The following is a 288358-nucleotide window of genomic DNA, read 5'->3' as shown; positions in this document are numbered from 1 at the left end:
GCTCAAATCCTGCATTTTCCACTGACTCACTCTCTGAACCCGACAAGCTCCTGGATAGATCTGTGCCTTAGTTTGCTCAGCTGTGGAATGGGAAGAGTAATTAATGCCTACCGCTCAGGGTGGAGTAAAGAGTGAGACATGTCATAACTGGGACATTGTACTGGACACCAGGAACTGATGCAGTGTGACTGACTGTACTTCAATTAAAAACAAAAAAGAGTGAGATATGTCAAGGCCAGTGGGGTGCACGGTCAACAGTCACACATGCTGGCACTCATTTTGCGGCTTTTACTTTGGGTGGGTATGGGGAGAGGTGCAGAGTGCAAATGACAGAATCCCAAAGGAAATCTTCAGTTGGTATAATTAATGAAAATGCAAGTTCAATATTTGAGCAGAGATAAGAAATTTATGGGCATGGATACTGCAGCTCTGATCACATAACCTATGTATGTTGTAAGAGGCAGCATTTCTTTTACTTAAAGCCCTATGCGCTCAATTTGCATTCAGAGACAGGTTGTGAAATCATCCAGACCCATTGCAAACAAGAAATCGAGATGCCAGCAAGGCCAGTGTTTTTGTGAGAATGTTAGGCTATTAATCATGAAATAGCAAAACAGAGCACTTTTATTTATAGCAAGCTGTTGCTAAGCAGATAATAAAGACCCCTTTCAGAACTCTCATTTTTTTCCCCACCTGGCTTGTACAATGGTTTTTCATGTGAAATAAAAACCCCATATGTGCATGGGCCCTGAGTATTTGTGGTTTTCAGACCACGACCCTTGGCATCAACCAGCCCCTGCAGAACGGGGCATGAGCCATGGAGAAACCCTGTGAGGAGAGGCCAGGCTGCAGGTGACCCCCTTTAACAGTGGCTGTGTACGTGAAGTCCCTTCAGGTTGGAAATGAGTGAGCGGAGGGGAAAGCCCAGGTGAGCGCCTGCAGCTTCCTCTGCTGGATGACTGAGAGGTCCCAGGTGTCCTCCTGCTGGGCTGGGCAGGGCTCATGGTCATCATTTAATCAGACTTGCCTTTCCTGGCCCCTCTAGAGTTGGATGCTGCCTCCTCCCAAGAAATGTGTGGGGAGCTGCCAGTTCATGAGAGCTCAGTGTTTTGCAGTCCCTGCTACAATGATCTCCAAGATTTTTGAAGTCCAAGGTCGAAGGTTTTTGAAGTCCAAGTTCAGAGCTTTTGCAGTTTCTGGATAAAGCAGGCACTTAAAGATTTGCGGAATTCAGGAATGACTTTATGCATGTCTCTAAACCTGTCCTCTAGCAAATAGAAGATATGGTAGGCTGAAAAATTGGCCCCCAAAGATATCCACATCTTAATCCTTGAAATTTGTACATATTAGCTTTTTTGGGGAAAGGGTCTTTGGAGATGTGATTAAGTTAAGGATCCTGAGATGGGAAGATGGTTGCAGACTATGAGGAGGACCCCAAGTTCAGTTATGATTTAACTACAAACAGAAGAGGAGAAAGTGACATGGAAAGGGAGGCAGGCATTGGGGTAATGCAGTCACAGCCTAAATGTCCGCTTAAAGATGACTGTACAAAGAAAATGTCACACACACACACACACACACACACACACACACAGGAATATTACTCAGCCATTAAAAAGAAAGAAGAATGCCATCTGCAGCAGCATGAATGGATCTACAGATTATTATATTGAGTGAAGTAAGTCAGACAGAGAAAGACAAATATCATGTGATATCACTTACATGTGGAATCTAAAACAAAATAATAATACAAATTCTACTTATAAATGAAAAACAGACTCGTGGACATAGAAAATAAACTATGGTTACCAAAGGGAAAGGGTGAGGAAGGATATGTTAAGGGCTGGGATTAACAGACACACACTACTGTGTATAAAATAGATAAACAACAAGGACATACTGTAGAGCACAGGAAATTACATTCAATTTCTTGTAATAAATTATAATTGAAAAGAATCTGAAAAGAAAAAATATATATGTATGTTTATGTATAATTGAATCACTTTGCTGTATACCTGAAACTAACATTGTAAATTGACTACAATTGACTTCAATAAAAACATTTAAATATATATACATCCAGTCATTTTGACACATAACTGATCATTCACACCACACAGCTCCTTTGGTTCAGTTAAAACTTTATTTTGGGAGATCTTCCCATACATGTATGTAGATATTTCCTCATTCTTTTTAAAAAAATTGTGTAAAAATTTCATTGTATGGATATATTACAACTTGTTTAATTGGTCCAAAATGGTGAATTATTAAGGTAACTGAATATGCTTTTGTTTTGACAAGGACAGGATGACTTTAAACTGTACCTATAAGAGCACAGAATATTTTTCTTTCCCTAGATTATAGCCAATGATTGTGATCGCCTTCAAAGGCAGCATGGTTAATGGAGAGGTTGGGTCCTTCCTAGTAACTGTGGGATTGGGGAGCAGTCTGGGAGGTGCCTTCTCTTTTTGCTCCTGGACTCTCGTGCCAGGGACAAGCATCAAGGTTGTTTGTTCATTCATCCCTTTGTTCAACCAGCGAGTTTCAGAGCCACCGATGTTCCCAGAGCTGTGCCAACATTCTGCAGGTGCCAAAGGTGAGCACTGCAAAGCAGCTTGCCTCCCAGGAGCTTGCGGCCGAGCAGTGCGCTGCTGATAGCCCCTCGCCAGACGGAGTGGTGTCTGTGGGCAGGCGCTGCTCTAGAATACTCTGCTTCCACTGCTTCAGCCAGCGCTTCTGTTACTGTTATCCCCTGCTTCAGGTAAGAAACTTGGGGCAGAGAGTGAGAAAGCTCAAGTCACCTACTAGAGGTCTCAGTGCTAGGAAGTGGCCAAGCCAGCGTTTAACCTCAGTTGGAGGACACCCGAACCACCCACACTCTCAACTCGTAGAGACAAATACTTTGACATCTATTGGTGCATTACAACCACCCCCAAACTCAGGAGCTAAAACCCACAGCAGTGGTGCTTTTGCTCCTGATCCTGCAATTTGGACAGTCCCTGGTGAGGACAGCTCACCTCTTCCCCTTGTAGTGAGCGTCTGCTTGGGCTGGACCGTCCAAGATGGATTTTTAACTCATGTGTGTCTGGAGCCTCAGCTGGGTGTTTGGAACATGGGGCCTGGCTGGCCGTTTCTCCATATGGCTCCATCAACATAAATAATCAATAAACAATCAATAAGAAGGAGAGGAAAGAGTTTTATTTGAGCCAAACTGAAGATGAGCCAGGAAGCCTGCATCCCAGATGACTCCGAGCTGAGGCGCTGCTCCAGAGAAGTATGGTTTCCAGCACAGTTTTAAATCTTGTCAGAGCAAAGAAACACGAACAAGTCAGGGATACATTCCTTTCAAAAACAAACAAATGGACAAACAGCCCAGCACATACATGTACAATATGTGCAGGACGGCCTTGGCACGGGGGACTGGTCTTGTCATCCAAGGAGGCCCAGCACTGGTGTCCTGGGAAGAGAAGCATTTAATCTTTATTTTTTAACATGGACATCCTTTACTTCTGGTCAGTGTGCCCTTTTCTTTAATAATGAAAACAGATGTACGATGTATGCTTGATAGGCCACAAACAGGCTGTTCTAGTTAGCATCAAGTTCAAGTTAACTCATGTACAAGCCAGAATGGCTTCCCTATGTCTCCAGATGTGAAAATTGCTTTTATCAGTGCCTTCACATGACAAGTTGGCTTCCTCATAGTACAGTGGTCTCAGGCTCGTTGGCCGCCTCCCATAGCAGCTGACTTTTCTCAGAGCAGAAAAGCAGAAGCTGCCATCCCCCCCCCCTTCTTTTTTTGCCATTCCCTGTTAATTCCGGGATTTGGAAATTTAAGAACATCATTTCCAGTGATTTCCTTGGTCAAAACGATTACAAGGCCGGGTAAGATTCAAAGGGGGATGAAGAGAGAAAAAAAAAAAAAACAACTCTGTCTCTCAACGAGCGAAAGTCAAGGCCACACTGCAAAAGAGCATGTAAGATGAGAGCTATTATCATGGGAACCTCTGGAAACACAGTCCACCAGAGGCGATTAGCCGTATCCATAGACAGGAGAAGAAAGGAGTAAATGCTCAAAAAGGGTAGAGTTGGGGAAATTGACAGATGACTTCCAGTGTGCCAAGTCAGAGACAGAGACCCACAGAGGGCACATTTAAATTGGTTTGGTGGGTAGGCAGCATCAGACAGGTGCACGTGAGAAGAAAGAGGTCCCAGGAGCACAGTGTGAGCAAGGGCCAGAGGTGGGAGAGTGGTGTGTGCATGCGTGTGCGTGTGTGCTCGCAGGAACCCTGTGCCACCGTGTTTGAGCATGGGGCATGGGGAGGGGTGTTGTGGGAGATGGACAAAGGAAGGCAGGGGGCGGAGCCAAGCCAGCAGGGCGCTGCTTTTTAAAGGAGCAAGGAGTATGGAGACAGGAGTAAGTCACCGAAAGGGTTACTTTGGCAAATCAATGAACAGACTGAAGAGAAGAAAGCAATTAGGAGGCCAAAGTTAGCAGCCTTGATGTCCGGGGAGAGATAATGGGCATAACTGGTCATCATCGAAAGTGCCAGAAGAAAGGCAGGCTTGAAGATTTGTTTTTAATTGAAGTATAGTTGATTTACAATATTATCTGGCTTCAAGTGTACAACACAGTGATTCAATATTTTTATAGATTATCCTCCATTTAAAGTTATTATAAAATATTTGCTATAGTCCTTATACTGTGCAATACACCCTTGTAGCTTATTTTTTAAATGTTTTTCAAATTTTTCTAATTTTATTTTATTATCATTTATTTTTAAGGAGGGGAGGTAATTAAGTTTGTTTATGTATTTTTTGATGGGCGAACTGGGGATTGAACCCAGGACCTCCTGCATGCTAAGCACACACTCTACCACTGGGCTGTCCCCTCCCCGCTTGTAGCTTATTTATTTCATACACAGTAGCTTGTACCTAATAATCCCTTACTCCTACCTTGCCCCTCCCCTCTTCCTTCCTCCCAGTGGTAACCACTAGTTTGTTCTGGATACCTGGAAGATAGTTTAAAGCGTGTGTGCTTATGTATGTGCTTGTGTGCTTGTGTGTGTGTGTGTGTGTGTGTGTGTAGTTCGATCAAAAGATCTAGTGAGAAGAGGGTTGAAGAGCTGTAGGTTGGTCTATTTTTAAGCACAAGATCAAAGGTGGAGCAGAGATCCTGATGAGACCAGCTTTCTCTGGCATCAGGAGAACAGGCCCAGATGAGCGGCCAGGGGTGGCAAACACAAGTGGAGAAGGAGGCAGGACTCACTCCTCTCCCGCAAAGGGCGCTGGGAAGGCTTCCTCTTCGAGGGCTGCCCTTGGCCTGGAGATGAGCTCTGAGTGGGCTCCTCCCCTCCCCCGGCCAACCCAGCGCCCTCCCGAGGCCCCTCCCAGCCCCGTGTCCGTGCTGCCCCTGTCGCGTGGGCACAGCTGCGGGGGCGGCGGCACAGCTGCGGGGGCGGCGTCCCAGCAGTGATGGGAAGGCGATGCCAATGAGCAGATGGGGTGTGGCTGGGGTTGTGGTGAGCAGAGCCTGCTCTGGTGGTGGTTGTTGAGCGGGGCCTCCTTTTTTGTCCTGTGGTCATCACAGCCCTGACAGGGGCTGGATCTGCTCCCCTGCTGCTGGAGTCTAGGCTTCTAGACCCGTTTCTGAGCTGTGGTGTCAGCGGGGTTGGAACGCTTCAGCTGGGAAGAAGGGTAGGCAGGAGATGTGCACTGGGAGGTGCCCTCTGTGGTGTCGTCTGTCACTGGTCATGGGGCTTACAGAGTATTCTTTGAGGCTGCCTTTGTCCCCACCTTTGCTGTAGGAATATCAGCCACCTGCTCTGGTGTCCCCCAGGTTCTGGGCCCCTGGAACCCCCAGTGCAGATCTCCCAACGTCAGACGCTAGGACTTACTGTAGTAAGTGTGTAGTCATGTACCTGGATCCGCGGTGTGCCACGGGGTCAGCAGAGACCCCAGCCCTGCCTCTGTGCATGCCGACCTGTTTTAAATACCCATACTCACCCCTGCCGTGGGCCAGATCTCCATTCACTGCTTATTCATCCCAGAGGCACAGGTGCACAAAGACACCAGCTGAGCAAACCCACCCTCACTGCTTGGGGCTAGAAACACATCTCAGTCCACCCTGTGAAGCTGCAGGGCCCCTGGGTGTGGATTCAGCTTTCATCCGGCTTCAGGTTTTTGAAGGCACAGCCTTATTCCTGCTTAAGTCTTTTCTCCCAGACTCCAGAAGACATAAGCCATCCATGTGCTCACCTTGGTGCCAAGCACTTGGCAAAGGATGGGGAAGATGAAGCCTCTTCCTGCCGCCATGCGATAGAAACATCTCAGCATCCTCACAGGAAGGCGCTTCCTCTCTTCTCTCCCTTCAGTTCCCAGCCAACAGAAAGGATTCCTACTAGCAGAACTGGTTTCAGAATCACTTAGTAAATTCAGCTTCGGCACTTTAGCACCTCAGCCTCGCTTGTGAGGGTATTTGCCATCCATTCTATTTTCTTCAGCTGGAACAAAGACAAAAGCAGTTCTAGTTTAAACCACGTTACAGAAGCATGTATATCTCTATCCATTATTTAAAATTTTACTCAATCAAGTTTATATCAGATATTGCTGGCCTTGTGCCAGTGGAATTCGCATCTGGAAAGCCCCACCCAGCATCCCCTTCGCCCCTAACCCAGCTGCCTTTTCTGTTGTCCCCACTGCTCAGGACTGCGTCCTTCCCATCTCTTGTCGTGTTTCCATCATTTCCAACTGCGCACCATGTTGGCTGTGGTGCTCTCTCTCAGCAGGTATACAGAGGTTTCCTACGTCACACAACTTGCTGAGGTTTTCTTTGCAGTCACACAAAGTGCAATGTTTGAGTGGCGGTGATGGTGGAAATGGTAGCACTGGTGGTGGAGAGGTGGGTGGAAGTGGTGGCGTTTGAAGTGGTGGTGGTAGAGGTGGGGGAGGTGGGGGAGGTGGGGGAGGTGAAAGATACAGAGGTAGAGGTGATGATGGTGGTGGAGGTGGAGATGGTACAGCTGGAGGTGGCGGTGTTGGTGGAAGTCAAGATGGTGGAGGTGGTGGTGGAAGTGGTGTTTGCTTTTTTTTTTAACTGGTGAACTTTTTATTAAATCCACAAAAGTAAAAACCATACTGTGAGGGGCTAGGATGTGGACCACCAAGGAGTGGGAGCCAGGCCACTAGAGGGAGGAGGAGGAACAGGAGAGGGAGGAGGGGTGACGGGATAGGAGGGAGGTGATAGGGTCAGCGGAGGCGGAGGTCAAAGTGATGGCGGTGGTGAAAGCGTGACTTCTGCAGAATAAACACGAAGCAACCCTGAAGGGATCCTCTATGCTCTAGGGAATGGATTTCCACGGAACACAGTCTCTGCTGAGTTTGAGCTCATGGTAAAACAATTACGAACTGTAGTAGGAAATGAATTATAAGAAGGAGAGTCAGCAGACACACGAATGGGAGAATTTGCATCACAATACCCAGATTTAAGTAAAAGAGACCTGGGAAGGAGAGACTTGAGATCATGGAAAGAGAGAATGTTTTTAAAAGAATACACTTTGTCCTGAACAGAACGAATAAAAACAAATCCACACCTAGATATATCATAATGAAATTTCCAAAATTACAACATAGAGACAAGCATGCAAGCCAGAGTGATACATGACAGATTGGTGAAAGGCAGCAGGTGGGCAGCTGGCTGGTGGCTTCTCAAGGGCTGAGGCTCTTAGAAGATCAGCAACTGGGGATTCAAGAAGAGAAACAGAATCCTACCTTACAGGTGCTGGGGGAAGCTGACTGCTGGGCACAGAAGGTATTTTCAGGCACAGACATTTTTCCAGTGTAAACACTCGCCAAGGTCTCCCCATTAATATAAAAAATAGCTATAGTTTGAACTTCAGCAAATAAAAAACAAATTAATCTGGAAGGGGAATAGCGAACCACTGAACACAGTCATGAAGGAAGAACTCCACAAAACTCTGGAAAATCCAGAACTGTATTAATTCTAAATAATAACATGAACAACTGGTCAGGGTAGATTTTTTGACAAGTGGTAGAACTAAAATATTGGGAAATGGTAAATATAGAAGATGACAGGGATTGATAGGGAACAAAGTCTGAGAGTCTTCATTCCGTGGGACCAGAATAGAGATATCTATTAGCTTTCAGCTGTGGCAAACAATCATGTTAAGAAATTAAAAATAATCTCTCAAAGGATAGAAACGGGATACGTAACTTCCAAACCCGCTGGAGTAACATGGAAACAAAGAAAAGTCATTAATCAAATGGAAAGCAGGGAAAGAGGTGGGCAAGGGAGCCAAGAAGACGCTGGGAAGTAAACACAGAAGTGAGAGATGGCCATCGCTCCAGGGGGGCAGTGGCAAGGCCAGGGGAAGGCCGTCTCCTGCGGCACCTGGGTTAGCCCCACTTCAGCATTACAGAGTGGTCCTGGAGCCTCACAGGGAGGGACAGGGGACTGGGAGGAAAGGCCCGGGGGACACCCCAATGAGCAGATTCATGGGTCCACCGTGTTGGGTTTGACTCCTGCCTCCACTCAGCAAAACTGCCCTTTCTTGTAGCTCTTAGTCCTAACCCGAAAACTGCTCTTTATTGTCTCTGGGCATCTCTGCAGGGCCCTCAGGGTCCAGTCTGTTGCTGGGTCCACCATCAGCTTAGCCTGGTCTGACCTGAGAGAGCGTGGGATACGTTTTCCATTTTTCAGGGGAAACGAGCCACACATAGTATAAACTTACTGTCTATTCTCTGCTCATCTGTGCTCCAGGTGCTTCCTGGGGGTTGCACCACCCCTGGAGTTTCAGAAATAAATGTATGCTAAAGGTGGACAAAAAGCAAAGAGTGATAGGGTCTTTGGTGCCTGAGAGAGAAATGGATTCCTGTCTGCTCACATTTTCAAGTAGTTATAGAATTTAAAACCTGCTCTTTAAAACCCATGAACTCCATAACCCGGATAAGGCCCAACCTGTTCTTATTTTAGGATGCTATTTGAAATCTGTTCCATTAAAGGATAAAGCTTTTGCTTCCTCGCTGGGTCCATTTCATCTTATCTGTTTGTTTCTTTCCTTTGCAAAGAGCCAAAGCAAAGGCAGGAATAAGCACTCCTCTGCCTGACCCTTTTTTCTTGCATAGCAAAAGATCATTCTTACAAGCCTGGAGTGAGAAGAAAAGAAATCGGTCCTTCAGTGGAACTAGGCTGAGCTCCTGGGGCGAACCCCCTCCCCAGGTTGGATTTAAAGATACCGTCTTGACAAACCTCTGTAGGATCTGACCGATCCACCGAAGTTACTAAGGGCACATAGTCTTGGGGGGATTTGGTATTTATGCACTGGAGGGGGCTCTACATGCAGCACCCCCCCCCCATTAAGCAAGTCCACATGAATCCCGCTGGCCTTCCCCATGCACCTGCCTGACAGCAGGACTCAGCCATTGCCTCTTTCCCCACAGACAGCCCACAAGTTTCTTCCCCATAAACCTTAAATGTCTTTCTTGCAAGCCCTTTTCCCTCCCTCCCTCCCTTCCTTCCTTTCCTTCTTTCTTTAAATTTTATTTTACTGCAGTAAGAACACTGAATATGGGATTTCCCTTTTAACACCTGTTCAGCCGTGCAATACAGTGCCATGGTCTCAGGTGTCACATGGTGCAGCCCGTCTCCAGAACCCATTCGTCCTTCTTGGCTGAAACTTTATGCCTCTTGGTTGGTGACTCCCCATTTTCGCCTAACCCCAGGTCCTGGCAGCCACCATCCTGCTCTTGGAAGTCTATGAACTTGATTATTTCAGATCCCTCCTGTAAGCAGAACATGCAGCATTTTTCCATCTGTAACTGGCTTGTTTCACTGAGCGTAATGTCCTCAGGGTTCATCCATGTGGTCACATATTGCAGAATTTCCTTGTCTTTTAAGGCTGGATAATATTCCACATATGTATAGACCACATTTTGTTTATCCACTCATCTTATCAATGGACATTTAAGCTGTCTCCACACCGTGGCTGTTGCAGATAGCTCTGTAATGAACACGGGAGTGCAGGGGTCTCTTCAAGATCCTGTGGAAACCAGTGTGGAGGGTCCCCAGAAGACTAAAAGTAGAACTACCATGTGATCCAGCAATCCCATTTCTGGTTATTTACCCTCTTCTGTTTTTGTATTAAACACATGTTTTTTCAATTCTTTTTAAAAATTTTATTTTATTATTTATTTATTTATATTGAGTTATAGTCAGTTTACAGTGTTGTGTCTGTTTCTGGTGTATAGCACAATTTTTCAGTCTTACATGAATATACATATATTCATTTTCATTTTCTTTTTCACCAGAGCTACTATAAGGTCTTGAATATACTTCCCTAAACTATACAGTATAAACTTGTTCATCTATTCTGTATATACCTGTCAGTATCTACAAATCTTGAACTCCCAGTCTGTCCCTTCCCAACCCCCTCCCCCTGGCAACCACAAGTTTGTATTCTATGTCTGTGAGTCTGTTTCTGGTCTATATTTAAGTTCATTTGTCTTCTTCTAATTTTTTTTTTTTAGATTCCGCATATGAGTGATCTCATATGGTATTTTTCTTTCTCTTTCTGTCTTACTTCACTTACAATGACATTCTCCAGGGACATCCATGTTGCTGCAAATGGCATGTTGTCAGATTTTATGGCTGAGTAGTATTCCATTGTAGAAATATACCACAACTTCTTTATCCAGTCATCTGTGGATGGACATTTAGGTTGTTTCCATGTCTTGGCTGCTGTAAATAGTGTGTATTGAGCACATTTTTAAAACCTCTTACCTTTTGTTAAAATTGAAGGATAGTTGGTTTATAAGGTTGTGTTAGTTTCTGGTGTACAGCATAGGGATTCAGTTATGTGTGTGTGTGTATATATATATATATATATATATATATATATACACACACACACATATATATACATATTCTTTTTCACTATAGGTTACTACAAGGTGTGGAATATAGTTCCCTGGGCTGTACAGTAGGACCTTGCTGTTCATCTGTTTTGTATATAGCAGTTAATATCTGCTAGTCCTTAACTCTGTTTATTCCTGTATCACCCCTTTCCCACCGCTGGTAACCTTGAGTTTGTTTTTCTATGTCTGTGAGTCTGTTTCTGTAAAAACCTCTTCCCTTTTTTTTTCCCATGAGAAATGCCATGTATTCTTTAAAAATTCTTGTTCAGTTTAGTATTATGACCATTTTCTGAGCTGCTACTAAGTGTCTTGACAATGCAGCCTCAGCTGGGAGCTGGCGAGGAACGCAGGACCTGGCCAGACCACTGCGACCAAATCTGCATTTTCACGAGATTATTTTGAACCTCGGGTCATTTCATGGACTCTCCCTCTAAGAAAGCAATCCCCCAGATGGAGGGGTTGGCTGCTGCCCGTTAAGCTACGATGATTTTCCCTGAGTCTTTGTTTTTAAAAGGAACTAGGAATTCCTGCACTTTTTTCTTTTTGATTTGTGGTCTTGCTTTCAGCTGTTAAAAAGGAGCTGGCGGTAGGCACTTTGCTGGCATATTGGCCAATTAGTTCCCCATCCTCCACATTATGCCCCTAATTTCCCTAAGGCAATCATGCCATTAGCTTCAACACAGTCAACAAAAAAGCACGCCAGGCCACTGGATAGAGAGGATGAGCTGGAAACACCTCTCCACAGGGTTGTCTTCATTTTCCCACAGAAGACGGTGTCAACATATTTACAAAGCTGGCTGTGCATTACAGAGTGCATCCACTGACTTGAGTCTGCAATATCCTTTTGTCCCTTTTGAAATCTACTGTGTAGTCCGAGCATGCACTGTGCATTAGAGAGGAATTTTTTTCTTCTGGACTCGAGTGCTTAAAGAAAGTTGGCCAGCTTCATTGCTGGTAACAAAAGCATATCTTTCTCTATGTAGGTCTCAGATGATACAGTCCCCAGTTCTCTCCAGATCACCAAAAATAGAACAGGACAAGCCAAGATAAGCAGATGTCTTACCCCCACGTCCTAAACAAGGTATTTAAGCCCTGGAATTTAATAGCAAAGGGCATGATGGCTGAAATATCACTCCTGTCAGAGTCTTTCTTCATAAAGCTAGACAGGGGGCAGGTACCGGTTATTGCATTTGATATATGCACAACTTAAATACTGGATTTTTAAAAAATTTTAATGTTTTCAATTAAATTATTTTGCAAGTGGGGAACTTATTATTGGAGAAATCTTATGATAAGATCTCTTTATAAAGCAATAAATGTTTTAGGTTTATTTGACTGTAAAATCAATATAATAGAATTACAGGAAGTGTCAAAAATGATCAAAGCTGATCACCTGCCATCTCCTAACTTGAATGTGACTCGTTTCCATTATGCTTTTTCCTAGCTTTTGTGTATGACATATACATTCTACTTAGTTGAAACTACAGAATCCATGAGCATCAGATTTTTTCCCCTCACCCTACTTCATTGTATCTTAAATTAACAGCCACTTTTTTATTACTGTACATTGAACTTGTTTCTAGTTTGTTACTGTGGTAGTGTTCGAGCAGGAGATAGCTAGATATGAACAGAGAAAGGGGGACACAGACCAAACGGCGGGAATTGGGCAGGAAGGAGGGGCACAAGCCAAATGCAGGAAACCACGCATCATGTAAGCACCAGGGGTCCCTGGGCAGAGAAAGCAAAGCAGGAACCTTTGGGCTGATAGGGGGTCACACCTTTTGGCCTGGAGACCCACAAAGAAGGGTCAGAAAAGGCAGGAATTTCCAGTGGCCGAATGTAACCTTTTGCTCATTATGCCCTCATTTCAATAAAATTAGCCTTGCAGATCAGAAGTACCCATCATGCACCAATGCCATGACACTTCTGATCCAGACTAAATAAGGACAAAAATCCCTCCTCCCTTTGGGAAGGTGGAGTTGGGATGATAATCAGGGAATATGACCCCAAACCCATCCCTCCCCAATGAATATTCCGCCCATTCATTTTTACACCCATGTAACCAACTTGCAAAGAGACTCAGGGCAGCCACTCACCTGAGCCTGCCCGCTTTCCCCTTGAGAGCTTCCCATCCACCCTTTAATAAATCCTCACTTTACTTTTTTTAACCTCTACATCTTCTCTGAATTCTTTCTGGGACAGGACAGGAACCTGGGACACCAGTTGCACCGGCAACAGTAGTAGATGTGATGGATGTTTCGAGCCTCTCCCTCCACCCCTAATTACACACCTGTAATTAGTTCACAGCCACAGCAATAAAGTCAGCGTAGTCATTATATGAGCATACTGAGATCGCTCAGTGGGACACCAGAATGATAACTTGGAAAAACTCGACTGCAAATGAAGAGACGTCCCCTAGCCTCTTTAAGTCTTCTGCAGAATAATTTTCTTAATAAATTCCCAGGAGCAGTATGCTCGGCCAGAAAATCCTTTCATTATTACCAATGTATCTAATGTTTTATGTGATTTTTAAATTTTTTTTTTAATATTTTGAATTTGTTTCAATGAGGCCACTGGTTGTGACATAACATTTCCTAGCTCCTGTTCCCCTGGTTCATAAGAATGGCCTCTTTGTGAACCTTTCCATTTGGTGCCTTCTACATGGATTCACGTGCATGAATCAGGTAATTTCTACAGAACAGGGTTTTCAGAAACCAATGTGGTGAATGCAGCACACATACTATTAGAAGAGACACCTTTCTTTGGCAAATTGAGGTGTAAGTGCTGATTCTCTGCCCTGTAAGATCCCAAAGCAGGATCTGCCATTAGCAGTGTAAACTGAAGGGAAACGCACAACCTAAAAGCTGACAGACACTTGGCGGACATTTCTGAGGACTGAATCCCTTTGAGCCCCGACGGCGACCTCCCAGATCGCTCTGAGGGACTGCTCCGCAGAGGTAGGGGCGGAGCCAGGATATGTAGGAGCTTTACAGCAAAGACCAGGTAGTCGGAATGTTAATGAGTACTGTTAAAGAAAGCCAGGCATCTCTAGTTAAATAATTTAGCACTTTTCTAGGTATAGGAAGGAGCACACATCTGGGCTCACTGAATTCATCCCTTTGACAAGCACCTGGCTATCTAGGGCCAATGTCCTGTCCTTTCTTATTCCAAGTCCCCTCAGAGGGCACCACTATGAGTGGCTGCAGAGGCCGGGCTGCAGGCTTGTCTTCACTGCGGTGGATGGCAGCAGCCGCTGATGACTTGATGGCTTCAGCATTCTGTGTTTACTGATATGTCTTGCAATATTTTTCGTTCACAGGAGTTAGTGTCTGTGGGGCATTTCAACCTTACTTCTGTCAACTGAAATAAAATGCACGACCTAAAAGTTGAGAATTATGTTTTATTTGGTGGACTTTCTGAGGACTCAAACCCGGGAGGCGGCCTCCCAGATCGCTCTAAGAGACTGTTCTGCCCACATAAGTGAGGAGCCAGGATGTATGGGAGTTTTTGCAATAAAGACCAGGTAGTCAGAACATCAAAAGATTACTGTTAATTAAAGAAAACCAGGCATCTCAAGTTAAGGAGTTGAGCACTTTTCTATGCACGGGAAGGCGCAAAGATCTGGGTTCACTGGTGACATTCCTTTGGGATGCACCTAGCTGTTTAGGGCCAGTGTCCTGTCTGCATATCCTGAGTTCCCTTCGCTCACTGATGGGGACGGCAATAGTGGCTGATGACTTGTTGGCCACAGCATCCGTTGTTTACTGACATGGCCGGCAATAGGTTTCATTCAGACGTCTTACAGAAGGTAGCCAATTACAAACAAAAAGACAACACTGTGGGTCTTCCTAGAAGGTAGGTACTTGCTGGAGGCTCTGAAGTGAGTCACCCACACTCTTCTGTCTGTCAGGCAGGTGAGTGACTCTCATCTAATCTGAATATTTGGGAAAACCAGCCATGCCTTCCTGGGACAGCCATATGCCTGAGCCTCAGACCGTGAGACTTCTGAGGGGATGGGTCTGACTATCTTGCTTCTTTTCCTCATTAAGTAGTGGGGTGTGTGTGTGTGTGTGTGTGTGTGTGTGTTATCATGCACTTGGAGAAAAGCACACACAAAATAAATGTAGAATTCAGCACATATCTTCTAAAGAACACCTAAATCCAAAAACAGAATACTTGTGTTTCTGAAAGGACACTGTATTCATTTTCTATTGCTGTTGTATCAAATGATCACAAGCTTAGTGACTTGAAACAGTGCACGTTTGTTATCTTATTTTTATAGAGGTCAGAGTTCCTAAAATCAAGGTGGCGGCAGAATGGCCTTCCTTCCTGGAGGTTTCAGGGGAGAATCTGTTTCCTTCCCTTTTCCAACTTCTAGAGGCCACCTGCATTCCTTGGTCCATGGCCCGTTCCTCATCTTTAAGGCTGTTGCTATGGCCCGTCGAGTCTTTCTCACAGGGCATCACTCTGACCTTGCTCTTGTCACCCTCTCTGATTCTGACTTTCCTGCCTCCCTTCTCTTTTAAGGACCCTTGTGATTGTATCAGGCCTCTGGGATAATTCAGGACAATCTCCTAGTCTCAAGCTCCTTAACCTTAATCACACCTGCAATGTCCCCTTTGCCATGTTTATAGAATTACAGGTTTTAGAACATTAGTGCTTGGACATCTTTAGGGAGCCGTGGCTCTGTCCACTGCATTAACACTATCCTAACTTTCTGCATTATGATTTGTACTGCCTGAAGTTACACTGTATGTTCTTTTTGTGTCTGTCTTTTTTTCCCCCCTTCAACCTGGTGTGAGATTCATTATGTAACTCTAGTTTATTGATTCCTTACTATAATAGTCTAGTCTTACCATATGATATCACTTATATGTGAAATCTTTAAAAAAAATGACACAAATGAACTTATTTAAAAAACAGACTCACAGACATAGAAAACAAACTTATGGTTACCAGGGGAGAAAGGAAAGGGGCAGAGGGATAAACTGGGAGCTCAAGATTTGCAGATACTAACTACTATATACAAATAGATAAACAGCAAGGTCCTACTATATAGCTTAGGGAATTATATTCAATATCTTGTACCCATAATGAAAAAGAATATGAAAATGAATATATATATGTATAACTGAATCACTACACTGTATGCTATTAACTAACACAACCTTGTAAACCAACTATACTTCAGTAAAAAAAATTTTGTGTATACCCTGTAAGTGAATGGATATTTGGGTCCCCAGCTCTGTGCTTTTATAAGTGTTGAACATCCTTGAGCCTGTATCTTGATATTTCTATGAGAGGCAATGTTGGGTAAGAGAATGCACCACAAATGATGTGAACATACATCCTGATTTGCCTGAAACAGCCTTGACTTACGCCTGCTGTCCTGGTGTCCTATCTGGTTACAGCCTTCATTCACTCTCCAAAATGTGGTCATCCTAGTCACAGTGAATGCTTATTTTCAACGTCAAGAAATTATTGATGCAAGATAGTTTCTAAACTGATGGTGATTTATGCTCCACATCCTCACCAACATTTATGATCGACCATCTTTTCCATGAATTTGCATTTCCCTGATTACTAATAAGGTTGAGAAACCTCTCATATATTTATTGTCCATTGGAAGAATAAATCTTCTGGGAAATCCCTGTATGACTCACTTTCCCTTTTTTCAATGGACTCATCTATCTTGCTCTTATTGATTTGTTAGGAATGCTTTTGATATTCTGGGTATGAGTCTTTTGCTGTTTACATAAATTGCAAATATCTTCTCTCAGTCTCTGGCTTGCCTTTTCACTTTTAATTTGAATGTAGTTTGAAGTATCAATCTTTGCCTGTATAATTAGCCCTTTTGGTGTTCCATTTAGAAAATCTTTCCCTGACCCCAGGGTCATAAAAATATCTTCCTTTATTACTTTCCTGATGATTTATTGTTTTGCCTTTTCTATTTAGACCTATGATATACTGAAACTTGATTTTTGTGTAAGGGGGGTTCAGCTTTAGTTTTATTCTTCAAAAAGTCTCAGCATCATTTATCTAAAGTACTATCTTATTTTTCATTGTTTGCTCTACCAGGCTTTCAAAAATCAAGTGTTAAAAATATGCGTTGGTTTGTTTCTGAACTTTCTATTCTGCTTCATTAGTCCAGTTGTCTGTTTTTCTAACAGTATCACTCTGTCTTAACTACTGCAGTTTTATAATAAATTATGAAATGTAGAAGAGGAAATCCTCCCCCATTGTTTTGTTTTCAGGGTGTTTTAACTATGCTTGGCTCTTTGATCTCCATTTAGATTTCAAATTATATTATTAATGACCTTCAAAAGCTTTGCTGAAGTTGCATAAATCAGCTTAGGAAGATCTTACATTTTTAACAATATTGCATTTTTTAATATGAGATTGTTTTTAAATAAAGGAGAAAATGTCAATAATACTTAAAAATACTGCAATTCTACATTCCTAAAAGAGACTCTGACTTGGTATTTGAAGTTGGGAAGTCTGGCTCAGGAGTTGCTCTCCTGAAGCATTTACCCAGCCTTGCCTGTAAATTTTTTCTTAAACAAACTAAGATTTTTTTTCTCAGTGAAAAGAGAATATGGAAGTAGGCAGCTGCTGGTAGAGGTCCAGAATTTCCAAGTCATAATTTATGTCTCTTTTGTTGTCTTTGTCTTTCTCTCATGGTCACAAGATGGCTGCCATGCTCCGTGCATCTCAGATGCATGGCAGGCAGAACAAAGTAGGGGAAAGGGAGGCATCAGCAATGTCTCCTCTGTTACTAAGGATGCTCTTCCCCACCCACACTACCTCCAACAGGCAGACATGTCCCTCCATCAGAAAAGGTGCCCTTCTGTAGTAGTGGTAGATGAGGGAGACTGTAGGAGGGAGATGGTGCTGAGTGAAGCTGTCCACAGAATCAGTCTCAGCTTTCAAGACTTGGGCCCGGGCTACAGCAGGGAACCACCACAGCACGCCACATTAGAATGGGCTGTAGTTAGAGATCACTGAAAAGTACCATTTTCCTTTCATTCTTTTGGAAGCTTTCTAGGGTCTCCTACTACAAGTGAAATATTTAAAGTTGCATCATTTTGTTTCTTGGTCTTTATTTAAATTAAACTTAATTTGGTCCGTCAGAAATGTTACATTAGAAGAATTACTTCTGATATTCCAAAAGCAGAGAACTTTTTGTGTTTATCTCTGTGACTCCCCACAAAAAATAAAATCTACCCCTGCTAAACAGAGGAGAGAATCAGTAAACGTTTATTGTTTGAATTGAATTTATGTAAAAGTAGTGCAAGGAAATGATACAGTTGATACTAAAATTGGGTAAAAATGGGCAATGGAAAGCATTAAATCATCTCAATAAAGAGACAAAATGTGGATCAATTGCCTGAGCCTTGAAAACGTCCAAGATTAAAGTCTTTACAAAAGAATAAAATTTCTTTACGCTGGTCATTAGTGTAGCACCTCTCACCTTTTCTCCCCACCAGTCCCTTAACCAAGAATTTGGTCTTATGAGAAGCTGTGACCTAGTCAGCAGCAACTACTTCAAAGAATGAATCTTCTTCCCTCCACAGAGGAAATATAAGGATGCCGGATTGCCATGAGACTATTCACATGGGCTTTTCAACATACTTTTTACATCACTGTACGGAGCACAAGAATAATGCAGATTGCATGTTGCACAAGGACAGCGAGCAGGAGTCTCTGCCTGGTGGTGACGTGACGGCAGGCTGATAGCTCAAAGTCCTCTGAGCTTCTTCCATGAAGCAGGTAATTGATGGTGGTGGTTTTAAACCAAGCATGAGTTTGTGATGAGGGGAGAGAGTTGATCAATTTTAAAGAGGAAAGGAAGGGAGGGAGGAAGGGAGGAAAGAAAGAAGGAAGGAAGGAAATGAAGGGGAAAAAAGGGGAAAAAACATGGCTTAGAACTGAAGACCCTTGACTTCCTTTTCCACTTCCATCACTAATTGTACAAGCTTTAGTTAGATCGTTCCATCTCTCAATGCCTGAGTTGAAATGGAAGCAAGAGAGCTTCTTTCTGAATTTATTCTAAGGGGACCATGCTCTGATTTATTTGAAGGATAAGGCTGGATTGACTGACTGATTGACCACATATCCCTGCTTCTTTTGTCTCGTGCCCCTCTGGTTTAGCCAGATTCTCAGATCTGCTCCTTCTCTGCAGGCTGCTTTGCTGTATCAAAGGTGGCCTATTTTCAAGACCTGGGCTGTGTGCCAAGGTTTGGTGAATAACTCAAGAGGGAAGAGTCTTGTTCCTCCTCTCTGTTTCATCGGGGTCAGGCTGCAAACGGCATGTAAGACAAAGAGGACACATTTACCCACTATATTGCTAGCCTGTGACATAGAGCTAACGAGGGAACCTGGTCCACTCAGAAGCCAACGGGACATTCCCATTACCCTAGTCATCACCGGCTTCTCCCTAAACCTCCTCTCCGAGTTTTTCTTTTCCCTTGGCCCCTCATCAGATTGCAGCTTCTCATCCTTCAAGCCATGTCTGTCCTGTTTGCACTCTCCTCTCCCCTTCTCCAGTTCAATGCCCCTCTCTTTCTCTGTCTCTGACCTTCTCTTCCTTCCACTCTCTCCCTGTGGCCCTTCCCTTTGATTCTCTGCTCTCATTTTCTCTTTGATCTTTCTCTGGGTTTGTTCCTTAAGCTGCTAGTATCATTCATGGATCTTGAAGGAAATATGGACTCTCAGAATTATCAGGGAGCTCTGGAGACAGTCAGCCAGCCCCTACCTGATGCCTGGGGACAGGAACCAAAAGATCATGAAGCCCAGACCAGCGTCATGAAGAGAGGCCACTGGAAGGATCAGGATAGTAAGTCCAAGTTGTGATTGTGGCCATGTGTCTGTTTTATTAATTCCCTCACTCGGTTTTGACTGAATCCCTTCTTCCAGACAATGCGCCAGACACTGCGCCAGACACTGGAATAAAGAAATGAGGATGTTACTTCTTCCGGAAGGGCATTAAGTTTGTTCTATGGCCCTTTTCCCCAGAATTGTCCAATTAATTTTCATGCTTTTTAAATAAAGAAGAGTAACAGGTGTGGGATGAAACACTGACACATACAGTCATTAAATGATTTCAGCAAATGCCCAGTGATTTGACCATTACTACAAGCAGTGAGGAAAGGTTGTAATCCAAAAAGTGCACAATTATATTAGGATAGAGAAGGCCTGGCTCAGATCCCAGATGAATTACATCCTTTCACAGGTGACCAGAGGTCACCTTCAGAAATGTACACAGAATTCTTTAAATGACATTTTCTATAATGTGGTAAGCCTCTCCATAAGTCATTAAATATACTCATATGATATAACCTTTATCCATCTTTTGAAAGAACTTTTGAGATAAGGTCTGAAGTGGGCCTGGCCTTGACTGGTCCTGCCATCCTTCCGGAAAAGGGAACTTGTGAACAATTTAACTACTTTGTTAAGCCACTTAAATGATAAATATTGTAACTGTGTCAGGCACCTTCTACCTTTCCCAAGGAGCACGTGACATAGCCCACTGTCAAGTCAATGAAATTTCCTGGCAAAACCAACACAGTGATTCTATGCAGTTATACATTTTGGTTTAGGATCCATGGAATTACTGATTTTGTTGCAAAATTGTATCCCAATAAATCCCCTTCAACAATAATTTCCAGGTTTGAGATAGTGCAAAGGATTAAAACTCCTCTTTTAAATGTACATGCTTTTTGACAACGCGAACATGTTAAAATTTTAGGAGCTGTTTTTTGGGGGGATTTCCTGTTATTTATTTATTTATTTGTTTGTTTGTTTATTTATTTATTGAAGTATTTATTGGAGTTGACAATGTTGTGTCGGCTACTGGTGTACAGCATAATGTTTCAGCCATGCATGTACATACATATACTCCTTTTCATATTGTTTTTCATTGTAGGTTACTACAGGATATTGAATATAGTTCCCTGTGTTATACAGTATAAATTTGTTGTTTATCCGTTTTATATACAGTAGTTAGTCTCTGCAAATCTCAAACTCCCAACTGATCCCTTCCCACCCCTTCCCCTCCTGGTAACCATAAGTTTTTTTCTATGTCTGTGAGTCACTTTTGTAAGTACATTAATTTGTGTCTTTTTTTTTTTTTAGATTCCACATATAAGTGACATCATATGGTATTTTTCCTTCTCTTTCTGGAGTACTTCACTTAGAATGACGATCTCCAGGTCTTGATGGTTTCTATCTCCTGAGGGCTTATCACAGTGCCTGCTCATCTCAAGCAGGTGACTAATAGATGAGGATGGCTGACTCTACCTGGTCCATCGATTCACCAGATTGGGTTATTTCCCAGCAGTATTGATTAAACTCTCACCTGTGCACCACACATCTGATTTTCCAGAATTCACGATTCCTGGGCCAGTGAGCTGCTCTCCTCCGTGCCAGGTGTGCTGTTCCGTGCTTTCAGAGGACATCTGCACATGCATGTGATGCTCCTTCAGGAGAAAGAGGTGTCGAGAGGACAAAGTTGGATAAAGAGAATAATGAACAGCACAGTAAAAAACGCTGTTATGTCAGTGAATAAGATATTAACCCTGTGCTGTAAAATTAAATGCTCTCTTTGAAAGTCTCCTAAATCTCCTGTGACAAGCACGTGGAAAATGGATCAGGAATAAGGAATTGAAAAGGATTCTGAAACAAATGCCAATGGGACACAGTAGATGTAGAAATGGAAAGGAAAGTGGAGGACTTAAGGAAGGTAAGTCAGCAGAAAGGAATTAAAAGTGAGGAAAAGGAACTATAATGTCCTTAAATTAAAATGCTTTAATGAAAGGCTAAGCCCTGACAGAGATGTTTCGATTACCCTGTGATCCTGATTATAGACCAACATAAAGAACATGCTCTCACTGACACAGTTGGCTCAGCTTCGATGTGATATCTGTGGAATTCAAAACACTTTATCGAGCACACGGAAAAGGAAGGCGGACACACTCTTCTTGTACTTTACTTGAACCCCATTATAGGAGGAGTGGGAAAGAAAGGAAGAGGAGAACAAAAAATCAAAAAAGACATCATTTAGCTAGTTTTTTTCCATGTTGTCTCAACGTCTCATCTAATCCTCAGCCCAAACACACAAGCTAACTATTTTGTAGTTGGCATTATTGAGGTGTAATTGACTGATATTCAACGGCATAGGTTTAAATTGTACAACTTGATAAGGCTGATAAAATAATAATCTCAATCAAAATAATGAATATATCCATCCACAAGAATTTCATGTTTCTAGGTAATTCCCTTCTGGCCTCTTCTGGCAACCATTTCCTCCATCCCCAGGCCACCTCATTTCTTTTCATTACTGTAAAACTAATTTGTATTTTTTGGCATTTTACATAAATGACAACATATCTATTTTTTGCGGGGGTGGGGGTCTGGCTTTTATAATCAGCATAATCATTTTGAGATTTACCCACCTGGCTGTGTGCATCCGTAGCTCACTTACGGTTATTGCAGAGTGATATTTTGTTGTCGGGATGCACAACAATTTTGTCTGTTCACCTCTTGGTGGACGTTCGGGTTATTTCCAACTTAGAGCTATTACAAATTAGCTCCTGTGAGTGTTTGTGGGAGCTTATGCTTTCATTGCTCTTGGGTAAATACCTAGAGGCTGGATTGCTGGGCCAGATGGCTGAGGCATGTTGAAGTTTTTAAGAATTAACCAAAATGTTTTCTAAAGTGGTTGCTTCATTTACCATTCTCATCAGCAGTGTAAGGAAGGTCCCAGTTGCTTCACAGCCTCCTCCACACTGGCTGTGATCAGGCCGCTCCGTTCTTGCTGCTCTGGCTGAGCATGTAGTGCCAGCTCCTGGTGCTCTTTGTTTGCATTTCCCTGCGACCTGTGACGCTGGGGAACTTTTCACGTGCTTTCTGGGCATTTGTGTGTCTCTGGTGGTGTGTTTGCTCAAATATTTTACTCATTTTTAACTGGGATGTTTGTCTTTTCTTGTTCAGTTATGAGAGTTTATGTATTTTAAATTAAAGTTTTTTGTTAGATACAGGTTTTGCAAAGACTTGGATAAACTTCATTTTTAAACTCTGAAGAGCAAATTCTTTTTGAAATTTTCAATAAGAACAACTGACTGATTTTTTATCTTTTATAGTTTGGGCTTTTGCATTATATCTAAGATCTTTCTCAAATCCACAGTCACTAAGATATTCTCTGTTTTTCTTCAAGAAGTGTTGTAGTTTGAGCTCTTACATTTAGGTCTAACATCCATTTTTAAAATTTTTGTATCTGATGTGTTAAGTGCCAAGGTTCACGGCTTTATTTTGATGCCCATCTGTTCCAGCACCACTTGTTGGAAAGACTCTCTTTTCCCTATTGAATTACTTTTTTGGTCAATCCATCTCAATCCATGGATGACTTCCACTCTTTGAACGATGGAATAGATGCACTGCACTGTGTTTCTCCTACAAAGGACAGCTTAAAAATTGGGAAAGATGACATAGTGGTTAGTGACCTGGGCTTTCTTTTTGCCTCAATATCCCAGACTGAAAACTGGACAGGCTGGCATCCCTGAAATACTGATTGTTACAGAACAACAGCAAGCAAAAGGATTAGAAAAGGGACATTCCTGCCAGATGAAAACCTTTCAGAAAATAGATACTGTACTGCAGCCATATACTGCAGGACCAGAGGTGAGGCCCACCCCTACCCTCACCAGCAAAGACAAAATGGAGAATGTCCAGACTTCCCATTCGTGTTCCAACTCTTCTTCCTCTACCAGGGTGTTGTCAGAGGTGGCCAAGTAGGGAGCCAGCTCAGCACCCACTACTCCAGTTGGCGAATGCAGCTGGATACCATGTAGGGAGCCTAGCCTCCACCTCCACTCATTCTGCCCTGCCCCGTTGGTGTGGCATCAGGAACAGCCTAGATAAGAGCCAGAACTTTCACCACTATTTAAGTGGTGTTAAGGCCATATCCATACATGGTTTCAGTGGAGGCCATAAGAGGGGCATAACAAGATGTCCCACTCCTTCCCAGCTAGGGATGTATTAGTGGAGTTCTGGTAGGCATCTGGTACTCCCACAGATTCCCCACATTAAGGAGAGCTATCTCCTCAGGTGTCAGTGGAGGCCAAGTAGTAAATCTGGATTTTTCTCGCATCTGGCAGTAATGAGGTAGCAGCCACTCTTCCCCGGCTGGAGTGATGTCAAAGAAGCTAGTTAAAACAGAAAGTTCAAATAAGATCCACAGTTTTGTAACACAACAGCCAAATTATCTAAGAACCAGGAAGATTCCAAAAGCAGAATAAAGAGCAGACAGAAAAGAATGACAGAACAGAAGAAATTATCCAATATGAACAACATAGGCAAAATAGATTGAAAAAATAAAAAATATACAGAGCCTCAGGGACATGTGAGACTATAGGGGAAAACAGTTTAATATTCATGTCATTTGAACCCCAGAAGATGAAGATAATGTGGATGGCAATGAAAAACTATTGGAAGAATTTATAGCTGAAAAATTTCTAACCAGCAAAACCCACAAACACAGAGGTTCATAAAACTAAGAGAAACTCAAATAAGCTAAACTCAAATAAATCCACACCAAATCACAGCATAGTTGAAAAATAGAAACTGACATACAAGGGGAAAATCTTGACAGCAATCAGAGAGAAATGGTGCATACATGCAGGGGAAAAACAATTCAAATGACAGCAGACTTCTTTCACGTCAGAAGCCATGGAGGCCACAGAGAAGTGGCACAACATTTTCCCAATGATGAAATGATAAAAAATTGCAACCCAGAATTCTATATCCAGTGAAAATATTCTGAAAAAAAGGGAAAATCATTCTCATATGAATTAAAGAAGCCACTTCCATAACATAAAAGTGCAAAGTGAAGCATCAAGTGCTAATGTAGAAGCTACAGCAGGTTACCTAGAAGACCCGGCTAAGATAACTAATGAAGGTGGGGACACTAAACAGACTTTCAGTGTAGATAAAGCAGCCTTATATTGGAAGAAGATGCCATCTAGAACTTCCATAGCTAGAGAGGAGAAGTCAATGCCTGGCTTCAAATCTTTGAAGTATGGACTGACTCTCTTGTTAGGGACTAATGCAGCTAGTGATGTGAGGTTGAAACCAGCCCTCATTTACCATTCTGAAAACCCTAGGGCCCTTAAGAATTGTGCCAAATCTACTCTGCTAACCCTGCCTGTACTCTCTAAATGGAAGAGATATGCCAGGATAACAGCACATCTGTTTGCAACAAGGTTGACCAAATATTTTAAGCCCACCGTTGAGATGTACCACTCAGAAAAAAAGATTTCTTTCAAAATACTGCTGCTCATTGACAATGCACCTAGTCACCCAAGTGCTCAGAGCTGGAGATGTGCAAGATTAATGTTGTTTTCGGGCCTGCTAACACAACATCCATTCTGCAGCCCACAGATCAAAAAGTAGTTTCATTCTTGTAACAACATATAATGGAAAAGAACCTGAAAATTAAAAAAAATGTATGTATGTATGTATATGTATAAATGAATTGCTTTGCTGTACACCTGAAATCAATATTGTAAATCAACTACACTTCAATAAAAATTTTTTTAAATTTATAAAGTAATTTCAACTTTCAAGTCTTATTATTTGAGAAACATATTTTTGTAAGGCTGTATCTGCTATAGATAGTTCTTCCAATGGAGCTGGTCGAAGTCCATTGAAACCTTCTAGAAAGGATTCACCATTCTAGAAGCCATTAAGAACATCTGTGATTTACAGGAAGGGGTCAAAATATCAACATTAACAGGAGTTTGGAAGAAGCTGATTCCAAACCTTATGGATGACTTTGAGGGGTTCAAGACTTCAGTGGAGGAAGTCACTGCAGATGTGGTGGAAACAGCTAGAGAACTAGAATCAGAGGTGGAACCTGAAGATGTAACTGAATTCATACCCCTATGGTAAAACTTTAATGAATGAGGAGTTGCTTTGATGATGAGCAAAGAACAGTGGTTTCTTGAAATAAAATTTACTCCTGATGAAGGTGCTGTGAAATTGATGAAATGACTACAAAAGATTTCAAATATTACCTAAACTTTGTTGATAAAGCAGAAGCAGAGTTTGAGAAGATTGACTCCAATTTTGAAAGAAGTTGTATTGTGGGTAAAATGTCATCAAACAGCATGGCATGTTGCAAAGAAATCATTTGGGAAAGGAAAAGTCAATTGATGCAGCAAACTTCATTGCTCTTATTTTAAGAAATTGTCACATCCACTGAACCCTTTAGCCACCACCACCCTGATCAGTCAGCAGCCATCAACATCAAGGCAAAATCCTCCACCAGCGAAAAAGATTACAACTTGCTTAAGGCTCAGATGATGGCTAGCAAGTTTTTAGACGTAACATTATTTTTAAATTAAAATATGTACTTCCTTTTTTTTAGACACAATGCTGTTGTGAACTTAACAGACTACAGAACAAGACAAACACAACTCTTCTGTGCACTGGAAAACAACAACATTTGGGTGACTGACTTTGTTGTGATATTTTGAAACTAGGACTTTGCGCCTGTGATTAAGTTAAAGAATTCAAAAGGAAGAGATAATACTAGATGATCACAGGTAGATCCCAGGTCCTTAGAAATCATCTATCAGGCATCCTTATGGAGAAAAGAGGAGAAGATGCTCACACAGAGACGACGACGCAGAAGAGAGAGGGCACTGTGACCGTGGAGGCAGAGACTGGAGTGCTGCAGGCACGGGCTAAGGAATGCTGGCAGCCTTCAGAAACTAGAAGAGGCAAGAAATGGGATTCTTTCCTGGAGCCTCAGCATCCAGCCAACACCTTGACTTTGGCCCAGTGATACTGATTTAGGACTTCTGACCTCGGCAAAATCCTAGGAACTGTGAGAGAATAAATTTCTGTTGTTTTAAGCCACCGAATTTGTAGTAATTTCTTATGGCAGCCACAGGAATCTGATACAGCAGACTTAAACCTTTTTTCAAATTTGAGACATTATCAGACATTAATTACTTCTTTGAGTGCTTTTCAGCCCTGCTCTCTTTCTCTCCTCTTCTGGGACTTTAGTAATTTCAATGTTGGCTCTGTTTATTACTATGTCACAATTCCTTGAGTCTCTATTCCTTCTTTTTTCAGCCTGTTTTGTTTTATTTTATTTTATTATTATATTTTTTATGTATAGACAGTTTTTATTCTAGCATATGCTCTGAAGAAGATGGTCTGTTTATTATCATCAAGGATATTTGTTACTTTCATGATTTTTTTTCCCCTTCTTTCAAAGGAGTTGGTACCTTCGGGTTGTGCTGTGTTGTGTGTGTGTGCCTCTTGACATTATCTGTAAAGTCCTTGCAATTTAATTCATTTTAAATTTCCATAACATTTACTATTTTTTAAATTTTGTATTCCATTCATCTCTCACTGTATCCATGAATCAACAGAAAATTAATTTAATTTCTAATCTTTTATACATGGGTTAGGGAACTTCACTCTATTTTCCCTTCAGATTTTTAAAAAATATTCTTATTTGTTTATTCTACATGTCAATGGAATTTTTACCTGCACAGCACAAACATGTGGTACTAGTATAGAAGTCAAAATCAATTCATAAACTGATTAAAGTGTTGTTGATTTCCTGATACTGTTAAATGTTCCTACTTAAACTAGCAGTGTTATTATTTTTGATTTGTACAAACCTTATTTCACTGTTTTCAGAAATATTTACCCTTATTCCTTTTTACTGGATTTGTAAAATATGGCTTTCTCTAGAATTCTGTCAGTCGTTTTTTTACATCTCAGTCTATTTCAGCCTGATTCAGCTTGGGTTAATTCTACTAATCTGTCCTCTAGTTCATTGCGTCTGTCTTCTATCATCTTCAGTCTACTACCAAGTTTATTCAATTAGTTTGTCATTTCAGTTATTATATTATTCAGTTCTGTAATTTGCACCTGGCTCTTTAAAAATAACTATGAGTTCTTTTCTGCAGCTTTCTATTTGTTTCAGTTTGTTCCAAGAGAATTAGCAATTGCTTATTAAAGCATCTTCATGATGCCTGCTTTAAAACTCTTGTCAGCGAATTCCAGCATTTGATCCACGTTGGTGTTGGTCTGCTGCTGGCCTTTTCTCATTGACGTCAGGATTTTCTCAGTTCTGAGTTTGATGCACGATTTTCACTTGTATGCCAGCCTTTTGGGATAGGAGACTTTGAGTCCTATTTAATTATTTTTTCAGCAGGCATCTGCCCGTGGAGGTGCAGCACAAAGTCTCGCTGGGCGTGTGCGTTCATCTTTCCACTGAGCCCTGCCAAAGCTGAACCACGAAAGCAGAGCATGCTGAGTCACCTGCCTCCTTGCAGAGGTAGCAGGGAGTGTTCAGCCTTCCCTCCGCCGTTAACCCCTTCTGCATGAAAATCTGGTGCTAACTCACACCATCATATTGCCTCCAAGTTGGAGGGGGTAAGCTCAGCTCCTGGCCATACCCTGCTGTCCCCAGGGAAGGGAAGCAGAGGGCTGACTCATACTGTTGGGGTAGAGACAGCTTATCCTGAAGAGGCTGTTGTGGGGGAAATTGGTGTCCCACCTGCATCCCTGGGCAAGGAAAGGACAGTGAGCTCACCCCTCAGCCCCAGGACAGGAAGATTGCCACCTGCTCCACAGTGCAGGGAGTGGGTGGAAAATCAACTGGAACCAGGGAGGGAGCGGTTCTTTCCCTTGGCATTTGACTGAAGGAGGGTGGGTATTGCCAACAGGTTTTCTATCCTTATCTCAGCCTCCCTGGCTGTCAGCCTAGAGGGCCAGACTGCTCAAGGCCCTCTGTACCTGTGCCGGCAGTGATCCGGGAGGAGGCTCTGTGGTCCCAGCAGGGTTCTGGGAATCAACACCACATGTGTGGTCCTAGGTCTCTACGCAGCTCCACTCCTTTTCCCCACTGCCAGCCCTCCCAGGTGCAGTTGTTGGGTTACACCCAGGGGTTTGTAGTTGTGAGGGGAAGACCTGGGCAGGATGGGGCTGCTCTGCTTTGGTGGGCCCGGAAGGAATCACAGGCTGTGACCGGGGCAGTAGCACAGGGCCTACCCTCAGGTTAAAGCTCTGCTGTCACCAGCTCGAAAGTCTTAACCATTGTTGACTGAAGGGGGTGTCTGCACAGGGCTCCCGCAGATTACGAGGCTGGATGGACAGTCTGTGTTTTCATCCATCACAGTGGTCTGTCTTTAACTGGAAGCCTGCCCATGTCTTTCAAACACTCATCTCTCTGGATAGCAATAACCCCTTCCTCGGTCTTTTACTCCTGAAACTTTTGGAGAATAGAAAATACAAAATGTTTTGCCATTTTATCTCCAAAGTCTGGCCAGAGCCTTCCACACAGTCCAGCCTCAATACGTAGCTGTATGTATAAATAAAGGCCCCTTGGCATCTTTATCTGCTAGCTCTTACCCAGCCTGGATTCCATAACTGTGCGTGCGAACACACACACACACACACACACACACACACACACACACTTTCCTCTGACTTCTAGGTCCTTAGACCTACTAATATAGTATCTAAAAATAAAATTTGTCTTGCTGGAAATACAAAATAAAACCCTTTAATTCTCAATCTATGCCCCCAAAGAACTACTGGGTAGATAATGTAAAACGGTAGCAAATTCACAAAACGTTTCCAAGTGACTTTAGAGTACATGACACAATTTGGTTTTATTTGCCTAATTATATTTGACTTGGATTGCTAAAATAAAGTTTCCACAGCAGACCACACCCTAAAAGGTGGTGTGTGGAGCCCCAGCAGACCATACCCTAAAAGGTCGGTGTGTTAGGCTGGGGCAGAGCTGGGCCTGGATCTGAGTTCTGGGAAGACGCCCTGCAGAGACAGGACTGGGGGTTTGGGAGGTTGCTCCCACCACATCAAAGGTCTGAAAGCGGCTTCCAGGTGGGTCTAGGGGTCCCTGACCCTGCCAGGAGGAGTAAAGTTGGTAGAGTGAAAACAATGGAGTCCCTTGGCTTGGGAGGATAAGACCCCTAGTGCTGACTCTTTCTGGAAATGCCTGCTCCTGGTCCTCGCCGAACTGCAGGGCAGGGCAGCCGCGACCCCAGCTCCGGCTCCGGCTGGGGAGAGCCCTTCCTCGCCCCGGCACCCCTCCCTCTTGGTCTGATAAAAACCACTGTAAGAGGGAATGATGGTGCTATTGACCTGCTTAGGCACACTTGCGCGTTCACCGGGACCGGAGGGAGGCAGACAGAGCAGCAGCAGGAGCGTCCCCTGGACAGGGAGGGTCTGCGGTCCCCGGGGTGTCCGTGGGACGCCCGCGGAGACGCGCTCTGAGTCACCGGCACATCTGCACGGTCTGCAGCGCGGCTCCAGCTGGCCGGGGAGGCTAAAAATAGCAGCGCAGCGGGGAGGCGCCTGCGGGACTCGGAGGCGCAGGGACGGGGGCGGGGCGGTGGAGGGGGCGGGGCTGCCCGGCCGGGGCGCCGGGACTCAGCCCCCGAGAAGACAGAAGGGCCGCGGGGCAGGTACGTCCCGGGCGGGCTGGAGCAAGGCCAGCATCGCCGGGGACCGTGCTCGCGACCCGCCCTTTGTTTCTGGGCTCTCTGTAGACAAACCAGCCTTGTCAGCGTCAAGGCAGGCAATCCGGAGCCCTCCATTCTGGGTGTTACAAGCCTAATACGCTGCTCTTTTGAGATGATTCTGGGTTTATGGATCTCGAAATTCTTCTGAAAAGAATAATACCAGAAGAGCAGAGCAGCCCCCATCTGACTTCTGAGAAGCGCTAAGGACCCTTTAAGCACACACAGGGCTCCCCCAAAGACAGTGGGATTTAAATGTTTACTGGATGCCGAGTGAGATGAGAGAACACAGCCCGAGCAGTGATGCCTCTGCCCCTTTAAGAAAGCGTGTGAGTGCGGAGGCGCATCTTTTATTTAGGATAGCTTGTCTGCCTTTTAGGGCATTCCGGGATGTGTTGGGATTTTGTGTTATTTTTGGAAGAGGGGCAATCTGAGAGAACGCCCCCTGAATAGTGGAGACCGGGGGGGGGGGGGGACGGGGGGTGCGCGCGCGCGCGTTCATGCATGACAATCAGAGCTGGAGCAGAGGATTCTAGGTTTACTTGCAGCTCCCAAATTCTGTGGCTCTGAGCCACATGTTCACATGAGTGATTTCAAACTGAGAGACCGAATATACAAAGGGACAAGGACCAGATAAGATATAAAAATAGAGCTTGGCCCCACCGCTGGCAGCAACCTAACCCAGCCCTCTGGTCTCCCATAAACATCCCAGAAGCAGCCTGTTGTCAGTTGGTCAGACTTGCAGGAAGCCAGACTGCCATCTCTAGTCGCTATGACAATCCAGAAGGCTAAACAACCATTTCTGTGACAATCAGCTAAAATTCACCAAGACTTGATGAACAACTGACAGCTGCCCCATTTTTTGCTCCCATTCCAATTTAGAGCTGTTGCCAGAGAATAAATTCTCGTTTCTTCGCAGAAAGAATTCAGAGACAAGACACGGAGGTCAAGAAACTAAAGTAAGGAGAGCTCAACCAGACTTAGCTGAGCAGCCATGCTGAGTTTCTTTGGCAAGCTGGTTATATGAGGTGTAAAAATGAGTGGGCGGAATGTTCATTGGAGACCGTGGGGTTTGGCATAGTATTTCCTTTTATCTATTACAGCTCCGCCTTCTTGAGAGGAGGAGTGGTTTCTGTCCTTATTTAGATTTGATCGGAAGTGTCATGGTGTCAGTGCATGATGGGTACTTCTAATTTGCAGGGCTAATTTTACTGGAATGAGGGCCTAATCAGCAAAAGGTTACATTTGGATGCTGGAGATTCTTGCCTTTTCCCACCTTTCTTTGCCTACCTCCAGCACACTGGTCACCCCAAAATGCATGGTCTCTTATCAGTCTGGAGGTTCCTGCTTTTCTGTCTGCCCAAGGACCCCCATTGTTCATAAGATGTATGGTTTCCTGCCATTTGGCCCCATGCCCCCCTTTGTCTGCCCACATCTAGCATCTGCCTGCTCTAACATTACCACCCAGAGAAAACCAAACATGCACCCCTACCAAACACATAGGAAACCCCACTTCCAGTGAGCCCACCTCCAGCCTCCCCGAGCTGGTAGACTGCGATCAGGGCACCCTTGAAGCCCTCTCTTTTTCCATTATCAAGCTTTCCTCCTCCTCTGCCTGCCTGCCTTTGAGTCTCTGTCAAGCTCGAGTTGTGGTGACTGACTGACTCCCTTGCTCTAGCAAGCTCTGAATAAACAGTCTTTGCTTTTCTCATTTGGTTCGTCTTCATTTATTTTCACAAAGCCTGAAGCTGGGACACAGCCATCATTTGGTGTTCTGACCCATCCTGCATGAAGTCGGTCCTGCCCACCTCCCTCCTGCTTGTCCGTGGCCAGAGTGTACTCATCTCAGCCCCCACGTGCAACGGGAAAGGCTTTTCTCCCAGTAGGACCCTTGCACCTAGTTTCTGGTCTTACTTGGCATAACCTGTGGGTGTGTGTGGTATGAAGCCACATATTTCTCTCACTGATTTGTCATGAGGGATATAATTCTGATGGGTATGTGAAAGGCAACAAAAAGTTACTTGCCTGCCAACCTTTAGTTAGAAGCCCCTGCTGTCTGCCAAACACAGGATTGGGTACAAGACGAATGATCTCTCTGCCCCACCATCACATTTAGGGTGTTCACAGCCTCTAAGGGCTTATGGGTGTGTTAACAAATTGTTAGATCTCAGCTTCCCAGGAGCATGGACAGAGGGCACGGAGGACCCTTGGGGAGTCATCAAAGGCTTCTCCAAGGGAGTGATGCTTGTGTGAGATCTCAGAGGACGCTCAGAAAGGTGACTGAGAAAAGTCGTCTTGTGAGAAATGAAATCTGGCATTCATACGACAGTTTCTTTCTCAACTTGTCTTGCCTTTAATTAAGATTACAAATAAATACTCCAAGCTTGGTGGGCTCAGGGAGAGGGGGAAGATCTGTAATCTAGGGCAGCCCAGGACAAAGGACCTTTCTCTGCCAGAACAGACCCTCTTCTGGAGACCCTGATGAAAGTCAGGGGTGGGCCCAGGGATTCCAGGGTTTGGAGATCCTGCCCTGGATGGAGAAGCTTAATGGAGGCGGGATAAGCAGCAATGGGCTTTCGGGGTTTCCCCCAGGTAAGGGGGAGCTTTAAGAGGTGAGGGAGCAGATTCAAGCTGCAGGGTGGGACCCAGAAGCTAAAGGAGGGAGACATGGAAACAGTGATGACAGTAGGCCAGCAGAGATCCAGCATCTCAGGCCCCCTGAGAGCCCCACACACGTGCCCCCACCGTGGTCAGGTGCAGCCTTTCTAGCCCTTTATTCTGGGGGGACGTGCAAATGTGGAGCGCCTCCTTCACGATCGCATTCTCAGATTTTTAAAAAAATTTTTTGAGAGGAAAGTACTTAGGCTTATTTATTTATCTATTGTACTTATTTCTTTAATGGAGGCACTGGAGATGGAACCCAGGACCCTGTGCATGCTAAGCATGCGCTCTACCACTGAGCTATACCCTTCTCCCTTCATTCTCAAAAAGAACCTCCCAATTTCTCTAGGCAATTCAGCTCCTAGTCTGGGCAATCATCAAGGCCTCTGGAGAAGGGGAGCAATTTGTCATGAGCAGGCAAAGATCACCAAGAACCAACCCTGGAAGAGCTAGGCTTTAGGGTGGAGGGTCCTGAGCCCCTCGAAGGTGTCTGTGCCCCTTGCCCTCAGCTATTGGTCCTGCTGCCTCCAAAGCTGGGTAGACTGTCCTTGGGTTACACCAGAAGTTCTATACTTGGTCACCCATCAATTCATTCCATAAACATTTTGCTCATCTATCACTTATACTGATTTAAACAAACATTTATTGAGCACCTACTCTGTGCCCAATATTGTGTGCTAGAGCCCAGGCATACCAGTGAGACACATGCTCTGTCATCATTCAGATTAGTGATTTTCCGTAGCAGCTGGGGAGGAGATAGGTGTGCACATCATATACAAGGCCTTTTTACTGCCTCTCCCTACTTGGTGGGACTTTCTGTTACAGACTATGGGGATCGATCATGTTCCTTGAGCAGACTGGAGCAGAAAAAGAGTTGAGAACCCCTGATTTTGGTGCTAAAGACAAGAAAATAAAATATCTGTCAGAAACCATAAGAATAAGCAACATGTCTAGTGATATGTTACAAGGAGGTTGGGGCAGTGTGTCCCAAAGTCTTGGAAAATAAGGATCTTTCCAGGGACTGCTAGTACACGTGTGGGCTGGGGGATCCTGGCAAGGGCTGAGTGAACAGTGAGCATGAGTCACGGGGTGTCGCTCCAGGACAGCCTCACGAAGGAGCTGGAGTGAGCTGGTCCCAGAAGGATGTAGCTGGACTCAGGACCGGGGCCACACTCAGGACTGGCCGACTTAGTTCCCTCAAATTGTTTCTGTGTCCTCCTGCCCCCTTCTAGCTCCAGGAGCCAATGATCCCAGCTGCCTGGCTGCCAGACTCGCCAGCTGCTCCCCAAAGCCCACCACCTTCTATTGCTACCAGCGCTCCCCTGAATCACAAGGATGCTGGCTGTGTCCCCACTTTCCTGGCTGAGTCTAGCTCCTGCCAGCGGGCTGAATACCCCTCCCTCTCCTCAGTCCTGGTCGTCAGTTAGGGCTTCCTGTTCCTCCCCGTCTTCTCCTTATGGGCTGGGCAGGTTGGTGAAACACAGCCCCACTTTGAAGAAAGAATTCCAATGACAGAGGGACTTTAGAATAGAGCGTCTCCCCACTCCGCCATCTCTGACACCCTTTCCCTGAATCATTTCCAATTTTCTTCCAATGGGAAGTATGTGCTGCCAAGGGCAGTGGTGGGTTCTGCTTCGCACTCTCAAGAAGGGCACAGGAAACATAATTCTGCTGTCTTAGCAGGAGGTGAACCAGCACTGGGAGGCTGCCCGGCCTGCAGAAAAGGCTTGAGGTGACTCCTGCATTTTCTGTGTCCAGATAAGGATGTGTCTCTACGGCACAGAATCAGAGGGTTCCATGGAGTTGCTGCCCACACGTGTCACAGACACGAACGGGGATGACGCATGTGCATACAGCATGCCATACGTGTGACATGTAGATAGTGTGCTGAGATCCAGGCAGACTGTCCGAGGAGTCTGGCATGAGCAAGGAAACTTATTGGACCCTTGGTCTTTTTATTGCCACCTGACCTGAAGATAGCTGTTTATATATTTTTTTAATTTAAAAAAATCTCCAAAGTGGGAGGAGGCATGCTTAGCATGCACGAGGTCCTGGTTCATCTCCAGTACCTCCATTAATTAACGAACCTAATTACCTACCCCTTCCCACCCCCGCAAGCAAAAACCTCCAAAGCAATAGTCCCCAGGTGCCAGTTCCTGAGTTGTGCCCAGAAAGGGTGAGGTTCTCACTGGCCTCTGTCAAAACAGCAGAACAATGAGGTTTCAGAAAATGAAACATAACCAAGTTGAGATTATGTCCTTTTTTTGATATCAAAATATTCTTTTTCTAATCAAATGATGGTGAAAATTAATGGTGTTTTTTAAATTAAATTCTTATTGGCAAAATTAAAAGACACCACATTTGCCCTCTTTTAATGGGCTGCTTTGTGAAAGTGTGGAAACTGAATGTGGTGGGGAAAATCCTGTTTTGGGTAAATTGTCTGGCTTTTATATAGTTTGTTTAGTTGTTGAGGCCAGGGAAGTCTTACTGGTGTTTCATCAGCATGGGAAACCAGCTTTGTCCTAGAAAGCCACCTACAGTCCTTTTGTTACTCTTAGTAAGAAATCATCTCATGTCGTGTGTGTGCATATGTTTGTATGTATGTAATTTTTTTCTGCATCAGCCTCCCACCTCCCCACCATCAGCACACACAAGTCTTAAACTAAACACAGTTTCAGTGGCTGGGAAGATAGGAACTTAATAACCGAGGCAAGTACGCTTTCCCAAAAAAGCAAAGGGACACAGGTAGGTAGGGAGGGGGTCCACACATTCCGGCTGCCGAGAAAGCCCTGGGGAGGCGCCTTTCCAGGGGAAGCTGCAGGATGTGGCCAGGAAACAGGCCAGGAATGCAGGCACCAGCATCAGCTACCACAGTGGGTTTTGCTTAGGTGAGTCTCAAGGTCTCGGGTCTCAGGTCAGGGTCTCAGGTCAGGGTCTCAGGGTGGGCCCACTCCACTGAACAGAAGGCTGCCCAAGGAAACCGAGGCTCTTAAATGAAGGGGAAGAGGACAAAGACGTCTGCTTCCGGTCCTGGGGAAACACGCTGTGTCCTGCAAAGGTTGTTCAGATTTGGTACCCCAGGAGCTACAGGGAAGCCAGGGATGCAGGCTGGCAACCCGCTGCGTGCAGAGCTCAGAAGACAACAGGTCCAGAAAGGAATCTGAAGCCATATTTGCCGACTTCCAGAAGCAAACATCTTGGGAAGAGAGGGGCATTTAGCACGAGTAGCAGCTAAGGGTGGAAGCCCCAAGCCTGGAGGCAGTAGCTTCCAGGACGACCTGCAGCTCCTCCTGGGGGCCCTCTGGTGTGCGGGCTGAGGGGTAAGATTCACCGTCAGCAGCACATGGAATGCTTGAGGGGAAACAGAGTATCTTTAGTTTGCCAAAGCCATCACATCGAGGAAGAGAAGAGTCTCATTTGGCGAGCCTTGACAGGACATTAATTAAACACACACACACAGACAAAACACCACCATTTTAGTTGAGAGGGACCTTTCGTGCTTTGTGGATCCTGTTGCAGAGTTTTCTGTAGATTCCAGCCAAGTCGGGATACTAATCCTGAATTTTTGTAAGGACTTTCCCGTTGTAACTTACCTTAAGCCATCTGACTCCTTCTCAGATGCCGGCCCGCCCTGTCTGTGCAGCCCCGGGGGACCTCCTGGCCTCTCAGAGCCACCATTCCCAGCTACACAGCCAGGCCAATTGTATCACCTGATGACTTTATTTTAATGATTAGATGAAACAGTATGTCTGAGAATTTTTAAAATGTATTTTTATTGAAGTACAGTTAGTTTACAATGTTGTGTCAATTTCTGGCATACAGCACAGCGCTTCAGTCACATAGGAACATACACACATTCGTTCTCATATTCTTTTTCACCACAAGATAATGAACATGGTTCCCTGTGCTATATAGTACATGTTTATCCTTTTTACGTATATTAGTTAGTATCTGCAAATCTTGAACTCCCAATTTTTCCCTTTCCATCCCCTTCCTCCCCTGGTAACCGTAAGTTTGCTTCCTATGTCTGTGAGTCTGTTTCTGTTTTATAAATAAGTTCATTTGTCTTTTTCTTTTGTTTGTTTGTAGATTACACACATAAGTGATATCACGTGGCATTTTTCTTTCTCTTTCTGGCTGACTTTGCTTGCAATGACATTCTCCAGTTTCAACCATGTTGCTGCAAATGGCATTATTTTATTATTTTTTATGGCTAGGTAGTATTCCATCGTGTGTGTGTGTGCGTGCGTGCGTGCGTGTGTGTGTGTACCACATCTTCTTTATCCAGTCATATGTTGATGGACATTTGGGTTGTTTCCATGTCTTGGCTATTGAAAATAGTGCTGCTGTGGACATTGGGGTACATGTATCTTTTTGAATTTTATTTTTCTCTGGATATATGCCCAGAAGTGGGATTGCTGGATCATAGGGTAAGTCTATTTTTAGTTTTTCAACGAATCTCCATACTGTTCTCCATGGTGGCTGCACCAAGTTACATTCCCACCAGCAGTATAAGAGGGTACCCTTTACTCCACACCCTCTCCAGCATTTGTCATTTGTGCACTTTTGAATGATGGCCATTCTGGCTGGTGTGAGGTGATGTTTCATTGTCATTTTGATTTGCATTTCTCTAATAGTTAGTGATGTTGAGCATCTTTTCATGTGCTTGTTGGCCATCCTAGTAGCTTTCCTTTTAATGGCAGCATAGTACTCCTGTTTCTGGATGTCCCGTTAATTTGTGCCTCAGGAGCTGGGTACACCATTTAGCTAGGACTCTTTAAATCCAAATTCAAAGCCTGAGGCTCCTTGGGCCGCACTGATGGCTCAAAGTCAGGCTGCAAGTCTAGGCACAGGCCCATTTCTGTCCACTTCACTCTCACCTGAGAGTGTTGGCCTTTAGAGTTCTACCTTTACGTCTCTGTAGTCTATTTGCAGCCCTATTTCAGAAGGCTGAAGACGTCAGCCTTCAGACGTACAGAGACGTACAGAGACGTCAAAGGCTGAAGAGCCTGGAGATTTGATTTTGATTCCTTCTGACCAAAAATTAGTTTTCCTGCTGTTTCTTTGTTTATACAGGAAATCCCCAGGGCAAAATAGCTCTGAGCCTTTGTCTTACCTTTTCTGGTTCTGGTCTTCTTTCAAAGTGTGGTCTTTACTCTCTCGTTAGCTCTCGGATGCGTTTAAGATGATATATTTTAGCATCATCCAGATAGTTTCGTTTTTCTCAGAGCAAGGGTCGGCCTAATTGCTCAGTCGGCCATTATTGGAACCATTTGTTACTTTCATAGTTTGGGAAAATTTAAAAAGAAACATTCATGATAATCTGCGCTATTAGTGTCAGTTTTGACTTACAACACTGAACCGAAAAAAATCATGTTAACATTAACATTTTCCCACTTTGTGGATATAATGTTCTTTCCAATAGCATAAGCCTAAGTACCTTGGAAAGTAAAGCTTCTATGTGTGCCTTGGAAAATTTGAAAAGCAGTCATGGGTTAATGGACCGTGATTTGTAAAAAGATCTCAGATCTTTTTAAAGACACCCGTTCAGTATGCCCAAAGCTCATTATTCCAAGCTGAGAGAGAGGCTGCAGATGCAAGGTAGACTCCCAGCACCCAGCCATCATCTCCCAAGTAGAGATGTGAGATGTGGAAGGCAGGACAGACAAATGAAAGAAGGAACAAGCCAGAGATCACTTGTTTCTAAGCCTGAGCTTGGAAAGGACCCAGTGCTGCACTGTGACCTGAGTGGTCACTGAGATAACAGTAAGGACAATTTACATCAGGCAGGAAAGGGGTGAGAAGCATGAGCCCCGCAGTGCAGATGGTTGTTTCCCGGGAGAACTGAGAGTCATGCCATCAGTGGTCGCTGACGAGAAGGAAGCACAATGAAAACAGAGCTGACTCGAGCCCCCGTCTGTCCCCACCATCGCACTAGGACCCAGCAGCGGACACACGGCCTCGTCTTCTGGACCTGAATTTCCATGCCACGATGCTCAGCAAGGCTGAACGGGGGCACTGATGGCCGGCGGTCCCGCAGAGTGGGGACGGCTAGGCAGAAGCATGTCTAATTTTGTTGAAAAGAGATGCAAGGCCCCATCTGGCTCTGTTTGCTGATTCCATATGGCACAGAGGGTGGTGTGTGAATGGCCCTGTGGGTTGTGTGGCGTCTGTGTGAACAGCAGCTCCTCTGTACGGCTCCAGCTGTTGTCCATGTGCTGAGCAACAGAATGCAAATTAAAACAGCCAAGAAAGGCCAGGCTGATGTTTGTGATCTAATCTCGCCTCAAGAGGGAAACCCTCTCCATGCTGCAGTGACTCCTGTCTGACGTCTTTTCTCTCTGCCGCCCAGGGCCAGCTGGGTGATTCCTGCAGTAAATGGAGAATCACTGTCAGGATGATACGTGGAGCAACAGCTTCACTGAACACTTCTGGGCACTCGGTCTGGAGACTATCCCAACCTCAGATTCTCAGATTGGGTCCTGAGCAGGGGGAGCTGTGCGTCTCTGAATGGCTCCAGTTTTCAGGGTGAATAATTGGTCTCCTATTGGCAGAGACAAGCTGCTGGACATCCCTGTCTTGTCCCTGGGCTCCAGGACCTCCCCCAGATCATTCAGAGAACTGGCTGAATGTGCCTTACCTTCCTGCCCCAGAGTTCAGTAACAGCTTTCAAAGTGAACCCTGCTGACTCCAGACAAGGAGATACACACACACATATACACACAGACACACATGTATATATGTATCTGGATGTGTATATATGTATGTGTATGCATATACGTAATGCTATCCAGTTACTCATTAGCTACTGATTTGCTTCCATTTCTTTTGTTTTCTTTTTTTTTTTCCCTCCTTCAGATTTCAGTTTCTTCTTCTTCAGAAGCCATTTTATCATTAACATCCAAGAGGAAACTCTCCTCAGACTTCTAGCCTGACTTTGGAAAGGAATAAAAACCAAAAAAAGAGTTGGAAAAAAAGAGATAGAGGGAGAGAGACGGGCCCGGTTTCTGACATGCTGTGTTCTCTGTTGCCTTGATTAGACAAAGATGGCCAGTACACCATGTAGACTTGCATTCTGCATCTTCAGAGCTGGCATGATTTCTTCTTCCTGAGTGAGCGTATCCAGGCCAGTGTCTAAAATTTACCTTCTTTCCTCCTGTGAATAACAGCTCTGGGATTTGGTACCTTGATGGATGTGTGCCTTTGATGATGTGTTTAGCATCAATCATATTGATTCTCGTAATTTGTTTTCCCTCTGCCCGAACTGTTCCCTGCAGACTGGTTCACTTTGACAGTGTTTACATGGGTCCTGATGAGAATTATGCACGGGCTCACTGAAGTGATGGTCTTGGAAGCTGAGAGCAAGAGGCCGCATATCAGGTTCTATTTACCTGAGGAAAAGGTGACCTTAACTGAAATTCGTAAATTGTCCTTGTGATTTCTTTATTATTATGTACAGAAATTTCACCAGACTTTTATTTGCCATTCTTAAAAGTTATGATGATCCTCAACAAACCAAAACAAAACACAGAATTACCATATAATCCATGCTGGCTTCGGCAGCGCGCACACTGAAACTGGGGCCACACAGAGAGGATTAGCACAGCCCCTGCGCAGGGATGACATGCAGATTCATGAAGCGTTCCATGTTTAGGAAAAAAATTACCATGTATCCCACCAATTCCACTTCTCAACTCAAAAGAGTTAGCATCAGGGACTCAAACAAGCATTTGTACATCTATGTTCAGAGAGGCAGTATCCACAATAGTCAAAGGGTGGAAATAGTTCAAAAGATCATTGACAGAAAAATGGATAAACAAAATGTTGTCTCTATGTCCAGTGGAATAGTATTCAGCCCTAAAAAAGAAACGAAATTCTGACACATGCTACCACATGGATGAACCCTGAGAACTTTACGCTAGGTGACATCAGCCAGTCAAAAAAGGACAAATATTGTATAATTCCTCTTATATGAGATGCCTGGAGGAATCAAAATCATTCTGCAATCACCAAAAGCAGAATGGCGGCTGCCATGGTCTGCAGAGAGGGGAAAAAGGGGAGTTGTAGTCTACCGGGTACAGGGTTTCAGCTGGGGAAGATGAAGGGCTGGAAGATGGATGGTGGATGGATGGGTGGATGGTGGGGACAGTTGCACAACCATGTGACTGTACTTAATGCCACTAAACCATACACTTAAAAATGGTTAAAATGGCAAGTTTTATGTTGTGTATATTTTACCACAATAAAAAGTTATGATTAATGTGGATTTATACATATTAAACCATATACTCTCTGCCTACAGCGCTGGAATTTGAAGGGAAAGACATCGATGTGAGGGAGGTTTTAGGCTGCCTGCAGTCACTCTGGGTTATGCTGGTCTGTCGAATCACCCTTGTACACAAGTGTGGGGCTTATCAGCATCATCTTGGAAGAGCTGCTGTATCATTTTACCACTGTTACAAGCCGGTTTAATGTGCCCCTGCTGAGACTCTCTTGTCCTGCTTGGCTTTTTATAGTTTGGAGGAAATTAATTTTCGTGTGCCTCTAGTATTTATTGCAACATCAGAAGAAAAGGGTGAGGTTTGTATTGACTTTGATTTTTCTTCTTCAAGTAACATTAAAAGGTACCAGTGTAGAAAGAAACTGAAAAGGAGAGGTCTTTCAAAAAGTCTTCAATTTAGGTTTTATGGCTAAAGAAAACTCAAAGAACCAAAGTGCTAAACTGAAGCTCCAGGGCTATTTTGATCCAAGAACATTTTTGAAATCCATGTCAGCAAGGTGATTAACAATGTGGACATTTATGATTGTTCAGTGAAATAATTTATCATACTTCTGACACCCAGACACAGATGGGGGAATGAGGAAGACCCTTCAGCATGGTCACAACATGATTTCACAGTAATCTTGGGGCCTTCAAACGCAATTTGGTATGGTTTGAAAAACTTGGGAATTATTTTAGCCAAGTTAGAGTATTCTTAATGAAAATGTTTACGGTGAATCTAACTGAAGCTTTTGTTTTGACTTCTAGTTCACGAGAGAGAGAGAGCACCTAGTCAAATGATGCCACCAATGACATCGCCATCAAATCCCGAATGTGGACGTTCATTTCATGAGGCAACTGCCCTGGTGTCTTCAAAACATCATGACCAAAAGGGACTAAGAAGATGTAACAACCACATGCAACACGTGAATCTTGGTTGTATCCACATTTAAAAAACTGAGCTACAATGTGAAACAGAAACAGACTCACAGATAGAGAATACAAACTCGTGGTTGCCAGGGAGGAGGTGGGTGGGAAGGGACAGACTGGGAGTTCGAGATTGCTAGATCCCGACAGGTATATACAGAATAGTTAAACAAGTTTATACTGTGTAGCACAGGGAAATAAATACAAGATCTTGTAGTAGCTCATAGGGAAAAAGAATATGAAAGTGAATATATGTATATTCATGTATGACTGAAAAATTGTGCTGTCCGCCAGAAACTGACATAGCATTGTAAACCGACTATAACTCAATTAAAAAAATAAATTAAAAAAAACAGAGCTACAAAAAACATTTTGGAGATGATCGGGAAATGCTAACATATAGTTGATATTAGGAAATTAAGGTCAAGTGTGATTATGCTATTGGAGTCATAGAGTCACTTTTAATGCAGCATGTGGAGTGTCGTGGCCAGCTTTGTCCAGTTGCTGGACACCCTATGGGTGGAGCGATGGTGAGGGGCACACTGCAGTGAGTCTCCCAGGGCCACGTGCCTAGACAGGGACTCTAAGGGGCAAACGGGGATGCAACTCAGTCCACTTTTGATCTCTTTCCCAGGTTTGCAACTATTATCCCAAAGCATAATGATCTTGCAGCTGCACAGCATCCCTTCATCTGGAAATTTGGAAGATTTCTTCCCTCTTGAACTGTGTACAGATTTTTCTAAGGTAAATGATATTTCAACAAATGGGTATTAGAATAAGTTCCTAAGAGTGTAATTCCAGAGCGGAGGGTATAAACATTATTAAAACTCTGAATACATATAGCGAAACTGCTTACCCAGAAGGCTATCAACATTAATAGTTTCTCCACTGTCAGCCCAGTTCACCAAAGCCTTTCAAGCCCTGGAATTAAAACAGAGGGAACATTTTCCAGCCACCTCCACCCTCCCCATGTAGACCTTGCCTTCCAATTAAGCTGAGTGTATTCCGGGGCCCCAGTGGGCTCTGTCCTCCTCTGCTGCCAGGTTCCTCCACACAGAGGCTGCCCCCTGTTCCTCTTCTGCTCATTCAAGTGCTGTAGGCACCTCCCAGGCACATGTCAGCCAGCGACAACCTCAGACGTACACAGCAGGCTGCCAAACAAACAACTGTGTGTACAAACTACAACGTATAAAATAAATAAGCTACAAGGATGTGCTGTACCTCCCAGGGAAGATAGTCAATATTTATAATAACTATACAGAGTATAATCTTTAAAAATTGTGAATCACTCTGTTGTATACTTGAAATTAATCTTATATTGCAAATCAACTATATCACAATTTCTAAAAAAATGTGGAACAGGGTCAATTGGTGAGGAAATCATATGTGACTTTCACTTGGAAGGGAGTGACACGGAAAACAAATCCCTAATGACAAATCTGACATTTATCTGCATTACAGACGATGGCGAGTCTGGAGCATTCAGCAAAGCCTGAGGCACCATGCCGTTCCGTTTAAATGTCAGGGATGTCTTTGGAGACAGACCGTCTACTCCCATACCCACCTCTACACACTAAGTGAAGGCGGTCAACTCCTGCATCTCTGCCCCAGGCTTTTGCTACCTGGATAAATGCCCCAGGCAGGGCCAGCCTCGTGGGTGCCCTCCGTCCCCCTCACTGAGAAGGACATTGCTGTCATTGTCATGAAATTCCTGTAGTTCTGTTCTTGGGCTCGTGTGTTTCGTAGGTGAAGGCGATGATTCCTGGAGCATGTGTGTGAGCAGAGGAGAGCCACACGAGGTGTGTGTCCCCCACCATTGTTTCTGGCCTCCCCATTCCCAGAGAACATTCCCGATGGCCCCCCAAGCCCCAAATTTAGGGAGCCAGGAAGCCGGGAGGAAGTGAGTACAAAGTGAGTGTGTCACGTCTATGACCGAGGAAAGGGGCGCAAACAGCCCAGGAGGCCGTGCTTTCTGTTCACACTGGAACTCGCTCCACAGGCGGAGAGAAGGTTTGGGAACAACTGAAGAACCTTGTCACATCCTTTCTTACCTCTGTTACTTCCCCGTGTTAGCCAATCACTTATGCTGCAGTTGAAGACATAGAGGAAAAGCAAAGAGCGGGCGGCCCACCTTTCCGTCCAAGGCCTTCCTCACTCATCAGCGCCAGAGATGCCTGGTGTCAGGGGTGGACGCCCATGGACAAGTGAACTGAAACTAGATGGGCTTGTTTCGTGTGGCCACCTTTCTGGGAAGAGATACAGATGTCTTGTGAACTACCAGACACAGATTGTATAACGTTTTTGATTCTGCATGAGTTAAATGCTGGTATTTGCCTTTAAAACTAGCATTGCATAGTATAAAGATGACCATAATAATTTAAAAGTCTTCCTCGTCCCTTGTTTGGAATAACTTTGCGGTGTCTTCTCCATTGTGGGTAGACACCTCCAGTGTGGCTGAGGTCCAGCTGTCCCCATGAATACTGGCTTGACGATAACCCACCACTGCCACCACCACCCCAGCCCGTGTTCCCTCCCTTTTGAATTCCCCACCCCTCAGCGGTCTTTTCTGTATCACTTCCCCAAAACACTACTTAACACTCAGGTGATGGAATCAGGGCCTCTCCCGCAGACTCCATCACAGACACATCTCTCTACACTGAGAGTCCCGGCAGGAATGTCTCCTCCGTGACTCTGCCCTGAGCAGATAAATCATTGACAAGCCAGTAGAGAGCTTTGATGTGTGTCTTATCAGCCCGCTTTGCAGCTCACCGCAGCTCAGACAGGCCGGGAGGCAGCAGCGCCTTTTGAAAGTTTGTTGACATTTTGAAGAAAAATGTTAAGTTGCTAGTTTTAGAAATATTGAAGTCAACAATCAAAATATTTTTTGGTGAATGTCAGGATATCCCAAAATAAATACCCTTTCATCATTTCATCCACTCTTGGAATTCGTTTTGTAGACGCCTGGGGGGTTCTGTTAGCCTCACGGGGCCCCTGAACTTCCTAGCCAAGGTGAATCCAATGTGGACGGACCTGTTGAGCCGTGATGTACATGGGCCGCAGGGGTCCCACTGTCCCTTGTCATACTCTTTTCTGAGTTGCAGGGCCTTCCCAACCCAGTCCCAGGATGCAGAGCAGTGGGGGGGCCTTATGGAGTGAGGCGGGAGGAGTTGGTACTTTTGTCCTGAGCTCGGGGCATCCGTCCCACTGGTGCAGAATCACTGAATGGCTGAGGTACAGTCATTCCCAGGGCAAATGTCCTGGGTGCACCCATCATGTCTGGAACCAGAAGACCCACTGAGCGCCAGGATGGCACTGAAACTTCACCTTCTAGTCCTTACTGACGGGGCCTCGCATGACCATCTGTACTGGGCCTGGCGAGACGGAAGGGCTGCCCTTCCTCCCCTCTGAGGAGTGCAAGGGACACAGTTGAATCAGAGCAGATTCCACTCCAGCAGATTGTAACCCAGTCTCACTCTTGACCTGGGAAGCCCAGTCTAGTTCTAATAATTTCGACTCTTTTGAGCCTCGCTTAGAGAACAAACACCCCACACATCAAGGCTTTGACGTGGGCCTCACGTAAAAGTGCCAGTCTGGGAGTGCTCTGTGTGGTTTTCACAATCATGGAGCCACATCACAATTAAAGTGTCATGTTTGGGAAGGAGGGATAGAAGCTCAGTGGGAGAGCACGTGCTTAGCGTGCACGAGGTCCTGGGTTCAATCCCCAGCACCTCCAGTAAAAAAATAAATAAACCTAATTACCCCTCCCCAAAAGATTTCTTTAAAAAAAAATGTCATGTTTGTGCATACAATGTTCTAATTCTGAGATGAAGATATATAAAGATGTAGGTACTCTGGCTTTAGTAATTTGTGAGCAGTCCTAGGGTGAAGTGTCTTAAACTGTCCAAAACAGCACAGACCTTCAAAGCCTAGCTCTTGAATCGAGGCCGGACTCCACACCTCTCCTTGGGACCTGGAAACAAATCACACGGGCTCACACTCACTCATACACACAGATGCACATACGCACTCAGACACACAATGCTCACATGCTCGTTCACACACACAGACACGCACGCGCACCCCATCCACCAGACCAGCCCCTGTGCTTAGAACACCTGCAGCTGTTCCAGCCTTCTGCTCAGGACCCCCCGCCCCTTGTCCGTCACGCTCCCGCAGCCCTCCACACACACCTCCTCCCTCGTGGGTTGCTCACTTTGGCCTCGTTTCAGACTCCAGGCTCTTGGCTCCACCTCAGCTTTCGATGCCTGCCTCTGGTTCATACGTGCCCACCCTTCTACACACTTCTGAGAGCCCAGAACTCAGCCTTCCCGCGTGTGTTTACCACTCTCCTTCTCCAGACCTGCCCTATCCTTTCATGTCAGGTGGAGGGAGACCCCCGATCCAGCTCTGACCCTCTGGCCTGCCTCTCTGCACTCCAGTCTCCAGACCAGGGCCCTTGGGAGGCAGGCAGCACCAGCTCCTCCCCTGCAGAAGTGAGAGGCTTTGGGCATCCTGGCCACAAGGTCCATCCCAAGTGGGAACGAGATGCAGTTTAAGCGGACATTCTGTTTGGGGCATTTCCCTGAACCTCTTTGGCCTTGATTTGAAAGGCCACCCCTGGAAGCGCAGACCAGTGCCCGCGAGCCCCCGGGGGACAGGTGGAGACAGGCTCCCCGTCGCTGCTAAGATGTGCTCCCCGCCTTCTCTGGAGCTCGCGCTGCCACACCGGCTCTTGTCTTCTTAGCGCACGCTCCTGCCTCTCCCTGTCCTGCCTGTGGGGGCTGGGAAACAGTCCAGCTGGAAAGGGGATTTACCTACGTGTCTGTGTGGGAGTGAGGGCAGATAGGCAGCTGGTCAGTAGGCATGAGACGTGGCTCATCCAGGAGCCCACAGCAAATCCTGCCAGGCCGTGTAGCAGGAGAAGATAAAGCGTTCTTTCTGCTCGGGGTGGGAAGCCAGTGTCTGGATGAGGAGGGCTTGGGGAACTTGCAGATTTGGGCTGATGGGTGGATATGTCTGGGGCAAGTGTGTCTGAGCAAGAGCTCTAGGACACACCCCATTCCCAGGGTCCCCTGCTGTGTGCCAGGCTCCGTACTAGGACCCAGGAATATAAGGACCACAGTGATGAGGGCTGTAGCCTCATAAGCGTCTCAGTCCGAGACAGAGTCAAATGTGCAAATACCTGCGAGCAAACACGCGTCTCAGGGACATGAAATGCTGTCCCTGCTGTGCCTGGAAATGGACTGTGGTGTGGAACTCACACTCTGCTCATCTGAGTTCTTTGTCCTGAAGCATGAGCATGTCCCTACTTCCTTTACTTTAGGGATTAAAAAACATATACATTCTTCACACCCATTAGGATGGCAACTATTTTAAAAAATCAGAAATGAAAAATGCAGGCGAGGATATAGAGGAATTGGAGCCCTTCTGCACTACTTGTGGGAATGCAAAATGTTGCAGTCACTGTGGAAAACAGTAGGCAGTTCCTGAAAGAGTTAAAAATAGAATTACCAAGGGGAGGGTAGAGCTCAGTGGCAGACCGCATGCTTAGCACGCATGAGGTCATGGGTTTGAGCCCCAGGACCTTCATTATATTAAAAAAAAAAAAGTAAGCCTAATTACCACCACCACCACCCCCTCAAAGAAAATTGAAATGGAATTACCATGTGATCCAGCAATCCCACTTCTCGGTATATAGCCGAAAGACTTGAAGGCAGGAACTCAAACAGAAATCTGTACACCCATGTTTATACTATTTGTAATAGCCAAAAGAAGGAAGTAATCCAAGTGTCCATCCACACAAGAATGAAGACACAAAGTGTGGTCTACACACACTATGAAATATTGTTCAGCCTTAAAAGGTAATGAAATAATGACATTTGTTACAACAGGGATGAACCTTGAGGACACTAGGCAAAGTGAAATAAGCCTGTCACAACAGGACAAATTGTGTCTGATTCCTCCCGTATGAGGTCCCTAGAGGAGTCAGACTCACAGAGACTGAAAGTAGATGGTGGCTGCCAGGGACAGGGGAGGGAAGAAGAGAGAATGAAGTTAGTGTTTAATGGGGATAGAGTTTCAGTTTGAGAAGATGAAAAATTTTCTGGAGATGCCTGGAGGTGATGCGTGCACAACAATGTGAATGTATTTGAAACCACTGAAGTATACACTTAAAAATGGTTAAGATGATAAATTTTATGTTATATGTATTTTGCTACAATATTAAAATTAAAAATACATTATTAAAAAGCTACAGGATATGATCCAGTAATCCCACTCCTGGGCATATACCCAGAGGGAACTCTCATTCAAAAAGATACATGTACCCTAATGTTCATAGCAGCACTATTTACAATAGCCAAGACATGGGAGCAACCTAAATGTCCATCAACAGATGACTGGATAAAGAAGCTGTGGTATATTTATACAATGGAGTACTACTCAGCCATAAAAAAGAATAAAATAGTGCCATTTGTAGCAACATGGATGGACCTGGAGATCATTATTCTAAGTGAAGTAAGCCAGAAAGAGAAAGAAAAATATCATATGACATTACTCATAGGTGGAATGTAAGAAAAAAAAAGACATAAATGAGCTTATTTACAAAACAGAGACAGACTCACAGACATAGTAAACAAACTTACGGTTACCAGAGGGTAAACGGGGTGGGAAGGGATAAATTGGGAGTTTGAGATTTACAGATACTAACTACTATATATAAAGTAGATAAACAACAAGTTTATACTGTATAGCACAGGGAACTATATTTAATACCTGTAGTCACCTATAATGAAAAATAATATGAAAAGGAATATATGTATGTGTATGTATGACTGAAACGTTACACTGTACACCAGAAATTGACACAACACTGTAAACTGATTATGTCTTAAAAAAAAAACTATAGGATAAACAAAACATTTTTTAGGATTTCAGGAGAAAAGAGTGATTTTTCTGAGGTGGCAAATCTGCCAAGACCTTGCCCAGACTGCCCTGATCTTCTGGGGCCCAGGCTGCAAGCAAGGCCAAGCCGTCTGTGCCTGGATGCAGACCCGGTATAGCAGACATGTCAGTCCCGCCAGCGTCTGCCTTCTCTTCGCAGAGGCCCTTGGCCATGGCCAGTTCCCCCTCACAGGTACTGCCAGTCCCCATGAGTTCTGCCCTGTGCTCAGGCATGAAGAGGGTGCTTCTGTATCTGGGGCCTGACTCCTCCTCTGGCTTTGGGCTGCCCCGGGGCACCCTGAGGATGCTGCTCAAATCCCAGAGGTCCCGCCCTCTCCGGCCCCTGTGCCAGCAGCAGACCCTCCAGCCAGCTATTGGGCAGGTGAGTTCCCTGTCCTGCTCCGCTAACCCAGCAGCCGCTGGTCTCTGGGAGCTGGCCCTGGCCAGAGTTGCCACTTCTTTCATCCTAGGTAGTATTTTGAGGTTTAGGAAAGGAGAAAAGACATGAAAGTAAGTAAAGGACCCAGTTTTCAATCCAGAGGCTTCGATAGGTACTTTGGAATCTCTTGCAGGTGACAGAGGAGACCCTGTTATGGATATGAGGATGTGCTGCCCTGAGGCCCTTCAAGGGAGGGCTTGCTGCCCCAGCCTCTGGGGAGCTGCTGACAGTCAGCCTCCAGCCTTCAGCCCCTTGGGCACTGGTCCAGCTGCAGAGCCATCCACCCACGGTTACATCCCTCCCTGGGGGGGGCCTGCATCTCTGGGACAATGTAGGACAACTCTGCCTGTCACAGCTCCAGAGTGCCCCCGGCCGGCTGGGCCATCTCTCATCTCAACTCCTCCTCCACCTGATCCGGCTTCCTGTCCCTCCGTCCACAGGTGATGATCCCACAGGGGTTATCTCCCTAAGACACATCCTGCACACCAAGCTGTGCCTCAGAGTCGGCTTCCTGGGAACCCAGTGGTGACACCCGTCTGTCCTAGGAATGCCTCATGGCACAAGATTGAGGAAGTTTGAATATGAATGCAACTGTTTCATCTCTGTGCTGTGAATCTATATGCAAAAAGTATTCAATACACAAAATATATTTATACAGATGCTTAGTGTAGACACACAAATATTTAAAATACATGTTTATATAGACATATACACACATACTTAATTAAATTATTCATAGGATCTCTCTTATTTAATGCTTATGAGAACAATAACTGGTAAGGGAACAGCCAAAAATCACTTAAAGTAGAAAATCATTGTGTGTATACACACACACACATGCACACACATGCATGCACACACAAACACATGTTATGTACATACATATACAAATGCATATATATGTATGTGTATGTGTATATGTAACATTTTATTTTAACTTGAAGCCTAAACACGTAGATGTACGTGCTGATCATCTGATTTGCTGATTTCCGATCCACATTTCCTGTCCAAACCACATAACAGTCATAAGGCATTGTCTGTATTTACCAATTTCAACTTATTTTAAGTGACATGAGAAGCTAAGACATCTGCTCAAGACTCCTAGTGCAGACTTAGGGATTTTTTACTCCCCTTCCCATCTTTCAAGAATTTCCCCGTGCACGCATAGTGGAACATCATCTTTTATAATTTGCCATTATTGAGTCTTTCCAAAGCTTTGAACTTGATTTCTGGAGAAGCAACAGCTCTCTTTTTCTGCTTATATTGCACAGGATTGGGGAATGCTCGATTAAAGGACACAGTAATATCAGGGCCTGTCGGGGCTGGACAGCAATGCCCGGGCTCCGGTGAAGCACAGTCCTAAAGGACCAGTCAAGGACCACGGGCCTCAGAGGCAGCCCGTGGACTCCCTGAGGGCGGGTGGAGGCGTGAGAGCCCAGGGAGGGCCCGGTGGGGGCGGCTGCGAGGGCTGTGGCTGAGTGAGTGTAACTCACCCGGGGTTGGATGAGCATGTTTCAAGCAGATACACTTGCTTACTCCTTTCACGCAGCACACACTGCTTGGTTCCTGCTCTGCGCTGGGTCCTGAGAACACAGTCCCCCTAAATGCAAAGTCCTCCCCCAGGAGGGACTCAGGCCCACGAAGGCCAACTTGCAACCGGCTCATTTCAAACAACATGACAGGTGCTGCAGGCTCTCACAGGCGGGACACCAACTGCGCAGGGAGCAGCGAGCTCAGACATGAAGCACCTAGTCACTGGGTCGTGCAGAATGAGTAGGGGTTTGCTAGGTAAGTAACAGGAGGAAGCTTCTCGGCAGAGGCACGTGGGCAAAGCTGCTGACATACGGGAGGGCCCAGCATGTCCAGGGGTGGGCAGCAGCCCTGCGGGACTGGGGTCCAGCACAAGCCGCAGAGCCCAGAGGGGAGATGGAGGGGCCTGGGCTGCGGGTGGAGAAGCCGGTGTGAACTGGAGCCCTCGTACATCTGCATATTTATCTTCTGGGAGCTGACTCTTCCGCCATCTTGGTGCTAATGGCTGTGTCATTCTGTTAATGGCTGTGCCCTGCCCCCTTCCCTCCTGTCTCAAACTTACTTTTCTACTTAAGAACCTTTAAAAAAATTGTAATACTACTGTGGGAAATGGAAGCTAACACTTTCAAATAAAAATGTTGGTGTAATTATCTCACGTACCAGCAGTAGAAGGTACACCTCACTTCGGGAAATGGTGATGGTAAGTGTCTGGCCCTTCTCTGGGATCCTTAACCCTTTATAAGGAGGTCTTTTGGATGAAAAAAAAATTTATGCACTTCCCCTATAGGTGACTTTTCTTCAGTATCTGCCAACCGAGAAAATACCCAGCAGCCAAGCTGTGACGAATCCAGAATGATGGGCGTTAGGTTCGTGGCATCAGCTGCAGGCTGTGGTGCCCCCTCTTCCACGGGGAGAGGGTCTGGCCCCAGCTAATGTGAAGTCCCCTGAAACTCTGGGGCTCCTGGGATCTGTCGCCCAGAGTTCCTCCCTCCCCTGATTTAGAAGAAAATGCCTAGACTCTCCCTCACTCTGTGGACTTGGCACATTTGCCTTCTTAGCGGTTTTTGGTTCCCCAGTGTGTGAAGCAGGGCTAAGAGTCCCTGCTGACCTGTGACCGCACAGATGATGTTTTGGGGGATGATAAAATTAAATACTGCTATTGAAAAGAGAAAAAAAACCTTATTAAGTGCAAAACGTAAAAGTATAAGCCTTTCTGTAAAATATCAGAGGAAAACTAGGACTCTGCGGAGAGAGAATATGGACCGGGGGAGGATGGAGGCCAGAAATGATGGGGAGGGTGGCCGACCCCAAGGGCCCTGCGTGACCTGCAGCCCCGGCTCAGACCAGACCGGACTTGGTGGCTCCGCCCACTCAGCTTGCATTTGGTCACCAAGCAGGTGGCAGGAAGAGAGAGGAGGCCATGTGACAGGGGGTGACCTCCAGGCCCCCGCAGCTTTGACCTTGAGGTTTGGTCTGTGCACTGAAGAGAAGGGTGTGGAGGTAAGGGGCTTCTCTTCGGCCTTGTCTGCTACGGGGGAAATGGGCCAGGCTGCACGCGGGGCCCCTTTTCCTTCTTCGCAAAAACCCACCAGGACTGGCCTGGCTGCCCTGCGGCTGGAGGGAGGGATGCGAGAAAGGTCAGGGACCCTGAGTTGGGAGCCAGCCTGCCCTCCAGGTTGGGGGCGAGGTGGGAGGCGGCTCTTCCCTCCCCTCCAAGCAGCTCCCGGAACAAAGGAAAGCCCTGTGACGTCACCCTCCTGTGTGTTGTCTGTTCCTGTCACATCTGCAGTCCTTCGGAAAGTGGGATCCGTCCCCGCTGTTCATAAAAGCCTCTGCTGGGATGATACCGAGAAATAAATGACTGTGGGTGGGCAGTATACAAACTGGGGCCAAAGATCGCTTTGTAATAATACGAAGAGACAATCAGGCAGGCGGGGAGGGCCTTGTGAATAGATGATAAGGTCGCAGTGAGCTTATTTTAGCTTCTCTGGTCCACAGTAGTGACGATGGAGTAGTGCTCGGATATAAATATATCCTTCCTGGAATTTTTTTTTCTTTTTAGTTGAAAATCTCAAGAACAGGTAAAACCTAAACTTCTGAGTTTCCGTAAGGAGGTCAGAGCTCCTTTTAGAAAAATTCTAAACTGAGCCGAGAGTGAGATCCTGACTACAACGGCCACTCTGTTGGGAAAATGCAGGAGCAGCGCATCTGCTGTCTTGATGTCATCGTCTGCGGGGGACGCTCTGCCAGCCCTGCTTCCACGGAGAGCAGGGCAGGAGCTGGGCGGGGCAGAGGAAGGGGCCGGTGTTGGGAGAGGGGGTGGGGCGGGAGGCCTGGAGATGTATAGATTAACAACCGGGTAAGGAACAAATAGGGTCACAGCAGTGATGTTGATCTGTTGGGTAGATTTTCCATTTGGGGTCAACCAAACAGGCAGCAGGAGAATTTTTTAAGCCACCACCAGCTTCCCTAAATCTACATTTTAGCAGTCAGTCTGAGAAGGATGGGAGATTTAGGGCAGGGCTGCCCAGGGGAGGGACTGCAGGGGAGCCTGTGAAAGGGGCAAGAGTCTGATTGCTCACAGTTCTGGCTGCTCCCACATTCTCCTCCTGGCCCATCCATCTTTGTGACTCTACCGTTGGGCCTCCCGGGGGACATTGGGCTAGATTGACTCTAGGGCAGAGGGCTGCGTGGGTTTTGTTGGTTTCTGCAATAGGAATCCAACAGGGGTTATCTTTTACTTCCCTGCTGAGTGCACACAGCGCCCCTTGGAGAGCCAGGAGAGCTGAGTGGATGCTGTTTTCAGAATCTGTCCATCACTGGCTCTGACCCAGGAGTCGCCTGTTTCAAAGCTGAGTGCCAGGACTTCCCATGAAGCAGTCTCTCAGCCTCCACAACGAGCCCCCTGCCTGCTCTGTCCCGATATTATGGGAGAATACAGGTTCTTGCCTCTCACAGCAAAGAATTCAACAGCAAGACCAATAAAATAAAATAAAACAAAGATAAACAACAACTTTCTTCTGTACGGCACAGGGAACTATATTCAATATCTTGTAGTAACTTACAATGAAAAAGAATATTAAAAATGACTGTATGTAGGTACATGTATGACTGAAACATTATACTGTGCACCAGAAATGGACACAACATTGTAAACTGACTATATTTCAACTGAAAAACAAAAGAGTGAGGCATAGTAAAGGGAAAGTGAGTTTATTCAGGGGGATACACACCCCGTAAACAGAGTGCAGTCCATCTCACTCAGAAGGCAGAGCAGCTTAGGAGATAAACACACCATAGCCAAAATGGGGGTCATCTCAAAAGGCAAGAGGGAGAACGGCCAGCAGGCAATGGGGGGGGGGCGGGTGTTAGTTTAAAGTAAAAGTAGATACACATGCCGTAGAGAATGTGGCCATCTCAGAAGGAAAGAGGAGCGTGACCATGAGGCACATTTCATTTTCCAACTATTTTGGGAAGGGGGTGCAGATTTCCAGGAATTGGATCCCCGCCCACTCTTTGGCCTTTTACGATCAGCCTGGGAACTGTCATTTAGCAGCTAATGTATTACAATGAGCGTGTAATGAGGCTCAAGGTCTACTGGGAGTTGACTCTTCCACCATCTTGGTTCCAGCCAGTTTGTCCTCGATGGCTGTGTCATTCCTTCAGTGGCTGTGCCCTGCCCCCTTCCCTCCTGTCTCCTGGCCGTCTCCTCAGCACACTCTCTCTGAGCAGGGCCTGAGGAAGCTTCTAAACTGATGAAAGTTCTAGCTCTTCATTTTCTTTCTCTCTCTGTCAGCTTATGTCAGCTAAGGCACCTGAGCTGCCATGGCCCAGCCGCCATGTGAGCCGGGAGCCCTTAAGGACCAGAGCCACTCCCTTAACCAGAACCCTCAGCTTCTGTGCACAGAGGGCCCCAGTTCTAAGGTCTGATGTGGGGTTCACGCAAGGCCTCTGGGGCCCTGAGGCATCGTCTTTGCTTCTCCCAAGAGTGCAGGCTGGCCACTGGCATCCTCAGGAGTTGTGCGCGGATTGGATGACGGGTGGTTTCCCACCTAAGGTAGTGATCTGGGTGACTCGTCATGAGTGTGTGAGTGTGGGCGTGGCTGGGCACGTGTGGCCTTGTGGCTGTGTGTGGGTGTAAACCCCCAGGGTGTGGTTGGCACTGTGTGTACCAGACTGTGCTTTTATTTTTCTTCTTTAGAGACCCAGAACCCTGCATTCCCCTCCCACAGGTGGGTGGGGCTGAGTCCCCCGCACACAGCCTGACACTCTACAACAGGGCCACGGGGAGGGTGGGGACATATTCCAGGGCTTCTGAAAGCCTTTCTTCCTGCCCATCCTTCTTGGCCGCCAAGCCCCAGCCCGATGCGAGCAGACTTTCTGGTCTTCTGTGTTGGACTGAGAGCAGCAATGTGGCCTGGAGAGCTGGCGTCTACAGCCACGTCCCCAACTGACTGCAGGGAAAGGCACTTGCTGCCTTTTTCCTGTGACTCTAGTCTGGTGTTCCTGGGAGGCCACCGAATCCAGGAGGCAGGCATGGTTGTGGGGTCCTTGAAGTGCTGTCCTGCCTTTTGAAAGTCCTGTGTGTCCTCCTTCAAGATAACTCACCCCCCAAGGGGGCTAAGGTTCAGGTTCACAGAGTCACGGATCTTCTCCTCTGCCCAGGAATGGCTCCCAGCAGGACCATGGGATCTGGGGACTGAGCAGCTGGCCCTCCGACAGGCTGAGTGTGCAGATACTGTGGCCAGCAGTCAATGGTGTCCCCACTCTGGCTACTCTGAGGTCCCCCTAGTGGTCCCCCTCTGAGGTCATCCTTCTAGTGGTTTTGTGAGAGCAGGCAGTTAGCTGGATATGAGCATAAAAAGGGGAACAAGGCCTAATGGCAGGAACTGGGGTGGGGGGAGGAAAGGAGAAAGCACAGGCCAAATGCAGGAAATCATACATCATGTGAACAATGGGGGTCCTTGGGCAGAAAGAGAAGAGCAGGAACATCTGGACTGATAAGAGATCACACATTTTGGGGTGACAAGCAGCCTGGAGGCCGACAAAGAAATGTGGGAAATGGCAGGAATCTCCAGCATCCAAATGTAGCCTTTTACTCATTATGCCCTTATTTCAATAAAATTAGCCTTGCAGATTAGAAGTACCCATCATGCACTGATGCTGTGACACTTCCGATCTAGGCTAAATAAGGGCAAAAATCCCTTCTCCCTTTGGGAATGTGGAGCTGGGATGAAAATTAGGGAATATGACCCGAAACCTTTCCCTCCCAGGTGAATATCCCACCCATTCATTTTTACAGTCTGTGTAACCAACTTGCCAAAGAAACTCGGGGCAGCTGCTCACCTGAGTCTGCCCGCTCTCCCCTTGAGAGCATCCTATCCCTTAATAAATCTTCACTTTATGTTCTTAACCTCTATGCCTCATCTCTGAATTCCTTCTGCGACAAGACAAGAGCCTAGTCACCAGCAACAGTTTCAAGAAAACAGACTGAGACCCTCACAGCAGGATGGAAGCTAGGACAGGGTCAGATCAGTCAGAGCCACTTAAAGGAGGGCTGAGGCCCAGCCAGTGTGTGCTGCTTACCCACCCTACACCTGCAGCCAAGCTTCTCAACACTGTGGAACCTTCTTCTCCACCAGTGTTGCCTTTTAAACCAACAAAATCACAGCATGATGCAAGCCCACCGCCAGCCACTGTGGACACCACCTGGCCCCCTTATCTTCACCTGAGCCTTGCTATTGTGGGCCCACTGTTCAGGGCAGGGCACGGGGTGGTGGGCTCCTGGGCTCCAGCCTGTGAGCACATCTAGCACTGGGCACATTCTCGTGGGTCCCCAGGTTAGCAGCAGCTCTCAGCCTGTGGCAGCTGTCTGTAAGCTGCCTGAGAAGTTACCCAAACTTGATGAGTTGGTGTATTACGAACCATAATGAATGAACTCAAGGATTCAGAACTTCCTCAGAGGAGCACTTAAGCCCTGCAGCTCTGTGCTCTGCCATCAAGCTTTCCCATGTGGTTTTGTTTGCTGAGAACTGAAGTGCTATGTGCAGTGTGGCTGTGTAACACATAGACAGGCTCCGGGCCTCTGCCGCCCAGGACGATGCCCGCTGCCAACACGCGCTCTTCTGAGATCATGCTCAGCATGCCCAGGAACCAGATCCGAGCACACGGGGGTTCCAAGATGAAGCCAGCCCTTGAAGAACGCCTCCCCTTTCTCTTGGACATGAGTCGACATTTCAGCAGGAAGATGCTCTCATAACGCACCTCTGAAATGCCCAAGCTTGCTTGGTAGGGCCTGCGGGACCATGGGCAATGTGGGGTCGTGGCACAATGGTCTAGAGAAATGTCCTAGGCGACAAACATTGCAGGGCCTCAGACTCTAAATGCAGAAAATGAACATAAGCTTGTTTCAGAGGCTTAGGAACAGGACTGCTCAGAGTTCTCCAGTGGATTTCTGCAGTCCTGTGTGGTCAGTCTCCTGAGGAACATTTCAAGTAGCTTCATTTTAGATGTATTTTTCTAGATTTTTTGACCCACTAGTTTTCCAGTCGTCCATCATATACTGCGCAGCTTTTGGGTTGTTTGTTTGTTTGTTTGTTTGTTTGCTTGTTTTTGGCTCTTTCTCTGTTTTCTTCTTTTCCATCCACCTTGGGTTTTTTTGTTTTTTTTTTTAAGCAAACCAGAAGTCCAAAGTCTTGAGTCTAGACCTGATTTACCATTTGGAAAGCTGTATGACTTCAGGCAGGCACTTAACCTCTCTGAACTTTAATCCTTCCTTTCGGTCAAAATTAAATACGAAATGGAGACCGGACTTGAAAATTCTCTGAGCCGACAAAATCATTTAAGCCATGTGAGTAAAGCTAAATCTAGCTTATTTCATGGACAAAAGCAAAACTTAACTTAGCTTATTTCTTGTAAAAGCCTCTGACAATTTTAAAAGCAAGTTAAGTCATCTTTGTGAAAATGGTTATGAGATAATCATGTTTTGCCAATCTCTTGCCATCTGGAAACCCCCGTTGTCATAACCAACCCTCATTTTCACTTGATAAGCAGTCCTGTAACGCCACGCCCCCGAGCTTCATGTCAGTTTGAATTTGGAAGCTCCCGGTGAGCTGTTTTTATGTGCACAATAAATTCTTATTAGATACTATCTATTGATTTCATGGTTTTAATTTTGCCATCTTTGGACTTTTGACATCTGTAAAATTAAGGCACTGGTCTGTATAATCCTAATGTTTCTTGTATTAGGCCAATGATTTTTGTGGTAAATATGATGCCAAATGGCTTCTGTCCTGCTAGAAATATATGTATGTCATTGTGTCAGTGATTAAGTTCTTGTCTCCCAGCAGAAGGAATTCAGAGATGAGACACACAGGTTGAGAAAGTAAAGTGAGGATTTATTATTTATCAAAGGGAGAGCAGGCAGACTCAGGTGAGCAGTTACCCTGAGTCTCTTTGACAAGTTGGTTACACAGAGTGTAAAAATGAGTGGGAGGAATATTCATTGGGGAGGGAAGGGTTTGGGGTCATATACCCTGATTTTTTCCCCAGCTCCACTTCCCTGAAGGGAAGAGATTTTTGTCCTTATTTAGTCTGGATTGGAAGTGACATGACATCAGTGCATGATGGGTACTTCTAATCTTCAAGGCTAATTTTATTGAAGTGAGGGCATAATGAGCAAAAGGCTACATTTGGATGCTGGAGATTCCTGCCTTTTCCCACCTTTCTTTGTCAGCCTCCAGGCCGCTTGTCAGCCCAGAGGTTCCTGCTTTTCTCTGTCTTCCCAAGGACCCCTGTTGCTTACATGATGTATGATTTCCTGTATTTGGCCCTGTGCCCATCTCCTTTTTGTCCAGTTTCTGCCATTTGGCCTTGTCCTCCTCCCCTTTTTTTCCCTTCATATCTAGCTATCTGCCTGCTCTGACATCATGACTACAAACCTCACCTTCTGAGAGACAAGTGCCAACAGTGTTTAGCAGACATGAAGAGGTCGTGCAATATGGCACTCCTCCCCACCATGAGAATCACCAAGACTTTAGCTGGGCTGAGGCGTTAATAATTTCACCCACACCCACCCCATTTCCTGGGGTAACAGCCTTATCTCATCCATATATAAAAATTAATTCAAGAAAGATCATAGACCTAAACACAGAACCCAAAGTTGTAAAGCCCAGAGGAATAATCCAGAAGACTAGCCTGTAATTGTGGGGTAGGCAAATATATCTCGGACACGACACACACAAAAATAATAATACTAAATTTAAATTGATCAGAATCAAAAAACGGTGCTTACCAAATGATACTTTTGAGAAAATGAAAAGGCAAGACACAAATGGAGATAAAATATTTACAATACATACATCTGACAAAGAATTTATACCCAGAATATATAAAGAACTACTACAACTCAATAATAAGGAATTTAATTTCTTTTTTGAAAGTTGAGCAAAAGACTTGAGTAAACACTTTACAGAAAAGACTTAAACAAATGACAAATGAACATATAAATAGGCTGTCAATACCGTACATTTCAGTAAAATGTCAATGAAACCACCCTGAAATACCACTTCACACCCACTAGAACGTCTATAATTAAAAAGACTGGTAACTCCAAAATTTGGCAACGATCAGCCTGGAAACTTATACTCAGCTGGTAGGAGAGTGAAATAGTACAATCACTTGGGAAAACAGTTTGACAGTTTCAGAAAAGGTTACATATACACCCACTCTGTGACTCAGCAGTGCCACTTCCAGGTATTGACCCAAGAGAAATAAAAATACACATTCACAGTAAGAGTTGCACAAGAATATTTCTAGCAAGGTTATCCATAATGACTCCGAACTGGGAAAATTCTAAATGTTTGTCAATGAGAGAACTGATAAACGCATGTTGACAGAGTCATGTGACAATGAAAATCAGCAACAAAAAGAGAATTAGTGATACCCATTAATACCATGTGTAGAATTCAGTCATAGAGCATGTGCTTAGCCTGCATGAGGTCCTGGATTCAATCCCCAGTACCTTGAAAGAAAGAAGGAAAGAAGGAAAAAGAAAGAAGGAAAAGAAAGAAAGAAAGAAAGAAAGAAAGAAAGAAAGAAAGAAAGAAAGAAAGAAAGAAAGAAAGAAAGAAAGAAAGAAAGAAAGAAAGAAAGGAAGAAAGAAAGAAAGAAAGAAAGAAAGAAAGAAAGAAAGAAAGATAGATAGAAAGAAAGAGAGAGAGAGAGAAAGAAAGAAAGAAAGAAAGAAAGAAAGAAAGAAAGAAAGAAAGAAAGAAAGAAAGAAAGAAAGAAAGAAAGAAAGAGAGGGAGGGAGGGAGGAAGGAAGGAAGGAAGGAAGGAAGGAAGGAAGGAAGGAAGGAAGGAAAGTTGTCAACTGAGAACTGCACAGCCTAAAAACAGAGCTACATTCTATTTGGTGGACTTTCTGAGGACTCGAACCCGGGAGGCAGCCTCTCAGATGGCTCTAAGAGACTGTTCTGAAGAGGCAACGGAGGAGCCAGGATATATAGGATTTTTGCCGCAAAGTCTAGGTAGTTGGACCATCAAAAGGTTACTGTTGATTAAAGAAAACCAGACATCTCAAGTTAAGGAATTTAGGGCTTTTCTATGTATGGGAAGGTGCAAAGGTCTGGGCTTATTGGAATCATTCCTTTGAGATGCACCTGGCTGTCTTGGGCCAGGGTCCTGTCCTTACATATCCTGAGTCCCCTCAGGGGGCACCGCTGAGGGTGGCAGCAGAGGCTGGGCTGCCTGCTTGTCTGCATCCTCAGTTCCCTCTGCTGACTGTCAGGGGTGGGGGTAGTAGCCGATGACTTGATGGCCACAGCATCCTCTGTTTACTGATATGGCTGGCAGTGTTTTTCATCCACAAAGCTGCCCCACAGGCAGGGCTTACAGGTTTATCGGGACTGGAGAGTGCTTTTTGCACACTTTTCCCTCAGTTTTCTGCTGTGCAGTATTTGTCCTCGTTGTTTTCTCCCCCCCCACCTCCTTCCCTTCCTCTTCCGCAGTCCCCCTCCCCTCCCTCCCCCTTCCCCCTCCTCCCCTCCTCACTCTCCTCCCCTCCTTTCCTCCCTCCCCGCTCCTTTTCCTTCTTTAATTGTAGCTTCCAGAGGCATTGGTACACCAATTTTATAAAACAGATAGTACCCTCCCTGTATTTGGTTCCAAAAGTTGAAGAATAAGTAAGACTTTGTTCAGAACAGAGCAGCTAAGAGTAAAAAGGAAAAGGACTTCACCTTTTACTTTCCTACTCACTAAGCTTTTTTCCTACTCACTAAGCTCAATCGAGAGAATGTCAGCTGGGCCCCTGCTCTGCCTTGGGCACTGTGCTGGCTTCTGGGGAACAAAAAGGAGTACACAGATCCCACTCCCTTGGAGAGCTGTCAGGCCGGTGTGTCACAGCAGCTGCAAGCGCTTCCAGAAGGAACTTCGGGGGAGAAAATAATTAAATGGACATAAAGTTTTCTCCTCCTCCCCCAGTAGATCCATTATGCAAACCCAGATTTTTATAATTTGAATTTTTTGAAAAATAGAAACGATCCACTTGGTGGCAAGTTTTAGACAGACTGCAGATTTCTGGAAGTAATTTAGGGAGGTTTCTGAAGTTGGTATGCAAAGCTGAATGGAACAGAAACTTCTGCACCAAGGCTTCAAGATGGCGCTTACAATGGAGACGTCTGTACTTGGAAGCTCCTTGTGTGCTGCTAGTGAAGGTGTTGCTGAAAAACCGTCCTCGGGACCCTGATAGCCAAACTGAGACTTGGAGGCTGAATTCTGGGAGAATTATTAAAAAACTGCTTTACTGCTTTGCCAAGCAAAGGGGAGTCACAGCAGACTAATGCCTCAGAGACTATGAATCCATCTTGGGGTTGGGATCCTGAGGTTTTATAGAAAAACTGGACTGAACAGAAAGGCAGCAACAATTAGGGTGTTTTTCCAGGGTGCTCTATTTTTCTTAAGCTTGGTGAATCCACCTGGTGTCATGGAGAAACTCCGGAGGATCTGTTCATTTTTCTGAGGCTATCAGCCCATGACCACCTTCCTGGAACACAGCTGAGTTAGAGGGTAATCTATTCTGGGTAAAGAATGTATTGGTAGTGGAGCATGTCATGGGAAGGCTGGAGACTGTTTAGCACAAAAGTATGTGAGCAAGTGAAGCAAAGATGGAGGTTTGTCAGAGAACAGAGAAAAACAAGTTGCAAGAATGTTTAAGTCAGAATGAATCAGCAAACAGTTTTAGCATCAGGGAAGCCACTTTGTTAGCTAGTTTCCTACTCTTTCCGTTACCTAGCACTTCTCACTCAGCGAAGACACCTTTGCTGTCGTATCTCATAGGCAGACAACTCTCAGGCCGCCCCAAAGTGAAGTGGGATGTAGGCAGGCCCCAGCTGCTGAGCCAGCAGGAGAGCGGGTCGTGCGGGCTGCCTGAGCTCTGCCTCATAATCTCATGTTCTGAAAATATTTTAATTAACAATTGTATTCTCCAGGGTACTCTTGACTCTTTAAAAAAATTTTAAACTTTTTTTAGTTTAATTAAAAAAATGTTTTGTCCGTTTTATTTTAAACAATTAAAATAATTTTGTTGATTTTGTTAATTTTATTAATTTTTGTTTTTCGGGGGGTGTGTAATTAGGTTTATTATTTATTTTATTGGAGGTACTGGAGATTGAACCTAGGACCTCGTGCATGCTAAGCACACACTCTAGCACTGAACTATACCCACCCCCTAACTTTTTTTTTAATGCCATAAAATATACATGGCATAAAATTGACCGTCTTGCCCATGTTCAGTGTGCAGTTTAGTGGCATACAGTGCATTGTCATGCCGCCATCACCACGATCCTGTCACGAACATTTTCATCATCCTGAGCTGAAATGCTGCACACAAAAAAGTATAACTTACCCCTCCTCCCCTCCCCCAGCAACCGCCATTCTACTTTCTGTTGCAATGAATCTGACTGCTCTAGGTACCTCGTATGAGTGAAATCATACAGTATTTGCCTTTTTGTGTCTGGCTTATTTCACTGAGCATAATGACCACAAAGTTTATCCATGTTATAAAGAATGTGTCAGAATTTCCTTCTATTTTCAGGTTGAACAATTGCATGTAAAGACTACATTTTGTTTATCCATGCATCTGTTAATAGACACAGTGGGTTGCCTCCATCCTTTGACTATTGTGAATAATGCTGCTATGAATAAGAGTCTGTAAATATCTGTTTCAGTTCCTGTTTTCAGTCCTTTGGGGTATGTACCCAGAAGAATTGCTGAATCATATATTAATTTTATGGGTTTTTTTGTTTGTTTGTTTGAGAAATTACCATTCTGTCTTCCACAGTGGCTGTAGCATTTCCCACTCCCACACCAGCACACAAGGGTTCCAATTTCTCCACATGTTTGCCAACACTTATTGTTATGTTTTGTTTTGTTTTGTTTTGTTTTTATAAACTTCATACTAGGCTTCATACTAGGTGTGACGTGGTATCTCATTGTGGCTTTGATTTGCATTTCCCTAATGATTAGTGAAGTTGAGGATGCCTTGAATATTGATATTCTGAGACTATTGTATTATTGATATTAAGAGATTTTAACATGAGTGATTATTAAAGCAATGAAAAGAACTTCCATAAGTTATGTTTTGAACTGTAGGTTGAGGGTAAGAGAAACCCTGGTGGTTGGCCTGCACCCCAATGTTCATACCAGCACTATTTACAATAGCCAAGACATGGAAACAGCCTAAATGTCCATCCACAGATGACTGGATAAAGAAGATGTGGTATATTTATACACTGGAATACTATTCAGCCATAAAAACCAACAACATAACGCCATTTGCAGCAACGTGGATGTTCCTGGAGAATGTCATTCTAAGTGAAGTAAGCCAGAAAGAGAAAGAAAAATACCATATGAGGTTGCTCATATGTGGAATCTAAAAAAAACCAAAAACACAAAACAGAAACAGACTCATAGACATAGAATACAAACTTGAGGTTGCCAAGGGGGCAGAGGGTGGGAAGAGATAGACTGGAATTTCAAAATGTGGAATAGATAAACAAGATTATACTGTATAGCACAGGGAAATATATACAAGATCTTGTGGTAGCTCACAGCGAAAAAGATGTGACAATGAATATATATATATGTTCATGTATAACTGAAAAATTGCGCTCTACACTGGAATTTGACACAACATTGTAAAATGATTATAAATCAATAAAAAAAAGTTAAAAAAAAAAGAAGAAACCCTGGTGTTTGGAGGGCAGATGGAATCCCTGGGGAAGTATAAGTCGTGGTTGGGAGTTTTGTGTGGAGGGATAATATGTTTAAAACTAACTGACTGAAGACGTGAATGTAAGACCTAAAACCACACAATCCCTAGAAGAAAACATATATGGCACCTCAGTGACACCGATCTTAGCAGTGTCTTTGTGGTTCTGACTCCAAAGGCAAGGGAAAAAAAAGCAAAAGCGAACAAGTGGGACTACATCAAACTAAAAAGGTTCTGCTCAGCAAAGGAAACTATGGGCAAAATTAAAAAGTCACCTACTGAATAGGAAAAGATACTGGCAAGTCATACATTTGATAAGGGGTTAATATCCAAAATATATAAAGAACTCAATAACTAAAAGAGAAACAAACACAAAACAAAGCAAACAAAAAAACAGGTAGACTGAAAAGTGAGCAAAGGCTCTGAATAGACATGTTTCCAAAGAGGGCATGCAGATGGCCAACGGGCACATGGAAACATGCTCAGCGTCACTAATTATCAGGAAGATGTAAATCAAAGCCACAGTGAGAGATGACCTCACACCTGTCAGAATGGCTACCATCAAAAAGTCTCCAAATAACAAATGTTGGTAAGGCTGGAGAGAAAATGGAACCCTAGTACACTGTTGGTGGGAGCGCAAATTGGTGCAGCCAATAAGGAAAACAGCATGGAAGTTTCACAACAAAAGAACAGGCCTACCACAGGTCCCAGCTGTTACTTTTCTGGGCGCACACATACCTCGGAGGTGTTGTGGATTTGGTGCCAGTCCCCGGCAATAAAGAGAGTCACACAATTCCTTTTTGCGATAGTAGCATCGAAGATCACTGATCACAGATTGACATAGCAAATGCTATAATAATGAAACCATTTGAAATATTGCAAGAATTACCAAAATGTGATAGAGACAAAATAAGTGAGCAAATGCTGTTGGGAAAACTGATAGACTTGCCAGATGCAGGGTTGCCACAAATCTTCAATGTATAAAAAACAAACTATCTTCAAAGTTCCATAAAATGAGATATGCCTATATTTATCCGCAGAACACACACACAAAAAAACCACTAATTCAAACAGATACATGCGTTCTTATGTTCATTGCAGCATTATTTACAATAGCCAAGTTATGGAAACATTGATGATTCATTGAAGGATAAGTGCGTGAAAAAGAAGTGGTATATATATATATATACACACACATATATATATTATATATATACAAAGGAATATTGCTCAGCCATAAAAGTGAATGAAATCCTTCATTCACAACACAGATGGACCTTGAGAGTATTACACTAAATGAAATAGGCCAGATGAAGGAAGATAAATACCATATGATTTTGCTCATGAGTGGAATCTAAGAAGGAAAAAAACCTCAATCAACAGCAACAAAGTCACAGATACAGAGAACAGATTAGTGGTCACCAGAGGGGAAGGGGGTTGGGGGTGAGCAAAACGGCTGAAAGACCTAGCTGTGTGGTGGCGGATGGGAACTAGATGTGTGGTGGTGCACACAGATGTTGAACTGCAATGCTCTACACCCGGAACTTCTACATGTGAGAAAAGAGCTGAGCTACAGTCATCAGCCCTGATACAAAGGTGCAGAAGCACTCGCTCAGGAATGCCCCAAGCATCATACCCTTTGGGTGGGAAGGACAAAAGGAGGGTCCACAGGGACAGGGACTGCTTAGCAGAGCACTAGGGCCGTACCCAGGACCCCGGTGGGAGTCTGCAGGTGTTTAGGGTGGGCTGTCCGCCCCCAGCAGTCAGCCGCAAGAAGGGCTCGGAAACCCCAGTTCCAAAATAGAAGGGGAGGCTGGGGGGAAACGCTCAGGCATGGGCAGAACACGGCCCTGGCATTCTGACACCTCCCACGGCGCTGGGCAGTGTGGGGTCGACCCCCTCCTCATGCATTTGAACAGGAGCCCCTCTCTCCTTGGCGGAAAATTACCAACAAGGCTGGAGGAGCGGTAGGTTCCTGGGTGTCTGTCTTGCCAGGCTTCTACTCCTGGGGAACACCAATGGGTCACGGCTAAAAATCAGTAGGAAAAGAGAGATAAATTACTATTCAAATTGCCCTCCTTCTGCACAAGATTCAAATAACTCTATGGTTTCCTCAGATCTCGCTCACACAGGACTTTGGGAACTGCGCACACCGCGCTCACGGCGCAAGGACACGCGCCTTCCCCGCGCCGGCAGGTGCAGCTCCTCAAGGAGCGGGGGCTTCGGAGCGCTGGTGGGTCTCCAAGCACCCGCCACGCCCTTCCAGACCGTCACCCAGAAAAGGACTGGCACGCCCTTCCTTGCCAGCCTTGGCTCATTTTTGAGGTCACCACATTTAAAAGTCTCAAGAATAGTAAGTGCTTAAAACACTGAGAACGCTTTCCCTTGTATTTAAAGACGGGAGTGGGCGGCAGTGCCTCTCCGCGTGTGTCCTTAATGGAAAATGCACCCTTTCCGGGGGAGCCTCAGCCCTTTCTTGGCAGCCTGATGCGTGGTCTGGGTGGGGCTGTCCTGAAGTCACCTGTGTGTGCAGGTGTGGAGGCAGCCGGCTGTGGGTGTGGGTGTGACGGCCCACGTGGGCATCTTGGATGGTCACTTGACTGGTATTTGCTTCCCTAGCAGCTCTGTTTCCTTGGCCTGGGAATGTGATGCAAGACAGGGGGGCCATGAGCCCTGACAGTCCCTCTCCTTAGACTGACGGAAGGAACGCGTATAACCCTATGCAAGTCCCCGTCCTGGGACGCTCTCCGTTGAAGCTGTTGAGTTGCCGCATGTGGCCAAGAGCTTCAAGACCCCTGACCCATCAGGAGGGGCTGGAGGGGCTGGAGGGGTAAAGGGGAGGCCCACCCAGGGCTGACCACCCATGGCCAGAAGTTGTTCCTGACCCAGTGTCAGGACTCCAGGACATTTTCCAAACAGAGAAAAGCAGCTACTTACAGCCCAAAAACCCAGGAGTGAGCTCTTCCTCACATACCTGACCTCAGGTGCAAAGTGGAATTCAGGAAGAGAAAGAAGCTGGCGAAACCCCTCTAGCTGCTTCAGCTGCCCTTCCCGCACCACGTGTGGACTTCCGTTTGCAAGAATGACTCATGAGCTCCAATTAGAGCCGTGCTAACCAGGAGCCCCTCTTATGTTTTATTAGGTGGGCACGTCTCTGGCCAGTTCTCCTTAAAATTCATGGCTTCATCCCCACAGTGTAATAGATCTGCCCCGACAGCCTACAACATTTTTGCTTTTCTCTGTATGTGAATTACAGGCTGGAGCCGGCATGACCAGTGCATCTTGGGTCTTTTTTTTTTTTTTTTTTGTCATTTAGCTTTGAAAGGCAAGAATCAAAAATCTTGAAAACTTTAAAGAAACCTCTTCTAAAATAATGGAATTACAGTCTAGGAAATATTCATTTCTGAGGCAAAAGATTGATTTGTCTGGGGTGTCGTGGAAGGCAGCTTCGCGGGGAGTGCAGAGGGCAGACTGCAGGACGGCTCTTGGCTTTCTGAGCACAGATGTTTTCTCTGCCACCCCCTTAGCTACGGTTGACCCCAAAAGGGTTGAGAACAGGTGAGAATGAGGAAGGGATTCAATTTAGTGAGCAATCCGGGTGCTGTATGCTGGTTTAAGGCAGAACTGAGAATGACAAATGGTTCTTAACTTCAATTTACCAAAATGTTGATTTTAAAGACTTGACATACATATGGAATAGCACTGCAAAGCGGAATTTAAAAAGAACAAAAAAAAAAAAAAAGAAAGAAAGGAAGAAAGGCTGAAGAAGGTGAAAATCCTAATTATAAAAAAAAACCCCAGAATCCCACAGAGTCACCTGAAGCCCACCCAGAGTGGAGATGGTGACTACACTGTCCTGACTCAGTGTGCGTGGGGGATGGGAACACAGCTCAGGTAACCATAAGGCAGTGAGCTGCTTTCCTGGCAGAGTGGGTTTGGTGCGCGGCACCCTGTGCCCATCAGGACTGGGTCTGGTTAAGGAGGACTTCCTTAAGCCAACCAGGGTCTGAACCAGGTCATAAGCTTTCCAGTGAAGGTCTCCAGTTATATTTCTATTAACAAGGACAGAAGGAAAGAAATGCCATTACAAGTGTCTTGGAAACACTTTGTCATTGTTCCAAAACACTTGCTTCGAGTTAGGCATAAACTAAGATCAAATCGTGCAGAAGTGTTTTAATGCTTTTACAAATGCAAGAAAGAAACCAGCTTGTGATTATGTTAAAACTGCAGGGTTGAAATCAAAAAGGAACCCTAACATGCAGATCCTTCCGGGAGAGATGCTAGGGGCTTGTGCAATGGTCCGTGTGACAGAGAGCTCACCCCTGGGCAGGGCAGAGGCAGCCCTCCTGGAGGTGGTGTTCATTCCAAGTAAGATCCAAGTCCGGAGGCAGGGCGGGAGGTGAGAAAGCACTGTCGTCTTCCTTGTGGCTTGCTTGGATGACCGAAGAGCATCGTTTCATTAAAGAAAAGAAAAATGGATGGTGGGGACAAAGTTGATCTCATAATTTATGAATGGGCCCCAACCAGAGAAGGATTTCACTGCAGTGGCAGAATGAACACAAAGAAAGGACTTGAGAATAAGTCCCAGCATGGAGATTATTCAGTAGAGATGTGAGAAATGCAGGATGAGGTGACGCGAGCGGCAGTGCTGGGGCTGGCACCCTGTGGGTGGGGCTTGGCAGGGGGCCTTGGAGCCCTCCCTCCTGGGAAGCAGGGACAAGGGGGCGAGGGCAGGGCAGGGTCAGGTGGGTGGGAGGGCCTGTGTCTCGAGCCTGTAAGAGCTGGGGACTGAAGGACCTTCCCTGTCCCTGCTCTGCTCGCTGTCCACACCACTTCCCACCACCCGCTCCTCCCTGGCCTTGCTTGGCTTAATCCACATCTAGCTAAAGTCAAGGTGCTCTGTCTATGAGACTTGTGGCCCCTGCAGACTTGAAGTTGGGCCTGTATTTTCTACTCACTTCACAGTCACAGGTGCAGGAACAAGCTGCCTGTGATCTTTCTCCTACAACCACTTTTTTTCCTCCGACCCACTCCGTTAATTTCTGAGAGAGGGTCAGGTACATTTGTGATTTTTTTTTCTGTTCCTCCCTTCTGTCAGTTTCTGTTGCATGTGTTTGGAAGCTCTGCTATTAGGTGCACACCATTTAGGACTGTTAGAGACCAGAAAGTGGATAGTGGCCCAGTTCCTGGGAATCCCAGCCCCTTCCCCAAGGTAGTTAGAATAACCCTCCCGCTTGTCAGCATATGAAGTTACTCGGCCCATAAAAATTAACCGTCTCATATCCTGGGGCCTCTCACCTTCTGAGATGGCCTGCAGTCTGTCTATGGAGTCTGTACCTCACTGAATAAATCTACCTTCAGTCAACTACAGCTCGCTCTTGAATTCTTTCCTGTTCGAAGCCAAGGACCCTCACTTGATGGGGCGTGTCCCAGAGACTCACCTGAGACCTGGGACACAGCCATCCTCTGAAGCCCCATTTTCCTGCAACAATTGCATTAGCCAGAAATTCCAGAAAATATTAAGTAACACTGGCTTAGAACAAGCAACTTTCCTTTAGCTCTGATTCTAACAGGAATGCCTTGGGTGTTTCAGTATTAACATTTATTCTCGGAGTCGTCAAACATTTACTGAATGTATTCTAAGAGCTAATTTCTGTGCTGGTGCCAGGGGTATAAGGTGAAGAGAACACACGCTCTGACCTCCAAGAACTTAAAATTGGTTTTGTATAATGTTCAATGTAGCCATTTTGTCACCAAGGGCAGAGGCAGCCTTCCTACCTATTTTAGATGTGCCATTAGTACTGGGTGACAGGACATGCATTTCCCAGGGCTCTTTTGAGAATATCATGCAGTCCATCTCTGCAGTATGGTCTTCTTTTGAGGTCAAACTTAGGGGCTTGCTACGTATTCTGATAAGCACCTCTGGACAGTCTTCATCCCAGAGGGCAGCTGGCTGCCAGTGCTCTTTACCATGCTTATGCCTCTGAAATGGCCTTGGTACCCATCCTCACAGAGCCACTTCCTGCATCATTCCATCTCCAAGAGAAGTTTCAGGGAGGAAAGATGCCTTTGAAAGACGGTATATTGTGAGTGCAGGAAAATCGGGAAGCTGGGGCACTTTGTACTCTCAGGTACTCAGGTAAATAGGCATCTAGTTCCCATACTTTGTGCTAAACCATTAATTTAATTTGGGAAACAGTAGAGTTGTGCCCCTTCCCAGGGAAATGCTCTTTATACGCGTTGCTCCGAGAACGGTGTGGGGGAGGGGCGGGTGGGGCGGCATCCCCTTCTGTCCTGGGCACTGCTGGCTGCTGGAGCCTCCCACTCCCTCCTCTCTCTCGCTCCTCTAACAGGACTCAGACGCTCCTCTGAGGACCCACTCACGCAGCCCAGGTGCTTGGAGGGGAGCTAACTTCTCTCCCAGCTCCAGCCCAGAGCCCATCGGGACATTCCCTGCTCGTTTCCAGTGACTGGTTCAAGGCTTTCTGGCAACCCATGTGGGGACCCTTCCTGGGACGTGGAGAGGGGTGCCCCATCTCCCCTCTGCACGTGATGTGAGCACATCTGGGACCGTTCCAGCCACGCCATCACCAAGAACAGAGCCAGCCCTGGGATCACGCTGACCCCAGAAAGCCGGGCCCAGGGAGAGAGGCGGCAAGCCCAGGTCTGAGCGGCGTGTTCAGCTGCCCCGGACTCCCCCTCTCTGGTGTGGCAGACACGAGGCCTGCCTTCCCTTTCCACCTGACCGGAGGAGTCACAGGCACGGGTGACCAGCCACTCCTTCTGCGTGCTGTGCTCAGAAACTGCTTCGACCTCGGCTCCTGCTCCGGGACGGGAGCCCTAAGCAGGAGCACATCCTGCTAATGTCACGTCCCCAGGCTGAGCGAGCGGGCAACTCACGATTGGCCGAGTCCAGGAGAGGGTTCTGAAGGGAAAATGCCATGTAACTGCCTTGGACTTCTTAAAATAATCTTTTCTTTCTCTTTTTCTCTGTTCAGAGAGACAGAAATAATGACTCCCAAGACAATGGTTAAAGATACACACCTGAGAAGACCAGGCTCTTGGCAGCAAGGGTCTGGTGGGTGCTGACGCCTGGTACAGGAGCTGTGGTGTAGCCCACGTCACTGTCACAGTGTCACGGTGTGCATGCCACCCAGCTGCTTCCTTCCCAGCGTCTACAAGGACCTGCCATGAAAAGGTGCTCTGTAGCACTCAGACCATATCCTCCTAGGTCACGTATTAACAACATCACACAACAGTGGCAACGGGACACGCTCTCTTTGCAAAGTGAAGGTTGTTTATTGCTCGTTATGAGTTTGACAGGCAAGACCCGAGACAGGGACCATCATACCTCCAGGTGACCTTTACCAAATGCCTGCATGGAAATGGATGTTGGAATGAACGTGGCATGCATGTGTGTGTGCGTGTGCATGTTTTCCCGGAGTTCTCAGTTTTTCCTTCCTGGAGAAGCAGAGCCCCCACCCTCCCGGTGGTGGGATGGAGAGAGAGAGGGTGGGGGATCTCTGCTGGGGCCCTGTGCTCGCGTGTCACCTCCCCTCACTCCCGACCACACCCGTCCGGGGTTCACTGCGCTCACACACATTTACACATGTTGAAGAAAACCAATCTGCTGCATTTTCTTATAAAATGAGATGAAAAAATAAACTTCAACACATCTTTTCATGTGTCACTCTTCTATAAACTTTTATATATGTTAAAGCTCTTCTTTTTCTTTTCAATATACTCTACTTAGAAATTTTAAAAAATAAACTTTCTTTTTGGGTACCTTTCACTTCCTGTGTTCGCCTTGGAAATATATAAAATACATCTTGCTAGAACTCTTTTGTGCAAATAATACAACATAAATAATATTAACATTTCTGTTATAAAAAAAGAGCATTTCGAGGTTTCCACTGCTGCCACCGTCAGCTACAGTCCCTGGAAGGTGCTTCTAGAAGCAGTCTGTGGTCTGTCCACTCAAGCCCCGCAGGTCCTGGTCTGGCTGCGGGCGGCTGGCCAGGAACTCACCGTCCCGCTTGCCCATCTGTAAACCACTTCGGGAGAACTGGAGGACACTTCCCAGCCCGCTGACCAGCGAGAGGGAGGAAATCCAGCTGAGGGAGCTGAAGCTGGGGAGGCTGAAGATGGACGAGAGCGGGGCTGCCCTGCTGGTGCTGGTGGGCTTCCTCCTGGAGTACCCGGGACAGCCTTCCAGGACCACCTGCCCCCGCGAGGAGGCCCCCGGGGTCTGGCCGCTCAGCCCTTCCAGCAGGGTGTCCTCCCGCAGAGGCACGCCCATGTCCACCACACTGGGCTCCCCACTGGCCTCCGGGGAGCAGGCCGGCTGCTGCGCATGCCAGGACGCCTGCGAGCCGCAGTCCTGAGAGAAGGACCCCGAGGCTCTGAGGCTCCTCTGTTCTGATGGTTCAGTCCTCGGTTCTCCTGGAACATGTCCCTGAGCAAAGGTCCCTTTGGGAGCACTGAGTTTCTCAGGAGACCTCTTGGCCAACTGGCGTGCCAGCTGAAGTTGGGTGGGGAACAGACTCCCCTGCAGGGCTTTGCAGAATAACCTGGAAAGAACACACAGAAAGGAGTCAGCTATTGCTCTGCTGGTGCCTTTGTGCTTCTGAGACTTGAATGGAGCAAGCAAAATGCTTTCAGAGCTTGCGAAGGGCCTGACGGACACTGCCCCCGATACCCACCTGGGCAGCAGCGCGGCGACAGGCGCCATGAAACAAGTCAAGTAAAACACGGGGTCGCCCATCAGCGTCTGCATGGTCCAGTAGGGGTTGGATGGAGGGTAACAGGTCGCACAGGAAGCATTGTAAATCAAAGCCACGGTGAAAAATAAAAGGATGCTGAAGCCACAAGCGGTCCAGTTGAGCCAGGTCTGAGGGGTAAAAGAGAGAGACAGAGCTTTTATTTCAACAGAAGTGCACCGGTCCTCCATGGGAGGGTGGAGTAGAAACAGGACGGCTGGTGCGGTGGGGTGAAGCCCTCGGAACCTGTGGACTGGCCTGAATCCAGTTTGGGGAGATGGAAGGCAGGAGCGGGAGGGAAAGAGAGGGGAGGGGAGCCTGGTGGGGGTGGTGTGCAGGAGCCCAGGGCAAGTGTGGGCCACGGACCGGGCTGCTCCCACACCAACGGACTTATGGATCTTTTCTTGTTCTCATCTCATCAGGCCGGCTCCTGTCGCCTCAAAACCCGGCTAGACTACTGGGAATCTGCACTGAAGGAAGCGTGGGGCTCGCAGACCAGCCCGATTCTGGATCACGCCCCCAGGCCTTACCCAGGTCTTGGTTTCGATGCCCAGGTGCAGGAGGAAGGTGAACAGTGCGATGGCAGTGATGGGGGTCCCCCAGGTAAACACGTCCGCGTCGGAGTCGTAGTAGGCCTGGAAGACAGCGTGTCAGGGTCTGTGGGTCGCTGGAGGCCCCCGCCGGGAAGGGCGGTGCCATGGGCCCACTTACCAGGTAAGGGATGAAGAAGCACACCAAGCTCTGGAAGGCGGCGTCAGCCATGTTCAGCCAGAACGTGCGAGGCCGGTATTCCTGGGGCACAGAAACAAGCACAGCAATGGCAGGGACGCCCCATCTCCCCCAGCGGCTCTCCAGGCTGCTACCGGCCGCCAAGGCACAAGCCAAGCACCCCGTGAAACGCGCTAACTCGGGACTTTTGAAGAGCGAGGCCCCGGGGGGCTGGGGAGAGGAACACCACCTAGGGCCTGCAGAGGGCAGGCAACGGAGTCACTCCCCGAGCATCTGGACCCGCAGGACCCGCTGCTGCAGCACTAGGTCAACAGCAGAAAGATGACGACGCTTTCTAAATCCTGTGAGGGGCCGTTTCCCAGAGAGGGACTGGCGCCTGAAATTCCACCCCCTCCCCCAGTCTGAGTCCTTCCACTCCTGCTTTGTCAGGGCTTGGCCTCCCCTCTGACTGTTGGACCCCGTAGCATGTTTCTTAAAAGTGAGTTCTTTAAAGAGAAAAAAAAAATACCATATGATATCACTTACACATGGAATATTAAAAAAAAAAAAGACACAAATGAACTTACAAAACAGAGACAGACTCACAAACATAGAGAACAAACTTATGGTGAGCAGCGGGGGAAAGAGGGTAGGAAGGGATAAATTGGGAGTTCGAGATTTACAGATAGTAACTGCAGTATGTGAAACAGATAAACAACAAGGTCCTACTGTACAGCACAGGGAACTATATTCATGTCTGCAGTAGTCTATAATGAAAAATATGAAAAGGAATATATGTATGTGTGTGAATGACTGAAACATTATGCTGTATGCCAGAAATTGACACAACATTGTAAATGACTATACTTCAATAAAAAAAGAATGCAAAAAAAAAATTAAAAAAAAGTGAGTTCTTTTAAAATTACATCATGGATGTTTTCCAATGTTCAAATCAAAAAGCTGCCTAGCAAGGGCAACAATGACCTTGAAATGGACGCATCACGTCCTCATCGTCTAGGTGCCCACGTCTGCACTCAACCCCGCTGCGCTCTGAGCTGCTGGTCCCGGCACTGGCCCGTGGGACACGCAGAGCGGACGGGAGGAGCATCCACTGGGCCCCTCGGAAAGCGCCAGCCAGGCCCTTCCCGCCGGCCACCTGACTCCCCAGGACACACCCCCGGCGGCTGCCCAGCAGGTGAGGCCTGGCTGAGGGCAGGGGTCCCCCCAGGTGGCAGGTGGCAAGCAGAGGCCCTCCTCATCTGCCTGACCTTCAGCAGCCCCCAGCCCAGGCCGCCTGCCTGGGTGGGAACCCGTCATCACCAGAGGTGACGGGAAATCAACTCTTCAGTACATCAGCTCTGAATTAGAGACTGTCGTGGGGAACGTGGGGCCCTGTTTCCTTTGCACACATATAATAACTCCAACCAGCCCAAGAGAAGCACTCAGACGGCTTCCTTTAATGGCTGGCTAGGAACAGCTGGCAATTAGCCCGTCAATCTACGCTGTGTATTGATGTAAACATGCATTACATCATCTGTTTGTATTCATTTGTTCTTTCCAGGGTTTCCCCGTGGGTCGGTCTCCTCATTAATCCCCATTCAAAGTAAAGCACATTTCTTTTGGGGGTGTTTTAGGAAAATCTGTCCTCCCCATGTGACCTTGACTTAGATTCCAAATGGGCTTTTCTTGGGTTCCTGGAGACTCGTGGTGTGAAGACAGTTTTCACCACACTCTGCTTTTTTATTTTTTTAATCTTCCTCTTTTTTTTACGCTTTATTTAGGTGAGTTGATCTACAAAAACTGCACATTTTTAATGTACACATTTCGATGGGTTTGGGCACGTGCGTGCGCCCGATACCATCACTACATCACCGGCCTCACTCTACTTAACGCGCTGCAGTCAGGTAGACGGAGTTCACTGTTTACCTCCCATGGGTCAGATACTAGGATTTTAACAGTTTGTCCCAGGGTGTCCATTCAAAGGGAGGCATGGGGACCTGCACTTTGTAGCAGGTGGGCGTGGAGAGCGAGGGGACCAGGAGACAGGAGGCAGGGTGGGGGTCCTCACCTCCCTGTTCTGGCCGCTCGTGTAGAGCTGCGGCTCGGTCAGCAGCACGTCAGCCGGCACGTCCTTGTCCAGCACCCCAGTCACGAGCTGGGGGAGCGAGGAGAAGAGCAGGTTAAAGAAGATCAGGTACCACTGGTCGATCATGGCGGACGCGGAGAAGCCACAGTAAAACTGGAACCAGAACAGGAGGCCCACGAACATCTGTAGTCAGGAAGAGTGGGAACCGGCAATGCTCAGCTGCCCCGCAGACTCGCCCAGGGGAGGCAAGGGGTCTGCAGGGTCTGACTGTAAAGGCTGAATTTATAGGTAGATATTTCCTACCAAGACAGCCCTTACCTTGGAGCCCTCTGACTCCCCGCTTCCTCCTCCTCCCTGCTCCCACCTGGATCCCTTAAGCAGGAAGAACCGACGTTAGCTGGGAGTTCCCACAGATGGCCCTTGGAGGAACCAGGTCTTGTGCCCAAAGGACCACAGATCGTAACAGAAAACAAAATACAAGTCTGGCAGGGTCTAGGGTGGCTCATATTCCAAAAAGGCCGGCTCGGTAAGTCACACATCACCAGGCTTCTTTCCGGGTGCCCCTCTCTGTGACACCAAACCAAACCTACCCAGGTTATACCCTGGATCTCGCCCTTCTTTTTGATGGGGAACAGTGTGCAATTACTGACTCGCATGGAGGCAAGGACTCACATAAGCACGGTGGTAAAGGCAGTGAAGACACCAACACCAATGCCTTGACTGAGCCCTGGTACCCACCCAGCACTCTGGGCAGGGAGCTACAGGCATTATCACTGGTCCCTACGGCTATCCCAAACAGGAAAGGTTCAGGGAGGTGGAAGGGCCTCCTCCCATGCTTAGTAGGAGGAGCTGGGGAGACCTCTTCACACTGTTAGTTGATCAATGGATGTCCGTGGCCTGAATGCTTTTTTCTTTTTTTTTTTAATGGACATATTGGGGATTGAACCCATGACCTCATGCATGCTGAGCACGTGCTCTACCACTGAGCTACATCCTCCCCCATGACTGTATTTCTGTGATGGGCATGGGAGGCAACTGCAAAGCATTCCGACATTTATTAGCAGTGCAACCCGGCTCAGACCATTTAGCCCCTCTGGCCTCAGTGTTCCTGTCCATGAAATGGGCACACACGTGGTACCTAGGTGTGGGGCTGTCATGAGGACTGATGACTGATGCACCTTCAAGAACCCACAGGAGTCCCCTGCACACTGTAGACGCTCATCCTTGGTTTGTGGTTGTTTCTGTTGGCAGGAGGGCTGTTTTCTTTGTTTGAGGCCCAAGCAGGGCCAGCGTGCTTATGACCTCATTTAGAGGAAAGGAAACTGAGGGCCACGATGTCAGATGACTGGACTACGGTCACCGCATGAGTAATAAACCCAGTGTGTGCAATCACCCGATGATCTTGGCCCGGAGGAGCCACGGAGGGAGAACGTTCTCTGCTGGGTGCTGCAGACAGTGGCCTGGGTGTGGCTTGTGGAGCTGCCACCGTCCACACTTCCAACCTGGACACAATCACTTAACCTCCCTGAGCTCTGGTTTCTTGACCTGAACGTGGCTCATTCCCAAGATCAGAAAAAAATGACAATCTACATGGACATCACCTCCAAAAGAGACACAGATCTTCTAGGACCTGTTTCAATCTGTGACTTACTGCGACTTCCCCCTCCCACCCTGAAAACCGACAAACTCGGGTTTTCATTGACTTTCTTCCCTTTCTCACTCCCACACCTGGTTTTCTCTTGCCTACCTCCACGGGTACAGCCTAATGAGTCATCAGTGAGCAAGTGAAGTCAGACAAAGAGGAAAACCACTTGGATAATTGAGATTTTTTCCCCCTGTAGTATCAAAAAAACTTTCTCCCCAAACCACTGTTGCTATGGAAACTTTTCTTCTCTGCTCCTTACTGGAAAGGAAGGCCAACTCACTCCTAAAGCTAATGAATTTCTCACTTTGGGAGGCAGAGTGATTATCCTGGAACTTCTCAAGTAGATTAAGTGCTTGTTAACAGAGGCCGTGCAACTTACATAGAACAAAAAGCAGGCACCCTCTTCACCTGAATGTCCCTGTCCCCTCCCTGGGGACAAATTCACGGTGGCAGGCAGGAGGCTGTGGCCATTCTGGGCCCCATTTGCAACTGAAATGTTTAATGCCTTCCCCTCAGTCTGAGACATTTTCATTAGGAATTACGGAGAGCTGGTTTCAGACAAAGAAGACAAAGTCCATAAAAAGGCAAATAACTTGCTCCAGATGGCACTGCTAATGAACGTCAGAAGCAGGGCTGGGAGGCTGCTCTGCCCGCGCCACTCACCTTGACTCAAAGCACCCACCCTCCGGGAGCTGGTACCTTCTAGGTCTGCAGCTGTGTGCCCGGGGCCTCAGTGCTGGGCAGGCAGAGCCAGGCAGTCAGGAGAAAGGGGACTGGACTGGCAAGGATAGGGACAGTGAGGCACAGCCATGCGTGGGTCCAGTCCCAGGCGGAACCAAACCTAAGTTAATTCCCAGGACTCAACCTACAAAATTAGACGTGCCCTGATTGTCCAGAGTATCTGTGTTAATTTTCTAGAAGATATTTCAAACAATGAGTGAGAGTGAGGGGGCGGGGGAGCGGACGGGAAAAGAAAGGTAGGTCTCAGCCTTCAGAACAAACAATTAAGAATATGAAACAAGAGCTGCGCTGATGGTGGTTCAGAGCGAACACGGAGATTCTAGAATGGAATTTGAAAAAAAACAAATAAATAAGGCTTTTATTGTTTTTTGTTTCAGGAGGGTACAGGACGATCTTGACTTTGGAGCTGTGTGTCCAACGGGCTAGATTTACGGGACTACTCTGTAAGGTCAGTTAGCCCAAGAGTGAGTTCATTTCTTGTCTCCTTGTCTGCATATTCAATTGCAAGCTCTGAGAGGCAAGAGTGACAAGGAGCAATCCGGCAACTTCTCAGTTGAATGTCTATACCTCACTCACAGGCAGGCCAGGGTTCTGAGATGGCCAAATTGTCCATCCCGGAAGGCTATGAAAAAAGACGGCTGTCTGCCAAGAACACAGTAACGAAGGGACGAAGAATTAAATGTTAGGGGCAACACGAAATGGACCCAGGCCCTGGATCAGAGTCCCTGGAGAGACAGAACCGACCTCAGCTGGCCAGGCCTGGGTATGCCCTAACTGAAGGTCAACTCCGGGCTGATCTGGCAGAGGGGGCGTCTGCCCCGCCCAGCCCAGGAGAGGCGGGGGCCGGCCTGCTAGCGGCCCCTTCCTGCTGGCCCAGGGTGAGTGTATCTCAACAGACCACTCGGTGTCAGGATCACAGCCTCAGTCCTTTCATTCTGACCCAGAACTGCCGATCACGCCCCTGCTTATTACCACGATTCCCTGCCTGCTCTAGACAGACCACCGACGAGAGCCCATCCCTGACACACAGTGACAGAGCGGTCACGTGCTTGGGAGCTGGAATCAGATGGATGGGGACTGAACGCAGTGAAACATGCATGCGAAAACCAACGGTGACTGCAAAATTCCTGAAAACTTATCAATAGAGTATGAGCATCTCCAGCTGATGACCTTGTGCAAACCCCTGGACCACATGGTCACTCTACTTCCTATTGTAAAGCCCTAAGTGGATGTTCCCCGTGGGTCTGCCTGTTTCCACGACCTTCTCCCTCAGAGGTGCGGATGAGTTAAGACTTCTGAGCCTGCAGGGTGCAAGGCCAGGCCTGGGGGAAATCCACCAAGGCCAAGGAAGGTGGAGCCAATGGGAGGCTGTGGGATGGCCCGCTGGCCAAGGTCAGGTGATGGTCCTGTGAACCTCAGGCCTTTCATACCAAAAATTCTTGATCGTGGCATCAAATACTTACTGTGTTTTTGTAGAAGAAATACAGCACCATGTTGGCAAGTCGGGAATAGCACCAGTGTCCGTGAACGATCAGGAGTCTCTCCAGGTACCGGAATCTGGGCACCGCAAAGTCGCTGGCCATCACTGCCTTGAAAAGGAGAGAGTTCCCGTTATGGTGCCAACCTCACTCCGCCTAAGGTCTGTCCTCTCCCCTCCACCAAGCCGAGGCGCCAGGTGGATGGAGAAGTTCAGTCTGAACACACGTGCCTGGCCAAGGCTGGCTGTACCACGGTCTCCCTTATGCAAGTCCAATCTCAACCATGCTCAGGTTCCAGGATGTCACTCTCCAGGGCTCACTGAAGGTTTCAAATATATGTAACTGATGGATTTTTAAAGTTTTTACGTTTTCTTTTCCATGTTATTTTTTTTAAACAAGCTAACAAAAAATACAGAGATGTGTGAAGTTTCCCTGCTTTTCCCATCCTCCGATGTTTTATTTGTTCATCTAAATCATGTTAGAATCTCGACCCAAAGGTGAACCAAAGCCACCCTTTACGTAGGCCTCAGATAGAGGGACAGCTGTCCTGGGAGTCGGTAATGGGTCGTTCTTCCCAAGAGCTACAGGTGATGAGCAAGGCCAGGCCCGTGGCTCCTCTGGCCTCCAGGTAGCCTGTCCCAGGATGGCACGGCAGGGCCCTGGACGTCGACAGGAAGGAGGTGGGAGGCAGGCTTCCTCTACCAACAGGAAAGATACCAGGGGCGGACACATCCCCGTACTTCACCGAGCATCCTGCTTGACACAGTTAAACTAATTGGGCCAGACAAACGCTATCAACGTGACACTTTTGTGCCCAAAATAACTCAAAACACATCATATAATGAGTTTCTTTATTTGGGGGAAAAGAAAAATCAGAGAAAATGTCACTGAATAGAATACATTTCTACTTATCTTTGGAGCTTAGTCCACCCCAAAATGTAAGTCTGCTTTTAAAACTGACCTGACTTGCTTATACTTAAATAACACCTGGAAAAAAAGATCAGCCTCGAGGTTGTCCTGCCCGTGAACCAGCGTAACATCAGGATGCAGGACAGAAACGTCTGAAGCCTCCAGATGGCTTTATTTTATTAAAAGGAATTTTTTAATATAATATATACATTTATATTTTATTGAAGTAGAGTCAGTTCACAATGTTGTGTTACTTTTATTATTATTATTATTATTATAGGTTGCTAAGATATTGAATGTAGCTCCTCGTGCTGTGCAGAAGAAACTTGCTGTTTCTCTATTTTATATACAGTAGTGTAGTATCTGCAAAGCTTTACAGGCCGAAGTTGCCAGGCTTAGCTGAGAAGCAGGCTTAGCAGAGCCTGGCCAGAGTTCAGTGACGGAGAGAAAAGTCTTCACTTAGGATGGCTGTGCTCCATTTTAAATTATTTTATTCCGTTTCACAGCCTTAGTCCTAAGAGATGTCCATGACCCTTAAATGCACTCTGCAGCTTTGAATTTATTTTTTATTTAAATTTTTCAAAAAAAATTTGGGGTGGGAGGAGATCATTAGGTTTTATTTATTTATTTTATTTCAGTGGAGGTACTGGGGAAATGCAAGGTGTCTGCTTTCTGAACCCAAACGTAAGAATCTGAAAGCCAATAGTGTCTTTATGCCTTTTCACATCCACATACAGGCATCTCAAGGGTTTTGTGCATCCTTCATCCTTTCATTCATTCCATTATTCCTTTTCTCAAAAGTCACATATTAAGACCCTCCAGTTGCCAGGCACAGACTGGGAGGCACAGACACTGTCATACAGGGTCCCTGTTCTCAGTGGAGTCAGTCTAAAAACTCTAAGGGATGTGGTTAGTATGAAGTTAAGGAGAGCCCAAGACGCAGGCGTCCACACTGCACTGGAGAAGCAGCCTGGACCCCTGAGAGCTGCAGACAGACCCCTCCTTCCAGGCCCCACCTGCCTCTCCAGCCTTCGGCCACAACGTCCCACCTCCACACTTGGACTCCTCTGCCAAAGCGGCCTCCCCAGGGCTCCCAGCCAGGTCAGAGCCTCCGGTCACACCCTCAACGGAGACACCCGTGTTTCTTTCACAGCACTCACTGCCATTATGACCACTGGTGTAAGCTTAAAATACTATCTGCCTTCCCATTTTGGCTTTTCTGAGCCTTCCATGAGAGCCAGGATAGTAGATGTGGTCATTGCTGCCCTGGTTCCCAGTCAGCGCTTGGGCCTGTGGGGCACTCAGTGAACGTGGTGGACCAGATGACTCCACGAAGCCAGGGCCTCTCAGAGACACAGAATCTCCCTGGTCCCGTCTCCCTGCCTGGGACACGTTTCCCACCTTGGCTGAGCTGGGCAGTTCCCAGCGACCTCACCTTTCCTCAGTGACTCAGCTGGGATTCCTCGGGCCCCTGCTGCCACAGCTTCCCACCCAGCGCGTCTCCCAGAGGCCTTAGCACATCTCTTTGCTTATCAGACTAAGATGCAGGCAGGGCTGTCATCCCCCGGGGTGACCTGTGCACTTACAACAGTAAGAAAAGATACCAAGCTTTATCACCCTCTTACGTAATAATGCACCCTCAGTGAGGAAGTGTAGCTTTAAATAAACACAGACGCATCCAGTAAGACCCCACCCAGAAGTCACGGCCACCCAAAGCCTCGCAATACGAGCCCTAAGCTCAGCCGTCCCCTCCAACTCCTGCCTCAAGGACAAGCAGCAGGGGCGGCTCAGCCCACCCCCCTCACATGCTTAGGCTTAGAGTCTGGACACAAAGTGCCTTCACTCGGTGGATTTCTCTGCATGTGCGCTTGGTGGGCACTGCCCTGGGTAGCTTTTCACTCTAGCACAAAGGAGGCGATGCTGGTGACATCAGAATGAATTAACTATTTTGCCCATTCATTCAACAGATGCTTTCTGAGCTCCCCCATGAGCACAGCGCTGTGAGGAGGCAGGGAGACTCCAGCCTGCACTCCATTTTTAATTTTGTGGAGGAACAAAAAACATACAAGTAACATCACACAAGTCAGAGGAGGGCAAGAGGAGGGTATGAAGGTGCTGAGGGTGAGGACGGGCCCGAGATGGAACGACTGTGCTCCTGGCTCAGGGCTTCCCAGCTTCTTGCCATTTCAGGGCCAAGATGAAAACCCCTGAGCCAGCCAGGCCTGGCGCACAGGAGGGCTCAGTAGGTAATGACCGACTGGATGCATCGATGAACAGATCAACCAGTGACTAAACAGTGATCAACACCCTGATTTTTACAAGAAGATGATTGGATAGGTTGTACCCTGAAGTCTCCACCAGGTTAAAAAAAATACTGAGATTCAATGTTAATAAAACGTGGGAAAAATGCTGTGATGCTATGGCCAAAAGAAGTCCATTTTGGTGGGGGAGGGTCCAGCTCAGAGGTAGAGCACGTGCTTAGCATGTATGAGATCCTGGCTTCAATCCCCAGAATCTCCATTAAAAATTAAATAAATGAACTTAATTACCACTACCCCCCAAAAAAACAACAAAAGAAGTCCATTTTTCACTGACTCATTTGTTCACTGTCTGGATCGCATGTCAAGAACTAACACGATGACAGATGAAAAAGGCAGAGATGCGTTGTCACATGAGCCAAGACGGCCACACTCCACTTGTAACTGAGCAGGACCCTGTGGCGCCTTCCCGGGACAGACCCCTCCCCGTGCCCTCTGCTGCAGCTCCTCTCTGAAGTACCCGGATAACCGTGTCATCTCATGCACACGTCCTGTGCTCTTCAGATACTAAAAACCACCACCAAAGGGAAGAAATTAATTACTCGATGGAGAGGATGCAGCCCCCAGACCTCCTGGTGCCCGAGGGTTGATGGTGTTGACGCCCTGTTACCTGTACACCAACCAGTCAGAGGGTTGTACACAAACTGCTCACGGGCCCTGTGATCCACCCCCACCTCACCTGGCTTTTAAATAGGCTTTGCTGAAACCCTTCAGGGAGCTCGGGGTTTTCTTGGGCACAGGCCACCCGTCCTCCTTGCTCGGCCCTGAAATGAACCTTTCTCTGCTCCAAACTCCGACGTTGTGGTTAGTCTGGCCTCACGAGGCACCAGAACACAAACCTGCCTTCGGTAACACATTTTTATAGTGACCCCAGGTTGCACAGCACTATGGCAAAGTTCACTTTTCAAACGGCGTCCCCAGTGCCCAGGAGCAGTGAAAAATGCCTTCCAGGGATGAGCCGCTGACAGCCAGAGGCAGGCGATGGCCTACCCTGCCTCGCTCCGCCCCACCTTTTCACAGAAATACTTAGAGACACGAGCAGGCATATTCCTGGCATGTGGCTTCCCCGGCCACCTGGCCTCCTCCCGCTGGCTTAGCAGAAGGCGAGCGACAGTTGGACTGAAGCCCAGCCCTTTCGCTCCGCGGGACAGAGCCCAGGGAAGGCCAGCACAGCTCACACGGGACAGCCCCGCTCGGTCGTTACCTGCATGCCCTCCTGGCCCGAGATTCCCACACCCACGTCCGCCACCTGGATCATGCTGACGTCATTGGCTCCGTCTCCTAGAAACAGCACAGGCAGGAAGAATCGTTTGAATGGAGGTTCGCAGAATCAAATCGGCTTAACGCATCCTCCCAGGGTCCCCATGAGCAGAGTCCTGGGCAGGGTCTGGGGGCAGGGAGCAGAGGCGGTGCAGAGTCTTCCCCAAGGGAGCCGAGTGACGCAGTCAGAACAAGCATGGTGGGGGGCTCGGAGCCACCAGCCCCACCAGGATGCATCTCAGAAGGCAGTTAGCATGTTCCTTTCCAGCTAGCACACGCCCTACGCTGCCCTTCGCGTGGTGTCCAGCACCGCGAGAGATGTGACCTCCACCTTGAGCGTCGTTTCCTGAACTGCTCCGGTCTTTGTCACGTCAAGGCTACTCCCACTGATACTCACGTGAGTGGTTTTCTAAACTGAATGAGGGAGGTTAACCTCTGCCCAGCAAACTGGAGAGCCCGTTCCACACACGCATGCCCAGCCAGATTGTTGGCCCCTGGGCTCACCGCTGGGCTCTCTGAGGGTGTCATAAAAAAGGCTGCCTATTTATTCAGTCAAACTGCTATAGAAAACGCTTAGGAACGCAGGGTATAGGCCAGAGCTTTCGCCACCTTCGGGGAAAGGCAAGCAGAAACGTAAAGTCATTGTCGCTCAGTGATTGTGGCCATTCTTGGAACAGGGTCACAGAAGGTCCCAAATCACGGAGTCCCTCCCACGTTTCAAATATGCAAAAGGTGCGGATATATAGAGTTGGAGTGACCCACGCCATGGCCACAGGATGTGTCCCCTGCGGTATCTCTGTCCTTTATTGCACTGGACCCAACACGGGTGATTAGTCAATATTTGTCCAATTGAAATTCTGCAAAGCAATAACCTTTGCAGCTCTTCCCAGAACGTCCCATTCAAAATGAGATACAGAGGCAACAATGTTCTCTGTATCATTAACCACTGGACGCCCAGGACCGGTCACATCAATGCTTTAACTCACGGTCAAGGAAATGAGCTCATGTTCTGGTAGGTCATTACTTTTCCTCTTTCCCTCTGAGAGTCTATTTTGTTTTTTAATTTTCTTTTTAACCAGCCAAGGCTTTACCTCCATTTTCCTAAAGGAATGCCACACACTCATGATTCAGTGGCCGACCAGGCAGTGAAAATGTGGCTTATCACTCCCGTCTGACACCAGCCCTGTCAGGGGACACTGTCCGCATGTTCTCACTGAGGGCAGGAGCAGGGAGGAGAAGCTAGCGGTAAAGCTGCAGACCCCCTGGCTTCGGCCTTGAACACCTGCTCAGGGAGACCTGCGGCCACTCCAGGCACATGAGGGCAAAAGTGGTCCTGAGACAGTCTCCCTGAGGAGGGGCCGCCTCAGAAGAGCTGCCTGTCTCCCCTTATCCCGAACTGAGCTGAGCACATGCTCACTCTCCTGAGCGGTTGCCATGGCCCTCAGGATAGGCAGGGCCATCTCCATGACGACCACACTAGGGCCATCCCGCTGCAGACCCAGCCGATATGCTGGGCTCAAGTGTCCTGCCGTGGCATCCTGTGTGACAGGGTGGCAATCCCCACGCCAGCAAGGAGGGCTGTCACAGATTGACCGTATTTTGCAGAAAATACAGTAATAATTGTTACCGATTGGTGAGGATGCTTTAGCTCAGAGCCAGCCCTCACTCAGGTGTGCATTCTATATGCAGGGAGAGCAAACTGCTTGCTATCCAGGGATCATGGGAGTCACCCCTTTTCCTAGGCTATCTGCACCTCACCAGCAGGTGATGCTACCAAGCCCCTCAGCCTCACTGGACAGTGGACGTGAACGGAGGTGGGTGGGGGTGCTGCCTTGAGGGGAGACAGGTGAGACTGGAGAGATGCCTGGAAGGCTCTCCGGGCCAACAGTCTGCAAGGAAAAACCATCATTAGATGCATAGTCCTTAAAGAAATGATGCCAAATTTAGCAACTATTCATACCTTAGGATGGATTTTTTAAAATTAGATGCTTGTTTCAAAAGAATCAAAGTTCAGCAGACAGGAAGCAACAGGAGCTCAAGTCTCTGGGCCCCGGGGCATCAGCAGCCTCGGACTCCAGGTGGCTCAGGGCGGTCAGAAGAACCTGCAGCGGGCCTCCGTTCTAAGCTGGCCTGGGAGAGTGCTTAGCGTGTAGGGCTCTGCTGTGGCCGTGCCTGCCTGGGACCGGCTGCTCTCTAGTCTCCCGTCTCCCGGGAAACAGTAAACCGCCATTGCACTACTGACTTCCTAATACGTAGCTATCTCTGTTGCTAGTATCTTTTGTGGCTTTCACGGCGAAGCTTTATATTTGGAACAGGCTGCCTGTTTCACTGCACTGGCTGTGATTTTTATAAATAGAAAATAGAGCAAAAGAGCGTTCGTTTTCCCATCCTGTGGCACAGCACAGAAGGCGCAGGAAATTCAGGATGCTCCGAGAGGAAGCAGCTGCACGAGGTGGGGGCTGCTCATTCACACAGGGCCCCGCCCGGACGGCCTAGATACTTGCCTATGGCCAGAGTCATGGCCTTGAGCTTGCTTCTGACCAGCTTGACCACCATGCTCTTCTGCAGGGGGGTCGAGCGGCAGCAGAGGACAGACCGGCACTGCTTAGCGAGGAAGAGGAATTTGTCCTCCAGGTTTTTCTCCAAGGCGTAGGCCAGACTTCTGCCGTCGATCACGAGGCTCAGGCTGGGGCCGGCGGTGGTGACCGTGGAGGGTGGGTAGACAGGGGAGAAGCCCATACTCAGGCTGCCAGCGGTCTTCTTAGGGGCACGGTGGGGGCTCCTGGACTGCACGTAGTGGAGGCACTGGTCCAGCAGGGCCGCACACACCTCCTGAAATGGACAGGAGAGGACGATGCGGTTCACTTGGCTGCGTCCCTGACCAGGTCACCCGCCCATGGCACGTCTGAGAATCTCCAGGGACCCAGGCTGCAGGCTCTTCCCAGGAGGCCTCCCTCCTGAAACTGGGAAGTGCGTGAAAGAGATGACTTCCAACACAAAAGAGTTTGAGCTGGTTTAGGGTTACTGTAAGATTCCGCTATATTCCATTATACTGTGTAGAGGGTAGGCGAGATCACCTTCTGGCTGGTTCGATGGCAGGAGCTCCCCAGGCCTTGCCTCATGGGCTTCTGAGACCCTTACTTAGCCCTTCCTGTTTGCTGGTGAGGTACCAACAAAAGCCTCAATTAGTCCCTGAGGAAGTGTCATCAAGGAGGGAGGAAACAGCTCAGGTGGTAGAGCACATGCTTAGCATGCACAAGGTCCTTGGTTCAGTCCCCAGCCCCTCCTCTAAAAATAAATAAATAAACCTGATTAACCCCCCCAAAATAAATTAAATTAAATTATATTAAATGGCAATTTGAGGATCCTTAATGATGGGGATAATTTAAAAAAAGAGAAGAAGTGTCATCAGTGTCTACCTACATTCTCCAGGTGACCAGGAAAATGGAGTTTAAAAAAAAAAAGCATAATGACTGAGGCTTTTAATTGGCAGTGCCCGTGCAAAACTGTATCTGGTTCTAGAAAGAAAAAGGAAACAAACTTACTGGGGACCCTGCAGGGTCAGGGACAGAGGCACAGCAGGGACATATATTTCCAGGAACAAACACACTCCAGGGAACACAAGTGGTTCCTGGTCTTCCACAGATGGACAGCGAGTGACCAGCCTCCTGTGATGCACCATGGAAATCCAGTCGTGCCCAACAAGCACTTACTTTGTTTCTTCTTTCTTTTTTTTAATGGAGGTACTGGGGATTGAACCTAGGACCTCACGCATGCTAAGCATGCACCCTACCACTGAGCTCTACCATCCACCCACCAACGGGCGTTTACTGAAGACCTTTTATGTTTAGAAAAGTGAGTGAGATTACAGCAAAGAAGATGAAAAGATGCAGTTATTGGCCTTGGGCGACAGGCAGGCAGCTGGACACACACGCAAACTCACTCGTGACCGCAGCAAGTCATGGACCAGGATGTGCAAAGTGTCGCTGGGCAGAGAGGGAGCGATTTGCTTCTAGGGGGGCTGGGAGTGGCAGTGACAGGGAAGGCCTTGAAGAGAACATGGGGCCTCATCACAGGAAGACCTTGAATCTCCGGGTCCTTGCAAGAGGTCTTGGAGCAAGCACACCCTGCCGCCCCTGGGGCTTTCCACCTTCACCTCGTCTGGACCCTGTGTCACGGGAGCTGGGAGTGGGTGCCGAGGTGGGACAGAGAGAGGTCCAGCTTCAGGAGAAGCCCTCTGCTTCTGTCTCGAGGAGCAGAGACGAGAACTTCCAACGCTCGGACAAGATGGAGGAAACCCTGTTTGTATTTATTTGTCTCTCTCGTCTCTCGAACCCACTCAGGCAATTTGCTCTGGAGGCGGGCAGCAGAATCAGCGGTAGGAGGGCCATCTGCCGCCCAGGACACTGAGGGAGGTGGTCCTTCCCTCCTGTCCTAGCAGTACTTGGCCCTGGATGTCAGTGTTGGTGCAGAATACAAAGCAGATCAAAGCCCAGCTTTCTGGCCAGACGGAGGTCCAGAGAATAAGAAAGTACTGGGAAAACTATGAGGAGAGAGAGCTTGGCAAAAATGTAAGACAGATTCTAACAGCTTGGCAAAGGCTAAACCAAACTGATGTCGAAACCAACCCCCCGAGGCTGCTCAGAGCACACAGCCCAAACCCAGGAGGACTACCTTAAACAAAAGTCCATATTCTCCACAGAATTTAAAATGACCAGAGTGCCATTCAAAAGGCCCGAACTTAGCAGCGTGTAAAGAGGAGAGTTTCAGTGCACATGGAAACGACATGAACCGAAGCCAGTGCCAAGACAACACACGTCCTGGGGCTGCCTGACAAGGACTCTGACGCAGCCATTATAACAGTGTCCCACGAAGGGAGAGAACATTCTAGAAATGAATAGAAAAGAAGTTGCGGCAAAAACTAGAAGAGCTAATAAAGAAGAATCAAATAAAAACTCTAGAACCTCCCAAAACACATTGACCAAAACAAAAAGTTCACAGGATTCCAGGTATGTGTCCATCACTGGATCGCATAAATAATTTATGGGACTTCTCTGTGCTCAAGGAGTGGGAAATGTAACTCCACACTCTGTAGGTGTGGGCTGTGCTTCCAAAGAGGACCGCGTGAGAGGGGTGGAGAGAGTTAGTTTACTGCAGAAGGACCTGACAAAGCATTTACAGAGACAAGTCGTGCTGACAGCATGTGCCCTGGACATGAGGCGCTGAAACGATGAAAATGGAACTTCCTGTCCGTGGTCTTCCTCCCCAGACTCGTAACCTTAATCACGAAAAAGACATCAGACAAATCCTCATATGAGGACATTCTACAAAATCTCTGACCAGTGCTCCTCAAAACCATCAAGATCGTCAGAAACAAAGGAAGTATGAGAAACTGTGACAGTCAGTAAGAGCCTAAGGGGACACGATGAATGCAATGTGGTCCTGGATGAGATTCTGGAAAACAAAAAGAACATTAGGCAAAACTTAAGATGGTCTGAATATAGGACAGATTTTAGTAAGTAGTTGTATATTAATATCAATTTTTCAATTGTAAAGATATTAATAATCAGCAAAGTTAGGTGTAATGAAACACTGAGTGCTACCTTCACAATTTTTCTGTAAATCTAAAACCATTCTATATTAAAAAGCTTATTTTTGAAAAACTACTAAATGGGCTCAGTAGGAAAATGGCGATAACAGAAGAAAAAGTCAGTGACATCCAAGACAGATCAATAGAAATTATCCAGCTTGAACAAGAGAGAAAAAAAAAAGAGAGATAAAGAACAGCCCAGGGGCTCTTGAGAAAACACCAAAAGACCCTGCATTCACGCCATCACATTCTGGAAGTGGAGGAGAAAGCGCAGTGCAGAAAAGTGTTTAATGGAATAAAGGCTACAAACTTACCAAATCTGGTGAAAGACATAACCCCACAGACTCAAGAAGCTTAGCAAATCCCAGAGTATAAATCAAAAGAAATCTGTGCCCAAACACGTCACAATCAAACTGCTTAAAACTAAAGACAAAGAAAAACACTGGAAAGCAGTCAGATAAAGACGATTCATTAGTTATAGGCTAATAATGACAGTTGATTTTTCACTGGGTACCATGATGAAATAAAGACATTATCTGAACCTACTCTAAAAAAAAAAATTGATAAAGGAAGTTCTTCCTACAAAAGGGAAATTGTACCTCAAGGAAACTTGAAGCAACAACTGTGTAAGAAGAACAGCAGAAATTGTAAGTATTTATGTAAACAGAATGGACTATTCTTTTCCTCTTGAGTTCTTAAATGTATGCTTTTTGAGTGAAAGTAAAAAAATATAATATGATCTGATGAGGGTTTCAGTGTACGTAGCTGTACTATATACACCTACAGCATTAGGGGTAAGAGTACGGGGCACATGGACTGATAAGATTTCTTCACTCCACCTGAAGGGGAAAAATACTGATTCTAAGTAAACTGTGACAACTCGAGTATGCATACTGTAATCCTAGAACGCATACTAAAAAAGCCAAGCAAGGTGATGCTGTCAAAACACAACAGACCAATTAAAATGGAATACAAAAAATGTTCAAATAACCCAAAAGAAGGGAGGAAAGGGAATGTAGGAACCAAAACCAGAGAACAATAAGAAAACAAAAAGTAAAATGGGAGACTTGAGCCCAAAGATACTGACAAGCACAATAATATAATGTGAACGATCTAAGCTATCAATTAAAAGGGACTGTGAATGTATGAAACACGACCTAGCTACCAAAAACCAAACAAACCCATTTCAAATGTAATGCTACAGGTGGAGTAAAAACAAAGGATAAAACAAGATGTGCCATGCAAACAGAAATCAACGTAGCAGGCAAGGCTATTTTGGCTCAGAGTATTTCAGACTTTTCAGGTCATTCAGCCTCTTGTGGCAACTACTCAACACTGCCATCATAGCACGAAAACAGCCACAGACTGTGCATAAAAACATGGTGAGGGCTGTGTTCAGGTAAAACTCTGTCTGTAGAAATAGGTGGTAGGTTGGAATCGACCCAGAGGCGACAGTTTACTGACCCTATTACAGAAGAATTGAACCATACCATCTCTCAGCTGGATCTAATTGATCCACTGGCCAACAACATGGCAGGATACACACTCTTTTCAGATTCATGTGAACGTTCACCAAGAGAGACCACTCCCTGGGTCATTTAAAACAGTGAACAAATGTGAAAGAATTAAAATCATAAAAAGCATATTCGGGGGTGGGAAGGGACACGTGGGGAGTTCAAGAATTACAAATACTGACTATGGTATATATAAAATAGATGAAAAACATTTATTTTGTACAGCACAGGGAACTATATTCAATCTCTTGTAGTAACGAACAATGAAAAAAGAATATAAAAATGAATCTTTTATATGCATATGTATGACTGAAACATGCTGTACACCAGAAACTGACACATTGTAACTGACTACACTTCCATAAAAAAATAATAAAATGATTTAAACTAGTGGGGAAAAAACATATTCTATGACAATAATGGATAGAAATCAATAGAAGAGGTTAACAAAGAAGTCAGTAACAGGAGGACAACGTGGAAAGTCCAAACACTTGGAAATTAAAGAAAACACTACCAATTTTAAGACTGATTTTTAAAAAGCACAGGAAAACATAGTACTGATGAAGGGATACACACAGATCAATGGAATAGAACAGAAAGTCTAGAAATAGACCCAAACAAACAGGACCAACTGGTTTTCAACAAAGGTGTAAAGACAACTTAATGGAAAAACACAGGCTGTCCACAAACGGTGTCTGATTAAGTAGCTCCATGAAGAAGAAAGAAGTTTGACACAAACCTCACACCTTACACAAAATTCTACATGAAATGGATTGTGTCTAATGCTGACATACTAAACTATCTTTTAGAAGAAAATATAGGAGAAACCCTCGTGGGAAGACACATCTTAAGCGTGACCACTAAAGCATGATTCACGAGAGAGACAGCGGGATTTCATTACTCGCTGGAGACGCTCCAAATGCGAGTCACTGGAGGAATCAGAGCCCAGGCCAGAGCCCATGGGAAGCAGATCTTCCCTCCGCACTTGGGGATTTCAGTTGACAGATGGGAGGCATGAAAACCGCAGTGCCTCTGGGCACCCCCGGGGACACCCATGCCGTCCTGAGGATGCCAAAGCCCTGGCTCCACGTGACCTCAGGAAAAACACTCTCTGATACTGCTGGCTGGGGAGTGGGGTCAGGAGAAAGCGGGTTGAACTTTGCATTATAAAGTCTAGATGCACGTTCCTTTGAAATTAGGAAATCCCAGCAAATGCCACATCTTCCAAGACAATGACAACCATGTTCTAAGCGCCAGAAACACAACCCAGGTCCAAATCGAGAGGCAGAGGGCAAAGGCCCATCTCACAGCAGCTGCCAGAAGTGCAAGGTATTCCTTCCTGCTCTGCCCGGGGTATGCTGGTCAGGTGTGAGGCTGCCCAGGCAGAGCCGGGCTCCCTGACATCCGCCCACCTGGGATTCCGCGTTCAGGGTGATGACTTCCTCGTTGTGGTCCAGCAGTTTGCAGGCATACGCGATGTTGATGGCTGTTTCCTGTTTGTCACCGGTGAGAACCCAAATCTGCAGACCCGCCTGACGCAATTTAGCAATGGTTTCCGGGACTCCGTCCTGCAGGCGGTCTTCAATCCCAGTGGCACCTGGTCAAAGGTACGACAGTGCGGGTGAGCCCCCTGCTCCTGGGCTCCCACCCTGACACAGCAAAGGTGCTGACCCATCCTGCAGACGGGGCCCTGCTTGTGGGCCGTATCACCTGGAAGCACTCAGGTGATTCCACACTCAGGACAGGGCTCTCCCAACTCCATGGCAGGGTAACTGGGAGGGGAGACGCTGAACGCAATTCTCCAGCCTTACAGCAGAGCATCTCCAATGCTTCACGCAGCTGACTTCCCACTTCACAGACAGCCTGGAAACCAGGCGTGTGCGGAGACGGGGGCAATGACCATGTTTCCAGGGATGAAAAAGTTTTAAAAATCACCCATCCCACAGAAAGCTTCTGGTGAATGACATCCACAGTGTGTGTTCTCAACAGTCCTTGCAGGGAGCTAACGAAACAGACTACAGAGGCCCATTCTTTCTCTTTTTTTTAAGTTATAAAATTTTTTAAATGGAGGTACTGGGGATTGAACCCAGGACCTCACGCATGCTAAGCACACGCTCTCCCACTGAGCTACACCCTCCCCCCCCCATTATTTCTTGAAAGCAACACTGTCGGGAATACACTTTTTCCACAAACATAGTGATTAAGAGGCAGATTTCCCCCATGCAGGAATCAGGAAAAATACACCACCTGGTGCAGAAAAGCGTTCGCTAAAGCCAGCCTCCATTTCTCCTCTGCTTCCAACTTGGGGTGATGGCCTCTGCCTTCCTTCTAGAAGCACAGCATTGCCTACGGGCCCCCCTCGCCCCAGCCCTGCCTTTCTCTTTTATGCCATGCTGTTCCCTGTGTGGGGATGTTGCTGTGGACTGAATGTCTGTGTTCCCTCCCTCCCCCAACAAGAACCCATAGGTTGACGCCCTAATCCCTGAGGTGACGGCATTGGGGGGGGGGCCTCTGGGAGGTGATTAGGTCATGAGGGTGGAGCCCTCATGAGTGAGATTAGTGCCCTTGTAATAATAAAAGACACAAGAGAGATAGTGTCTCTCTCTCCGTGGTGCGAGGATACAGAAGGAAGGCAGCCGTCTGCAGAACAGGAAGGGAGCCCTTATCAGGAATCAAACTGGCCAGCACCCTGACCTGAGACTTCCAAGCCTCCAGGACTATGAGAAATAAATGCCTGGCGTTTAAGCTACCCAGCCTGTGCTGTTTTGTTAGAGGCCCGAAATGACTAAGATAGACACCATTTCCCTTTCTCTGCCTCAAACAGAAGAGATGGCAGGTGCAGGGAGGGTGAAGTCAAGGTGTAACACACGCACAAAAAGTGCACATTTCTTAGATTCACCCTCTGATGCACTTTCACAAATCACACACCTTGTAACCAGCCCTGAGCTCAGGAAACAGGATCACCAACTCCCCAGGAGCCCCCCTCGGGGGTCAGTGGCTGATTTTTCTCTTCCAGCTCATGCAGCCTGTGCGGCGTGTTGGACCTGGACCTCCCACTTGGTAAGTGCACCAGAAGGCTACATGGGAACTTGGGAGGAGTCCAGAAAGGAGGAGGGGATACTGCACCCAAGCTGCCCTCTGCTCTAAACCACGGAGGCCCTGGCGGGAGGACCAGGCAGGGTGTGGGGCTCAAGGTCTGCTGAGGAATGAGCATGTTATGGTCCTTGCTTACAGTGGGCGTGTCCCTTGGGTCCTGGTCCCCCTCCCCAGCCCTAGCTCTGTGGCTCCAGCATTGGAAGAGGGTGTGTATCTCTGACCCCTCATCTTTACCATCCAACAGTGCCAACATCTTTCTGCACATCCCGAGTGTCACCTCTGCTGAAGTGTGTTCCCTGATGTGGCAGGGACAGCAGAGGGAGGGAGGGTCTTGCCCACCTCTGTGTGTTCACAGTGTCTTGTTCACACTTAATAATAATGACTATGGAATAATCATAATGGTGGTTAATCCTGGTGGATTACCATCTACCAGGAAAAGTTTGCACAGCATCCCCAAGATGTGAGAACTACAATTTCCCCACCACTCAGGGGTGGAAAGCAAGGTGAGGGAGGAGAGTTTAGCAAAGGACGGGCCCATGTGTGGAGGGTGAGAAGGCTAGCTGACCCACAGCCTGGCCACTTCTCTCCCCCCTCCATTGTCCAAGGCTGCCACCATCCTGCCTGGAATACAGACTAGTCTCCTAGCCAGTGACCCTGCCTCTGTCCTTGCCGGCCCCAGAGCCAATCCTCAGAGAAGCCAGAGCACTCCTCTAAACCACCAGATGAGTTGGAAATCTACTGAATTCACCTATCGTTGTAAACTCTGCTGTTAGATTTTGGTCAATGGGAAAGCAGTCTGGGAGGCATTGTCTTGAGATTCACCCTGCTTTTAACTGCAAACACTGGTCTCAGCTGTCCCACAGTGCCCTGCAGGTCAAGGTGCTCAATAAATATCTGAATTGATGGGGAAAAAAATGCATTCCCCACAAAGTATGCCTCTGCTCCAAACCTCTGAGCGGCATTATCTGCACTAGGACAACGCTCCCACTACGAGGCAGTGCTTTGTGTACAAATCAACCAATTACCCACTCTTCACTAGATAGTGACCTCCTGCAAAGAGGTCTTCTTTCCCCCCATCTTTGTACCCTGGCTGTTTAGCCAGGACCCTTGGTAAATGTCCCCAGGGAAAGAAAGCAGGGAAGGTCATGCAGGTAAATTCTGGTCCAGAGGGAGTCTGCCTCTGTTTAGGGAAAAATGAGTACCTTAAAAATACAGCTTCTTACTAACTACTATATATAAAATAGATAAACAACAAGTTTCTTTTGTATAGCACAGGGAACTATATTCAATATCTTGTAGTAACCCTATAATGAAAAAGAAAATACAAGCTAATATATGTAGGTATATGTATGACTGGAACACGATGCTGTACACCAGAAACCAACACAACATTGCAAACTGACTATATTACATCGTAGACTATGTTACTATATATATATATATATATATATATATATATATATATATATATATATTTATTTATATATAGCTTCTTTATTTTAGGAGCTAATTGGCCAAAGTAATGGCCTCCCCACTGGGCCACTTGACAGACCTTCATCTATACAATGTACAGGTTTGAATCAAACACAGAACACAACCAAAGTCAGAAACAGAGTTATGAAATACGGCATGAACTATGCCTGCGAAAGAAGAGGTAATCTGAAGAACAGTCCTTTTAAGATGACCTGTGTCTTTCTGAGCTCTCCAAGGTAGCTTGTTTGTAATATAATTTATGTGGCTTTGAGTAAATGTCACCTTCTTTACAACCTGATCCCTGGGAGAACCTGGCATTTCGAGATTTATAACCAGGGTAGTGAGTAGGGTTCAAGTTGGTGCCACCAAGCCCCACTGGGCTCAGATGTCAGGCAGCTTTTAATGGGGGGGGGGGATCCCACCAACTGAGGAGCTGCAAATGACATTTGTAGAAAAGAGCAAGACAGCCTGGAGAAAGTGAGCAGAATGTAGGTTCTTGGCCAGAACACGGTGGAAAAGAAAATTTCAAGAGCACAGTGTGAATGATGATCATTCCCCTCACGGTTCTCTGATGTCCTTTAATGTAAGAACCTAAGTAAAAAGATTTCAGTGGGGCTTTGAGATATTAAATTTGGCTTGGGGACATTAAATATCTAAAAGCTCACTCCACATTTCTCAAATGTGACTCTGAGGAGTTGGAGCACTGTGCCCGTGGAAGACTCAGTGGTGAGCAGTGAGGCGGTGGCTCTCCCATTCTCCAGCTTGGCCTCCTCATCTCTGAGCCATAAACATTCCAAATTGTAGGGGATGGTTAAGTGTTTCCCAACCGGCTTGCAGGAGGAAGGCTGACTTGCTGCTTTTGCCATTTCTGTGGTGCAAGCACACCCACCTTGGGTGATTTAAAGCCACCACAACAGCATTGGAGCAGGTGAGGGTAGAGCTCAGTGGTAGAGTGTGTGCTTAGCATGCCTGAGGTCCTGGGTTCAATCCCCAGTACTGCCATTAAAAATAATAAACAAATAAATGTGAATAAATAAACCTAATTACCTCTCTCCCTAATAAAAAAAAAAGCATCAGAAGGCTATGCAAAATTCCTGAGAATGCATGCAAAACAGCAAACAGTGACCGCAAAATTCCTGAAAACTTAGCAGCAGGCTCCGGCCAAAGGGCATGAGCAGACTCCAGCATGCTGCCCACGTCCTGGTGGGCAGTCCTGGGGCTCCTTCCCCGACCCAGCTCAGAGCCACCCTAATACGCCTCTGGAGAGAAGCACCCGCCTGGGGATGACAGACATGCTTGAATCAGAATTCTGAACCATTTTACTGCCAGGACACTGACCTAACCCCAACAGAAAGGGCTGGAGGAGGGAAAAGTAGAAAACCCTATTTTTAGAGGTTTGCACAATTGTCCAAGTAAAAATGCCAGAACCCGAGCCAGGAAGCAATTCCTGGGGAAAAGACTAGGAAGATGAGTTGATTTCAAGTTCAGGATGATCCTAGGGTGAACTAGAGCTGTTTAAAATTCAGGATATGTTAACAGACATATAGCATCTGGGCCAAGGGAGGTGACAGGTGCCCAACCACCAGAGAGTCTGTACAGAAGAGGCCAGCCAGGCCATTCAGGTGTGGAGCCTTCATCACTGCGCAGCTGCTGGGTGTGGACCTGGAGTCTGCACTTTGCTCAGCCCTTCGCTGCATCCCCTCTGCCCACCCTAACAGGACTATTACTTCCCCTTAGCGGATAAGGAAACTGGTATGCACGTGCCCAGGCTCACATGACCAGTAAGCGGCAGAGCCAGGACTGGACCACTGAGCCAGGGCAGGGAGGCAGATTTCACTCTACTCAGTAAGTTAGAGCTGTGGAGGGGGTGGGGGGAGAGGAGCTGCTCCTAGGGGAGGGCACCTGCAGTGGAGGTCAGAGAGGCCGGGCAGGTGCATCCTGCCCTCCAGACAGGAAACCAGCAGGACCCCCTCCCATTCCACAGGCCTATCAACTGTCTTTTGGAGAAGCTCCTTCCAGATGTGAACAGCGTTCAGTAAACCAAAACCTGGCAGCCTCGACGAGGCACAGCCCGTTTCCAAGTGTTTCATTTAATTCACCCCCAGGGATACCACTCAGGATGCCTCTGGGGCTCTGGGTCCTCGGACTGTTTTGAATTGTACATGGCCTCCTATAGGACAACGTGGACAAAAGAGAATATCATATAAAGTGTGTATATGTGATGCTCTTAAGTATGTGAGTACTCTACTCTATTGCAGACGCATATGTAGATATATCGATATCCCAACTCGTTTGCCCAGGGAGGAGGCCAAACGAATTACAGCCTTTCTTGTTGAAAGGTGAACCCCATTTCTCTGTGCCCCGGGAAGATCATCTGACCACCAGCACCATGGGATGGGGAGTGTGTACACACACACAGCACTGTTCCAACGAGCTCCTGTTGACCGTACAGACAGCGCGAATACAAAGACTCCTCTAATTTAATACATACATCAGTAAATATTACGTACTTTAAATACTTAATCAAATGAATACTTAAGTAATAAAATACTTTTATAGATACTAATATGAATTCAGTAGCAAATATGAGCACATTTTAGTAAAAATGAGCCTTCTTTTTGGGGGGGGTGTTAATCCAAATTGAATTTTTGAAACATTCACAAGATGTGAGTGGAGTCCAACGGTTTCTGTGTTTCCTGGATGGGGGAGATCTTGTCAAGCATCCATTGTTGAGGAGCCTTACTCCTCATCACTATTTTTGGTGGGGAAGTAGGGTTTCAGGGGAGGCAAGTCGGGTGTGGTTGCAGTGTCTGGCCGGAGTGGCATATGAAATGTCACAGAGGGACACAGTGAGAATATTCAATCAAGGCCAGCAGCCCCCGCACCGGGGGGGGGGGGGGGTCCCCGCTAGCGTCAGGCCAGAGGGGTCGTAACCAAGCCCGCATGCGCGCAGAGCTGCCACTGGCTAGAGGCACCGGCACCTCCCGGTCCAGGATGCTGCAAACTCCGCGCGGCTCCACATGACATCCGCTCGCGAGAGTAATTACCCAACAGATGCAGATTCGTCTCCAGGCGCATGGCAGACTGAAAGAGGAGCTCCTCTCGGTTGTCCAGGGCAGATTCCGCTTCCAAGTGGCTTTGCAGCCAACAGGCATACTCCTCTTTGCTCAGAACCTGGGAGAGACCCGCTGATGAGAGCCCGCAGGCCGAGCCCCGCTGGCCCCGCCCTCCCGCGGAGCCACGCCCACTCACCCTCTTGGCGATGCACAAGGTGCGCAGGCCCTCCACCGCGTACAGGTTGAGGTAATTCTGAGTCTTGCTTCGGATTTTCTTTTGATGCCTTCCCCTGGCGTCATCTAAGTTGGAGGAGAAGCAGAAACGACGGAGGAGTGAGGACAGCAGAGCCCGGTGGAGGACCCTGGGTGGACCTCCCCGGCCACTTTGCCCATCGACATCACGCTGCGTCCACGGATTACGCAGCGGGAGAGCTCGGCACCAGCAGAGATTCTAGCTGGGAACCCTTCCCACCCGTGGAAAGAAAACAGCCACGTGTTAAGGCCTCTAATGGAATCATGCTCACAGAGACGGAACATAGCATGGTGGCTGCCAGGGGCTGGAGGGAGGGGAGAAAGGCGTACAGAGCTTCAGTTTTAAAAGATTAAAAAGTTCTGGAGTTCTGCTGCACAGCAATGCGAATAAACTTGCCACTACTGAGCTGTACATTTAAAAATAGTTAAGATAGTACATGTATGTTGTTTTCTTAAAATCACAATTAAAAAAAAAAAAGCTAAAAAAAAAAAAGCTAAGAAATCAGCTGTCAGCTAGTAAGTTTCCCAAACATCCACCCTTTTCTGTTTTCTGCAGACCCAGATGTGGAGCAGGCTGGCGTGTTTCCAGTCTGCAGAAGTGCTGACTCTGAGCCTCACCCAACTGCGGAATCCACGGCAAAATGACACACACCTTCTTAACTCCACCATATTCTGGAGGCAATAATTATGAGCGAGAAGGCAGAAGGCAATTCAGTTTTCGCATGCTAACAGTGTAAGTGAGTGCATGAGTGTGTTTTGGGGCCAGTGAGGAGGACGTGGCCATCCCCGTTCTGCCTCCTGCTAGCTGGCCGCATTTGGAATGCTGGCCACAATTTGGCTACAATTCATCAAGCAGCAATGCCACTAGAGCATCCTTTCGCGATGACTGATTCCAACCACCTGCAGTGAGGGGCACCCCGAGCACATCTGCTCCACTCGGTTTATCCTACGTCTGTTTCATTCCCTGTCAATAGTACACACGTTTGATAAAAACTTAAAAGTCAGATGTTACTTTAAAAAGAAACTTGTTGTCTTTTTGACTGCTTCTAATATCCCTTGTTGAAATGAGAACGTCATATAAACAAAAGCTCACTAAGAGTGATCTGCCGTCCCTTTGTCCAGGAGGTGGACATATAAACGAAGGCACATAAACTTCCTGTTTATGAAAAAATCATATTTAATAATAACAATAAGGGCACAAATGAACTACTTATTATTTATAACTAAGATGACTGATTTCTTGAATATGTGTAAGCACATCTGACTGTCCTTTATGACTGGATTGCCGCATTCTATTGATTTTTATTTTGTGGTTGGCTTTATTCCTTTGATAATTATGTAAGTTTAAAAAGCTAAAGCTCTAATCTGCTCTCAGAAACAATGATCAGTACACATACATAAATTTAAAAAAACTGCAGTATATTGTATATATGTATTTACATGCAATATGTGTGTGTGCAGTCAAACTGTAATAATTCTACCTAATAAAACTGAAAAAGGAAAAAAAGAGAAAAATCATATTTAATAGAAAGTCCAATTTCTATCCCCCGTACACCAGTAATGTTGCCAGACAGAAGATGCCTAAATGGCACACTGGACATACCTTTTACTAAAAATATTATTTCTCGTTTACCTGAAATTAAATTTTAACTAGATATTCAATATATTTAATTTGCTAATTCTAGCCATCCTACCTTCCAGTGATGAGGCCCCTGGTCTGGGGAAGGCAATCTATGATCCAAGTCAGCTCCTTGACAAACAGGACCTGGGAGAGGCTCTCGTAACCTGGGAGAGGAGTGCTCTCTCCATGGAGATGACAGCGCCCCCTAAAGACCAAAGATTGGTCCCCAGGGGGCAAAAAAGTCTTTTTATGCATAAAGCACAGATCTACATAAAGTCCATAAACAGACATACAGCACATCTGTGGCATTAAAATGTCATGGGTGGACAATTAGGAAAAAAATCCAAAAAGACTCCCTAAGGAGGCAGTGAAAATAGAGGGTTGGGCACCCCCGCCCGAGACTACTTCAAGGGATTTAAGTTTCCTGAAAAGATGACACTGAAAGTCATCTTAGTTTTGACTACCGTTTACTCCTGGTGTTGTGATAACATTACCCCAGATTCTGACTGTTCTTGGAGCAAAGACATCTGAGGGACCTGGATGTGATATTAATAAAGTGCTTCAGGTGTCTGGGGGGTGGGGGGGAGGGTAAGGCTGCACTCGGGGGAGGGAGCAGGGTGCATGGCCTTTAACCACCTTGGTCAAAGCAAAACTAATGAATGAAAAAGAATATGAAATGTATGTATATGTATGATGGAAACATGACGCTGTACACCGGAAATCGACACATTATAACTGCCTATGCTTCAATTCAAACAAACAAACAAAAAACTAATGAGTGAGAGAAGGCAGGCCAGGCCACTCAGGACCTAGGGGGCCCTGGATGAAGGTTTGGTCACACACCGCGGTGTTTCTGTGCGGGACGGAGTCTACCCAGCCCTGCAGGGAGAGAAACCGTGACCACCACCTGGTGGCCCTCCCTCCTCCTCTATTCTTTGCCCTTGGAGGAGGGTGGAGCCGTCTGCAGCTCTGTGCCTTAAAAACCACACAAAGTGGCAACTGGACTGAACCTCTGGTGAGTGAATCTTAAGGAAAAGAAACCAGAGATGGGAAAGGGACCACACTTAAGCTTTATGCCTGTAACACACCAGGCATGATGCTAGGAGTTTGGACAGGGGTTTGCTGTCAGGTCAGCATTCTGACTTCCTCTGTACAGATGGGAGGCTGAGGCACGGGGAGAGTGAGTGACTTGCCCAGGGTCACTCCAGCCCATAAGACTTGGAATTTGAATAGAGGTCTGTAGGTCCTGGATGGGGTAGAGTCCCTGCTTTCTACCCGATCCCACCTAACTTATTGCTAGGCCACGTCCTTCGAACATGACACATTCCCCATCCACCTCCTCGTGTCTTTTTTGATCAAAGTGTTGCAAGCTCTTTGAAGAAAGATGCAGGACACTCCGATGCTCTCCTCCCTGTATCCCCTGCACACAGGCAGAGCAACCTGGCCACAGTGCTGCACGTCACAGGCAGCCATCTGCAAATCGGCTCTGCTCCATACCCCACCCACCCCCTCACTCCCGAAATGAAAACTGAATGAGTTATGCACAATGCCAGGGTGTCACTGGTGGATAACTTCAAGATGACCCCAGAGCCATCCCTTCCCTTGGGAAACCGCTGGGGGCTCTGAATGCCCTGAATCTTAAACTGCCTGGCGTCTACGTGTAGATCTTCCCTCTCCAAGCCTCCCTGAAGCGCACATCGCTTGGAAATTCCCAGAGGAAGGTGGAGACTTACGCAAACTTCTTGTTTTTGATTTGTACCCTCCAACATCACGGTTTGAGCAATGCGAGAGTTAACATGACGTCATGCTTTTATTTTTTCCATAGTGCACCAGATGGAAGGCTTTGCTCTTTCTCACCTGCAGTTAATCCCTCCCGGGGACCCATAAGGAGGAGGTGGGCAGCAGCAGGTGAGGTGGGTGCCAGAGCAAAGCTACACTGGGGCTGCAGGACCAGAAGGGAGGGGGTCTAGGGCTCCCTTCACCCCCTGACCTTGAAGCTGACTCTGAGAGATAGAAGTTTTGTTTGTGCTTTGTCTAGACATTTAAAGCTTTTTATTCATTTTTTAAAAAGTGCACTGCCAGCCAAGTATGAGCATGGCCAGTGCTGCAGGCTTCTTGGCGGCTCTGACGCCCCTCGCACAGGTCAGCAGGTTCCCTGCTCTCTCTCTGGGCTGGGGGTCAGCGTCTCTGGCCATCCCACCCTACCCTTGCTGGCTAGTGCTGGCTTGGCTATTCACCCTATCCATAACCCACTGCAGGTGTTAAAGTCCAAAACACAGAGGTCTGTTAAACCGTCTTTACAAGAAGGCTGTGGAATTCTTTTAAAAAAAATAATCAAAAGGCTCCTTTATTGTAAATGTAGATAATACCATAATTCATCAAAATAATTTATAATAGTTAACTGCTTCTTAAATATAATCTTCTAAATGATGCCTTTTGAAGTTGAAAGTAATATGGATTCAGTTCATTTAAAATTATTTAGAACAGGGTAATAGAAATTAAAAAAAAATTAACTGCCACCTATGAAGTCTTCTAAGAAAGGAAATCATGACAAGTTCTTGATGAGATAAACACCACTCCATTATTAAAGGGGATCAAGAAGAAGCATAAAGTTAAAAAGCACAAAGGTAATGTTTTTGCAGTAGAAGGAAATCTACTCAGGTAAGTATCATATCTACGGTTTTTCTTTCATGTGGATGCAAAAGCTAATTTCAGAATGAAGGTGGCTCTCTGAACAAAATCAACCTGAAACTTGGATTCCATGTCTTCCCTGGGGCAGAATCACCACCTGATGGGAAGGCAAAACCCATCCCCCCGGAGTAGGTCATCCCCAAGAAAGGCCCTTCATTGAAACCAGATGCATTTGCAATTCACTCAGATGCCTTTGGGAGGGAATAGCTCTGTGCCAGGAAAAAGGATTTCCTGTCTGCAGAGTTTCTGCGGTAGCCAGGAGTCCTGCTCTGAGGCACTGTGATCATGGGGAGAGGACGAGAGGACCGTGGGAAGTTAAGCAGTATTCCCTAGCTCCACTCCTGAGCTCCAGAGGGGCATATCCAGTGTACAGGGTTTCACACAGGTGGTACCCAGAGCTGTTTCCAGGATACAGCAAGGAGGGAGGTAGCAGAATTATGTGATCCCTCTCCATCTGCCAGCAGCATCCTCACCTCCACCCTGCTTCTCTCCCCTGGAGGTCAGACGGCCCCTCCTTTGTCCTTTGGGTACAGAGGGAGGTGTGACCAGGTTTCCTAGTGGGCACCCAGGTTCTCCCCCTCCCAAGTCCAGTAGCATTTGTTCCTGGAAAGAGGGGCAAGTCCTCCTGCTAAACAAAGTTCCACCCTCTATACCAGTGGTTTCTGGACTCCTCTTTTCAACCCCAAAGTTGCGTGGAACTCTAGCATAAAAGAGACCAAGATGGAGCTTCGCAGCCCCACAGCGGCCAGAGGCCTGCAGTCCCCACTACCTGGGCCCCCACTGAGGCCTGAGGCAGCTCCACAAATGGGCTAAAAACCATGGCCTGGGTGTCACAGGTGCTCCAGGTCCAGACAGTCACAGGGCAGAAGGGAACCTCCTGGGACTTTTGGCCAGAAGTTCTTAACCTTCATTGTCCAGATTTAAAACCTGATGCTGGGCCTCACCCCCAGGAATGCCCAACCCCATTCTCTGGAAGCGGGTTCAGACACTGACGCCCTCCATCCCCCACCCGCACCGCGCATTCCAGTCCAAACCCTTCAAGGGAGAATTTCTGGCCACCGAGAGAGGCAAAGCTCCGATGGGGGGAGGGGGTGGTTTCTGGGGACGCCGCCAGCCCCTGCGCTGAGTGGGTGGGGAGCTGCGAGCAGAGGGAGCAGGGTACCTGCGGAGCAGGGCAGCAGGAGGTCCATGACCACCGAGTCGGCCCCCTTGGTATAGACGTTAATCTCATCGGTGAGCGGGTGCCTGATCACCACCGACATCCTCTTGCGGATGGAGTCGAAGCCCAGCGTGTGCAGGAGCTCGAAGGTGAGGCGGCCCAGGTGGGGCAGCTCCACTGACACCTGGTCGTGCAGCCGGTCCACGAGCGTGCAGTTGTAGGCGCGGGCGGCGTAGACGAGCGCCGCCTCGTCGGGGCTCTCAGCCTCGTAGCGCAGCTCGCCCTCGGGCCCGGACCCGGGCTGGGGCTGGGGCTCGGAATGGGGCTCGGGCTCCGGCTCCGGCTCCGGCTGCGGCTCCCGCGCCGCCGCGCACTCGGCCGCCCAGCCGCGCGCTCCGCTGCTGTAGCCGTTGCTGGCGAGGGCCGGGGCCGGCGGGCCCAGCCGCTCCTCCAGCCCGAGCAGCGCGCCGTCGTTGGGCAGGGTGGACAGGAAGCTGGACCCCGCCTTGTGGGCGGACTTGGTGGCAGCCACGCTCCCGACGCTGCTGCAGCTCGAGGTCAGGCGGCTGGGCGTGAACCGCCGCAGGAAGTCCTCTATCGTCTTCACCGGGGACTTCAGCTCAAACCGCACCCTCACCTGCCGGAGAGGCGGGCAGAAGGCAGGTGAGGGGCTCACCCCGACCCCCACAGGGCCCTCCTCCACTTCCCGGGTGGGGCCGGGAACACAGATTTCCCACTCAAAACTGCAACCAGGCCAGGGTCTCGTCCCTCGGCCTCGTCCACTTCCCCTAACCAAAGGCTATGCAGTAGTTATTCCTTCTTTCAGGATTTGCTTGTCGGGTAGCCGCAGCCCAGGCCCTGGGACTGACTCCGCAGGCCAGTGTGGCAGGAGCAAGAGCAGGAGGGGCACACGCTGCTGCCAGATATGCCACTGCGGCGAAGAGGGCAGAGACCCCTTGTTTAGCCTCCATCACCCACCAGTGGCTTCACTGGCGGAACGTGCTGCAAGGGCTGGCTCGGGAGGAGGGGAAGGGACCTGGGAGAGTAGGGGGCCCGGGGACATGGCATGCATCCAGCCCTGGAAGACCTTCATTTGTATCCACCTAAAGTTGCCTGGGTGCATCGCGCTCAGCCATGCTGAGGTGCACCCCCCACCTGACACCACCTGGCTCACCTGGACGACCTTCTGAGGAGCTCCTGGGTTCACAGAGGCTCCTTTCACACAGAAAACCTTACTCTCTTGGGAGAGAATCTTCACGATAACCCAAACAAAACCCAGCTCGAGGACTGCCATGTTCCCGCCACCTTCAGTCACTTCCCACTGATTCTCAACCACTCCTTGAATGACAATGTTATGAACGCCAGATACAGTTACTGTGTGCCCAGCCCTACTCGGAGCCCTGGCCCTAAAGCCCCACCACCGCGCCCACGTCCCAGACACAGGAGGGGGCTGGCTGGTGTCAACGTCAGGATTCAGGTCCCAGCAACTCCTCCCGGAGTCTCAGCCCCAGCCTGTTCTGTCCTCGCTGTGAAAACTGAGGACCCTGCAGCACTGGGAGGCAGGTCGGGTGGCCACCCTCCTGGCTGCTCTGTGTCCCTCTCATCCCGGGCTCCATAGCTGTCTCCGGCCATCCATCCTCCTCCCCTGGCCACAATCCTAACACCTGCCCACTAGTCTGGGAACGTCACTGCAGAACTAGTGAGCTGGTCTGCTCTATCTGAAGTTCCCAGCTGCACCCCCTTAGACCAGAGAGCAGTGCTGAGCGACTCTGGCTTCTGTGGGAAACTGATGATGGCGGGGCTCTGCGGGCTCACAGGGATGGGGACTCCAGAACTTGCCTTTTGTCGCGGCTGATCAGGGGATGTGACCACCACTGTGTTGCAGATGGTGAGGGCGATGAAGAAGTCGAAGATGTCAGACAGCTCCGGCGAGAGGTGGGCCAGCGGGTGTTCCTGGTGTCTCGCGAAGGCCAGGCACCTGCCGCACTCACTCACCTTCTCCAGCAGCTTTGGGTCGGGCGTGATGTCTTTCTCCTGGGGAGGACACAGAGGCCGAGGGGTCAGTCTGATCCAGTGACCTGCGACGCATCTTTTTCTTTTTTTAATAGACTTTTTTTTACCCCTTCAATTATTATTATTTTTGGGGGGGAGGGAAGGGATTTATTTTATTTATTTATTTTTTAATGGAGGTATTGGGGATGGAACCCAGAACCTTGTGCATGCTCGGCACCCACTCTGCCACTGAGCTATACACCCTCCCCACCCCGCCTGCCAGGTGTCTTGGTGCTTGACTATTTAGTATGCCTTGATTTTACTAGAAGCTGTGAACCTCACCTCACCTCACATATACACATACGTCTTTTTGTAATAATACATCATGTATGATTTTAATTATATAAGAATATACAGTTGACACCTGAAATGAAATGCATATATTATATACAATAAGGTACACATGTCCTTTTTATAAAATAATACTAAGAATATACATTATTATAAAGTAACATATCTTACTCAGATTTGGAAAAATAAGAGAGTAATAGGGAAAAACCTAACAAATTTGTATCACACCACCTCATGGTAATATGCACTTTTTGAAAAGCATGCATCTGCCTTTCCTTCCAGTCTTTTTTCTACACATTTACATTTTATAGAATCAAAATATTTTATACATAAACTGGAAGTTTCTATTTTCCCCAGAAACATTATATTGCCTCAACTTTACCAGGCCTTTAAGAGCTATTTGAAAACACAGTTTTTTTTAACTTAGTTAATTTTTACTGTTGTTGAATTAATAATATTTTTATTGATGTGTAGTTGATTTACCATGTTGTGTTGGTTTCAGGTGTACGGCAAAGTGATTCAGTTATACATACACATGTATATTCTTTTTTGGACTCTTTTCCGTTAAAGGTCATTCTGAGATTGACTGTAGCTCCCTGTGCTACCCAGTAGGTCCTTGTGGTTTATCTATTTTACATAGATTGTGTATATGTTAGTCCCAAACTCCTAATTTATCCCTACCCTCCACCCTTTTCCCCTTATGATAACCACAGTTTGTTTTCTAAGTCTGTGAGTCTGAAAACACAACTTCTTAAGTTTCAAAACAGACATACCATCATTTACTTGGCCATTATCTTTATCACTGGATGCACGTTTTCACTGCTTACTGACATAACTAACACACTGATAAGCTTCTGCGCAGAGAAATCCTTGATTGAATCACTGACTTCTTAGGTCAGAGAGATGGAACACTTCGAATACTCTTGACCCATACTGACTGCGAAATCCACGTCAGGAAAACTTGTTCCAACACAGCCTCCCTCCTGCCCAGCGTGAGAGCTCCCTACCCACGTGCCCCGTGTAAACCCACCAATCAGCGACCACCATTCTAGGTGACTTCTATTCAAAGGGCAGTTTCTACAGGGGTTTCAAAGGATGTAAAGGAACGAGGCCACCATACGTGAGCAAAATGGTTTCTCCCTCTCTGGTCTTCAAAAATTTTAGAGTGAAAGTGTCTTTTAGAAGTTATCATGCACTTCTGGAAACTTCCCTGTCAGATGAGAATGGCCCGTAAATATCTGGGCAGCTGACAAAACAAGGGAGAGAGATGTTTATTAAATTTGGGCTCATCTAACTAAAACTTTAATTTTTAATTTGAGTTTGCTTTTTTCACAGCTGTTATCTTGCTCTGACACTTGTTTTCATTCCATGTGGTGGGACAGTCTTCCTCTCCATCACCCGTCTGGGTGGATCACTGGCAGTCCCCAGCCTGAGAAACTTGGTAAGGGGACCGTGTCAGTGTTTGGAAAAGATACAGCAGTGTGAGCCAGGGGAAGGCCCTGGCCAGAGGAACGTCCCCTAACTGAACAGAGGTGACCCCCACCAGCAAGAGTTTGCTTGTACCATGAAGCACAGACACTTCCGGTGAGCCGGAGTTGGAGGGGAGGTGACAGCAGGAAGGAGTGGGGCGGGACTCACCATGGGGCTGCTGAAGGCCGTGTGCTTGGACAGCATGCTGGCCAGCTTGGCCTCAGCGCGGCTGCCTGTGCGCCGGTGCGACCTGGTGCTCTGGCTCCTGTGCACGATGCGGACGCTCTGGTGGCTCCCGGAGCTGCCGCGCTGGGGCAACGAGCCCCCTCTGGGCACCACCTCCTCCTCTTCTGAGTCTGCCTCCTGGTACCTGGCCAGACGCCGGGCTGCAGGGAGAGGGACACAGTGACACACCATGGGGAGGCTGGGCATGAAACTGACTCAGCGCATCAGTTTCAAGCAGGGAGCCCTTGCTACCGTCGCTCCCTAGTGGCAAGGCCACGTTTGACAGGGGTTTCCACTGAGAGGTGGGGGCTGTTGTCATTTACGTGTGCCTTCAGTCAACCCCATTTCACAGGTGAGAAGACTGAGTCTCAGCTCATTAAGGTCACAGGAAGCAGAGGCAGGGCATGGAGACAGCACTCAGACCCCATGGGATGCCAAGGCTCCGGTCCTGTCTGATGGCACAGAGGCCATCCCGCCCCACAAACAAGTCACATGTGGGTGGAGACAGGTTCACATACAGCCCCTCTGTTCAGGGGGAGCCCAGGTGTAAACGGGGTGGGTGGGCCAGTGTGACCCCTGAGGCTCATCCTGGGGTCACAGGGCCACCTCCCCACTGGAGCCATCAGGACAGATCACGTGTTGAGCATCTGCCCTGTGGTCACGCAGACGTAACAGTTCTTAGGCCGTGTGGATGGCGCTTTCCTGTGGGGGCTCCTTGCTCAGGGTCAGGGGTGGGGAGGGTACCGTCCGCACTCACCCCACAAGGATGAAACACCCTGCATCAGGGAGGCTCCCAGCCCCCCGGGGTCACACAGCATGGAGGAGCCAGAGTTCAGGCCCAGTGAGCAGAGCTCCCAGGAGGAGCCTGACCTGATGCCTGAGCCCTTAGGGGCCGCTGGGAAGCCACAGTCCCTGTGGCCACCAGGGCCCTCGGGGGTTCACAGAAGTGCACCTGCAGCGCTGCTCTCGCTGAGGGAGGCTCTCAGCACATTTTCCTGGCTTCGCCCAGTTAGTTCAGCTTTTTCCATCGTGGATGAGCGAGAGGAGGTTAGTCAAGAGGACGTCTCACTCAGTAAGTGACTTGTGAGAGCTTCAAAACAGGTCCAGTGCTGGGCGGCAGCGCAAGACATCCTAACGCGAAGCGGTCTGCGAGAGCGGCTGCGAGGGTCTCTGGCCTGGGCATGCGTGGCACAGTCTGCCCCGTGGGCCAGGCCTTGCACTCAGCATCTTCCAAAGAAAGACCTTTCTTCAGAGATAAGGCAAGGGAAGTCACCTGCCCGTGGTCACAAGGCCGGGTAACTGCTGGCGCCAGGATCCCAACTCAGGGAACTCCTAGTTCCAGGGGCAAAACAGACTCTTGCGTGTCCCTCCCGCTACTGGCAGCGCCGTGGCGAGTGGATGGAGAAGAGAAAAGCCTGGACCAGTCCGTCCAGCTTGAAGGCTTGGGCATCACGAGCGTGGTGTCAGCCTTCCGAGGGCCTGCCTGCCCTGCCCACCCTCCCATAGCGGTGATCAGATGTTAGCCTAAAAGTGGCCATGCCTCAGGCCCCTGCTGGTGTGTCTGTGCTCTGTGCCCGTGCAGCAGTTTCTGGCCAGCAGTGGCCTCAGCGATGCCCTCGGTTCCTTGGGGAAGACGGGGACAAGGAGCAGGTGATGCGGGCCCTGGTCCTGTACCATCACCAGGACACAAGGTAGAGAGGGACACGCCCACGGTCCGTGTGGCCAGTGCAGGTACACGTGAGCTGGGCTCAGCGCTCAGAGCCAAATCCACCTGAATTCATTTCACCAACCAGCTCTGAGAGGTTAGATCATGCAAGCAGCTGGGGAAGGTGCTCTTGGCCCCGGGGCACGTCAGTCACTGATCCAGCACTTCCTTAAAGTGCTGCAGACACACCTGGTTGGTTCAGTCTTCCCCAGAAACGCTGTCCTGTGTCTTCCAGGGTGATGGACCCCTTTGCTTTATGGTACGCATCCGACAACTGTCAAAATCTTTCTGGAGTCTTATTTGGGATTCTGCCCACGGAGCTTCAGTTCCAGCGTTCAAAGGCTGACCTCAGACCTGGGTCCTCCGACTGACTCCTTTACAACTAGGCTGAGCTCTGCTTTCAGGCCAACGAACTCGTCTGCACAAGGCTGAGGAGTCAAGGGAAGTGAACCGAGAGAGGGAGGCAGGTGGGTGGAGGGGACACTGTTACTGACTGCTTCTTTTGGGTGGCAAATCAAACACGAAACAAAACAGATCCATTTCTGTACCTTCTGCTAAGATGATTAATTTTATGTGGAAGACACTAGTGGATATCATGATAATTCTTGGTTTTATATATATATATGGGGGAAGTAATTAGGTTTATTTGTTTATTTTTTAAATGGAGGCACTGGGGATTGAACTCAGGACCTCATGCATGCTAAGCACACACTACTACTGAGCTATACCTGCCCCTGCTTTGGTTTTACAAAACTCACAAAAATCTCATGCTTCCAACAGATCTTTCCCACCAAATGCCCCTAAAAAGCAGTCTTCTGTTGATGCCCACGTGCTGTCCCCCAGTTCTGGATTTGCCTCTGTTTCCACGCAAGACTTCTCTGATGCTCTCAGATGCTGGTACAGGAAAGGAGGGGAGTCCTGCTGGTACAGAGCAGGTGACCCTACTCAGAGGTACGATGGCCCTGTGGTGCGGGGACCCCCTCCTGGCTCGGGCGGGCGGGTGGCTCTGGTCACACCTTGAAGCAGATGGCTCCCCTGAGCATTCAGAGGGAATGGAGGCGGCCAAGGATGAGGAAAGGACTGCCTGAACTCCCAAGTGAGGTGACACGTCCCTCCATCTCCGCAGATGTCACATTCCAGAGGAAAGAACGCAGCATGAACTGGCCCACACCCTTCTGAGAATTTGCAGCTGATAACAAGGAGACTGATGGGTGACCAAGGAAACATCTCTTTGCCTCTTGATGTGACAGAGACCCAGTGCCTCGAATGTGAGCTTCTCCAGGCTGCCTTCCTTGGTTAAACTTGTCTGGCAGGAAACACGGAGGAGCCTTTGCTGTGGATGCTGCCAGGCCTCAGGTTCCCGAGCAGCTCCGACAGCCTTTCTGTCTTGTTCTCCCTCAAAAACCAGCAATCCCTGAAGCATGCGTGTGTACACGCACACACACAGGTGTGCATCTCTAACAGAGCAGCTCCCTGGCTGAGCCCAGATTGGGAGCCCCCAGCCCCAGACTCACCATTTGCATCATGGGAATACTCTACGCCAGACACAGTGCATCTTCGGAAAACCATCTTATTCTCGGTTAAAGTGCCGGTTTTGTCGGAGAAGATGTACTGTATCTGCCCTAGGTCCTCCGTGATGTTCAGAGCCCGACATTGCAGCTGCGAGTCCGTCTCCTCATCGTACAGCTCGATGTCCTGGTTGATGAAGTGCACTTGGCACACTTTGACAATTTCAATGGAAACATATAAGGAAATTGGGATCAAAACCTACAAGACACAAAGCACATGGAATGAGCAATGGTGAGGAGCCGGAAGCTGTGGAGTTAGTCCAATCTATTTAAACGACAAATAACTACAACCACAAGCAAGTAGGGACTACACTGTACCTTTAAGAGCTTAACCAGGTTGGTTTACAGTCAGTACTGGAAAATATTAGGATACTGGCAGCGAGTTTAAACTAGGACAAGCCCATGGTCCCACTGCAGAGCGGAAATCCACTGCGGTGTCTGGAAGTGTGGTAACCATGGCTTGGACAGAAGCAAGCGTGTCGGATTACTAAGTCATGCTTGACAGAAGCTAGGAAAGGAAAGAGAGAAAAGAGAAAAAAACAAAGCAAAACACATAGCACAGTCAGAGTCCTCATAAGCAAAGTCACCTCGCACCCAGGCCGTCCAGGGAGCTCCCGGTGACAGGAGCGGCCCGTCCTGCAGACACAACCCCACAGTTCAGAAGAGACAGTCTTTTCAGAGGCTGGTTCCGTGAACAGAACACTTTTCTGTGATCTTGATACAGAGCAGAGGGAAGAAGGCTTGGAGAACAGTCACAGGTATGCACTGGCAACTTAAGAGTAATCTTCATGGAATCAGTCCTCCATTTGTTTTCTTTTTCGTGTGGAGTAAAGGTACTGAACCGCTATCAGTGGGCTCAGAGGTCATATCCAGACTGACCGGTTCTCTGGGTAACTTCAGTATATGTTAATGCAACACCTGCCACAGTACCAGCTCAAGGCCAAAACGAAACATGCTTTCATAGAGGAGACTAATTTGGAAAGTTAAAGAAGACTGCTCTCCCTTGGATGAAGTACACATGAGAAAAGAGAGCAGGCAAAGGGCTAAGCCTCATCCTCTGTTCACTCTGTGCTCCTGAAGGTGGCAGGGATGCTCAAAGCCCCCTTCTGCTCCAACAGATCCCTGGGGCACAGATCCTCAGTTAGTGATGGGGAATTGTTCAGGAGGCATGTGAACTAATAACAGTAATGTAATAGTAATAATCATGATCATAATCATAACCAATGCTGCAAAGTGCAATGTGATTTCCTGAACTGAATCCTGGAACAGAAAAAGCACATTAGTGGAAAAAAGACTAATGGAATCCAAATGAACGTTTGGAGTTTCGTTCACGGTACCAGAGTTCGTTCCCAGCTTTGACAAGGTACTGTGGTAACACAATATGCTCACATGCTCACACACTGGGTGAAGGACACGTGGGAACTCTCTATACTATTTTTTGCAACTTGTCTGTAAATCTTAAAATTGTTCCAAAATAAAATTTAGAAAATTTGAAATTTTCTTTTTCAAGAAGTAATTGAATGGTGGCAGGGTGAGGGTATAGCTCAGTGGTAGAGCATGTGCTTAGCATGCTCAAGGTCCTGGGTTCAATCCCCAGTCCCTCCAGTTAAATAGATAAATAGATATACAAACAAACAAACAAACAAACAGACTTATTTTACCCCCAACCCCCCCAAAAGAAGTGTAGGGGGAAAAAAAGAAGTAATTGAATGGAAAAATAAAACAGAAAACAAGGATCAAAAAACCAACCTCTCAAAGCCTCAGAGTCTTAAGAATAGCAAAGGAGAATGTTCAGTTGAAAAGCACCCCAAGAAAAGACCCTTTAGATGTATCAGGGGGAAAACAGAAGGCAATACATTAGGCCGGTGAATCTGTGCTCCTCCCAGATGCAGAATTGGTAGGAAGTTCTCAGCTGAGTGTGGCGACTTTAAGTTCTCAGCGGGAATGTAAAGCAATTGTCATGTGGTACTTAGCGTCATTACCTGCAGAACTATTATCATTGTCAGAAACGAGTACACCGCCGCTGTGATTGGGGACAAAGAGGTGCCGTCAGACTCGGGGACATCAAACAATGACTTCTTCTCCTGATAGCGCTGCACCCACAGTCCATGTCCTGGAGCAATGTTCAAAGAGAAGTGTCATTCGCCTGACATAAAAACAGGAACACTGCTAGCGCAAATCAAAGCAAACTTTTAAGACTATTCCTTGACACAGGTGCAACGGGGTTTACGAGCCTGCTTGGCACCTAAGAAAGCAAAGGCTTGCAGTATCGCTGGCATCCACGATCGGCATGCTGGGACTTGGACTCTGCCTCACCCCAGCCCTGTCCTGTCACTAGCTCTGAACAGCATCCCTGGTCATAGTGCAGGAACTGGATGTGTCAATGAGAAACCTCCAGAAAGGAGTTTCTCACCGTGTGCCTCCAAGGTACCGGTCTCAGCAGGCTCTGGATGCTGCCCATTCCCGTCTCTTCTTGGAGATTCAAAAGTCACATCTCACAGGCTCCAAGAAGCCAACAGCAACACACATTACCTCATCAATTGAGCCCCACACCTGTCTGACCACAGAGCCCTGCTCAGCTCCTGTGCACCTGTGTCTTTTACCGCCGAGCTCTGAGGCCACGGCACACCTGTCACACCCATCACACCCGTCTGTGGGACAGCAGCTGAGCAGGGACTTGGTGAAGGTCATTTAACAGGGAGCTGAAGGCTCTAGGACCTGCCAGGGGCTCTCGAGGCAGCTCGCGGCTTTGGAGACCAGCGACGGCTGGCGAGCACCGGAGTCCGCACACAGCCTAACTGCTCATCTCTTCTCGGGACCAGATAATGTCTTTCCTCCTTTCACAGAGTTCCCATTAGCAGCCTTTGTGCCTCTGCTGCTATGATTTGAACATTGCTCCAGGACATAAACACTTCTTCCACTGGAATCATTACTACTGGTGCAATGAAACCGTTCTCCCACCCAAGAGGTTGCCAGTTCAAAACCCACGCCTTTGCGCACCCCGACCATCTGGGCGGCTCGCCGTGACCATGCTGATCAACATCCTGAATCCACGTCGGGGGACAAAGGTGTGTGAATTAGAGCGCTGAGTGGGCCAGGGTCAGAGGCAGCCAGCAGGCGCACCTGGCGGCCATCCAGCAGGGTCCACTCAGTGACCCTCAGAGGAGACTTACCGACCGCCGAAAACAGAGACATACAAACGAGGAGGAGGACACACCAGAGCACGTCGCAGTTCATCTGCCTCTCGAGCTGGCTGCGCTTGTAGCGGGGCCCGCTGTTGTTCAGCAGAGCCTTGGTTTCGTGCCCTGCGGTGGGGGGGGGACATGGGGGAACACAGTGAGACAACACCCAGCAGGTGAGGGGCGGGCTACTCCAAGTCCATGGCTGGAGAACCGTGCTGCCATCCAACGATTCTTTTTTTTTTTTCAGTAGAGGTACTGGGGATCGAACCCAGGACCTCGTGCATGCCAAGCACGCTCTTTACCACTGAGCTCTACCAAGCCCCCACCCAGTGATTCTCACAGGACAAGCTCAGTCAAAAGAGCAGGTGACACAGTTAGCCTTAAATAAGTAACCACCACGGAGACGGGCACGGGGCGGAACAGGCCAACAGGCTGAGAGCTGGGGGCCCAGATGTCACTGGAAATGTTGCTCCTTTCTATTCCCCTGGTTCCCCACCGTGGGTTTAGGCCACTCTGATAATCCGGAAGTATACAAACCCCCCGGGAGCCGTGTCCCGGGGCACAGCCACAGACGGCGGGCGACACGCAGCGCCTACCTGCGTAGATGACGATGCCCACGACGGCTTCAGTGTTGCGGACGGTGCAGCCGCGGAGCAGCAGGTTCTCCTTGTAGAGCCCAGCCTTCTTCCCGCTGTCGTGCACGCTGTCGGGGAACAGGCGGCACGCGTCACCTGGGCGCTGGCACGGGCCTCCCCGCCAGGCAGCGCCGCCCTGGGAGGGATGGGCGGCCTGGATGCAGCGCTGGCGGGGGGGAGCTGGACCCCGGGGGCGCTGGTCTTGGTGGATCTCTGCACCGTAACAGGGCTTCTAGAAGCACCTTCAGAGCCTGACGCCTGTTCCGTTACTTGGCCCGTGGGCTTTGTGAATAAGAAATAGATGACTTCTTCTCTGTCCCCCATTCTTTTTTTTTTTTTTTTGGTGGGGGAGAGGTAATTAGGTTTTTTAAATTTATTTTATATAAGTACTGAGGATTGAACCCAGGACCTTGTGCACGCTAAGCACGCACTCTACCACTGAGCTACACCCTCCCATCTCTGACACAGGGCTCCTGACACCTTTGTAATAAGGGTGCAAGGAGAAACTTTTGTTCCAATATGGAGTCTCTGATCCCGGTTCCTGGCGCAAAGCTCCCAAATGCCTGTAATTTCCTAAGTGATCAGAGCCCTAGGGACACCTTTTGTTCTGCTATTCGGTCCAGGAGCCTGGCTGTTCCTGACATGGGACCAAGCCTGTGACTTGTGAGATCCGAAACCACCTCTGGGAGACGGTGTCAGGACTGAACTACGCTGTGGGGCACCCACCTGCTGTCACGGGATCGCTTGGCTTGGGGAAGACCCACATGTCAGAACTGGTATCAGGATCACTGTAAGATTTTCACCACGGGACTGACCCCTGCTGGGGAGGGCAGTGCCGGAAGCTGGGGGCCTGGGTTGGGAAGGTGGCCAGGGGAGGCCCTGAGACGTGGTCTCCACCCATGTCCTGCTCATCACAGGGACACTGCTTCTCACCAGTCCCTCATGTTGTCACCAAAGTACAAGTATTTCTCTACAAAGGGGGATAATATTGGTTTCCCCAGTATCTTCTGCATTCTATTTTTCTTATAAATAAAAAGTCATAAAATTATTAGAAATATGAATACGTTAAATGTGAAATGCGGTGAATTCCATGAGACACTCTTATGCATCCAGGTTTCACTACTACTTGGATTCAGGAAAACCAGTGGAAGCCACTGGTTTTCAAACTCGTCCTCTTGACCCACCGATGGCTGCACCCTCCCCCCTGTTGGCCAGGACCGTCCACGCTGGGACCACACTGGGGCAGATGAAGTCCCTGGAGCCTGATGAATGGGTCAACAGGGGAGGCCCTGGAGGCTTCCAGAACAGGGGCCTAGTCTAACCTACACCAGGCAGGGTCACTTACCCTCCAAGAGCAGGGTCTTCTAAGACCCTTCCACTTTCTCACGCCCTAGGTGGAGAGCCCTGCCCAACCCTCCTACACACACCCACACCCCAGACTCCTCCTCTGCGGGCTTGAAGCTCACCACAGACCCCTCCCACCAGCTCCTAGCATGTTACCCACTGACCAGGGGTGCAGAGCTGGTTTGTGGAGGTACAGGGTCAGAGGAAGCTCACAAGGTTTCCAGGAAAAGAGTACTTCCTGCCACATCCGGACCCCGGTACCCACATGAGGGACAGGGCTGCCTCTCGACCAGGGAAATCAATATATTTCATGGTGAAGAAAAGAAGCTAAGCTAAAGACAAGGCCAAAAAGCATGTCGGGGGTGGGGGGGCACGTTTCCCACAAGCCTGTAAGTTACCAACATAGCACCAGTTCTGCAGAACTCACACAAGGGAATGTGCAGGCGGAGAGGAACCAACCCTGGGCGATGCCCGCTTCTGGCAATTTCAGAACAGAGTAAAGGTTTGCTTTTGAAAGAGAACTCAGCCATAAAAAAAAAGAAAAGAATAAAATAACGCCATTTGCAGCAACATGGAGATCGTCATTCTAAGTGAAGTGAGACAAAAAGAGAAAGAAAAATACCATATGATATCACTCATATACAGAATCTAAAAAAAAAAATAAAAAGGAAAGAAAAAAGAGGACACTAATGAACTCATCTACAAAATAAACAGATTTGCAGACATAGTAAATAACCTTATGGTTACTGGGAGAAAAAGGGAGGGAAAGGATAAATTTGTAGTTGGAGATTTGCAAATAAGTACTACATATAAAATTAGATAAACGAGTATCTTCTGTGCAGCACAGGGACCTATATTCAATGTCTTGTAGTGACATCTAATGAAAAAGAATATGAAAACGAATATATGTCTGTATATGTAGGACTGAAACATTATGCTGTACAACAGAAATTATACCACATTGTAAACTGACTATACTTCAATGAAAATTTTTTTTAATTAAAAAGAAAAAGAGATTCAAGACTGGAAACCTCAGTGCTAGCTAGAGCATCAAGAGGCTGGCGTATGTCAGACATCACCCACAAACTCCAGCTTCCACATCTGCAGTGAGATGATGCCCCCTGCCACGGTTCTCTGCCAACAGCCACCCATGGAAGCCATTCCTCAGGATGGCAGGAAAGGATGAACCATCTCCCTCCAAGTCCCAGTCATGCTTATTCAGAACAAAAGATGACCTCAAGAGAAATAGGAAACATGTGTGGCATTCGGCTTCCGACATGACCTACATCTTTTTTAGCAACTACAGTGCTTTCTGATCAGACCAAGCCAGACCAGAACGGACCACAGCAGGTGCATCAGCCTGTTCAAGGTCCCGGTGCAGACGTGCCATGAGGAGGGCTGTGTCCCGAGTGAATGGTCCTACGTCAGAAGGGGAGGGAGGCCGGAGACTGGCATCACCCAGCAGGGACTTGGCAACTCAAGTGCTACAGCGGTCTCCTGAGGGCGAAAGTCCCCACCAAGGGTGAACAAGCCCAAGGCCAAGGAGGCACGAGGCTCAACTCCAGGAAGACACTCCTGAGAATGTGAGCCCATCACACTGCCCTCAACACCTCCCTCTTTCTTATGGGTTGACATGGGTCCTTCCTGAATTCACATGTTGGTGTCCTAACCTCAGTTATCTCAGAATATGAGTGCATTTGGAGTTAGGTCTCTAAAGAGGTAGTTGAGTTAAAATGAGGTCACATGGATGGGCCCTAACCCCCTAGGACTGATTTCTCTACAAGACAAGGAGATATGGTGGGGAGGATGTAGCTCAGTGGTAGAGCACATGTTTAGCATGCACAAGGTCCTGGGTTCAAGCCTCTGAACCTCCATTAAAAAAATTTTTTTTAAAAAAGAAGAGATCTGGACACAGAGACAGACAAGGGTAGAGATTATGAGGATGTGAGGACACAGGGCAAGACCACGGCCGTCTGCGAGCCAAGGAGAAGGGCCTCGGGAGGCACCACTCCTGATGACACTGACCTCAGACATCCGGCCTCCGGAACCACGAGACCACACACTTCTGTGGTTTAAGCTGCCGGGTCTGTCACCCAAACAAACGGATACATCCTTTAACATCTCATCTGCACCACTTAGCAGAGTTCCTCTTGCTCAAGGCCCCAGGCCTCTTGACTCATCCAGCCAATCTCTTCCAAATCGAAACTGTTCAGAAGTGCACAGTGCTCTGGGGAAATGCCACAGGCGCGCTCCCTGGGAAGCGGCAGGGCTCAGCTACTAAATGTCCTGCCTGGCTGTTCTTTCTCAGGAGGGGCTATGTCTCTTGACAGCCCTGGCTCTTGGTGACAGGACTTGCATGGCAGCACTGGTCCATCTGAGTCCCAGCACGGGGAGGTGCTCACAGGGGCCTGCAACCCTGGGGTCGCCACCCACTGGTCCAGACACAGAGCTGCCCGCTCTCCCACAAGGCCAGGGAGGTGGTGCCAGAGTGCTGGGACCTTGGACAGCAGCCTGCAGCCAGTTCCTCCCCAGGTTTTGTGGCCTCCAGCACCCAGGCCTGGTCCCCTCCTCTGCTCTGTCTCAGGCCAAAGCTCTACCGTCGACGGGTCACCTGGACCAGCACCCACAGTGCCATTCTTCACCCCCTCATTTTTATGTCCACTCAGACATCAGTCCTCAATTTTACCCCACTTTGCTGGCTATTTCCTTTTTTTTTTAAAATGGAAGTACAGGGGATTGAATCCAGGACCTCGTGCATGCTAAGCAGGCACTCTACTACTGAGCTATACCCTGCCCCAGCTGACTATTTCTTTATTCCACCTCCTTCTTGTGCTGTCTGTGCATCGTTCAGAAATTTCTCTGCTGGAGCCTGCAACCCACCCCTCATAGCCTGGATGCCGCCAGCCCTGGCCCCTCCTGTCTGTTTCTCTCACAGGCACCGAGCGATGTTTCCAGGTGCAGGTTTGAGCACTGTGTCATCCCGGGAGCATGCTGCAGGGGCTCTCACTTCCTCTTGGTGCACACAGTCCACTCTGCACCCTGAGGGGGCCCTTCCTTCCTGGGCCTTCTGTCCCGGCCACCCCTACACAGCATGTCCTGCTACCCAGCTGCCCGTCAGTCCAGCATGGCCTGCGCCGGCCTATCTGTCTCGGGGAGCTTGACGAGCTACCTTGGGCGCATGTTTTGCAGCCCTCAGGGAGATTCTTTGCTGGTGACATGCTCCCCAGGCCCCCCGGCCAGGAGATTCTGCAGTATTCTTTTGTGCTTCCCCATTTCCACTTGTGAAGGGGCATTTCTCATCTTGTTCCATTCTGCATCCTAGGCCTGCCTCAGGCTCTGGCAAATGCTGAGGCTGCCTGGCCCTCAGCTTCAAGAGGGGACCAGCCTATGGGGATGTTAGACACCAAAGGAGGGAACAGAGGCCAGAGAGGATGGGAGCATACCCCTGGCTCCTCCTGGGGAGAGAGTGCTGGGCTGGTGTGTCCCCTGATCAGGGCGATGAGCCCCCCAGGTGGCCCCCTTGACATTAGTCCCCAGTAGCCACTCCTCCCCCAGGACCACTGGGCCCCCTGGTGACAATGGGTCAGTTACTAGTGGCGGCCTGAAGCCCTGTCCCCTCTCAGCAGAAATGGACCCTTGGCTAACAAAACCCATCCCCGCCCCCTTACTGGAATCTGAGCCCCTGATCTGTTTCCTGTGGGGACCTGACTGACAGGTGGGGAGGGAGAAGGAGGGAGAACTCCTTCCACTGCAAGTCCCAGGCATAATTTTCTTTAAAATCATAGTTGTTCGGGTTTCTGTTTATCCACGCAGGTGCAGAAGTGACCTGGCTGTGTTTTGTGCTGATACCAGATTGTGTGGAGATGTAAGGATCAGTTACAGGTGCTGAGGTGAAGTGAAATATTTCCCTCTCAGAGTCTAGCTGACGCAGTTACAGTTCGTCTCAGAGCCTGGTCCTTGGGGATGAGGACGTTCGGGACATAAACCTACACACAGCTCCATCCAGACACTGGCTGGGGGCTGGGGGCCCTGAAAGGGGTGACAACGGTCTTGGAGATGTCATTGGCCAGGGCGGTTGGGAGGGGCTGCCCTGGGCTCTGGGTGGCCGCCAGCGTCGTGGGGCTTGGCGTGGTCAGGCAGGCTCTGCGGCCGGCGGGGAGGGAGCCCAGACCCGCTTTGCAGAAGACCTGGGATGAGAACAGGACCGGCTTCACAGCTGGAGATGGAATTTTGCATCAGATGGCGAGCCCAACCAATCTCTGTGCTTCATTTATTCTTTAGGAGTAAGTGATAAAGTTTGACTGACTTGTGGCCTCAAAGGCCGCCCATCGCTCTGCCATCTGAAGGCAGAGCGAGCTGAGCAGGGCACCTAGAGGCCCCACTTACAGGCGTCCTGGGGAGCCAGGGGCCCGGGGCAGCTGAAGGGCGGGGAGGGCTGCTATTTCCAGTCCCTCCCTCTGAGGATCTCAGCAGTGCTTCACGACAGGGACTGCATTAAGGAACAGTGAGCATTCAAGCGCACCTGACTAATGACGTCCCTAACACTTCTGTCTGCACAGCTTGAGCTGTATTTCATATACCATGAAACTCACCCATTTAAAGTGCGCAGTTCAGGGTTTTTTGTACATTGACAGAGCGGTACAGGTGTCCCCACTGGCAAATTTCAGAACGTTTCATCGCCCAGAAAGAAACCCCGTGTCCACTGGCAGTCACTCCCCGCTCCCATCCCACCCCCAGCACTCCAACCCTGAATCCACTTTTTGTCTCTTCAGATATTCCTGTGTGGACACTTCACACCCATAGGGCCCCACACCATGGCTGACGCCACCCCTTGCACGGACTGTTCTGATTCATGCTGTGTCTCTCACTCCATCCAATGTCCGCCACTGTCCTCTCCAGAATTAGGAGGGAGCCGGGCTCAGAAACTCTGGAATAACTAACTTTTCCTAAGGCCACCTACTGGGGAGGAAAAAAGCTGGAATTCAGGCTTGGGACTTCTTGGTATGATCCCCAGAAAGCTTAGCTCTTCAACTGCAAATAACTGAAGTTTCAAGTTCAAATGGCCTGGTCCAAATGAGAGTGAGACCCGCTGGCCTGCCCCGTGGCGGCCGTCCCGGGCTCCCAGGCTGAGTGAGGCTCTGGGGTGGCAGCTGAAGTCTAGGCTGAAGAAAGGCGGCCCGGAGAGGCAGTGAGAGCCAGCCAGCCAGGGAACTGGCCCCCTGGGTCTAAGCGTCAGAAGTGCAACCCAGACGAGCCCACCCCGAGCATCAGGACCAACAGAGGGCAGGGGCCTCCTCCCTCCCTTCTGCCGGGAGGCAGGACTCAGGACCCAGGGTGACCGGCCCCTCCCCTCTGCACTCTTCCTGGAGACTTTAGCCAGACTCCCTGCAGCAGGGCTGGTGGCCCCCCCCCCGAGTCACGGAGGGAGGAGTGTTCAACACACTGCCCCCAACTCACAGCCACCTCCAGGAGGTTCAGCCACCTCCCTGGCTGAACAGGCCTGCTGGGGAGAGGGGCCCCTCTGCACCTTGACGGTCCTGTAGCAAATCCCAAATATCCCACCCAGTAGAGATGGTCCAGTCACAATGACACCGGGGTCTATGCGGGCAGAGGCCTGACCTGGCTGGCACCCGGGCTCCCTGACTCCAGCAGGGCAGGCGGCTTGTTGGGAAAAGTAAGAGCCAGCACAAGGCTGGACCAGAGCAGGAGGAGGGTTCACCCGGGGAGAGCTGCCTTTCGACCTTCCTCGGGCAACAGGCCAGCAAGAGGGACACGCACTGGAAACACTCGCTGCTGGCATGGTCTGCGGAGCCGAGTCAGCCTGGCTGGCCGTCCACATGAGGCATCTTTCCAAGAAGGAGGCAGCTGGGGTGTGGAGCCAGCTGAGGGCCGGCACGGAGGCGGTGCAGGGGCTGGGGGTGGACGAGGGGCGGCAGGATGCTCTCCTCCTGCGTCACCGAATCCCCCCACCCGGACTGGAGGTCCCCATGGAGACCCCCTCCAGCCTGGCCTCGTGTTACCTTCTCTCTTCCTAACAAGCGTCTCGCCTCTTTTTGAGGCGTTTATCTCTGGCCCTGTCGCTCCTCTTCAAGCCACAGTTCTAGAAAGAGTGGTTGAAAATATAATTCCTCTTCTATCTCCTGTGTCCTGGACTCTACCCACCCCTCTTCCCCAGGCTCCCTGGGGAGTCCAACATCCTGCAGACCAGACCTCCTTCCTGAACGCCCCTCTGCACCTCCTCCACCAAGTGCTGCTCCTGGAACTGCATCCCCATCACACCCAAGGACTCCTGCTCCCGAGCGCCGGGATCACTGTGTCCTCATTCCTTTTCTCACTTCCCTAACCCTCTGCCCTGTGTTGGTCTGGTGCCTCCCCTGGCATCAAACACGACCTCTCGACCTGTATCTTCAGCTCCTACTTCTCCAAATTCCTGACACTTGTTTTTTTTTTGTCAGCTGGGTCCCTCCCTCCATCTGATGCACCTGCCAGCTGCTCACTCGGGAAACCCCAAACCCATTGTTCCTCCACCTATAGCTTCTCTGGATACAAACGTTGTGGACCAGCCATCCTCCCAGCCTCCTCCTCTCCCACTGGCTCTCCCTCCCCAGGGAACATTCGTGTTCCCTCCTTTACCTCCTCCTGAACTTCCCTCCGTCCCGGCTAGGTATATTATAGTAAAAACATTACTACACAGTCATATAGTAATAGGAATGTTAACAGCAGCAATGACCATCATAGTGGCCAATACTTACGAAGCGCTCACCCTTTGGAAAGCTTTCCGTGTATTAAGCGGACAAAGCTTTGCGCCAGTGACACGAGGTGGTGCCTGGATTCTCCCCATCACGCAGATGAGTGAAGGTAAGGAGTGTGCGGAGCTGCCGTGCTGGAGAGCGTGGGCCCCCGCGTCTGCCAGCCTCAAACCTGTTTAACGCCCTTGTTTAACAGAGGCAGCTCCCCGAGGGCAGGACTGAGAGCGGCTGACTGAGGCTGGCGTCCCCTCCAGGGCTCATCCAACCCGAGGGCAGGGCCTCAGAGGACCCCAGAGACGAGGAGGCGCAGGCTGGAGCAGTGTCTGGAGAAGGCGGTCTAGCTTTCCCTTTGGTAGAGCTGGCACCAAAAAATCGCGTCCCCAGGAAGAATGCCCCCGGGACACTCTCCCTAGAGGCCGCCCAGCCCCGTTCACGGCAGCTGCTTCAGGGTCCTTGGAAACCCAGCACCTGTTCTGTTTTGCCCACATGTCCCTGGAGGTCCGAGGTGGCACCAAGGATGTGAAGCCCGGAGAAGGCGACCTGGGGGCCACAGCAGACCAGGTTTGGAGGGATGGTTGAGCATTCTCTCCCAAATTTACAGATTACATTTTAGCATTTTTTTGAGTTTTATCTTCTTTTAATGTGTTCCTTTAAGGGGTGATCTAACACTTGCAAGTTCCGGTGGATCCTCGGGCAAGAATCGGCAATTTCAGTGGGTGACGGGCTGTCTCTTGCCCCAGATGGTTAATGCTTTTCATTCACAGATGCTCCCACCCTCCCAGCACAAGGGGAAGCCTACCGGGAGCTGGGCACAGGCAACCATGTCGAACGTGTCAGCAAAGCCGAAGCCCTGAACTCACGCCAAAGCTCTCAGCCGTGGAGCCCCCTCCCCAGGAGCAGAGCGCCAGCCTCTCCCTGAGTGTCCGCCGGCGGTCACGCTGTGCCCAGACCGCTAAGCAGGAGCCGGGTCTGCGGGCCCCTGGGGGCAGGACAGCAGGAGAGGCCCCAGTTCCCCATGTGGGTCACGCCCGCAGTCCCCAGGCTCTGCTCACACAGCTGGCTCCCTCTCCAGGGGGACACCCGAGTAGCATGACACGATTACAGAAATTTCCAAATGTACCCAAGAGCTGACGGACTGGCATTTACTTCCCAGAGACCCACAGCCCAGCTTCAGCAAGTCCCAACCTTCAGCCAGGCCCGTGTCATTGACACCCTCACAGTGTCCCTCCTTTCTGGAGAAGGGGCTGGGCTATTTGGCACGCTCTAGATTAGCCTTCTGGTTCTGTCTGCTGCCTCTCTTTCCCTAACAAGAGCAAAATGAACATGCAAGCAGGCATTTCTTCCATTCGGTTCACTGCGTTAGCCCCGGAGCCCTGAGAGGGGCCCAACACACAGTAGGTGCTCAGCAAACACTTGTTCAATAGCTGAGTGCATGAAATCGAAGTTTTAAAAAAATTGTGTTGGGGTTTTTTGGGGGGAAGGAGGAGATAATTAGGTTTATCTATTTATCTCTTTATTTATCTTAATGGAGGTACTGGGGATTGAACCTGGGACGTTGTGTACGCTAGTCATGCACTCTGCCACTGAGCTGTACCTTCCCTGAGTGCATGAATGAATGAACTTCCAGGCAGGCTCCGTGTAGACAATCGTGTCTCCCGTGTTCCCCACCTTCCGGGGCTGCTAGAGGGAGGGGAGGCAGCGGCTTCTCCCCACGGGCGGACCTGACAGGCTCTGAGCAAGCAGTCCCGTAAGCTCTGTGCAGGACAATGCTCCACCACGGCTGCGCCAAGGGGCAAAGAGCATACGCACACTATACCACACCCGACACAGCGGACCAGTGAATAACACGGGTCTGAGCTGCGCGGTTCCACCTACTCGCAGGGGTTTCCAGTTAACACATCTCTGCGCCGTCCAAGGATGGCTGAGTGCACACGTGCTGAGTGGCAGATCCAGAGGGCAGGCTGCGGGACCTGGGCACCGTGGGTTTTGGGATCCCCAGCAGGTCCTGGAACCAACCCCCATGGACACCGAGGGAAGACTGAATTTTTGACTGGGGTGGGGGGCTGGTGCCCTCACCCCCGAGTCGTTCAAGGGTCGGCTGTTTATTTACAGCCAGTTTGTCCTACAGGAGGGCACGCCCAGGAGGTCTGATACTCACATGCAACCACGGAACCTCGTCAGGTCGTTGTTCGGCTTCTCACACTCGATCACGCTGGTGAACGTCAGAGGGTTGAACTCGGAGACCTGAAATTACAGCACGGACGCGTCAGAGAGACCTGGGTGCAGCCGTCCATCCTGGCTTCCGTCTCACACCCACAGCGGGCACGCGGCCTGAAGAAGGACTCTGCCTCATAACCTGTGCAGAGTCCAGCACACACACAGACATGTCTACATAGACACACAGACGTGCACACACACAGACACCCACATAAATATACACATGCACACATGCACACACAGACACACAAGCCAGTACACACCCAACTCACACATACATATACACACAAAAACACACATGCAGACAGACGTATACACGTGCATGTACACACATGCATACACATATACACGTGTGCACACACGTACACAACACAATACACACCCAATTCACACACACGTATACACACACATACACATATGCACATGCACACACATAGACACCTACACATATACACATGCATATACATATATGCAGATATACACACACATACGCAGATATGTACACACACAAACACAGACACCTACACACATACACACACAAATATATACACACACACATACATACACAAAACACACCCAACTCACATATACACATATACAGATACACACATACATGCATACACACAGATATATGCAGATATACACACACAAACACATAAACACGGATACATACACAGACGCACGTGCCCGCACGCACACTGCACTTGGCCCGTGTGTCCTCGTTCTCACAGCGAGTGACCGCGCGTCACTAGAGGATGAGCAGTAGTTAGTAAGACGGGACCAGGGCACCAGGGAGTGCAAAGGGCTGCATCTCTAATGCCAACTAAGAGCCTGTGAGGTACGAGCAAGTGGAGAGATGGGTGAGCTTCTGGAGGCCGACCAGCACCTTCCAGCTTCCATACACACTGAGAGAAGCAGACTCCATGTGGCAAAGAGGAACTTACAATAAAAGCATCGTTTCCTCAATGTGTGCTAAAGATTCTTTGCAGACACTTGGTGAAAAACATTAAAACAACCAACATCTAAGCCAACAACTTCTTTCTTATTCTGCCAGATGAAGAAACAACAGCCCACCACCAAGACAGGCTTTCTCCGAGAATTTCGCCTTGACAGCTGACGGGCTGCCGCGCTCCCATGAACTGACGCGGAGTGGGGAGCAAAGAGGGGAGGCGGCGGAGGAACAGATCACTAAGTGCAAGTTTCTGGAATTTTAAAAATCAGCTCGCTGTCATTGGGCTGGCCCTTCTCCTTCCTCCACCAAGAGTCACAGCGTGGTAAGAAACTGAACTGTCTCTGCTCACACAAGTGTATCATCACCAAGAAAAGTGCAGATGGTTAAAAATCAGAGGAATGGGCGGGGGGAGGGTATACAGCTCAGTGGCAGAGTGCGTGCTTAGCAGGCACGAGGTCCTGGGTTCAATCCCCAGCACCTCTATTGAAATAAATAATTACCTCCCTTCCAAAAAAAAAAAAAAGGAAACAAAACTAAAAAGCAAAAAAAGAGAAAAATCAGAGGAATGGTATAAACATCGCTGACACCATTCCAGGTAACTAGCACTCCAGCACAGCACCGCCCGCCCTGGCACCGAACCCAGCCATGAAGGTTAAGTGCTCAAAAGTCACTCCCAACTGTCTTCCAGCACAGCATCTCCGTTAAAAGACCTCACAGCATAGAAGTAGCTCAATTCAACAGCTGAAACTAAAATGCCACTTTAGAAGGCTCTTCTCCTTTTTTTTTTTGAGATGACTAAAACTTTATTCAACTTAGTGAAGTGTAAAAATTGACTACATTTTAAAAAAAATTTCATTGAGCAATAGTCGGTTTACAATGTTGTGTCAATTTCTGGTGCCCAGCACAATGCTTCAGTCACACATAATATACATTTATTCATTGTCATATTCTTTTTCACCGAGAGCTGCCACAAGCTCTTGTATATATTTCCCTGTGCTATACAGTATAAACTTGGTTATCTATTTTATATATCCCTGTCAGTATCTAAAAGGCTCTTCTTGAAGTTGAATCAGCCATCGGTGCCCCCTCCCCCTGGACTGAAATGACCTCTGGCTCTGTTTAGAGTAAGGCTATGTTTCGAGGAGCCCTGTGTTTATCTAAAGCCCGGTGGATTATCTTGAAGCCGGCTGGTTGCCTTTTCCAGAGCAGACATCTGCAGATGCGGCAGCCAGCATGACCATGAAGGGAGTGAGTTCCACAGCACACCAGGGTTATTCTTGGCACTCAGGGAGAGCAGACTTAAAATACTCGGCCTCTGTTTATTATGCTTTCTCTCTAAGAAAAATGTCGTGTGCAGCTCCCAAATGGTGGAACATTCTGTCTCCGGGGCTCGAGAGCTGCCTTTGTGATGGTCTACCAATAACCACACACCTGGGGGATGCGTGTGCCAGGGGCACGGATGCCCGGCCTCACCTGCTTTGCCTGGAACTGGGCAGGGCTTTTAGAACTGGAGGGATCTTTGGAGACTGTTTGGGGTTGAACTGTGCCCTCTCACTCCTACCCCCAGAATTCACAGGTGGATTTCCTAACCCCTGTTATCTCAGAACGGGGACAGTATTTGGACACAGAGTCTTTAAAAAGATAATTAAGTCACAGTGGCATCCTTAGGGTGAATCCCAATACAGTCTGCCTGGTGTGCTTATAAGAAGAGGAAGTTTGGACGACCACGTGGATGCCTTGATCTCAGACTCTGCGGCCTCCAGCTCTGTGAGAAAACAAATTTGTCCTTAGTGACACGGCAGCCCTAACAACCTGAGACATAGACCGTCTGTGAGTTCCCCATTTAAAAAGGGCTTCACATCCGAGCACACCTTTTGGATGAGAAGATTCTACTTACATTGACTGTTTCCAACTTAACTGGCGATCCCATAACACCCTCATTTAAGAAATATATTTACTGATCCCTCCATCCAGTCAGCTACCTGTCTGCTTCATTCCAACCTGGCTTCAAGGTTTTGCCCAAGTCACATCAGCCAAACTTTGGCTGACTCGGCCTCAGTGCGTGGACGAAGGGTCCAGGCTACCCTTCCATCCCAAGCACGCTAACACCATTTTTTAAAAATGCAGATACAGAGTTGGGGAGGATGAAAAAGTTCTGAAGATGGATGGTGGTGCACGTTGTACAAGAATGTACCTAATGTCACAGAACCGTACATTTAAAAATGGTTAACATGGCCATGATTAAAAAGTCAACACAGGGAAAAGGGAACCTCCCTACACTGTTGGTGGGAATATAGTTTGGTGCAGCCACTGTGAAAAACAGTACGGAGGTGTCTCAGAAAACTAAAAATAGGAACTACCATATGACCCAGCAATTCCACTCCTGGGTAGATATCTGAAAAAAAACAAACACATCATCTTAAAAAGACACAGGCACCCCAACGTTCACAGCAGCACTATTTACAACAGCCAAAACATGGAAACAAGTCTGGAGACGATCGTATTAAGTGAAACAAGTCTAACAGAGAAAGACAAATATCATGCAATATCACTTATATGTAGAATCTAAAAATGAAATGACACAAATGAACTATTTACAAACGGAAACAGACTCACAGACATAGAAAACAAACATGGTTACCAGGGGGGTCTGGGTGGGAAAGGATAAATTGGGAGTTTGCAATTTGCAGACATTAACTGCTATATATAAAATAGATAAGCAACAAGTTTATACTGTAAAGCACAGGACGCTGTATTCAGTATCTTGTAGTCACCTGTAGTGAAAAAGAATATGAAAAGGAATACATGTATGTGTATGTAGGACTGAAACATGATGCTGTACACCAGAAACTGACACAACATTGTAAACTGACTATACTTCAATAAAAACAAAAATACTATATAACAAAATTAAAAAATAAAAATGGTTAAAATGGTAAATTTTAGTGTTACGTATATTTTACCACCAAAAAGTTTTTAAAAAGCAAATACAAACATTGAGACCTGATGGTGAAGAAACAGCTTACTTGATTATATTCCACTTGATTAGAACGTAGCTCAGAAATCCAGGAATTTCAGCACAAATACAGAGAACTTTAGATTTAAGCCAGTGGAGGGTTGTGTAGCTCAGCGGTAGAGTGTGTGTTTCTTTTTTTAATTAATAATTTTTAATTAATAATTTTTTAATTTTCTTTAATGGAGGTACTGGGAATTGTACCCAGGACCTCTTATTAGCATGCACGAGGTCCTGGGTCCAATTCCCAGTACCTCCATTAAAAAAAAAAAAACTACATTAGATTTAAGCCATCTGAGGGCCCCTCTGTAACTGCATCACCTACATCATCGTCATCAATTACCACTGAAATGCTCTGCTCTCTCACTAGATGCCAGGAATTTGCTCAGTGCTGTTCACCACCACTCACAGCACCACTATGAGGTCGGTGGTTTAATTTAATTTGGGGTGGGTCAAGGTCATGCCCAAGGTCAGCAGACCTCAGAGGGACTGAGGGAAGGTCCTTGACCTCAGACATCCAGCTCAGCCGCGGACCTCACCGAGCCTATCTCGCATCAGCAAGAAAAGACAATGCCGTGTATAATAAGCCAGAAAGTATACAGTTGATGCTACAGAAATTTCCATATACACTCACACACGTCTTAAAGTTTCAGTGTTTGCAGAAGCATGTGTCAAGTAAGTGTACCCCGGTCTGTGTGGCGACACACCCCTCCCATCTTCAGCAGTGCCCGTGGGTGCAGGGCTAGCACAGAACTGGAGTGAAAAGTCGGGAGCCCTGGGATTCACTCCGAGTTCTTGGTGAGTGAAGAGCGGGCGCTTGGACCCGGCTCTCCGAGGTGTCTGGAGCCCTGTGGATGCACAGGTCCAGGAACGCAGAGGTGGTGCTCACCCACCCCATGCTGTGACAGCCGTGGCATCGGAAGGCGCTGCAGACACAGATCACCAGAACGTCACAGGCTGTCACAGGCTCGGACTCCAGCCAAGCTGCCTGCTGTCTGCAGCCTGGTCACAGCACATCCAGTGTCCTGGGCCAAGTGCAGTCAATGACATCACTCACTGCAGAGCCCGCACGTCCAAACTTAGCGGCAATAAAATGCAAACGGTCCCTGCGACTAGACTCCAAACATTCCTCAAGCTTCTTTGGACAAAGTGACTTGACCTTATTAGGTGGAAAGGAAGAGGCAGGAAGGTGACAAAAGGGTGAGCCCCGGGCCCTGCCCTTGAACTTGCATTTCTCTGGAAACTGCAGCAGCTGAGAACTTAACGAGCTGAGTTACCCGAGGGTGGTCCCTCCCCTCTTCCCTCCACGGATGCCCACACCCACCTCCTCCTGATGCCCGGCCCCGCCTCGGGGAGAACAGGGATCTGTGCAGGTGCTGTGTCCCCTGCTCAGCCACACGGGGAGGCCCGGTGTCTAATTCAGCAGTGGCCGGACTGGCCGCTGAATGAATGCTTGATTCATCGGGAAGATTCTGTTACCAACCTTGCATTTCACATTAGCATTAAATGAGTTCCTGATCAGTATCCCATAAACGCAAAAGAGGACTTCCTCCATCCTAAAACGGAAGCAGTGATGTCTGAAGAATGATATTCATAGTCCAGTAAAGCACACATTTTTGTAAACTGAAGTACAGTTGGTTACAATGGTTTTTTTGGGGGGTGGAAGAAGAGGAGGTTAATTAGTCTTTGTTTATTTTTTAATGGAGGCACCAAGGATTGAACCTAGGACCTCGTGCGTGCTAAGCACATGCTCTACCACTGAGCTATACCTCCCCCCAGGACACTTGTATTTAATAAACTAGTTTATATTGCTTTGCCAATGGGCTAAGCACATGCTACCAGCAGGGACCCCACCACCTAGCTGCCCACGTGGAGGTTTCGGAGAGAGCCCGTGTGTCTTGGTCTCTGGGTGACACGGGTCCAGGGGAGGGTGGTGAGAGGACACGCAGAGCACGGTACCACCACCACCACCTCCTGCACCGGCGGCGGGACATGGACAGGCAGGTGCTCCTGTTCTGTGCCTCTGGGACCCTGTCCTGAAAATGCTCTCTGTGTCACCTGTCAGGATGCTCCTCTCCCAAGGGACTCGGGGTTTCCCTCCACCTTCAGCCTCAACATCACTATCCCACAGTGGCCTTGGAAGACTGATCACCTACAGCAGCTGCCGCCCTACAGGATGAAACCCACACCTCCAAGCAGCAGCCAGGCTCTGCCTGCCCCACCCCACCCCCACCCCCGCTGACCCCTTCAGCTGCCACCACACCCAGCACCTGTTCCTGCCCTGGAGAAGCCAACACTTTTCTGCATGGCTTCCTTTGCCCTCCCACCTGACTCCCCCTGGCTCACTGTGCCCTCCATTCAGGATGTGACAGCCCCCTGCCCTCAGCTGGGCAGGCAGGTGTGGCTGCGTCAAGCCTGCACGGCCCCAGCACACACCGCTCCTTCACTGGACCTCAGGGTCCCTGAGGACAGGAGCTCTGCTTCCTTGAGACCAGCGCAAGGCCTGGTGCACAAGGCCCGGGGCTGACGGGTGCTTATCCTGCAAGGATCTCACGCACCACAAGCTTCCAAACAGACCCAGTGCTCCGTGCGGAGCGCTCCTGGAGGCCTCGACCCCTTGCTTACTGGGCGCCCGTCACCTGGCACTAAGGCACACGGGGCTGCCAGGGGGGCTCCAGAAAACACGGCCCCTCTTCTACAAGTCTGAGTGCGTGTCACTTGGTGGCAACGTGAAACTGTTTCTTCACAGCCTCTAATCTAGCTGCTTACTTATTGACAAAGGGCGAACAATAACCACATTAATTTAGGCAAAGCACTTAACCCAAATTACTGGAATAACTAACCCCAATTCTCATTTTCCATTTTCAATCCAATTTTTATTAACTATACGCCTGTCAGTGGCAGGGGCATTCAAGAGAGGGCGATGCGGAGTGAGCGAATGCAAGAATTTACTTGTTTGCTGCTAAGACTGCACTGTCAAATCAGTATTTTCAGTCGGTTAACCTGAAATGGGAAAGAAATTGTCTCATCTACCATGATGTCCCCTGGCACGTAGAAGGTGCTCAATTAGTTTTTAGTAAATAAATAAAAACCCGAATGATGCCTGTCAACAGAAATAAAATCCCACAACCTGAGAGTTGTGGGTTACGTTTTATCGGGGGCACGATGAGGACTACAGCCGGGGAGACAGCATCCCAGAAAGCGCTGAGGAACTGCTCCACAGAGGCAGGGGAGACTCAGGATTACATGTGATTTCAGCGAAGGGGAGACGTGCAGTCAAGCACACACGGAGGCAGAGGCTGCTGCGAGTCACGAGGAGCAGATGTCACCGTTAATTATTTGAGCGCTCTTCTAGATATGAGGAAATGCAAGAATTTGAGCTAATAAAATCTTCCCCTAAAAATATCTACCCATCCGAAGGCCTGTTCTGCCAGTTTTTCCCAGAGCACAGAGCGCCTCATTCCTGGTCTCCACCCTGGACTCCTTTCAGGGAGTGTTGCAGGTCAGTGGCTGCAGTGGCTCGTGATTTAATCCAAGCAGAGGTAGATGGCAAGTGCCAACGTGATCCCGTTCTTGGAGAGGCAGATGGCAAGTGCTAATTTTTAGCTGGCAAACAGAAGGTATGGGGTACTAGTGTCAGGAGATACGAAAGGTACAAAGAGCCTTAAACCAAAGAATCTTTTCCCTGATCAGTTTCACAGAGTCGGAGTAGCCCTGGGAGTTTATGCCCTGATACAAACAAAGTAGCATAGAGACAATTATGAAAACGAATGTATGTATGTATGTTTATGCATGACTGGGGCACTATGCTGTACACCAGAAACTGACACACTGTAACTGACCATAGTTCAATTTTAAAAAGTCCTTAAAAAAAAAAAAGAATAGAGACAATCACAAAACACATTTACGGAACTGATCCACGATTGCACTGGTGTGTCATTTAACGTGCCCTAGACACAGAAGTGCACAAGTGGGCTGACAGCAGCCCGTGAGGGAGTGCTAGACCGTGGGCAGCACAGCACAGGATGGTTCTGCAGAGGGCCACACCCGCTGCCTGTGATGCCCTCAGCATCTCCAGGGAAACCAAGCTGACAGGGGCCAGGACAGGGGCATCAGGGCCACTGCCAGCCTCCCAGGAGGCTTCCAAGCTCAGAGCCTTTAACAGCAGATGGGCAGGGAACTGATCAATGGTGTCAGGGCTGCCACCTCCCTTTTCTGACTGCAAATCTTCCTGCCGCAAGGACAAGCTCTGGAGATCAGGTGCACAGCGCTCGGTTTTAAGGCAGAAAGCCAGCCTTTCCTTTGTTGAATCAGACTTGAAAATGCAGGACCGGCCCTCCCGCCCTCCCCTGCCTTCTCACCCTTTGTTCCCCTGCCTCCTTGCTGGTTCACAGTTGGAAAAGCCTCAAAGCTTTCGTTTAGATGGTGGCAAAACGCAAAGGCTCAGGGTGCTGGGTCTGAGCCTGAGTTCTCCAAATCAAAAGCCTTTCTTTCCCTCTCGGCTACAGATGCTCCCTGCTGCCTCCGAGGGCTGTGATTGCCAGCAGAGCTGCACTTTTCCTCGTAGCAAACGTGTGCAGAGGATCTCAGGGCTGACCCTGCATTCAGACAGCTATGCATAAACTCCAACTGAGCTGTTTTTGTAGAAAACCAACTTCAAAACCTAAATGTGGGCTGTTCTTTAAAATATCCCTCTAAAGAGAACCTGTACTTAATCCAACATGATGCCAGTGCATAAAACACGTCTAGATCGGTGCTAAGCTAATCAGTGCTGTCAGGTGACAGGTGAGCCTGTCTGCTTCCCTCCTGTCCCTCTTTCGTCACCACAGGTAGGAGGGATGTGCGGGCACAGCCGGGGCAGCTGGGTGTGAACTTGTCACCTTTTGGAGATCACTGAGCAGACAGCCGAGCTGGGGAAAAACACTCTCCTCTCACAAGGCGGCAAGCACCGCAGCCTTGGGTACGTGGATAACCAACTGGACCCTGAGGGCAGCCCCCAGGGGTAACCGCGTAGGAGAGTCACACGGCTGGTGTCACAAGAAAACCAGGATGGAGGATATAAAAAGAAGAAATGAAAGCTGCAGATGGACCTAAGATGGTTCATCAGCTGTCCCTGAGATGGGGACATTATCCCTGATTATCCTGCACTACTGCAGTAGTTTCTCTTGCACTAATGTGGGAAGTGACCAAAATGGTGGCAGGAACGTGAAATTTGAAAGCACAACTAAACTAGTTTAATCACTGGGATTCAAGAAAAAAAAAATGTCCAGCGTGAAAAATAGGCAATTTGGATGAATGTCTGGCTGGGGGCAAACAGAAACACTGGACAACACATTAAAAACACCTACCCAGGGAGGAGGTAGGTGGATAGCTCAGTTGGTTAGAGCGCATGCTTAGCATGCACGAGGTCCTGGGTTCAATCCCCAGTGTCTCCATTTAAATAGACAAATAAGTAAGCAAGCCTGATTACCTCCCCTCAAGTACAACAGAAACACCTACAGCCTGAGGTGTCAGAGATGTAACAAGAAGGTGAAGAGGAATCAAGACAAGAGCTAGAAAAGATAGAAATTCAGAGAGCTGAGACTGGCCTTTGGGGCCTCTTTTCCCTTCGTGGAGGCTCCGGTCTCTGAAAGAGGCTGTGGAGAAATAAACAAGGCTCAAGAGACCAGTGTCGGAGTGCCGGAGTGCAGGACCTGGGCCAGGTCACCAAACGTGCTGCCAAGGTTGGAAATGGGGTCTCACTGAGCTAAATCAAGGTGTCCAGAGGGCTGTGTTCCTTCTGGAAGCTCCAGGAGAAAATCCACTGCTTGGCCTCTTCCAGCTTCTCAAGGTCACTCACGTTCCTTGACCCACGGCTTCCTTCCATTTCCAAGGTCAGCACCTGGGGATGGGGTCTCTCTCTCTCCCTGCATCTGACATTCACTCTCCTGCCTCCACTTTCACTTTATCTAAGGTTCCCTGGGACGACAAGGAGCCTGCCTCAGTAGATCAGGACAATTAGGGACAGTGTCCCCACCTCAGGGACAGCTGATTAACCACCTTAATTCTATCCGCAACTTTAATTTCCCCTTGTCACGCCACAAAAGGCATGGCATCCCTCAGGGGGTTGTTATACTGCTACCACCAACAGAGGGGCCTGGCAAACAGCCGTGCTTTTTCACGGGGCCATGAACAACTGAACCCCCGAGATAGCGTGACCTAGAAGGAAGAGTGAACCTCTGTGCACACTGGTCCCAGCTTAGAGCCAACTGGGTGGCCCAGGAAATATCAACACACAGCATTGGAATGAAAGTAATTCCAGATTGCTGCAACTCCCAGATAATGAACAAAACAAACAGAAGTCCTCAATGAAAAAATATAATCCTAGTCCTCAAATGATTTATAAAAGCCAAATTTCCACGTACAATGTCAGACCCATACTCCAAGGCAACCAAGTAAAAGACGGTGTGACGAAAAATACTGCAAACCATGTCAGTAAACAAAGAATGCTCAAGCCATCAAGTCATCAGCCACTGTCGCCACCCCCAGGGAAGACAGGCCTGCAGCCCAGCCTCTGCAGCCACTCACAGTGGTGCCCTCTGAGGGGACTCAGAATAAGAAAGGACAGGACACTGGCCCTACATAGCCAGGTGCTTGTCAAAGGAATGAATTCAGTGAGCCCAAATGCTTGCTCCCTTCCATACACACAAGAGCGCTGAATTCTTTAACTAGAGATGCCTGGTTTTCTTTAGTTAACAAGTAATCTTTTAATGGTCCAACTACCTGGTCTGTGTTGTAAAGCTCCTATACATCCTAGCTCCTCCTCTACCTCTTCGGAGCAGAGCCATCTGAGAGGCTGTCATCCCAGGCTTGAAGGGGTTCGAGTCCTCAGAAATGTCCGCCAAATGAAACGTAACTCTCAGATTTTAGGCTGTGCATTTATTTCAGTCGACAACAGTATAAGGCATCTCACGCAACGAGAACCAACAAAAACGAGTAGGAACCGGCCCACAGGGACTTTAGAGGACCATGCTTGCGCGATCCTGAGGCTGAAGACAGGACTGACCAGATGGACGTTTCAGAAGAACTAGAAACTATAAAACATGACCTAACAGATGTAAACAAACGAAAACCAACTAGACCTGGAAAAAAATCAAATAACCTCTAATGAAAAAGAATATGAAAATAATTGGGGCACCGTGCTGTACACCAGAAACTGACACATTGTAACTGACTATATGTCAATTAAAAAAATAAAATTTTTTTTAATTTAAAATAAATAAAGTACAAGCTTAATGAATGGTTCAGTGGAAGATCTGGTAAATCTGAAGAGAAAATTAGTAAAGAAGAAGAAAAGTTAGGAAAAATGTTTAGAATAAAACATGGAGGAAAAACAAAACAAGTTTCTTCTGTATAGAACAGAGAACTAAGTTCGTATCTCATAATAACCTTTAATGAAAATGAACATGAAAACGAATATATGTATGTGTATGCATGACTGGGACACTGTTCTGTGCACCAAAAATTGACACTGTAACTGGCTGTACTTCAATAAAAAAATTTTTTTTAAAAATGGGGAGACTTGAGGATAAAAGCTAACAGAAGGGAGGGTAAGAGACAGAGAGCAAGATGGCCCACATACTTGTAATCTGAGCTCCAGAAGGAAAGGAGAGAAAGAATTATGCAGGACGAGTGTTTGAAAAAAGTAACAGCTAAGAATTTAGTAAATCTGATAAAAAGTACCAAACCACAGATCCAGACCCTTAAGTAGGGAAAGGGAGACTGTACCCAGGCACGTGACACTGAAGCGCTAAAGACCGAAGCAGATAAATCTTAAAAGGAAATTGAGAGGATGTGTCACTAGCAGACCGGAACCAAAGAAAATCTAAACAGCGTTCTTCAAAGAAAAGGAAAAACCGGACCCGATAAAAGGGTAAGACGCAGGAAAGAAAGAAGAGCAAGAGAAATCATAATTGTGAGGGCGAATGTAAAGACATGGTGACTGTGTGAATCAGTAATAATGATGCCTTAGGGGATCTACAAACAGCCATAATTACAACACATGGCTACAAGGGCAGGTAAGAGGGAATAAAAAGATGTTAAAAGAAAAAAGAAAGATCCCTGTATTACCCAAGAAGAGGATAAGAATCGATTCCTATTTATTAAATACTGGTAAGTCAAAGATACATGCTCTTAGAAAAGAAAAAGACAAATGAACATAAATACAAAACAGAAACAGACTCACAGACATAGAATACAAACTTGCTGTTGCCGGGGGGAGCGGGGTGGGAAGGGACAGACTGGGAGTTCGAAATTTGTAGATACTGACAGGCACATGCAGAACAGATAAACAAGATTATACTTTATAGCACAGGGAAATATATACGAGATCTTGTGGTAGCTCACGGTGAAAAAGACTGTGACAATGAATATATGTATGTTCATGTGTAACTGAAAAATCGTGCTCTACATTGGAATTTGACAGAACACTGTAAAATTACTATAACTCAATAGAATAAAATAAAATAAAAAAGATACATGCTCTAATCGCTAATATAACCCCTAAAATAAGAGTAAAGGAATGTATAACTTCCAATCCAACTGAAGAAAATAAAACTTTCAAGTAATCTAAAAGAAGGTGAAAATGGAGGAAAAAACAGAAAATGGACCAGGGAGAACAAATAAAAGACGGAATAGTCACACCCAAGTACAGCATTAGAAGTAAATCACGTACAGTCTTTTAGTGAAAATACAGACTGTCAGAGTGGACTTTAAAAATACTCAACAACATGGTGTTTTGTAAGAAATGACACAGATACCAGAAAACAACGTGAAGGATGAAAAATACACCCGACAAAGAGCAACAGAAGGCAAGCTAGTGTCTCTGTATGAATCCTGGACAAAGTGATTGTGAATCAAAAAGCATATCTATATATAAAAAGGGTTAATGTGAAATGACAAAAAGCTCAATTCATAGGAAAACAAAAAGAATTCTAAATTTACATACTCCTAGTAACATTACTTCAAATCATAGATAACAAATTAACAGAAACAAGAGACACAAAAACAAATCCACAGTCTTCACTGGGGCATCTTAACACTCCTTTCTCAGTATTTGATAGAAGAGTCGAAAAACCAGGAAGGTCTGGAAAATCTGAACAGCACTATTAACAACCATATATACATAACAACATATATATATATGTATATATACTCACATACATATGCATATATACATATATATAAAATACTGCATTCAGCAACTGTAGAATATAGTTTTTTCAAGTGCACACACAAAATTTACAAATGCTGATCACATACCAAGCCATAAAGCAAGTAACAAATCTCAAAAAAAAAAAATGAATATAGGATTCAATTAAACCAGAATAAATAATTAAAAGAAAAAAATTGTTTTTAAAAAGACTTGCTTTGAAATTATGGAAAATAATTCTAAATAACCAGTTGGTCAAAGAAAAAAGTCACAAGAGAAATCAGAACATACATTCACTTAAGTCATACTAAATATATTATGTATCAAAACTTGTGGGGTATTGCTTGCTTTCAGGGAAGCTAAGAGCCTACCTGCATATATTAAAAGTATTAAAAAGCTGAAATTAACAAGATAGGAGACCATCTCAAAAATCAGAAAACAGTAAATGAAATCTAATGAAAGTTGAAGGAAGGCTGTATTAAACATCATAGCAGAGAAAAGTACAAATATCGTAACTAACCCAAACTCAGAAAGACTGAGCTTGAAAAGAATGTGTACAAATTATGAATAATAGGAATAAAAAAGAAGTCATCACTACACATTCTATCAGCATCAAGAAGTTTAAAGGTGCAGTATGAATAATTGTATGCCAGTAAGTTTGAAAATTGAAACGAAAAGAACAGAAGACCAGAATACAAAATACTAAAATTTATAGTAGAGAAATACACACTCTAATTATTTAAACATTAAATAAATTTAAAGATATTTAAATCTTCCACCAAGAAAATTTCAGATTCAGATGGTTTCACCAGTGAATGCAGCAAAATCTGAGGAAGAAATAGCACTCACAAAAACTCTTCTAGTGATGAGGACAAACACTTCCCAACTTATTTCTGAAGCCAGTATCAGCTTGACATCAAAACCTAACAAACCCATTATGTAAACAGAAAATCACAAGCCCGTCTTATTTATGCAAATAGTCTTAGTAAAACATCAGCAAACTGAGCCCAACAACATACGTCAAAAGATGACGCGTTAGGAAAGCGGTTACAGTCCAAACACTCAAGGTTGGTACGTTATCAGAAAAATCCATGTCATCAGCCACGTTGGCACAAAAGGAGAAAAATTATACAATCATCTCAATCGAAGCAGAAAATGTGTTTCATACAATTCAGCTTCCATTCATGACAATGCCTCTTAACAGAGTGAGAATGAAGCGGATCATCCTTAGTCTGTGAAAGGCCTTCAGAGGTGTCGTAATGAAAGAGTATGTATAATAGTGGAATGTTCAAATTTTTCTCTTTAAGATTCATTATCAGAGAATGTCTGATATTTCCACTTTTATTCAAGACTGTGTTGGAGGTCGTTGCCTTTGCAAATGGGGGGAAAGAAAGAACTAAAGGTATAAAAATTGGAAAGGTAGAAATAATGCTATCGTCTTTAGCAAATGAAATGGTTACATGTATAGAAGATCTAAAATAATCTTCAGAAAACTTGTTAGAATTAATATGTGGATTTAGCAAAGCTTCTGGGTACAAGGTCGTCCATTGTATTTCTACAGATTGCATATACATACATATATTTATGTATAATGCATTTACTCTTGTAAATAAACACACATATTGCATTTATATACACATAACAATCTAACAAAACCATTTTGCTAGGATTAAATCTAACAAGAAGGTACAAAGACTTTATGTTGAAAACTATGAAGTATTATTGAGAGAGATTAAAGAAGAAAATTGTGGAGAAATATATAGTATTTATGAATTAGAGAACTCAAAATTGCAACAATACCAATTTTCATCTCTCCAAATTTATCTACATAGTGTAATCACAGTCAAACTTCCAGCATCTTTGGCGACAGGTTCATTCTAAAAGAAGGGAGATGCAAACAGCCAAGAACAGTCACGACACCCTTTAAAAAGAGAGCAAAGTGGGAGGACGATTTCCACCACATGGCAAGACTTGTCAGTCAGCTCGAATAATTAACGCAGTGCAGAGCTGGCGTGAGGACAGACAACGGACAGAAGCGCACAGAGAGGCCTCCGAACAGAGCTGTGCTTGACGGCCACCCGAGCTACGATGCGGGGTACAGCTCTGGGAAGAGGGTGTCTTTCCAGTACGTGATTTGGGGATAACTGAATGACCACATGGGAAAAGGAAGTCATCTACAAAACTCAGTTCCAGGCAGACTGTGCCCTAAATGGGAAAGGGAAAACAAGAAAGCTTCTATAAAGTTACAGGAAAACACCTTCACGACACCAGGATAAGGAAGGGTTTATTAAATAGGCACTTAGACGGATTCGTCACAAAGGAGAAGACTCACAAATTGTCTTCTAGAAATAGTAACGACTCTCCTTCATCAAAAGACAACATAAGGGTGAGGGTGCAGCTCAGTAGTAGAGCATGTGTCTAGCACGCACAAGGTCCTGGGTTCAATCCCCAGTACCTCTATTACATAAATAAATAAACCTAATTACCCACCCTCACCAAAAAAAAAAAAAAAAAAAAAAAAAGACACCATAAAAAAGATGAAGCAGCAAACCACAGAATGGGAGGAAATCCCTGCCCAGGGCTTTTATAAGGAAATATGTAAAGAATTCTTAAGCAAATGGCTTGAATAGGAATGTTACAAAAGACAGTGTCTAGAAGAAAAAAAAAAGGTATTCAGCCTCCTTGGTATGTACAGCACAGGGAACGACACTCAATGCCTTGTAATAGCCCATAATGAAAAAGAATATGGAAAGGAATATTTAAACATACATATGTGTGTATGTATGTAATGTGTAAATGGATCACTATGCTGTACACCAGAAATTAACACAACATTGTACATCAACTACACTTCAATTAAAAAAAAAATCACTGGTAATTAGAAAAGTGCAAATTAAACCACAATGAGATACCTCCCACATCCCGTCAGACTGACTGCACAGAAAAGCACCGCATGTCGGTGAGGAGCTGTACAAAGTGAGCTCACACAGGGTTAGTGAGCACGGGCCCTCGGATGACCACTGGGCATCATCTGTCAAGTTCAGACACTGTGGAAGCAGGATGACCCTCTCTTTACCACTCCCCGTGACCCATACGGGGAATCTGTGCTTCCCGTTCCTCCAACTGGTGGCTCCGCTGGATCAGAAGTCCTGGCTCCTGGGGAAGATGAGGTTGAGGGAGATGATTTTCCACCAGAAAACTTGCCCATTAACTTAAAGCTGCAGCCGCCACCTGTCAGAGGCTCCTCACGCCAGAACACCAACTGAAAGAGGACCCTAATCATCCTGAGTGGAGAGGGGGCAGGGAGGGGCACCTCTGAAATGTAGAGACTTTGCTATGGCATCGCTGGTGCCTCCACAACTGGTGACCATGACCAGGTAGTGCAGCTGCTGTGGCCACCAAGGGCACAGTGACCAGGAGCTCGCTGGGGACAGAGGTCTGGGTCACCCCACCGAGCAGAAAACCCAGACCAACAGATGAGCTGGTTGAGGTGAGGGGAATCCGGAACAGATGGCAGAGGAGAGTGAGGATGAATGTTAATTACGGCCTCAGGACCAACAGTTATCTTCTGGTTTTACTCTGTCAAAAGAAATCTTAACGGCCCCCACTTTGAAGAACTGGTGACAAGGCAGCAAGCACTGGGTGTGGAGAACGAGCAGGCTGGGAGGTGCGCAGAGAGGACATGCACATCCCAGTCATTGCCCACCTTCCACAGCCAGCACCCGCACCCCTTTACCTGAGGGCTTTGGGGACTGACAGAGCCCCCACCGTTGCCGGGCAGAAGGGCAGGAAGGTGACCTCAAGCAGGGAACGGCAGGTGTCTGTGTAGGAACATCCCAGGTCCCGTGCCCCTCGGGCAGGTGATCTGAGGTGGCTGTCCACACTGCCTCCCAGAGTTTAATCAACTGCTGCCACTCAGCTCCAGGTGCCCACAGGGGTGACCTGCTTGACAGTGCGCCCTTTGTGGGCTGCCTTCCCTCCCCAGTCTCACTTCCCCGCTCCCCTATGTGTGTTTCCTGGAATCGTCTCCCCCAAAACTGCTTGCCCTCAAAGCTTTCCCTTTGAGCCTGTTTCAGGCTCACACAATGGCAGAGGTTCAAGAAAGAAAATGATTTCATTACAAAAAAGAATGAAGGCCACAGGAAATGTAACTGCATGGATGGGTACATAAGATTTCTTATTGTAAATCTCTTAAATATACGTGTATAAACAAAAAATAGCAGCATATTGTGGTGTTTAACACATATAGTAAAAGTAAAATGTATGTGACCATAGTACAAAGGCTGCAAGAAGGAAAATGGAAGTCACCATTGCAAAGTTCTTTTATCACATGTGAAGTGGAGTAATTTAACTTGGGACAAACTGGGATGAGTTAAAGATGTATTTTATAAACCCTGAAGTAGTTACTAAAATACCAAAATAGTTACAGCTAAAGAACAGGAAAAAAAAACAGAGAAAAGAAGGTGAGAAAATAAACATTAAACCTAACCACATCTGTAATCATCTTAAATGCAGAAGCTTTAAGCATTCCATTTAAAAGATAGATGGTGGGGGCAGGGTGTAGCTCAGTGGTGGAGTGTGTGCTTAACATGAACAAGGTCCTGGGTTCAATCCCCAGTATCTCCATTAAAAAATGATAATAAAATACAAAAATAAATAAATAAATCTAATTACTGCCCCCACAGAAAAAAAAAGGAAAATTTAAATTTTTTAAAAGGTTAAAAAAAAATAAAAAATAGACATTATCAGAAAGGATTAAAAAAAAGGCAAGATCTAATTCTATGCTGCTTACAAAAATACACTTTAAAAATAAAGACATAACATAGGTTAGATATAAAAGGTTAGCATGTTAATATCAGTCAAAAGAAAGCTCCAATGGCCATATTACAACTGGAGAAAGCAAATTTCAGAGCAAAGAATATTGCCAGGGATGTAGAAAGTTATTTCATAATGACAAAGGGGTCAAAAAGCCCCCCAAAAGAAAGCTTTGTTCAAAATACATGAAACAAAGTTGATAGATCTGAAAAGAGAAATTGACAAATACACAACTATACTCAAGAGGTTTCAACAGCCCTTTCTGATAGTTCATAGAACAAGTAGCATAGAATTAGCAAGGACATGGAAGACTTGACCACCACCATCAACCAGAATGAGCTGCTTGGCACTTATGGAACATTCCAGCCAACGACAGCAGAACTCACACTGTTCTCAAAAGAGCACCTGGAGCATTTACCAAGACAGACCACATTCCAGGGAATAAGACCAGTATCAGTAAATTTAACATAGTTCAACTCGTACAAAATATGTTCTCTATCCACTATGGAATTAAATTAGAAATCAGTAACAAAGATCTGTGGAAAATGCCCAAATATTTGGAAGTAAAATAAACACCTTTCTAAATGATGTGTAGGTCAAAAAGAAATAATAAAGGAGATCAGAAAGTGTTTTGAACTGAATGAAAATGAGAGCACGAATATGTGGAATTCCACTAAACAGAACATTGGGGGAAATTTATAGACACAGTTCATGTGTTAGACTTGAAGAATGGTCTCAACTCAGTGGCCTCCGAGTTAACCTTACAAAACAAAGTAAGCAAAAGAAAGTGATGATGATCAAACTGGAAATTAGTGACAAAGAAAAAAAGAAAAAAAACTGAGAAAATCATTGAAATCCAAAGCTTGCTCTCTGAGAACATCAATGAAACTGATAAGCTTCAAGCCAGACTGACAAAGAAAGAAAAAAAAAAAAGAGAGAGAAAGAGAGAGAGGAAGGTACAAATTACCAGTATTAGGATGGAGCAAATAGGAAACAAGGCACTTAATATTAGTCATTAGTCATTAGGATGATGGAAATCACAACCACAATGGGATACCACTTCACACCTACTAGGAGGGCTATTTGTTTTTAAAGGAAAATAACAAGTGCTGGCAAAGACCTAGAGAAATGAGAACCCCTATACATTGCTGGTGAAAATGTAAACTGTGCAGTCACTGTGGAAAAGGGTTTGACGGTTCCTAAAAATGCTAAACATAGAATTACCATATGACCCAGCAATGCCACTTCCAAGTATAAAGCTAAAAGAACTGAACACACAGATTCAGGAGATACTGGTACACCAGTGTTCACTGCAGCATCATTCACAATAGGCTAAAGGTGGAAACGACCCAAGTGTTCATCAGCAAATGAACAGATAAACAAACTGTGCTATATACATACAATGGAATATTACTCAGCTGTAAAAAAGGAATAAAGTTCTGATACATGAGACAACATGGATGAAATGTGACACCTAATGCTAAGTGAAATAAGTGATAACAAAAGGACAAATATTATAGTTATTCTATTCTACAAATACATATATTCTATTTATACAAAATATATACAATAGGCAAATTCATAGAAACAGAAGGCAGATAAAAGGTTGCCAGGGACTGGGGGAATAGGGAGATATAGCTTAATGGTGACAGGGCTCCATTTGAGGTGATGAAAAGGTTTGAAACTAAACAGTGGTGACAGTTGTACAACACTGTGAAAGAAACTAACGCCATTAAATTGTACATTTAAAAACTGCAAAGCTAATTTTGTGTTACACATATTTTAGCACAATTAAACTAAAAATACTGGCTGACTGCTCACCACACCAAATGCTGAGGATGTGTAAGACTTGGAACTCTCATACAAGCTGGTGGGAATGCAAAATGGTGCAGCCTCTTTGGAGGCTCAGAAAAGTTAAACACACACCTTCCATAAAAGCCATCTCTTCCACTCCTGGGGATTTTATTTATCTAAGAAAAATGAAAGTCTCCTTCCTTACAGAGACCTATACCTGAAATTTCACAGCATCTGGTTTTGTAACAGCCAAAAACTATAAACAACCCAAATGTCTATCAACAGTTGAACATATCGAGATATGTAACTGAGAAACGTCTATATAAAGGAATACCACTGGCAATGAAAAGAAACAAATTATTAACCCGCAACAACTTGGATGAATCTCAAAATATCTGTACTGAGAGAAAAAAGCCAGACCAAAAACATACATACCATATGATTTCATCTGTAAATCTCTATAAAACCCAAAGTAATGGATAATGACTGAAAGATGATCAGTGGTTGTCCAGGGCCTTGGAGGGATGGGAGAGAGGGATCGCAAACTTCCAGAGGGGTTGGATGTGTTCACTACCCTGACTGTGGTGATGGCTTCCCTGGTGTACACCTAGGTCAAAACTTACCAAACTGTCCACTTTAATTATGGGCAGTTTATTGTATGTCAGTTGTACCTCAATGAAGCAGCTTTTTTTTTTTAATTGAAGTATGGTTGGTTTATGGTGTGTTAATTTCTGGTGTACAGCATAGTGATTCGGTTATATATATACATATATATATACACACACACACACATATACATATGTATATATTCTTTTTCAGTATAGGCTATTATAAGATATTGAATATAGTTCCCTGTGCTGTACAATAGGGCCTTGTTGTTTATCTCTTTTATATATAGTAGTTTGTATCTGCAAAGGGCAGCTTAAGTTTGCAACTGATAATTAAATAGCCAAAATTTTTTTTTTCTCCAGTGACACAACTTTTTATGTTTTGAATGAGTCAGAGAGCAGGTTAAAAACAACCACTTAATCAACTGCCTCTCTTTTAGGAACTACACTGCCATCTGACTTTTCTGAGTCTGTTTTCACTTTAGGAAGAGAGAAACTTATTTCTGAAAGGGAACAACTGATCTCCACCTACACTGACTTCATTCTTCAGCACAATTAACCCGCCCAGAGCAAGAGCTCCAGTTTTACGAGCCTAAGTTGCTTGCACATGGAATTCTTGAAATAAATTATCTTCACTGGGACTCAGCGTCCTCTTAATTCTCCATCATTAACTGAACATAAGCTTATTTATTGTCTCTTGAATCTCAACACCTGGTGAGCACGACTCATCCCGGAGGACAGCAGATGGTCAGGCTCCCGCCGCCAACAACTCCCTCTCCCTGGGTCTCAGGACTCACTTCCTCCCGCTGTCTCCCTGCATGTCCATTACCAGCCTCAAGTCTCTCCCATCATCTGAATCTTCTTATCACCTGAGGCTCCACTCAGCTCCCACTCCCAACCCTTCTGATTCTTGAGAACACACATCGGGACCCGCCCTGATCCATCACAGACCCACTTAGCAACCAAACAGCCCTGTCTTTTACCGAGTATAGGCCATGTGCCAGGAACCACGCTTTACTTTGCCTCCAGTCCCTACAAAGCATTCTCTTACCCACTTGACACAGATAAAGAACTGGGACCGGGAGGGCATGCAGCTGGCCCCAGCAGAGTTAAGCAGGAAGCCTAGCCCTTTCAAGGCATCCTCCTCTTCCCTGGGCTCCTTCTTGCCCCCAGGGACAGCTGGGGTGGAGGAAGGGGGCTCCGGGTCACGGAGAACAGCTGTGCTGTGTGCCGCTCTCACACACGCCCCCTTTGCTCCTCTGCCCTGGGCCACGCTGTCGGCAGCTGCCCCCTCTGCTCTGCCAAGCAGGTCAACAGCAGTGGCCTCTGCTGCTTGCACTGACGCAGAACGATGCTCCTATTCCCACCCTTAGCTGGCTAACGGCCCTCGTTCTCCTCCTCACCATGATGCTTGTCAGGATCTAAAATCCCAGCAAGTAACAGAATCCCCTTTGTTATCAAGGATCCGAGGTCAGACAGCAATGGTCTCTGGCCCCTGGGGGCAGCAGGGCACCTGTGGCTCTGTCCTCCAGGGCTCAGGGAGGGAGACTCCCAGCTCGGCTGGGCATAGTCGTGTCTGGTGCGGTGTACCCAACCCCACCAGGTGCACTCATGTTACAGAAATGACAGGCCAGCCAAGAAACAAGCACCACTCGGAGGGTTGGAGTACTCAGATTTATTACGCCGGCGGGCTCAGAGGGGCTTCTGCTCCGAAGCTCTGAGCACCTCCAAGATGTGTGCAGGATGTCTTATAGGGTTAATTACAAGCTTGGGGCTATTAGCCAATAAGGCTCGAACAGCAAAACAAAGGAATCAGTACACTGGACCTTATCTATTAGGAACAGATCACGTTACTGACACTTGCTGAGCTTGGATTTACGGGTTAGCTTGTTAGCGCAGTAAACTGACACTAAACTTCAGATTTATGAGTTAGCCCGGCAGAACTTAGACGGGTAAACTGTCACTTATCACACTTAGATTTATGAGTTATCTTGTTAGCCTAGCCCGGCTTCTCCTTCACACTCAAACACACTCTTAGGCAGCTAACCGGGTTCACCTAGATCAAAGCAGAGAAGTGCGGAACAGAAGGAACGGGGTGGGGTGGGGGCCGGGGGGTGCCCTCAGACAAATATCCCTCTTTTCCAAGAAGATGATCACAGGCTTCTGATCACTCCCCTCGTTACAGACCTTCGAGTTCCAGAGCTGCCTCCCTCTGCCTGTACTGTTCATCCTCTCTTCAGAGAAAATCCCTAAGACACCAAGTGATTGTGGGTCATGGCTGATTTTATGTGCCGATGTGACTGGGTCACGGGGCACCCGGATTAAACACTGCTTCTGGCTGTGCCTGCAGGGTGTTTCCAGGTGAGATGGGCATTTGCACGTGTGGACTTGGTAAAGCGGATGGCCCAACGTGGGTGAGCCTCATACAATCCACCAAGGGCCTGAACAGAGAGCAAGAAGTGGAGGATGGAGGAATTCCAGCCCCTTTTTTCTGCCTCCCTGTTGAGCTAGGACGGCTCACCTCATCTTCCGCCTTCAGACTGGAGTTCACACCGTTGGCTCCCTTGGTTCTCAGACCTTCAGACTCAGACTGAATCACAGCACTGGCTTCTCTGGGCTTCCCTGCCAGCTTGCAGACGGCAGGTCATGGGGCCCCTCAGTCTCTGTCATCATGTGAGCCAGTTTCTATAATAAATCTCTCTATGTATATAGACCTCCACGTGTAGATATCTATATACCTCTATATCCATCTAGAGAAACATATATTTAGATACAGAACTATATATACATGCACATATATACAGAGAGAGAGATGGGCTCATAGCCACAGAGAGTTATAGACAGAAATCTGTCTATCTCATCTCTCCTGTTGGTTCTCTTTCTCTCGAGAGCTCTGAAACAATGTGCCACAACCTTTTAGGGTCTGTCATCCTTTCCGAGGACACCCAGAAACCTAAGTAAGGCCTCTTCCCAAAGCAGACTCCTGGCGCTGACGGCAGTCGGCAGGAAGCAGGCCGAGGTTGGGAGGCGCAGTTTCTGCGCGTGTCCCACCCTTGGGGAGCTCTGCCAAAGGCCGCCTGCCGCCCAGGAACGCTGGCCGAGGCAGTAAGCCATGGTTCCCAGGGAGGGCGCCTCCTCACGGGCAGACTGCAGGTCTGTGCATCCTTTCACATGTGCGTGCGCACATACACACTCACAGGTGCACACTCATGTCAGTCACACGGCTGTGTCATGTGCCTCCTTACTTTGTTGGGGGGGAGGTAATTAGGTCTGTTCATTTATTTATTTAATGGCGGTACTGAACCCAGGACCTTGTGCATGCTACACACACACTCTACTGCCGAGCTAGACTCTCCCTCTGTGTCCTTACACTTTTAAACTTAAAAAACCAAGAATACTTGTTATACTTCTTAATCTAAGCTGCAATATTTCCAGAGGCCTCGGAGGGCAGGGTGCGGTATCTGAAATTTCGCCCACAGGCAGAACCTGAAAGGAGGCCAGACCCCAGCAGTAGAGTCAGCTCCCCGACCCCGAGGCTGCCGGAGAGCAGGGCACACCTGCAGGAGAAGCCGGGGCGCCAGGCCTGGGCGCGCTGAGGACAGCATCCCCACAGAGGCGGGGAGGGCAGACGCTCTCAGGGTCAGCCATGGGAAGGGGCCCCACCTGGATGTGCGGCGGCTCTCAGCTGGGCAGGGGGGCTCCCTGAGGACACATGGGAACAGCAGAGGGAAGAGGCCGCCGGGTCTGTGAAGTCTGGGGCCAGCACCCGCCGCACCTGGACCCTCCCCAGGAGCACCGCTCAGAGCCGAGTGCCCGCAGGTCGCAGCCAGCACAGGCTCCCTAGTGCGGACCAGCGGAGCGGGGCCAACAGAGCACCCCTGAAATTCCATCCAGGGAGAGTATCACCCAATTTTATTTTCTCCAGAGATGCTCAAAAGCACATCTTTTGTAGCAGGTGATCTCTATTTGTGACTCTTCATGAAAAAGAAGTGTCTTAGGGAATCACTGAACTACCAGCTTCCATCAGGAGGCCAAGAAGAACCCAGAAACAGATTATCATCCAACTCGTGTCCAGAAGAGAGTAAATAATTACAGAAAAGTAAGTACGTCCAGGTGTCAGTCGGCACCGCGTGGTTTCTCAAAAATGAATTGCGCGATGATCTTGTCAAAATGCAGATCCTGCCGCTGTGGGGCTGGGCGGGCCCGGGACTCTGCATTTCTCACAGCCCCAGGTAAGGGCAATGCTGCTCCACCTACCAACCTCTGGACAAGGACCAAGGAACACGGGGGATTATGTGCAAATAATTGTTCAGTCTAAGACCCATGACACAGTGTAGGTTTCCAGGACCTAGGATGCTCCTGTCTGGGGATCCTGTAGCTGAGACACAAGGGTCATCGCCAAAGATGACCCTGATACTGGAAACCTGTTGAGCCCTGCCCTCGGTTTCGTGTGTGCCAGGAGATCATGGCTCCAGCCCGCTGGCTGCAGGGGATGACTCTGCGGGGCGCAGTGGACACTTGTGAGGAGGAATGTAAATTCGCTTCTCTGTTGTATTCCCCGTGCAAGCCTGGCCTTCTGGTTTGAGGTGGAGCATCTCCAGAGCACCCCGGAGGCTCCGTGGAGTCTGCTCGTGGAGTTGGCACTGCACTGTGGGGCGTAGTGCCTGCTGAGCTCAGCGCCACAGACCCTGTTCCTGGCTAACAGAGATCTGGCTAACGGTCCCCGGCACATCAAGCCAGCATCCTCCCGCCCTCTTTGGAACACTTGGCCAACAGCCGCAACGGTGACAAAAGGGTTCCCTCTAAAGACCAGGACTTTCCCTCTGAAGCTCGGACCCTTGCCCAGCAGTTGAGTCAAGGAGCAGACCCCCCACCCCCACCCAGGGAGCTGGTTCTGTCCCACCTGCTCCACTGCTCTTGCACTGGGGGAGGCAGGTGTAAATGAAAAACACTGCCAGCCATGTAAATAAACAGAGGATGCTGTGGCCATCAAGTCATCGGCTGCTACCCCCACCCCTGACAGTCAGCAGAGGGAACTCAGGATGCAGACAAGCAGGCAGCCCAGCCTCTGCTGCCACCCCCAACGGTGCCCCCTGAGGGACTCAGGATGGAAAAAGAACAGGACACTGGCCCTAGACAGCTAGGTGTGTCTCAAAGGAATGATTTCAATGAGCCCAGACCTTTGCACCTTCCTATACTTAGAAAAGCACTAAATTCCTTAACTTGAGATGTCTGGCTTTCTTTAATTAACAGTAATCTTTTGATGTTCCAACTACCTGGCCTTTGTTGCAAAAACTCCACATATCCTGGCTTCTACCTTGCCACTTTGAAACAGTCTCTTAGAGTGATCTGAGAGGCCGCCTCCAGGCCCGAGTCCTCAGAAAGTCTGCCAAAATAGAACATAACTCTCAACTTACAGGTTGTGCACTTAATTTTCAGACACAGGTTAAAGGTCCAGACCCAGCGGCCCACACCTGCAGACTGGCACCCCGCGCCACAGCCTCCCCATCCCCAGAACCCTGCCCAGTTCCTGACTAGCAGCAAAGCCTCCAGCTCTCTCCAGCTGCTCCGTTCCCTCCCTGGACTCACTGAGCCCCAGGCAACGCCTCCCACTTCGGACAGAACTCTTGTGTTTATTTTTAGGCTCTCCTGCACAGCAAGGGGGCAAGGACAAGGGCAGAGGTGCCCCTGCTGAGCCTGCCAGGAGAGGAGACCCTCTGTCACTGTTCCCATCTTGCAGATGTTGAAACTGAGGTCAAGAGGTCACATGACCCTCCTGGGTCACAAGCCAGTGGGTGCAGAACCCAAAGCCTGCTCTCCACGGTGCTATCCTGAGGCCCCCGTCTTCAAGTGCGGTGACCAAGCCCACGCGGGCCTCCTTCTTGGACCCTCAACTGTCCACCAGCATCTTAGCGTCTTCCTCCCTGGGGCCCCTGCAGTGACCGTGGCCCATCCTAAAAATTGGGCTCTCCTCTGAGTCGGCAAGGAGAGGGAGGAGAGCTGGCCACCAGCAAGGCGGGTTGGCTGGGAAGCTGGGAAGGCAGGAGGCCACACGCCCCATCGGGGACCACAGAAGGCCAGCTTTATTCCCACTCTGTGTGGACTGAGCATGAAGTCAGCAACCCCCAGCTCTGCCAGCCTCTACTCTAACTGGGTTTTTCTTAGAAAGTGTTGGAGGGAACAAGGCATGCTGGGCTGACACTCACAGAGGAACCGCAGGCCCGGGCATGGCCCCCCAACCCTAGAGGATGAGAGCAGGGTTTGTGGGGGATGGTGCCGGGGAGCCCGGAGGCTGGGCTGAGTCCCTCCTGCTGCTCTAGGCAGGCTGCAGTTTGAATCCGGCTCTGCTTTACTAAACGGCTCAGATCACTTAACCCCTGGTTCCTTGAGGACAGGAGGGATGTTTTCTGTTCTGATCACGGTGCCTGCGGCAAACTATTTAGTAAATCTGTGAACAGCGGAGGAGCCTTTCAGAGCCTCCCAGTCTTGTGTTTCCTCATCGGCACAACCTGGAGAGCCCGCCACCCTGCGTGTGTGTGGGGTGGGGAGGCCACCCTCCCAGTTCCCCCTCTCAAGAAGGGCAGACAGCAAAGAGGGCAAGGGCTCAGCTCTCCCTCCGCACGGTGGCCAGACCGCTGGCGGTGACGGCCGTCGCGCTCATTTAAAAGCCCAAGCGCGGCGCGGCGGTGGGCGCAGTGATGGAGGAGCCCAGGGCCACCCTGCCCAGTGCACCTGTTTCCTGTCCCTGCTGTCTGAGAGCAGCAGCCTGCTCGGGACATGCCAGGGGTCGAGGGGGTCAGCTCGTCTGCCCGCCACAGCCCCCGGGTCCCTTGTCACCCTGGCTGACCAACCAGGGCACCCCAGCCCCATCAGAGATGGAGCCTCCATCCAGCCCCAGATCACCGGAGCTCAGCGTCTGCTGGACTGCACAGCACCCGTGCTCAGCAAGGCCTCCTGGGACGGAGCCAGAGGCGAGGGCCGTGACCCAGTGAGGCGCACAGCCCGAAGGCCCCAGAAACAACCAAGCCAGCACTTCAAACCAGTGGAATTCTCCCAGCAAATCACATCTTAAGTGGAACCCACAGATACACGTGTGCACGTATATATCCTTATCTACTTTATGTATATCCATGTGTGTATATATAGAGAGACAGACAGACGTGTGCAGACAAACACGCATTACGCATTCTACCCTGCCTGGCTTCTTGGCATCAGCAGTTTCTTTAGACCAGGCCGTTCTGCTACACAGCGCATCACAGTCAGATTTTTGGACAGTAATCAGTTTCCTCTGTGCCCGTTCCGGCCTGGGGAGCTAGCCCTTAACTTGACTGCAGTCAAGTGCCCGCCGCCGCTGCAGACTTCGGATGCAGCCAGAGCACAAGATGACAGCAGTGACTGGACGTGCTTTGAGCAGTTGCCACGGCAGCGCCCAGGGCCGACTTCGGGGATGGGGGCGGGGAGGCGCTGCGGGGACCCACTGCAGGCCCCTCGGGGAGGGTCCACGAGGAGCCATGGGGGGTGCTCTCCCGGGGAGCACAGACCAAGTGCCCCTGAAGGGCGGCCCGGGAGCTGGAGCAGTGAAGGAGCAGGAGGGGGCGCTGCAGGGGCGGGCCGTGCATCTGGGCGAGCCACCTCCTCTCGCTGGGCCTTGGGCCACCTTATTCGTAAAACAGGAAGGCAGCTGTCCTCAATTCAGGGCAGTTGTCCTCAGCACCCCCCCCACCCCGGGGACCCTGGAACATCCCGCCAGCCCACCCCACGCCAAGGGAGGCAGAATGCTGGGGGCTGGCCTCAGGGGACCCCGTGCCCCTCCAGGGCAGGCTCAGATCAACCTTACTTGTAAGTACTGCTAAGTGGTTAAGGGCGGGTCTGGAGACCATCGCCCCGGGCAAGCTCTCAAAGTTCTGAACACTCCCCGGGAGGGAAGAAGAGATGCTCTCCCGAGACAGGACCTTTCAGAGCCAAGTATTCGGGACAAATCTGATGCGCCTGCCTGGACAGGTGCACGGAAGGGCCGTGGGTGTCCCCGGTTGAGGTGGCACTTGGTGGGGGGGCTGCCTCCAAGGCGGGGTCCCGGGCCTTGTGCTGCAGAACTACAGGACTGGGGCAGGTCCTCTGACGCTGAGAGGGAGGGTTGGGTCAGCGGTAACTCCAAGTGCTGGGCTGCAGTGGCCAGGAAATGACCCGACCATGAACAGGATGCAGTGGGAGGTCTGGCCACGACCAAGGAGCAGGGGAAGCAGGGAGGGGCGGGTCCGAGGGCCTCCTGAGCCCTGGGATGGGTGACACACAGGCCACCAGGTCCTGCCACGGTAGCATGATGCCATTAACTGTGGACTTCTTTGTGGAAGGTGTTATCAGGGAAAAGCACCTTCTTCTATCCAGAATAAAAGCAAACGTTTCCTACTCCCTGCAGGTCACGGAGTGGAATCAGAAGCACGCAGTCCAAGCCGGGCAGGGAGCCCAGCCCGGCCAGGTGTGGCGGTGCGACCGCAGGGCCCCCGCCTCTCACCCCGGTCGCCCCAAAGAGGGCCACGCTCTGCCCACAGGTCCAGGCCTTGTTTCCCCAAAATGACCCAGAAGAGCTCTCTCTTTACTCTGGTGTAAAGAAAACAAGTCCTGAAATTCTTTTCATCTTGTAAAATGAACAGGAAAAACACAAGACATCACATCCACTGGAAGTGACACCTTCCTTGAAGGAAGCTCCAAGATCCAAAGAAGATTTTAGCCAATAGCTGAAAGGCGTTTCTCTCAATATTACAAAAGGAGAGTGTGTAAGAGAAAGAGTTTCTGTCCTTCTGTGGTGTTAAGTATTAATACAGTTTTTACTTGCAGACATACTCTCAGTTGCTCGTTTCTTCCAGAATTTACCATGGCTGTGGATTCACCCAGCCCAGCCCTCCTCACCCTGAACATTCAACAGCAATGGTCACATTGCTCCCTGGAGGAGTCCGGGAGGAGGGTCCCCAGGGCCGCCTGGTCCCCCTGGGCTGAGGGACGACGCCACCGCTCCGTCTGTCCTGGTGTCAACCTCGCACAGTCTGTCCTCACAAGATTTCCTGCCTGATGCTCAGGGCTCCAGAACTTCTGATAAAGGCCGGATGACCAAACCGGCCATTTGAAGTTCCTTCCAAAACAAACCTAGATCTGCAGGCCTTTGAAGCTGGCCTTCGTCACCACCCCAGCGAAAGGGCTCGCTTTCAGCCAACGGGCAGGATCTGCTGCAAAGTCACAAATGAGTGAGAACCACTTTTTTCCTTTTTTTTCTCTCAAAGACACAAGGATCTCAGGTGGATATTTCTGTTCAGGCAAGTCTGGCGTGTCTGTGCGTGTGTGATAAAGAACAACATTTCAGCTTTGGCCCCCATTCTTAACTTACCACCCCCCTGCAGACGCATCTCAGAGACCACTCTCTGGAACCAGAGGGGAAGCCCTGCAGTCACAGGCAGTGACACCCTTTTCTGAGGAGGAGAGGAGGATGGCACCTTGACAGATCTATGACCACAAGTGGCTTCACTGGAAACCAACACACCACAGAAATGTGTCCCAGCCTGAGCTCGGCTGGGAAGACACTCCCATCGAGGACGCTGAGTCACGCCCTGACACCTTTTGCAGCGTGGAGTATCCGTTAGCACTGGTGAAAAAGACCAAAACGCATTTCAGTATGGTTTATAACCAATTTAGATGTTGGGGCCATGGTTTCATCCACACCTGAGCAGGTAACAGCGTGCCCAGCGGTATAGCTCTTGCTCCCCACAGAGAGAAATTCCCACATCAGGACTGGTCCCCGCGGGCACCGTGATGACAGCGCAGGTGTGGAGACAGAGCCCTGCTTTGGTCTCACCTGCAGAGAGGTGAGACTCCAAGAAGCACTCAGGCCGAAACAAGAAGCAAGCACTGCCGTCCACTGCAGGAACTCACACAAGCTAAAGGCTTTCCATAACTTCCCCAGTGATGCTTGGTGAAGTGGGGAACTAGATTCTCACACACGCAGAAACAAAACGAGGCTAACTCGAAACATTCAAACGCTGTGGCCACTGGTCTTGTGTTGTAGAAACAGGGACCTTCCTCATGTTGCGGGCTCTGCTCTCAAAACAAAGGGAAGATGCCCCATCAAGGAAGAATGTGTCCCAGGGTCGACAGCACAGAGACCAGACTACCTGGGCGCCATCACTTAACGCAGGCAGTGAACAGAAGCAGCTCAACAACCAGACTGCAAATTTTAGATCCCCCAGGAAGAGCTCAATGTGCTTCTAGAACATTAAAGAATATTTATCCTCTCCCCCAAAACAGCAGAAAGTGGTAACTGGAGCACACTTAGCTCATTTCGTTTTATTCTTTGGGACATACACTTGCGTGTGCGCACACACACACGCCCCTACCTGCCTGTGCACACACTCACATGTGGGCACACACAAGCACGCCCTCACACACACACCCATAACCACTTGTGAGGAGGAACTTACGGCCAACTGGACGGATCTCCCATTACCAGCTCTTTCTACTGGTAAAGAAATTCCTCTTCCAGAAACACACACACACAGAGCCTCAAACCTTTTGCAAATCCTGATGCAATTCAACTATGTCTAGAGAAGTTGGAATTTGATTAAATTCTTTTTTCATTACACTGCAAATACAAAGGAAAAAAAAAAACACTGTATACCACCGTAAATGGAACAAAAACCTCAGAGGGGAGGGTATAGCTCAATGGTAGAGCACGTGCTTAGCATGCATGAGGTTCTGAGTTCAATCCCCAGTCCCTCCATTTAAATAAATAAATAAATAAATAAATAAATAAATAAATAAATACTTAATTACCCCTCCCTCCTCTAATTAAAAAGAAAAAACAAAACAAAAAACCTCTTATTGCTTTGGTTGTCTTTTTCCTAGAATAAAAAATGACCACTTCCAACCACACAAAAAACATGAAGTTAAATGCACACAAACACACATACACACACAAAATGTTCAAGTTTACCCATATGGTAAATAGATCTTTTAGGATGAATTCTTCAGGTAAGCCTAATATTATCAACTGCATGGCATTTAGTTGTTTTCCTTAAGATTACAGTGCTTTACTCTCTGTAAGTGCTGCTTTGCTAGATCATAGGTTCAAGACAAAAAATCCATGACAAGGTCACCAGGATTAGAAAACAAAGCATCTTATTACACTACCAAATTTATATTCCCCATGAAGTAAACACAGTTGATATTATAAGACATGGTATGTCTCAGATAATATATTACCCACCTAACTGAAATGCTTTGAATATTCACACTTGCTAGAATAAAAATTTTAGTCCAAATATAGTTATTGGATTCTCAAAGTAATTTTCTTTCCTATAGTCTTTCCTGTTACCTATTTAACATCCTTTAACAAAAGTATATGACTGTTAAATTTGAGAATGAAACAGTCCCACTCTTGGGTACATATCCAGAGAAAACTCCAACTTGAAAATATATACGTACCCCACTTTTCACAGCAGCACTATTTACAATAGCCAAAACATGGAAACAACCTAAATGTCCATCAACAGATGACTGGATAAAGAAGATGTGGTATGTGTGTATACACACACACACACACACACACACATACACACACACACAAATGGAATATTACTCAGCCATAAAAAGAATGAAATAATGTCATTTGCAGCAATGTGGATGGACTTGGGAGATTATCATGTTAAGTGGAGTAAGTCAGACAGAGAAAGACAAATATCATATGCTGTAGCTTATATGTGGAATCTAAAAAAAAAATTTTATTTACAAACCAGAAATAGACTCATGGACATAGAAAACAAACTGTGGTTACCAGGAGGGAAGTAGGGAAGTTGGGGGCAGCAGAGGTGAGGGGTGGTGGTGGAAGGGACAGATTAGGAGTTTGGGATTAGTAGATTCACACTACTATATATAAAACAGATAAACAACAAGGACCTCTGTATAGCACAGGGAACTATATTCAATTTCTTGTAATGAGCTGTAATGGAAAAGAATCTGAAAATACACACATATGTGTGTGTGTGTGTGTGTGTGTGTCTGAACTGCTTTGCTGTACACCTGAAACTAACATTGTAAATCAACTACAACAAAAAATAAGAATTAAAAAAAAGAAAATGTTCCACAGTGTAACTTATATCTAAAAGACAACCATGAATCTTTCTGTCAAGGTTTGATATTAACTGATGCAATTAACACACCCAGCCAGCTGTCTTTGTTTTCCACTTAGATGACAAATGGTTTCCTTCTCGAATCCCACAGCAGAGACCGTAGCTAATTTAAAGACTACTCAAAAAGCTTAAGGAAAAAGAAACTTTGGTCCAAGAACTATCTATCTTGCAAACCACCTTTTCCGCACCTAGGTTTCCTGTGGTAGAGATCATCTGGGGAGCGTGAGTAGGTAGAAACCAAAAAAATATTAATTTTGTCTCCTACATGTATGGAATTTTAAAGTCATTCTTCTAAGCATCTTGAATTCTGTCAGGGAACTGGGGCAGGGTGGGGACTGACTCCCTCATAAAGGAAACCCTCTGTCACCGCCTGAGAAGCATTTAGAAGAATGTGCAAAGTGGAGGAAAAGCCATGTCACTGTCTAAGGATTCGTGCCAGTCTGGACAGCAGGTACATCTTGTAAAATAGTGCTGTTCAGACTTTTTCCAGCCTAGGAAATTTCCATCCTAATGTCATCAGGACAGGCACCAGGCCCACAGGCACACACATGTGCACACACCCACACACGCCTGGGAGGAGCTAGCTTTGGCAGGATTGTGGTTTCAGCTCTTCCTGCAAGTCTCACAATCCCCACTCCAAACTGCGGGAAACAGATGGCCCCGTGGGTGGAGCTGGGGTTGGATCCATCCAACAGACAAACTGGAGGAACATTTTTTCCCCAGTAAATTAACCCACAGAGAAGCTGCCTCCAGGGCGGCTCCGCCCTGACACCAACGTGGTTTGCACGGCCTCAGGGCTGGGCTCCCTAACTGCCCTCCGGCCCCCCGGCCCATCAGAAACTCCACCACCACCCTACACGTCAGGTCCCTGTTTCTGCTTCATCCTCAGCACGTACCTCTAAGTCCATCTCTGCTTAATTTACTTACACACCACGTTACACTATGAGGGGAAAGAAGTTTGCCTGTTTTGACCGGTGCCTAGAACGGCATTTGAAGCTTAGTAAGTACTCAGTAAATACTTGTTAAAATAATCACAAAATGAGTTTCAGGGGAAAAAAATGATCTCTATATAAAATTATCAACCTAGGATAAACAGCAAAGTCCTACTGTATAGCACAGGGACTATATTCAATACCTTGAAATAGCCTATAATGAAAAAGAATATGAAAAGGAATATATATATATATATATAGATAGATAGATATTTGAATCACTATGCTGTACACCAGAAATTAACACAACATTGTAAACCGACTATACTTCAATAAAAAAATATAGAAATGAAAAAAAATGTATCAGCCTAGGGAACTCCAAATTCTGCAGAAATGACTGTGCAGATGTCACACAGGAACCAGAAACTTCAACCTGTGCAGAGGCTGAACGCATGTGGCTTCCTGGGCGCGGCTGCAGGTTTGTGTGGGGTGAGGCGACAGGATGCCCAGGGCACCAGGAAGTACCAGGCGCTGGGAACCTCCCCATCCTGCCACCTCAAAAGCTGCCGAACCCGGGGGGCTCCAGACTCCCCTTCAATTCGAGGGGTGGGGGAAGGGGGCCTTGACAGAAATTCCTGACTTCCCTTTCTGCTGCTCTTCTATAAAAGGGTACAAGACCATATGACATCACTCATATGTGGAATCTAAAAAAAGACACAAGTGAACGTATTTACAAGACACAGAACGACTCACAGACTCTGTGAGTCATGAGAAAACAAACTCATGGTTACCAAAGGGGAAAGGCAGGTATAAATTAGGAATTTGGGATTTGCAGATACAAACCACTATATATAAAACAGATAAACAAGTTTACATTGTACAGCACAAAGAACTATATCCAGTATCTTGTAGTAACCTATACTGAAAAAGAATATGAAAAGGATGTATGTACATGTACGACTGAAACATTATGCTGTGCACCAGAAATGGATACAATGTTGTAAACTGAGTATATTTCAATGTTTTAAAAATGGAAAAATAAATAAATAAAAGAGTATGACAATCATTACCTCATAATTTCTATTTAAAACTGTGACTGGCAATGGTTTGCACCCCTGTGAATGTGGGAAGCAGGACACGGCCTGGCCCCTGGGAAGCTGGAACGAATGTGACTCGTTACTGTGATGGCTTATGTTCAGTACTGGGGTTCCTCTTATTTCTTGGATAAAGCCAATCTGACTTCAGCTTTTCAATCAAGTGTTTATTTTGAAGCCCCAAAATCTAAGTTTCCTTCTAAGAGCAATATGGCTAGGGGACTGAAGATGTCTCGGGGCCTTGACCTTGAACTCAGAATTCTGGGGAGGCCATGCAACCCCCGCCACCCCCGACACCGTGCTTCCAGGCCCTCAATTCCGTACAGTTTGTCCAACACTCTTCATGAAATACAATCCTATTTGCACCTCTGAGGCATCTTCTGACCTGGGTCACTGCCTGAAATACCTCCCTGGCACCCAAACCCTCCCATCCCAGCCTTCAGAATACAATTTAAGCCCTCTTTCTGAGCTCCTCCCTAGGCCTCTCAAAGGGCACTTTCCAAAGCCAGTCCCCTACTGGGATTCTCTCGTGCCTCAGAACTGGGCGTTTGCTGGTGAGCCGGCCTGGGTCCTCCAGGTGTTGGTCCCACTGCCTTAGTTAGATTACCAGACCCCACAGCATGTGGACCACCTCCCTCCTTCTTAGCATCCTTCCACAAAGAAGCACTTCATGAACGACTTTGGAAACTCGAGAAGGTGGGCAGTCGGCCGTGGGTGCTGGAGAAAGGGGCTGACCTCCAGGTGGGCGGTCAGTGGATTTGTCCTCCAGGACTGAACCTGCACGAGCTCTCTCCAGCTCTCAGCTCAGGGGAACCAGGGCCCTGAGGCTCAGTCTCGGACCCCAGCCCAGGCTGCTGCTCCCTGCACCCGCTCCTGAATCCCCCACATGCACAAGCCTAGGCTCCAAGGGGCCACTGTCGAGAGCGCCACCACCTGGCCTTTGCCCAGTGGGGTGGCTGGAGCCACACACAGAGGGTGGCATCCCCAGTGCCCAGTTCCAGCCGCAACTGCCCAGCATCTCGAAAGTTCTGGGCCCAGCACCTTCCAGTGGCTGGCTCCCCTACCCCCGCGAGGGCTGCCTTCTGCTGGCACAGCCCCTTGGTAGCTTTTCTGCCCTCCCATGATGGACAGCCATGCCCTTGGCTGTGAGAATGAGACTCAGGCTCGGGGGCCTCTTCGCTGGCCACTGTCTCAGCCCCAGGGCCACAGCTGTTCCCTCCATGAGTTCCTCTGTGCTCTGCAGAGTCACTTTACTTCTGTGCGGTCCCCAACCAGGAGATCTGCACACCCAACCTGCCCTGAGTCACGTGTGGCTTCTGCCTCCTCACTGGACCCTGACAGATACACTCAGTCCCCACCCGCACTGATGTCAGGGTCCTCTTATTTTTCACCTAAATTTCGCAAATCACCTCTAATTTAAGTTGTCCTAGGGGTCACCACTCCCAACTGCCCATTCATCTACACAGCACCATGTTACTGTGAATTCAACAGGAATCCATTCTTCACCCGAGACACCAGCTGGCCCTCCATCCACGAAAAACCCACCTCAACACAGAGGACTGAAATGTTCCTGGTGTGGTAATGTTGCAGTCAGAACCTTGGTTTTCCAAGTGTGGGGCTTTTAAAAGCCAGAGACTCCCTATCTTTATTTTCCATGGGGAAGTTCACATATTTCAGAACAGTAATACATGAACAAGAATTCAGGGACCAGAAAAATGCCTCGGGATGTTAGCGAAAGACAGGGAAAAAAACAGAAAGTGAAAAAATTATACCAATAGTAGGGACTATTGAAGAATTTGGGTGCTGATACAGAAGTTTTTTTTAAATAAAAATTATTGTGGTTCTTAATTTTGGCCATTTTGACTAAGTTACGGCTCAGATCCATTTACTTCCTCCGGCCCCTGAATGCAGGACATGTCTGTCTGCAGCCACCCTGGAATTTCAAACATCCATCTTACAAACAGCTTGTTTCTATAAAGCACCACCGAGCTGTAAAGTGTTTCAGCTTTCGTTTGGGGAAAAAAGTGGGTGGAGGAGGCTTTTAGATATGACTGGGTTCAGCAGTTGAGAAAATTAGAAAGTAGGGAAAAAGGAAGTTGTCCCTGAGAGCTGACCAAGGAGATGTACCCACGTAGCCTTGCCCCACTCGCCACCCAAACAGGTCCACTCTGCTCTCCGTTGCGCAGCTTGCCCAGATCCTCCAGCACGTCTGATGTTTCGCCCAGCAGACCTTCGAATGCATCCGTTTATGTAAGAGGCACCGTCCGCACACACTGGCCGCTCCTCCGAGCCGGAGCCCAAGCCTGCGCGGTCACCGCTTGCCTCCTTCCAGAAGCACCCCTGCTGACCTCAGGTCTGTCCCCACGCTGGGCTGTGCCCTGGAGAAGGCTGAGGAACTCAGGAACTCTGGGGGCCTGGGGGAGAAAGCCTGGGGGTAGAGGGACCTCAGGGAACATGCACACGGGTCCTGGGGGGCGAGGGGCAGCACAAGGCAGGTTTAGATGACCAAACCCTGGAGCACAATCAGTGCAGAAGCTGGAACTTGCCGGACACACCAGCGCTGGGCCTCGAGGGTCCCTAATAAGCACCGTCACCAACTCTCCTGATCTGGGAGGAGAGCACCTCATTTTCTAAAAATAAGAGTTTTAGTATTTAGGTATGTTTTGCTTGATTCCAAGAAAGACTGGAGGCAGCTCACAAAAACAGACTTGACACAAGAGGAGAATTAGGGGGCAAAGGGCATGGCTCGAATGGTAGAGCGCATGCTTAGCATGGACGAGGTCATGGGTTCAATCCCCAGTACCTCCTCTAAAAAAATAAATGAATGTAATTAACTCCTCCCCCCAAAACAAAAAAGCATTAAAAAATAATATAATAATAAAGAGGAGAATTAAATGAGGAGATCATGATGGTGGATGGAAGGGAGGGCAGAACAAGCCAGATGCCGGTGAAAGTCCGGGCCACTCTGCAGAAGGTGGGTGAGCCTCAGGCTCGGAAAGTCCCGCCAGCCGAGGCCAGGTGGGAGCCCCGGGGTGGGGAATGCCGCCGGGCCCTCTGCAAGTGTGCAGAGGTGCCTTGGCTGTCACGGTGACCAAGGGTCAACTGCATGGACACGCACAGCAGGAGGCAACAATCCTACCCAAGGAACACCCTATCCTCAAATGCCAGTACTGCCCTGGGGACACCCCAGGCTATAAAACCAGCCAGCTGCCCCAGGAGCCCCCCAGTCCTGATTCTAAGGCCTGGTTCTCCTGCAGGAGCTCATGTGGGGGGCATGATGGCAGAGCAGGAATCTCCAATGTGGGCCACTGACTGACACCCATTATGGGATGGAGGAAGAGGCTGCCCAGTGCTTCCCTCCTGAAACTCAGGAGCTCACTTCCCTGGGCCCGCCTTAAAGCTTCCTCCAGTTTGTGGTGATGGCCAGACCCCCAGCATGACTGAGACAGGAGAACCGAGGTGCGGGCTGGCCCTTCCAGATACGCCATGATCCCTGAGGGCTCATGCTCCCCTCTGTGCCCCAGAGTTTGCACCTTGGCATCCTCTGCGCAGACTTGGAGGGTGACAGAGGTTGGAAACCCCTGGCAGGGTCTGGATTTTCCAGCCACAAGGTTATTGGTGAGGACAGGTGTTCAGACGCTGCTTCCCTCCCGACTCCTCACAGGCTGTACATTTCTGAGCAGTGGCTGGAGCTCCTCTAAACTCAGTCTGTGATGCTGAACTCAGAAACACCCTGGAGGAGGAAGACTCCTGAGCCACACCTGGGGGTCAGGTCCTTACTTCTGTGTTGCCATTTAGCCAACTAGAGACACAGCTGGGTAAATGCGAACAGTCAGCTGGCCCTAAGTGTTCCTGGGAACCTTAAAGGGACTCCAAGTCAAAGGCGTGTACAGTGGAAACCAGAGTCATAATAGCTGGTCCTGGTCCCTACAGCTGTAGGCCGGTTATGGGCTCGGGCAGGCTGGGGTCCTCTCAGACCCTCAGACCCACGCTCACCCACTGGGAAAATCCACCTGGCATGATGGAAGGCACATAGGCGCTCTAACGCCTGGAGGACCGGCCCGGGAAGCCCACGCAGATGTGCCAGGTCACTTACGAGCTCGGAGAAGCCTCGGACCACCTGGCGCCGTTTCAGGTTGGTCTCTCCATCCAGGTTGGCAGTCTCGATGTGGCATAGCCCGTCGGGGTCACTGGAGGAGAGCAGCAGAATGTCCGCGGGGATGATCTCATTGCAGCGAAGACGCACGAAGTCTCCCACACGGACCTCCTTCCAGTGTCGGTGCACGTACTGCTTTTCCTCCCTGGTAAGGAGACGGCCGTTAACAAGGCTGGGAGGGGCGAGCAAGGCCAGATCTGGGCGACAGGCGCGCAGAGCTCCTTGAGCAATCTGTGCCACTTTCTAGTAAGTTGAAAATTTCCATAATAAAAAGTGTTTTAAAAAGATTCCTGGGGGGTGGGGATAGCTCAGTGGTAGAGCGCATGCTTAGCATGCATGAGGTCCTGGGTTCAACAAACAAACAAACAAACAAAAAACCAAATGGACATTGTTTTTTTCAAAAAAGCTTCCTAAAGGCCACATACAGTATAACTCCAATTAGACGAAATATCTAGAACAGACAAATCACAGGGATAGAAGGTGGGTTAGTGGTTGCCTGGGCCTAGGGGGAGGGGTGATGGAGAGAAACTGCTTACTGGGTACAAGTTTCCATTTGGGGCGATTAAAATGTTCTGGAACTAAGACCTGAAACCGCTCTAAAGAAATAAAGTCTATTGAAGAAAAAAATGTTCTGGAACTAGGTAGTGACGATGGTTGCACAGCACTGAGCACACGCAGTACCACTGAATTGTCCACTTTAAAATGGTTAAGATTTCCACGCCTCGGTATATACCCTGAAGAATTAAAAGCAGAGACTTGAAGACATATTTGCACACCCATGTTCACCATAGTTCAAAGGTGGAAATGACCCCAATGCCCAATGACAGATGAATGGATAAGCAACAGTGTCTTATGTCCACACAGTGGAATATTACTCAGCTATGAAAAGGAAGGAAATTCTGACACATGTGACAACATGAACGAACTCTGAGGACATTATGCCAAGTGCATTAAGCCACTTACAATGGGCCAAATATTGTATGATTTCACTTTTGCAAGGTCCCTATAATACACAAATCCATGGGGACAGAGAGTAGGACCTCTGTCCATCTCATTGTCCCCATCTGCAGAGTGGAGACCAGAGCAGATGCATCCTCTCCACGTCACCCAAGATAAAGCAGACAGTCACTCAGAAGAGTGCCCACCAGTCAGCTTCCAACACTCAGCAGTCACTATTTATTAACAGATAACAGGTTAAAAACATCATGTGTAAATTTACTCTTTAGATTGGTTTTTCACTCTGGAAAAATGGGCTAATTGATCCTACAAAGGTTTTTTTTAAGAGTTCGTAGGAGGCAGTTTTGTCCACTTTTATAAGTAAGCAGAGGAACAAGACCTCATTGCAACGTGACATGCTATATACGGAAACCGCATCAGACAATCCTCTGGGCTACACTGAGGAAAATAAAAAGCCCTAAGGCACCTTCCACTTCTGCCATCACCTACCTTCCCGCTGGATCCCGCCTCATAAAACGACCCCCTCACCTGCGCCCCTAGACCGCGATTCAGCAGTGAGTCTGGGTCTCAAGGTGGGACCAACCTCAAGCTTTGAGCGAGAAGTCCTAAGAGTGTCAGACCTCTATCTTATTCCACGCTGTGGATTTAGGGGAACTGTGGCAAACTTCCCAGGGCTCCCAGCCATCAGCTGCCCCAGATGCTGAAGACAGAAGTAGCCCCTTCATTGTCAGCCTCTATTTTCTCATGCTCCTCTAATTCAAGATCCACCGTCGTGTGGTGGCTACAGAGCCAACAAAGATAAACTAGACACAGTTCTGTCCTCTAAAATGCATGCCAGGCAAGACCAAAGCACTAGTGAGTGCCCCAGGGGGGCTGCAGACTCAAGCCTCTAAGGTGAGCACAAAGGTACTTTTGCAACTCCCTGCAAGGCCAGGGTGCTTTTCAAGGGAAGCATTCTCCAGTTGTGACAAGTCCCACCGGCCCCCGCCCCAGGGCAGCTGCTTGCTCCCTGTCCCGGTCTGACCCCTTTCCAGGAGACAGATGGAGAGCCTTGACAACTGACAGACGGAACACCACTTAACCATGGTCCTATCTCCTTTTCTAAAGGTCAGACCTTGACTTTACATCATTGTGACTGTTAGCTCCATAAGCACAGAGGAATTCAAAAGGGTTCATCCTTTCCAGACATTTCCAAAAGCTACATCGCTGTGCAGTCGCAGAGATGGCATGCGCATGCTGGGAATGAGCTGGAGAGGCTGCGGTGTGACCCGAGCTGTCAGGAGACCGGTGGTCCCACGCCAGCCCTGTGGGACAGGCAGAGGGTGTCCACGGGGCTGGGGGAGGCGGGGGAGAGAGACCGTCTGGGTTCAGTTTATCTTAACGACATTCCATTTACAGAACTCATCACAAATAAGGTCAGTTTCCATCTGCCTTGAAATCTTAGGACATGAGTTTGCCCACCAGAGCAGAGCACGTTTTTCAGACAGTAACTGGTGGAGGAACTTGACCCTGGAAACATGGAGCGACGGATGAGAAGTCTTCAGGGTGGAGGACCCACCCCAGCCCCAGAAAGCAAAGGAAGCAGACGCAGAGCAGCTCAGGATGCCTTCAAGGAAAAGGCCCTACAGGTCCCAGGAACTCCCCAAGCGGCAGGACCCTTAACACCCAGAATCAGGAATTCATTGAGAAAGAGCAGCATCCCAGAACCCCTTCCTCGCCTCGACAGACAGACCAAAGATTTCTCATCAAAGCCCCAGACTTCCAGCTGGAGCGCCCAGCACTGAGTCTAGACCCTGGATCTCCCTGCCACGTCCCTGCCCGCATTACTCTTACCCACTTTTATTGTATGTATGTTGTATACATTCTTTAATAATATATAGTGTATAGTTTATGTATATCATATTCCATGTGTGCATATATACATGTATACTAGATACGTTACATTTAACATAACATATTACACATCAGTAGCCTTCCTTTCCATGTGGGAAGGTATGTTTATTTTTCCCCAGCAACTGTGTTTGGACATACGGTCTTCAAAGGGGTGATTAAGAAGAAATGAGATCACAGGGTGGGGTCCTGATCCAATGGGACTGGAGTCCTTCTAAGAAGAGGAAGACACACCAGGGATGTGTGTGCACAGAGAAACCACCGCGTGAGGACACGGTGGGAAGACGGCTGTCGGAGGAGCCAAGGAGAAAGGCTTCAGGAGACACCAGTCCCATCGGCGCCGTGATCTTGGACTTACAGCCTCCAGACTGAGAGACAATAAACCTCTGTGATGCAAGCCGCCCAGTCTGGGGTGCTCTGTTCTGGCGGCCGGAGCAGACTAGCAGCTAATAACTTCAATTCCCCTGACTCCAGCTGGAAGAGGCGGCCCCCAGGCCACAGGGACGGAAAACGGGGGGCAGTGGAGGTGACAGAGGGGCACTGCACGGGGAGACTCTTCCAGGGCCTGGGTCCGCCCCCAATCTGTGCACGGGAGAAGCACCGCAGAGAAGACAGACATAAACCCCACTGACACAGGACTGGACGGTAGCAGTGGCCCCTAAGAACGCTCCTTTACAGACTTTCAGAAGCAGCAGGCGAACGGCCACAGTGGAGGCAGTTCAGGGTGGACAGGACAGGTGACCCTCCCTCCCCACAGGACAAGTCTCCGGAGTGCGTGTCACCCCACAGCCTCCCTGCAAACTCCCCAGCCAGGCAGGTGCAGCCCCCCTCTAGGGGCCACTGGGTCCGAGGCACAAGGTGTAAAATCGCCCCATCAGTACCAGGTATTTGTTACAGCAGGTTTAGGAAGTGGCGCTGTTTCGTTTGCCCACGTGATCTTCCTTCTCAGGACAGGTGTCACCTGCTGTGGGGGCAGGATCCTGAGAAACAGCCCCCAGATCCTCAGCCCTGGTGTGCATGCCCCTGCCAGCCCCCCGAGTGAGGCGGGGGCTGAGCATACACAGGAGTGACTCCTGCAGGTGGCATGGACGATGAGCTGGTCAGCAGGCAGGGGCCTGACGGAGCCACAGGAGCCTAGTAAACGGGGCCTAAGACAGAGACAGCAAGTCAGACACGGACAAGCAGACAGCAGTGGAGAGCCACCTGACCACGGCCCGGGGCTGACAGTGGTCCTGGCCATCAGCCAGCAAGAGCCCGGGGTCTCACAGGCCCCCCACCCCTGGAGCCGAATTCCAGCAAGAACCCAAATGAGCCCAGAAGAGAACTGAGCCTCGGACAACACCGGGGCCGCAGCCGGGGCTACCCCGGGCAGAGCCCCAGCCAGCCCGCGCTGGCACTCCCTGGTCCTGGCTCCCAGCAAGGGTGACAGCTCCCATCTGGGTTGCTTCCAGCTGCTGAGTTTGGCAGAACAAGTCCCACAGCAATCGCAAATGGACACACGCCGCTCCCACCTTCTGCACAGAAGTGGGAGCCAGGCACGGCCCCCCGCCCGGCAGCTCCATCACAGGCATATCCGACAAAAGACACCTCTTGAGGAAAGAAGGCAGAGCGAGACTGGTTAAAATCCAGGCCCGAGTCTCTCTTGACACAGAGCTGAAGCCCATCAGAGGGTACGAACAACCCACTGAAAGTGGGGGAAACCTGAAAACGTGCAGTCTTGAAATACGGACTGCATCACAGACGACAGTCGTGGGGCACGCGCCCTTCACAGAAGCGACATCCGCCCTGCCGCTTAACCGAGCGCCCTGCTCAGGTGACCAAGGGGCTGGACCCCGCGGGGCGGTCCAAGAATTCAAAGGTCACTGGTGGGAAACTGTGATTTTCCTGAGATGGGGGTGGGGGTGGAGGGGAAGGGTGGAGGGAAGGGTGGGGGAGGGGTGCCCAAGCTGAAAGGGGTCCTGATTCAAAACGGGAGCGCGTTAGGAGGCCACAGGAAAAAGAGAGTCTTTTCCAAGGAAGCAAGGCCACTGATGTTTCTGTGCTAACCACCTCACCTCTCGGCCGGCTGTCTGCTCAGCTGTTAAGCGGGTTTAAACAGATCATTTCGAAGATCTGTTCTTAGGCCAATGAGAGGTTTCTATGATTAGCTTTCCTCTTCTGGGAAAACCCGTTGACATTTATAATTAGTCCTGCTGAGCTCTGCAGTTCTTATCCGAGCTATTTTGGTCCAAAACAGCACAAGGCAGGGGTGAAGACAGAAGGAAGTTTTAGTGGGACTAGTGACAAAGTTTATTTCAAGAGAAGTGCTAAACAAAGCTTTAAGATCCTTTTAACTCGTCGTTTTTGGTCACTTGTTTAGGCTGACAAACTACTGTACCAGCTGTTTTAAGGTTACTAGGTAAACAATTCCAATAAGAGGTAGTGGCTGAGGCAACTTACAGGAATTACTTTACGCAGCTGAAAGCATGTTTTTTTTTGTTTTGTTTTGTTTTGATGGGGAGGGTACAGCTCAGTGGTAGAGCACATGCTTAGCATACATGAGGTCCTGAGTTCAATCCCCTCGTACCTCCGTTAAAAAAGAAAAAAAGGCAAGCATGTTTTTTGCCTGAAGACCACTGTTACTCTTATGTAGCTCTTCATGAATGCAGGAGTCAAGGACTACTGCTCAGAAATGTTATTAATGATTTATTATTTGAAATGCATCCAAGTCTCCACTAGCCTCACTCCTGACCCCTCTCCAGCGCTGGACGTGTCTCTGCAATGGCCGAGGATTTTCAACAACGTACTTACAAATCCCTCCAACGTGGCGAAGGCGCGATCTATTCCATAAAACTAAAAAAACTTAAAGTGTTTTATGCTTTTTTTTTTTTAAAGGCACTTGCAGGAGTTGAGGGAACTGTACTTTCATCTTCAATGGGCTGTTTTCAAATAGATCTGCATTTAGGTTATTGGATTACAATGCTCCCTAATAGCAAAGGAACATCTTTTCTGGTTTTTAAGGTGACAACAGGTTCCAAATTTGACAAACCAGTTAACATCCCTGATGACCCACTGCCACGCCTTGTACAATGACAGTCACAACTATAACTGGACCGTCACTGTCCTTATCTCCAACCTGGTCCGTGGCGTCACAAGAGAGTATCCCCTTGTAAGAGTCCTCCCTGCTCAAGGCAGGGGGGGGGGAGGAAGGCGCATGCCCGTTACTGATTCCACCCACAGCAAGTGACTCCTGCCTTGTGATGTCACGTGGCCGTTCGAGTTCAGCAGCAAAGTGTCCGGCTGCTCACACTTCTAAACGTGTTCACAAAACACCCCGGCCACACACAAGGAGCCACTTTCCCAGGGCATCTTGCCATTGGAGACACTCACTTCTTCCATTTCTTGGTAATTTAGGAAATGAATGAGAAGTCTGAAATGCTTATATCTTGAATACACATTAGATTTTCTTACCCTTACATTATCTTAATGTGGCCGTATTTTACCATATACTTTCCCATGTTCCAAGAATGCTGGCTTTAGCTCAATTGCACATTATTTTCACAACCACACCTGGAACCCCTCATGACAGACACACCCCCTCCTCAGGTGCTGACGAGGGGGCGGGGGGCGGAAGGAGGCGCATCTCACTCACCTCCCTTGATTTCTCTTGCCTTTAAACTCGTCTCTCCCCCAACAAGACCAACCAACAAAGGAGTGTGTCTCGGGTTCAAATGAGCAGGAAAGAATGAAAAAAAGAAGAGATGGAGAGCATTTAAGGTTTGAGCAAATCTACCTGAAAACAAGGCATGAAAGATGAAAGTACAATTCCCTCACTTATGTTCTACGTACGATTCGGCGCTAGGCAATCAGGGAGCACCTCCTGGAAGAGGCACCGAATTTAGCTCCAGAAGGATGAAAAATTAATCTCAGCCTCACCCATCCCCACCCTCACCCCAAAGTGGAAATTAGGGAGAGGCTAGAAGGGCAGAGCCCAAACCAGAGCTGAGGCATGGGCAGAGCAAACGAGATGGTGGACTCGGAGACAGAGGCAGGAAAGAAAGAAGAGGCGTGGTGGGCGTCTGATTGGACAACTGATGGACGGGGCACTGAGAAGGACGAGATGAGAACAGGCACACATGCGGCCAGGTCTCCAGCCCTGGTGGCTGGAATGCGGAAGCCACTGACCTCACCCCGGAGTGAATCTGCCGTGGGATAAACAGAGTCGAGTGGTAAGCAAGGCTGAGTGTAAGGTGCTGGTGGGGCATGTGGGGTGGCTCGTGGGAGATGCCCCAGCTATGAAGACCAAGGTACATGAAGACAGGCACTGGGGGCTCACACGTGGAGGAGACAGGACGCAGCCCGTGGGCGCTGTCACTACGATGACCAGGGAGCGAGCTGGCTGGCTAGAAGAAACAGTGCTGACAGTGAGCACTGATGGGCCCACGAGGGAGGGAGATGTCAAGGTAGGGAGGCGGGCGGGGCAGAGGGTAGGGGGTGAGAGCCCAGGCCTGGGAACCCAGGGTCCACGGGACAAAGATGCGACCAAGCCCCCAGGGTGCCCTCCCACTAGCACAGGTGGCCCGGGCAGGAGTCCAGGGGCCGTATCTACACCCCCATGCCTCTCCCTTTCAGTGCCGAGTGAACACATCCGGAAAAACAGCCATGGAACGTGTGCACTCAAGTCACTGGGTTTGCGTTTCCTTTGGTGGAGCTGCACCCTTTGGTGGTGCATACCTGAACGTGGCACAGATGTTAAGATCGCAGTCCCCTTTCCAAACACTCCTGTGAATTCTTCCTCCCCCTCCGGACCGGTTCACCACGAGGGGTCCAGGAAGCCCTGGGGAGGCCTGGCTTTGAAAGCACACCTGATGAGGCGGCCCCAGGAGGGCAACTTGGCAAAATTCTCTGCCCAAAGCTCATTTTTTCCCTCGCCAATTATACAGCCCAGGGACCAGCACAGTCTGAAAATAACATACTGCTGTGCTTGAAAAAGGTGGAAAGGCAGACACTTCCAGACCCAGGCGGTGTTTGACCCCAACACAGAATAACGCATTTCAGTCCATCCGCCAAAACACCTGCTTATTTGCAACCAACCAGCATGGCCATGTCCAAGGTCAGAAATCATCAAATTGTGGTCTTGGCTACAAACTGGGAAGTGTGCCCTAAATGGGCTCCCCATGCTCACGGCAGCCACCTGGGCTGGAGCCCTCTGAGGCTGAAGGACGGCTGGCGGGCGGCGACTGCGGCCGGACAGAGGTTTACTCTCCTGGCTTCAGGATGAGGTGGCAGCTTGGACAAGCGCCCTCCTTGGGCAGGGCACACCCGACACTGTTGGAGGCAAGGTTATGGGCTATGGACCGATGGGCCATCTTCAAGTACAGTATGTCTCCCTGTGGGCATCACTTCTGCACAAAGCTGCCCAGCTTCCTTGAAAAACCCCTCGCTGGAAAATATTTACAAACAGTACTAAGTCGCTGGTTCTGGAAGGATCCGAGTTAATGGTGACGCCTGGCACCTGGTCAGCACTCTCGTGTTGAGTCAGAAGCCTCTGTCTCACCACAGTAAGACACCCGCAGTTAAGCGGCACTTCGGAAGGGAAGGCCAGGCTCCAGGGACGGAACTACGAGCCCCCCTCCAGTCCTGCTCCGCAGAGGAGGCCCGCACAACCTCGGTCTCTCCGCCAGGCCTCGCCCCCAGCTGAGGCCCCATCCCAGCCTCGGCTCTGGTCCCAAGGGACCGTCCACCCTCCCAGCGGGCACCAGACCACCCACAAGGACCCCTCAACTGAGTGAGACCACCGTCTCTATCGGGACTTCCTTTTCCATTTTTCTGTGTGTGATTTTCTCCCCACTCTTATTTTGGAAGCCAGTGTCGGATTTTGACTAATAAAATGAGAAACACTACAAATGAACAGCAAGTTACATCCTACTTTTGATTCATGGTTGGTCGTTAGGGCAAGAGCTGCTATTTCGTTTTCTTAACTTAGAAAGACGGTGTAACTGTTCACAGCAGTTCAATGAACAGGGCACTGGATGGGTGGTGCCGAATGTGCCGTATGTATGTGTACTTATAGCAAATAAGATTACATGGCTAGCACATTCTACACTACCTCGCTGGCACGGAACACATTATCCCTGTGGAGAGAAAGCTCTTTCCAAACATCTAACTGCTTCTGGTCCACCTGTCAGTTTATCACACTTCCTGCTGGTAAAATATCCCCTGGATGAGAAAGGCTTGTTCCAACGAAAGTTGTGCTTCATTTACGACAGAAACAGAGTTGGCCAGAAGTATCGGGACGCGCCCTGTCTCATAGGCCAGACAGCTGGACACAGTTTCTTCTCCTCCCAGCGGGTCAAGGTCGAGGTCGGGTTAAACATAAAGCATCTAGAAGGGTCCACAAAATACATTTTTAAGAAAAAGAAAAGACCAGAGAATTAACCAAACATGCAAACTGACTCGATGGAGGCTTCCCAAGCTCACGAGTGAAGCACTCTGGCCCATGAGGGGGCGAGCAGCACAAGACATTTTTAAGCCAAGGAAGGAACGAGGAAGCAGGATGCAGTGAGGTTCACGGCCAGAGATCCAAGAATCTCATGGAATAATCAGTGCGCCGAGGCCTGATGCCTTGGGGATAAGAAAAACCTCTGTGGATTCGTTATTCAGATCGTGGACAAATGAAGGAGTGTGCCTGGAGTGAAGAAAGACACAGAGATACAGAGACGGGGACAAATTTCACAGCACTTTAAGAAGACCCATCGAGACTCTGAAATTACTCCAAATTTACTGTGCACTCATTACACAACAGGCAGAGAAATGCAAAGCCCAGAATGAGAAAGACAGTAGCTTGAAAGCAGTTTCCCAGCCTCAGCACTGCTGATGTTCTGAGCCCGATCATTCTTTCCGCAGAGGGCCGTCTGCACGGCGGGATCTGGGTGGTACCCGGCCTCCACCCAAGAGGTGCGGCAGCTCCTCTGCAAAATCGCCCCAGATCGAGAACCACTGCTTTCCAGCACCCGGGATGAACATTCTGGAAGGTGAATTATTAAGTAAACACTTCCAGGACCAATTTATTTTAAAAATCCTATGGGTGAGAACTCAGCACTGAAACAGAAATGGCAAAACCTGCAGCAGGAACTCGACCTAAGTATGTTGCATAATGTCCAGAACGTGGCTTCTTTCCACCCTAAACTGAAACAGCTGCTCCTTTGGTGAGACAGGATAATGGACTCAGAATCCAATGCTACAAAGTCAGAGGATGCTGACAGAACTTGCCCCCGATCGCAAGGGCCTCTGGCTCCTTCAGAAAGAAGACTGTAGGCCGACTTTCCCAGACTACACCAGACTATGCTGGGACCATGCAATTATCCACTACAATGCTGCACTGCATACCCAGAAGACGTGAATTTTTCCCTGGAAATGTACTAGCTGGTGACAGCAATATGATACCTAAAAAAACAAGACCACTTAGAAACCTCTTAGTGAGTTTTAACATAATAAAAAACAATTTTTTTGGACAAGTTATTTGTACTGCAGTCTTGAGTTTCATGGGACAGTCTCAAAATATCTCAGTAGACACGAATACGGGGATCAGAGTCAACATCCCAGTAACGACACTGCCCATTTGTAAAGCGTGCAAAACACTCTGGCGGGCACTTTTTTAGAGTTTTCAAGGTAATTTCTTCTATATTAATTCACTGGTTGGTAGGACATTCTCACAAAACAGGGCAGAACAATCTACATTCTTTCAGGCGGTGCCCTAAAGCTGGGACAGGTCTGGTGTTTTTAATAATTTTTCCCAAGAGGCTGCAACAATCCATATTTCTCCATTGGTATCTGAGTGCCCGCCCCCTCGTTTCTGCAAACAACAGCTGCTTCTTTCTTTCTTTTTGAAACCTCCCTGCCAGTCTGCTAGGCAGACTGGACACCCATTTAACCTGTTCTGGGAATTAACCGCCTACCTTCCCCTCTTTTTCCTGTTGTATTATTTGGTTTCTTTCTGACAACTTAATTTGTGAGAGCTTTTAGATTAAAAATATTAACCCCCTTTTCTTTCACCTTGAAAATAGTTTTGTCTAAAGAATTTTTTTTAATGTTTGCTTGTGGTGTATTTTGCCATATAATAATTTTAAATTTTTTAAAATTTTTAATCAATTTAAAAATTTTACATCGTTAACTGTGAATTTTCCAGGCTTGGCTAAGAAAGTCCCCTGTGCCTTGAACTGCACCTGTTGCTTCTCTGTTTAAGTGTTCAAACGAACTGATACTCATTTTTATATAGTACAACCTAGGGGCACAGTGCTGTCTCCTCCAGAAGCCAATTGTACAAAGACTATTAAATAATCCTTTTCCCACCGAACTTAATTACCTACCCACTCTACAATTCTCACATACAGTATCTTGTACTTGGGGTTTCTCTATTATGTTTGGGCAATCAAGTTGTCTTTCTCCTTGTCCACACCAGGACACTGGGCTCCACTGCATGGTGGGCTGAATCAGCTCCACTGCTGGTGCCCCCCACCACCCCCAGTAGAGGCACTCCGGGTGATGCTGCGTGGTGTCTGCTCCTGCCTCTGCGGGGCACCTGTGAGTCACATACAACTTCAAGCTGCAGCCCTGGTTCCACTAACTGGTACGAAAAGCCCCTCCTGGGTCATCTTTTTAAAAATGTCTTGGCTAAGGCTCACCAAGAAGAAACGGGAGAGGACACAAACAAAATAAGAAATGAAAAAAGAAATGAGCTATCAAACCATGGAAAGACACAGAAGGATATGAAATGTGTATTACTAAGTGAAAGAAGCCAATCTGAAAATGCTACAAACTGTATGATCCCAAACACAACATTCGGGAACAGGCAAAACTGTGGAGACAGTAAAGAGATCCGTGGTTGTCAGGGGTTAAGGGGTCAGGAGGGCTGAATAGCGGCACAGAGGTTTTTATGTCAGTGAAATTACTCTGTATGATGCTATAATGATGGATGCACATCCTTTATGCATTTGTACACAGAATGTACACCAAGAGTGAACGCTAATGTCAACGTATGGACTTTGGGCGACAGAAACAAATCAATGTAGGTTCTTAGATTGAAACAAATGCACCAGTCTAATGCAAGACGTTGATGGTGGAGGTAACGTATGTACGTGGGCGAAGGGTATACGGGAACTCCACCTTCTGCTCAATTTTGCTATGAGCCTAAAACTGCTCTAAAAAATTTAGTGTTTAAAAATATATATCTTGGCTATATTGGAGCAATAGAAACTCTAAGGTCATTTTATTTGATTCCAAGAGAACCCTGCAGGCAGAGCTGCCTGACACATGGGCCATCTTCCTGGAGAACCAGCACGGAGACAGCACATATTCCCCCACCCAGGGATGCAGGAAGCCTCCTGCTTGCTTATGTAACAGAAAAGAACAAACCAGACTCCACATTAGATCTGTTTCTTTGGCTTTAACTCTGTGCCCTGTTTTGTGAGCTCAGTCTTGCTAGCTCTGCACCTTTGGTAAAGGAATGTTGCCTTTAGCCTGAAATATGCAGGAGAGCCTATTCTCAAGGCTCTGACCTTTAAGGATATTAACACTTTTGTACTTATATAAAGATAACAAGTTGCAGAATGGAAAATAATGTTTGTTTTGTTGGAAGTTTACAGGGACACCATGATCTGACCCACGTGGACAGATGCAAGAACAAAGAATTGCTACAGCAAGAAGTCTGCAACCAACCACCCCCACCCCCTTTTTAATATAAAAGGAGCCTGCATTCTGACTGGAGCAGGATGGTTCTCCAAGACATTATTACTCTGCCATCCTCTTGTTCTGCTGGCTTTCCGAATAAAGTCGTTATTCCTTGCCCCAACACCTTGTCTCCCTATTTACTGGCTTGTTGTGTGGCGAGCAGAACGAGTTTGGACTCAGTAACACTTACATCCTTCAAAAACCAACTGCTGTTTTCTCATGAGGGTTTTTAGCCCTTCTTGTTAAATTCATTCCCAGGTACTTTACAGCTTTTGCTCCTGTTTTCAGCACTGTTTCCCACTCCCCACCCCTAGGTACTCACTGCGCCTGGAGTTACTGTGAGTAGCTCCTGGTGGTCCCAGAATGAGGAGTCACACTAGCAACGTCCTCTCTATGTAAAGCCTTTCTAAAAACAACCATCGCTGTAACATTTCTCCGTATTTATTGCCAATGTCCCCCAGTGGTCTGTGAAAGACCTTAAACAGGCCCTGTCCTTCAGAAGATCTGGACCCTGGAATGGAAGGGATGTTAAAATATGGATCCAACTATGCTGTGGTTCTCTTGATGCAGTTCGCATGGTGATGTTAAGACACCTCTGGAAGTCACAGCTTGGGAGTCTAATCCCAGTTTTCTCCAGTAAAGAAGTGGCGGGGGGAGTGGGTAGAGCTCAGTGGCAGAGCATATGCTTAGCAGGCATGAGGCCCTAGGTTCAATCCTCCGCTAAAAAGAAAAACAAAAACTAATAATCCAATAAAGCAGTGACAGCAGCAGTAACCTTGGGAAACTGACGTCACCCAATAATTTTTCTGAGAACGATCGACAATGTTGGGATTCAGAACTGACCAAACCCCGTCCTTGGGTAAAAACACGGTGCGTCTGGCCATGGTGACAACCACCATGTGCCTCAGGCACTGGACCCTAGAGGCCACAGCTGAGTCTCTGTCACCTGCTCGCCTTGGCAGGGCCCTGCGAGGTTGTGCCACTCCCACTTGAAGGACGAAGAGGCTGAGGGTCAGAGGGGGTTAAGTCAGTGCCCAAAGACGCACGGCTAGAAGTTCGGAGTGCTGCTCCAAAACCACGTGAAACTGAGTAAATCGTGCTTTCCAATTTTAGATTATTGAGGGGGGAGATGCTGAAAAATGCCAATTGCTAAAATATAGATGTTGTCACCTGTCTTCATTTAGGGAAAATAAATATCTTTTTTTCAGTTAGGGAAATCAAGCAGGTTACAACCAATTATAGACAAAGTATCTTTTGTCCTTCTGCAAACAGGCTGAGGTAGGAAGCACATCCCCTGCCCCTTCCAAGGAACTGAATGGGGGCGAGGGGTCCACCCACCTCAACACCAAATTGCTGCCACACAGCTGAGCCCACCCGGCGAGGTCTGGGTATCACAGACTCTCACGCAGGCCTCGCTGTGGGAAGGTCTGCTGACCGGTCACTTCTGGCCCAATTCTAAACACGTAACAGTGATGACGGTGGGCTGTCAACTCAGCCTCCTGTGATGAGAGAGAAACAGACTCTTTCCTCAGTCTGCCTTAGTGATTTGGGACTGAAATAGGAACAAAACAGGCTTGTAAATAGGGACAAAAATTCTTTGAATATTTTTGGGTTTCTGCTTATGTCTCTCACAATCTAAATACCACTGAATTGTTTTTTGAAGTATAGTCAGTTACCATGTGTCAATTTCTAGTGTAGAGCATAATGTTTCAGTGATACACGTACATACATACATGTTTTCGTATTTTTTCATTATAGCCTACTACAAGATATTGAAAATAGTTCCCTGTGCTATACAGAAGAAATTTGTTTTTTAACTATTTTATATAGAGTAGTTACTATTTACAAATCTCAAACTCCCAATTTATCCCTTCCTACCCCATTTTCTCCAGGTTAATTGTAAGATTGTTTATTATATCTTCCAGTCTGTTTCTATTTTATAGATGAGTTCATTAGTGTCTTTTTTTTTCATTTCTTTTTTTTTTTTTAGATTCCACATATATGTGGTATCATATGGTATTTTTCTTTCTCTTTCTGGCTTACTTCACTTAGAAGGACGATCTCCAGGTCCATCCATGTTGCTGCAATGGCATTATTTTATTCTTTTTTATGGCTGAGTAGTATTCCACTATATAAATACACCACATCTTCTTTATCCAGTCACCTGTGGATGTACATTTATGCTGCTTCCGTGTCTTTAAATGCCACTGAATGAGATTCCTGATTTTGGTTTCAGCCATATGTTACTATTCTTATCACTATTGATAGTGGTACTTATTTTCCGCAGGAGTGCCAGATAGGTAACCAGCTCTAAAATTTCTGCCTGGAAATACTTCTTTAGACATTTTATTTCTTAACTGTGAAGCCGCATGTCATGAGATCCGCTGGGAAAAATTCGACCTGTGCAGAATTTTTGGTTTGTTTTGGAGCCAGTGCACATGTTCTGTGTCAAGCTACCTCTGTGACCCACACTGTCTTGACCCTGTGTGCACACACAGCGACGCCCGGCACCTGAGGTTCCTGCAGGGCGCCGGCAAGGATGCCTCCGTCCCTGTACAGGCGGTGCTGGCACCATCAGGGAGCACCCACCTCTGCACATCACCCCAGCTCTTTCTCAGGGGGTTGCTCCCATAGCAGCGAGGCATCCTGGGCATGGCTCCAGCCACATGTGGCCTGGGCAGGCGTCCTCTGCCTGGAACCTGCCTGCCCCCCATCCCCGGGATGGGCCAACTGGACCTCAGGACAATGCACCCCAGGTTGGAAAACAGTGGCAGCAGTGATTCCGACTTGACTCCGAGAGGTCTCTCACTGCTCAGTGGGTCTGGAAACGTCAGTAACTTGGAAATGTTATTTTTCAGAAAAGCACTCACAAAGCACATAGCTGTGTATACGAGGCCCCTCAGTGCCAGGAGGACCACCCGCCCACCGGGAGGACGTTGCCCCTGCTCCCTCGGCCGATCCTCCTGGACACCTACCCGGGGGAGGGGGGGTCTGTGTTCCTCTGAATCAAGCCTCCCCAACTTCTCTATTTTGTGCTGGGCTTTTCTTTTAAATCAGAGTCTCTCCCGATGGAAACAGGCACCCTCTCAAGGGTGAGAGGGTCGTCAGCCCCCTTCAAGGGGGACAGTCACTGCGGGGAGCCAGCCTCCCAGCTACAGATCCTCCTTCCCTCCCGTGGGGGTCAGGCTGGGCCTCCGACTTAACCAGGGACACTGTCCTGGGAGTGGGGACACAGATCGCAGGGCAGACCAGACCCGCGGCCAGGCTTCCACGCCAAGGCCACCTCCTCCAGGGTGTCCACAGGATGAGGCTGAGTACACAGAGATCATGCCACCCGGTAAGAAGCTTTCTGAGAACAAGTTAAATATACAAGACTTACGTAGCCAATTACACTCTTAGTCCTAAGCTATTTTTAAAAACACAGCCCTTGCAAAGTTCGTCAGGGCCACGAATCTGGAAGATGAACTTCGCTATCCCACAGAAAAAGGCCCCCGCTGCCTGCCATCTGCCTTCCCCGCTTCACTTGGAGTTGATGACTTACTGACACGCCCCTCTACGCCACCGACACCATACACTCCTCTGCTGATGACAGCCCTGCCCTGCCTGGGAGGACCCGCCCCAAAGCAGAGAAATCAAAGTATCTTGGAGGCAAATAAGTGCTCCTGAGGGGCAAGTGCTCCGTGCTTTCAAGGGCCTGGATTCCAGGCAGGGGTGGCTCCCTCCTCAAGGCCATTGCTCCTGGGCTAGGGGTGTGCGCCCGCAGTCCCCCTGTGGCCAGGAGAGCTGGGCCAGGTGCCCCCCAGGGCCAAGAGACACCTCCAAGCAGGTCTCTGTTAAGAAAAGGGGCCAACCCACAGCCCACGTGGGTACGGGGCTCAGGACATCCCACGGCAAGGCCAGGGGCCCAAGGAGGACAGCACAGAACAGGGAGGAGATCCAGATCAGCAAGAGAAAAGAGGGGCAGGAAGACACACAGCCGATCAAGAGCAGTCTCCAGGTCTCGGGGACAAAGCCTGACGTGGTGGGAGGGTCCTGCCGCTCTGGTCGGCCGGCCGCTTCCCGTCCTCAGAAAACACGGCTGCTCCTGCCCCAGACACGCCCATAAAGGGCCTCTGTCCACGCCCCCAACAATGCGAACTAAGTCGAGCGCAGCGTGCAAGTTCGTCCAGCCCACTCTGGAACGTTCGGGGGTCTTCCTGCTGGTAATAAAGCCCACGTTATCTCAAACATCAATACACGGTAACCATTTTAACCATCTACTTCTCATCTTATTTAATGTTTTTATTTTTCATTTTATTTTATCCCTAGGATTTCGGCGACATCAGAGCCTGTGTGCTTTGACAGAGGTACAGTCCACACGTTTAATCCATGCCATGTTTAATCCATGCCACGTTTAATCTACACCCAGTGTTTGAGTGACTTTTAGGCTAAAGGCACATTCCTCACTCTGTCCCCTCCTAGAGCTTCGGCCACAAGGCAGAGGGTTGGAGGAGTCACTCTGGGTGAAGGAAGCTGTCTCCTCTTAGAGAAACGAACCTGAGCAAAAGAAAACCCTTTGGGGTGACAGCCTCCCCTCACCAGGGAGGGCGGTACAGTGAGTGCTGTGACCCCAGGGGGACAGCAATGCTTTCGGCATCCGGCCAGGGTACTGCCCTCAAATGGTCCCGCACACACTGGGATCTGAGGCCGCACAGCCAGCAGCTCCCCAGACCCCGAGGCAGGAGTTCCTGCACCGTGGATGGGCGGCTTGGGTGTGAGTCTCTGGGGCAAGGTGCAACCACGGAATGCTGACTCGAATTCACCCCCCAGGCGGCCAGAGCCCATCACCCAGAGTCCCCCATTCATTAGGACTCAAGCTACTCATTTGGACAGGACTGTCCCATGCGGCAGGAAACAGCTTGCTTTCAAGGAAAACACACCTTTCAGCTCTATAAGGCACCCAGCCCCTGCCGCACGTACGGCTGCTGTCCTACCTGCCCACCTGGCTGCTGTCCTTTCACACCACTGGGCGGGAGGGGCACCTCAGACTCCCCTGGGGAACCCCCCTTACTAACCTCTGAACCTGACGCGCCAGACAGAGCACAGAGGCCACGTGGCCGTAAATCTCCTCCGTTACTGATGGCATCGCTCTGATAACACATCCCAGCTGGCAGCAGCTACCACCTGCCCCGGGCCAAAGGCTGACAACCTCCCCGGGTCCCAAAAGGGAAGGCCTAACGGACATTTTTACACCAACACAGGGAACACATGCTCCACATGACAGGGGCACGTGGCCTCCTAAAGCCATCTTTGTTCACTAAGGAGACTCTGAAAATAATTTTCCTGTTTCGAGTCAATAAAATGTTGCTTTTGGGCCGAGGCTTAACTGGGAATGCTCCGTCTGAAGGTTTGTCTTCTGAGAACTGAACAGAAGCTGGGCAAAGGCACCACAGAAACGCTGCACGAGTCCACCTCCGCAGCACAGACCACGTCGTCTCAACACTGAAACACAGCGCGGAGCTCCCTCTTTGAAAGCCGAGACCACTGGGCTGGGAAACGTCGGGGCAGCTTCTCTCAGGCCTGGACCCGCCTCGCTACAGCTGGGGCCACGAGGACACACTAAGTCAGAGCCCCAGGACCATGTGCCTGGCTCCTCTGGTGGCCGTAATAGGTTACCGCCAGCATGGTGGCTTAAAATGAAAGCCATACAGAGTGATTACCTTAACAGCCCTGGAGGTCAGAATCCCAACACTGGTCTCACTGAACTGAAGTCCAGGCATCGGCAGGGGCGCTCGCTCCCCTCTGGAAGCTCTGGGATGAACGTCTCCCTGCCTCTTCTGGTCTCCAGGACCACCCTCGTTCCTTGGCGCGCGGCCCTTCCACCTTCAATGCCAACGTGGCGGTCAGGCCTGCCTCACCAAGCTCCATCTCTCTGGTTTTTTCCTTCCACCACAGGAGCCTGAGACTGTAATGGGCTCGCCTGGAAAATCCAAGATAATCTTCTTATCTTAGGATCACCTGATGAGCCAAGGTAACTGCACTTTGCCACGTGACTGAAAATACTCAAGGTTTCTGAGGACTAGGACATGGACATCTTGGGAGGAACCATTATTCTGCCTAAAACAAACCATAAACAGAAGGTAGGTAAAACTGCATTTTATATGTGAGGAAGGTGTGGCCAGTATGCAGGGGGAGGTGCTGTTCTGGGGTTTGTACCTCGAAGTCAGCTCCCACCCGGTACCCTCACGGCCAGGGGCCCTTTGTGAGGTGGGATCACTCCTGAAATGAGACAAGGAACAAGGACAAGGTCAGGTTGCAGGAACACATCCTCCTCTGACCCCTGTACACAGCAGCCCCGAGGTCTGAACAGAGACAAATCGCTAGTGGGAAAGTAGCCAGGTGGTGACTCCACAGCTGGTGCTGGGCCATGCTGTCCCCTCGGACCCCTGGACCTCACGTGACCAGCTGGGAACCTTTTTCCTTTCATTCATTCATTCCAGTGTCTGTTGGTTCTGCTGGGTACGGACTCTGTGCTAAGGGACAAGTACAACATGAAAAAATGCTCCATATCACTAATTATCAGAGAAATGCAAATCAGAACTACAGTGAGGTGGCACCTCACACCAGTCAGAATGGCCATCATTCAAAAGTCCACAAATGATCAATGCTGGAGAGGGTGTGGAGAAAAGGGAACCCTCCTTCACTGCTGGTGGAAAGGTAAATTTGTGCAGCCATTATGGAAAACAGTATGGAGCTTCCTCAAAAAACTAAAAACAGACCTAACATATGATCCAGCAACCCTACTCCTGGGCATATATCCAGAGGGAACTCTAATTCGAAAAGATACACGCACCCCAGTGTTCAGAGCAGCACTGTTTACAATCAATAGCCAAAACATGGAGGCAACCTAAGTGTTCATCGATAGAGGACTGGATAAAGAAGTTGTGGTACATTTACACAATGGAATACTACTCAGCCATAAAAAAGAATAAAATAGTGCCATTTGCAGCAACATGGATGGACATGGAGATCGTCATTCCAAGTGAAATAAGTGAGACAGAGAAAGACAAATACCATATGATATCACTCATATGTGGAATCTGAAAAATAGACAAAAAGGAGAAGGTATATAGCTCAAGTGGTAGAGCACATGCTTAGCATGCACAAGGTCTTGAGTTGTCCCCAGTACTGCCTCTAAAAAATAAATAAGTAAGTAAACCTAATAACTCTCTCCAAAAAAAGAAAACAGAAAAAAAGAAAAAAGAAGACACTAATGAACTCATCTACAAAACAGAAACAGACTTCCAGACATAGTAAATAATCTTGTAGTTACCAGGGGGAAAGAAGTTGGAAGGGATAAATTTGGCAGTTTGAGATTTGCAAATATTAACTACTATATATAAAAATAGGTAAAAGACAAATTTCTTCTGTATAGCACAGGGAACTATGTTTGGTATTTGCAATAACCTTTAATAAAAAAGAATATGAAAGCAAACATATGTACGTACACGCATTACTGGGGCGTTATGCTGTGCACCAGAAACTGACACATTGTAACTGACTGTCCTTTGATAAAGAAAAAAATAAAAATAAAGAGAGTGACTGAACCAAAACCAGCAACCTGAGCTGCTCTTAGTTGGTGGGAACCAGGGCTTGGCCACAATGTGGCTGCCATTCTGTCCTCTGGAGGGCTAAGTCCAGCCCCCATGCTCACGTGTCCTGGTCACAGCACCTGTTTCATGAGGATGAGATCCTCGGGGCTCCGGAGTGTGCTGCCATCCTGCTCGTGATTCTAGACAGCCCACAGAGGACAGCCGTACCCGCTAACCCACACAGTGAACTCAGAGGGCCGAGGATGAAACCCCTCAGTCCTGACCATGGTGGGCAATTCCTAAACCTTCACGGGCCCTGGCTTCTGCGAGTGTAGACAGGGGGCAGCAGATCTCCCGGGAAAGGGCTCACATGCACCTCTAGTACCCCCGACAGGCTGCTGGTGTGGCTTCACACTGCCCTGCCCCAAGACATGAGTGAGTGAGATGCATGTATGCATGTGAGTGTGTATATGTGATGGGTGTGTGCGTGTGAGTATGTGTGTATCAGGGCATGCACACGTGTACACACGGATATTCACATAAAGGACAACTGGCAGGTGTGGAAGTCGAGCAGAAAGAGTGTGAGATCTACAGAGACAGACGGGCTCAACTCACCTCTGTCATCCACTGAGCGTGCGTGCTTGGATACGCCACCTAACAACCATGACCATGAGTATGTCATCTGCTCTGTGAAATTTAGCCAAGGACACAGATGCGTCACCTCTCAGAACTGCCCTTGGGAATCAAATCAGAATTCTTCCCAGCACATGCTTTTTCCCCATTCCTTTTAAAATGTTTTGTTTGTTTATTTTTGAAATTGTGTTGGGGGAGGATATTCGGTTTATTTATTTATTTTCTTTAATGGAGGGACTGGGGATTGAACCCAGAACCCTGTGCATGCTGAGCATAAACTCTACCACTCCCCACCCAGCACACACTTTTGAGTATTAAATATATACATATATTCAAATAAATGTTTGTTGAACAGTTGAATGAATATATGTGATGTTTCTTTTAGAAGCATAAAATAAAATATGACAGAACCAGTGGGAATTTTAACTGTAGGCTTTTTAGATTTGCTTAAAGCATAAGCAAATCCTGGGTAGGCGGATGCTCTTGGTGTGAAAAATAGAAAGGTGGGAAAGGAGGAGAGGTAAAAGCTCTCTTTTGAAATCTTCTAAGGCACATGCAGTGAGCGTGGCGAGTGAAGGCTGATGCAAGAAGGGTTCTGAGAGGACCAGCCCCCACAGCCACACACAGGCCCAGTGGAGCCGCTGGGTGCCCACTCCCTGATGCTCCCCAGCCAGCTCTGAATGACTAGTCGAGTCCCTCTGACCCGCTGTGCAGAAGGAATCCGCCGGGCCCAGCACACACTGGCCTCGGGGCCCGTACCACCCGAGGCCCCGGACCTGGCCCCCCACTGCAGCCCCTCGGGTTCCTCCAGCTCCCCATGGGTCCGGATGCGGGAAAAGGGATGCTTCCTCGTTAATAAAAAAAAACAAAAAGTCCTGTATCATAATCACTGTTTCCACAGTAGCATTTACCAAAAAATGGACCCGCCCACTACATCACACTTGACACATATTTTTTGTGCTGTCTCTGAGGTAGGACAGCAGTGAGCTGGCTACTTACAGATTTTGATAGGGAAACTCAGGCATGAACATGCAAGAAAGTCCAGATAAAAGTCGAAGTGGGTCGTGCTCCACTCCAGCACCACTGGGACCACAGACTGGATGGACAGTTACGTTTCCCCCAAAAAGGGGCAGAACACAAGGAAACGCTAAATCCATAGGATAAAAAATGAAGGCTGAACATTTTCCTTCCCCCAAATCACCTAACTCTAGGAAGTGCCAAATATTTCATCATCTGCTTCAAGAAAATAAGTTTCTACCTTTACTGAAAATAAAAGAAATAAAGAACATCTTAAGTTCCCATAATTCCCAGACTGGAGGAAGAGCTATTTAGAATCAAAGATGGAAGGCACACCTGCTCACTATTTCGAAGAATTTTCCCAAGACATTTACCTGAATTATTAGAAAAGACCTTAACTGCTTTGAGAAGAAGCAACTGAAAGCTACTAAACGTAATTATTTTCTGATACAGAAGATTAAAGTGTCCCCAGGGCCGTGCCTGAATGAGCATTTTCATTCATTCCATGGACTACGTGAAACAGCCTCCCTAACACACTTTCTGCCCGCCTCCACCATAACTGTCCTCACACCCCATCCTTCCTCCAGGATAACTGACAGGCAGGCACTTGTTTTCTCCAGTTCATCTAAACCGTGCAGTCCTGACCACAGCTCACTGCTCGACGCACCCGTGTCTCCATCAGACAGACGGCCTCCACCCAGCTTTTCGGGAGCCATCAAAAGATGCTAACAAGAGAAGTTCTCAGGACTTTCAAAGGATGGAGACCAGGAAAACACCCTTCACTCGTTTCTTCACCCAGTGCAATCTTCGCATATTTCAAGCATCCTTCCAAATGCCATCCTCCCTCATCCTCCGAACACCTCTAAAGCCTCAAGGTGACCAGACACCGGGGCTCTAAGCACCTGCACCAGGCAGGGTGGGCGGGCAGCCTGCCCGTGGGGCTCCTCACCCTCCACCGCAGCCACTCGCCCAGGCTTTGGGCTGGACTTCAGGCTGCCCACCCCCTCACCCTGCCCAGGGCCCGGCCTCCCAGAGGTGAAGCTGGCTTTGCTGGCTGTCTGGATGAATGCTTTGAAATTCTTGTGGTGGTCCAACATTCCTTGCGGGATGATGGTTTTAAATGAAGTCCTAATTAACCATATGTTTTCAAGAGAGAAACGCTTTTATTGGTGCCAGTTGGGACTCCAAAATGACGTCCTTATGGATTTTGTAACTATCTTTATAGTGGAGGTGAAGGTGAAAAGTTCGACTGAATGATTTCTTCGAGGGAGAACACAGTAGAACATACCAATAAGAAAAAAAAAGCAATAAGCAATCACCAGTTAAATAATATTTAAAGTTAAATATGTCCTATTTACTTTCAAACGCACCAAATAAACCAGCAGGCTGACAGAAGACAGCCCCTGATTTAACCGCGTGCTCCGGCGCTGCCCTTAAGAACTAATCCTTCATTTCACAGCAGGAAAATAACCCCGCCACGAGCCAGCCCTGCGCAACAAGGCAAAGGATGGCAGGCTTCCCCGACTGCCCAAAAGCAGTGGGCGACCACTTTTCCTGACCCACAATGGCATTAAGCGAAGCAGCAATTACCTCAGGACACACCTGGCTAAGGGATGCACAAAATCAATCGAGATGAAGCACAGATGTTCACACAGTTTAAAGCCATAGCGACTCGATGCAGAGATGCTGCATGCGGCTCCCGGGGAAGGAGCCTGGTGGTGCCAACTCTCGCTGCCTCTGCTACAGCTCGCTGCAAAACAAACGCTAAATGCTCTTTTTGCTTTGCCCTTTTTTTCATAAAAGCAAAAATTCTTTTCGGATTTCTTTCGGTTAGCAAAAACAGGTATTAATGCAGAAGTAAAAGCAAAAAAAAAAAAAAGAAGAAAGAAAGAAAAGGAAGAACCAAGTGGCGTAAAGCAGGGGAAATCCGTACTTCAGCACAATTGATCAATGCCGCTCGTCAAAACACCCTCCAGTTTGTCTCCTGTTTTTCACGTGGGAAAGTATCTGTGTAAGTAACGGGCGGTTCCCAACTCCTGTATTTTTATGCCAGGATGCTCTCCCGGCGGGTGACCAGCCTGAGTCAGTGGTATCTTTATGCCAAATGCTGTCTATTCTTTGGGGGAACTCAGAAGAAGTTTCTTGGATGAGGTGAGGTTTGGTTTTAGGATTAAGGGCTGGGAGAATTCATAAGCCTTGACATTGGCACAGGCTTTCCCGGGTTTGGGGAAGATCAACGTGGCTGGGAGGACAGGATGTGCTGACTGACTGGCTGGGAGACGGGGCTGTGCGGAGAGGCCAGAGCTGAGCCCCACGTTCTCTACAGAATGAGGCCTACATTGCAGGGAGGGGCCCTGCTTGTATCCTCTGAAACCTGAGCCCTGTGCATTGGGGTGGAAGCTCTCTGCACTGTAAGTGAGAGCGCCCAGGGTGGCTCCCATTGGGATAGTGGGAGGCGGAGAGGTGGGACCACCCTCCACAATAGCCCAGCTGAGTAGGGGATGGGAGGGGTCCCAGAATTTGTCCCAGTGGAGAAGTGCCCAGGCGATGGGACACAGGAGGATGCCTGTAATTCCCGTAACTCCCATACAGGTCCAGGGGGGCTGGGGTGGGAGCAGCGAGCCTTGAACCGAGGGCACTCACTCCCCAGACATCCAGGGACAATTACTGCACGGCAGAGTGACGGAGGACACTCATCTCACTTCAACTTTCTCAAAAGAACAGTGTTTCTTTGAAACCCAAAGACAAGAAAAAAAATCTGATGAGCAACAAACAACTTCCTGTCTGTGGTCACCTGATGGTACAGCTGTCACAGGAGCAGTGGGGTTGCCAGGAGATGGGGTGCAGGGATGAAGGCGCGGGTGAATTACCAATGGACGGTCAGAGGCTGATGCGCCTGCACTGACCTCAAGGCTGCTGGCAGGCAGTTCAGCAGCAGATCGGTCCTCTCTCCTGCATACATTATGGTTCCCTTAAGTCTGAAGATGCTTTGGGAAATGCACGCCTATATATTTGTTTGCTGTCAAAGTGTAACAATGTCCACAGAACTCCGGGCATACAGACTGTTTGGCAAAAGTTAAAAATACACGATGAAAGACAGCAAAAGAAAAACAGCCAAACTGAATTCAGATTCTACGTCCACAGGGCTTGACCTCCTACCAGCAAGCACTCTTTGTACCACAGCCTGAAGAGTAAGCAAACAGTGCTGGCCAGGACTTAACGAAGCGAGCGCGGTCCGCCCAGGTCTGAGGGAAAAGTCTTCCACAGAAAGGACCACTCCTGGCACCCAGGGGCGACCACCAGGCGGGCAGCAATTCACCCTCACAGCCAGGGGGCAAGGTGCGCCAAGACACACCACAGATTGCATCCAGAAGCAGAGTGCAGCACGGCCTTGCAGAAGTAGACACGTCATCAGGGCCCCAACCTGCAGTCCAGAGAAGTCCTAGCTGTGATAGTGTGTGTGTTTAAGGAAGCGGAGGGCTGTCGTCAGGCAGAGGGGCCACCTGGGCAGGGATTTCATGTCACTGCACTAATTAACAACCCACTAAGACTCCTGAGCCACCAGACAGTGGGGCCCAGTGAGAGCAGGTCCCAGAGGGGTCGGTGTGGGTGGGACACAGGAGGCGGGAAAGGCCAGCTTCGGGGATACCACAGGGGCCCAGGAGGCGGCTGCCAGATGTTCCAGGCAGATGTGGACCACGGAGGCTCGTGCAGGCTCTTCACAGATACAGAGCTGGGCGATTAAGAGGAAAGTCAGAGGCAGCTTTGCTGACTGGCCATTTCCAGGCCACAGAGAGAGTGCAGCATCCCACAAAGACATCCAGAGTTGGGAGAAGAAAGGAGAGGAAGAAACTAAGAGAGGAACCGGAGACGAAGACGGGAAGGGAACAGAGCCCTCCGGTAATGTCCTCCTGAGGGTCCCCTCCAGCTAAACAAACAGAGACGGTGCCCATGGCCATCTCCACTGCTTTTGTGGTAAGACTGGTGTGTAAGTGGGAAAGTCACCTGAAAATGTACAGGAAAGAAAATGAGAAAGCCCTCGTGAGACTGTGGGGAGGAAAAGATGCAAGAGGGCATACAAACATCACAAGCATCAGGAATCAGGGACAGTATGCGTGGGGCACGGGATGCACGGGAACTGAGGTCACACCTAATCCTGCTGGACCACAGCTCACCCCTCCAGGCCCTATGCATCTGCCTGGGCCTGGCTGTACCCCACGGCTCTCTACTCTGCAAGGCCGGGGAAACTGAGGCAGCGGGCTGGAAGACGCCAGCAGGCAGGGTGCCACAGCGCTCGGCAGTGCCCGGCAACAGCGGGAAACCGGAGGGGTAACGATACTGGCTCAGAGCCTGGTACTCAGAGCCTGGTCTGCGTTTCTCCCCACCCCGGCCCCTCCTAAGTGGACCAAAGCACAAGTGATTAGGAGACAAAGCAAAGACTGACAGGAGCAAAAATGACAGCTGCAGTGCCCACCTGGCATTCTCAGAAACTGATGCCTGGGGGCTAAACCCAAATGAGTTGGAGTTATTTTATTTTATTTTATTTTATTTTATTTTATTTATTTTATTTATTTTATTTTATTTTATTTATTATTTTATATTTTATTTTATTTTATTTTATTTTATTATTTTATTTTACAACTTCCTTAGTTTCTGACTATTGTCTGATAAAGAGCACGGTATCAATCACACTTAGCAAGTCAGGAAACAGGAACCTCACTCCCGGATCCTTATCATATTCAAAAACGCTTCTGTAGTTTGGATATCGTGCCCTGTTCCGAGCACAAAGCTCTGTTTGTTTCTGCTTTGTAGTGTAGAGTGTTATGTTCTACCATTGCTACACAATCACTTTGAGGGAACATGACTATAAAAATAAATAAGTTTCTTTTTTCATTCAAAGAGAGGGAAACTAACCAGGGCGCCCTAAACACACCCACAAACCTCTTCCAAAAACACTTGCAGTGGCCCCGGGGCCGGCAAGAATGCTTTGCCAGTGATATCAAAGCCTTCTCATTTATCTACGATCAACCCAACTTAAACACAAAGAGGAAAAAACACTTGTTCTGTTCCACTTTAAATTTCAAACAAGCTATTTTTTGGGTACGAGGCCGTCTTTATTTTTCTTTGAACACAGGGGAATACGCTACTCTGAAACCTTGCACTACTCCTCCCTCTTGGTTATGGAAAGGCAGAAAAACACATTATTCATCTCTGAGTTGAAGTTTGAGAAAGTGTAATTCCATTTTCAAAAATGATCGCCAGCTTCCAACTTCTGATCAAATGGAATAAAGGTACAGGATTTACCCTCCTCTCTGAAATAAGTAAGAAGTTGGGGGAAAAATCATATTTAAAAAAAGTAATTTTTAGACACTGGACAGCAGGAAGCAAGGACCATGACCACTGGAGTGAGAAGCAGACAAAATGAGCCCCACGCCGGCCCTGATTTATTGTCTGGAGGGTCTCAGGCTGCAGACAAGACAGAGATCCAGGCAGAGCCCTCGGTCCCCAGAGAGGAGGGTCCAGGGAGATCAAGGTTGCTGCAGTTTGCAGGGCACAGTGTCAGAAAGGGAGAGCTGCCCAGAGAGGTCAGCTGCTCTGGAGGCCAACGGAGGTTCCCCTGACTTTTCCATCGAGTCTTGATCAGCACATAGCACATGCATGTGAGGAAATGACCCAACATCGGGGAAAGAACCACCTGGAAAAAAGCAAAGAAAAGCTCTCAGAAGCTCCCAGTGGTCCAGGAATAGTCCTTGCCATCACCAGCTGGGGTAGAAAGTTCAAAATGGACAAAAGCGTCCAACAGCTTACAAAGTAAAATTCACAACATCTGACCTGGTGATTAAAAAAAATAATAAAAATTTTTAAAAACCCCACAGGTATGCAAAGAACAAGAAAAATATAACCAATAATGAAGATAAAAACCAAGCAATAAAAACAGATGCAGGAATGACACAGATGATAGAGTGAGCAGGGCATCAACACGGTGGTGGCACCTGGAATCTGTGTGTTCAAGAAACCAGAGGAAAGATTAAATTAAGTAGACACGAGAAACAGATTTAAAAATAAAGACCCAAATCAAACTTCTAGAGTTGAGCACAACAAAGCCTGAGATGAAAAACCCACTGGATGAGATTAGTGGTAGATTAGACACAATAAAAGAAGAAAAAAAATTATGAACTTGAAGACACAGAAACAAACTATCTGGGGGAGGGTGGAGCTCAGTGGCAGAGCGCGGGCTTAGCATGCACGAGGTCCTGGGTTCAATCCCCAGTGCCTCCGTCAAAACCAATCAATCAATCAAAGGAATTATCCAGTATGAAAAACAGATTTTAAAAAAGAGAAGAGGGAATGAAAAGACCATCAGTGAGCTGTGGGACAACTTCCAGTAGCCTAATATATCTGCAATTAGCATCTGAGACGTGGGGGCAGAGAAAAATGGATGAAGAAATAATGACCAAAAATTTTCCAAATTTGGTGAAAGCTATACAGCCACAGATTCAAAACACTCAATAAATCCCCAGCATAAGAAACAAGAAAATGATGCCCAGGCAAATCATATTCAAACTGCTTAAAAAATCAATGACAGAGAGAATCACAAAGACAGAGAAAAAAGATGCATTCTATTCAGAGAAGCCAGGATAAGAATGACAAACTTCTCATTGGAAACACTGAAGCAAAAAAGACAGTGGAGCAACACCCTCAAAGTATGGGACAAAACAAACTGTCCATCTATAATTCTACACTTAATGAAAATATATTTTGAAAACCAAAAAGAAATATATAGACTTTTTCAAACTTCAAAAAATGGCAAGAATTCATCTTGGGCAGACCTGTTCTCTGGTAAAGGACATGGAAACCCTTCGGGCAGAAGGGACACGGTGCCAGGTGGGACTCTGCATGTTGCACGTGCAGAAGTGATGACAGGACCAGAACTGACACCCATTGCCTGGTGTCATCAGTGACGCCTGCAGATCAGCGTCTGGGTCTGCAGTCCAAATCCTCATCTGCCCCTTTCCTCAGCACCTCCCAGGCCAACGGGGGCCTCATTTCCCTGCTCCGAAAACACATGTTTCTTTGTGATCCCTGAGGTTTCCACAGTCTTCACGCTGGGCAGTTGTAATGGGAGTCAGTTACTGTGAAAGATGAATGGGTAAGCTTTCTAAAACTTAACTGAGGCCACTTTGGATTTCCCATGGAACTATTTCTGGTTTGGGAATCTATTTTGTGTATAAAAAGAGGAAAATCTTTTATAGGTCCAAATCTGAGGACAAACAGATGATAAAGGCAGAGCTAGCCATGTAGAACCTGGTATTGAGAAGTTTGTCAGAGTCGGGGGACAATCTTTAAAAATTAATGGGAGACACTGACTACTATAGCTAAAATAGACAAACAGCAAATTTCTTCTGTACAGCACAGTGAGCCACATTCACTTGTAGCAGCCTATAATGAAAAAGAATATGAGAACAAATACCTATATATGTGTCTAACTAAAACATTATGCTGTACACGAGAAATTGATACAATACTGTAAACTGACTATACGTCAATAAAAAATAGAAAAAAATTAATAGGAAAATGCACAAACACCTGCACTGTTTATAAAATAGGTTTACCTCCTAACCACAAACCAGCCACTGGGCTTGTGAAGAATATGTATGCAAGAAGGTTCCCTCAAGAAACTAGAACATCCTTTTAAGAAAGAAAGATACTACAATTGAATTTCCCACTGTTTGTTACAATCAGTTTGATTAAACTGAACTCTCTCCACTCCCTCAGCCCTCTACCAAGCTGACATCAAACCACTGGGCCCTCAGAAGTTAAACTGCATAAAACACAAGCAGCTGTGCGCCACTGAAACAAAAACCAAAGCTGAAACAGACAGCGGCTCATTTACCCCAGCTGTTGTGGAGGTTACTAATCAGTGGAGATGATCAATGCTCAAAAATGATTAACACAGCCTCAAATTCCAAACCGGGAGAAATCTGTGTCTCCCAGCATTCTAGAGGGGAGACACCTGGGAGGTGACAGGAGAACCAGGACGATGCAGCCACAGACTGGCCACTTGGACATCGAGGCCTCTCTTCTCGTTTCACAGCTGCACTGCTTTCTCGTCACGTAAAGGAGGGACCGTGGCTCTCCAACCGTTTTGAACACTTTGAACACAGAAACTACAGAATCAATGGAGGGCACAGGCGTGTCAAGGTCCCAAACCAGTGGTCCACAGTAACTCTGCCCTCAGAGTTCAAAAAAAGAGACTTATAAAAAGACATTTATACTCCTAGTGGAAAACATAGGCAGAACACTCTTGGACATAAATCACAGCAATATTTTTTTTTTCAAACCAGCTTCTGGAATAATGGAAATAAAAGCAAAAATAAACAAACGGGGCCTAACTAAACTTCAAAGCTTTTGCACAGCTAAGGATATCATCAACAAAATGAAAAGACAACCTACAGAATGGGAGAAAATATTTGCAAATAGTGCGACCGACAAGGGACTAATTTACAAAATATACAAACAGCTCATACAGCTTAATATCAAAACAAAAAAGTAACCCAAACAAAAATTGGGCAGAACACCTAAATACTAAATAGACATCTCTCCAAAGTAGACATTCAGATGGCCAACAAGACATGAAAAGATGCCCAAGATCATTAATTGTTAGAGAAATGAAAATCAAAACTACAATGACATTATCACCTCACATCAGTCAGAATGGCCATCATTATAAAGTCTACAAATAAATGCTGGAGAGGGTGTGGAGAAAAGGGAACCCTCCTACACTGTTGGTGAGAATGTATATTGGGACAGACAGTATGACGGTTCCTTAAAAAAATAAAAATGAACCTACCATATGATCCAGCAATCCCCTTCCTGGGTATATATCTGGAGGAAAATACAATTCGAAAAGACACATGCACCCCAATGTTCACAGCAGCACTATTTACAATAGCCAAGACATGGAAGCAACCTAAATGTCCATGGATAGCTGACTGGATAAAGCAGATGTAGTAAACACACACACACACACACACACACACACACACACACACACAAATGGACTACTACTCAGCCATAAAAAAGAATAAAATAATACCATGTGCAGCAACATGGATGGACCTGGAGATCATCTTTCTAAGTAAGCCAGAAAGAGAAAGAAAAATACCATATGACATCACTTACATGTGGACTCTAAAAACAAGACACAAATGAACTTATTTATAAAACAGAAACAGACTCACAGACATAGAGAACAGATTTACGGTTACCAGGGGTAAAGGGGGTGGGAAGGGATAAATTGGGAGTTTGAGATTTGCAGATACTAACTACTATATATAAAATAGATAAACAAGTTTCTATACTCAGTATCTTATAGTAAAAAGAATATGAAAACTAATACATCTATGTATATGTATGACTGAAATATGCTCTACACCAGACATGGACACAACATTGTAAACTGACTATACTTCAATTAAAAAATAATGCAAAAAAAAAAAGACATTTATAAAAATCTCCTTGTCTGCTCTGCTGTGAAACTCAGCTAGCACCGAAGTGCATGGGAACAAGGGCCATCTCAAGGGCGATGCTGGCTTCTGCAGCATCCCAGGGTGTCTGGGTACCTGTATCTGCACAGCAGAGCACCGCTGGGAGGACATACCCTCCTCATGGCCGCTGGCTCCCCTCAGCCCCTCCCACCAGCTCCTCTCACTTCCCAGGAGCAGCCAGGCAGAAAGAATACAGAAAACGAAATGCATCAACTTTGTTATCTACTAGCCGCTGTTTTTCACACTGCAGAATCTTACAGGGCAAAGAACCTCGGAGCTCTCCCACTCAACACACCAGGCCACCTCTCCTGGCTAATTACAGGACACCAGCTGAAACCAAGCTCAGGAATGAATTCTGCAAACACACTTTATTAATCTTACTGTAATGACTAGATTTTCTGTGAGACGTGGCTTCTCCCAAGAAAATGATATGACACTGGAAATGCTGAAACCAAAGGCTGATTTTATTTATCAGCCATTTCAGAGTAAATGGTGCCTTTACCAAGCAATGAGCTTCCCTGCTTAGGATGATACATTTTACTTTAAAAAGCACATGCTACCTTGTCCTTGAAATTGGAGGGTCATGTTTAGTTCCAACTCTTGCAAATAACAAGGAGATTTTACTTTTCCTATTCTAGGCTGATAATCTGAGGGTTATTCTGACAATTGTGTCTTACAGAAAGAGTTTTAAGAAAAAGAGGAAAACTATTTAAATCTTTTTTTAACCAGAAATTTCCATCACAGGGAATCCAGAATGCCCATAATAAATAACTTACAAGAAAACCTGAAATAGTTCTAAAAGCGAGATATACCGGTTCCTTTATTGTCAATAACATTTAAAATTTAGAATTTAAAATGTATGAAGTTGGGAAACAGAATTTGCAGAGCAATAAAACTTAATGATAAATAAAATGACTGATCTTACATTGCTTTTCTGATTTTGCTTTTAAAACAAAAGTGGAAAAATATATATAAAGAAAAAAGAACTCAAAGTTTTTCCTTTCTGACTGTGCCCAAAGAATAAAACTGGTTTTATGTAAGCAAAAATTCAGATTTCCGTTAAAGACAGGCATACTAAAACATCTATGAAATACAGAATTCTGTGCCAGTTTTTTTAAAGTATACATTTGTTTCATATTTTCAAAAATATTGCCATGCTCTTCATCTATTTGATCGATAATCAATCATCAACCATGCAACCTTAGGGATCATTTTAAATTGCTAATTTATTTTTATGCAAACAATATATAAAAGTAAAATTATTTGTTCATTATGCAATATACTTAAAGCTAACTGAAACAAAAAAAGTTTTTAATGTGTAAAAATATAGGACAATATATGAGAAATTTTTTAAAAGACAATAAATTAATATTAAATTTTTTGTAAACTGACTATACTTCAATAAAAAATGGAAAAAATATTAAATATTTTAAACAAAAGACATCAAAGGAATAGATCATACTATAGAGATAAAAATGTATAGGTGAATATAAGGAAGCTAGAACTGTCATGATATGATAATAATCAGAAACTTGACTAAAATAGCCAGATACAACCAGACAACGTACTTCTAAGCGGGCAATCACCAGCTGAAAAATCTGGGGGGCGGAGCTTGTCCAAGGAAGGCAGTCCATTCACAATAGCACAAAAATTACAAATGTAAAGAAATAAATTTAAAAGTTAATGTGCAGAATCTATATGACGGAAATGACAGTGCTCTTCTGAATAACTTCAAAGGAAAACTTACCTAACAGGAGGACCCACCACCAGGGCCCAACGTGGACACCCTCTACAATGCACTGATGGTGATTCTGCTTCTATCGGCCCAAAACTCCAGAGAGTTTTTTTGTTGTTGGTGAGACAGTGGCTTGAAAACATTTCTAACATTTACATGGAAAAATAAATGGGTGAAAATACTTAAGAAAACAACTTACTTGGAGTAATTTTTCACCACCACAGGTTAAAATGTTCATAAATGTGAGAAGGGAGGGGACAGCTCAATGGTAGAGCACCTGCTTAGCAGGCATGACGTCCCAGGTTTAATCCCCAGCAACTCCATTAAAAATAAATAAACCTCATTACCTCCCCCCTAAACAGTTCTTAAATGTTTATGTATTTTTTTAATGTGCAATGTAGTATGCAGCGTAAGATCAATTGAGTAAGAAAACAAACAAACAAAAACACTTGAATACAATAAAAGTAGGATTTTAAATTTATCATATGAAAAGGAAAAAATTTTTCTTTTACCCTTACAAAATAGCACTGTAAAACAGTTAAGAGAAACTGAAACATAAAATCACAAGGAAAACAAAAATGAATATAAGGTACTATTTGCATGATGATATTCCAGGGTTTGGAAGAACTCATAAATTAAAAGGTATGAAAAAAACCCTACAGGTTGAGAGATACGACTATATAAAAGTTTTGAACTTTTATGAGTCAAAAAACACTAAACAAAAATTGAAAGATTGAAATATATATATATATATACACACACACACATATATATTCCTTTTCATGTTCTTTTTCATTACAAGCCATCACCAGGTATTGAGCTCCCTGCGCTATACAGTAGGTCCTTGTTGTTTATCTATTTTATATATAGTAGTATGTATATGTTAATCCCAAACTCATAATTTATCCTTCCCCCCAACTTTCCCCTTTGGTAACCATAAGGTTGTTTTCTGTATTCATGAGACTTGTTTCTGTTTCGTAAATAAGTTTACTTGTACCATTTTTAAAAATTTTACATATAAGTGGTATCTTACGATATTTGTCTCTGACTTACTTCACTTAGTATGACGATCTCTGAAGTCCACCCATGTTGCTGCAAACAGCATTATTTTATTCTTTTAATGGATGAGTGTTATTCCATGTTTTATATATACACACATACACACACTCCACATCTTCTTATTCATTCATCTGTTGATAGAAATTTAGGTTGCTTCCATATCCTGGCTATTATAAATAGTACTTCTATGAACATGTATCTTTTCAAATTAGAGTTTTTGTCTTTTCCATGTATATGCCCACGAGAAGAACTGCTGGATCATATGGTAAGTCTATTTTTAGTTTTTTGAGGGCTCTCCATACTGTCCTCCGTAACGGCTACAACAGTGTACGTTGCCACCAGCAGTGTAGGAGGGTTTCCCTTTTCTCCACACCCTCTCCAGCATTTATTTGTGGACTTTTTAATGATGACCATTCCGACTGGTGTGAGGTGACACCTCATTGTAGTTTTGACTTGCATTTCTCTAATAATTAGCAACACCGAGCATCTTTTCATGTACCTGTTGGCCATCTGGATGTCTTCTTTGGAGAAATGTCTATTTAGGTGTTCTGTCCACTTTCTGATTGGGTTGTTTGTTTTGTTGATATTGAGCTGTATAAGCTGGTTGAATATTTTGGAAATTAACCCCTTTTTGGTCACATCATTTGCAAATATCTTCTCCCCTTTTGTAGGCTGTCTTTTTGTTTTGTTCACGGTTTACTTTGCTGTCCAAAAGCTTGTAAGTTTACTTAGGTTTGCTTTGGGAGACTGACCTAAGAAAACACTGCTACAGTGTATGTCAGGGAATATTCTGCCTGTGTTCTCTTTTAGGAGTTTCATGGTGTCATGTCTTAATATGTTAAGTCCTTAAGCCATTTTGAGTTTATTTTTAACAAAATAAATTAAGTGTGAGGGTTTTAACTTAACTGATTTACATGAAGAGACTGTCTTTTCTCCATTGTATATTCTTGCCTACTTTGTCAAAGATTCATTGACCATAGATACGCGGGTTTATTTCTGGGCTCTCTATTCCGTTCCATTGATCCATGTCTGTTTTTGTGCCAACATCATGCTGTTTTGATTACTGTAGCTCTGAAGTATTACTGTCTGAGGTCTGGGAGGATTATTCCTCCAGCTTCGTTCTTTTTCCTCAGGATTCTTTGGCAATTCTGAGTCTTTAATGGATTTATTTGTTCTAGTTCTGTGAAAAATGTGAAAAATGTGATAGGGATCACATTAAATCCACAGACTGCTTTGGGTAATATGGCAACTGTAACAATATTAATTCCTCCAATCCAAGAGTATGACATGTCATTCCATTTCTTTGAATCGTCTTCACTTTCCTTTGTTAGTAGTTTATAGCTCCCAGCATGTAAATCTTTCACCTCCTTGGTCAGGTTTATTCCAAGGTATTTTTTTAATGTAATTTTAAAAAGGGATTTTTTAAAATTTTCTCTTTCTGATATTTCATTGTTAATGAAAGAAATGCAACAGATTTCTGTATGTTAATCTTGTATCCTCCTACTTCACTGAATTTATCAGTTCTAATAATTTTTGTGTGGTCTTCAGGGTTTTCTATATAAATATCATGTCATCTGCATAGAATGACAGTTTTACCTCTTCCTTTCCAGTTTGGATCCCTTTTATTTCTTTTTCTTGTGTGAGTGCTGTGGCTAGTACTTCCAATACCATGTTGAATAGAAGTGGTGAGAGTGGGCATCCTGATCTCGTTCCAGAATTTAGCGGGAAGGCTCTCAGGTTTTCATCACTGAGTACAATGTTGGCTGTGAGTTTGTCATAAACAACTCTTACTACGTTGAGATGTATTCCCTTTATACTCATTCTAGTGAGAGTTTTTTAATCATCAAAACACATACATATGTGGACATTAAACAATATACTCTTGAATAACTAATACATCCAAGAGGAAGTCATAAGAGAAACTAGAAAATACTTTTGAGATAAATGCAAACGAATACACAACACACCAAAACTTACAGAATGTGGCTAAAAGAGAGCTTAAAACAGAGAAATTTAACATCATATATTAAATATCATTTGTACCATTTTTTCCCTCAATTATAACTACTCCCATGTAATTAAAAGTATTTTTAAATATACTTTAACAAATACACAATATTGCAGGAAATGAACATACCATGATATCTAACTATCATACCAATTCAGCAGCATTTAAGTTGTGTTCTGTTTGTGCTGTTGTAAAAACTGACCACGTTTGGACACTTTAACTTGTGACTACATTAAATATTATTTTCTCAGGATAGATTTATAGAAATGGAATATCCACTCAGAAGGCAGGTGTTTCCATGGCTGGTGGTACCTGGCAGCCTCATGTTCACTGTACGAAGCTGCGTCCCGCATCATGCACACACTGGAAAGGTGTGGGGGGAGGACTGGTGGTGGATGTCCTGACTCTGCTGTGCTTGCGAGAAACAACACTGGCAGGGGAGGGGAGGCCCGCTGCACTCCCTCCTTCCCACCTTTCTTTCAACAACACGAGTATGTCAAGAGTCCACTTTTATAAAGGAATTATTACAAAGCTTGGTCACACCTGTCTGAGGCGAGGCTAAGGGGGTCAGTTCAGGCGACTTCATGGCAGATAGTATGTCGCCAAGGAGGAGGACAAGCCCTGACAGCACGTGAGGAACGATGCTGTAGGGACTGTGCATCCACCTAACCTGAAGTTACACAGAGGGGGAAGTGTCAGCTCCATTTTAAAGGTGAGTGAACACGGGGCACTCGGTAAAAAAAAGCCTTAAACAAGTGAGGCAGTGATTATTGAGCACTTCGATGTTATTTGTTATTTGTTTTTTGTTTAATTTTTAGGGGGGAGGTAATTAGGTTTATTTATTTTTTCATTTATTTTAATGGAGGCACCTAGGATTTAACCCAGGACCTCGTGCATGCTAAGCACGCACTCTACCACTGAGTTATACCTTCCCCATTGTTATTTGTTCTTCAAAATGTACATTAGTGTGTAAACCTTGAGCATGTTTAGGAAGCAAACGTGCTCCCCTCCAGGGGCCAGGTGTGCAGCCAACCTCCTGCCTCCATGGAGTTCACACTCTGATTGCGGCGGGGGTGGGGGTGCATTCCAAAACAACCATAGGCTCATACAGGTAGCAGGTGAACCACAGGGAGTGCTGTCAGGATCAACGGAGCAGGGTGCAGGGAAGGGCTCCCGGAGGACGTGACACTGGAACCTGGATGTGTGTGATGTGGGACCAGCTAGGGAGCACGGGGAAGGTTCCAGAAAGGGCAGCCACCTTGGGCCCTGAAGGAGGCACAGCCCAGAGACAAACTGGGGTATGCAGTGGAATTGGGGAGGGGGCAGTGCCAAGGACATGAGGGAGGAGGGCAGCAGCCAGCCACGTACAGGACCAGGGAGGCCCAGGAAAGGGGTCTTCCAGGTGGGTGGGGAGGCAAGGAGGATTCTGAGCAGAAGCCTCCGTGATCTGCTTTAGGGTTTGTTTGGTTTTTTTTTAATTTTTTTGTTGTTTTTTGTTGTTTTGGGGTTTGGGGGGATAATTAGGTTTTTATTTATTTATCGATTTATTTATTTTTTTAATGGAGGTACTGGGGATTGAAACCAGGACCCCGTGCATGCTAAGTGGGCGCTCTACCACTGAGCTAGACCCTCCCCCTGCTTTAGGTTTTAAGGCATCGCTCTGACTACTGGGTAAAGGGTACCCGATGTGCACTGGGGGCAGGGGCAGAGGCAGGAACTGGAAAAAGTAGAGGCTGGGGGGCCAGCTGGGGGACCAGTGGGGATGGAGGGGTGACGAGGGAGGGCCGCTGCGAGGCCCCATGGGGAAACCATCTGGAGCTGGGATCCATCTATGAAGGGATGGGGGCATGAGAACGGCCGCCCCACTGCCCGAACACAAGCACACCTAGGGCTTAACCGCAGGAGATACCGTGCCAGCGGGTGGTGCCTGGCCCCACGCCCCATCCTCCCCGTCCCCTCCCTCAGCAGAAGCCCCCAAGTGCTGCACCTCTGCTCCACGACAGGGCCTCATTCTGTGGGACTCCCCCCGCCCCTGTCACTGTGGGTTTGGGGGTCCTTGATCCAGAACTTTAAGTCTATGATTTACCCACACCCAGGAAGGCATGACGTTAGGAGCGTCTTTTTGTTTTAATTATGAGATCCTTTCTAAAAACCAACTTTAGGAAGCTTGTCACCTAGTGTGACCTTCAATGTCTAACAACTCATGGAAATCAACACCTCAAATCCAAGGAATTCACTTCCTCAGAGGCACAAAAGCTACCGGTCAAACTAAGGTGGTCTGAGAGGAGGCGTCCACCCTCCTCCGGCTTCACAGCTTCGCCCCGTGCAGACTCCCCCGGTCGGGCCGCCCACCCACATCACCCGGAGCCAAAACTGGATTTGGGGCTCATGACGAAGCCACTGGGAACTTCGGCCAGACCCCCCCGCCCCCGCCCACCAGCTCCCCCCACCCCCGTCCTGCCCCCGCAGACGGGCTGCGCCCTGGACCCGACCCAGCGCCCCGCACCGCGTCTGGCCGTCTGGAACCGCCGCCCACTGCCGCCCCCGCCCCAGGAAGCTCGGCTCATCCCGAAGCTGTGTGTGGCCGGGGCCCCCCAGACCCGCCCAGACAAGCCACTCGTGCCGCAGCTGCACGCCGTCGGGCGGTGCGTGTTAACTGCAGCGGTTCTGTGTGTTTTCTGCTCCCGCCAAAAGAGGCCAGGTTTATTCACCCACAGCCCATCTCCTTGATAACACTCTCCTGGGGAGTGCTGTGGGCCGGCAAGTTCTCACAGGGGAGGGAACCGCACTGGGGAGCGTTCTCTGAAAACACACTGCTAGAGACGGGAAAGCAAAGCTGACCCAGCCAACAGCCTGGAAATGCTTGGCAATCAGAGTGTCTTCCAGGATTATTTCCAAATACCATATGGATTAATGTGCTGCATTTTCTGAGGTTTTTTTTTTTTTTGGAAGTATAATTGATTTCCAATGTTGTGTTAGTTCCTCGTGTACAGCCTGGTGATTCAGTTACACACACGCACATACATACATACTCTTTTTTCACAAGTTCTAACTGAGCTCTTAGGACAAGCCAGGCGTTGTGCCGGGTGTGGGTGGGCTGGGGACCACGAGCAAGGCTGCCCCTCACTTTCAGAGGCTCCCGTGGGCACCACCTCACTGCCCGACCAGGTAAAGACCCAGACGATGCCAGGGATTTCCAAAGAGCCACACCACCTTCGTCTCTGAACAACTCATTACTCACCACCAAAACAGAATCCTTTACAAATGTAAACAAACCAGCCCTCCGGGCCGAGACCTACAAGTGTCAGTTAAGTGACAGCAGCAATTACACTGTGATGAACAGTGTCCTCAAAGTCACATTCACCCAGAACCTCCGAGCGTGACCTTATTTGGAAATAGGGTCTTTGTCAGTTACCACGAGGCCACGATGGATTAAGGTGAGCCCTCATTCATTGACTGCCGTCCTTGTAAGTAAAGAAAGCAAACACGCAGAGACACACGGAGAGAAGACGGCCACGGCGAGACGCAGACAAGGCTGCAACCACACAGCTGCACTCCAAGTAACACGCCAGATGGCCAGCTGCCACCAGCAGCCACAAGACGCACGGACAGATTCTTCCCTCCAGACTTCAGAGGGAGCACGGCTCTGCTGAAAGCTCGACTGCATGCTCTGGCCCCCAGATCTGTGAGAGAACACGCTGCCGTGGTTCAACACCACCCGCTTTGCGTCCGATTGGAAACCTTCACAGCCATGTCAGAGCTGGGCTCCACCCCCTGCCCAGGCCCCGTTCCGGTGGCAGGGCATAGGCACCACAGGGACAGCAGACACTCAGGGTCCCGCCCGGGAATTCCAAACTGTCACCTTTACATCCCAGGTCGCTGATCGGCAGATTCCACTTTTTGTTTTCTGATCGTGGGAATTATTGCGAATGGGTTCTGGGTTTGTTTTTTTTCCTGTGAACGTGTCCTCTGCGTCAGAGTCACTCTACCTACTTTCAGCCACTACATGTAAAGCAGAAAAATAAAACAAAAATGGCAACAACGACCCACCCGTCCTTGCTGCGGGAAAGGAGATGCAGAGAGCACAGAGCACTCGGGCACGCTGGCCACGCTCCCCACAGACCTCACTCAGTGACATACCCCTGTCGCTACAGAACCGAATCCTGGTTCCACATCAGCGGGGGTGAACTGGTGAGAGGCCAGGTCAGGCTGACCCCCTCGTGGGGTCAGTTTTATTTTCTGAAGAGTCATTTGACAGTAAAGGACTACCACCAAACATTTCTCTTCACTTCGGAGTCAAAATGTAAAAAGAAAAAAAAGAATCCACGCTCCGTGCTCATCCCGCTGGGGCGACATCCCTCAGCAGGGGCTCCCCGCCTGCAGGGATGCGGGCACTCATTCAGCATCGCAGCTGCCTCCTGGGCTGCGGGAGCCAGTGCAGCGCGAACAGGGTCCCAGAGTCCGTGGGCTCAAGTGCGTCCCGCCCTCCCCCCTCCCAGCCCCTTCCCGCTTCTCCTTCCCTGCAGTTCTTCACGCTCTTCCTGCTCCACCCTCCCAGGTGGATCTCTTCATTTCTTCCACTTTCTGCACCCTTTTCTCTTTGCTAATTCTCCTCCCTTTCTAACTTCCCTTCAGAAGGTTGTCTGAACCAACTACCCCATTAAGTCTGGTGGCAAAAGAAGCATGCTCTGACCGCAGAGGTGGCAGTGCCAACATCCAGGAAAGGAGCAGTGAAGGCCCGTGGTGTGGGCTCAGCTGCTGGAGACATTTTATTAAACTCGCGTCTACCTGTTCAAACACTAAGACGTCCGCAAGGTCCCGCATTCAACCCCACTTTCTCCAGGGAGTTTTCATGGGCTGTACAGCCAGGGCGGACCTTCCTCCTTGTCTTCTCAGACAGCCGTTCAATTAATTAGAGCCAACTCTGTGCCAGGAACTGTCCTACATACACTGCAGGTATGGCTCACGTGAGCTGGTCCCAACAGCAACCCCGGGAAACAGGTACCATCGTCACCCTTGACTCACGGAGGAGTGAGGGCGGACTCGCCTGCAAAGAGGCACACATCTAGCAAGGCCATCTCTGTGAGCCTCTTACTGGGCTGTAAGCTCCTTAAAGACAAAGGCCAGTGTTTCCCCTTCGCGTCCACAGAGCACCTGGAACTGGGCTTTATCTGTGCGGGCGATGCTTCTGACCTGACAAACAGAAAGGAAAGGTATAAACCGCAATGCTCGTTAAGCTCTAAGATGTTATGATCTAACACAGGTGGGCACCAGACACGGAACGTTCACAAACAGCGAGCTGGGGGGAGATTGCCTGTCTGCCCCTAGTCAACAGAGGTGCTTTTAGCAAACAGGTGTGGACAGGCGGCAGGTTTGGGGCAAACTGCAGGGGGAACACACGGCAGGCAGACCTGGTTAAAGGGGAGCCGGGCAGGAGGGAAGACGGGCCGGGGAGGGCTGAACTGGGTGACCACACTGTTGGAGGGCAGAGCCTCGCCGGGGCCCTGCTCTCGGGCAGCGAGGGGTCAAGAGGAGGGAGAGGCGATGGCACCAACGCTCTGGGGCTGGTGCTCCAGTGTCAGCAAGTGGCACAGCGAACACAGGCGACTGCACCCACCCGAGTCTGACCAGCTGGTGGGGGTAGGGCGTTAGAATGTGAACCTCTAACGGGTTCCAAGGTGATGCGATGTGATGTGATGCTGTTGGTCTAGGGATCACACTTTGAAAACCAGTGCTCTAGGGAGTGCTAGCCATGTCTTGAGCAGAAGTTGCCCCGGGGTGCCTGTGAAACTCCACAGCCAAGCGTAGCCCAGTCAGAACGGGGTGTGCTCAGGTCTCCAGCTGCTTTCCAGAGGAGAGATGCGGGTCCGGCTGCCGCCAGCCTTCCATATCAGACCTCGTTCTACTCTGTCTGCAGACGAATACACCAACGGGAAGCAAGTGTGTTTTCCAGTGAGAATCCTGCCAAGAGACCCACCCCGGCAACAGCTGCTAACCAAGGCAGGAAAGGGGTGGGGAGTGGAGAAGGGAACATTCACCTAGGGAAGCAGACACACTCTGATTAAGCCCCGCTCCAGCTGATTCGGATGGGATGCGGTGCCCCCAGGAGGGCCCGCTTCCCCTGCCCTAAGGAGAGTGGACACAGCTCACCTGAATCGATGAATGGACAGGACCGTGAGATTCATTGTTTTATTAAAGACTCAGACAGACTGAGATTTTTAACCTCATGTAATGATGAGATTATAACCTCATCTCGTTAAATACGAAAAGGCCTTCAACTTTTAAAGAAATGGTGGCTAGAGAGAGTAATTATTCTGTCACAGAGTTACCCTGAAGCAGAAATTAATTAAGTGTAAGAAGTATGTGAAAAGTACTAAGATGTTCCTGGAGGAGGGTGGAGTGGGTAACTAGTTTAAAAAACAAAAAAAGCTGAGGCTACCAAATGCCAGATGGCCAGGGCATTTAGTTCTCGTGGGCGCATATCAGAGAAGCACGGGGGTGTCTTCGGCACTGCATCCGTCCGGGTCTGTGGGAAATGCGTGAGCTGCAGCATCCAGGGGCCGGTCCCAGGGGAAGGCCCTTTTAGGGAGTGTGTACCCTACTGAGGTCCAGTTTTCCTGAGGTTTGGCAGGTTCCCATTCGACCTGAATCCGGCATAACAGAAACTGGGATCCTTTGATTTTTCAGTGTGAAACCAACACACTCAAAGCAAAGGTGCTTGTTACTCGGCCACAGGGATCTCAGAGGCCTGACACACACATTCCAAACCTGCCTGCACAGAACACACGCCCCAGGACCCCACGCCAGCTGGGTTCCTGAGCAGCCCTCAGCTTCCTTCAGGTCACTGGGACGTGACCAACTGATAGCCCAAGCAGAGTCACGCCGGGGCTGGGCGACACCTTCCCAAGCCGCGTGTTCAGTGTGAAAACCCACACTTGGACCATATGCGTCACACAGCATCCAACTGCAGCCCCAGGGCTCTGTGCTGCAGGCCGTCCTTCAATCTCTGTTCTAACGCAAGTAATATTTTATTAATCCAGCAACGGGGGTTGCGACTCAAACACAGATCAAGTTGCGATTTTCCGCAGCTTTAAACTCCACTGCGACGGAGTCCCTTGAGGCTTCTTAAGGGAAGTGTCCCATTGAGACCTGAGGTTCTTGAGTAAGGGTGTTGCTCACAGCACTTCCTTAAAACCAAGGTCCCCTGAGCCAGCGAGGAAAGGGCGGGCGTTACCCCGAGATGCTGTTCTAGAAGTCACCTTTCTTTACAGTTAGCAATCAAGATGTTTGCAGAAGCATTTCCTATTGAGAGCTCCCTCACTGTTCCGTAGGACTGCAAGACGCCAGCCTGTGTTCGGTATGTCTTGTCTCACAGGAGTCAGTCTCCAGTTGAGAGTGTTTATTTTAGTGTAGTATTTCTCTGCAGCACTCATCTCTTGTAAATACATTAAAAATACGTATTTACCCAGGTGTCAACTGTGACTTAACAACACGCATTTATCCAAGACCCATTCTTTCTAGAAGACACTGGCTGCCCCTCAGCATCTAATCCTGATTTTACAAGCAAAGGGCTGTGACACTCCCAGGAGTAAGACAGGTTGATAAGTAACTCCAGGCTGTGTGCATGATGCACCCCTTCCAATGTAATTATCTGAATTACTCATAACAGTAAGATAAAAGGACATTAAGATAAACTACTGGCGGATACTTCCAAGCATTCATTTAAGCTAATAATCCCGAGTGTTTTAAATATTCCTTGTAACCAGAGAACCAAGTCTCCTGAAAGTCAGGAGTAATCATAGCGAGTCTTCTATTTGCCCTGAATTCGTTACCCGTAAGTCTTACATGTTTATGCCCACACCTGTGAGAGGTGCTGTTCCCAAGCTCTGCATCTCTGCCGGGACAAGTAACGTCTGACACTGCCGTTCCCCAGGGAGCGAGGTGGGCGCGTCTTCGCCCCTCCTCTGGTTTGCAGTGGCGCAACATCCTCAGGGACCGGGGATCCCTCCCGAGGCCGTGGTCCTGGCAGCCTCATGCACCCACTGTCCGGGTCCTACGCACCCTGAATTTCTGTGTCTCCTTCTCATATCTAACAATTACAGTGCTTCCAAGGGATTTTTAGGGTGATGAAATTATTCTGTATGATACTAAAGTGGTGGCTACATGCCATTATGCATTTGTCACAGCCCACAGAATGTACAACAGCAAGAGTGAACCCTAATGTAAACTGTGGACTTTGGTTGATTAATAATGTGCCGGGTAGGTTCATCGATTGTACCAAACATGCCACACTGATGAGGGAGGTTGAGGGTAGGGGAGTATATATGTGTGGGTGGGGAGGGCTGTGTGGGAACTCTGAATTTTCTGCTCAGTTCTGCTGTAAACCTGAAATTGCTCTAAAAAAAATAAAGTCTATTAAAAATAATAAAAACAAATGATTATAGCGCTTCATAACAAAATGATCGTTTTTATTTTAAAATAATTATAGAAGGGGTGGGGGATAAAGGTCAGCGGTAAAGCACGTGCTTGGGGTGCCTGAGGCCCTGGGTTCAATCCCTAGTTCTTCCGCTAAGGGAAAATAAATAAATAACATTTATTTAAAAAATACATACATAAAATTTTTAAAATAAAATAATTACAGAGTCACAGGAAGGTGCAAAGAAATATACAGGGAGGGCCTGTCCACCCTTGGTGCACCTCCATCTGACATCCTGCACAACGAGGGCACAATGCTGAAACAAGTAAACTGGCGGTGTCATCACTCACCGAGCTGGCGCGGAGCTCACCAGCTTTAAGCGCCCTCCCATGTGCATGCACCCTTCCAAGCATTTCCCCACGTGTCACCTCTTGTAAAGACCACGTGAAGATGCAAGGCCCCTTCCTGCTACCACCTCTCCGTAGCCACATCCACCCTCCCCGTCCCCAACCCCCGGCAGCCACTCATTTGCTCCCTGTCTCCATAATGATGTTATGTCACAAATGCTACAGAAATGGGATTGCGCCGCAGTTTCCTCCTGAATCAGCTCTTCACACTCAGCAAAGTGTCCTCGAGGCCCATCCGAGTGGTTCTGTAGCAACAGCTCATTCCGTTTTATTGCCGGGTTGTCCACGGTGTGGACAAACGCTTCACCCGCTGAACACTGGGGTGGTTTCTAGCATTGGGCTATTAGGAATAAAGCTGCCATGCACATCCGTGTGCAGGTTTCTGGGTGAAAAGAAGTTCTCAGTTCTCTGGGGTAAGTGTCCAAGAGTAGAGCTGGGATCATACAGGAGTTCTAGTCATGGTTTTAAAAGGACTATTTCCCAGAGTGGGTGTATCTTACAGCCCTGCCGGCAATATAGGAGAGCTTTAGCTTCTCTGCATCCTTGGCAACGTTGGCTGCTATCACCATTTTTATCCTTGCCATTCTGGTGGATGTGCAGTGATGTCGCCTTGCGGTTTTAATTTGCATGTCCCTCTTATCTGAGGATGCCGACATTTTCATGCACTTGCTGCCATCTGTGTGTCTTCTCCAGTGAAATGTCTTCTCATGTCTTGCTCATTTTCAAACTGGATATTTTTTTAATGTGCAATCTTTAGAGTCCTCTTTTTATTCTGAATACAAGTGCTTTGTTAGGTATGTGATCAGCGAATACTCTCTCTCAGTCTGTAACTTGAATCTCCTTTGTCTTAACAGGGTCTTTCCCACAGAAAATGTTTTTAATTTTGAGGAGGTCCAGTTTATCAACATTTCCTTTTATGGATAGTGTTTTTGGTATCATGTCTAAGAACTTTTTGCCTAGTCCTCAATCCTGAAAATTTTTTTTTATGTTTTCTTCTAGAAGTTTTAGTTTTACATTTAAATCTATGATCCTTTTGGAGTTAATTTGTGTATGAGGTGTAAGGCTTAGAGTATTTTTCTTCTTTCTTTTTCTCCTTTCTTCTTTCTTTCTTTCTTTTTCTTTCTTTCTTTCCCTTTCCTTTCCTTCCTTCCTTCCCTCCCTTCCATTCTTCCTTTCCTTTCTTTCTTTCTCCCTTTCTCTCTTTCTTTCTTTCTCTCCCTACGGGTATTAAATTGCTCCTACACAGCTTCTTAAAAGGCTATACTTCCTTCATCGAATTGCTTTTGGTTCTTTGTCAGAAACTAACTGGATATATTTGTGTGGGTTTACTTCTGAGTTCTCTGTTCTGTTTCTTTGATCTGTGTGACTATCCCTTTGCCAACCCCACATCGTCCTGAACTCTGCGGCTCTAGAGAAAGCAGTAATCCTGGGAACAGTGATTCTTCCCATTTTATTCTTTTTCAAAACCGTTTTGGCTATTCCAAAACCTGTGCTTTTCCATACAAATATTAGAACAAGCCTGCGCATGGCCACAAAGACTTTGCTGAGGTTTCTGACAGGAACTGTGTTAAACCTAGGGATAACTGACACCCCTACTATGTTGATCCCTCCCACCCATTAACATGGTATGTCTCTACTTTTACACAAATCTCCTTTCATTTCTTCCATCAGCATGTTGTCATTTTCATCACACAGATCTTGTATGAGCTTTGTTAAATTCACACCTAAGTATTTCATTTTCTTTGGAGCAACGATAAACGGTGTTGGGTTTACAATTTCAGTTTCCACTTGTCCACGGGCAGTACACAGAAATTCAGCTGCCTTGTCTGTGATGATGCTGTGTGCTCGAATCTTAATACGCTCACTTCTTAGCTCTTAGGAGGGGTTGTCTGCTGTTTTGTTTTATTTCTGGTGGTAGATTTCTTAGGATTTTCTTCAGAAGTGATCATGTTTTCAGCAAGTTGAGTTTTGTCTTTTTCTTTCCAACTTGTGCATTTTTTTCTTACCTTCCTGCAGGGAAGAGAACTTCTAGCGCTGTTTCCAGCCAGAGTGATGGAGTGGACATCCTTGTCTTGTTCTCATTCCTAGGAGGGGAGGCATCAGTCTTCCACCGCGAGTATGATGTTGACTCTGGGAATTTTGTACGTGGGATAAGGGAGTGTTAAATACCTGCCTGGGCTACATTCCACTGTGCTGGGGGTAGGTGGGCAGGCACCCCTGGGCCGGGGTCTCCTTGTGCCACAGGATGGAGAGCGGGGCACCCAGAGCTGTACCACAGCTGCCCTTACAGGAGGACCAGTGCCCTGGGTGCCCATGGGGCTCTCCTAGGTCTCTGCTGGGCTTCCCTGTTGGCCAGGCAGAGCCTTTTCTGTTTTCCTTTTTCTGTACTTGTTGGCAGTTCTCATTATAGGAATGTCCATGCCCAAGAGGCCATGCATGAGAGACAAAAAGGGAACCCAGAGAGCTCACTGGGCTATCAGTCCCCGTGTTCTGAGGCCTCAGACAGCGCCTCCTTCATTCAGCACCCAGTGGCCTTTTCCTGCTGTGTGGTGAATAATTTCCAGGATTTGGCTGCCAGGAGGAGCTGGGAAAAGTGAACCGATATCATCGTGTTCTGAAACTGGAAGTCTCTCTTTTTCTATTTTTTACCATGTTTCAATAAACTGCAAGAAACTAAAACATCAACTTTCTTGTACTTGTATTTTCCAGATATTCCTATAAGAAATGCATCATTTTCAGGGGGAGGGTAGAGCTCTGTGGTGAAGTGTGTGCTTAGCATGCATGAGGTCCTGGGTTCAATCCCCAGTCCTTCCATTAAAATAAATAAATATACAAATAAATAAACCTAACTACCTCCTCCCATTTAAAAAAATGTTTTTAATTAAAAAAAAAAGAAATGCATCATTTTCATAGTGTGATGAATAGAAATTACCTAATCTAGACATATGATCATGGTCAACAGCCTCTTAGGCCTCAGTCATAAATGCTATCCCTGGTTTTATATGGTCTCTTTTACAGCTAAAAGTCTGACTTTTTGAACAAGCAGTTTCATTTAAATATTAAAATTACCTTCCTTCATCATCCAGAATTTTAAAACCTAGTGTTCTAAACAGCTGTAGGGGTGCCAACAGTTTAATGTTGGAAAGGGGGTACAAAATAAAACTGGGCAAACTCGTCCACCACGGTCATTCCACATGCCTCCATTCCCCCCGTCCTCCCACCCCTGCCAGAGAGGAGATGTGAACCCAAAAAGAAGTAGATCCGTCCTCCACTCCCATCAGCCCGCAGTGTGGCTGGGACATTCCAAAGTCTTTCCTCACCACTCAAACCCACATCAGTGTGTGCAGAAGATCCTAGGGGCACACTTCCACAAATGTCAAATTTCGAAACAGAAAACAAGAGACAGAAGGAAACTCCCTCTTCCGTGCAATCAGAGCGAGATGTGATTAAGTGGCAGGGAGGGGAAGACCTCCTTGAGGAACATGCCTGAACTTCACCTCTGTACAGGCCGATTGGTAGGTCTTCCCCGCCAGTGCCCAGATCCGGAGCAGAAAAGAGACACTCCTCCCTGCGCAGGGGTTTGTCGTCTGCATCCTTTGTTGTAGAGCACGCACGTGTGCACGCACATACACACACGTGTGTGCACATCAGTTTTTCTAGGAACCTATGAATGAAGACAGTTTCTTTCCACATCCATCCCCAAGCCCTGACTTCAGAGAATCCCATCTCCTCAGATTTCGCCACAGCACCCAGAACGGAAAAAGCCCTTTGGCGATGTTCAAGGAGAACGCATCCCTGATGTGAAGATAAACACCTGGTCCCCGCGTGAAACTCCCAACGCCTGTACTCGCCGGGTCCATCACGCCACGCCCACCGCTCCCGCCACAGCGCCCACCAACTCCAGAAGCTATTTCTGGATGCTTTTTTTCTGGTTGAAAACCACAAACTAAATTCACGAACACTCAACAGACACTGTCAGAAAGGACTGGAGTCTCCTTTTCACTTACTTCCTCCCTCCCGTGGTCTTAAAGCAGTTTTCAAGTATTTGTCTAAAATGACCCATAGTATCCTCTGCCAAACGGCGACAAAGCCCACCTCACTAGCAATGTCTGCTCATGGCAACTCAAGTGGAGATGGCTCCTTACTTTACTATTGCTCCAAATAATACGAAGGAGCCAAAATCTGGGAAACAAATGACCCAAGGCCACAGAGCACACGTGTATTAAAAATGCCTTTGTCACACACACTTTGATAGCTTGTTTATTATTTCTTGAGGGTTCTATGTCACAACACTACAATTTGTGTGCTTTCAAAAAGGGAGAGAATTTGCCACCCAGTAGAAATGACCACGCGATAACAAATCTTGAGTTTCTCTCCGCCTCCCACCTCTGGCCAGCTGGACCCTCTACAAAAGGGAGGCTGAATAAACTCCTACTTCAAATTAAATTATGACGCAAATAAAAAGAACTTTACACACCTTCCTGAACTGGGGATTCTGATGAGGGTAATGAGGCTTAAGAAATATTTGTCTAAGCACCTATGTTCCCAGTGCATTTCATTTTGAGGGGGAGGTAATTAGGTTTATTTATTTATTTACTTAGTAGAGTTTTGGGGATGGAACCCAGGACCTTGAGCGTGCTAGGCACGCACTCTACCACTGAGCTATACCATCTCCCTTAATACATTCATTTTTATGATGTCCAATTTTTCAAGAAATCTGTTAATTTCTCAGGTAATCAAAACGGAATTAAATGAGATTGTTTTCCTTTAGAAACAATTTCAGTGTTCCTGAAAGCTTTCACAACGTGCGCAGAGCAAGCACTCACTGGTGAGTAAGAGGGGAGATCTCAAGCCCGCTGTCTTCAGTGACAGATTGTAGGTCCACTGAGCTCTCTCCTTCTCTCCTGTTCCTCCAGTCACCAATCAGCACACGCCTCTGATCTGACCACAAGGGGCACAGCCTGAACAAGGGCATGGTCAAAGAATCGAACTGACCCAGGAAAAACCCCGAAATGCAGGGAGATGGTGGCACCTCGTGCGACGAGGTGGAACTCACCAAGTAAGACCTCGCCTGGTGATTCTCAGGAGCTGTGAAACGCCCCTGGGCTCTGACTGCAGGGAATCAAAGCGTGAGCATCAGTAAAGAAGACAGGGAGAAACAGTCGCCAAGCGCAACGAAGACCGAGTCAGGCCTGCAGAATCACTAAGTCAGTGGGCCCGTTCTCCCACGTCCGGGCATCAGAGGCCGTCCCGGCGACAGTGATGCCGGGTGCCCCCACCAGTGTGCGCTGCAGATAGCCCACGGCTGTGCCGGTGGCCAGCGAGCAGGGCCGCCTCTGGACTCAAAAGGAGTCTCAAGCTTGAATACACAGGGTGGGATGACACACAGGCAACGGGACCAAAAAGGAGCATCTGACTCAGCTAAGCTTGCGGCAGCGCCCCCTGGCGGCAAGTGTGTTGGTGCGGGGGCAGGTGCGGTTACCAGGCCGCTGGCTGGGCTCCTGGAGGACTCTGCCCGGCTGCTGGCTCCCAGAAGGCAAGACCCTGGGTCTGGACCAGTCCCTGTGGCCAGCGATGATCGGGAGGGTGGGGAAGGGGACGGGGTATGGGGAGGGGAGTGTGGGGGTGGGGAGGGACATGCAGACGTCACTGCAGCCTCAGCACCCTCTGCCACCACTGCAGCTGGGGCGGCTAGGGCTTCCGACGGCCAAGGAAATGCTCATCCCAGCAGAACGCCAGATGTGAGTGACACCTGGCTTCACCAGGAGGTTCCAAGAGTTAAAGGAGAAGTTGTAACACTTATAAACTGAAAATGACAGCTCCGTTAGCAGTGAGGAGGGGCGGCCACTGGGGAGGTGCTGACAGAGGCAGGAGTAGGTAAGTTAGGAGGTGAAGTCAGAGGCACAAGGAAGCTGAAGAGGGCCTGGTGCCGAAGGGGCTGCCCCAGCTGTCTGGTACCTGGCCCTGGGGGTCTGGGGGCAGGGGCATGGGGGCCTTGCGTGTGACAGTCTGATAAAAGGAGGTGTAGGGTGTGGGCTCTGGATTGGTTGGTTTGCATATGAAAGGCACACTTGGGCCAGTCCTTTGCTCTCTTCAGGAACTGGCTGGTCCTGGGAGGAGCCATTCTTCCACAGGCAGCAAGTCCCCAGAGGTCAGCGCACAGGACAGAGACAATAAAAAGATGAGGGATGCAACCCAATGTCCATCAACAGATGACTGGACAGAGAAGTGGTATATTTATACAATGGAATACTACTCAGCCATAAAAAAGACTAGAATAGTGCCATTTGCAGCAACATGATGGACCTGGAGATCAACATTCTAAGTGAAGTAAGCCAGGCAGAGAAAGATACCATATGGTATCATTTATATGTGGAATCTAAAAAAAAGGACACAAATGAACTTATTTACAAAACAGGGACAGACTCACAGACATAGAAAACAAACTTACAGAGAAAAAAAGAAAACAAATTTACAGTTCGAGGGCAGGGGGAAAGCATTGGGGAGGGCTAAATTGGGAGTTTGGGATTTACAGATACACACTACTGTACATAAAATAGATAAACAACAAGGTCCTACTGTACAGCACAGGGAACTATATTCAGTATCTTGTAATAGCCTATAATGAAAAGGAATATGGAAAGGAATAGATATATGTATAACTGAATCACTATGCTGCACACCAGAAATTAACATAATACTGTAAACTGATTATACTCCAAAAAAAATTTAAAAAAAAAAGACAAGAACAACACAAGCCTGAAGAAGAAAGAACTAATTTGGGATGTCACTACATGCACTGGCTGGGACCAGAGCCAAGAATGACAGACACAGTGCTCTCTCCACCCATCCACACCCCCTCCAGCAGCCCCTGCTCACTGTGAGAAAATTCCCGTTACGTCACAGAGGAATCAGTGGGAGTGAAGAGAAGAAAGTAAGAGCAGAAGCGGGGAGGTTAGCGTGCTCAGCGCTGAGTGTCTACAGAACCCGGGAAGCCGTCCCTGCCGTGGGGTGGCCAGAGCCCCGGGGCTCAGCCCCGCCCTGACCTACAGCTCCCCAGGGAAGAGCCGTGGCCACAGCACGCTGCCCCGGGTCGACGTGTGAAAGACAGGGACATGGCAACCAGATCTCAACGATTCTCTGTAATGAATCAAACTTTCCACCCCACTTAAGAGCAACGATTTTCTTTCCAAAAAAAAAAAACAAAAAATAAAACAAAACTGTTAAGTGGAAAATATTACAATGCCAGTCACTATGTGCCGGGAACAGTCCACACATCTGATCTAACTGAAGTCTGTCACGGCAAAGTAAATACAGAAAATAAAGAACGAGGATGACAGTTGCAATACGGAATGTCACAGCCTAGGCTTCTACCTGTTAGTCATGAGAGGACCCAACTACTAAAATATCGGGCAGTCAATAAAAGAATTCTTTTAGAAAATAAATTAATGCCATGTGTGTCCTGAGGCTGCTGACTGAAGAGGGAGCATCTGTGGCCCTCACTTGCCCATAGGAGACATTCTGGAACAAATCTTGGATGCACTTAAAAATGGCTTGTTTGTTCAGAGAGACACAAGCTGAGAGCATCCCAAGAGGGCCGCTCGCTGCCTCCAGATAACTCACTCCTCCCTGCGCTGTCTTTTCGCCCTAGATGGTTCTGGGTTTTCTGAGCCAACAGACTTCCCGAGCCGCTGAGGATGACCAGGAGACAGAGAGTGAACAGATGGGTTTGGGAGCTGAGATGAAACTGATTTCCAGCTTGGCGGAGGGCAGGGGAGGACACTCCGCCCGGAGTGCTGGAGAGAAAGCGCTGGGACCCGGAGGTGGCCGCACCCTGTGAGTCAGCCCGAGGCTCACTGCTCCGCCCACCACCTGACGGGTGGACTAAGTGGGGAGACCTGGGGCTGGGCACCGCCCGCGGGAAGGAGGCTGGCGGACCCGGAGTGGAGCCCGGGCGGCTCAGGTGGGATCCACGCGCGTGGTCCACGCCCACCTCACCATCCACAGCTGGCACACGGCGCAGATGCCACCCAGAGTCCCAGTGTCGCATCTGAGAAAGGAGAGAACTTGGAACCAAAACTGAACTCTCCTGATCTTGATTTTTCTTTAGTGGGACAGAAGAGTGGTGAAAAGTGTCTGGTGACAGCTTGGGCTTCCTTCCACTTCATTAACCCTTCAGGTACTGGATTCCTCTAGGGGCAGAAGTTTTCCCTTGGGGCGAGGGGAGGGTAGAGCTCAGTGGTAGAGCGAATGCTTAGCATGCACCAAGTCCTGGGTTCAACCCCCAGTACCTCCATTTAAATAAATGAACAAACAAAAGACCCAAATAAGTAAATAAAAACCTAATTACCCCTCCTAAGAAACAACAAGGAAAGACGTTTTCCCTTCAGAAAAGCACTGCTGGGCCAAAGAAGACAATCAGCAAGGCAAGCTAGGGAGTGGGGCTCTGGGGGCTCACAGAGCTTTGGAAGGGGCAGACTTTTAAGACCCAGCCCACCCTCCTGTCTGTTCACATCCTGGGGCCTTTCTAGGAAAGTCAGTTCCTGAAAGAGGCAAACCTCAATGCGGAAGAAAATTTAAGACAGATAGGGAGCTTGTTTGACTTCCCTACTCTTCTAAACTCTGGGGGCTCTGGAGAACCAGCCTTGCGGGGAGCCCTGCATGCTCGGTGCTGGAGGATGCCCACCCTGGCTGCTCAAGGCTGGTTCTCCTTTTGAAAATCAAAGACTCCCTGTGGGTTGTTGTTGCTTCTTCAAAGGTTGATTAAGCAAAAATGAGAAACTCAAAGACATCCTCAAATAGGTCAATGAGTTTAAGTCATTTGATGTTTTAAAAACCAAAAAAAGAGTTCGACCAAATCCAATGGATTTATAAAACACATCCTGCCACACTGCTTGCTAATTATTAATCTAAACAAACAATGCCTTAATGTCACCACTTCCCTGTAGTGCTTCTCCAGGGAAGAGCATTTCTAAGAAGATACCTGAGCCACCAGGGGCATCCGGAGATTACCAGGGACCCAAGAAGTTAGCAACAGAGTCCACAAGCAACTTTCAATATTTCAAGATGCTTTCAAAAGCTGTCTGGTTACTCACGATAAAACTACACAGGCTAGAGGAAGGTACAAGAGGAGGGCGTAGCTCAGTGGTAGACGCGTGCTAAGCACACACGAGGTCCTGGGTTCAATAATAAACCTAATTACCTACCCTCCAAAAAAAACAAAACAAAGCGAAATAATACTACACAGGCTAAATGACAAAGTTCTTTGTTTTGGCCAGAAATAGATCCACTTCACTATAGTAACAACATTAGGAACATTCCGACCCAAAGATCTTAGCAACAATGATAATCAGTAGCGGGAGTAATAACTGTATTAAGGAGCTGCAGTCAACCTTTTCAAATATTTACCTGCCTGCCGGGGCTTGGCTCAGCCCCTCCGTGCAATGTCTCACTTAACTCCTCACAGCACGCCCAGACGGCGGTCCTCACTCCCGTTTAAAGGAGGAGACTGGGCCATAGAGGGAGGCATCTGCCCAGCGTCTTCCTGACAGCATGCGTTCAGTCTCATTACAGGCAGTTTAATTGCTGCTGATTGACTTGAAATGGGCAAAGGAATTCATTATTACCTAATGAAAATAGTTTGGTAGGCAAAGCATTTCAAGATACAGTATCCAGGATGGAGAAATAACCAGAGGGTATGTCGGAGGCAATGCCAACAAACCGTTCCCTGAGAAGATGCAAAATAAGGAAACAGAGAGAGCCCAGCAACGTGTGCTCTAAAAAAGCAAAGATCAAAATAGCTGCTCCATTTTTCCGTGAATTCCTTTAATGCACCATATATAGCAAGGTCAGTCTTGTACAAATAAGTTCATTGAGCTCCCTTAGGAAGGGAATTCAACCAGAGGCTGGACCGGCCCATTGTGAAGGGCAGAGCTCTGGCCCCTCTCAATCTCCCCAAGTCAAGGAATCCAGATACATGGACAAGCTTTGTCTTTAGAATGTCTTCCAAAAGTGCTTCTGAATGAAGGCCTGACTGGTCTTGGCAACTGGGCGGTTCTTTATGGAATGGGACCATCCAGAACTAGGCAAGGCATCACATGCCACTGAGCACCAAATCCTAGGAAGACCAGCAGTCACTGTGATAACTGAATATTTGCAAACATGCCCAGAGGAAGTCCCCCGCAGAGGAGACACTTGACTCCTTCCAGGAAAGATGGAACCTGCAGAGTCGATGATCCCCACAATAAATGAGCATCACTTGAGGGTCCAGGGAGACAGCATGGACGGACTCAGCTTCTGAGGCCACTGAAAGCTACTGAAGAATTGTGTTAAAAATAACAAAGCCACTAATCAAATTCAAAAATGGGCAAAAAAATCTGAATAGACACTTTCCCAAAGAAGATACACACATGGCCAACAGGTAAATGAAAAGATGCTCAACATCACTAATCAGCAAGTAAATGCAAATCAAAGCCACTAGGAGAGATCACCTCAACCAATCAGAATGGCTAGTACCCCCTCCACAAAAAAAGAGAGAGATAACAAATGTTGGCAAGGATGTGAAGAGAAAGGACCCTCTGTGCACTGCTGGTGGGAATGTAAATTGGTGTAGCCACTATGAAGAACAGTATAGAGATTCCTCAAAAAATTAACACTACCATATTATCCATCAATTCCACTTCTGGGACTATATCCAAAGGAAATGAAAACACTGTGTCAAAGAGATACCTGCACCACCATGTTCATAGCAGCATCATTTACAATATCCAAGATATGGAAACAACCTAAGTGTCCATCAACCAATGACTGGATATAGAAGATGTGCTGTATATACACAATGGAATGTTACTCACCCATAAAAAATAATGAAATACTGCCATTTGCGACAACATGAATGGACCTTGAGGGTATTATGCTAAGTGAAATGTCAGACAGAGAAAGACAAACATATCTGATCTCACAGGTGGAATCTGAAAAAGAAAACCTCACAGTAAAAGAGATCAGATGGGTAGTTATCAGAGGTGGAGATGGGGAGAGTGGATGAAGGTGGTCAAAAGGGAAAAGCTTCCATTTTTGAGGTAAGTAACTACTAGGGTTATAATGTTAAGTACTGGGAATATAGTGTTAACATGATGACTACAGTTAACACTGCTGTGTGGTATATTTGAAAGCGGCTAAGAGAACAAATTCTAAGAGTTCTCAACGCAAGAAAAAAAATTTCTTTTGCTTTTTTTGGTATCTGTATGAGATGATGAATACTAAGTCAATTATTGTGGTAATCATTTCACAATATATGTAAATCCTTCTTATGCTCTTCACCTTAAACATACACAGTGCTGTATTTTGTGTGTGTATATATATATAATATATATATATATTATATATATATCTCTCAGGAAAACTGAAAAAAATAACAAACCCTCTTTGGTTGGAAAAGTGAGGGTAGAAAACATTTAAGCTGAGCTTGTAATATGGACCAAAAGAAATGATTGGCAGTTTTGTCAAAAGGACTCAGGAGCCAACTTGACTAAAGAACATCAGTGATCATAACTACAACTAACTTAAAATCATTGCATTATATTTAAATAATTAAATAAACAATAAGTAAACCTGTAAAAGCCATAATAATATTTTTTAAAGCTAAACATCCTTAAGAGAAGTGGTTGATTCCAGAATAAAGGCAAGGAAAATAGAAGGTGAGCCTGGAGCATCCTTACAAAGCCAGAAAGTAAGGAAGAGCTCAAGAAAGGCTGGGGGCATATCCGAGGGACACGGAGCCAGCCTGAGAGAGCTCCTACCTCCAAAGCTGTAACAATGTGGGCAACAAGATAAGCTACAATAGTGTTTGACTATAAAACCCATGGAATTACATCAATATCCATTCATTTGCATTGATATAAATAATTGAGAAATCAATGGGGAAGAAAAAGATGGCTCTTGCAAGAATTCTCGTTCATAAATACAGGAGTGAAGGATAAAGAAATTCATCATGAATTTGACACAACATTGTAAAAATGATTATAAATCAATAAAAAATGTTAAAAAAAAAAAAGAAATTCACCATGAGAATACCAAAGCAATAATGACTGCAGACAAGACCTGCCAATGGATCAGTGTCAGGGGGCAAAGGTTCACAGAGAAATAAGATACCTACAAAGTCTCAGGTACCAATTCCAAGATTTTTTTTACCAAGGGGAAAATAATAAATTTATAATAGTGAAACCTAGCAGACACCATCCTAACCACATGATCAAAGCTAGCATCATCAATAATAAGATACATTGGCATCAAATACCCTCTGATATCACGCAGAGAAGGGTGTCACCTCAGTGGTATTCCTGCCAAAAAACCCCAAATATTAATCCACTCATAAGAAACAAGAGACCAACTCAAACTGAGGGAAAATTTTACAAAGTAACTAATCAGGAGGTGGGTGGGACTGCCAGAATGGTGAAGTGAAGACCTCTGTAAATTTGATCCAACATAAAAACAACACTGACATAAATTTCCAAATCAACCTTTTCAGAGTGCTGGATATTAACAAATCTTGCCATAATCTGAGGTGGGTGGATTAGAAAAAAAACCCTGCTGAACCTTAGTGAGAACAATAGGATTGGTGGTGTTTCCACTTGACTTACTCCTATCTCCCTCTCACTAACTCCACAGTACCTGTGAAAACCAGCTGACTGGATGCCACCAGAAGAAGCAGACTGACTTCCGAGTTCCTCAAAGAGCCCCAATCCCAGGACAGTGTTGTTATGGGAGCTGATCTGGACCTTGCTTTGTGGGAAAAGCCCAGTACCCAGAGCATGCATTGCAAACAATCAGCAGCAACTGTTTAATATCACAGCTGCCTGAGGCTGCTGCGCCAGTTAAGGCAAACAAGACAAATGTATTTTTTGGTAACTGTTTTCTTCTCCTATCTGGATTTAAAAGAGCATTCTGCAAAACAAATGTTATAAATCTGTGTTAATAGACTGATAATGTATAAAGATGTTATCTGTATGATGATAGCAGAAAGGAGAGGGAGAAAATGAAACAATATTGAGGCAAAGTTTTTATATACTATGAAAATTGCTAGTATTAATCTGAACTAGATTATTTCTGATTAAGACGCTAGTTTTAATCCCCAGAGCACCACTGAAAAGATAACAACAAATATAGTAAAAGAAATAACAAGGAATTAAAACTGTACACTAGAAAATATTTATTTAAAGAAGACAATAATGGAAGACTATAAACAGAAACACATAAGACATATAGAAAACAATTAGCAAATTGCAGGCATAAATCCTATCTTATCAGTAATTACATTTAATGCTAATAAAAAATACTACAATTAAAAGGCACCCAGTGCTGTTTCTCCCTAAGGAGCTGTGGGTAACAGAGCTGTGAACGCTTTCCGGTTTGTCTCTGTTGAGCTGAGCCTGGCCTTACCATAGCTTACCCCACAGTAATATGGTTAGAACACATTTAAACATGATTTAAGTTATATATGAATTTTCCAATGTCCTTCTTGCAGAATAAAAATTTTAAAATATGTGATTCAACTCTGTACTTTCCACAAGACACACACATTAGATGCAAAGACACAAACAGGTTAAAAGTAAAAGGATGGAAAAAAATACCATGCAAACAGTAACCAAAGGAGAGCTGACGAGGCTGCGTTATTCCTAGACAAAACAGACTTTAAGACAAAAATTGGTAGAGATAAAGAAATGTATTTTATAATGACAGAAGGGTCAATCCATGAGGAAGACATGACAGCTATATAACAGGGCCCCATAACACAGGAAGCAAAAACTAGCAGAGGTGAAGAGAGAAATAAACAACTCAGCAATCGTGGGAGACTCCACTGTTCCACTTACAATAAAGACGAGAAAAATAGGCAGAAGAACAAGGAAACAGAAAATGTAAGCAACATTTTAAATCAACTAGACCTAACAAATATCTATAGAACTTCATAGAACAACAGAATATACATGTTTCTCAAGCACACAAGGAACATTCTCTAAGATAGACGATGAAACAAGCCTCAACAAATTTAAAGGACTGATATCATACAAACTATTTCAATAGAGTGAAATTAGAAATCAGTAACAGAAGAAAATTTTTGGAAAATTCACAAATATGTGGAATTAAACATGACATTCCTAAGTAACCAATGGGTCAAAGAAGACATCCACCATGGAAATTAGAAAATACTTTAAGACAAAAAAGGGAAGGAAGGAAGGATGGAAGGATGGAAGGAAGGAAATAATACATCCCATACAGGGAAGTTTAACAGCTGCAAACACATTAACAAAGAAAATGGATCTCAAAAAAATGAACAAAGCCTCCACCTTGAGTAACTGTAAAAATAAGAACAAACTAACCCAAGTCAAACAGAAGAAAGGAAATAATAAAGAGCAAAAACAATGAAATAGAGAACAGAAAAACAATAGAGAAAAATCAATACAAAAAATTAGGTTCTTTGACAAGATCAAAAAATTAGAAAATCTTTAACTAGAAGGACCAATAAGAGAGAAAGCTCAAAGTATTACAATCAGTAATAACAGAGGCTCCATCACCCCCAACTGTACAGAAACGGAAAGGACTATGAGGGAATGTTACGAACAAGTGTACGCCAACAAACAAGGTAAGTCAGATGAAACGGACAGTTTCCTAGAAAGCTACAAAATTACCACAGCTGACTCAGGAATAAACCGAAAATCTGAATGGACCTACAGGTAAAGAGATTGAACCAGTCATTTTAAAACTCCCCACAAGGAAAAGCCCGAGCCCAGACTCACATTGTCTTCAATGTTGAGTTCTTTCAAACCTCTAGTGAAGAATTAATACTTAGTCTACACAAACTCTTCCAAGAAAGATAATAGTGGGAAAACTCCCCATCTCATTCTATGAGGTCACACAGTATTTTCCTTATAGCAAAACCAGACAAACACACACAGACACATACACACAAACACACATCAATATCCCATACGAATACAGATGCAAAAATCTGCAACAAATTCTAGTAAACTGAAGCAAGTAAATTATAAAAAGGATTATAAGGATACCATATATATGGTATATAAAGGATACCATAGCCAGTCTTGGGATTTATCCCAAGAAGGCAAGATTGGTTTAACATATGAAAAATCAATGTATCACTATTTTATTATGTTTTATTTTATCATTATATTTTTCCCACTTATCATTTATCATGTCATTTATCATATCATTTATCATCATGTTAATTTAATAAAGGGCAAAAGCCACATGATCACGTCAACAGATGAAGAAAAAGTATTTAACAAAATCCAACACTGTCTGGATTTGAAAAAAAGAAAAAAAGAAACCTCAACAAAATCAACAAAGTAGGAACAGAAAGGAACTTTCTCTGACTGTGGCATCTATAAAACAGCCACAGCTAGCACCATACTTAGTGGCAAAAGACAATGTTTTCACCCTCAGATCAGGAGCAAGACATGCTGATATACAGAAAATCTTAAAGGAATCCGTCCACAAAGCAACTGTGAGCTCTAATAAATGAGTTAGCAAGAGGCAAGATACAAGACCCCCAAGCAAAGGACTGACCGATACTCATTAATGCATGGAAAAACTATTTAGATCTGAATAAAAATGTAGTTTCATTTAATTGCTTTGTGCTAATGTTAATGTCTTCATTTTGACCACTGTAATACAGCAAAGTAAAATGTTAAAATTAAAGGAAGCTTGGTGAGGGACATACTGTTTTTGCAACCTTTCTATAAGGTCTAAAATGATTTCAAAACAAAAAGTTTAAAAATTTTAGAAAGCCAAATTAGTTCCCATTGGAAAATGCGAGTGACCCAAATTAAGTGGTTCTCTCTCTTTCCTACATGATGAGCTGTACTGCTGGGAAACCAGGGAGTGGATGAGGGGAAAGTCTTCGTATGAAAATATTCTCAACAATTAATGAAAGAATTAGACCAGCACCATTTCCCAACCTCTAACCAATTAATCAATGTTGACGATGATTTTCAATGGCTACTAACATCACAAAAAGAGAGACTAAGGAACTTTATGTTCCTCACGATTGAAGTACATCACTTATGCGTGTGGTTTTGACCAAAAAAAAAAAAAAGAAATTCAAGCTGTGGGAAACCCTCCAGGACAAAAACTCAGTTTCTTCAAATGTACTTTGCAAGGGTAAAAATAAACAAATAGCAAGGGGAAAAGAGAGAGAGAAAGGGAATTGCACAGGAGGAAATCAAAATAATAAAAGAGATCCAAAAGACAGATCAGCCAATTGCAATGAGAACTTATTTGGATCTGATTCAAACATACAAATTGAAAAAATATATATATGAGCGGGAAGGGTGTAGCTCAGTGGTCAAGTGCGTGCTGAGCATGCACGAGGTCCTGGGTTCAATCTCCAGTACCGCCATTAAAAAATAGTAATAATTTAAAAATAAATAAAAAATCTTAATTACTTCCTCTCCAAAACAAACAAAAAAAAACTATACAGGCTAAATGACAAAGTTCTTTGTTTTGGCCAAACAAAAAAAACAAACCAAAAAAAAAAAAAGTATGACAATTATGAGGCAAGTGGAAACTTGAACATAGATTGGGTATTTAATAATATTAAGAAATTAATATTAATTTTAAAATGTTAAATAGGTAAAATAATGGTATTGTAGTCTAGCTTTAAAAAGAATCACTGCTTTTCTAAAGATAAATACTGAAACATTACGGAAGAAATGTCATCTCTGGGATGCGCTTCGAAATAAAAGAGGGGGAAGGAGTGAGTGGGACAGATAAACAAGGTTGCCACGAGGTGCTAACTGTTCACCCGCCTGATGGACACACAAGAGCCCCTATGGATGTGCTGCTTTATGTACCTGTGAACCCAGTACAACTGGAAATCAGTAGCAAAGAAATTTGGGAAACTCACAAATGTGTAGAAATCACAGCTTTCCTAAATGACCAATGGGTCAAAGAAGAAATCACCAGGGAAATTAGAAAATATTTTGAGATAAAGAAAATGTTAAAGTTTTTTTTTTTTTTTTGGTTTTTTGGGGTTTTTTTTTAAATAAAGCATCCTGCACTTGGGGGTGGAGCTGGCAAGTACAAAAAACTGCTAACATAAGAGTCCTCAAGCAGGATGACTTTTGGCTCAAGCCATTGCACTGCCATCTCCTACCAGGGAGACCTAAGGCAGTGATAAAGCTCAGTTTCCTCATCTGTGAAATGGGAATATGAAACAGGACTGTCGGGAGGTTACGACGGTGAATTTTGCACTAAAATACTGCGCTCATATTAACAAGTATAAACAGGACCTCCACATGAACAAGACTACCTTCTGAGGGCAACCAAGTTTTGAGGGAAAGAAAAGTTCTTTTTCTACAACTCAATCCCATATGTGACACATGAAAGGTTTCAAAAGAAAAATTACTTCCAGAAACCGTGTCACTGGCCATGTTCAAATATTATGCTGCAAGTGTTCCCCTACCGAGCACCCCCAAGGGATGTCCCCGGTTAAAGAAGACTTGCATTACCCTTGCAAGTCCCTGTCCCCTGGGTCCTGGGCTGGTGTCTCTGCTTCTGCAAATCTTTTACTACAAATAAGACAGATGCTGCGCTTCCCAGGAGCAAAGTTTCTGCTGCTGGCCAGGAAGAGACGTGGCTCTCAGGAAAGGAAGATCAAGGCGTGATGAATGGACAGAAAACAAAAGGAGAACATTGTTGGGTCTCATTTCAGGCTCTTCTGAAAAAACAAATCACAAAGCCAAGGTAAGCAAGTTGGACAGATAACCCTGATAAACTGGGGAAATGAAGTGAGAATCAAAGGAAAGAGACAAAAATGAGAGTAATTCCAAGATAAGCATTGGAGCACACCTCATCTGTTTTCCCAAAAGATGATGGAAAGACACCAGGATGCCACACTCAAATCCCAGAACGGAGTCCAGAAGGCCCAAAAGATTCAGGGACAAGTCACCTCTGGTTAATTCATGCAGAAACTCTGTTTCCATCATCCTAGAGACAGACACTGACAGGCGTCCGCGTCTGACTCATCACAAAGTGTATGGAAGCAAAAGGGAACACGGTATCCAATAACCCAGGCAGGGCTTGCGCAAAGGGTGGGGGGTTCACAGGACAAGAGTGCCAGCCCCTCCCAGGGTCATGGGATCAGAGCCAGAAGGAGCGTGCGGAGCTGGGGCTATTATTGCACTTCACAGGTTGGAAAACGGAGTGCAGGTGAGGCAGGGGGCTTGTGCAGAGTCCCTGCCAGTCCCGCCCAGCCTGGGACCCCCGACCTCAGGACCCATCTCCTAAAGCTTACTCTGTTTCTGGGGACAGGAGCAAGGTTTGCCGGTTTGAAGGGGTTACCCACTCGCCCCATGATCGAAAAGGTGGACGAGAGAGGTCTGACCCTGGCTTCCGCCCTTCACCTCTCTCAGGCAAATCCTCTTCCAGAAGTGTTTCTCTTTCAATTTCCCCCAACTCTTCCTCTGATAACCAGTCTCTACTTTCCTGCCACCAGAAGCACCATTCTCCGGGCTGGCTCCGCCCTCCTCTCCCCTCTCTTCTGCCCACCCAGCCAGCTTTGGGCCCTGCTGTCATTAGCTGCCCCCTCACCCCTGGGCCCTGGGGGCACCAGCCTTGTCTCAGCTGGACACTCAGTGCTTGATGCTCGTGAAAGAAAGTGAAGTCCAAGGCCCCAGCAACAGAAACTTGAGGCCGCATCACCTGCACTCACACCGGAGTGCATCCGGAGGGGGAAGGGGGCAACTCAAACACCCTCTTTCTTCCCACCTGTGCCCAGAGGGAGATGGCTTTCCACCCAGGCATCGCGGGTCCCAAGGAGGTCTATGTGACCAAAAGGGGCTTGCATGCCTGCCCCACCCAACTAGCCCCTTGCCAGGCAATGCCCAGACTGACCCTTCCTGGGGCGGGGCCGCAGGCAGGACCTGAACCCCCAGGATCACCCACTACACTCTCGTCCTAATGGCTTGGCTCGGGAGGATTTTCCTAAACACAGTCTGAAATCCACAGATGGTCAGAGGGCTCAGGCCACAGAAACGGGAGTCGGCAGTGCCGTGGCTTCAGCCCAGAGCCTTCCCGCTCCGATGCCGTGTTGGCAGTTTTCCCATGCTGGCCATCTCCACCACCAAGAGCAGGACGCTCCTGCATTTCAACACTGCAGTTCCAATCCCTGTGTGCCGACGAGGCCGCGATGCGGACTCTGCAGCGCCGGGCTGGGGGATGGGTACCTGGGAACCCGCCTTTCCAGCGAGCTGGACGCGGGATGCTCACAGAGGGGACACACCGCATCACCAGTGGTATAAAGATCTGATGCACTGCGCGCTGCAGTCAGCACACACAAGGCGACGTCCCAGAGAAGCTGCCGTCCAGCCAGCATCAGCAGGTTTAGCTCCCTCACTGAAATGTGCTCTCACTCTGCATTTACAGGCTTTGCATGTCAACCAAAGCAGTGACACAACACAGAGCAGACCCTGATGTGCACATCCGTGCTGCCCCGTCCCTGCAGTAACCGAAGTCCCTGAAGGAACTCCGGCCACGCTCCCTGGTCCTCCGACCCCTGCCCTTCTCTGGGAGTTTCCTGCCCTGTCTCACTGGGCTAGGAGCCTCACCCAGGGCCCCCCGCACCCCACCAAGGGCCATGGACACCCCGACGGTGCAGTCGGTCCCCACGGTAAGCTCTAGGTGAGACCCAGACTCATCCTTCCCCAGAGCCTGGCTGGGCTGCGTGAGGAACAGCTCAGGGCACTGGTTTGAGCTGATGGGCAGGAGCAGCCAGTAGCTACTGCAGCCTGAAGGCAGCGGGCGCACCAGCTGCTCTCCATTCAGAGGATGCGGAGGACTCAGAAATCCACCGTCCTCACAGCCCAGGCCTGAAAACACCAGTCGCAGACCTTCTGGGCTTGGAGGAGCCGGACCTGGCTTCTGTATGGGGATGACTCTCCTCCAGACAGACCTCCTTTCCACACACAGCTGCCACCCATCACTCCCACGGCGCCTCCCCAGACGGAAGGCCCATTCTCTCCCCGGGAAAGCATTCAAGGAATGAGACTTGGGAGCTGGGAGGTGCTGGGGAATTTCTCCTGTAAGCACCGTTCTCCCCGAGACCTCGCCCCCAAGACGGCACTGACCTTGTGAGAACCCCGGCTGGGTCAGGGCAGAAGGGGAGAGAACAGGGGTGGGCGCGTCCAGGGGCAGTGAAGGCTTCAGAATCCTGTGAAGCCTTTTGAGGTCACGGGGTCCAGGGACCGCTTTGTGGTTCTACTCTGAGTTTTCTGGTGGGCGTGTTGGGGGTGATGGTTGTTACAAGGGTCAAGTGACTTCATGGGCTGAAAGCGCTATGTCAGCTGAAGATAACCTGTTTCCTGAGCTCTAGGTATTTCTAAAAAGCAGGTGACGGGGGTTACCGGCTCAGTGATAACAGGAAGTGGTGTGTGTGCAAAGACTTCAGCCTAGAGCCCCGCTGGGTCGTGCTGTGCAGAAGAACAGACTGGACTGGGGACACTGAGGCCGTCTGTGTATGGGGGGCTGTCTCCCTGCTTGGCTTTGGGACCTCTAGTGACCAGGAGCCAGGAAATCCCACAGCCTTTTCCATCGATGTCACACTTGCTGACTGGACGATGGGCACCCCTTGAAAGCAAGCTGAGCAATGTTACTCAAATGCGGGCCCTTATATAAGGGCCACCTCTGTGCTCATTAAATACTCAGATTCCTGGGCACAGTCCCAGATGAGCTTGTCAGCTGTGTTAAGGATGGAGCCTGAGAAGAGCCAAATTCTTTATTCTTAAATTCAAATTCTAAAGTTGTTATTTTTAATAAGCTCCTCAAGTGATTCTCATAAAAATTTAAGAAGCATAAGTACCAGAATATTATAAAAGCTGTGGAGTTGGGAAGAACTGGGTCACATTCCAATACTATGACCCAGAAGCTGTGTAGCTTTGGGCAAGTTGCTTAACCTCTCTGAACCTCTGTTTACTCATGTCAATTTAAGTATAAAGCAGAACCAGTGTTCTGGCAGGGTCAGAAATCCTTAAAGGCATTCATGGTCTTCATCCAAGCTATTCTAAGAGGCAGGAAAAACCATGACCCTTATCTTTTAGGGGAACCGTCTTCCACTGAGAGTACAAGGGAGGCCACTCACATGTGATGGAGGCTGAACGAGGCTAATGTCCTTCAACGCGGAGGCGGGTATCGGCCCCTACATCAGGACTCATGCAAACTAAACAGGAGGGCTAAGTTTTGGATGAAGGTCAAGACCATCTGCCTTCCTGAGGCGTGCAGCCTTGAGGCGGACTCTGCTACTAGACACAGCTCCAAGACAGGTCTGCAGCCAAGTGGCCCTCTTGGAGTGAGGAGTGTAAAAAGAGAAGAGGCAGCAGCATCCTGTACTGGCCCCGCCTGAGGGTCCAAAACTTGAGAGGTGCAGGGAGAGAAGGCGCAGGAGGAGCCCAGAGGAAGTACATTCCCAGGTACTACCCACGGGCAGGACCTCCAAGCTTCAGTCTTTCCATCTGGAAACCGCGCTTAGTTTTTAAAATACTAAACAGTTAACTACGGGATGGCACCCAGCTGGGTGCCCCGCTCACCGCACACATCAGTGGAGAGACCCCGCGGTTACTACCCCTGCCCTTTTATCCGGTCTGTGCCTGGCAAGTCAGAACTTGGTGGCAGTTTCACTCTGCTGTCCTACCCTAAGACCGCGCTTTCCATTCGCGTGTAGGTTGTTAAAGTTATTAAACAGCCTGGCCTGCGGGGTCTGGCCGAAGACTGAGGCTGCGATTTCAGGTCAGGGCGCCCAGGAACAGATTTCCCTCTTTTTGACTTATAAGGCAGGAGCGACTGGGGACGAGGACGCCCAGCGGCCGCTGGACTCCAGCCCTGGGATCACCCTGGCTCTGACGCGGCGTCTGAGTGACAAGCGGGGACAGGGAACCCCGGCGCGCCCAGAGTCTGGGGTTTCCCGGGCCCCTGGCCCCTCCAGGCGAGGCCCTCCGCGGAGTTGAGCGGCTCTCCGGGTCTCCCCGCCCCGCGCCACTCGCGCCGCGCCCAACGCCAAGTTCCCCGGAGCGCCCGGCCCCGCGCGGACCCCGCACCACCCTGCCCCGCCCGGCCGCCCCGCCCGCCGGGCTCACCTGCTGAAGACGAGGCACCCCAGGTGGTTGATCTCGTGGTCGGAGCGGTGGCGGCTGTAGTCCTCCCACAGGTCCTTGAAGGCCGTGACGGCCAGGATGAAGAGCACGGGCGCCAGCGCCAGGCCGGGCTGGAAGGCGTTCACCGCCGGCACGAAGTTGAGCAGCGCGATGAAGACGAAGTACACGTTGGCCAGGCGGTGGAACTGCTCGAACAGGTTTTTGGGCAGGAAGGACAGCAGAGTGTACTTGGTGGTCTTGAGCCGGTTGTCGGCCAGGTGCTGGGTGCCCGCGCACCGCCGCCGCGCGCCCTTGGCCACGCTGGTCCCGGGGTCCTCGGCGCCCGGGGGCGGCAGCAGGTTGGAGCGCACGGTGCGCGTCCTGCCCTCCCTGCGCCGCCGCCGCCGCCGCCGCCGCGCCCCCGGGGACCCGGGCTCCTCGGCCGCCGCCGGCTCCTGCTCCATGGCCGCGTGTCGCCGCGCCCGCCTCCTCCGCCGCTTGCGCCCGCCCGCGCCAGCCTCCTAGGTGATCATCGCGGGCGGCCCGGGCGCGGCGGCGCGGGCTCCCCGCCTGCGGGACGCACGGAGACGCGGTCAGTGGCCGCCCCGCCCAGCCCGGCCCGGCCCAGCCCGCCCGCCCGCCGTCGGGGCCCGGCGCGGCACAGAGCCCCCTTGTCCTCGAGCCCGTCCGGGCCTTTCCGCCGCCGCGGCTCCCGGTCCCGCCCCGCCCCGCCCCGCCCCGCGCTGGGCCGCGCCCCGGCTGGCCGGGACACCGCGGAGAGCGGGAAACAAAAAGTCAAGCTGAAAACTTTCGTTTCCCAGAAGCATCAGTTGGGTCCCAGCACACTGCCAACGCGTCCTGCCACCGGAGGAAAGAGGAAGCCGCAGGGTGTGGGAGAAAGGGCACCGCAGGCCCCTGGCGGCTGGCGGGCTCTTCCTGGGCTGGGCCTGTCCTGGAAAGGGTCTGGGGGACCCGGGTTAGGAGCCTCCCCTAGAAATCGACTAGAATCAAAATCCACAGGACCCATGGCATTCCAGTGCTCTGATTTTTAAATATTGTTTGGGTAGGAGATTTACTTCTGGGACCCCGAGAGGATTCTTCCCTACCCTGCCCAGCCTCCATCTACTTTAAGATTAACTTCTTGGGTGACCTAGACTTTTAACTTTCGAGATCATCGCTGCCTTTCCTTACTTCCCAAAATAGGATTTTTCCCCCTTTAATTGAAGGGAGGAATATTTCGCTGAGCAAAGGCAGGCTTTGGTCTGCTCTATTTCAGTCTCTTTTCCTCCTTGGTAAACCCTGAGAGCCAAAATATACCCAGTGTGCTCTAGTTCTAAAGTGGCCTCCGTGACCCAGACAGTGACAGGGCATTGAAGATGGTGGCTGGGAGGGGGAGAGGGTCCTGGGAGGGTGTTGCAGGAGTGGAGAAGCGTCTGCTGGGACAAAGGGTTCCCCTCAGGATTCATGGGGAATCAAGGAGAGGAGTGTGTGATGGAAAGGTGGGCAGTGGCTGGCCCTGGCAGAGGAATGGGGAGGTCCCACTTCTGGGATAAGACTTGTTCCCCAGATGTGCTACAGTGGGACAGTTCCCCCCACCCCCAGAATTACAGAGGTGAGGAGCAGGGATTTCTTGCCCAGGAGACCACAGAGTTGGAACACTTTCGTCTGGATTTGGGGAGCTGTTGGCCTTCTCCCCCTGCAGGCCAGCCCCTCTTTCTCTTCCTGCATTGAGACCTTCTGTCATGTCCCCAGGACGGCCTCAGCAGCCTCTGCTGGCCCTGAGTTCCTCCCTCAGGTGCCTGCTGACCAGTCCACCTCCCTGGCTTTGCTCAAATCACTGACCTCTTCCCCATGACCCTCTCTCAGGATGGTCTTCACCTCCCATACCTTGGCTTGTACCCCACCACACAGCCATGCCGGGGGCTCACATCTCTAAGGGAGCCTTCCCCCAGACCACAGTAGTTACTAGAATCCAGCTTAAGGAGGGGTGAGTGACAGGTCTTAAGAAAATGATCCATGTTGTATAAGAAGTCCCTTCCCCCACCATTCCCAGATCAGAGAAAACAGTTTTGACTAAAGTGCCAGCATTTTCAGGGAAAGAAATCAGGTCTCATAGTGGGACCAGTGGCATCCCAAACTGAGCACCAACAGCACAGGAATGACCACAGCTTCCTTGGTCTCCAGTCACTCTTCATCCACATTTCCTCCATCACCCAGCCCGGCTAGGCCCTGGGCCTGCTGGTTCCCTCCCTTTCCCCTCCCTACTCAATCCCCAGGGCTTTCCCAGAGCCTCAGGGTGGCTCTCCTGCCTCCCAGTTCCCTGGCTAGTGCCTGTCGCCAGGTGGCCAAGATGGTGACCTCCTTGACTACATGGCTTCATTTCCTTACCCCGGAGCTTACAGGCGCCCCTGCTGCTTAAAGTCAAAGGCTGATTTCTCGGGCAGAGGTCCCTTGAGGCCCTCAGGGAAACTGGCACCAGTTTGCGGATTTAACTCTGCCTCTCCTTCCTCCCTACAGGCCCCCGGGAGAGATTTCCTTGCCCTTCTCAGAACAGGCCCCACCTACATTCCACTCTAAGGTTCCAAGATTCTGTGAGTCACACTGCTCCTTAAGCCTGGAATCTTTCCCTACCTGCTTGTCACCAATCCAGACTCAGCATTTCTGCCAAGGCCTAGCCCATCTGGCCCCCGGGAAGGGTTCCACACTGTGTGACCCATTGGACCCGTGGAATGGCTTCGCTCTGACATGTACGCAGTGGCATGTAAACCTCTCAGACTGCTCCGCAGGAATTCGGGGCTCGGATGTCTTCTGTCAGCAAAACGCTCAGACTCTGGCCAGCCTGGGCCAGGAGGGGGCTCGGGCGGACTCTCGAGCTGGCCATCTGGATCACCGGGCTCTAAGGAGGCCCTGCTGCTGGTCCGCGGGCAAGTCCTATTAATTGCCCTCACTTGGCAAACTCGTATCCATCACCTGTGGTTGGCCTGGCGCGGTTCTAGCCCCTGGGGCCCAGGGGAAATGGTCTCATGGATCTAACATTCTAGGAGAACAGGCAGTGTGACACTGTGATCTGGGATAAGAAATACACACTTGGTCTTGGTCTGCATTTCTGGCACGGAGCTCCCAAATCTCTTGGAAGTTCCTAAGGGATGAGAACTCTAAGTATGTCTAGATGTTCATAACAAACCCCTTTCAACCACACCTGGGTTTCTGTTCATGAAGTGGCTTTTAGGAAGCCCCTGAGGTTGGCTGCTAGTTGCCAGGGAACCATCCCTGTGATTAGAAGGTTAGAACTTTCATCCCTAACCGCTGACCTCTGGGGAGGGGAGGGAGCCTGGAGGCTGAATCAGTCAACAATCACCAAAGATTTCACTCCTGGCTGTGTAGTGAAGCCTCCATAAAAACCCAAAGGACTGGGAGAGACTCCAGGGAGATGAACCCACTTCCAGGGGGCATGGAGATTCTGGGAGAGCCGTGGGCTGGGAGAAGGCATGGAGGCTGCGTGCTTTCCCCACCCTTCGCCCTGAGCATGTCTTCCATCTGGCTGTTCCTGACATATATATATGTTTAAATAATAAACTGGTAATTTAGTAAATTAAATGTTTTCCTGAGTTCTGTGAGCGACTTTAGCAAATCAATTGAACTCTAGGAGGAGGTCTTTGGGACCTCCAATCTATAGCCAGACTCTATAGCCACTTGTCAGAAGCACAGCTGGCAAACCTGAACTTGGGATTGGTGCCTGAAATGGGAACCGTCTTGGGAGACTGAGCCCTTATCCTGTGGGGCCTGACACCATCTTCTAAGCATAGTTTCAGAAGTGCGTTGAATTGTAGGACAGCCAGCTAGTGTCATAGAGTTGCTGGATGGTGTGGGGAAAATCCCCTACGCACACACACATGCACACGCACATGCACATGCACACGCACACACACATTGGAATCGGTGTCCCATAACACAGGCAGCAGCTAGACAAGACACTCTGGGAATACCACCAAGGCCCCGCCCTCAGGAACCCCATGTTCTCCTGGGGGAATGCGGACCAGGAGGGCACAGGAAATGCAGGGGCACAGGGCCCCGCCGGCAGGGGGGTGCTTGGCTTCCTGCAGCTGGGCAGTCGGAGCGGGCGTTCCCCAGGCAGCCCGGAGCAGAAGCCTGAGGACACAAGTGCATAGGTGGTGGTGCCACCTGGTGCCGGCCAAGGACCTGCGACCCCCACACTTCCAGCCCTTCCTGCCTGCTCCGCTTCAGAAGGTAAAGTATTTTCTCTCCTGACGTGTGTTTGCCTTAGCAGAACCAGGGCCCCGGCAGGCACCACTTCGCATCGCACAGATGTCTAGGGGCACAAACACCAAGTGCAGGAGAGGTTGGGGTTCCAGGCCCAGCCAGATGGGACTGGGGACCCGGAATGGGCTCCTGGAGGGCCTAGAGGACCGCGGTGAGCATTTTAGCTTTTAGCTGAGTGAGAAGAGGAGCCTTGAGGAGTTTGGGTGGAAGAATCATGTGACTGGACTCAAGTCTTCAAGGATCATCGGCTGCCACGTGGATGAAACAGCAGATAGGCCGTAAGAGGCCATTGCAGTGACCCTGGAGAGGGGACAGTGGCTCAGGCCCTGGTGGCTCTGGTGGAGGCTAGAATGTGGCCACTCAGGAGGGATCTGCTGGTGGCCTGGGTGTCAGGTAGGAAAGGGCTCCAAGCGGCCCTGCTGATGCTCCTTGGGCAAGTCCTTTTAATTGTTCTCACTTGGCAAATACGTATTCATCACCTGGGGTGAGCCTGGCATGGTTCTAGGCACTGGGACTACAGGGGGAAATGGTCTCATGGATCTAACGAGGGGGTTGGGGATGCACAGCTGGAAACTTGGGATGCTGAGGCCGGAAAGCAGTGGGAGGGGAGGGGCAGGCCTGCAGGTGGTCACTAGGCCCGGGAGCAGAGATGCAGGAGACAGAGGTGCACTCGTCCCAGCTCAGCAGGGAGGCTGGAGATGGCAGACTGGGGTCACAGAGCAGGTCTGGATGGAAGATAGCATGACTGGGAGTGGGAGGAGGGCAGAGGGAACTGCGTGCAGGGCTTCACCTGCCTTTGGGAGGGACTGGCCTCTCTGGATTTGCTCCAAGGGCAATGGGAAGCCACGGATTGCCCCAAGCAGAGGCAAGAGATGCATGGATCTGATGGAAGATGGCTTTGGAGCCCAGTGGGCGCAAGCAAGGCAGTGAGTTAATGAGGAGCTGGCTTAGACCCAGGCAATGGACAGAGTAGGAAAGATGGACGCATGTCTTCCACGTAGAGTCAGTTGGTTGGCCAACAGGTTGGATGCTTGGATGAGAAAAGGAGGTGAATCAAGAATAACACAGGAGAGTTTAGTTAATGAGATGGAGATGAAGGGGAGCAGATTATGCCACCCTAAAATACGCCACTTTGGCACATTCATTATTTTGAATTAAAGTTCGTTGAGAAACAGCCAGTGCAAGAAAGACACTCTGGCCCTCCTTTGTCCCTCTGAAATCAAGAAGTAAATCTCCCATGTGAAGGTCCCGTCCCTGTACCAGGAGGGTAGAGGCATCCTCATCACTAGAAACAGGGAGCCTAGGACCAAGAAGGCTGTATGTATATACAAACCTCGTTACTCCTCCACCATTTATTCCCAGAGCCCAAAGCCCTCTGTCTTATCAGTTCTTCCCAAATGTATCTTCATCTAAAATGTCTAAGAGCTGCCTGCTTTGGTCACTTCTTTGAGTCTCATTTTTTTATAGGACTCCCGTACATACAACATTAAGTTTGTTTTCCCCCTATTAACTGGTCTAATGTCAATGTGATGATTAGAGCAGCTACAGAACCTAGAAGGGAGAAGGAAAGGTTTCTCCTCCCCTACAGGGAAGGACAGGTTTGGAGAAGAAAATGCAAAGCTGGCATAAGCCATGTTGAGTTTGAGATGCCTGTTGGACATCAAACAGATGCCAAGTAGGCAGTGGGATGAAGTCTCGACATTACAGGAGACGCCAGCACCAGAGATACAGAGAGACCTGTGACTTAGAGCTATGTGATGAGAAGATAGAATTGTTAGAGCAGGCAGATAGCTAGATATGAGCAGAGAAAGGGGGACACAAGCCAGGAATTGGGCAGGAAGGAGGGGCACAGACCAAATACAGGAAACCACACATCACATAAGCACCAGGTGTCCCTGGGCAGAGAGAGAAAAGCAGGAACCTTTGGGCTGATAAGTGGTCACACCTTTTGGGGTGATGAGTGGCCAAGAAACTGACAAAGAAAGGTGAGAAAAGGCAGGAATTTCCAGTGTCCGAATGTAACTTTTGCTCATTATGCCCTCATTTCAATAAAATTAGCCTTGCAGATTAGAAGTACCCATCATGCACCGATGCATGACACTTCCGATCCAGATTAAATAAGGATAAAAGTACCTCCTCCCTTTGGGAAGGTGGAGCTGGGATGATAATCAGGGAATGTGACCTCAAACCCTTCCCTCCTCAATGAACATTCCACTCATTCATTTTTACACCCATGTAACCAACTTGCCAAAGAAACTCAGGGCAGCCGCTCACCTGAGCCTGCCCGCTCTCCCCTTGAGAGTGTATGATCCATCCTTTAATAAGTCCTCACTTTACTTTTTTAATCACTACATCCTGTCTCTAAGTTCTTTCTGGGACGGGACAAAAACCTGGAACAGTGGTTACATCCACCGGTAACAGTACCTACAGACAGAGTCTAGAGTGAATACACAGAGGAGACCCTGGTGCCATGTTTCCACTGCAAAAGGTAGGGAACTGGACAAGGCAGTCCTGAAAACTGCATCCAGCTTTCATGTAGAGAGACTCAGCCCCTTTGCTGGTGTGATGCTTTCTTATGGAATAAGTAAGAATCACATTCTCAACATTTTAAACTGACATCATTTGTTTAATATTTATTCTTGTGATTGCCCCTAATTAAAAAAAATTTTTTTTGGCAAGGGGGTGGTAATGTATGTATGTTTTTTTCATGGAAGTGTGGGGATTGAACCGAGGACCTCATGCATGCTAAGCGGTAGCTCCACCACTGAGTTATACCCACCCCCGATTACCCCTAATTTTTTTTTTTGTTGTTGAAGCTACAATGGCCCATAACTTTTTTTTAAAGGCAGAAGAGATTCTGGAACTTGTAATGTATAAAATTAGGCACAGATACTGGCCATTAATTAATAAAGCTTAACATGCATTTTAAAGTCATCAAAGCACAGAGCTGTGGAATATTAGGTTAGGCTACTTGGCTGAAGATCTGTGATAATGTCCCAAATCCCAGAAACGCCGCATTCCCAAGACTCAAGAAAAGGTTTCTATGCTTGCTTGAGCACAATTGTGCACCTTTTCTCCAAACTGAATTCCTTTTGCAAAGACAGATTTTTTTTTTTAAAGATAAATGTATAGCTGTGCTTGGAAACTGGGGAAAGTGTCTTTGGAAGCTAGAAAAGGATACTGGAGACATAAAACAGGTGAAGGTGGGTTGATGAGGAAGTGTAATAAATCCAAGAGAGTGCATTACACAGTTCAGTAGGCAAGGACACTTTAAGAAAAACTGTTTCCCAAACACATCTCTGGGAATACCCCAAAATCTGAGCGAGCGCTTCTGGGGCATCCGGGAAGCAATGAGGTCCATCACTCCTAGAAAATGTAATGAGTCAACAAAAGGATCTTGGTTTTAGAATAAGATGAAACACCTAACAGAAAGCAATTAAAAATCAGCTCGGGATATATGCAAATAATCATAACAAAATCCTATATTAGCAGCAGGAAGGTTTGACCTTTGTGGAGCAGGTAACAGCTGCCTGGCATGTGCCGTATCTTCATCCTCCTGCTCTGAGGCAGACTTTTTATCCCACTGTTACAGACGGGGATCATGTGAACACATGGCTGGTCCACTTAATATTTGACCAAAGGGGATAAAAGAAGATCTGAATAAAAGATGAAACAGGCCATGTCCCTGGGTGGGCCTCTCAAATTAACCTGTAGATTTTGTGCATTTCCCAGACTAATTCCAGCTTGATTTATGTTTTTCGTTTCACCTTGACAAGTTGAATATAAGTAATTAGAAAACGAATGAGGGTAAATATGAAAAAAAAACTGGAGATAAATGAATAACTGTTTACACTGACAAAAATAAAGAAGGCAAACAATACTTAAGAACTCTGAGGCTGTGTACTAGAAGGAACTCTAAAATATCGCCTGTGGAAGTGTGAATTGGGGCAACCACTTTAGTTTGCGATTTGGTGTTTCATCTGAAAGTTGAACATTCAAAGTCCTGCATCTCAACGCCTCCTTCTCTAAGAATGAGCCCAGAGGAACTTTGCCCATGAACACTTCATTTGTAAATGGTGTTTGTTCACAGTCAGAATGACTTGTTCCACAACTGACCGTGTACAGTAATACGGTCACAAGGTGAAGAACACGTACGACTTTGAAAATGAATGAAATGCAGCTTCGTGCAACAAAGTGGAGACATCTTGGAGACCTAATATTTGGTGAAAAAGTAAGTCCCAGAGGACTATATATAGAACAATACTGTTTTTAGCGGGCACAAATACTAGTAATAATGAGTGAAATATTGTTCAGCACACTTTTATATGGGACAAAGCAACTTATTAGAAAACTAAACAAGTGCTTACCATGCAATACAGCAATTGCCCTCTTGGGCATTTATGCCAAATAAATTAAAACTTACATTCACACAAATCTGTACACAAAATTTCATAGCAGCAACCTTATTCTGAATAGCTAGAAACTGGAAACAAACCAAGTGTCTGTAACAAGTGAGTGGATAAACAAACTATGGTACATTTCACATCATGCAATTAACTGCTCGGCAATAAAAAGAAATGAGCTATTGATGCACACAACTGTTTGGATGGATCTCAAGGGAATTATGCTTAGTTGGGGAAAAAAAAAGCCAATCTCAAAAGATTACACACTATATGATTCCATTCCGTTTTTGAGATGATAAAATTCTAGAGGTGGAAAGCCAGTGTGGTTGTCAGTGGTTTGGGAGGAGTGGGGAAGGGAAGTGGCTGTGACTGTAAAAGTGCATCACTAGGGGTCCTTGTGACGGAGCTGTTCTGCATCTTGACTGTAGCAGTGATGATAAGAATCAACACATGCATCAAAACTGCACAGGAGCTAAATGCACACATACACACACACGAATGCATGTAAAACATGAGTGCGTGGTAAAATTTGAATAGTTAATGAATTGCATTAATGCTAATGTTCCAGCTGTGATATTGTGTTATACAAGGTGTTAACATCAAAGAAAATTCAATGAAGAGAATAGTGGATCTCCCTGTATTATTTCCTACAATTGCATACAAATCTACAGTTATCTCAAAAGTTTTTTTGAAAATGCAGACATTAAAAAAAAGGGTGGGGGGTGAAAAGCTAAACAGCAAAGGGAGGCAGGGGCTGTGATGAGGACCTGGGACACACTAGTAGCTGCAAGATACTGGGAATATACTGTTTCCTGTGCTACATCCAGGGGCCCCAGCAAACCCCACCTCATGGTGTTCATGCCTTGAAGAGAGACGGCTGTGTAAGCAAGGGGATCCTGAGAACAAGAGAGTGTGTGATTCCAGGCTTGGTCGTGAGACATTGGCCTTTCTGCCTCCCTTCTCTTGGCTCACTCATTCTGGGAAAAGTCAGCTGATGTGCTGGAGGGCACTCAGGCAGCCAGATGGGAAAGCCACGTGGCAAGGAGCTGAGGTCTTCCGCCAAATGCCAGGAAAGTGTGTCCTCCAGCCCCAACCAAACATTCAGGTGATTGTAGCATTGACCAGCATCTCAATGCATCTTGGGGGTCCTGAAAGCCCTTACTGTGTGCTGCACACAGTTATAACCATCAAGATTACAACGACACCTAGTTCATGCTTCTTAGAGTGTGTTCTGGACCAGATGGTTCACTGCTAATTAAATAAAACCTTCTCAGTGAAGGAAGCAGTGTGTTGACATCACATTCCATTCCCAATATTGTAGCAGGCAAGCAAGAAACAGTGGTGGATATGCCACCTGACGAACGCTAGAATAGGGCTTTGTCTCTGTCCTCTGAAGCCCACATGGAGTGAGGAGACAAACACGTATTGTGACCGTGTTTCATTGCCATCCAGCCACATTCAAATGCCACAGCTGAAGGTTTTCTTCCACACCCACTGCTGCCCCTGTAGGTATCAAATCCTCACCTCTGTGTGGGAAGGACACAGACGTGCCCTGTGCCCCTGGACAGTGTTTTGCTGTTTGCCTTGATGTATAGGCTTGCTGTCTACAGATGCGAGCAGGAATCTGCCAGCAGAGAGTTTTTCCCCACGTCCAGCTACCAGGTTGATCCTGCTCAGAGCTGTGCTGGTGGGTATTCTTTCCTGTTCCCAGGGGCACAGGGAAAGTCTATGTCCTTCCAAAACAGAGGTGAGGTTTTTGACACCTGCGGGGGCAACAGCAGGTGTGGAAGAAAAAACTTCAGCCATGGTATTTAAACATTTAATGAAAATTTTACTGGATGAGCTTAACAGTAGATTGAAGATGGCAGAAGTGTACTCAGTACATATTGAGACAAGTAAGTATAAATTATCCCAATCTGAATAACAGAAAAATATATTTTAAAAGTAAGCACACAGCCATTAATGTTTAGGACGATATTCAGTGGTCTAATACACATATAACTAGAGTTCCAGAAAGTGAAGAGAATAGGGCAGAAAAATCTATTTTGAGAAAATGGCCAGATATTCCCCAAATTTGATAAAAACATAAGCTTTCATAAACTTACAAGATGCTCAGAAAACTGCAGGCAGGATAACTAAAAGAAAAATGTAACTAGGGAATCAGAGTTAAACTGCTGAAAATCAAGAGAAAACCTTGAAAATCTTGAAAGCAGCCAGAGAAAAACAGACACATTACAAAGAGAGGAATGATATGAAAGATAGATACTTCTCATCAGAAAAATGGAAATCGGTGGATAAAGCAATATCTTTAAAGCATTGAAAGGAAAAAAAATCAATTCAGAATTCTATATCCAGAATGAAGATGAAGTAAAGACAGTTTAAGATAAACAAAAGCTGAAAGAATTCAACACTGGCTGAACCAAATCAGAAGAGAAGCTCAAAGGATTTTTTTTTTAAACCCTGAACGGAAATGAACCAGATGGAAATCCAGACCAGCAGAAAGCACAAATGAACTTATTTACAAAACAGAAACAGACTCACAGACATAGAAAATAAACTTATGGTTACTGGGAGAGATGGGAAGGGGATGGGAAAGGATAAATTAGGAGTTCAAGATTTTCCAATACTAACCACTATTTATAAAATTAGCAGCAAGTCTGTAATGTATAGTGCTAGGAACTGTATTCAGTATCTCGTAGTAACCTATAATGAGGGCAAGTATGAAAAGGAATATATGTATGTATATGTATGACTGAGACATTATGCTGCACACCAGAAATCGACACAACATTGTAAGTTGCTTTGTCCCATATAAAAAAAATGAATACTGGATATAGTAAATGTAAAAGTGTTTTTTCTTAATCTTCAAAAATTTTTAATCTTTTTTTTAAACTTTATTACATTGGTGGGGGAGGTAATTAGGTTTATTTATTTATTTATGTTTAATGGAGGTACTGGGGATTGAACCCAGGACCTCATGCATGCTAAGCATACAGTCTACCACTGAGCTATGCCTTCCCCCAGTAAGTGTAAAATGTTAAAAACTCTATATTACTCTTCATTTCTTAGTATCTTTAAAAGGCAAATAATTATTTAAGCAAACATTATACAAATTTATTTTGAGGTTTATAACTTCAGCAAATTTAAAATATATGACAATAGCACAACAAACAGAAGTTAAATGGAATTACATTATTGCTACAACCCCCAGGGGTAAAGAGGAAACATTACTAATAAGACTATGCCAATATAGTCGACAGATTAGACGAAGGGAGTAATTTCCTTGAAAACCAGTTTACCAAAAGCAATATAAGAAATCTGAGTATCTCTATACCAATTAAATGTATTAAGTTCATAATCAAAACCCTTCCCATAAAGGAAACTCCATGCCCACGTGGCACAACCACACACACACTCGAAGGTTAACACCAAGAGGAATGACGGCATGAAATGCTGGTGAGGATGTGGAGCAGCTGGAACTCTCCACCATTGCTGGTGGGAGTGTAAACCTGGGGCAACCACTTTGGAAAAGGACTCAGTATTTTTTCATTTCTTTAAACATCCATGATCAGCAACTCTAGTCCTAGGTATTGACTCTAGAGAAATGAGAATATATGCCCACAAGAAGATGTGTTCACTGCACCTTTATTCAAAATAGCTAAAAGCTGAAAAACACCTCAAAGTATTTCCACACAGTGGAATGCCGTCCAACCTCTGCCCCCTGGCCTTCGTCTCTGGGGTCCTTTATACTTCACCTTCTCAGTTTGGCTCTGCATCTTTGTTCTGCTTTATCGGTGTGCTTGGCACCTGCCTCTCCAGCCTTATGGTTCCTGGTCACAGGGAGTGCACAGCCTGCTGCTGACCTCGCTGGATGCCTTGCCAGGGGGCAAACTCTGGCAGTGATGCAAGTACTCACTTGAGTGCTGCTGCATGTGCAATACATTAGGTTCTTCTTAAAACCTTGTACATTTGTGAACATTGCCATTGGGTCCTGTGAGTCTTCTCAGCAATTAAACTCTGCTTAAACTCTCACCGTCAGTGCCCTAATTAAAGCAACCTTGCCAAGGACGACTCAATACACTGACACTCAGGTCAGGCTTTTTTTGGAAAAAAAAAAAAAAAGAAATGCTATTAACTAGTTTACAGAATAGTGAGTTGGTTCTACAGCGTCCTCCTATGATGGCCAACCTGGATATTTTTGTTTTGTGTCCTAATAAATCCATGGATGTCAACGTATGTGATGTCTTTCAACCACTGCAATAGCATTTTTGGTGCTCTGTTGGTCCTATTATTGGTCAGCGAGGGTCCTTCAGGCTGGTTGCTGGGTCTTTTTGCTACAACTCCAGTTGTGTTTGACAGCCTCCCTCATCTCTGGCTAACACAATGTTCCAGACTCATCTTCTACTTGCCCTGCCTTAGCCCTGGAATAAACCATTTCTCCAAGGAGCCCTGATGGTAGAGTGTGGGAAATGGTACTTAGAAACCGCAGTTCGTATGACGGGGTGTTCGTTGCTGCTGCAGTGGTCACTGCATTTCCTTCCTTAATATGCAGCTATGAAAATGTCTTTCCTAGTTTCACTGGGAATGAAAAAATAAGAAAAATGGCTCTTGACATATGATCAAAGACACTGAGCAACACATATAAATTAAAAAAGCAACTCTTACAAACATCAGAAAGTTTGTTAGTTTTTATTCTAAGTAAATTTTGAATGTGCAAAAGAGGCATTTAAAATTAAGGCATACAGGAGGGATGGGGGTGGGAAGGGATAAACTGGGAGTTCGAGATTTGCCGATACTGACTGGTATATATAAAATAGATAAACAAATTTATACTGCACAGCACAGGTAACTATATTCAGTTTCTTGTAGTAGCTCTTGGTGAAAAAGAATATGAAAATGAATATATGTATATCCATGTATGACATTGTGCTGTACACCAGAAATTGACACATTATACCTCAATAAATTAAATTAAATTAAATTAAGGCATGGAGCTTCTTCCAGAAAGACTAATAAATACACAACATGTAGTGTACATCTTTGTATTTTAAGAGTTGAAAAAGAGAAACTTCGAGAAGGGAGGAGGGTGTAGCTCAAGTGGTACAGCACATGCTTAGCATGCACAGGGTCCTAGGTTCAATCCCCAGTGCCTCCTCTAAAAAATAAAGTAAACCTAATTACCTCCCCGCCTAAAAAAATAAACAAACAAATAAATACATTTAAAAAAAAGAACCATCAAGAACATGAAACAAGTAATAACTCAGAGAGGAAGGGCTGGCAATCCCTTTCTCCAATGGCCTATGTGCGCTCTGTAGACAAATCCTGTAGGTTCCAACCTCAGAACAGACCCTGGCCCATCCCTTCCCACTGGCATCACCTCTGCTCCTACAGTCCTCACCCAAGCTGCCCTCTTTGCCCCAAGGCACTGCCCTAGCCTCCTGCCTCCACCTGGCCCAGAAGCCAGCACTCTGATCTATTTCCTGCACAATCGCCAGAGTGATCTTTTTGTTTATTTTTTGGTTTTCTAATTTGGGGGGGGGTAATTAGGTTTATTTATTTAATTACTTACTTACTTACTTATTTTTTCCCCTACTCGTCCTCCGTGAATCTCTTTTACTTTTTTTTCATCTATTTTTTTGACCTATAGTTGATTTACAATAATGTTGCATTAGTTTCTGGTACACAGCAAAGTGATTCAGTTACACCATATATATATTCTTCTCCAGATTCTTTTCATTTTTTTTAATTGAAGTACAATCGGTTACAATGTGTCGAATTCTGCTGTACAGCACAATGTTTGTCATGCATAGACCTATATATTTTTGGTTTCATATTCTTTTTCATTATAGATTATTACAAGATAATGAATATAGTTCCCTGTGCTATACAGAAGCAACTTGTTTTTTTATCTGTTTTATATATAGTAGTTAGTATTTGCACATCTCAAACTCCCAATTTATCCCTTCCCACCCTCTTTCCCCTGGGTAACCATAAGTTTGTTTACTATGTGAGTCTGTTTCTGTTTTGTGAATAAGTTCATTAGTGTCTTTTTTTTTTTTTTGAGATTCCACATATGTGATACCACATGGAATTTTTTTCTCTTTCTAGCTTACTTCACTTAGAATGAAGATCTCCAGATCCACCCATTCATCCAATATTTACTTATTTATTTAATCATGTCTTGGGGATGGAACCCAGGACCTCGTGCATGATAATAAGTATGCACTCTGCCACTGAGCTATACCCTCCACCCTCAGAGTGCTCTTTGTGTATCAGATGAAGTTGCTCCTTTATTCCAAACCCTCTGTTGATTTCACAAAGTCCTTTCCACGGTGAAGAAAACCCAGAGAGCCTGTCTTTGGTCGTCCCCACGGCCCTGCGCTGTACCGCTCCCCCTTGCTCTCACCTGTATCAGCAGTGCTGACCTCCTGGCTGTGAACACGCTGTCCACACGCTGAGCCTGCTCTCCATCAGCTCCCAGGGTGTGCTGTCCCCCTTGCCTGGACGACCTTCGCCAGATCTCCACCTGCCTGCTCCCGCAGGAAATTCACCTTTCCCTACTCTGTCTCCTGAATCACTTCCCTGGACTGGCCTCAGAGCCCTCTTTGCCACCTGACGTTATGGTCTCCTTGCCGATTCTGTTTCTTTGTTTGCCCTTCCAACACCGCCTCCAACTTATCTGAATATCAAGTCCCTGAAAACAGGAAGATAGAATCTCGGTTTGCTTGTTCACTCCTGTAGCTCCGGTACCCAGAACAATGTCTGGCACACAGCATGCTGTCAATAAATACTTGAAGAATGAATAAGTGAGGTAGTTGGAAAAGGACATAAGAAACATAAGAGGCTGATAAACACACATGTCTGTCTGCAGACACACACGCCTACACACATCAGCATTATCTTTATCGTCATGTTATTTATGAATTTGAGACAAAGGGCAACAGAGGACTGAGAGACAGCAGAGCAAACACAGATGCAACATAAGACCGAATGAAAGAGAGAACGGCTTGGGTAGGAAGAAGCCAATGAGAGAGAGACTGAAAGGGGTTCCCTCTGCCCCATGCCCTTGGCCATGCCCTGTGCACCTCTCCCCGCTCCTCCCTGTCTGGACTCTGGCATCTTTGTCAAGTCTAGGGTGGAAGGTGCAAGAAAAATGACTGTTGTCATGAGCTTCCTTAAGGTCTCCCTCAGCTGGTTTTCTGTGCCATAAAAGTCTGTTTTGAGAATACAAATGTTAAGTCATTGCTACTCAAGACAGGACTTTCCAGGTTGCTGCTGAAATGGGACAAGGAGCATAAGACAAGACATGTTGGTTAATATCCATGTACTACCTCACCATGCACATATTAGCACATAAATGGTTTGCTCTTCTCCATCCATCAGGAAAGGCAGAGCACATGGTGTGGCAGGCATCAGGTGGGGCAGGGCAGAGAAACATGGGGCAATGGGACGAGACCAGTGAGAAGGGAAGTTCAATGCACCAGCCAAGTTCACCCATGCCCCTTTTCCCAGGCCCCTGTTCCATTCCCCTCCCACTCAAAGTCTTGCCCAATTGCTGTCTTCCGTGTGCCAATGAAATATACTGCAAGTGAAGAGAAAAGTCAGAACTTCGTTGGACTTACACTTATTTTGTAGTTTTGAAACTTACTATTATATCACTGGGAAGAGACATCTTAAGGGTTTGGTGTTTGATCCTGACAAAAGGACTTACTAGGGTCTGGCTCTCGCTATAAGGATAGAGTTCTTTCTCTCTCTCTCTTTTTTTTTTAAATATATTTTTATTGAAGTATAGTCAGTTTACAATGTTGTGTCAGTTTCTGGTGTACAGCACAATGCTTCAGTCATATAGGAATATACATATATTCATTTTCACATTCTTTTTATCCATAAGTTCCTACAAGATATTGTATATAGTCCCCTGTGCTATGCGCGTTCTTTCTGATGTAAATGGCAGCCATGTGATTTATCTTGTGTTTGCACATCACGTGACCCTGGGACTGTGATATGGGAGCTCTTCTCTGCAGGACCTGCAGATCCGTCTCACCTCCTGCGGGAGCTCTGTTTTGTTCTCTGGCGCCATCTTCCCCAGTCTTGACTGTTTACTTATTCATGAGCATGTATAAGTCGTCTGTAACAGTTTCCTATTGTAAGCGGTGTCACCATACAGCACACAAACACCTTTATTCACAAGCTGAAGAATTTGCACATGTTAGATTCCTAGTGATCCAGGAAAAATGAATGTGGGGTGAGAGGAGGGCCATGTCCCAGGTCTGGACTGAGTCCTGGGATGTGCCCTGCCCAGTGGTCCCTGGCTTCACACAGGAAGTGATTCAAGAGCAAGCCACAGTTGAGTAGAGGTAGTTTATTTAGAGAGATACATACTTCATGCAGTGTAGGCTGTCTCTGAAGGCGAGAGAAGGGCCACGAGGTGTGGGGGTTGGGTGCTCAGGTTAAATTAAAAGTAGACACACCTCCATAGACAGAGTGCAGGACATCTCATTCAAAAGGGAGGAGTGGCCATGAGACAAGGTGATGCCAGTTTTTATAGACTTGGTAGTTTCACATGCCAACAAGTGGGAGGACCATTCCAACTACCCTGGAGAAGGGGCTGGGAGTCCCAGGAACTGGGCCCCTACTCACTCTCTGACCTTTTATGCTCAGCCTCGAAGCCGTCATGGCACCTGTGGGAGTGTCATTCACCATGCTAATATATTACAATGAGCTTATAATGAAGTTCAAGGTCTACTAGAAGTCAAATCTCCTGCCATCTTGAGCCTCAGGGTCTACTGGGGTTGAAACTTCCACCATTTTGGTGTTAATTGCTATGTCATTCCTTGAATGGCTGTGCCCTGCCCCCTTCCCTCCTGTCTCACTAGGACTGGTTTCTCCATCAAAACAAACAAAAATGTGCATTTGAATTTACAGACACAGACTTTCCAAAATGTCGTCCCACTGGGTGGAGTGAGCTGATTTTTCCATATTCAAACCAACAGGATACTACCTATCAGTCCACTTTCACTTGTCTGACGGGGGAAATTGATACTCCAGCGTTCCTAAAAAATTTTGAATCCTGAAGGATTTTGATTTTGAGGCTGTGTTTTTAAGAGCCTTCCTGGTGACGATGTGGAAAGATCAAAGGGCGGGCATGGAGGGGAGAATGCACGTCAGAGAGGGTGAAGATGGGAAAGAATTATCCAGGTGAGAGGAAAGGAGGGTGGGATTTAGCGAGTAGCCATGGGCTCGGCAAAATGGGGCAGGAGCAAGAAAGCTGCTGTGGGAAGGATGAGAAAGGTGTTTCTCAGACATCCCAAAGCCACCCCTTTGCCCGTGCCCGGCTCTCTCCGCACCCAGGATAACACTTCAATATATGAAGGTAGATTCATCCTGAGAGACTGCAGAGGTGGAAGCCCCTGGAGGAAGACCCCAGGCTTGGTATCCTCTGCAGCATCCAACCTCCAAGGTGTTTGGATAGAGCAGGAGCCTGGACCACGTAACCAGCGAATATTTACTACTCCAAGGTCCTGGACGCTGAGTGTGAAGAGCTCTGATCTTGGGGGGAGGAAGGCAGATTTTTATTACATCTTGAGAATCTTTCTTATACTTTCAATGCAGAGAAGTGTGTGCCTTTCATATGGTGCCAAGATTAAAAAAAAAACTTTTTTTTAATGAGTTAGATGGGAAATTTCTATAGGATGATAATGTTGTTACCTTCAATGTACTTCTCCTGAGTTGGGGAAGGAAATAAAGGATTAAGAAGCATAAAAGAAATGTGTTTAGGCTAGAATAGAAATGTTTATCCATACTGGTTACAAGTTGGGTAGACAGAGCTCTATGCCAAGCCAGACTTGATAGGAATTAAAAATCTTGGGATGGCTGGCATTTCATGCAACATACTTCCTGTTTGATTAGCAGCAGTTCACAATGTCTCTAGCACTTCTTCTTTACAAACACCATCCCCCTCAGTTTAATGTCTGTATTTACAAGGGTGTTTTCCAGTGTTGCAGGAGTGGGATATGTATTTGGCTCTGAACTGGCATCTAACGGTCCTGCTGAACCTTGTGACGCCCTGGCCCCATGAGCAGGGCTGCCGAGGGACCCAGATAGAGAGACTGGGCCTGTGAAGTCCTGGAAAGGCAAGGGGTGAGGTCAAGCTACGGCCACAATTCCCGCAGTCGCGTGCAGGCAGCCAGAGATGATGCCAACTGAAGACCAGGCAGCCTGTGGAGGCCTGAAGGGCAGCCAGACCCATAAATTTGAAAAGTGGAAAAGAATTGTGATGGTAACAGAACATTTCTCTGTAATGTTGGCGTATGTCTTCTACCGCAAAGCCCTTCAGATTTTAGAGACATTCAACACCCCCCAAACATAAGGCTGTTGCAGCAGGCACAGCCCATCCTCAGGTCTGTGCTGTGATGGACGAGGCCCGTGGGGTGAGTAATAGGAAAACTGTCTACTGACTTCCCCCAGGGCTCGTCTTGGGGGAAGGGTGGTGATCACAAATAAGATTTTATGATAAAAATATTTTTAAGTAAATACAAAAGTCAGGAGAATAATGCACTACCCCTAACGGACCCACCACCCAGGCCCCCTGTTCTTTTTTCTTTTGACCATTTCAGGATTTACATAGTGCACTCAATCAGTTCCTGCTGCTTTGACATGTGTGTGATCTGTCTGGCCCTTCACTGCAATGAATCCCCTTTTGCCTACATCTTTTCACATTTTTTGCAAGTGTACCTTTAAGCTAGATTTTGAGAAGTGTGACTGTTGGGTTAAAGAGTAAATGTGTAAGTTGTTTGGCTCCACATTGCCAAATTTTCCTGTGTTGCGTTACATCCCCAGTATCTGAGAGTGTCTACTTCCTTATCGTCTCTCCAACACGGTGCGTTGTCAGTCTTTTGTATTTTTTTGTATTTTTTAAAAAACTAAAAAAAAATTTTTTTGAGGGGTAGGATTAAGTTTATTTATTTGTTTATTTTTAGGGGAGGTAATGGGGACTGTACCCAGGATTCAATCATTTTTACATCTCTTGTAGAGGAATAAAAGTGATTATATAAGTGAAATAAATATGATTATAATAAAATAAAATAAAGATGATTATATAAGTGAAAACTGAACTTGAATATCAACACTTACTTCAATCTAAATAATATTTACATTATCATTTTAACTCGACTACTTAGAGTTCAAACTTTATTAATAGCATGAATCTCAAAATATGTAATTTGCAAGTCTTTCCCAAATTCTTGTTTTTAGTTGAGCTATAATTGACATACAACATTACGTTAGCTTCAGATATACAACATAATGATTTCATATTTGTGTCTGTTATAAAATGATCACCACAATAAGTTTAATGTACATCCATCACCACATATAATTACTTTTTTTATTGTGATGAGAACTTTCAAGGGTTACTCTCCTAGCAGCTTTCCAATATGCAACGTGCATAGCCGTCATGCTGTGTATTATATCCCAGGGTGTGTTTGTTTTATAACTAGGAGTCTGTGACCCACCCCTACTCCACCCCGAACCCCAGCCCCATTCCCCTGAATTTCCCCTATTGGGAGTGAGGTTGGTCACCTTTTCATGTGGTTAAGGGCTATTTGCACTTTTCCCCCCTCTGAACTCTCTGTATATCTTGCTTCATTTTTCACAAGGTTGTTAATACTTTCTTTTATTGCTTCTAAATTTTGAATTTGGAGTAGCAATTAGGGAGATTTTCTTACTCTAGTTAATAAAGAGGTTCATTCTTTTCTTCTTCTAGAACTTAGATCATTTCAAAACCCTACATTTAAATTCATGTTACAATTTTACTTGTCTAGTAACTATCCAGTTGTCCCAACAATCTTTGGTTGAGAATTCTACCTTTGACTTACTAAGCCTAGGAAGTCATTTTCATAATGTTCTCTGTCTCCATATGCCCTTGGTTCTACTTCTGGACTTTATATCTGTTTCATTGGCCTGCTGTCCTTCCGTTTGCCAGCACCACTCTGCTTTAATGAAGGAAGCTTTATCATATGTTTTATCTGGTGGGGATGGTTTGCTGCCCTGTTATTTTCTTCCAGAGTTTTTTCTGACTACTCTTACTTAAAGAATTTATTTTGTTTTGTTGGGTAATTAGATTTATTTATTTATTTATTTATTTATTTATTTATTTATTTATTTATTTATTTTTGCTATTTTTTACTTAGTGAACATACTGGGGATCAAACCCATGACCTGGTGCGTGCCAGGCATGCACTCTGCCACTGATTGCTCCTACCCTCTCCCCTGACTGCACTTACTTGTTTCATCTTTTCATATGAACATTGTGATCAACTTGCGCATCCAGCTCTTCTTTTATGGCTGGATCACTTCTGAAGGCAAGGTGTCTGCCATCCCACAGGTGCTGAGAGCAAGCACCTGGATGTGAGTGTGCAGTTACACCAGCTTCCTTTGACAGTGATCAATAGCCCAGGCCCAAAGCTAAGGAGAGGTCTCTGAGCTCAGTAAGCTTACAACACAGCGAAGAAGAATGAACACGAATTACCACGACACAAGAAGAACCCCTAAGTTCCTGAAGTGTAGAGACCATTGGATAGAAACTTACCTTAAGGCCTAATAAAGTGCTTGATTAAACTAAATGGATGGCTGTAGGAAAAGCTGGACTAGAACCCCAGGTTCCCAGGGGAACAGAAAAGGATATTTGGTTGGAATTGGAAGCCTTTGACAAGATGGTGGCATCTGTGTTTGGCTTTGAAGAATGACTAGATTCCAGTAGCTGTAAGTAGCTGTGTGGGAGGAATCACAGCATTAAAAAAACGTTAAAAAAAGGAAAATGAAGAAAAGTTGCATCTTAATTCAGGCGCTAGGAATTCAAATCAAAATGATCACAGGGGGCTATTATCTTAAATTCCTCCTGGTCATTCCTAGTATATGGGAAACAATTGACTTTTGTATGTTAACTTTCCATCCTGCAACCTTGCTATAATCACGTATTACTCCAGGAGCATTTTTGTGAATTCTGTCAGAATGTCCACATAGACAATAATGTCACCTGCAAACAAAGGCAGTCTTATTTCTTCTCCCCAATTTGTATGCCTTCTATTTTCTTTTCTTGTTTCATTGCATTAGCTAGGACTTCCAGTGTTGTTGAAAAACATGGTGAGAGGAAACCACTTTGCCTTGTTCCTCATCTCAGGGGGAAATCTTCTAGTTTCTTGCCACTAAGTGTGAGATTAGCTGTAGGTTTTTGTAGATGTCCTTCATCCAGCTGCAGAAGTTTTCCTCTATTCTTATTTTACAGAGAATTTTTATCATAAATAGGTGTTGGAGTTTTGTCAAATGCTTTCTCTCCATCTATAAACATGATCATGTGATTTTTCTTCTTTCATTTGTTGATGTGTTGAATTACACTAATTGATTTTCAAATGTTGAACCAGCCTTGAATACTTGAGATAAATCCTACTTGGTCATGGTATATAATTATTTTTATATATTGTTGGATTTGAAAGAGCATTATTGTTATTGTTAGCATATGTAACAAACCTTGTACCAATGGATCAAGAGAAAAATGTAAGGGATAGGAGAGCCGTGATCTCTCAGAAATTGAGTCCAGTGAGTGGTAGTGGGAAGTAGAAAATAATATAACAGACTGAGGAAGCTCCACTCTAAATCAACAGTCAAAAGTGTGTATATAGGAGTGACAGAAAGAAATACTGAGAAGATAGGAAAAGAGTTTTGGAGTCTACAGTATCTGCACTCAAGTTACACAAAACTCTCCTGCAGGGGTAGCCTCCCCCGGTCTCACTCTCGACCTCAGGGCTGATACGGCAGGAGAGCTCAGGGGTTGACAGAAGCTGGCTGGGGTGGCCGTGACCAGCAAAGCCAGAGCCAACCCCAAGGGGCCTCCTGCATGCCACAGGGGACTGGGCTATGCTGACACCCCTGGTCCTGTGGTCTGAGGAGGACGCCCTGGTGTTCCTGGTGGACCCCTGCTTCATTCATAGTGCAGACTCACTCGGGGCAGGAGTAAGGGAAAGTCACAGGATTTGAAAAAGAGAAACAGAAAACTCAATTTTCCCTAAAATTTCATTAAAATATGAAATGCAATAACAGCAAATATGAATCGGAAACAGCCCCTTATTATTCTAATTTTTTCACTATACCATGTTTTTTGTGCCAGAAGGAAATAATCTTGATTCTCAGAACCACCGTACTTACTGAGAGTTTTCTTTGCCCTGCCTCCTTCCCTCCACCTCTTCTTTCTCTGATGAAATCTCGTTTCCCAGAGTAGACAATTCTTTAAATTGACATCCACTTTGTTACGATGCATTTTATCTTTCAGCTCCATGGCAGGATCAAAGAAAGAATGGTGTATTTTGAAACAAAGCCCTTCTCTTTTGAAGAGCTGCGTACCAACAATTCAAATCAAGGTCATTTGTTTCCTTTGAAATTTATCAAGATGAACTCTGACTCACCTGCTCTGATATTCCAAACCAGCTTCCTTTTCCAACCACTGACCTTCATGTTAGATCAGAAAGGAAAACCCTTTTTCAACTCATCTTAGTCACTCGATTTATCACCAGTTGATGTCTTCTCATCTTTTCAAAGTAAAGTAAGATCCGTTCTCTGTATGGCCTCAATTTTGTTTTCAGCGTCTAAAGGTTACTTCAAAAACGTTGGAATCATTACCCAATTCTGCCTCTTGATGAAGGTGCTATTCTTAATCTTTCTCTATTTGTACATGAGTGTTAGTAACACCATAGTTTTTTGTTTTTCCCTCACAGAAAATGAAGGTGCTTATCACCAAGAACAGGTCTTTAACAAAAATTACTTGATTCTGAGTAGAAGCGAGGTGTCCTTTAGGGCACCCCATCCTTCTCAGGCACCTAGACAAGAACCCACACCATGGATGTGAGTGAGGGGTGAGGCACACAGCATACAGTAGCCACTCTATCCAAACAATCAGCCAATGGGATAGAAGACTGAATAGACACACTTCTCTCTTTTTAAAATTTGTATTATTTTAATTGAAGTATTATCAGTTTACAGTGTTGTGTCAATTTCTGGTGTACAGCATAGTGTTTCAGTCACACATGCACATACATATATTCCTTTTCATATTCTTTTTCATTATAAGTTACTACAAGATATTGAATATAGTTCCTTGTGCTGTACAGAAGAAACTTGTTGTTTATCTATTTTATATATAGTAGTTAGTATCTGCCAGTCTGGAACTCCCAATTTATCCCTCCCCACTCCCTTTCCCTGCTGGTAAAATAAGTTTGTTTTCTATGTCTCAATCTGTTTCTATTTTGTAAATAAGTTCATTTATGTCATTTTTTAAAGATTCCACATATAAGTGATAGCATATAATATTAGTCTTTATCTGACTTCCTTCACTTAGTATGATAATCTCTAGGTCCATCCATGTTGCTGCAAATGGCATTATTTCAGCCTTTTTATGGCTGAGTAGTATTCCATTGTATAAATATACCACAGCTTCTTTATCCAGTCATCTGTTGTTGGACATTTAGGTTGTTTCCACATCGTGGCTATTGTAAATAGTGCTGTTATGGACATTGGGGTGCAGGTGTCTTTTCAAGTGAGAGTTCCCTCCAGATACATGCCCAGGATTGGGTTGCTGGATTATAAGGTAAGCCTGTTTTTAGTCTTTGAGGAATCTCCATATTGTTTTCCATAATGGCTGCACCAAACTATATTTCTACCAACTGCGTAGGAGGGTTCCCTTTTCTCCACACCCTCTCTAGCATGTATCAACTGTGGCTTTTTATGGATGGCCATTCTGACTGGTGTGAGGTGATACCTCATTGTAGTTTTGATTTGCATTTTTCTGATAACTTGCTTTTTTTTTTTAACTGAGTAGTGTCCTACACGCTTGGTTAGTTCCCCTCAGAATGGTAGGTGAGCAACAGCAAATTATTTGAGGGAGTGAGAAGCAAGTACTCTGCCTCCTGAAAGGATGAACAGCTGGATGCCTGCTGTCCAAGGAGAGGTCAGAATGGGCTGGGGTAGATGTCAGGGGGACCCAAGGGGCATCAAGCCAGAGTCCCTCCGCGAGGAACTTGATAGTCCTCCACCCACCACCGACTCATGAAGACATCATGTAAGTGGGATGACTAGGATTCAGTCCACCAAAGCCAAGTGGTAATCAGTAGGCATTGTTCCAAGCGGCTGGTGGGGCTGGTGGTTTTTTATTCCACAACAGGAAGCAAATACACGAGACACCCAACACATCAAGTGAGCTTGACCATCGGTCCCTTCAGCTTGGGAGGAATCAGGCACTATGTGGATTCACCGCGTGGCCACAGATGCCGAGGGGTCATTTCTAAGGGCAGCCCCTCAGTGAGGGATGCCTTGGGCTGTGATGTAGGCCAGTGGTCCCCCAGCCCAACACTGCTGCCCTGCAGGCTTCAGAACCAGCTCACCTCTTAGGGACTCTCTCCCTGTCTGTAAAACATAGGGAAACACATCACCCCGGCCGTAAGACTTTGGGGAGTTGAGTGAGACAGTTTGTAGCTCCGGTCTCTGTGCTGGTGTCTAGAAGGTGCTGGGTAAACTCTCCCGCATATTTTTCTATCTCAGAGTGTTACCGAAGGCAGGTTTGTGCGCCTGACACACCATGAGGCCAAACTGAAATGGAGTTTGGAGCAGAGGAAGGTTTACTGCGGGGCCATGCAAAGAGGACCAGAGGGCTCACACCCAAGAAAATCCCGAACTCCCGGAAGGGCTTCAGCAAAACATATTTAAAGGCCAGGTGAGGGAGGGGCGCCGCAGGGTGCGTGGTCAGCTTGTGCACCGTCGTCTGATTGGTTGACGTTGAGGGAACAGGACGTCAACACTATCAACCCCCAGTGGCCAGAAGATCGGGGACAACGTGCTCTCAGTCATCAAGTAGTTAATTTCTTCCCTTTGCTGGTGGTTTTTTAGCATCTGAAAAACTCAGGACATATACATGAGGGGCTATGATCTGGATACTTGGGAGAGGAGCTATAGCAGAGGATATGGGTGAGCAGTCTGTCCCAGGAAGGCCCCACAGGGTCCAGCTTGTTTATAAAAAGGCCCCTGGAGCAGCCTGGGTGGGGTCTCCAAGCACACTCACCGCCAGTCTCCCAGGGGCGTGGCTGTGAGCAAGGGTGGACCTGCAGGTCTCTGACACCAGGCCCAGTGTCACAGCTGTTGCAGGGCCAGTACCGGGACCAGCGCTCACTGCAAAGAGCAGAATAACACTGGCTTCTGATTAAAAAAAAACAAAAAACCCAGGTGCTGGGAGGAGGGTAGGGGAATCATGTGGCCCGTTTGAGAACATTTGTACAGTGTAGAGAGAGCGACTGTAAATCACGGGGCGGGCAAGTCTGCTGAGGCTGGGACCAGAGGGGAGACTGGATCGGAGGTGAGGAGCCTGTGGCTGTCACTTGGCAGCAGGAACTGGGGCACACCCATGACCGGGGCCCCACCGTCACCACCTCCAGACAGGGTGCGTGGCTGCCCTGGGCTGACCCTGGTGACCGCAGCTGTGAAACTTAGAAAAACAAACAGAGCAGAATGAACTCCCACTCCCAAACCTCAGGGAGGGAAAAAAGGGGCCAGGCCTGCGGGGTCACCGATGGGGGGGTGGTGGGCACGCCTGCTGCACTCGAATCCAGACGGTCAAAGTTAAAGAAACCAGACTCCAGTTAAAGGGGTGAGGGCAGCTTCTCTTCAGGGATGCACCGTTGTAATAAGGAAGGGGTCCAGCGTGAGCTGAACTCTGCTTCTACTTGCTCAGAGGTGACTGAGCATCTCAAAGGGAGACTAAGGGAATAGAGGAGGGGGGTGGGGGTTCAGGAAAGTGAGAAGTTAGCAGAAAGTGGTAAAGGAGGGGTGTCCGTCTGAGAGTTTGTTAAGGAGCACTCACCAAAGTCAGGCTCCCACAGAGACGGGAGCCCTGTCTCCAAGAGTGGGATGAATAAACAGTGAATTCCTTCGGCTGAGTTTTCTCAGGCCTGCGCTTTCATGGGGGAAGGGAGGGTCCAGGGGCAACCCAGGGAGCAGCTTGAGCTGTTAGAAACTTGTTAATTTATTTTTGAAGTCTTTATAGAACAAGGAGATTGGGGCTTGGTCCAGAGGAGGGCTCAGAGGGGCCTGGCTAGAGTTTGGATGGGACGGGACACTTGTCCAGAGCCAGGTCCTGCCCTGTATCCCACGGCCCCTGCTCTGACCCACCCCAACGAGCCCTGTGGCCTCATCACCACAGATGCCAGCCTGGGGGAGCCAGGGTGTCTCATCGCGTGTTCCCCGAGAGTTCCAGCAGCCCAAGAGATATCCATGATGAGACATTTGTCTTTTTACTATCAGGACAGCCTCCAGCCTCTCCTCAAGCTCTGGCTGGCCGCCTTCCTCATCACACAGTGTGCCTCCCCCTGCTGCCCTCTGGCCGCCTTCCCCAGCTTCCCGTGCTCTGGGCTGCGGGCCCCACTCTCCTGAGGGCCTGGCATGCTGGCCTGCGCATGGGGGTATCAAGTGACTTGGCCCGAGTGCATCCTGCTCATCCATTAACTCCTACTGTGACACTAGAGATATTCCTGGCAGAAAAAAAAGCAGTTAACCTCTAGGCCTAAAAACTTACAGACCGTCCCTTTCTAAGAAAAAGAGGTATTATACACCTTGTAGATACCTGCCATATAGCCACGTATATCATGTGTGTGTATAGACGCGTGTAGTTTTTTTAAACAACAACAATAGTATTTACATAAATACTAAGAGTACACATATTCATCTATTAATTTTTAAAATTTTTTAATTTTAATTTTTTATTGTATTATAGTTGATTTACAATGTTGTGTCGGATTCTGATGTACAGCAATGGGATTCAGTTTTATAAATATATATAAATAATATATTTTTATTTATATATATATAATATTCTCTTCCATTATGGTTTATTACAAGATATTGAATATAGTTCCCTGTGCTGTACAGTAGGTCTTTGTTGTTTATCTGTTTCATACACAGTAGTGTGTATCTGCTAACCCCGAACTCCTAATTTATCCCTTTGCCCCCCTTCCCCTTTGGTCACCATAAATTTGTTTTCTCCGTCTGAGTCTGTTTCTCATTTTGTAAATAAGTTCATTTGTATCATATGTTTAATTCCACATATAAGTGATGTCATATGATACTTGTCTTTAAGAGCACACTATGTTTAAAATCAGACATTGTGCTGAAAACACTTTTGGTAAAATACGGTGTATCACCTGGTTTTAGCTGTGAAGAGAGCTCGTTGTGGGACAGAACAGAGACGGGGTGTGTGTGTCGTGGAGGCTGGGACCCCTGCGCTCTGCACTTCTTGCAGGCTGTGTGGAATCTGGGGTCTGAGGACAGTGGGCTGGCCCTCCCCAGCAGTGTTTAGTGCTGCCCTTGCCCTTGGCCATCCCCCCAGGCCGGCTCACCCCGCACTCAGCCACTGAGCTTCGAGGCTGGGATACGTGTCCCCAGTGCCCAGCTCAGGAGGGCCCTCGGCAGTGAGACTGGCCATGGTATAAGGTCCTCTACAGCAGTTCGCTGAATATACAGATAAGTAGTAAGACTTGGGGGAAAAAAAGAGGAGCGGAGTTTGGGGCAACGTACTTCTGTCTTCACCTGACATCTGTGCAGGCAGCCACTGGCAGCCTGGGCTCTGCAGACCCCAGCCAGAAGCAGACCTCAAGGGCAATGGCAGTTTCAAGGGGACCCTGATGGAAGGGCAGCTCCTCCAGTCTCTTCCCAAGGTGGGAAGGGCACTGCCCAAGGGAAGGGGACAGGGGGAGGACTCCTGGGCAGCCAGCAGCAGCCAAGAGGGTGTTCAGAGCCCTAGAGAGTGCTGATGAACCGGAGGACTAATGGTGTGCAACAAATCCTTTTGCAAATCAGAGAGTTCTAGATTTTTGCTTTCCAGGAACTGAAGGAGGAGCTAGTCAATTTATAAACTGACAGATCAAATCTTTCACAATAATTGATGATGATTAATCACGAGGTAATTTTCTGCTCATAATGTGTAAAGAGTGAAATCCTTACAACAAAACTACTTCCAGTCACGTGTATTTATTAACGTGAAGAAGTTTTCCTCCATGCTTACATACATTAAACAAGAACAGGAGTACAGCGGATACCAAACCTTATCTCAAGCTACCAGTAGGTAATATTCATCCCTGGTTGCATGAAATAAACTGAAAAAAGACTCGGGGCCATTTGTCTCATTATAAGATGTGTTTTTGATAAATGTATATTTTCAGTGATTATTAGTAATTATTTATTGAATGTTATATTATAGTTATTTGCTTAATGAATTGAATGCTAATAATAATTACAGTGACAGGGGTAGAGTACATGCTTAGCATGCATGAAGTCCTGGGTTCAATCCTCAGTACATCCATTAAAAACAAACAAAAAAGATGGTAAAATGACAACTTAAAAATATGAGAGGCTGTACATGGTAATTCTTTCAGAGTGAGTCCAAAAACTTGCAGACCCTTCGTGGAAAGAACCAGGATGAGCAGGGCACATTCCTGAGGTCGTGAAAAGCTGTCTCTGCAAAAAGTGATTACAGAGCTAGTAGGGGAGCCCTTTGTTAAAATCCACTCCCAGGAACTATTAAAAACCCTAGACCATGTACCTGAACAAGGAAGTAATAGCGAAGCCTCAAGACAGTGAAAGTAATTGTGATTTGACCAGAGAGCCATTTAAACATCTTATGTCAGGCAACATCCCAATTAAAATCAAACAGTAGTGGGTTTCAAATTTTCTCTCACAAATTTCAGTACACTGAAAAACTACACACATTTTTAGCCATTGTAAAAATGGCTTTCAACATGTTTTAGCCTAAGTTTAAATATTTGAAAAGAATATAATTTCTGGTACATTACAAATATTAACACTTAAATATGTATGTGTGTATACATATATATGTTATGTCATTCTTTGAAATTTATACAATGAAGCCTCATTCCTCTAGTAAAATGAAATACACCATCATCCTTAAAAAAATATAGAACAAAACTTTGACAGCTGGGAATTTTTTTTTTCTTCTGTTTATTTCCTTTTCACTTCCTCATTCAATTTTATCCTAACATAATTTATTTTTTGCTTGAATGCCTTTTATTGATTGTGTCTATCATATGTGTCTGTTACAAAACATGCGTATAAATGAATCAAACCACAAATGCACTAAAGCTGTTATTAAATAATTGTGACAGTTGTACTCGAAATGCATCACAACGAAATACATGAAAATGTGTTTCCAATTTGTCAGTGCACCCAGGGAATATTGCTTAACACTAGACTGTGGTAAGGTTCAATGCTGAACTGTTTCTATTCCTGTTTTAGCTTTTTACAGCTGTGGCACTGAAAAGTCTTGATGTAAATGGGCTGATTTTTATTGCAGCAATGATATTCAACTTTTTGGAGTTACATGTTCCAAATCCCATAATGATCCACCATTACAAATTGTTCTCATGAATCTATCTGCTGACTGCTTGATTCAATTTTGTTAAATGTAAAAATTGGAAACCACATACTTGTCGTGGAATTTGTTACCAAGTCAGTAACGCCATTTAGGCTCTCAGTTTCCAGGAGAGAAAGAGGCTTTACCAGGATGAAAAACATGAGAAGATAATTTTCCAAAAAGTAAAAATCATGATTCTCATACATTTACAAAATGAGCATATGTTAAAGGTTTTGTTTAAATGCATTAGAAGTGAGGGAACTAGTACGATGTTATAACCAGTTCAAAGGAGACTCCCAGACCACATGTGTTATTGATCAGGAATTTGGACAGGAATGTGCAAATGAGGCTAACTGGCCTCTTCCACTGCGGGGAGGAGCCAGCTTCCCCACGGAAGGTCAGTTAACAGGGCTACAGGCAGGAAGGGACTTTCACTGAGATCACTGGCTATACCGTACAGAGATGTAAGACAGCTCAGAGGCAACAAAAGACAGGAATTGGACGAGCTGGACTGATGTGCCCTGGAGTCTAGACAGTGCCCTGCTCTCCACGGAAGCACACATCTTCTTGTTTCTTTTTCACTTTTAGGTTCTTCCTAAAGGATTGGGAAAATTGAAACACTGATTTCAAAAACACCTTTGCTAATACAATATTTTTTGATAAATGACGTCTATCTCCTACTTTAAGTATATTTTCCTCAAAACTTCAAAACTGTAGATTTGGATTCCTCAGTGTGAGGGAAACATCAGCCACATGGACCTAATGGTCAACCCACATGTCACATCACAGTCATTTTATGTTAGAAAAAAAGTGGGCTTCATTTTTCTATGCAAATAAATGAATGAACATGCCTTTTGAGGAATATTACCAAAAAAAATTTCAGAAATAAATCGCAGAACCTCTCTTCGAAGATAGACTACTAGTAGCTGTCAAGATGAAGACAATGCTGATTAAATAGAATTCAATGATCCATTCTGTTCAGGTGTGAAAACAAGATAACAATGCTGTCTAGCCTCACATAACTTTTTTTTTTTAGTTTTAGTTTTCTTGTTTTTTGGGGGGAAGGAGGTAATTAGGTTTATTTATTTTTAGAGGAGGTACTGGGGTTGAACCCAGGAGGTCAGGCATGCGAAGCAGACACTCTACCACTTGAGCTGTACCCTCCCCAGCGTCATACATGTGATAACGAGTTATATGTAGCCAGACTCACATATATGGGTGAGGAGCATGAGAAGAATCATTGTGTATCTTTAATGAATGGATGGGCAAGCACGTATTGAACTCCAGTATTTGGTTTCAGGAATAATTAAACAAGACTTATTTTTAAAAATTAAACAAGATTTTTTTAAAAAACACTAGAAAACAAAACCATTCTTTTTTTAGAGAACATGACCAAACTTTTCCTTGAACTCACACCTTGGGTATAAGTTTTGTTTTTTGTCAACATATGTCAGGACATTTTGAACGTTCTTTTTTTAAATTGAAGTGTAGCCAGTTACGATGTGTCAGTTTCTGGTATACAGCACAATGTTTCAGTCATGCATAGAGATACATATATTTGTTTTCATATTCTTTTTCATAAAAGGATATTACAAGATATTGAATAGAGTTCCCCGTGCTATACAGAAGAAATCTGTTTTTTAATCTATTTTTACATATAGTTGTTACTATTTGCAAATCTCAAACTCCCAAATTTATTCCTTCCCACCCAGGACATAGTGAAACTTTTATCTGATCAAATAATCCTGGGAATTTATGATTAGAATAAATATTTCATGATCTTGTTTGCCAACATAGGTTTGCTTTCCTTATTGAATGATAATACACCAAATCTGAAAGAAAGCTCATAATTTATTTATTGGCAGGTCTGGTATGTCTTTAAAAATGTGATTGTCTTGAAAAAAACATTCTAATTAGGACTAAAAGAATCAGCATCACTAACATGCACTGCTCCTGCTGTTTGGAGAGGCATGTACTTCTTGCTAGGGGTCTCTACTAATGGACTCAGGGGAAAGAATGGAAGGTATTTTTAGAAGCTGACACTTTCTCTGCTTTGCCTTCACAGATCCCTCACTCAGAAGCCACACACCCTTCAGCATAATGGAGGATGTGGTTTGAAAGCTATGAGGTGACTCTCACCACTACACTAAGTCACACTGAATTCAGAACATCCCAACAAAGACCGCGGTCTCAGCTTATAGAGCAGCATCTCCAGCAACAGCCCAGGGCGTGAGAGCAGGAAAGAAGAGCCGCAGGCCGGCTTCTGGTGCTTTATCAGCCACTGAAGGGTGCTATTTCAGAAGGGTCTCTTGGTTCGGCTGTCTTTTGCACTCTTGACAGGGCCCGGGTGAGGCACCCGCCCTGCCTCTGCTAAGCGGGGGAGGCCTTCTGGAAGGAGGCACTGGGGGAACGGGGCTCAGGCACGGAGATTTGAGGAAGAACTTTCAGACTGTGGAGAACTCACAGAACTGTTGTAACTGTCTGTACTTCTGTCCTCCTAGGAAAGGCATTGCCTCTGAGAAGAAGGAGCAAAGGGTCAGTCCAGGTTAGGCAGGTGCTTCTAACCTGCATGTGGCCACAGTCCCCCAACCACACATACCGGCATCCCCGGGGCGCTGGTTGGAAATGCACATTCTTGGGACCCACCCTGGACCTACAGAATCCAGCTCTGTGAGGAACCAGGTCCTTTGCTGGCTTGGCTGCTTGAGCAGATTTAGGTGGAGAATTTGAGGGAGGAGGGAGACAGGTAAGTTTCAACCAAAAAATTTCAACAGAAATCAAGGAGAATCCTGAATATTCTTAACATGGAGGAATGGAAAATGAACAAAATACACCAAGGGTAAAATACAGTCTCCCAATAACAGAGATAAATGTCTACCTCTTAAATACAGAAATGCAAATGAGAAAGATAAACGCTTTTCCTCTTGTCAAAGACTGAAGGGAAAAAGTAAGATGATAGTGTGAGTGAAAAAAATACTGCCAGCCATGCCAGCAAACAAAGTACGCCGTGGTCATCAGCCACCAGCCACTATGTCCACCCCAACAGGGAGCAGTGGGAACTCAGGATGCAGACAAGCAGGCAGCCTGGCCTCTGCTGCCACCCCCAGTGGTGCCCTCCGAGGGGACTCGGGATGTGGAAAAACAGGACACTGGCCCTAGACAGCCAGGTAAATCCCAAAGGAATGATTTCATTGAGCCCAGATCTTTACACCTTCCTATACACAGAAAAGTGCTAAATTCCTTAATCTGAGAAATCTGGTTTTCTTTAATTAATAATAATCTTTTCATCTTCCAGCTACCTCATCTTTGTTGCAAAAACTCATGTATCCTGGCTTCTGCCTTGTCACATTGGAACCACCTCTTAGAGTGATCTGAGAGGCTGTGTCCCGGGCTCAAGTCCTAAGGAAATCCACCAAATAAAACAGAACTCTCAACTTTTAGGCTGTGCATTTGACTGTAGCCAATATGAGCAAGGTTCATAGGAAAGATAAGCCAGTAGCTTTGTGCTTTGCTCATGTGGCAGTGCGTCATTAAAGGAGTGTATTTCTGGAGAGCCATTTGGAAAAATGGAGCAAGAATCATACAAATGCCTACCTTTCAAAGTCATATTTCATGGCTAGGTATCTTCTCTACAAAAACAACCTACCTGTAAGTTTTCTCTACAAGGACTTAAACTGTAGGCTCATCTATTTATGATAAAAAATGTCCTCCCCATAACGATTAATTAAATCCGAAGAGGAAATGTATTAGGGAATTCATCAGATGGCTCTTATGCATCCATTTCCACCTGCATTTGAGGACAGTGGCAGAAATGCCAGCACATGCTATGTATGATGAGTGGGATCTGGAACCTTGTCTATGACACACACCTCATTAGGAGAAGAGCGGCTCACGTCCCTGGATGTCCTCTCTCTTTCTCTCTCTCTCATGTACTTTCCCCCTTTACATGCTGATCGAACACGTCCTACATCAACTGACCAGCATTTTGAGCCATTTCACTGGGACTCTGCTTGCTTGCCAAACGCCTGATTTTGGCAGCTTCATCATTGCAGTGTTTGAGCAAGTATTTGAAGAGCTTCTCTTACATTTTCCCCTTATTATTTTATGAAAGAGAGAAGAAAAAAATGGAATAATGAAAGTTCTGTAGCAGGAGAGGTTCTCCAAAATAAAATGAAATCAGCGTGAGGTTGGAAATCTGAAGAGTGCCATTAGCTACAGTCATACGTCCTTGGCTGTACTTTTTATGCTTAACTGATTAAGAAAGATTCAAAATTAAAGATGACATTCATAATGCTGGAATTAAACTTTCAAGATCGTGTCTGGAGGCCAGATTTGACTAGGAATTTGTAGTATTCTTGGTATTATGTGTGCCAGTAGGAATCTACCTATGTGCATAGAAACAATCTTGGACGGTAACACTGAAGAATATTAAGATACTAAAGATGGGTATTTCCGGTTGGTGAGATTACTCTCATCTGTATTTTCTAAATATCCTGAAGAGAATATGAATAGTTTTTAATCTGTCATTCTTAAGGGGAAAAGAAGGAAACTCACCCTATTAACTTGCTGCCCTCCAGGTGGGGGTGATCCCGGGGGTGCAGAGAGATTGGATGCAATCAGAACCCCAGAATTGTCTAGATTGACAGCCCCCTTCATGCTTGCATCCCCAGGACCATTTATCCGCTCACCCTGACTCGATTTGCTATGAGAGCCCTTCAGTTATGTGAAGGCAGCTGTCCCACCCCCGCCTTTATTTTCCAGGTGCTGTGATGACCAATAGACTCGCTCACATCATTGAAAGGCATGTTCTCTTCTCAGAAGCATGTGTCTAATTCTCTCTGTCACTCCTCCTAGGATGTAGTGTTGGGTGTTCTCATGATCTCAGACGCACTCTTGTCTCTCTGCCCTTTACTAGGTGATGACCCTGGTGGGCACAGAAGGGCTCTGCCCACGCCCAGCACAAAGGGTAGGTGACATGCTGCCCAGGCCCTGTGGTGGGACTGCATGGACCTGTGTGGGTTGTGACATGGAGCTGGTTTGCTGAGGGACAAGTGCAGCCTGAATGAGTCACCTGCAGGCAGACAAATGCCTCACTTGGTCTCTCTGCCTCCACAGCTCCTGTCCCTCCCTTCCTGCAGCACGATCAGCCTTCTCTCTCTTAGACAGGGTTCTCCAATTTATCCCCCTGGAGGGTCTCCCAGCCTGTGCTGTTGTGTCCTGGGACTTTTGGGAACATTCCTCCTGCTTCACAGCAGTAGTCCCAACCCACCTCCTGCCTCATTTTCCTGCCAACCCTTTCCTGACTCCAGGCCACCATGGGCAGCGGTTCTCCACTGGGTGGTTGGTGGCTTGACCTCTGAGGACATTTGCTGGTCATGGAGGCCGTTCTGGTGTCATGACTTGGGAAGGACATCTAGTGAGTAGGACCAGGGATGCAGCTAAACCTCTTCCAGTGCCCAGGACAGTCCGTAGTGACTAAAAAAAAATGTACAACCTAAAAGCTGAGAGATATGTTTTGTTCAGCAGACTTTTTGAGGACTCAAACCTGGCAGGTGGCCTCGCAGATCGCTCTGAGGGACCGCTCCAAAGAGGCAGGGAAGGAGCCAGGATATATAGGAGTTTGCCACAAAGACCAGGTAGTGGGAACATCGAAAGGTTACTGTTAATTAAAGAAAACCAGACATCTCAAGTTACGGAATTTAGCACTTTTCTATGTGTGGGAACATGCAAAGATCTGGGCTCATTGAAATCATTCCTTCTGAGATGCACCTAGCTGTCTAGGGCCAGATTCTTATTCTTTCCCATCCTGAGTCCCTCAGGGGGCACCACTGGGGGTGGCAGCAGAGGCTGGGCTGCCTGCTTGTCTGCATCCCGAGTTCCCTCCGCTCCCTGTCAGGGGTGGCAGTAGTGGCTGATGACTTGATGGCTGCAGCATCCTTTGTTTACTGATTTGGCTGGCAATATTTTTTGTTCACACCCCCGCCACAAGGGTTTATCCAGCCCAGTGTTGATTCTGTCAAGGCTGAGAAACCCTGTCATGGGGGCATGAGGAGTGGAAAATGAGTAAGTGCAAAGGCAGTCTTGGGGTCAACAGTAAAGGCTGGCTATTGTGGGATGGCCTGAATGATGGTGATTCTTCTCAGAGCACTATCCCATTGTCCTATCAAGCTGCTGGGGGACACTTGGTCTCGCAGTTAACATGGCCACAGAGAGGCCCTCAGATCCCACCGAGGCACAGGCCTCCCTGCAGCACAGCCCCTGTTTATAGTGTAAGCTCTCATGTGGGGATGGGGCGGCAGGAAGACGCTGGCTGCCTGATGGGGGATCCACACCCCCAGTACTCAAATCTAAAACTACATAAGAAGAAAAAAGTTTAGAATGTATTTATGATTAATCTCACTAGTTAAAAAATTCTTACCAGAGGGGAGGGTATAGTGGTAGAGTGGTAGGGTCAGTGGTAGAGCACGTGCTTAACATGCATGAGGTCGTGGGTTCCATCCCCAGTGCCTTCATAGTAAGTAGATAGGCCTAATCACCATCTCCCCAACCCCCTGGCCAGAAAAACCCCCACAAACCAAAAAAAAGAAATCTTACCATTAAGCGAATCTGAATTAGGCAATTAAGTGTCACCCTGTTCTATAAAGGAAATACATTTTCTGTTTTGTCTCTGTGTATAAGGTTGGCCGTGACCCACAGGGGTAGGAAGAATGGTAGACTTTCTCAGGGAATCCAGGTGTGGAGGGCAGAGCACTCAGGCCCCCCCCCACCCCCCGGGCAGTGTCAACCCACGTTCCTGCAAATGCAAAACATTTGCATCACGAATGCAGCGTTCTCTTTGGAACCTGAGAAGTACTTACATAGCCAGGAAATTGGATGACTGGGGAGAAGGTTAAATACCGGCCAAATCTTCGAAGGACAGAAATAGCTTTCTTTGAAAGGTCTCGGAGCATTTCAGCGTTCTGGGAAATTTCAGTTCTTAAAATAATAGTTCGGTGGCCCCTTTGGTCTTGGGAGCGCATGCCTGCCATGGGCGCTGGGAAGATGGAGAGCGAGTGCCTGACGTCTGCAAACCCCGCTGGAGGATGCGGTTGGCTTTTTCTGCACGTGGGCTGCCGAAACAGAAACGTGCTTGGCTCTGCTGCAGGGGAACGTGTTGAAAGTCATTCACAGAACCCTCTTGTTTCCCGGTCTGAAAGGGGGCTTGTCCTGGTGTAGGGTGGGTTGTCACCTACGTGACGCACTGGCTGCCTTGTTCCCAAATGTTAGCGGAGCTCAGAGCTGGGAAAGTCACCACGGCCCCAAGGTGCACTCCCTGCCACCCCCGGGTCTGCTGCTTGGGCTGCGGGACCCAGGACTGTCCCCAGGAGGGGACCAGCACCTCCTCCCATTGCCTCACCCCTCAGCTGCTGGCCAGCCTCTCGGGAATAACTAGACCTGTTACCGAGCCCAGGCTCACACTGCCCCCCTCACAACAGACCGAGAATCGGAAGGACGAGGGGCTGCGGCAAGGAAGAGCGACCTTACTGGGAAAGCCAGGAGACCGAGAGGATGGTGGGCTAGCGTCTCAAAGAAACATCCCTCGTAGGTTTGGAGCTAGTTTTTCTTACAGGACAAAGAAAAGGCGAGGAAATAAAGTCAAAAAAGGCGACAAGTTGTTGCAAATATGTCCTAGTTGCAGCCAGAGGGGAGGTGTTTATCTCTTCCTTCCTGCAGCCATTCGCAGGTGGGCCTGGTCAGGATGTTCCCTGTGAGCTAAACAAAGGTGTTTTAGCGCAACGCTCAGGCTCGGGAGGCAGGGTGCTCGGAGATGGGCCATCATGTGTAGTTAAGCTCATAAGCCGCATCCCGTCAGTGATGACCAGCAACGGAGCACACAGGTCAGAGTGAAGGAGGAGACCCAGTGTGGAGTCAGACTTGTTCTTCCCGACTACACCCCAACTTGGTTTAGGGGTTCGGACCGTGCTTCTCTGAGCAGTTTCTGAGGTGTTCTTCAAAGCTAAGGATGCTAACATTCGCCCTAAGAATGATGCCTGTGTCATAGCAACGTACCCACTGCAGGAAGTGGCCGGGGTGCAGGGCCTCCCCCGCCCCCACGCACTCCAGGTAGCCGCTCCTGCGCTCCTGTTCCCCAGGCCTGTAATCCCATTCATTCTGGCCGCATCCCTACTTTATAAAGAACTGTAACAGCAACCTGAATCCCGAGGAGAGACCAAGCGACACTCAGAGGGTTGGAGAACTCAGGTTTATCATGCCGGCGGGCCCAGAGGAATTAATACTCCAAGCTCTGGACCCCGTCTGTAGGTTTACACAGGCTTTTATAGGGTTTTAGGTTTCGATTAAGTTTGTGCCACATGCAAATAAGGTGTTAGAAATGGACCAATCAGGAGTGAGCTTTTGGGAAGCAATGGAATTTTAGGGGTAAGTTTCATTTTCCTAGAAGGAAGCCGTTTTACAGAAGAGCAAAAGCGGGAAGGGAATGGCCCTGCCTGGGAGGTCTTGCTGGTCCCTTTGTGGGTTTTGACGCTTAACAAGCGTCAGGGGAATGAGGCACAGCGCTCAGAGTTAGGTAGAGGATGGGGCCTCGACTCTTTCCTTTAGATGCTGTAGTGAGCGTTATCACCTGAGGACAAGGGGCTGTGCTCTGGGCCCTGGTGACCTGGTGAAGCCTCCTTCGCCACCCCATCTCAGGCCTGGATCCCAAGGCTGTCCTCCCCCAGGCCTCCCCTCCATCAGCTAGCCCACCCCTCTCCAGCCTGGCACCATCACCTGCCCTGCTGCTCTCCGGAATAACCTTCAGCTTTCTCTCTTGAACCTGATCCTCTGTCTGGATGCTGGTTGCTCCAGCAGGCTCGCCAGACACATATGCACAGTCACTTAAGCTCAGGTCCTGTCTCCGTCCACCTTCCAGGCCCCGTAGCTGCAGTCCATTCTGAGCTCTACTAATGGCCTCTGATAGGCAGTACACGGCTCCAAGGCAAAGAGGCGTTTGTGATCTTTAATGCTGAGTGCAGGGCACTATTAGGAGGTTGAGGGGAAAACAGATTTTTCTTTGCTGCCCAGGAAGGCAAAACGTGCAAGGGTAGGGAGTGTGCCGAGGGCAACGGTGCCATCTAGTGGTGCGTGCACAGCCTGCACGCCCCCACTCACAGGACACGAAGATTTGTCCGCAAAGTCGGATTTAGATGCAGTCACGCTAGATTTCTTTCTGTGATAAACACTCAGATACAAATGGATTAACCCCAAAACAGGGCTTTGCTTTTCATTTGGATTCCTTTCTTGGACTTTAAATACAGATATAAATTTTATCACATATCTAGCCCTATTTTACACATTTTCCCCTGCAAGTGTCTTATACTTACTAAGAGAAGAAAGCAGCTAATATTTCTAAAATGAAATCACTCTTCACTCTTAGAAAACTTACCTCCTAGACAGTAGCCATCACCAAACCCATTTTTCTGTTTTTATTGGAACATTTCATTTTAAAAAAAAATCTCTTCTTTCCGTTCGTATTTGACAGAAAGATGGTCTAAGAAATAAAGAAGTTCTGTGCCTAAACCTAACAGTCAATCAACAAACACTCGAGGTGTTTAAGAAGAGTAAGGCTGAGGCATGAGCTGATTGGCTGGCAGGAGGTGGATGGGATCTTGGGAATTCAGGAGGCACCCTGGCCATGGAAAAGAGAGGAATGGCCTGAGGGTGAGGATGCCCCAGGTAGCCCAGGTATCACTCCAGGAGGGGAAGGGGAGACCAGCAGCAAGCGAGACAGAGAATGTAGTAGGGAAGAACAAATCTGACTTCATGTTAGATCTGTTCCTTTGGCTCTAACCCTGTGCTCTGTTTCCTGGGCTCAGTCATACTGGTTCTGTGCCTCTTGTAAAAGAATGTTGCCCAGAGCCTGAAGTATACAGGAGAGCCCATTCTCTAGGCTCTGACCCTTAAGTGTGTAACACTCTCCCATTCATATAGAGACAAAGTTGCAGAACAGAGAATAACATTTGTCTTGTTGGAGGTTTTACAGGGGCACCATGACCTGACCCACATGGACAGCTGCAAGAACAAAGGGTTCTAACACCAAGAAGTTTGCAACAAGCAACCACACCCCCTCCTTTTTAGTATAAAAGGAACCTGAATTCTGACATGGGGAAGATGGTTCTCCAAGACATTAGTCCCCCATCTTCTCCATCTGCTGGCTTTCTGAATAAAGTCATTATTCCTTGCCCCAACATTTCATCTCCCAATTTACTGGCCTATAGTGTGGTGAGCAGAACAAGTTTGGACTCGATAACAAGAACAGAACCTGGACTTTTAAAGCAGGGGACCATTGCTTTGAAGTTCATTCAGAAGGCAAAGTATGAACCCAGCTGATAAAGAGCTGTCTTCACCTCTGCAGCTTTCAGACCTTTTAATTCATAAAGAGAGTTAGTTCTAACATTCATGAAGAAAATGAATTAAATTCCACGCTTGGTAGGTTGGACACAAAGATGTTCTAATTAAGTGTATTTCTAATAACATTACACCCTCAGCCAAAAATACCTTCTCATCTGAAGCCAACATTTACAGTGGGGGGGGATTTAGAAAACAAAAATGGCTCTGGGAATTCTGGAAGAATCCAGGAAAGTAGCTGGAAGCTTTGACATCCCAATGACACAGCCATTTGTCACGGACTCCCAGGGAACACCCGCTGGCACCCTAAATGTATAACTCATGTGCGCCTTGATTCCATTTCCCTGAAAACCTCTGACTTTCCCAGGAACAATTTCTCTTCATAAAAATAAATTGAACTTGACATCCTCCAAGTAAGAACAACACGATGTTCTGTGCCAGTGTGAGAAGCAGTTCCGGAGAAGTCCGTGGTCTAATAGAGCTTTGGACACGGAAGAGCCATCATTCGGACATTTACAAATGAAGTGCAGGGCCGTCCAAGGCTGAGCCGTTACCACTCACGCACGAAGAGAAAAGCCTCGCTTCATTTTCCCCAGTTTGTTTCTATTTGATGTATTATGGCATCACGGTACCAAGATTTAGCCCAGGGAATTTAGTGCAAAATGTATTTTAGTGACAAACGTGAAGAGTTGTATAGGGATTGAGTATAATAAGTCAAAGCAGGTTGGCGATTAATCCGGCTTAGCAGTTCAGCAATGTAAACGTCTGGTGTTTGTCTTTTAAAGAGTTTTAATTCCCCAAGGAGTCTCAATGTCTCATCTTTCATTTTTTCACAAAAAAAATCAGGGAGGGTTTATTAGGTTTGTTTACTTATTTAATTTCTTTTTTAATGGGGGTACTGGGGATGGAACCCAGGACCTCACACATGCTAAGCACGCGCTCTACCACTGAGCTCTACCCTCCCGTCATCATCTTCCATTTTTATTTGAGGCGATAAAATCCTATTTGCTTGAAATGGCTTAGATCCAGAAAGGTCGGACAGATCAGTCCGGGTGCCTCCACTGGCCACCCCTGCCCTGCTGAGCACATCCACACCGGCTGCCATCGCCCTTCCCGGTCCTGGGCGGAGGTTCCTTGGCTGTGTCTCAAGCGCTCTTAGCAGTGCTTTCACACTTACTAAAGGTCTGTCTTCCAACTACACGTATTATTTCCTAAGCGTCTACAAATCTTCAATAGACTAATAAAATATAAAATAGTTCAAAAGTATCCTTGAGTTATGGTGAAGTTTTTTTTCTTTTTATGTGCAATCTTTCAAATGAAAGCTACTAAAAGTACGCTTTTGATATGTGCTCTAATTTCTGAAACGTTTAACTTGGAAGTGCCCTGGCACCTGCTTTGAAACACAAGCACTATCTATAACAGGACCCTTAAATCATTTTTACAGTTTCTTCCTGAACATCGTAGTCATGGGCCACTTTTGCTCGTGACTTTATAACAAGTGAATTATTATGCTCACAGCACTGAGGTCTTGGTCATGAAGAGCCTACAACCCAGCAGTCCTCATGGCAGGCCTGCGAGGCTTGAATGAGGACTGAGACCCTAGTCAGCATCAGGGGCTGTATCTTGAAGCATCTTTAGAATCCACACGCGTCGGCTGCATCACGTACACTCGCGGGTCACCCAGGCTTTCCCTCTGCTGTTGGCATCCCTGAATTCCTTGAAGAGGGCTACCTGAGGGCTCTTAGCTGATCGCAAGAGGGCCTGGGGGTGAGCCTGCACCTTAACACTTGCAGTATCGTCTTCACCTGGCGCAGAATTCAGAGCAAGGCAAAGTTCCAACACCTCCTACCTTGATGTGCAGAGAACCACCTGTTTGGTTTGTTGGAGTTTTAAGACTTAACAATGCCTGGATGACAGGCATGGTTACAGCATCAAGCATGAGATGTTTTGACAGAAGGGACTTTTCAGAATGGGAGGCTCTCCCTGCAGTGTGACTTGGGTGGTTATGATGGTTAGGTTTTTTTTTTTTAAATGATGGTTAGTTTTATGTGTCTGCTTGATTGGGCTAAGGGGTGCCCATAGAGCTGATAAAACATGGTTTCTGAGTGTGTCTGTGAGAAGTCAGCACCTGAGTTGGCAGGCTGAGTAAAGGAGATGGTCCTCACCAGTGCAGGTGGGCATCGCCCAACCTGCCGGGGGCCCAGACAGAACAGAAAAGCGGAGGGAGGAAGGAGGGAGTTGCTTTCTCCATTTGAGCCGGGATCCTCTCCTGCCTTTAGACATCAGACTCCCAGTTCTCAGGTCCTCAGACTCCGCTTGGAGCCTCATTCGCCCTTCTTGAGTCTCTGATACACAGACAGCAGATCACGGGACTTCTCAGCCTCCACAGTGGTTTTGAGACAGGAGGGAAGGGGGCAGGGCACAACAATTAAAAGAAAGACACAGCAATTAGCACCAAGATGGTGGGAGATCCATCTCCCAGTGAGGCTGGAGCTTCAATAGACGCTCATTGAAATATACTAGCTGCTAAATGGCCCTCGCACAGGCACCATGAAAGTGCCAAGGCTGACTATAAAAGGTCGAAAAGTGGGCAATGGCCCACTGGGAATCCCCATCCCTTCCCCCAAGTAGCTGGAATAATCCTCGCACTCGTTAGCATATGGAGTTACCGAGCTCATAAAAGCTACCAACCCCGCACCTCGTGGCCACTCTGGCCTTCTGAGACAGCCCACACTTGGTCTATGGAGTGTGCATCTCTCTGAATAAAGAATAAATTCAGTTTTACTCAACTATGACTCACTCTTGAATTCTTTCCTGTGTGAAAGTAAGGAGCCTCACTTGGCAGGGTGCGTCCCAGGGACGCAACCAAGACCTGGGACACGGCCATCCTCTCGCCCCACATTTTCCTCTATTAGTTTGAGCCAACCCTCCATAATGCATCTCTTCCTGTTGTTAAACATGGTGGAAGAAGACAGTCTAGAGGCAACGGAACTGCATTCAACCCCTCATGAAGCAGACAATCTCCTTTCGGAGAATGGCAAAATGAGGCAAAAAGCAGGAAGATTTTCTAGGATAAAGAATAAAGAACACAGAAGAGACAAATACAAAATATCTGATTGGCTGTGGCCACAGAGTCACCCTCACTGGGGGAGAGAAGGCCCAGAGCGGGCTTGCTGTTTGGGGAGAGGCTGATTGGATAGAAAGTGTGTCTGATTCGGAGGAGCATTTACACGGTCACAAAAGAGATCTGTTTGGTTTGCCCATGTGGCACCTCGGGCACAACCCTGTGCGTCTTGGGCCTAGAAAGTTATTTCATCACTGTATCTCTAGATAGCCCACTGGCTCTGTTTCTCTGGGGAACCCTGACTAATAAAGGGGAGGGCTCCCTAAAGCACCAGGAGGATGCTGGAAACAGAAGTCTGTGTCTGAAGAAATTGGAATCCAAGCCACAGGAAAAAAGGAGGGAAGGAAGGGAAGAAGGACAAAGGGGACTTTCCCAGGCCTCTTCTTCGAGCCCCAGAGCTGCCAGCCCCTCCCAGTGGGTGCCTGCTGGGGGGAAAGACTGGGGAGCTGGGGGACCCCTCCCTCCACCCTCCCCAACCCCTCCCCAGCACCTCCCTATAGAGAGGCAGGTTCCCCAGACGTCCCGACCCGCTTTCGCTGTCACACGTGGGCCAGCTACTTGGGTGGAGCGGGTTCTTAGCAGGACTGTGCGTTGAATCCTGATGTACTGCAGGAGTTTAAATATACCTAAGCGTTGTTTTTCCGTTAGTATAAAACCGCTTTTTCAGTGTTTACTCTGAAACCTTTCATATAGAGGGCTACAAACTGCATTACAATTTTACCTCCAGCAGAGAGGTCCACCCACTTAGAAGCTGTTCTGACCACAGTCCCACTTCCGAATTCTCTTCCTGGGTTTCTTTTCAATTAATTTTTTGCGGGGTAATTAGGTTTCTTTATCTGTTTATTTAATGGAGGCACTGGGGATTGAATCTGGGACCTTTTGCATGCTAGGCATGCGCTCTACCCCTGAGCTACCCCTCCCCCTCTGTCTTCGGTTTTGACTCCCAGCTCTCAGCTTGCTTCCCAGCAGGTCTAGCCGCTTTCTCTCTCTCTCATCTTACTGGGAGGAAGCCCCACCGGCCTCCTGAGAGAGTCCCCGTGGCCACGTCTTACAGACTGGGAAATGGAACAGGAGCCACGGTGCGCAAGGGCCCGAGGGTCCGGCTGGGGGGTCCAGCTCCAGGGTGGACCCCCTCTCCCCCTCTCTCCCAGCTCCGGGTGGACCCCTCTTCCCCAGATGAGTCATCTAAGCTGTCACCTCATCAGTCTGTCCCCATTTAGGGCCCTGGGAGCTCGGTCTGGGAGGAGAGGGGTCCTGGTCGAGGCTTACTGCACCCTCTGCCAGTGTCCTCTGCGTCTGAGGATGGAAGTGGGGCAAGTAAGCGGGGGTCTGTCTCCCTTTTAAAAGCAAAGTAACACCACTAGCCCAGAAAACACGCTGCTGAGTGGTAGTTTCATTTTTTCTCTGGGGGTGCATTCCTGGCGAGGGCCCAGGGGAGGACGCGGGAGAAAGGTGGCAGCCGACAGCTGTCAGAGGGGACGCGTCCGCCAGCCCCTGGGCACCAGGGGTGGCAGCTGCTGGAAGGCATTTAGGGAAACCGTGCCCGGGTGTCTGAGGAGCAGGCTCTCCGTCATGCTGCCTAGACGCCCTGCTTGTCTGGGCTGCGGAGGGACTCCATGCAGGGAGGTTTAGTGGCTCTGCTCCTGGCTTTGGGGGGGGGTGTTCTGGTGCGTCCCCCACCTCCCCAGCCCACACCCTGTGAAACAGAGAAACATCTCTGAGGAGAGGAGAACCCCCTGGAGGTTCCTGGGTCCTAGGCCATATACATACTCTAAGGACGGGCCTCTGAATTTTTCTTTCCTGAACAAATTATTTATTTTTTAAAATTCTGGTAAAATGAGTGAGGGAAAAGTATAGCTCAGTGGTGGAGTGCATGCCTACCATGCGCAAGGTCCTGGATTCAATCCCCGGTGCCTCCATTAAAATAAGTACACAAGCAAATGCTTAAATACATAAATAAACCTAATTACCCCCCAAAAATTAAAAAAAAATTTAAACTAAAAAATTTATTTTTAATTCTGGTAAAATACCCATAGTATAAAATTTATCATTAAGTGTCAGTTCAGTGATATCAAATACACACACAGTGTTTCTCAACTGTCACCGCCATCCATCCACAGAACTCATCTTCCCAAACTGAAACTCCATACCCATTAAACACCCACCTCCCCATCCCCCATCCCCCATCCCCCCAGCGCCCGGCAGCCACCATCCGCTTCCCGCCTCTCTGACGTCAGCTGCTCCAGGTGCCTCACAGAGATGGGGTCATACAGGATTTGTCCTGTGAGCGGCTTATTTCCCTTAGTGCAATGTCCTCCACGCTCTCTGCGGTGTAGCCTGTGTCAGGACTCCCTTTAAGGCTGAATAGTGTCTCGTTGCACGGAGAGACCGCATTGGGTATCCAGGCATCTGCTGATGGGCATTTGAGTTGTTTCCATCTTTCGGTTACTGTGAGTAACGCTGCTACGAACACTGCTGTACAAATGCCTCCCTCTGTCCCTGCTTTCCATCCTTTTGCGTATAGATCCAGAAGTGGAATTACTTGGTCATGCGGTAATTCTACTTGAAATTTTTTAAGGATAGCCACCCCTGAATACGTCTGCTTTCAAATCAGATTTGGTGGACGAACGTGCTTCCGTCCTTCATCCGCTCCCCACGTTTTCAACTGGACTCACTGAGTGTGTTCTACCCGCGACAAGGAACCAGGCTTTGGAAAGCTAGTTAATTAGAGACGCTGAGCGAGGCTGGCTGCATCAACCCTCAAGATCCGTCCTTTCCAGGAAGGCATTTTGCTAAGGGCACCACATTGAAAGTACTTAATTATGCTATGAAAGTAAATGCTGCCAGTTAAACAGCACAGAGGTTTGAGTCCAAGTTCTTTAGATTTATAGCTTCTTCCTAATTTGAGAAAAAGTGTTTATTTAATTTAATTTTCATTTTTCATTTCATTTCATTTTATATCTTTCTTTTTGTTGTTTTTTTGGTCAGCCCCAAATTGACAGAGCTAAGAGGTGGCCAACTCATGGGATGTGCACCGCCTTGAACGGCCTGCGTGGTGGTTGGTCAGTGTGAACTTCAAGTTACTGAAGAGAAACCATAACCCACAGCGCCCCCGGAAGGTGGGGGAAGCTCTTTGAAAGCCCTTTATAGCACAGACCACTGTTAGGTGATCTTCACAGACATCCCGTGGAGGAGGGGGTAAGATATTTCCTCCCGCAAATTTTAAATTTTAAAGACTTTTTTTTTTTTAACAAAAAGAGCATTTCAAACATTCACAAAAGTAGAATAGCATTGTTACCGAGTCCAAACTCGTTCTGCTCACAGCACGACAGGCCCACAGATCAGGAGACGAGGTGTTGGGGCAAGGAATACCGACTTTATTCAGAAAGCTGGCAGAGCGAGAGAATGGCAGGCTAATGTCTTGGAGAACTATCTTACTCAAGTCAGAATTCAGGCTCCTTTTATACTAAAAAGGGGAGGGGGTGTGGTTGCTTATTGCAAACTTCTCCATGTAGGAATTCTTTGTTCCTGCAGCTGTCCACATGGGTCTGGTCATGGTGCCCCTGTAAAACCTCCAACAAAACAAATGTTATTTTCTATTCTGCAACTTGTCATCTTTATATAAGTGCAAAAGTGTTAATATCCTTAAAGGTCACAGCCCTGAGAATAGGCTCCCCTGTCTATTTCAGGCTAAAGGCAACACTGTTTTACAAAAGGTACAGAGCCAGCAAGACTGAGCCTAGAAAACAGGGCACAGGGTTAAAGCCAAAGGAACAGATCTAATGTGGAGTCAGATTTGTTCTTTTCTGTTACAGTATTGGCATCCTGTTGTTTCACCAAGAAATAATTGCAGTGTGCATCTCTCATTGAAAAGAACATGATTTTTTGTTTGTTGTTTTTCCCCATGTAGCTGCCTTGCTCAATGAAATTAACAACAGTTCCTGAATATTTTCTTATGTGCATCCTATAATAAAAAATGCTTATGCCTTAGGAATGCCTTTCACCATTGGATCATTCTAGTGCAAATCTAAACACGACCCACATGTGACACTGGGTTGTTGTGTCTCTAAAGTCACTGTCAGGAAGGGGGAAATCCCCCGACCCCCCTGAGTTCTTTTGGCTGGACTAATACACAAAACAGATTAACAGGAGAAAAAGAAATACATTTTAATTCATATGCATGGAGGTCCCATAGAAATGGACCCAAGTGGCCAAAGCTTCTATACTTTTTAGACAAAGAAATAATAAATTTCTGAGGAATTGACAGAACAAAGAAACTTAGGGGCTTTTTGGAGTGCCCAATTAGTGAGGAATATAAACAGATTAAAGAAGTAACAAGATTTGCTTGTTATATAGGCTTCTTGGCTGGAAATCACTCTCTTTGGTGATAAAGTTGTCTTTCTACCTCCGGTGCACTGAGAGCATCTTTCACATGAGAGATTTATTTTCTGCTTTCAGAGAGACAGAGAGGAGGGTCTCAGTGTCCCTCTTGTGTTGGTCATTTCTTTAGTAACTTTAATTCAAAATAATCAATATGCCATTGAGGCATATTTGGGGAGCAGCCTAACCTGGGCTCCAACATGACTCTCTCTCTTTTTTTTAATATATTTTAATTTTAGAACAGTTTTAGATTAACAGAAAAATTGGTAATAAGAGTGCAGAGAATTCCTGTATGCGCCTGTTCATGGTCCCACTTTTATTAACATCTTACATCAATGTGGCACACCTGTTGTAATTAGTGAGCCAATAGTGATATATGTACTCCTCAGGGTTCTCCAGAGAAATAGGGCCAATGAGATGTCTATCTTTATTTGTTTTTTTAATTGAAGTATAATTGCTCTACAATATTATATAAGTTACAGGTGTACACTATAGTGATTCATACTTTTTAAAAGTTATACTCCATTTATAGTTATAAAATATTGGCTATATTCTCTGTGTTGTACCATATATCCTTGTAGCTTATTTTATACATAATAGTTTGTATCTCTTTATCCCCTACCCCTCTAATACCCATCCCCCCACCCCCTCTCCGCTGGTAACCACTAGATTGTTCTCTATATCTGTGAGTCTGCTTCTTTTTTGTTATACTCACTAGTTTGTTGTATTTTTTACATTTAAGTGTTGTATTTCACATATAAGTTATATCATACAATATTTGTCTTTCTCTGCCTGACTTATTTCACTCAGCATAATACCCTCCAAGTCCATCAATGGTATTGTAAGTGGCAACATTTCAGTCTTTCATTCTTTTTTATGACTGAGTAGTATTCCATTGTGTGTGTGTGTGTGTGTGTGTGTGTGTGTGTGTGTGTGTGTACTACATCTTCTTTATCTATTCATCTGTTAATGGACATATAAGTTGCTACCGTATCTTGGCAATTGTAAATGATGCCACTAGGAACATGGTGGGGCATGTATGTTTTCAAATTAGTGTTTTTCTTTCTTTCAGATATATATCCAGGAGTGGAACTGCTGGGTCATTTGGTAGTTCTATTTTTAGGTTTTTGGGGAACCTCCATACTATTTTCCACAGTGGCTGCACCAATTTACTTTCCCACCAACAGTGTAGGAAGGTTCCCTTTCATCCACATCCTTGTCAATGTTTGTTAATTGTGGTCTTTTTGATGATGACCATTCTGACAGGTGTGAGTTGATACCTTGTTGTGGTTGTGATTTGCATTTCCTTGTTGATTAGCGATGTTAAGCATCTTTTTATTTCTTGTCTGTTTGGTAGGGAAGTGCTTTCTCCAAGCCCTAGATGGAAACTCTTTCTCAAATTTTCCAGGATACATAATTAGCATCAAAATTAAAAGACCCTCTTGTTTCCTCTTTGCAATATGACATGGAAATAACAGTCAAGAGTGGAATCACAGCTTCAGAAAGAGCTGAAAAAAATTGCTTTCCTTAAACAGAAGTTCACGAACTCCTCCTTCTTCAAAGAGTAGCGAGAAGTATCACTATTTGTGTTTGTGTCAGGGATAATTGGAGAAGTTCCAGCTGCCATAGCAAAGCACCACAGATTGGGTGCCTCAAGCAACAGAAATGCACAACCTAATAGTCCCGGAGGCTGGGCGTCCATGTTGGCAAGGTCGACTTGGGGGGCCTCTTTCCTTGGTTTGTAGATGGCTGTCTCCTCCCTGTGTCTTCACACGGTCTTCCCTCTGTGCCTGTCTGTGTCCTTTATCTCCTCTTCTAAGGACACCAGTCAGATTGGATCAGGGAAGAGCGAGTGCTTAGCATGCACAAGGTCCTGGGTCCAATCCCCAGTCCCTCCATTAAAAATAAATACATAAATAAACCTAATTATCTATCCCCCCCAAAGGAATCATGTTACAAATAGATCTAAAATTGTATTTGTATTTAAGTATTTGATTATGTTGCATGTTGTTACACTGTTATTTCCTTCATGTACCATGTTCTTTCTCCCATATTTTACTTTCTTCTTGAATTGACACTTCTGCATGTAGGTAGGTCCAGCCTCCTCCTCTTCTATGCCTGTCTCATTCTACTGTAATTAACGTGGTCTGGCCCACTAAGAACCTAAAAATCAGAGATTAGGCTTTAGAATGGAGGAAGGAGGTTATACTAAGTTTGACATCTGAAAGCTTTATACTTGTAGCGACCTCAGTGAATTTAATCACTGCTTTAAAGACCCCGTCTCCAAGTACAAGCACACGCTGAGGGATTGGTGTTTGGGACATACACATTTTGGGAGATCACAGTTCAGCCCATAATATGTAATGTTGTGTATTTTTTGAAAGTTCTGCCTTCAAATATGTGCGAGTTCATTGGGTTGCATTGTAAAGTTTATTCCCTATTGTACAGGTCTTTTTCCTCTATCTCATGGGCCCTGGTGTCTGAGAAACACAGGCTGGGTGATTCACTGATAGGATGTCCTGCTTTGCCCTCCTTCTCCTTGGGATGGGGTGGAGATTGCAGGATGTGGAAGCCAGCGAAGAAGGGTAGGAGCAGATTATGAGATGACTCTTTGCACTTCCGATTCTCCTTCATTTGATTGCTGTTTGTTTGCCTTTGGTTTTCAGTAGCATCCAGATTGTGGCAGCTCCCTGACGTTGTAGGACTGAGGTCCCAATTCCTTGCTCATCACTGGCCTGGGACACTCTTAACCTCTACAGGGTGGTCTCAGGTCCTTGGCCCCCTGCTCCCTGCAGCTCAGCAACCCAAAACCTCTTCTCATAAATCCCCTGTCTGGTTTTCCCTTCTGCTTTTCAAGGCACATGTAATTAGACCAGGCCCAAATGGGCGGTCTCCCTTTTGACAAATTCAGAATCAATGAATTAGTCACTTTAATTATGTCTGCACAATCCTCCTTGCCGTGCAGCTCTTCCATCATGGTCACCATCCCAGTGATTCTGGCAAAAGCCCTGGGGCCATATTAGATTCTGCTCAGCACAGGCCCAGACCCAGCAAGGTGACCAGTAAACCTGCATTTGATCAGTAGAGATGCCAATTATTTGTGTCCAGTGGACATGATCATACCAAAGGCTTGAGTGTTTGTTTGTCTGTTTTTGCCTCATTTGAGCCGGATTTGTCCCTAACTTGGCAAAGGTACTTCAGCGGCACTTGGCCTCCTTCCCTCCTAGGTGATGGCCTGGGCTTTGTTCTATGGACTCTTTGAATCGCTCTGCCGCCCTGCTGGGCCCTTTGCTGCTGGGCAGACAGAGCTCTGACACACATGTGGTCTATATTTGCATGGAGTCCTGGCTTTAGCTGTTTGACAGGGCAATTCAGTTTTCCAGGAGGCCTGGACCTGCAGCTTCTAAGGCTTTCTGTTCCCTCTTTTTCTTACCATAAACCCCCGACTGATTGGGCTCACCTGTCGCTCTGCCTTTTGAACAAAAAGGTGTAGAATTTCACCTCCTTGCATGACCTTTTGTCATTAAAAGTTTGCACAGTGACTGGCATCTTTAAAAAGAGCTTGGTGGAATGCACGCTGCCAGGTGTGGGAGTTTTTGGAGCAGACAGGGATGGAGAAGTTGAGCAGAGGGAAAATGACACCCATCGCACAGTGGTGACCTCCAGGTCCGTCCCTCCGGGCAGAGAGGGCAGGGCTGGGCCAAGGTTTGGACTACTGTTATGGAACTTTCTGACCATGGGCAATGTCAGACCTCACTGAGACAGAGCTTTCCTTACCTGCAAAGCCGGGGGTACCACCTGCTTCCCCGCGTTTGCAGGTAGCCCTATCTCAGGTCCAAAGCAGACCCCGTGACATGGCAGGTAAGTAGTCTTGCTCCCTCATCTAGGGGTAGGTTGTGGTGACTTAACCATCCCCCTAGCCCACCCCAGCATGGCCTTTGTCACCACTCAGGCCACAGATCCGGAGTGTCCAGCCTGAGCCTTTGAGACTAGTCTTCCCTGACCCTGCCATGGGGGTCCACTCTGGCGTGGCCCTGGTACCCCAGGGCAGGCAGGATCTACAGTTCTGATGCCAGGAGGGTGGGCCCGGGATGCTCCCCACACCACCATGAAATTCTCCATCACCACCTGAATGTCTTTCAATTCTGCTCAATTCTGACACCATCAGAGATAGTAGAGACAGAATCAGATCCCACAGGTTAAAGTCTACAGGACTGCCCCACCTCAGGTGACAACTGCCAGTCCAGGTTGTCGCTTGTGCTTCTGACTCACTGGCTATAAATCAGAGGTTCCCATGACCCCTTCCTTCGGTTTGATTGATTTGCTAGACTGGCTCACAGAGCTCAGAGAAACATTTTACTTACAGATCGCCGGTTTATGATAAAAGGATGCAATTCAGGAAGAGCCAGATGGAAGAGATGCACAGGGTAAGGGATAGGGAAAGCATGGAGCCTCCACGCCTTCTCTGGACATGCCACCCTCCCAGCACCTCTGTGTGTTCCCCAACTCTGTCCTTTTGGGTATTTTGGAGGCATCCTTACATAGGCACAATTGATTAAATCACTGGACGTTGGCAATAGATTCACCTCTGTCCCCTCTCTCCTCCCTTGAGGCCAGGCAGGTGGGACTGAAAGTTACATTCTAATCCTCTAATCACATGGTTGGTTCCTCTGGTGGTGAGCCCCCATCCTTAGGTGACCCAAGGGCATTCCCAGAGTCTCTCAGGAACCATGAAATACACTCTTACGATGCTCATCACTTAGGAAATTCAAAGGGTTTTAGGAGCTCTGTGGCCAAAACAAGGATGAAGGCCAATGCATATTTCTTATTATAAATCATGACACCACGTCTACCTTCTGGGAGCTTCCCCAAGCCGCTGGAGACTCTTTGAGGTGTGGACCACATGCAGAGAAAGGGAATTCACTCACCTCCCATCTGACAGGACCTACCTTCTGCATTCTTACCCTGAGGACATTTCTCCCCTGGACCACAGAGTCCATGAACATGGGCTTGGGGTAGAAATTGTACAAATCGGTGGGAACCAGGGTTGATAGAAGTCACATCTTGGTTGCCAAGTTAAGATGGTTAGAGTTTTTCTTGTGTCCGCAGGGGGATCCACAAATGGCTTCTGGAAGTGGAGAATGAAATGACTGGACTTTAGGGAAGAAGAGCGAAAATCAGGGAGAGGATGTGAGGGTCCCGCTAGGGGCAGTGACCTTCACAGGGCACAGGAAGAAGCTGATTTGAAAGACTCTTGGGGAAAAAGGAGAATTTCTGCTGGACTAGAAACTCTCTCTCTCTCTCTGTCTCTCTGTCTCTCTCTGTCTCTCTGTCTCTCTCTCTCTCTATATATATATATATGTATGTATACGTGCACACACATGTCAAGGGAAAGAGCAAGACTGAAAATGATGCTGGGATTTGGTGCTTCAGAATGGCAGAATGGTGATGGAATTATCATCAGTAGGAAAGTTAATAAAAAGAACAGATTTGGTCAGCAAGTACTAAAGCAAATTAAAACCATAGGACTGATGATACTGGCTAACATAGGTAGGCATTGGAATCCTGCAAATCCTGGGAGATCAAGTGCATTGGCTTTGGCTGTCCTGCTGGGCAGTGTGGGGCGCAGAGGAGAAGCCCTGCTTACACCCACCGCCCACCCCGAGCCGTTCTGATCAACTGTCTTCCCAGCATCCGCCGCCCTCCCTGGGTCACTGGTCATCGTCCTTCCCACCCGCTCTGTAGCCGCTGCCGTCGGGACCGCAAGCTCCCCCACTGGCTCTCCCTGACCAGTTCTGACTGCACCTTCTTGGGGTTCCTTGCCTTCTTTCCTACTCTCCCACCCTGCTGCTTATCCTAAACCCTTTCCTGGGGAGGCTGTAGTCACTGTCAGGGTTTCAGGGACTGTGTATGTGGCCGTGGAGCCCAAAAAGAAACCCTCAGCTTACCCGCTTCCCTCCTGGCTTGGTTCACGCTGAAGAACTCCCCCATCAGCAAAACACCGAACTCACACCCCAAGTGGGACATGTTCCCAAAGGAACTTCACATCTTTCCCCACTAAGTCTACCTACCCCACAGCAGCAGTCCTTCCTGTTTCACTTCCAGTCGGCCCCAGATGTTTTTCCAGCTGATGTCCCTACCCACCCATGCTCCTACCTGACCCAGACCCCCCAGGAAGGCTGCCACAGACCCGCCCATGTTCTGTGCCCCAGGCTGAGGCAGAGCCCACCTTGCCACCTCTTACAGAAGATCCTGGAGTGTCTCTCTTTTGTCTACAACAGTGATCTTCAACTGGGGTACTCTTCCTGCCAGGGGACATTTGGCAGAGCCTGGAGACATTGTTGGGGACAGAGTTGCTCCTGGTACCTCATGGGTGGAATCCAGGGATGCTGCTAAACAAGGTACAATCCTCATCACCATTGTCTGGCCCCACACGGCAACAGCGCCCAGGGTGGGCAACCCTCACCTACAGTCCACAGGGTGCCCGCGGCTCTGGCCACTGACCGGCTGCATCTTTGCTCCTGCCCCTCCAGCTTTGCCTGTTATGTCCAGAAACATGGATTTGCTCCTAGCTCTTGGAGCGGGCGGCTGCCAGGTCCTCTCCTATGCCTTCGCCCCTCTGTCTCCTCTGCTTGTCTTGTCCTCTCCTTTCCCTCTCACACTTGCTCTTTGCATCAGTTATGCCTCCTGCATCCTTTGAGATGCATGCCAGGCCATCCCCTGGCATGAAATGGCCCCTGGCGCTCCGGTCTCCCGGCATCCATGCTGGCCTCAAGGCCTGCTCTGTGCTCTCATAGTGCCCTGTGCAAATACACATTTTTGCCATCTAAGTACCTGTCTCCCAACTAAACTATGAGATGAGATTCTTTGTGATGAGATTATGCCTTGTACAAACCTCCTGTGTCTCTTATGCCAGGCATATAGTGGCTGTTCAAAATGTAGATTAGATTGGTTGGTTTTGTTCAACAAAGAATCTGTGAATAAATGAATGACTGGAGGAAATGAATGAAGTCCCATGTTTCAGCATTTATGTCCAGAACATTTTTTACTTTACGCTACTAATGCCCAAGCATGGGGCAACTTACATTAAATAAGTAAACAGCAGCAACTTAAGTCGGACACCAGTGCCTTAATTTTTATGAAAATGTAAGCTGCTTCTTAAGCTGTAGGACATCTAGTGAAATATGATCACACTTTATTAAATCGTCAAGCACGTGGAAACTTGGGAGGGAGAAAATACAAATGAAATGACATGTGACCTACTTGAAAATGTGGAAAGATTATTATGTATCATTATAAGTCATGACAGCTCTTTGAGCTTCTGTGACGAGTAAAGACACTTGGGTTGCAGGACACAGGCTCACTTCTGTCCTGCACAAAGCCCTCCATCCTTCCACTCTTCCGTGTCCTCGCGCAACACGAGGTCTGCAAAACACTTAGTGCTCCCACTGCTTTTTATTTTATTAAATCCAAAAATTCTTATTAAGGACATTGTTTTTTATGCCTAAAAATTTGGGCAAGGGGGTTTTGTGTGTTTTCCAATTTGTGTGAGTTGCAGAGAGAGACAGAAAGGATGCGTGATTTAATCAAATGCCACAGGCATCACTGGGCGTGAGAGGCATCTCACAGAGAGAAAATTAATTTGGGTTACCATGCCGGGGTCGCTGTGTTGTTGAACCCAAGTTCATGCGCCCGACACACAGTGAGGCCAAATAAATCAAAATGTTGGATTTTGGAGCAAAGAAAGGTTTATTGCAGGGTATGTGTTTCTTCTGATTGGCTGGTGATGAAGGAACAGGGTGGTGTTCCAGGAAGCTTGGGTTCAGTGAGAAGTTGCCATCCCCACTGGGGTGACTTCTTGGAGAACTCAAAGGTGGCGCTCTGCGTGTCCCTGGAGGAGGAACCAGGACCCTGCCCCGCGGCTGCGCTGTTGTCTCTTGACTGCCCTTCCTTTGTTCCCTCCTTCTCTTCACTCCTCTTACTGGTAACTGAATCTGCCTTTGGAGCTCAGGGAAAGTTGAGGAAGCTGAAGCCTTTTTCCTGCAAAGACGTGGGGGACACAGGAAGGGTTTCACACCTGGGAAGGTCCCACAGGTCCTGCTCGGTTTCCACCTCCCCTTTTCTTAGATACTTCTCAACCCTAAGGGAGAAAGGGAAATAAAGGGAATACAGTTTGGGGTAGAGGGGTCAGCCAT

General features: G+C 47.2%; 1 protein-coding gene, 3 long non-coding RNA genes and 1 other non-coding gene across 12 annotated transcripts; 3 read left to right on the top strand and 2 right to left on the bottom strand.

Moving 5' to 3' along the window:
* The first annotated feature begins 40704 nt into the window (after positions 1 to 40704).
* Positions 40705 to 40809, top strand: LOC116279056 (U6 spliceosomal RNA). Its single transcript, XR_004188392.2, has one exon. It is a non-coding gene; the product is annotated as a U6 spliceosomal RNA (small nuclear RNA).
* Positions 40810 to 71800: 30991 nt separating this feature from the next.
* ATP10A (ATPase phospholipid transporting 10A (putative)) lies at positions 71801 to 232746 on the bottom strand. Of its 3 annotated transcripts, none has more exons than XM_072950642.1 (21): positions 232136 to 232746; positions 164985 to 165189; positions 126259 to 126344; positions 115969 to 116075; positions 115364 to 115495; positions 114173 to 114303; positions 112137 to 112389; positions 108861 to 109078; positions 106719 to 106913; positions 104883 to 105516; positions 99353 to 99456; positions 99148 to 99274; positions 92944 to 93128; positions 86932 to 87259; positions 84372 to 84448; positions 79926 to 80051; positions 76059 to 76259; positions 73994 to 74074; positions 73813 to 73917; positions 73226 to 73413; positions 71801 to 73093 (listed from the first exon to the last, which is right to left on the bottom strand). In XM_072950642.1, the coding sequence occupies exons 1-21, from the start codon at positions 232594 to 232596 to the stop codon at positions 72475 to 72477; spliced, it is 4563 nt and encodes a 1520-aa protein (XP_072806743.1). In that variant the 5' UTR covers positions 232597 to 232746; the 3' UTR covers positions 71801 to 72474. The 3 variants fall into 3 exon arrangements, with proteins under 3 accessions (XP_072806743.1, XP_072806744.1, XP_072806745.1); XM_072950643.1 differs by having other exon boundaries at positions 76059 to 76229; XM_072950644.1 differs by having other exon boundaries at positions 76059 to 76145.
* LOC140689671 (uncharacterized) lies at positions 105452 to 113686 on the top strand. Of its 6 annotated transcripts, none has more exons than XR_012064698.1 (6): positions 105452 to 105542; positions 106765 to 106938; positions 108605 to 108663; positions 110858 to 111089; positions 111403 to 111573; positions 111749 to 113686. It is a non-coding gene; the product is annotated as an uncharacterized lncRNA (long non-coding RNA). The 6 variants fall into 6 exon arrangements; XR_012064696.1 differs by having other exon boundaries at positions 108605 to 108806; XR_012064694.1 differs by having other exon boundaries at positions 108558 to 108663.
* Positions 134429 to 147330, top strand: LOC140689626 (uncharacterized). Its single transcript, XR_012064666.1, has 2 exons — positions 134429 to 134542; positions 147130 to 147330. It is a non-coding gene; the product is annotated as an uncharacterized lncRNA (long non-coding RNA).
* A 10938-nt stretch (positions 232747 to 243684) lies between the features above and the next one.
* Positions 243685 to 247507, bottom strand: LOC140689816 (uncharacterized). Its single transcript, XR_012064937.1, has 2 exons — positions 247223 to 247507; positions 243685 to 245394 (listed from the first exon to the last, which is right to left on the bottom strand). It is a non-coding gene; the product is annotated as an uncharacterized lncRNA (long non-coding RNA).
* Between the last annotated feature and the right edge of the window lie 40851 nt (positions 247508 to 288358).

Source organism: Vicugna pacos, chromosome 27, assembly GCF_048564905.1.
Source record: "Vicugna pacos chromosome 27, VicPac4, whole genome shotgun sequence".
Classification (NCBI taxonomy): domain Eukaryota; kingdom Metazoa; phylum Chordata; class Mammalia; order Artiodactyla; family Camelidae; genus Vicugna; species Vicugna pacos.
This window is presented reverse-complemented; position numbering and strand designations above follow the sequence as displayed.

Excerpts from the sequence above, each read along its gene's own strand:
- ATP10A (XM_072950642.1), bottom strand. The coding sequence starts at position 232,596 with ATGGAGCAGGAGCCGGCGGCGGCCGAGGAGCCCGGGTCCCCGGGGGCG. Across the intron at positions 105,517-106,718 it reads CTGATCAGCCGCGACAAAAG|GTGAGGGTGCGGTTTGAGCT; the intron begins GCAAGTTCTGGA and ends CCTCTCCGGCAG. Across the intron at positions 73,918-73,993 it reads GCTTCTTCATCCCTTACCTG|GCCTACTACGACTCCGACGC; the intron begins GTAAGTGGGCCC and ends GCTGTCTTCCAG.